The 266988-nt window shown below is 39.9% G+C and overlaps 11 protein-coding genes across 13 annotated transcripts; 6 read left to right on the top strand and 5 right to left on the bottom strand.

The window, feature by feature from the left end:
* Positions 1–8538: 8538 nt before the first annotated feature.
* On the top strand, positions 8539–10266 carry LOC135463313 (serine-rich adhesin for platelets-like). Its single transcript, XM_064740573.1, has one exon. It carries the CDS (start codon positions 8539–8541, stop codon positions 10264–10266), a length of 1728 nt encoding a protein of 575 aa, XP_064596643.1.
* Positions 10267–28279: 18013 nt separating this feature from the next.
* Positions 28280–37972, top strand: LOC135463312 (uncharacterized). The gene is made up of 8 exons (XM_064740572.1): positions 28280–28405; positions 29878–30004; positions 30762–30874; positions 32047–32168; positions 32944–33077; positions 33981–34068; positions 37220–37369; positions 37849–37972. The coding sequence occupies exons 1-8, from the start codon at positions 28280–28282 to the stop codon at positions 37970–37972; spliced, it is 984 nt and encodes a 327-aa protein (XP_064596642.1).
* A 10431-nt stretch (positions 37973–48403) lies between these two features.
* On the top strand, positions 48404–54105 carry LOC135463310 (solute carrier organic anion transporter family member 3A1-like). Its single transcript, XM_064740571.1, has 6 exons — positions 48404–49169; positions 50716–50802; positions 51126–51338; positions 51891–52055; positions 52927–53116; positions 54063–54105. The coding sequence occupies exons 1-6, from the start codon at positions 48404–48406 to the stop codon at positions 54103–54105; spliced, it is 1464 nt and encodes a 487-aa protein (XP_064596641.1).
* A 9240-nt stretch (positions 54106–63345) lies between these two features.
* On the bottom strand, positions 63346–83080 carry LOC135463794 (solute carrier organic anion transporter family member 2A1-like). Of its 3 annotated transcripts, none has more exons than XM_064741231.1 (11): positions 82869–83080; positions 75630–75805; positions 72087–72876; positions 71562–71648; positions 69766–69978; positions 69370–69534; positions 67569–67758; positions 66584–66731; positions 66116–66327; positions 64449–64513; positions 63346–64091 (listed from the first exon to the last, which is right to left on the bottom strand). In XM_064741231.1, exons 3-11 carry the CDS (start codon positions 72853–72855, stop codon positions 63757–63759), a joined length of 2184 nt encoding a protein of 727 aa, XP_064597301.1. In that variant the 5' UTR covers positions 72856–72876; positions 75630–75805; positions 82869–83080; the 3' UTR covers positions 63346–63756. The 3 variants fall into 3 exon arrangements, with proteins under 3 accessions (XP_064597301.1, XP_064597302.1, XP_064597303.1); XM_064741232.1 differs by having other exon boundaries at positions 75630–75685; XM_064741233.1 differs by lacking the exon at positions 75630–75805.
* Positions 83081–89306: 6226 nt separating this feature from the next.
* LOC135464156 (uncharacterized) lies at positions 89307–96980 on the bottom strand. Its single transcript, XM_064741653.1, has 3 exons — positions 96931–96980; positions 91615–92417; positions 89307–89869 (listed from the first exon to the last, which is right to left on the bottom strand). The coding sequence occupies exons 2-3, from the start codon at positions 92324–92326 to the stop codon at positions 89334–89336; spliced, it is 1248 nt and encodes a 415-aa protein (XP_064597723.1). The 5' UTR covers positions 92327–92417; positions 96931–96980; the 3' UTR covers positions 89307–89333.
* Positions 96981–103498: 6518 nt separating this feature from the next.
* LOC135463309 (WASH complex subunit 2-like) lies at positions 103499–158552 on the top strand. The gene is given in 39 exon segments (XM_064740570.1): positions 103499–103645; positions 105030–105146; positions 105797–105889; positions 106487–106558; positions 109066–109131; positions 110094–110267; positions 110460–110550; positions 111061–111140; positions 111827–111922; positions 112953–113045; positions 115233–115362; positions 115588–115704; positions 116762–116874; positions 118515–118605; positions 120129–120195; positions 121543–121571; positions 123251–123337; positions 124646–124722; positions 125549–125630; positions 125633–125748; positions 133333–133348; positions 133609–133678; positions 135870–135990; positions 137408–137611; positions 139147–139314; positions 140351–140473; positions 142566–142727; positions 145284–145352; positions 146567–146687; positions 147239–147300; positions 148585–148744; positions 150401–150444; positions 152183–152248; positions 152532–152657; positions 153029–153471; positions 153473–153711; positions 155559–155638; positions 156143–156329; positions 156626–158552. Coding segments are annotated over 39 exon segments (4479 nt in total). The 5' UTR covers positions 103499–103552; the 3' UTR covers positions 156760–158552.
* A 2279-nt stretch (positions 158553–160831) lies between these two features.
* Positions 160832–162073, bottom strand: LOC135463308 (chitin deacetylase 1-like). The gene has a single exon (XM_064740569.1). The coding sequence runs from the start codon at positions 162071–162073 to the stop codon at positions 160832–160834; it is 1242 nt and encodes a 413-aa protein (XP_064596639.1).
* Positions 162074–168107: 6034 nt separating this feature from the next.
* LOC135463307 (chitin deacetylase 7-like) lies at positions 168108–169151 on the bottom strand. Its single transcript, XM_064740568.1, has one exon. The coding sequence runs from the start codon at positions 169149–169151 to the stop codon at positions 168108–168110; it is 1044 nt and encodes a 347-aa protein (XP_064596638.1).
* A 13897-nt stretch (positions 169152–183048) lies between these two features.
* On the top strand, positions 183049–193007 carry LOC135463306 (uncharacterized). The gene is made up of 2 exons (XM_064740567.1): positions 183049–184113; positions 191942–193007. The coding sequence occupies exons 1-2, from the start codon at positions 183098–183100 to the stop codon at positions 193005–193007; spliced, it is 2082 nt and encodes a 693-aa protein (XP_064596637.1). The 5' UTR covers positions 183049–183097.
* A 33420-nt stretch (positions 193008–226427) lies between these two features.
* On the top strand, positions 226428–238039 carry LOC135463943 (uncharacterized). The gene is made up of 9 exons (XM_064741407.1): positions 226428–227713; positions 228270–228552; positions 231404–231514; positions 232513–232710; positions 234003–234272; positions 235140–235339; positions 236992–237110; positions 237487–237547; positions 237742–238039. Exons 1-9 carry the CDS (start codon positions 227003–227005, stop codon positions 237838–237840), a joined length of 2052 nt encoding a protein of 683 aa, XP_064597477.1. The 5' UTR covers positions 226428–227002; the 3' UTR covers positions 237841–238039.
* A 4737-nt stretch (positions 238040–242776) lies between these two features.
* Positions 242777–259788, bottom strand: LOC135464094 (uncharacterized). Its single transcript, XM_064741585.1, has 10 exons — positions 259702–259788; positions 256827–257689; positions 254953–255256; positions 253655–253765; positions 251810–252001; positions 248744–249031; positions 246891–247168; positions 245040–245176; positions 243851–243911; positions 242777–243225 (listed from the first exon to the last, which is right to left on the bottom strand). Exons 2-10 carry the CDS (start codon positions 257673–257675, stop codon positions 243130–243132), a joined length of 2316 nt encoding a protein of 771 aa, XP_064597655.1. The 5' UTR covers positions 257676–257689; positions 259702–259788; the 3' UTR covers positions 242777–243129.
* Positions 259789–266988: the final 7200 nt, after the last annotated feature.

Below are 266988 nucleotides of genomic sequence, written 5' to 3'. Positions count from 1 at the left end.
TTTATTTGATTGGTGTTTTAGCGTACGGCATGCAAGTAGTTTTGCTACAAAATTGTGAATTTGGGATATAACTGGAGTGGGACTAGAGTGAGTGGTGTTTTTATTCTGCAGGCTGAAGTGGAAGAAGCAGTTATAGTGTTATAATCTGTCGGTACCTCCCTGGTACTGAATTCGAATTACCCCCAGCAGGAGCCACACAAGAAGTTCTGACCCCGCCTACAGTGAGGCCATCCTTCAATGTCAGACGGACACGGCATAGAAGCACTGTTTCACGCGAGGCTAAATCTAGTGGGTCTTGTACATGATTATAATTTCGTATTTAATAGTAATAACACTACTAACGATTAACCAAGCGTACAAGAAGCACGTGGAGTAAAGCATGTCGTCTGAATGGACAATGAAAAGGTTATTAATTGAATATCATTAACAATTTTAAAACACTAGCACACAGTAATAGCAATGAGCACTTGACTCATCATCTCCGCTTGACTTATCATCTCTGCTTCCATATGTGTTGTGCGTATAGTGAGAATCTTTTAATCAGTTACATTTACTTTTCACATGAAGACGTACCCCTCGGGCATTGCTTTATAGTTCGATATTACGGGGTCGTCGCTAATTTACTAAACTGAATATGTCTTTAAAGGCAACGTTATATTGAGAAGGATTGTGTAGCGGAATTTTATCTTTTTTTTATAAACTTTACTGGCTCTATGTATAATAATGCGTGTTCTGGGTAAAACATACGGTATATGTCATTGTATAGGCCGCCTATATATCACCCGTACAAAACAATTTTACATGAGCGTTGTACCATTCATTTGACGAACATAATTGTCTACCGATAAAAAAAAAAACAAAAAAAATACTTGTGAGTAGGTTGTGGTAAAGTGTTGATGACGTTTGGCTTTCAAATCGTTATGACACAGAAGGTCTGGGTTCAATCCCGACCCTAGGTGACAATAACTTGTCGATGAAATACACCTTGCCATTTGTGCAGTCTAGCCTTCATTTAAGACGACCTGTCTTCCATCAATATGGCCTGCATATATACACGTGACATATGGGAATGTGGGTCCGTAACTTACCCAACCTCAGCAGTTTACCCTGGGATCTTTAGTTTCCTCGACCCACAAAACATACGGGTAGCTTATAAGAAAACTATTCTGGGAATCTGTAGTTAAACAATACTAAAAACATGAATAAAAATCGGAGCGGCTTAGTGAATGAGATAGGAAAACGCAGCTGCAGTACTTCCAGGGTTAGTGACATCACTTTGTTGCGTGATCTTGCCATTTTGTCAGCATTTTATTGAGGCTAAAGTAGATCTTAATCGTATCAAACAACGAAAAGAGTGCCGTCGTGTTCTATTTTAGTTAATTTCCCCAGTAAATTTAATCGCTGATCACGCAACTGGCGATGAGTCAATGAGGTGCAAGGTTCGATTCTAGCTCTCGCTGCATAAGTCAGCCGCAGATTTCTTAAACAGCAATTAAATAAGCGCTCGACGACACGTGTTTGACTGTTTTCGCAGTGCAACACATACTTTGAAAACCACTTGTCCACCATCATTATGACATGTACATCTGCACGTTACATGTGAGAAGGCCTGTCAGTAACTTGCCAAAGTTCGGTGGTTTGGCACAATCCAGTTTGCTCCACCCTTATTACTGACCGCCTTCATATGAGTGAAAAAAGTCTTTAGTATGGGGTTAAACAAGGACCATTAAACAAATCAAATATAACAACGGTCTAGGGAAAAAAGCGTCGTACGAAATATTTTGAACAACATACAAAGCACGTCCAATTTAAACAATTTGGTGAAGGTGTTGCGACGAGGTCATCGAGCAGTTACAAGGTAGGGTTGATCTATTAATTGATTGAATGTTTATCGACAGCTAAATTAATCTCGGCACGAGAGAAATTGAAATATTCAAGACATTAACATGACTGACTGATTGATTAACTGACTGATTTATTCGATTGGTCGATCAATGGATCCAATGGCAACGTTGGCTACATAACTGTAGGCCGTGAAAGATTCCCAGTACAATACATTTATTTATTTATTTATTTATTTATTTGATTGGTGTTTTCCGCCGTACTCAAGAATATTTCACTTATACGACGGCGGCCAGCATTGTGGTGAGTGGAAACCGGGCAGAGCCCGGGGGAAACACGCGACCATCCGCAAGTTGCTGGTAGACCTTCCCACGTACGACCGGAGAGGAAGCCAGCATGAGCTGGACTTGAACTCACAGCGACCGCATTGGTGAGAGACTCCTAGGTCATTACGCTGCGCTAGCGCGCTAATCAACTGAGCCACGAAGGCCCCTCCCAGTACAATACAACTGAGTTCATATATTATATATTAGAAAGTTCTCAAATCCATGTACTGGATTGTCTTGTCTTTCCAATGGGTATTAGATAATATAACATTGTGGCTCTTTGGACTTCAAAAAAGAAATCAAGCATCCATGGATTTAACGGTTTGGTGAGCCTTGTAATGAATTTGGTGAGCCTTGTAATGGATGTTGGTGAGCCTTGTAATGAATTTGGTGACCCTGGAAATGAATGCTGGTGAGCCTTGTAACGGATTTGGTTGGCCTTGAAATGGATGTTGGTGAGGCTTGTCATGGATGTTGGTGAGTCTTGTAACAGATTTGGTGGGTCCGTTAAAAAAAAGACAAGAGGCAGGGACGTTAATTGGCATTTTTGAGACGTCAGATGTTGAGAAATCCTAGGAATCCTCAAGTAATCAGTCACACGAAAGTCATTTTAGCCTGATTTGTTTAGTGTATTCTTTGATGACGTCCTGTTCAAATTCACAAAGAGATCTATCATCCTGTGAAAAACAACTTGAAATGTTAAAAGCCGTTACTAATTGATGTACAGTGTGTCTGGTAAATAAAATACAAAATCAACAAAGTGTTTGCCTCTGCATTGTTTCCTTTTGTTTGTTGTTTACCAAATACCATTCAGAGGAAATGCCGTCGCTTAATAGGTCAACATGTAGTAACACGTTTTTTTTTATTTAAACAAAAACAATATAAGAAGATATCATCACGTGTTGTCCATGTGTCTTCTGTCACGGTTAATTGATGCATCTTTATGTATATACATTTGCTGCGCGTTACAAACAAGGACTGAACCGGATATCGTGTGTCCGCCATATCTTGTAGTTACTTGTGTGTATGTGTTATAAAATGATTTTTTTAAAACCTGAGTTATGATTATCAAATTTATTTTTAATAAAAAGCGAAAGGCTTGTACATTTTTGGCTGAATTAATGACATAACTCAACATTTTCACGGTCTTACGATGTCTGCGTTAGAAAACAAAACCTCCATAGCCGTAAGTACGCAGTAAGTTAATTTAACGCCCTCGGCAGTTTTTATTTAATCATACAACAAGACTTGGCGATTTCGTCGATTCATTTTGCCTCACACTATACGCATGGACTTAAGTTACTTGACATGATATATTTTAAACTTCGCTATTCAATTAAAGTTCTTCAGGTTAACGAACGCAAGACAAGTTGTACAGTTTTTCTTTTCCACTTAAGAAAATGGCAAACTTCAAAACTTGAAGCCGCAATCTAGCGAGATCTGGATTCGAGCTTGTCACCCCAGAAATTGAACGATTGACTCATGAGCTACGAGATCAGTGAGACACCCAATGGGGTTACTGGGCAGAGTTGTTTCCCTTCGCTTGAGATCTCTCCTCAAAGCCCAACATGCCGCAGTCCACAATTAATTTTCCATTTACTTACATGTTAACGTTTGGTCTCACATTACTGCACCTAAATCTTCAAGCCCCGAAAGCTCCCATCCTCATAGGCCTAATCCTCATCCCCTGACACAATACCAGTCAAATTCCTAATAGGGGTTGACCGATGAATTTTTTTAAGAAAATTAACAAACAGCTCATAGGGGTCAAACTCACCCATGCACTAGTCGGTGAAACAGGGCCTTTGACTACTTTTGCCTTCACTGTCACCATTCTCTGAAAAATACACAAATTTATACCTAGAATAAAACTTTGAAGCCTCTACTACAAGATGATACCACTTAGCAAGAAGAACAGCGAAGAAGGACAGTCCAAAAGAGCAAAAGAAAATATATCTAAAGCCAGCAGGGGATTACATTCATGGATTGTAGCCATCCGAGTCAGGAGCTTCGAAAGATCAAAGATGCAAAGATCGTTATGTTCGGCTTACACTAGATGAATGAAGGAGATTAAACACGCTCAGCTATACATGATTGTCTTTAGTCATTCGCGTGACTGAACAGGTGATTTGATTGACATGGTCACGGTCAAGTGCACAAACGAAGCAAGCTATAACAGCTCTCCCCTTCCACACGTCCACCCCCAACCCGAGGGTGCGCACCATAACTTGTGAGTAATATAAACCTAGAAGTTTCTTATAAACAGCATGAATCAGGTCAGTTGGAACTAGCCCATAAATCTTAAAATCACAGTGCTTTATATACTTTACATATTTCCTTAGTTCATTAGTGGTGTGTGTTAAACGTCCTTTTTGGAATTGTCCTTGCGATTATTGACATGGTTCATTCATTTTGGTTGATGGCTTGTATATGAATGTCTGTTTCCACACATAGATTTGGTACAATAACATCATCAACAGGTGTCCTATTTCACTTCGCGGAGTTTTTGGCTTACGTCACATTTGAAAAATTAATTTCCAGAATTCGAAAAATAAACACTTTTGTCAAATTTAAGTTAAATAATCGTCTGAAACTTGATATGAGGGTTCAAGTAGTCCGTACAAGCAATCCGCCAGATCCTCATTACTGTTTTCTGCCGCATGCCTTGGTGGCAATGAGCCGTCGACACACAGCGCTCGTATAGAAGATCAAATGCTGTTACTCAGCGTTTGTTGCCAACCACTTGTCTTCCATCAGTAGAGCATATAATAAGGGAACGTGTGATTTGCAGCTGTTCGATCATTTGCATGAACAGTTAGAATAAAACCCTGACTGAGGTAATTTGACAAGAGGCGGTATTTCACCGTTTACGTGTGACCACTATCACACTGTCGTCGCTGTCCTGAGTTGACTATCTATGCTCTAAGTCTTTTATTACATGGTGGTATCAGCAGGTGCTGAGTGACCCACTTGTTTTCTGCTTCAGCTTCTGTTGATTACGTTTTAATTGCTGATATGAAGAGTTTCTCATTGTGTAACTTGCGTAGCGTGTTAAATAAAATATTATGTGTAAATTCACCTCTACATTTCCTTTTCTGGAACATACTCATTTCGGGTGCTCCGTAAAGTAAAAGACGTACTTTAACAGCATAATGGCAAAGTTCGTCGGTTGAGTTGCTATTCCGAACACTCGGGTTTTTTTCTCTCATAACAATGACCGCATTTAATCTGTTGAATGACATTTTCTGGTCCACGTCGCTACACACCAATCACCAATCAACCAATCAGTCAGTCAGTCAATCAAGAGAGACGTGCGGTACGTAAATATTTTATTTTAGGTTTCTCAACCTTCTCGGTTTTATTGCAGTTTCTGTGCTCATTAAAGATTTTGCCCGAGAAATGGTTGGTTGGCGCTAGAGCTATTGATGTGTGCCAGCCCCTCGATGAGTCTGAGTGACACCAAAACCGTATGTTTATTCTGTATCTACAAAAGACATTAAAAATCTTCCGGAGGACATGACAAACTCTGAAATTGTCTGGAGAATTCTGGTCTTGTTCTTCTCTGAAGCAAGCAAAACGTGCACTGAAATTACCTCAGAATGCCCAAGGCTTGGACACCGTAAGGTTGGAGGCGTTTGGCGTAACGTGATTGAGGCACCGAGCTGTGGGTCTGACTGATATCATGTAAGCAGGTAACGCAGTAGTTGTGGTTTGTCGTTAGTAGTGTGCTGATGTCTGGCCTCGACCACACTATAAGCGCAAATGTAACATTTGGTTGAGTGATATGGAATTGACAACACGCTCCTGACTGTGCATGGTTGTTTTCCATCAACATATATATTATAATATAATAACTACATTAGATTCATGTCCCATTTGTAAGAATAAATATCGAGTAAACTAATGACTGGGATAATCTGGATAAAAGTGTATTGATTGCCTGATTTTATGCTTTTTTGTGCACCAAATGTATTCTGTCATTCTCATTTTTGAACGAATAAATGAATGCCTGAATGCATGAGTTGAGCTTTGTATTACCCTAATAACGGTATGGTAGTGAGAGCATGACAGAATCAGGTAGTTTTATTTCAACACGTGAAAAACAAGAAACTCCCTTAAAATATGTATTTTTCTCGTTCAGTATCCTTATACGTTTAAACAACGGCATGGCCAACAACGCCGTTAAATAACTGAACCAGAGAATAACAAGTAACACTCAATTCCCTAGCGGGAACACTTCTGAATCCGCTTGGGACGTTGTTATTTAAATCACATGGACGTATATGTGTACTGTTCACTGGGCCCATACGAGAGGGCTCAAGGTTAGACGCCATTCATGGCAAATTTGCTTCACCCGTAGTCCGCTCAGAATAATTTTGTCTGTTTCGAAGTCATCATAACACTTTATGTGTCACAGCACTGACATACAGCCAGCTGGACCTTGTCGACGTCCTAATGGCAAGAAGTCGGGGGATCTGGGATGAAATCCGGATCATGTCATTTCAAACACTATAAGAATGGTACTTGCTGCTGAATACCTCAGCACATCTTTATACAAGAATAAGTCCTGGTTGTCTCTTACTTGTATATAAACTAGGTCCTATTCACAATTATATATAGTTTTCGAGATGAACACCAATCGGAGTATATTATTGACATGACATTCAAAACTTGGCAGAAATAGAACGGTGCCCCAGAACCGCAAATTTTCGGTGAAACCAAGAGTGAGGTGAAGAGACCAGAGACCAGAAAATCAGGAAGCATTTTGGTGAACTAGGATTGTCAAGACAATTAGCGAACAAGAAACCATAAAGAACCAGGAGATACAGGCAGGAGTGAGACAAGAATTCACTAAGCACGTTGATGAACAGTCAGGAGTGAAGTGGGAATATTAATGAACAAGATGTAAGAAAACAGGGTGATGAACAGCTAAGAATTAATGAAATGGGATTTCTAGCGAGCAAGAACTCACTACAATAGTGAACAGCCAATAAGCAACGCTATAAACCAGACAGGACGGAGATGAGAATTTTGATGAACAAGAAGTAAATATTAAAACGAGAAAGCATCGTAATGAATAACCAGGTGTGAGATGAGACGAGTAAACAAGAAACCAGAACTAGAGATTTAATAAACATCTCAAATTGATGCCAGGAGATTGAAGGCGAAATGAGAAGGTGACGAAGGCAACTTGTCCTACGAAATGTCCGAAGTGAGTTTTATTTTCATACTTTATATGCTTTCTAAGTTATTTGCTAATTTGTGTTAAAGGTCGTTTTGAGAACTGGCCTTGCGATTACTGACCTGGGACGTCAATCCTGATTTACGGCTGATATCGACGAATGGATTTTTAAAGCTTTGATTTCTCCTATAACAATGCTCTTAACTTTCCCCTGCCTTATATAACATTTGTCTAACGTATCAAAAACGTGAAACGATCACACAAGCAGGCTGGATGGCTTTGAAAATGTGGCCTAATTTTTCATTTAACTAAATCAGGACAGTGCTCATTTTATTAACATAATTGCCCTTGTAATCAGAGACACTTCATTGTCAACCCCCTCCATTTCTTAGCCCGCTCAATTTGTTAGCCCCCTCCTTCTAACAGGCAATACTTCCTCTTTATTAACTTCCCATCCCTCGGGCATAACCGTGTCAACGTCCGCCCTCAAAAGTGAAGTAGTCCATTTGTCAAAACAACAAATTACTACCCTGGTAAGAGTGAGGAATATGATAACAAAGTTTAGCGGCGTATCAAGTTGAACAAAGGTTTGAAGAACAGCTCGATATTAAGTAACTGTTTACGCGATATTTTACCGCCCAAACAAATATTTTCCATTTACACCTGTCTTTCTCTTTGTGACAGTTATGTTACTCGCATGTTTTCGAGGCCTTGCAGGTCGACCTCTATACTGTACAGGTCCACCATACCTCCACCAAAGTAACCGCATATTCAAATGCATCTGATATTGATATTACAGGGCTTTTAAGTCATCACCATAGCTAAGTACATGACAAGGTGGGATTTTTCTCCAGTGTCATCAGATCCCTTAGGTTGTAAATGTCTAACAGGGCAATCACAACAACTTGGCAGTGTCCAGCCACAACACCATGACAGTGTCGGGCCACAACACCATGACATTGTCCGGCCACAACACCTTGACAGTGTCCAGCCACAACACCTTGACAGTGTCCAGCCACAACACCATGACATTGTTCAGCCACAACACCATGACAGTGTCCAGTTTCAGAGTCCTGCCACAACAGTTTGACATTATTCAACCACAACACCTTGACAGTGTCCAGTCACAACACCTTAACAGTGTCCAGGCACAACGCCTTGACAGTGTCCAGGCACAACAGTTTGAAAATGTCCAGCCACAACACCTTGACAGTGTCCAGCCACAACAGTTTGACAGTGTCTAGCCACAACAGTTTGAAAGTGTCCAGCCACAACACCTTGACAGTCTCCATCAACAACACCTTGACAGTGTTCAGCCACAACAGTTTGACAGTGTTCAGTCACAACACCTTAACAGTGTCCAGTCACAACACCTTGACAGTGTTTCGCCACAACACCTTGACAGTGTCAACCACAGTCTCTACCCACACCTTGACAGTGTCCAGCCACAACAGTTTAAAAGTGTCCAGTCACAACACCTTGACAGAGTTCAGCCACACCAGTTTGACAGTGTTCAGTCACAACACCTTAACAGTGTCCAGTCACAACAGTTTGACAGTGTCCAGGCACAACAGTTTGACAGTGTCCAGGCACAACACCTTGACAGTGTCGGGCCACAACAGTTTGACAGTGTCCAGCCACAACACCTTGACAGTGTCTAGCCACAACAGTTTTGCAATGTCCAGCCATAACACCTTGACAATGTCCAGCCACAATAGCTTTACAGTGACGGGCCATAACACCATGACATTGTCCAGCCACAACACCTTGACTGTGTCCAGTCACAACACCTTGACAATGTCCAGTCACAACATCTTGACAGTGTCAAGCCACAACACCTTGACAGTGTTCAGCCACAACTCCTTGACAGTGTCCAGTCACAACACCTTGACAGTGTTCAGTCACAACACCTTGACAGTGTCCGGCCACAACACCATGACATTGTCCAGTCCCAACACCTTGACAGTCTCCATCCACAACACCTTGACAGTGTCCAGCCACAACACCTTGACAGTGTCCATCTACAACACCTTGACAGTGTTTAGCCACAACAGTTTGACAGTGTCCAGTCACAACACCTTGACAGTGTCTAGCCACAACTCTTTAACAGTGTTCAGCCACAAAACCTTGACAGTGTCCAGCCACAATACCTTGACAGTGTCCAGCCACAACACTTTGACAGTGTCCAGCCTCAACAGTTTTACAGTGTCCAATCACAAGAGTTTGACAGTGTCTAGTCACAACACCTTGACAGTATCCAGTCAAAACAAATTGACAGTTTCCAGTCACAACACCTTGATTTTGTCCAGCCACAACACCTTGACAGTGTTCAGCCACAACAACTTGACACTGTTCAGCCATAACACCTTGACAGTGTCAAGTCACAACACCTTGACAGTGTCAAGTCACAACACCTTGACAGTGTTCTGCCACAACACCGTAACAGTGTTCAACCACAACACCTTGACAGTGTCCAGCCACAACACCTTGACAGTGTCCAGCCACAACACCTTGACAGTGTCCAGCCAGAACAGTTTGACAGTGTCCAGTCACAACAGTTTTACAATGTCCAGCCATAACACCTTGACAATGTCCAGCCATAACACCTTGACAATGTCCAGCCACAGCACCTTGACAGTGTCCGGCCACATCACTTTGACAGTGTCCAGCCACATCACTTTGACAGTGTCCAGCCACAACAGTTTGAAAGTGTCCAATCACAACACCTTGACAGTGTCCAGTCACAACACCTTGACAGTGTCCAGCCACAACAGTTTGACAGTGTTCAGCCACAACAACTTGACAGTGTTCAACCACAACACCTTGACAGTGTCCAGTCACAACACCTTGACAGTGTTCAGCCACAAACACCTTGACATTGTCCAGCCACAAGAGTTTAAAAGTGTCCAGCCTTAACACCTTGACAGTGTCCAGCCACAACAGTTTTACCGTGTCCAGTCACAACAGTTTGACAGTGTCCAATCACAACACCTTGACAGTGTCCGGCCACAACACCTTGATAGTGTCCAGCCAGGAAACGTCGAGAGTGTCCAGCCACATAGCCTTGAATTTATCCAACCACAACAGCTGTACAATGTCCAGCCACAAAGTCTTGACAGAGTTCGGCCACAACGGTTTGACAGTGTCCGGTCAAAACACCTTGACAGTGTCCGGTCAAAACACCTTGACAGTGTCGATCCACGTAACGTTGACAGTGTCCAGCCATAAAAAAACATCGACAGTGTCAATGCACAACAGTGTGACAGTTTCCCATAACAACAGTTTGGCGGTGTCCGTATACAAAACCTTGACATTGTCAAGGCACGGCACCTTGACAGTGTAGAACCACAACAGCTTGACAGTTTACACACACAACACATTGACATTGTCCAACCACAACAGCTTGACTGTGGCCAACCACGAGATCTGGGAAGGACTCAACCACAGCGGTTTGATGGTATCTAACCACAACATCTTGATAGTGGCCAACCACAACAACTGGACAGTATTCAGCTATGACAGCTTGACGCTATCCACCCACAACCACAGGGTCCATCAATAAAATGTAACAAAATGAAGGACTTGTAATGATCCAATGGTATTACGGATTCCACTGGTTTATCTCAGCACGCGGTGTTGTCACTTTCACAATACATTACTATCAAGGCTACAGTATTACAGAGCGGAAAAAATGACGAAATGAATTTTTAAACTTTAAGCAACAATCTAATATATCGAATGAACTAAAAAAAAGTAAATAAGTAAATAAATAAATAAATACAAGTAGTATTACTCAAACATTTCAATGTTTGAAAAAAGGTAGCAATGAATAATTTAAATAATCGTTCTCCTAGGGATAACTTATACCCAAACCGATCGTGGCCGAATGGTTCACATGTTTAACTTTTAACAACTGGGCCGTGGTGACAATAATCGTTCTCCTATTGATAACTTATACCCAAACCGATCGTGGCCGAATGGTTCACATGTTTGCCTATCAACAACTGGGCCGTGGTGACAATAATCGTTCTCCTAGGTATAACTTATACCCAACCCGATCGTGGCCGAATGGTTCACAGAGTCTCTGGCGATCTACATTGTGATCAACCACATAGACGGGGCTGTTATCCCTATGTACATATCTATCATGTACACGGTATTTAACAACATAGATGGCGCTGGTTGCCCAGTGTAACCGTCTATCTTGTATGTGATGTGTAACATCATAGATGGCACCTCTTGTAGCATGAGATATTTACATATTAACGGGAAAGACTTAATCGTCCGTTACTTTTGAATCACAATCTGATCGGTTAGGGTCTGCAACGCTCGTCATTTTCAAACTGTATCTAATACCGCTTAACCTGGGCCTAGGGGCCGTAAAGGTAGCCATGCTCATTTGCATCAGCATGATGCCTTTATGAACAGTTGCAATTAAAGCGCGACTGAGATACTTGTTTAATTGTTATTTGACATGGAACTCATTCACGGACTACGAATTTGAACTTTGAAATGGAATTCATGCCTGGAATATTCATTGTCTGCCAAGCATCACTGAAAACTGATGACCGCTTCTCTCTTGTGTGTTACCGGCTTTATTTCTTATTTGTATAATTTCTTACACAGCTTTGTCTTTGGGAGTTAGTGTTAAACGTTGTTTTAGAAATGGATCTTGCGATTGTCGACTTGGAACGCCTTTTACGGAATACGAATTGTATATGAATGTCGGACTTGAAGCTTATATTCGCATGTTTCCCTTTTAACAACTGGGCTGTGGTGAAAATAATCGTTCTCCTAGAGATAACTCATATCCAAGCCGATCGTGGCCGAATGGTTCACATGTAATACGGGGACGACGGTTATGTGGTCGTTTACCCAGTGTAATATTTGTTGAAGACCACTTGTCTATCACAAATGTAATGTGTACATTTGTGAGACAAATGTGAGAAAGTGCGTCCGAAATTTGCCATTGGTCGGTGGTTCGCCTTGAGTACGCTGGTTTAAACAACCCATACAAAAGACGACCATAGGGGTGAAAAATTCCAGAGTACTGCATTAATCAACAATGAAACAGTTAAATGAATAAATACCTGTAAATGAATAAAAAATAATAAATAGATAAGTAAATAAATAATTAACAAAAACAGTTTTGGGTATTTTTATTTGAAAATTTTGGAAATAAATCATTATTTAAAATGGAAAGGAAACCATAAAAATGATACAAACTTTATATAAAAAAAGGTGGAGAATAGTTATTTGGAAATATGATTCGGTTTTCCTTCTAGGAGCAAAGAACATTTAAACAAAAATTTGAACACATGTATGGTGGATATTTGGGATCAACTCTTTACATATATATCCTTGAATCACGAAACAATTAACTGTTCTTTTATTTTCTGAATTAGAATTTCGGACTTGCTTAAGATTTGTCTTGAGTTTTGAAAGGAATCACTGAAACAATGATTGTAGATATTACGTTTTTTACCGATTTGTCGATTGTATGCCAGCATTCTGATCTCATTTAAGTGTTACGCGCTTAATTTCTCCACTGGTTTCATGAGTCTAACGTGTTTTCTCATTTTCAGCCTTACTTGCTTTGCTCAGTCATTAAAAAGTTGATTGATTTGTGTTAAATTACCTCTCTGCAATATTTAAACCGAAGCGAAACTATTTTTATCTAACAATTTTTTTGACACACATCAGACGGATCAACCCTGCTAAAACAAATGAGGCGCTGCGTGGACGTATATATAAACGTAAATCTGTCTGACATACTTCCATGTGTTTAGTTTTCTGCACCTGATCACTGAAGCGTTACAAACCCTGCCAGAAAACAGGAAGTTCATGATCAAGGTCAACAACAAACAGCCGCAAGCGAGTAAAATCTACAAAAAACTGATAACGGACGATTGTAAAGAATTATTAGGGATCGTCTTCAAATAAACGAATAAAACCCTGAAAATGAGAATGATTTGTAATGTATTGCATGAATACTGTGGCAATTTTTTCTCCAAAATTGCCTCTCTTGAAACAATTACACAGAAATATTTTACAGGCGTTTTTTAAAATCCCTGTAGTCTTGTGGTCTGTGTGTACAGGTAGATGTCCTTACGTGCTGGTTAATGATAGACGTACTTAAGCAGAAAACGGAAGTTTCACTCCCATGGTCGTGTTTTGTATGGGATTAATGCAGTACTCTGGAATTTTTCACCCCTATGGTCGTCTTTTGTATGGGTTGTTTAAACCAGCGTACTCAAGGCGAACCACCGAACATTGGCAAATTTCTGACGCACTTTCTCACATTTGTCTCACAGATGAACACATTACATTTCAGTTCATTATCTTAGTTATAAGTTGTCTCTAACGTTAACTCTCTTAGTACCGATATGTGGAATTTATAACCTGTGTAACTTATTCATCTTGATGAAAGTGAAGTCAAGTGATGCGCCACGCAGACGGTATATTATCTTCAAATATTCGTGCACCCTCTTCCCATGTTCTATCATTTTGGTATGGATTTTCTCATATAACCATAGAAAAGCAGAAATCCAGAATAGTCCATACCCAGTTAGCCCCATCATGTCAATTACTCATCCTACGTTGATATTTCGTAACCAGGGTGATCAGAGGTAAGGAGTTTTTTCCTGCAAGACTATCGGGAAATAGCGAATGGGCGCTGGCATGAACTGCGGTCTGGGCTTAAACAATGTTTCATTATTTACTTACTGTCAATCAAAGTAGCGCTCCGCCCATATTGGCTGTGTCCACGTATGTCTTACACCTTACAGAGCGTTTCCTCTTCCGCACGTAGGAGCAGGTAATCTCTAGAAGCTTTAACCAACAGCTTTCTTACGATGACTTTACGACGAAACAGTACAGTGGTGTGTTCTTCCCGCCCGAAGGCGTAAACCTCTCATATAAAGCTCTCCCCTGATGGACAATCGCTAAAACGGATTCTCAAGTTTCTTGAACGCTATACTGTCAACTGTGCAAGCGCTGAACTATCCAGCTAGACTGCCTGAGAAGACATTTCTTCTTCTTTTTTTTTTGTTCTTTGCAATTTGGACGATGAATTCTCTATTGGACCTTTTGCTCACTGACATGTCTGCTCACAGCCGTTCATTACACACAGCCTGTTCCCGTTCCCAGAGGGACGACGGTCCACGATCGTCAGGGAACAACGATCGCGCATCGCTATCGGAACGTTGGAATCAGATCTCTGTTGGCTACTGGTCACAATTTCAGCTCCATCGCTGAAGGGCTTCACTTATTGCTCCGGGGCAAAAGACTGAACAAAGTCAACCTCAAGCTCGTCACTGCAGACGTGGTAAGTTTACTTATATTTTATTTGTTAATGGAATTTATTTTACTTTTACTTGGTGATTAATGACGTATCAGGACTTTTTCACCTTAACGACTAGAGTCGGTTTTAAGGGTGTAGCAAACTAGAATGTACTGAGTAAGCCAATGTCGTTCGGCAGGTACAGTGACAAAAATCCTGACAAAGGCGTAGCAACGACTCGTTGCCCCTTATGGGTATAATGGCTCTGGCGGGGCTGCTTACTTGCCTTCGGTAAGGCGTCTCGGTGAAGCAGCACTAGATAAAAAGAGATGTATTCTATACACCCTACGGAATTCTTCATCTTCATACGACTGAAAAATTGTTGAGCACGACGTTAAACCTCAAGCACTCGCTCACTCTTAAAACCCTAGCACACACTCACTCTTTCTGCTGCAACACGACAGTTATTGGGATATATATACAGGAAAGAACTGTAGGGTTACGGGTCCCACATTGGCAAGTAATGGACTGTGGACTAGCGGTAAGCAGACAAGTTTACCACAATTATTTGTCATCTATCTAACGTCTATTCTCGAGATTTGTACACCCAGTTGACATCCTTCATCTTTCAGGAAGTGGCGGGAAATAATTTCTTTCAGATGGCTCGAATTGCTGTGTTTTTCAAACAGTAGAACCTATCCACCAGATTCAAGAGTCGTCGCCATAGCAAAAGAAAATTTAGTAAAGTTTAAATCAGTATTGCGAAATTATCACTAACAATCAAGTAGAATTTCCAGAAGTCGTGAATTTGTTTTTCACTTACTAGACAAATCGTATACAAATCTATTGCGCCCTTATCGTTCATTGTGTTTTTCTCTATTTTTCAATGAATTTAACTTACAATGCATGTATGATCATGTTTACTTACTGGAAAAAAACGGTGTGTACACAAAGCGGATGTTGGAGGTATTCTTGTACGAGGCGACAGTGGCATGTTTTTTGTTTAACACTTGTTGTGATAAGGAAGTCAGGCCTTGCTTCAATTTTTTTTTTATATATTTTTGACGTACAAATCATTCAATAGCCAATAAATAGATGAAGTTTACAATATAATTCTAGTTCACCTAAAAAAAACTTCGAAACATCGTTTACAAAGGAAACGAAAACAGAAGATTTAATTTTACAGGCCTACATGCATCGATAATGCGCATGCATAAAACGAGAATGATATTTGACGTCTCAGACATATAAAGTCTGTTTTTCCTACATCATCCGTGATTCTCGATTGTCATTGGCAGATAAGGCGAGTTAAAATGTTGACATACATTTTTCAGAGATGCAAGCCATGCCCACAAGAGGTATGTGAAATTTAACCCCTTGCGCAGCTGAATTACTGCGCATGCTGACGTAATTTTTCTTTGTGACGCTGCATTCCATGGAGCGTTATTGTGACGTCACACTATACCAGAGCTATCAGGGGTCGACATAGCTGTATGTACCATGATTTTTTTTAGTTCAGCTTTAGATATACGCGATACAGGCTTTCTACTTTACACCCAGAGTTTAAATCCCCATAAACCTTTTTCAAAAGTTTTAATATCCATGCTATAGGCGTTTATATTGTATTCCTTCACAAACCAGGATTCTGCTGTTGGGCAGTCTCCCTGGTCTAATCTTTTTGAATTGATCTCATGTTTTTTTTTTAATAATAACACAGTATTTTGAATTCTAGACTAGAGTATATGATGCCCAACATATTCATATTAGAATCACTACAATGTGTTTCTTTTTCGTTTTACCTAATTAACGTAAGCCGTGTTGCTAGATGGCATGCAATTTGCCACTATTAGGCGTTTACATGAACAGTTAGACTAAAACCCTAACTGAGCTAAACTGAGAAGACATCGGATCTTGTATGAGTGTCACGCTGCCGTCGCTACTCTGGTTTTACTCTCCATGCATTATTTCTTCTTACATTCCCCACTTGGACATCAGTTGATATAAGCCTGTTATGTATACCCTGTAACTTGGATATGCGTCATAAATGGCCCTAGGGTCACAAAGTTTTCTTAAGCTTATACCAGACTATAGTCTTAACTTCAAATACATTATGCTATAATTAAGACTGATCCCATGATTTTTTTTATTTTAATTCTTACAGTTGTCATAGACTTTCATTAAGCGTTGAAGTTAAAATCTAACTTCAAGAATAAAACCAACTGAATTAATTGATTGATTGTTTGATTCATGAACTGATTGTTTGATCTGTTGATTCATTGATGGACTTATCGATGAGTTCATCGATTGATCCAAAAGTTGATTCATTAATTCATTGTTTTATTAACTGATCCAATGATTCGTAAGTTCACAACTGAACTTATAGCTTCTTTCACTCCTTCCTTGACTATAATGTCGGTGGTTTCTTCCAAGCTCCGTTGAGTTTCCGTCTGCTTACGCAGACTCACCCACACATATCGCACGTATTTATTACCGACCGATTTCAACAAGCCGAAAAGTGTGAATCTTCTTCCTACCTTAATTAAAACATGCAAATCGTACAGAGCATGTCTTTTTTTATTCGGCTATTCCTTTTATTGTCAGTCACACGTATACGTTTGATTTCAGCTAATCATCGACCATCTCCTGCACGGGCAGACTTTCGAAGACCGGATGTATGTCTGGGGCAAAACCGCAGAGCTTTACGCAACTTTCATGAAGGACAAGCTGCAAAATTACGTAAGTATTTTGTTAACATCGTGCAATATGTACAATATAGAGGACAAAGTAGTACATAATGCCTGAATGCAATTTTACTCTTATAAATCAATGAAAGGTGAGAAGTTATTCTGAAGGTCTTATAGTTAAAATTTGGTTTCGTAAAATTAGAGCAAGAACATGTAGCTAATCTCGGGGTTTAGCAAAATCATGTTAGACTTGTCGTGATTTTGTCAGGTCATGCTCTCTTAAACTGAAATGTTATATATAAGTTTAATAATGTTAAGACCAACATCTTGTCAGTGTTGGAGGATGGGTGTATTTATAATTGTGTTAAAATGTTAAATAATCTTTTTTTACAACTTCCAAACAAACATTATGAAGAGTGACATTCTACATTTTTTGCCACTCACATTTTACAGCGTATAGCATGCTGTATCATTTTAACATTTATTTTTGGCACTTAAGAGAGTGTGATTTAAAAGAAGTTCTATCATTTTTTTCCGCAAGAGCCAATGAAACCAAGAATATTTGTGTTCTTGTGAGAGCATTAAATTTCAGCCATTCTGTGACTAAATGCCTTAGAGTATCGGTGATATCAAAATCCAACGTTGTTATAAAACGAGTCACCGCATCTGCCTTTCATACATCCACCTCGCCTTAAGTGTCACGCTCCAATTCACACGCTATAATGCTTCCGCACTGCAAACAGTATGTATGGGGCCTTAAGTTTACTCAAGTGATGCAAAATGCTACGTGCAGACTTACGAGACATCTGCATTTTACAACAATAAACATATGTTGGGCTACAAATAAATTGTTAAATTCCATACGTGTTTCCACGCCATATTCAAGAATACTTAACGTATTCGACGGCCCCAGTCTTATAATGGAAGGAAACCGAGCACAACCTGGGGGAAACCAACGACCACCCACTGCTTGCTGGATGACCTTCTCACGTGAGACCGGAGAGGAGGCCAGCGTGAGATGGACTCCAGGCTACGAATATAATGAAATGAAATACTTAAGTATGTCATGTGAAGGAATATGCTTATAGATGCAAACGATACCTATAGGCCTACCATGCAGGAATAGACGATTAGCGATTAGATGCATATATCACATTTCTTAATAAGCCCTCTATTCTATGTATATTTTCCGTCAATGCTCGCCAATATCCGTAAATGACGTCATCAATAAACACACTGGAACCAAGGGACAATCTTAGGGGGCTCAATTGGGAGTCATACCCCAACTCCCTGTCAACAAATTTGCTTTGACAGCTACCACCGTTCACTTCACAGCAGCAGGCTACTTAATTTCTGAACTGATCACTGGGCCTTAGTAAAACTGAAAGAAAGCTGAGAAACTTTGTTGAACACATCCTAGGCTCCATGCTAAGTATTAATAATAAAGCACCTAATATATTCTTTAACAGATTTATTAACTAACACAGATAACCCATATGTATAATAAACTGAAAGGCTGAATGCAACTTAACTTAATATTAAATGAACGTTTTTCGATATTTGATTTTTGACAAAGTAAATTATTTACAGGCAATAATAAGACAATACTGATCCCATATAAGCCTCGAGATTGCAATACACAAAAGTTATCCCACCTCAGATGTAAACAACGAGTTCTCAGAGCTCGATCCCAATATATGTTAATTTTTCCCCTTTGTGTCTTAAAATTGAAGAAAATTTACCACATATAGAAAGCAAACATTCCTCGTCGTGGTACTTGGGCCTCGCAAATAACTGAATAATTAATCATTAAAATGTATATTAAGTCAAAAATAATGGGTGCCTTAAGAGAAAAATTATACAGACAACTGCCTCCAGAAAGACTTCACATTATTTTTTTGTTAACATTTTTTCCATAACAACAGTTTCCTCAAAAATCAGTTATTTCCCAAACGCTTTTCATATTATTTTGATCAGATTTTTTGATCACATTATTTTGAACACATTATTATAAAACTATTATCTATAGTTTAATAACTATTTTCCAAAAAATGTTCTGTAAGCAAATGATAAAAATTCTGATGAAGAAAGCAATGTTACATATATATGTCATATCGTTTAGCTGTGGCCCTAAAGGATAGGCATACCTTATGTTATCTAACATGCTTTTTATGGCGCAAAACTAGTTCTGGGTGACACTGAATTTGTCGCCTAGCTTATGACATAGCTTAAGTATTTGAAGAAGAAAATAACTCATTTCATTTAAATTTCAGACAAAGTACGACGTGGAAGTTTTAGACAAATTTGAGGGTGACATAATACTAGATCGTGCCGACATTGACCATATCCGTGAGCACTCCATTCCTAGCCAATCAGATACAAACATACATATACCTTCAGTGAAGGACAGAGGTATCAGGGTGAAAAGAAAGATGACGGCCAGGGAGACGAAATACTGGTCTGGGGAAATCCCCTGGAAGATCCAGGATTCTCGTTTTAGTGAGTACAAAAGAGGCCTTTCTGTTCTTCATGTTTTAGGACAACCTGCAAATTTACTTCAATGTAGAACTTCATTTTCTCTGTGTTAAAATACAAATTATACATTTGGGCGCGAATCCAGCGACTTGATTGCGGTTGATTTTTTATAGTATACCCCTGTCACAGTCATTATAATGATCAATGATAAGTTCAGGGCCAGTATTTATCAAAGGTCTTAATACTTAAGTGAAACACTCAAACAGTTTCAATTAAGATGCTTCCTTCAGAATGTTTAAAATTTCCCTATTGTTTCTTTACGAGAGTGCAATTTGTGTAGCCTTCCTGCTAGCGCAGAACCGATTGATTGACGACTGACTGTTTGTCTTGTCCACAGTGTTCCCTGACTTCTGAAATTAAATTCCAACAAACTACGTCAATCCTCTAGACGACTCGCCATATTGTCGTATTTTGCAACGGCCGAGTCCACTACCTCTTCTATCATTAGGAGTCTGCTTTTTGGTTAACCTAATCCGTGCAATAGTTTTCTTGTATAGGATTGGTCTAAAATTTTCAGCTATTGATGAGGTGGACAGGATCAAATCTGCAATACGTCACTGGGAAGAGATGACGTGCGTTCGCTTCAGGGATATCACTGAACCTGGCATGAAGCTTGCCAAGGACTCACCTGGTAAGCCTACTGTATCTCCACGCACAAGGTCAAGGGCGTATCTGGGCTTCGCTGACGGAGCGAAGACACAGTCTGCGAGGACATCGGACTCAACAGGCCCCAATATACCACACCTTCGGTTTATACGGGATAGTGGGTAGGTTACCTAGCATAACCTGTCTTTCATCTAAACCCATTACCCAGTGTTCTTCCACATCCGCGAAGCAAAGAAAAACATTGAATGCATCAGTTTGCAACAGGCAACATTCTAAAACGCATTCCATTTTACCAGCGCTGTGACAGTTGGTGTTATTTGCTATGGGTGTGTATGGCGCGTTTAATTGCACATCAAGCCACGCTGAAACGCATGCATAAGGCTTCTACAGACCACCCGCAAAATTGCAAACTCTCAACGCCGTATGAATGATTTATTTATTTATTTGATTGGTGTTTTTACACCGTACTCATGAATATTTTACTTATACGACAGCGGCCAGCTTTATGGTGGGAGGAAACCCACGACCATCCGCAGGTTGCTAAATTGCAATTAGCAGCATGTGACTTTAATCTTATAATGTGTCTATTGGATATTTCATTTCATTGGATATCTATATATGAATTTGAAGCATATCCTGAGAAATGTTTGAGATATTAATTACCATATCTATAACCCAAGTTATTTTACAGATGCTATTCCTTTACCGGGAAGACGGGCCATAATGGACAGGATATATCCATTGGGGAAGAATGCAATACGGTAAGCCATCTTATATTTGTTGTGATCGGTGATTGACTGGCGTGAGAAATATGCAATTTTTCGACCATGTGACGACGGGAAATCACTTGGTGTGTGTGCATATATTCTGTCTTCTTGTGGCAGGCGAGCCCACACATCATACCGACCACACCAGACCTGACCCAGTCACATTATACTGACACCAGTCCAACCAGCCATGTTTCCTTGGTCTAACCCCTCAGTGCTGAGCACCAAACTAGGCAGCAGCTTGTGCCATTTTTTACGTCTTTGGTATGACCCTAACCGGGTTTGATCCTGGGGTCTCTCGACTTCAAAATGGACGCTCCACCAGTTCGTCCACCTAAGCGGTTATTAACGGCATAAATTTTGTAGCTTAATACTGATTAGGCGTTATTCGGGTTATTTTTAGTTACCATGCACATGTGCAGACTCATTCTTGATTGGTCATTTCATTGGCCTGGGATATATATACAGGTCATCTTTAGCTCTCCTGGGGTTTAAAAAGTCATTTTACTTTTTTTGTTGTTTTTTCTTTCTTTTTTTTTTAAATAATTACGAAAATGTTTTATGTGCTCTTAACTGTATCCTGTATGATTACAGCTGGGCATTGTAGCGCACGAGATTGGTCACGCGATAGGCTTCTACCACGAGCACAACCGGCCAGATCGGGACAACTACGTCCATGTCAACTACGACAACATCGCCACTGACCACAAAGGCAACTTCGGGTTGGTCAGTTGGGACGATATTCTGACCCTCGGCATTCCCTACGATTATTCTTCGTTGATGCATTACCGAGGAACGGTAAGTAGACCCAATGAGCGTTTCGCCAAACATTTTTTCTTCTTGTTTATGGCATCGAATGATGAGGAATATTAAGATAAAGTTTGTGTAGTTTTCATTTTGTGCGAAAAGGTTGCTCTGACAAGAAATGATTTGCTTACATATGTCGAACCCGACTTTCTCAAAGCTTGCACTGTGATGAATAGGTGGTCACCGAGCCAGGTTCCAGGCGCTGTAGATGGTTATTTGCTTAGTTGTCATTATTTAAGTTCGGAGAATAAAGAAATAGCTAATTTAGTTTATATCTTAAATATGTGCTAGTCTGCCACAGTCTAAACAAACTTCGACAGGAAAAATCACACAGTGAGAACGGAACTTTAAAGAGGATTGAATGATTAGGGTTTAACGCCGCGTAGGCAGTATTTCAGCCATAACTATAATTTTACGCCGCGTAGGCAGTATTTCAGCCATAACTACAATTTTACGCCAAGTAGGCAGTATTTCAGCCGTAACTATAATTCTTTACGCCAGACAGGCAGTCTTAAACGCAGTGTTTACGCCAATTACTTTACGCCAATGGCTATGGCGTTATAAGCCACAGTGACATGGCCATATCATATCATATACCATATCATGGCGTCATAACATGGACGCGGAGGAATGGGAAACTCGTAAAACTCCTTCCCACCTCTATCAAGATGGCCCAAAGCTGTGAACTCATTTCCTTTATTACGTCACAATTATTGGTGTATGTGTGCTCATAAAACATGTATGAAGTACACACGCACCGCAACGTCACAGACGAAAACGTTGTCCTCTAGTCTCCCATTGACGTACAGTGACTTAGCTAAGGCGTGCATATCCCTTGGTATGATTGTCAGATTAAAAAGTGTTTTCTCTTGGAAAATATATCTATAAAATATAAATATAAATATAAAATAACGATGGTCATAACTATACATTATAGCTCTTTTCAAACTTTAGAATCGTTTAACTGTTACAGATACTGAAAGGCAATAATTTAAGGTGACCTTCGTAAACACCAAAACTGCTTTTCTCTTAGAAAATATATCTCATAGACACAATCCCTGAGTAAAGGCTTACTCTTGTTTAATTAAGAAACTAATGACGATTATCATTTCTATGTAAAACACTCTTCTAACTGAAATTTATACTATACTGAGATGACATCCTCAGGAAAATCAGTTTGGGCTCCTTGCGACTTTTAGTTTATTTTAACACAGAAAGAAATTCAAAATGGCTGGCTTTAGCTCATCACACAATCAAAGAACATAATAAAACTGTCGGCCCGCCAGCAACCTGCGGATGGTCGTGGGTTTTCCCCGGGCTCTGCCCGGTTTCCTCCCATCATAATGTTGGCCGCCGTCGTATAAGTAAAATATTCTTGAGTACGACATAAAACACCCATCCAATAAATAAATAAATAAATTATAAAACTGTCTCCACTTTGCATCACATCCATTTTAGCGACTCTGGCGTTGATCACAGTATACAAATTTATATTTAAATTAAAATGTTTTAAAAACTTTTACCTATTTATTTGATTGGTGTTTTACGCCGCACTCAAGATTATTTCACTTATAAGACGGCGGCCAGTATTACGGTGGGGGGGGGGGTGGAAACCGGGCGGAGCCCGGGTGAAACCCATGACAATCCGCACGTTGTTGACGGGCTGTCCCATGTACGGCAGGAGAGGAAGCCAGCATGAGCTGGAATTAAACTCACAGTAAAAACTTTTAACCAATTAATGAATATTAAATAGATACTAAGCTAGCGATTTAAAATCTGTTGTGTAACATGCACAGTGAGGAAAAATACACTGAGAGAAAAGTTTGGGTCAACTGACTCAAAAACCTGAGTAATTCAATGGAGCTCGTCCGACCCGGAAAACTGAGTCATATGGCAATGTTAGCTGAGTTATCGACGACTCCGATGTATGTTTTCCGACTAACCAAATTAGTCAAAATATAATCAGATGTGTCGCTTAACAGCTGATCATGTGATATGACTCAGTTTACTCAGTCGAATGAGCTGCATTGAATTACTCAGACTGTTGAGTCAGTTGACCCAAACTTCTCTCAGTGTACGTACGTACGGACCCGTATTTATTATACTGCAATAAAACAGTGTGCACATGTATACATTATACATGGAAGTACAACAGAATAATATCACGTATCTTAATTCCAAAACGAATCAGTTATTGCAATTGCAAATGAGTAAATATGTATACATGATACATGGAAGTACAACAGAATAATATCACGTATCTTAATTCCAAAACGAATCAGTTATTGCAATTGCAAATGAGTAAATATGTATACATGATACATGGAAGTACAACAGAATAATATCACGTATCTTAATTCCAAAACGAATCAGTTATTGCGATTGCAAATGAGTAAATATGTACACGTGATGCATGGAAGTACAACAGAATAATATCACGTATCTTAATTCCAAAACGAATCAGTTATTGCAATTGCAATTGACTAAATATGTATACATGATACATGGAAGTACAACAGAATAATATCACGTATCTTAATTCCAAAACGAATCAGTTATTGCAATTGCAAATGAGTAAATATCTATACATAATACATGGAAGTACAACAGAATAATATCACGTATCTTAATTCCAAAACGAATCAGTTATTGCAATTGCAAATGAGTAAATATTTATACATGATACATGGAAGTACAACAGAATAATATCACGTATCTTAATTCCAAAACGAATCAGTTATTGCGATTGCAATTGGGTAAATATGGAGGGAAGTACCGTAACTCCTGAGGCATGTAATCAAGGTCATACACAATTTTTAAAAATGAGTCAAAAAGCAATAACTCTACAACTGAGTATTCACTCATCATCACATGATTGTCACAACCACTTCTGTGGAATTTAAGATCAATGAATTGAGAGAATGTATCACGAGAGCAACGAAATATGACACCGGAAAATAAAATTCGTATCTACATGTTACGTCTACATTCTCGTAAAAAGGTATGTTATATATTAAACAAATTAAATATATAAGTAGTCATATAATAAAAGTTTGGCAAATCTTGTGTAACAGCCATTAAACACAGCATGCAAGGAACACATAAACTGAGGGAGAATCCTTATGTGTGTGATCAGGAGATCTTTTCCAGGTCTTGTGGATTTGTAGAAAGGAGAAGAGGATTAAACCAGATTTTATGAGGCGCACAGTTTTAAATTAAGCCTACGGAGTTCATGCATATGTCGGAAATATTTATGCAACAACCAGTCATAAAATGCACCAAACTTGAAATGACAAGTAAAGTTCGGGGGGGCACAATTACGTATATGAGGTCGTCTTTTAAAAAATACGTTTGCTTCGCGTATCCTTATTTGCTCGCCAAAAATGGCAGTTTGCCTTTAAATGCAAAATTTTACTGAAAAGAAGAAGAAAAAAGAAACAACACACACACAGGCACACACACACACACACACACACACACACAGGCACACACACACAGGCACACACACACATATACACGCACACACATACACACACACACACCAACCCACCTACAAGGTTACGTAAAACAAACATTTTAAAGATGTTCTCATGGTAGAGCTTATCACCTGTTATATAACTTACGTGTAATGTAAATACGATATGATGTCGGCAAAATGTGTTCCAGCGACGCATGCGCAGTTGTTATCTGATAACCCAGGACGGCCAGAAGATAATATCACCACAGCTAGTTATTCCAACTGATGTACCAGTTATCAGTTTGGAATCCGAATGATCAGTTTAGGAGCTCGTTCTACCTGGCGTCGTAACTCATGCTCAGTGTAACTTCCATCACAACATATAGTGAAGGGATAGGCCTATATGGTAATTTGGTTTGTGAGCTTGACGTAATATTCCGACAGATTTGTAGATCGAGTCCGTGCAGTTGTAGATGCTGTGGCTTTCCAGTACCATTATGCAGTATAATGACAAATTCACAGTGAACAATAAAGTTACTTTGTTGTTCAAATAACAACAGACATTACATATATCATTATCACAATCTATAAAAAAAGCCATTTTGCATATGACTGACTAATAATTTGACTGCAAAAGAAATAAAGGTCGTGTCCTATATATTATTACAATTTGTTAATCTTTAAAACTGCATGGGGCAAATGATGTTGATAAATAATTAAGAATACATATTAACAATAAAGTAAACGATAATAATCTTGACACATAATACACATGTGATATCATCAAAATTTGGAGTTTTTTTAAATATATTAACATTAAATGCATTCAATTGTCTTCAAAAGTAAAATTGCAATAATTCATGTGTACCTCTTACTGCCTGTGTATGACGGGATGGTGTGAACATGATATTAAAGTTAACGCCTACCGATAGTATACACCTGCAGTTTACCTGTAAACGGCAGGTACTCTGCTGTAAAGGCCCAGGTATAATGGTGAATAATGGCGAAGTGATTAATCCTGTCGGCTGCCGGTTATTCCACTCTACCACGAGTCAATTTTTGCTGCAGAAAGTTTACGATACGTTGCTTTTGTGACAATTCTAATTGCACAGTACTAAGAAATTACTGGGCCACAGTGCTGAAGACTCTGTCCTGCTGACCGTTTGGTTGCCTTGGTAACAGTATGTTTGAAGTTAATCCTCGTGGCAGTGTTTTGTTTTTGTCTTTTTTTTTTAATTTTTGATCAAGCTGTATCAAACTCATTAACACGTCGGCACGGCGATCGTCACGTGGTCACGTGAGGACGGAAAGGGCAGATGATACGAAAGGAGAGCAATCAATTAATACGTCACGTGACTATCATCTGTCACCGACAGTGTACCTTACATCCAGATATTGCTTAGCTATATTTGGTATCGGAAGTTCTTCGATAGCGTCCGGCAAACTCCGCTGAAGCACAAGTCTAACCGAGCATCGGCACAAATGCATTAGCCTGCTGACCTCGAAAGTCAGTGGAACTTTGGTGAAACAGGCAGGGTAACTCCAATGATCGTACAGTCCCTTCAGCAAGCCTATCACTTTGGGCTGAAGTTGTTGTTCGCACTCTATTAGGTCTACGATACACATGAGCAATGCGAACGATGGTTTATTCCTGAATCTGTTGCATGCCCTTTCCAATACAGTCTGTCCGTCGCTGTCCAACACCTCATGATTAGCTCCGTATTTTAGTAAGATTTTCGTGCATCCTCTGTGACCGAGTTCCACTGCTGTGTGTAGAGCGGTTTTACCGCTCTCCATCATGTCGCACCCTCGGGAATCGATGTAGTAGCGTCCACACGACATCCGAACACTCCGTCCGTGGGAGCACAGCATCTCCACGATGGGTTCATTGTTCAGTCGCACGGCCAGCAGTAACAGAGGGCAACACGTCTTTACACCCAGGGCTTCCTCTGGAAAATTACTTAGGATATACCTGCAATATTTTGAATTTCCGTACATGATCGCGAACCGAAGGGCCTCTGACAGAGGATAGAGTACATCCGGGCTATCCGACCCCTTCCAGTCGCACACTTCCTCGTCCACGTTCAGGAAGTAGCGAAGCTTTTCGATAGTCTTCACTTCTGTTGCCGGATCGCGGACTGCGTTCAGGAAGTTAAATGTGGCCATCCTATTTTTCCGGTGCCGCCGGTGCGTCTGTCCGTCAGCTAGGTTGACCAGTAGCAAATCTGTCAGAATTCTGACCTGCCTAGAGCCACTCCGTTGCTGCGTTATAGCTAAGGCCCAAGTCTACAGCTGGCCACGTCTACAGCCGGGCAAGGGTTAAGCTCGAGCCCCTCTTCCGTGTTTACACATGCCCAAATCTGACAGCTGCACGTAGATTGATTATCGATCTTACAGAACGCAGTCGGTATTCTCGATCACAAAGGTCATTGTGACGTCGCGGGGTCAGGCTGTAACATGCATAGTCTAGCCTTGATCCGTTCCGCATGACCGCCCACTCCACCCCACCCCCCTCCACTTCTCCCAAGTGACTAACGAAAGGTCGTCCATCAGTTATCCCTCCGATACTAACTAACAGGTCAACGATACGCCTTAATACCATTATGGGTGCAATCGGACTTCGCATTTTGAACTTACAGATTATTAGTAATCTGAAACGTGGGAACAATTCAGCAGAACCGAGGACATCTATAGGCAATTTTACACACAGCAAAGACTGACTGATAAATAGACTAACTGACTGATTTGACTCATTGATTGATTTAAAACCGTACTTATAATAAGAGGTAGAATGAGAGATGAACTGCAAGCCCCTACTACCTCACTGTGGTTTGCCTGTATTCTAGATATTATGTGGGGTCTCCTTGTCTTATTCAACTGGTCTGTTAAGTTGGAGGCTCGAATCCAACAGTCGCCAGTTTGTTTCGGCTTTATGTAAGGAGGTTTGCCACGAACTTGGGGAAGGGAATTCGCTTCCTCCGGGTACTCCGGGTTCCTCCACTAATCAAGCTGACCACCGTCGCCATACAATTTTTCAGTACGGCGGAAAACATCACAGATTTATTTAGTATGTTTACTTGCGCGAACAATATAGCATGAAGTGTTCTTCGCAGAGGAAGCCAGCATGAGCTGGACTTGAACTCACAACGGACGCTTAGGTAAGAGGCTCCTGGGTCATTTCGCCGCTCTGGCGTGGCCACGGAGGCTCCACATTTATATTAAGATATACCTGTATCTAACTGTAAATTAATGATGAAAGTGAAATGAAGAAATATGTGTAAATGTTTATTTCCTCCGTATAATCACCGGTTATAGCCAGAGTAGAATACCATTTAGCAGAATAGATAACTTGAACCATGCTACCTTACACCTCAACGTTGTACATGGCCTTGTAATGTTATTCTAGAGTTGTTGTATGATGGTGCGCATGCGTGTAGTAATGATGCAATAGGACAGTTTGCAAATAAGGCAGTACGATTAGAAACTTTGTAAATGATACAACATGAGTAGAAAATTTGTAAATGAGGCAATCCCAGTAGATACCTTGTAATCAGGCAATGCGGGTAGAAAATTTGTAAATGAGGCAATACGAGTATAGTTTGTAATGAGGCAATACGAATAGAAAGTTTGTAAATGAGGCAAGACGGGTAGATAGATTGTAATGAGGCAATACGTTTAGAACGCTTGTAGTGAGGCAATACGAGTAGAAAGTTTCTAATGAGCCAATACAAGTGCAAAGTTTGTAATGAGGCTATACAAGTAGAAAGTTTCTAATGGGGCTATACAAGTAGAAAGTTTCTAATGAGGCAATACGTGTGCAAGGTTTGTAATGAGGCTGTACGAGTAGAAAGTTTGTAATGAGACAATTGATTTAGAAAGCTTGTAAATGAGGCAATATGGTTAAAAAGTTGTAAATGAAGCAGGTCAAGTAGAAAGTTTGTAAATAAGGCAACACGAGTAGAAAGTTTGTAAATGAGGCTATACGAGATTAGAAATGTAGTAATAGGTGTTGACATATGAAAACTGGAGTAAAACCACATAAAAACATTTACATGTAAACATGTAAATGTTTAATTATGTGCATGGTAATGCGGTAATGTTTTATAGAAAGTGGAATTACTAGCGAAATATATATACTCTCAATGTATAAACAAAATAAGATTTAGTATCAGAAACATTCTTGCATTATAAGGGTAATCGTCACTCATTGTTCTATAATCACCAGTCTATTTCCCAATGAACCCTTAACACGAAATTTGCAAGCAATATGAAAACAGTTACATGTATATATACGTAATAGATTCAACAGTTAACGTCTAGAACAGAAATCGCCGCTACATGTATATCGTGTTGTCTTTAAATAATGTTCCAATCGTTATATCTTTACAGGAATGGTCATCCGAGAACGGAAAACTGACCATCGTGGCCAAAGAGAAGGAGATGCAAACGGTGATGGGTCAGCGGCAGAAGCTTAGCTTCTTCGACGTCAAACTGGCCAACTTCATGTTCTGTTCTGGTAAGATGAGATCTGGTCTCATTTTGCATTGGCATTTTTCCTGTTGCATGTACAAAAAAAAACCAGGGGTTTGTTACCCTACAGCCAGTGGAATGTTACAAAATCAAATATTTTGAACAGATGTGCTATATGGATGATAAAAATCCCTGGTTCTTGAAGTTAATATTTGTTGTCTCGACATTATAGTCGTGTCTATACACAAATTACATAGGTTTAAAAGATCATTTATATGCACACCTCATACGTATTTGTACTTATGTACTGCGTCATGCCGTTTATTTTAAATTATGCAACGTCTATTTTGATTTTTAAAAAATACAGTTTATCTGAATCCGATGATACACGCAGGACTAAATATTTTCATATTGGATCTATCTTGATCGTAGATTGGGCAACTTTTTTTTTTATATACGTTATACCTGCCTTGATTTTTGTCCTCCACAGTTGCGTGCGCAGGTTATACGTCCTTGGACTGGGAAGAGTGCCAACATGGCGGCTACAGGAACCCAAACGCCTGTAATCAATGTCTGTGTCCCGTAGGCTGGGCCGGACCTAAATGTGCAGATGTCGAGCCTGCTAAAAACGGTATGCTTTTTGTGTCTCCAAGACTATGACATTTCCATCAGATTCGCGCAAATGCTTTTATAGATTAAACACAATTTACAAATCCATCCAGTCTATTTTATGCAATAAAAACGGCTTTTCAAGAAATTGTCTCCCTTTGTTTATGGTTTTTGAGGTCTAGTATACATTTCAGCATTCTGTGGGGAGAAGGTATTCACAGCCAAAGAAAGCGAGCAGACTTTCACGTCTCCATCCTTTGACAGCAGTACGCTGGAGAACGAGGTGACATGTGCATGGCACATAAAGGTAAGCCTTTGTTACGTAGGAAAATACACTGTGGAACTGACACTGTGGGTTACTGTGGCACTGAAGAGAATACCAGCCCTGGTAGCACAGTTGGTAGAGTGCCGCCTCGGGAGCGGTAGATCCGGGATCAATCCTGGGTCGAGTCACACTTAAGACATTAAAAGAGGAAGTTGTTGTTTCCTCCTTTGGCGTTCAGCATGAAGGGGATAGTGCAACGACTGGTTGACCGGTATCGGGCGGTGCGACTTACTTACCTTCGGTAAGTCGTCTCAGTGAATCAGCACTAGATAAAACAATTACACATTACATACACCCTAAGGATTCCTTCGTCGTCATATGATTGAAAAATTGTTGAGCACGATATTAAACCCCAAGCACTCACTCACTCACTGAAGAGTTTAGTGTATCGCACAAACTGTACTGATAACAGTATATCGCACAAATTGTACAGCTGATTCGCCGGCACTGTGCCGTAAGAGGGTAAGTTACAGTAGAGGACAATTGTCATATCCTAGTTAATGATATTCACATTTACGGGTTGTCGATATACAATAGACAAGTGTAATAGTATTGAAGGTCGGAAAATAATTTTAAAAAGAAGCAAACTAGCAGTAGTAAATCTTTCATATGTATTTATATGTATGCTTGGATTGTAACATCGTATTTAACGATTTTAAAGTCATTAGGTGTGTGTAGATAGAATGTTGTGGCAGGGTGAGTCTGTGCTGCCAAAGTGCTGCCACTGAAGCATCATGCCGAAGACACCAGACATGACACCCCACCCAGTCACATTATCGGGCCAACCAGCCATGTGTCCTTGCTCTAAGCTCTCATTGCTGATAGCCAAGCGATGCAAGAGCAAATATCATTTTAAAATCTTTGGTATGACCCGACCCGAACAAAATATTAAAGAATGGTGTAATATATGTAGGTCAGCAAAATGCTAAGAGAGACAACTGCAGTCTACTTTAAGATCCACTATCTCTTAGGAAAGAGTTATTTTCGCATCAGGATCGAAAGGCCGATTAAGCATGTTCAATTTAAGTGGGTCTGCCTTTGCGTCTTCATTCTTACTTTGAAATGGTTTATATGTGGATAGAAATGTATGTAGACAAATGAAAGAATTATTTGTGTAAACATAGTCTGGACGGTTCTCACTTGTCGTTATCCAGGCCCCTCCACACACACGTGTTCGCTTGAGCATAGCTGAACTGTTTGACATCGGATATGAGCAGTACAGCTGTGAGGAGTACGTGGAGATCCGCTACAAGGGGACAGATAGCACGGGAACCAGGTCAGTACTCATGTCCATCAGTCTGCAGGAGAAGCTATCGGGTTTGAACCCGGTATGTACAACATATTTGTTTGAATGGTATTTTGAACGAAATGACAAAACTAGAATAAAAAACCTGTATCGATCGCCAAAGTATCTTAATTTAGTAAAAAAAAAACAGATTTTCTATTTTTGTGACGTTGCTTAACCAAGATATTACAGTTCAAAGTAAGCAAACTCGCGCGCATGTTATAAATTTTAGCCAATCAGGCGCCAGTAATTTCTATAACCCAACTACGGAGCTGTTTCCGTTAGATGACGTCACCCGAACAATGTTTTGTCTTTTAATCATATGAATGTGTCGTACGAGTGGCACTACATCGTGTTTCGGGTTGCTCCCACATGGCGCTTTGCATTGCCTTGTAAAAAGTTTAGGATTAAAAGTTGATTTACAGAGTTGCAAGCATGTCGGAACAAAATGGCTGTGTCTGTTGAAATCAAATTACTTTTTGTCTTAAAATTTTAAAATATCGCTTGAAGTATTGTTCCTGTTATATCACGATCGACGTTCCGTCAACGTAGCAGACCGATCCCAAGAGTGACATATTTATGTATAATGCTGTCTCGCTGAAACAATCATGAACAGTCGGAACTTCTCGGGTATTTCCGGCGTAAGAGAAAATTTCTTAGAACTCCGATCGCGACATCCTTTGTACTCATGCAACATTAGCTATGTTGTCGCAAAGATTGAGAATTGATCAAAGTAACTGTATTGAACAATTCTGTGTATTCACAGGTTATGTTCGTCAAACACAACGATACATGACATCGTTTCCTATGATAACGAGGTACTCGTCTTATTCCGGAGTGTCCCCAAGGAGGCTAAGGACAGCAGATCTCGCTGGTTCAGACTCAGCTACGCTGTCACAGGTGAGTGGTCTCCCTTGACACGTGTACATTCGTACTAACGTATCGTCTGACTTCACTCAACAATCTGATAGAGGTACCATTAGGGTATGTACACTCCAAAAAGAGTTTGTTGTCTAAGTGATGCTAGAATGCATTATCCTAACGCAGCAAACCAACCTGTTAAATATAACACACATGTTCTAGTAATTCAACATAAAGATTCCGTAGTTGGCTCGAGCAGCGTGATGACCCAGGAGCGTCTCACTAATGTGGTCGCTGTGAGTTCAAGTACAGCTTATACTGGCTTCCTCTCCGGCCCTACGTGGGAAGGTTTGCCAGCAATCTGCGGATGATGGCGGGTTTCCCCCGGGCGCTGCCCGGTTTCCACCCACCATAATGCTGGCCGCTGTCGAATAAGTGAAATATTCTTGAGTACGGCGTAAAATACCAATCTAATAAATAAATAAATAAAGATTCAGTAGTTGCCTAAAGCAGCGTGATGCACCTGGAGCCTTTCACCAATGCGGCTGCTGTGAGTTCAAGTCCAGCTCATGATGGCTTTCTCTCCGGCCACACGTGGGAAGACCTGTCAACAACCTGTGGATGATCGTGGGTTTCCCCCCGGTTTCCTATCACCATAATGCTGACCGCCATCGTATTAGTGAAATATTCTTGAGTACGGCGTAAAAGACCAGTCAAATAAATAAATGAATAAATAAAGATACGGGTAGACTAACAGGATGTTATATGGAATATGAGGAGTGGTGTGTGATAAGAACAGAATGCGTTCTAGCATCACTCAGACTTTACATTTGTGTACATCTGAAGCATAGCTTCTCACGGATTCCAACGGGCAACCTCAAGAAGACAATCATACCCTATTTTGTAGTACTAAAATAATCAACGGCTTCTTTAATTTTGTAGACGGCTGCGGCGGATGCAGTCCTGAGGAGACTGCTCCCATGGCTAAGCCTTGTCCACGCCGGACACTCTACGACTGTTCTCCGGACTCGTAAGTCTCAAACCTTGAACTGAAACTCAAAACTTGAACTGAAAAATTTCTGAACAGGCCATGTGACTTAAAATAAGAAAAGAACATTCTTGAAATTCAAGAATCGCCTAAAACCAATGCTACATTTGTTTTCCAAAAGGTTTAACCTGCTTGCTTAGAATTAAAAGTATTCGTGCTGTAAGTGTAAGATCATGGTTCAGCCCCGAGCATGACGTTCCTTACGACAAGGAGCCGTGGTGTTCCCGTATTGCATTGAGGCATTGTATTCCCACATGGTAATGAGGATTGGCATTTCCTTATACTAAGGCATGGCGTTCCAGCATGACATCGGAGTCAGCTTGGTACACGAGTACACTGTTCTGACACAGCCGAAATAATCCTAAACACTCAGCGGGAAAACAGAAAAGAAAACTTTTTCCTGCTGAATTCGGTGGTGAACAGACGTTGTGTTTTTCTTATTTACCGATTTGGCTTGTGGGAAACTTATACAAATACCAACAGCAGACAAGATTACATCTTCTCCTAATACAAACGGTGTGCCCAAAAATGCAGTTATTGAAATTCACAATTCAATCGTACATTTGTAACAGGCATAGTGTTCCTACCCTCGTACTCGTTAGTTTAAAGTAAAAAAAAGCTAAAATATGAAGTAAGTTTCATCGTACGGACAACTGAAAACTATGCGTAAAAATATCTTCATTTATTTTTTTCAGATTTTTTAAAGAGTGTTGAAAGGCATTCAAATATTTGATTACTATGGTGGGTTTTATGAGCTGTACTGACGGTATCAACTGTGACGTCACATCGCCTTTTTTTTCCTGATGTTCACCAGGAGGAAGGAATTTTTGGGAACATTATTTCATTAATTTTTCACTCATGGGTAAAAAGAGTTATTCTAACATTCAGTATCGGGATTAGAGTTGAAGAAACTTCCTGTGACGTCAGAGTTCCTAGCCTTTGCCAATATGGTCGATACAGCCCACCTTCCAATTCAAATGTTTCAGCGCCTTTAAATCTATTCTCAAAGATCGAAGGAAATAAATGAAAGTACATATATTTGTGCATAGTTTTAAATGGTCTATTTAGTGATGCCTACTTCGATTTTCAAAGGTCTTCCTTTGATATATGAAAGAAAATGTTAGTCAAACGACTTATGATGTCTATTTTTTGTTAATTCCGCGATTTTTATTTTTGTTTATCGCAGGAATCGAAAAAACACATGTTACCGGGAAGAATCGTATTGCTGCTCTCCGTACTCGCTTCAAGGTGACCATTGCCAGAGTAAGTTGTTACCTCGGGCATGTTTTGAATGATATTGCTATAGAAATGATTGACATCCATGATATTTTGCTTTTTTGTCATTTTTGTAAGGAAACTATGCCATCATATAATATGAACATAAACACGCTAGTGTTACACATGTAAATCTGCACGAGCGGAATCTGATTCTTTCATTGGAGGAAACGAGCACAACGATTGTCCACCGGCTAAAAATCCCACTAAAGAGTGCCCCTCTTACTGTAACTTTTATTAATATTAGCTGTATTGGACGCCATTTCCTAAAAATATAAGCTCCTCAAGCGTGCTGCCTCCCGAAAAATTGGTCGAACTCTGAAAACAACCTTGTTGTAAAATCAGTATCGTTGTGTTTCGAACTGTGTCAGTAGGATTGGTTTGTGTGTAATGTTTTGATGAAAGTCTAGACTACTTCGCAACTTTAAATGTCTGCACCAGCTGGTTCTTGGGGACAGATTTTCGTCCGTAGATGATGTATCTTTCAGTTGTCTATGATTCTTAGTTTTTGATGTAAATTCTTGAGTATTGAACAATGACATACATAAATAAATAAACTTTTCTGCACTAAATGATTATCTTCTCTCTTTAAAACTTGTCCAAAATCGATGATTAAAATCCCGGCATATTCCTCCTTTTCCGTGCTATGTATCCCCAAACAAACCAATCATAGTACGACCAATGGGCCCTTTTTAATAGTTAATTAATGTACAGTTCCTTTTTCTTATTGGGGGCCTCCGTGGCTCAGGACCCAGGAATCTCTCACCAATGCGGTCGCTGTGAGTTCAAGTCCAGCTCATTCTGGCTTCCTGTCCGGCCGTACGTGAGAAGGTCTGCCAGCAAGCTGCAGATGGTCGTGGGTTTCCCACGGGCTCTGCCCGGTTTCCACCTACCATAATGCTGGCCGCCGTCGTATAAGTGAAATATTCTTGAGTACGGCGTAAAATGCCAATCAAATAAATAACATAAATAAATTTTTCTTATTTGTGGGAAATATTTCTGTAATGTCTTGTTTATTCATTTTCACAGTTCAAGAATTTAAAGATGAAGCAACGGGAAAAGGTTAGTTTTAATCTTCAAATTATGACTTCAGTTAAACCTGTCGAACGAGATTCTTTCTTTTCTTCTTTAAACAGGCATTTAAAACCGAAGTCAGCTAAACGCATTTCGAGGTCAAAACCTTAAACAGTTGTGTACGTTACTTGTACATCGTAGTCCCATAGAGATACCCCTGTGAGATACTGTTAACTGAGCACATTGATAATATGTCCATGGAACAAATTTCTGTCGCAAAACACTATTCAAAATGATAACATGGTTTAGCCGTATTGTTCTGTTTATTCTTGTAAAGAAGAGATATTCTAGGAGTCTGGTTCTTTAGTGTGCTTATTTCCTTTTCCAATTTGTTTATTTCATGTATAGGATTTATTTCAATTCCTTGACAGAGTCTTGGGGCTCATGGTCGAATTGGACTACGTGCTCTGCCACGTGTGGTGGGTGTGGCTGGAAGTCACGTGAGCGACAATGTCTTAAAAAGCGTTGCAGGTGAGCCAATCAGATTTCATGCTTGATTGCCATTCTCGGTTCAGCCATAAAAAAGGCTTATACTGACCTAATTTTACGACTGCTGTCAACTTTGCCAATAAACAAAAAATACCAACACCTGATAATTCAGAGCATGTCAAAAGTTCTTTTGACAGGACTGAACCAAATTGTTCGCAGACAAGATAAATTTGAATCATTCTATATTTTAAGATAATTGACAGCAGATTCCAGTGTGTGATCGAATGTCAAACTGTTGAACATTCCGTACATCACTCAAAATGCGATTTCAGCCTTTGATTATAATTTCTTACAGAGGGTATGACCAGGAGTGGGCTCGCTGTGGCTTTAATGTGTGTTCCCCAGGGACTTCACCCCAGCGTGACCCCACTTCCGGTCTGTGCAAAGTAGAAGAACTGAAACCCTGCCCCTTCCAGACCGGCTATAAGAAATGCCTGCAAACAAGGTAAGTAATCTGCCCTCCATTTGTTGTGGCAGAATGGTCATGTATGTAATACTAGCGACTAGGTGTCTGAGGTTGTTAGTTCGAAACCAGGGTATATCTCAGCCAGTTTCTTTTAAGGTACCTTGCTATGCCCAAAATGTGAAAGTTACAGAAATCGGGAGAGCGATAATAGGCTGAAAATCACCTGACGGAAGTATGCGAGACGCAATCCCATTGGCTTTTCAACCACTAAGCTTTTGAACACTTTCACATGCACAGAATCAAACAACCTTGCTGGCAGCACAGTGAGTAAAGTGAAATATTATGACACGTTACGAACATGTATGTAGGTCTAGTATGTATGCCCCTTGCTTCATTGTTTATGTGATTGTTTTTCTTTGTTTTGCTTTGTTGTTTAGCCTGTTTTTTAGACTGCAGGTAATTAATACATCAGTAAAAGAAATTGGGAAAAAATGGTTGAAGATATTTCTGTTCGTCAGATACGAGCCGTGTCCAGAGAACCATCTTGTGCAGCCCTGCTGTGCCCATTACACAGAAGATGTGAACACAGGAGAGTGCGTGCCGGAAGCCTCTACAACAACAGCAACCGCTTCCGCCACGTGATACTCGTCCAGGATGTAATGCAAAATGTCTGCGCTGAGTCGTTATCGCTCCGGTGGACGTTCAGAACGGTGATTGCCTTCAAGAGACACCTGAACGTATTCTACATACCAGTGTACTCTTTAACGGAGTTGCGTATAAACTTGTCAACCATGTAAAAACACAGTCTGTTATAGCCCCTAAAGAAATTCTCCTCTGAAATGATACTCATATACAACCAGAGTACTTGGAAAGAGTCATTGTCCAAGTCAAACATATCGAACACTGTCTCCATTTTATGAATTCTGAGCAACATGGTTTGTTGAGCCTCTTTCTGAAAACTGGCAACGATGAAACGTTAAGCTCATACGATACCTGAACGCTAAAGAGCCACACATTTAGCACAGCGAATTGTCGTGCTGCTGTGAGCATTTGCACACATTTATTTATTGATTTATTTGTTTCTTCATTTATCCCATCGGTCTTTACGCCGTTCTCAGTAATATTTCACTTATACGACAGCGGCCAACATTACGATGAGAGTTCTTGTGGATTGCTCTGGTACATTTTACCACAAAGTCATTTCTTGCTACCATATAAAGATTGTTTTGTTTTTTTTAAACCATTGATTCCATTGGCTCTATATTCATGCTATAAAAATATTTGGCATTTAATAGTCTTTGTTACCTCGGCAGGCGGGAGGAAAGTGCCTTAACACATAGTTGCGCCACTGCTTGTTACGATGGTGCATTTTTTTTTGGAGGGGGAGGGGGGAGGCGAATGTGAAGGAGCCATTTCCACACACCAGTGTGCTCTTTCCAACACAAAAATGTAAAGTTGTGTGAAAACAAAGTAATAGAGTTGTGTAAAAACTTGTAATAAACGTATAAGCCATGTAAAAATATGGAGAGTCTCTAATAGCAGATGAAATGGCTAACGTACAAGGAGACCAGAGTCTCCAATGCGCGAGGACAGGTATCCCTTTGATGGTTTAAACCATATTCCCCTGACCCTCGGACTGTCTTAAATCTGAAGTTTATAGGGAAGTCTGTTGGTGTGTGGCATGGTGTACAGCTCTCACAGGTCGTGTCGGGTTCAAGTATATATACACGTGTATGTTCGGAATGAAATGGCCGGTGGCCATTTACAAGATTATGCTGTGTTGTTTGAGTGCACGTACATGAGTTGTTAGTTTGACCAGAGTGAATAATGTCCCCATGTCCACCATATTGCCAGTCATATGTAATACAGCTGAAAACAATGACGTCATTGCAGTTATGGACGCCACATTTGCTGTTATGGACGCCACATTTGCTGTTGAGGACGCCACATTTGTATGACTGAGAAATAAATCTCCGGTGTATTTCAAAACGTAGCCCCAAATCGGCTCCAAATTATTTTAATTTTGTTTCTACGCCATAAAAGCATATGAGTTATGATAAAATCGGGTAGCCTATTTGAACCACATCTACGTGTTATGGCGACACCATCATGTTTTTTTTTTCCATAAAATTCATTTATGGAGTATACTGAAAACGACATTTTTGTGAAACCATCCGTAATGAATTTTCTTGCACTCAAAATAATGTGACAAACATTTTGAAAAATTCGGTTTTAGAACATGCAGCCTATGTTAAGTGTATTCGACAGTGTTTAAATGATTGAGTAAGTAACAGTGTGTGCAACAGACCGGGTGGTGTGATGACGTGCGAGGTAATGCCATTGTGTAGGAATATTTTATGAACGCGAAATACCAATATTCCAATTACAGATAAAGCTCTTTTTCTATTTATCACGTTTTGTATCTTTCTTTTGTACTACAGGGGGAGTTCACTGGCATTCGTCTAAGCTATTAAATAAAATAAAATTATCGATAGAAACCAAAAGCAATTTTGACCGATAATAGTATATTTTCGAGTAAACATTTTGCAGCTGTTATTATTGCTACATATCTGTTAATGTACATCATTAACTTGTAAATGTTATGGCAGCGTTATGATGTGTCCATGCCGAGTGAACCATCACGGGGCAATGACCCAGGAGCCTCTCACCAATGCGGTCGCTCTGGGTTAATTCATATCCAGCTCATGCTGGTGGTTTCCTCTCCGGCCGTATGTGGGAAGGTCTGCCAGATACCTGCGAATGGTCGTTTGTTTCCCCGGGCTCTCCCCGGTATTCTCCCAACATAATGCTGACCGCCGCCATATAAGCGAAATATTCTTGAATGTGGCGTAAAACACCAATCAAGTAAATAAATCTTTCATGTTATCTATCTTTCCTATTGTCATAAATCGGTTATTTTGTCATATATGTCATTTTGTCAAAAAATTTTCATTTTGTTAGAAATATGTCCTTTTGTAAAACTGTCATTTTGTAAAGTATCTTTCATTTTATCAAAAATCTGTCATTTTGTCAAAATCTGTCATTTTGTCATAAATCTGTCATTTTGTCATATACCTGTCAGTTAGTCCCATATCTTGCATTTTGTCATATATCTGCCCGTTTTTTTTATGTTTCTGTGTGGTATGTCATTCTATGTGATGAAACCATTTTAACTCTTTCCATTCGGTATTTCATTTTATATGGTTAAATCCATATCGGTTTATGTCTTTTTTATAAGTTACTACTATCTTTGTGATATGTTCGTTTCTGTGTTGTTGTGTTGTAAATAACTCAAAGGTGTGCCATGATTATATGTCTCTTTTTTGGGGTTGTACATCAAGTTATTTGGAACGCCGTCTTGTGAAATACGTGATCATTTTAACTGAGTTTAGTGAGTCACTGTATCCAATTATTGTTATTTTGTTGTAAATAGTGGAATATTTTATATTTTGAATGGAGACGTTTTAATCTCCATAATGAATTATCTACCTTTAGGTTTCTGTACATCTTCCGCTGGTAACGGTACAGTTCATTAAATCACTGATTGGCTGAATTTTTCCCTGTTGTGTGTTTCTATTAACTGTAAGTTGTAGCGTTAGTTAAACCACGTTTTGAGTTCTACATTTCTACGAAACATTTGTAAAAACAAAAATCGGATTCATGGAAGTTTTGAGAAATGACGGCGGCTTAGCAGTTTAAAAAACACACTTACTTATACCACTTATACCGTACCACTTATACCATACCACTTATACTATACCATACCACTTATACCATACCACCTATACCATACCATACCATACCACTTGTACCATACCACTTATACAATACCACTTATAAAATTTTACAGGTGACCTCCGTGGCTCAGTTGGTTAGCTCGTTAGCGCAGCGTAATGACCCAGAGGCCTCTCACCGATGCGGTCGCTGTGAGTTCAAGTCCAGCTCATGCTGGCATCCTCGCCGGCCGTAAGTGGGAAGGTCTGTTAACAACCTGCAGATTGTCGTGGGTTTCCCCCGGACTCTGCACGGTTTCCACCATAAGTGAAATATTCTTGAGTACGGCGTAGAACACCAATCAAATAAATAAATAAATAAATCAAGCAAAAAGTAAAGATATGACATCCTTTATAATCACAGCGTCCGAAAGGTCAAAATAGAATCCGTTGGCACCCAGCACTGAGAGGTTAGAGCAAGGAAACCTGATCGATTGGCCCGGTGTCAGCATAATGTGACTGGGTAGGGTGTCATGTCTTGGGGTTTTCGCTATGATACTTCAGTGGCGTCAGCACTTTGGCGACATGGACTCGTCCTGCCTCAAGAAGACGCAATATATGTGCACAAACCTAATGACTCTTCCATCGTCATATAACTGAACAATTAAAACGTAAAACTCCAATCATACACACATATATACGAAAGAATTCAATATTTTAAAGGTATTTTATTCGGTTGGGAAAGTTCTAAAACGAAAATAAATTGATCTACTTTACTGTATGTACAATGTCTTCTTTCCTTCACCTACAAAAAGGCTAACATTTATATGCAGCCACACGTTCGCTCTGACCTCCACTCGCATTTTTGTACGTTTATTTGTTCATTATAGCTGCTACTCCATTTGTTTTTAATTCACATTCCGCACCTGCTATTTTGACAGTATATTCTTCAATTCTAAAGTGTTCAACTGTTTTATTAATTTGTAACGGGGGGGGGATTTTATTTTTTTGTCTCTCAAATCCACTTTTTGCTAACATAAGTAGTGTTTCCTATTGTTTTTTTAATAAGTCTAGGCTTACTGCAACATTGTTGATTTTGCACATAAAGTTGTACTCCTGCTTTAACCACCTTTCAAATTTCGACCAAAGCATTTTAACTATTTTACACTGGATAAATAAATGCTCAATGGTTTCCTTTTCTTTGTTACAGAGTTCACAAACGTCATCATTTTTCCGCCAGCTTTGTGCAGATAAGATTTTCTAGGACACATTCGGTATAAAATTTTACATTGAAAATCTCTCAGTTTTAGATCTGTAGTACTTTTGAAGAGAGATAAGAAAACACTTTCTACATTGATTTCATTTAGCTGTAAAATATGCTCCCATTTACTTTGTAACTGTGTATCACAGTCATCGTCGTACCGAACTATGTTGAACGGGGTTTCATGATGGTGAGGTTTTGTGCCTTTCATTTCACTTATAGCACGTCCAACACAGAGGAAGCAACAGTTTTTAGAGTGAGTGAGTGAGTGCTTGGGGTTTAACGTCGTACTCAACAATTTTTCAGTCATATGACTACGAAGGAATCATTAGGGTGCATGCACGTGTAATGTGCCTCCTTGTTGCAGGACGGATTTCCACCGCTCTTTTATTTAGTGCTGCATCACTGAGACGACTTACCGAAGGCAAGCAAGCCGCCCCGCCCGAGCCATTATACTGATACGGGTCAACCAGTCGTTGCACTATCCCCTTCATGCTGAACGCCAAGCGAGGAAGTTACAACTTCCTCTTTTAAAGTCTTAGATGTGACTCGACCAAGGATTGATCCTGGATCTACCGGTCCCGACAGTTTTTAGAACATGCATGTTGTAATCTGCCCACTACAACACAGAGCGCCGTCGTATACACCAACGTCTCGAAACACCAATGAAATAAATAAATAATTTCAATCAATATTGTGCGACGTTATTTTCATACTCCTCACAGTGAGGGTGCAGTTCACATTATTGGCGAATGCCACTTGTTACCTCTATTTCTGGAAAAGTTCCAATCCAGTTTACTGCCGACATTCACAAACATGTTACATGCACCACTTTGCCAAATCACCATAGCATTCATGATCTACCATACTGATCCAGTAACAGTTTTAGACTTCTTCCCCAGTGTATTGATTTTTGGACTGATTTGCAGAACTTCGTTGATTGGATAATTTGCCGAACCTTTCGAGTGGTGTTATTTTGCTGAATGGATAAGTTCTCGAATGCGACACAGCTGGTCGTTTTATCGGATCTTAATTACTGATTTTATGATAGTCTTTTACTATTGTGTTAATACTATTTTGTATAGCTTGAATTAGATAGCCCTAAGTTAAGCAGAATCTATAGTCTATTTCTTTTAGCCACTGGCGTGTGTTGCACTATGTGTAAAATCCGTCATAGTCGCTGCCAAAATTGCCCTTCCTTAGTGACACGTACCACCATAAGCTCTACACACTGATATCTTGTTCATCTATATCATTGCAAGGAAAATGCAGTTAGAATAATTTTCCTAATTCATAATGTTAATCTCCGTAAGCCTGGCTCCGAACACAATAATTATTCACAAACTTGTGGAATGCTGAACATTGAGCGTGGAGAGTAATTTCTTTCACTTTCGTTGCACCAGCATGTAGTTAGAACAAATTCCACTCACAGTAACACTACTGTGTTAGAGAATACACTGCGTTGTTTTTCTTGTTGTTTTACGATTTACTAACAACCAACTGTAATATCATACTGGGGGCCTCCGTGGCTCAGTCGGTTAGCGCGCTAGCGCAGCGTAATGACCCAGGAGCCTCCCACCAATGCGGTCGCTGTGAGTTCAAGTCTAGCTCATGCTGGCTTCCTCTCCGGCCGTATGTGGGAAGGTATTGCAGCAACCTGCGGATGATCGTGGGTTTCCCCCTGGGCTGTGCCCGATTTCCACCCACCATAATGCTGGTCGCCGTCGTATAAGTGAAATATTCTTGAGTACGGCGTAAAACACCAATCAAATAAATAAATAAATAATATCATACTGCTGTGAGATCATAAACTTCAAGAGATAAAATAAAATTTACTTATGAAGGTTATATTATACTCAAACGTGCAAACGTTGTCAAATATGGCAGTGTCAGAAACGGGGTTTAAATTAAAGTCTACCGCAGTTCAGGTAACTGGTGTCGCCCTTCGTCAAAACACCTCGAACTCCGTGCAGTAACCAGCATCCCATTTTTTTTTTAACAATTATGACGTCGTCCAATGCAATAACTTCTTTGTGTCGAAACAATGCTTTAAGGGGTTTAAGATTATGAATTAGAAAATGTCTTCTAGCTCCATTTTCTTTGCGAGAATATGGACTTCCGACATATCCATGTGTAAAGCTTGTTTGTTGTTACGTGTCACTAACTAAAGGAAATTTTGATTGCGAGCATGACTGACTTCACAGACAGTTGAACACTGGCGACTGCCAAAAGAAACAGACTATGGAAGAGTATTTGTGTTTAGTGTATAAATGTATGCTGATACTGACTTGCTTGCATAATGTATGAAAAGTGAATTGTTTAAGAATTTAATGCCGTGAAAACGAGCGCTTGAATTATTTATTTATGCATTTATTTGATTGGTGTTTTATGCCGTACTCAAGAACATTTCACTTATACGACGGCGGCCAGCATTATGGCCAAAGGAAACATGGCAGAGCCCGGGGAAACCCATAACCATCCGCAGGTTGCGGCCATACCGGAAAGAAGCCACCATGTATTGAACTTGAACTCACAGCAACCACACTGGTGAGAGGCTACTTGATCATTGCGGCGCGCTGGCGTGCTACCGACCCCCAGCCCCCCGCCCCCCGCCCCCCCCCCCCCTCAGCCACGGAGGCTCCCCTGAATTATTTATTTCCTTAGTATTTAACGCCTTGATCATCAGTGTTCATATGTGGGGATGGTCGTGGGCTTCCTCCGTGGTTGAAATGAAATATTCATGGGTAAGTCTGAAACCACTAATCAAATAGATAAACAAAACCATTCAATAAAGAAATTATTAAATACAAAAATAACAAAGTTTCTAAAAAAAAAAAAAGATCGCGATATTAAGAAAACTGTTATTACAAATATCAATATTAATAATACGGCATAATATGCTAATGATGTATATCTTTAAAGGTAAACAGGAATTGGATAATAAATTATGACAATGGTTGTCATATTTTTCATCATGATTGATAATAATTGTTTTATTGTAGGCAGCTAAAGTGTTTTCCCCTATATCTGCTGTGGTTGGGTAGCTGTGATACTCAATATAAATAAATCCGCATTGTTCTAATCTCATAGGCCTGTATGGATTATTATATTCAAGCTGCAAACTTTTATCCTCGTTAATTCAGAACAAGACTTGTGGCCTTAGGTACAACAGACTATTATTCGTTCGTACAGCACACCAATTAAGGCCTCCAGTACAACAGACTATTATCCTCATTCGTACAGCACACCAATTAAGGCCTCCAGTCTGTTTCCTCGTTCGTACAGCACACCAATTAAGGCCTCCAGTACAACAGACTGTTAACCGCATTCGTACACCAATTACGCGCTCAAGTACAACAGACTATTATCGTCCTTTGTACAGCGCATGACTTAAAGTCTCATGTACCAAAAACTATTTTCAAATTGTTGAGTACACGAACTGAGGCCTCGAGTACAACAGATTATTATCTCAGATTGTTCAGTGAACGAACTGATGATGCAGTACAAAAGACTGTTATTTCAGATTGCTCAGTGCACAAACTGATGCCTCCAGTACAACAGACTTTTGTCTCAGATTATTCATTTTTGATTTGTGTTTTACGCCGTACTCAAGAATATTTCACCTACACGACGGGAATCGAGCGTTTCAAGTATTCCTCGATTCTCCCATTCTCTTTGTTCAACTGGAATTAGCGGCAAGAAACGCTCGATTGCGCATCTCAGTTATAATGCCATGCACGAAGAACTCTTGCTTTCCACGAATAAATAAATAAATATAAGTGAAAAGGTCACAAGGTGCGCTTCCAACCCAGGTTTCTGACCTCAAACTATAGCCAAAGCAATCAGATCTACACCTGAACAGGTAAAAAGCTGATTAAGTGTCACTGTACCTAATTAAACACTTAATTGTATACTCTATGGGAGCCTTTTTACTGTCACTCACTGATTAGATATCGCATATGTTTTCAAGGGGTTATCAATAAAGTGCACATGTTATCATCTGTTCTACGAAATATTCCGGTAAAAATTCATTTCATCGTCATCTGAATGCCCCTAATATGTTTCTTGTCATGTGGCCATCGGCCCAAGTCTTGCAGTAGTATACCTACAATTATCGCACTAAAATACACGTATTAGGACGAATACTGTGTAATTTAAATGTAGACTTACTGTTAGAATTTCATCCAGAACAGCCAATCCACGAGGATTTATTGTGATATAACCTTAATAAATTAATTTTATTTTATCTTACGGCGGTGTGGATTTAGAGATGGATGTTTTGAAAGCCATATAGTATATTAGCAGAAACCGTACAGTGTAGACTATGTTACTTCGTGAAATTTCCTTTGACCGCTTGTTGGTGCAGCCATTGTAAAACAAATTTCTCCCCACGCCCATCGTCCAGCAGATAACTAGCTTTTGAATCATTATGACCTCACCCGAGGCAATGAGTTCTTGGCGTCGAAACTTAGCTTGTAGAGCTTGGGTTGTTACGTGTCGCTGGCCTAAGACAATTTTGGTAGCGAGTATGACTGATTTTACAGCCAGCTGAATATAGACGATTCCCTAAAAGAAATAGAGCGTTTACAATCCCACATCCTGTATACTGTAATAATAATGACACAGGAAGTCAATCTGGTATGGTGCAAATAAATCCAGTATATATGGATATGTGTTATCATGTAGACCCACAAACGAACCTGATGGGCATGAAAATAACGAGGATTGTTTGATAAATACAAACGACACGTACATAGCAGGTATGTAGGGCCCGCAGCATTTTAGCAAATATATATAGCTAACATGCATATACGTTGATAATACATGTTTAGACTTAATTATTTTTTTAAAAAAGTAAATCGAGGAAAAACGCACTGGGGATTACTAAACATCCTAAAACAGGTGGGTCCAAGCATTTAACCGTTTTTTTTTCTGGGATAGGCTTACACGTATGTCACTGTCTCTGAAAATCCGGAATTGTACAGCATAGATGTAGTTCACAAGCACTGCAGAGACTGAAGTGCTTTCAGACAGATCGGAACCGACCTGCGGGAGATATGGATCGAGCACGTCCATTTGATTGATTCAAGCAAGTTGGCACCTCAGAAGTTTCACATTGCTGATGATCTGTAAAAACGACATGCCTTTGTCCCAGTACGCCATTACTTGTTTGTTTGCTTGATGAATGTATATGACTGCCCGTACAAATAACGTCATCTTTCTCGCGAAGAACTATCTAATGACGAATATCGATAAAATTTGGAATCATTAACTGTAAGAATGTAGAATATAGATTCTCCTTCGCCCATTCATAGCTAAATACCGTTATTTCGATGCAAAAACTATGACCAAAGCTGTAAAGACACCAAGCAAATAAATAAATAAAAACAACAATGTAATCACCTTATCCAAACCAGCCTTCCACTCGTTCCGTACGGTTAAATGTGACATTTTTTGATTATCATTTTCATCATCGCTGTAATATCGTCGCGTCACATCTGAGTTTTCGAAGTCCGTATATCTTCTTCAGACACAGCTGGTGAAGTACTGTGTGAGAGATCTCCGGCTAGAGAACAGCTCTAGTATATCCCTAGCTGTCGACGTGGACAGGTAAGAATTCCACAGATTTTAAACCTTATATTACGTGTCCTACCAGTAAACTGCTTTTATTTTTCTAAATGGTCGTTTTCTCATTCAGTAGGTCATTTGTGAGTGCTTGTTAAAATCAGAGGACGTTTACTGCACTTCTTCTTAACTTTCAACGTTAACATGCGATTGATCCGTAATTCCGATGCCATCTTTAGCGTATCCCCTCGTCTGCGTTTTACACAGTAATGCTTTCAAGAGTGGAATGAGTTCGCCCGTTTTTATTCCATGATGCCTAGTCGTTCTGCTTAATTGTGCAATAAAGTGTTTTCTTATATTATCTTTGATTTTATTCACTGATTCGGTCTTGACTGCCAATGATAAGTGTACACATCCCTTTTTAGAAAGAGGAACAGCGCATGCGTAACTTATTTTCTTTCACCTAACTAATTGCTCGTTTTTTATGTCCCTAATAATGGTTTCTGCATGTGTTTTTGTTCAGATTTCGGAATAATGGCATCTCAGTCTGCAGACGAACAATTCGTACCACTTGAGAATGACGAGGAAGGAGCTTTTAAAAAAGCGACTTTGTACTCTGAGACGGACACAAACCCAAGCATGCGCTGTGGGATGTTTTGCTTTTCGCCATCGTGGCTGCAAGTGTTCTCCAACATGAGGAGCTTTTCAATGTACTACGGCGTGTGTAGTTTGGTGACGTCAGCTCTGACGGCTTATCTGACGTCACAGGTGACGACGCTGGAGAAGCAGTACGGTCTCAGCAGTTCGGAGACCGGTTTGTTACTCAGCATGAACGACATCGGCTTCCTCGTTTTCGTCCTCATAATCAGCCTCTTCTCGCGCTATTCAAACAAACCAAAAATCCTTGGAATCGGTGTCCTAGTATTTGGACTCTCCGCCATATTAAGCGCTTTACCGCATTTTGCCGTACCAGGGTTACTCGTCAAGGATGTCAGTGCCACTAATAGTTCCCAAGAACGGCAACTCGTCCCAAAATCTTCTCAGAGATTAGGTGACGTCACTCTCTGTTCGGACAACAACGAGCTGCTGCATGGAGAATCGAGCTGGAATATCTCTGCGGATTCAGAAAGGACATGTTCCAGCAGGAATGTCGAAAATCAATCTACGTCCAAATTCTTGGTATTATTTTTAATATCAGTGGGATTGTTTCTTCAAGGCATGGCTAAAGCGCCCCGACTTCCGGTCACGTACTCGTTCATAGACGACAACGTGGTAAGAACGAAAACAGGCCTATTCGCCGGTAAGTTCAAGAGCATATTACCTACATAATGCAAGCACCCATTATTGTCTGTATACAGATCTGCCCAATGCCCTATGTTATATAGGCCTACTCCTTTGCTGTCGAAGTCCCAACGGCGCGTTATTCTTTTATATTAGCTTTAAGTGGGTTGGCTAATCGCTTGCAATCTTAGGTGCAGGGTTATCCCTGCTACAAGACATCATCACCGTACAACTAATAATGATGAGAGCCAATTAAATAGGAAACCTGATAAATTTATATCTTTTCCACTCATTTTCTACAAGGACCTTTTTTCATTTTGTTTAGTAAGCAGGTATTTAAATGTCTAATGATAACATATTTATTTATTTGATTGGTGTTTTAGGCCGTACTCAAAAATATTTCGCTTATACGACGGCGGCCAGCATTGTGGTGGGAGGAAAACGGGCAAAGCCCGGGGGAAAAATGTCAGGAAAAATAACTTAGTTTCCATAACTCTACCATGGGTTTTAATTAACCGCAGTTGTAAATTTCTTTCTGTAACTCTTTAGGCAGAAGAAATCCACTATATAGACTACCGGCAGCGTTTCCCTGGCCGCCATGTTGTATGCAATCGTACCTTTCCCTACTCTAACTTTGGAGAACTCCCATTGTAAATCAAAACGGCTCCATACGATCAATTTTACATTTGTCGACGTAAACAAATCTTTGTAGGGTAAACTTTAACAGAGGCTAAGTGTATTTCCGTGTGAGTTACAGAAATTTGTCAGGTTGTACTTTTTCCACCATGTTGATCTCGTGAGTACAGGACCACCTACACTTGTGTTGTAATCAATGAGAAGCATAGAATTTAGGGTTAGCTTCACCTGCTTTGCGAGAAAAATGTAAATAGGACTGAAGATGTTCTAGGAAGATGGTCTGTAGGAAGATGGTGTCAGGAGTCTGAACTGTTAAGACCAAGTGCATAGATGGAAAACACAGCTGCTGGTGTTAGTGATAAAGAGACCTTATTAGTAGGCATATGATACATATCGTACTACGCTTTAGTGTGCATGGACTGGCGGTACTAGGTACCGCGCATCAGATGTTTTACTGCAGATGGACTCGTGATACTGAGATACTGAAATACATACCACACACATGGAGCAATGAATAATATGGGATTCTCATGATATATATATATATATATATATATATATATATATATATATATATATCAAATCAAATTCATCAAATTCCGCGAAACCACGACTACCAAGAAAAACAGCTGTATATACCACTTGTATGGAGAAGAGATCTGTTCATCGTATAAGTTAACAGTGATAGATTCCAACATGTTAGGCAATCTATTGACTGTTTTTTGGAAGCTTACCATAATTGTTTAATTTAAAAGTTCCGCTACAAAGTAGTGAATTGTTTGGTAACATAATACAGCGATATACACTCACTCAAGATAGTTAGTTTCTAACAGGGAGAGCCGCTACACTATTAATCAAGAAAAGGTTTTTAAAATGCTAAAATGTAGCATAAAATTTTTGTTCTTATTTGCCGTTTCTGTACCTTTCAGGTGTCATCGGGTTTCTGGCGATATTTGGACCCACAATCGCCTTCATTGTTGGTGCTCGCGTGAGCCGAATCTATGTGACCTTGGAAGGTAAAAACTTGCCTATTACTGCTTTCGTTTCCTACATTCACTACATTCACATGATATCGTTCTGGCTCGGCCCACTGTTGTTAATTCTGTGAATGCAGCAACGTGTTAGCTTAATGCATTCACACCAACGGAAATCTCTGTAATTTCCCATTCTAGCATAAAGTAACAGTTTCTGAGTAAACGGATCCTAATGACGTCACTGGCACCAAAAGCGGTCTATAAAACGAAACACAGAATCTAAGCATTTTGCTATAATTAATTAATTCAATGATAAGAAGAGGTTATTTTTTAATGAATACATACGTAGATCTAATTTTCCCCAGATGTCCCTTTTTCTCGAAGTGACCCCCGCTGGGTCGGAGCCTGGTGGCTGGGATTCGTCATTTTCGGCTCGGCCGCCATACTGTTATCGGGCCCACTGTTTATGTTTCCTCGGAAGATGCGGATCAACTCGAGAAACTCTGACAGACAGCGTTTGGCAAGACAACAACAACAAAGCGTTGACAAAAAGATGGCAGCCCTTCAGCAAATCAAAGGTACGTGTTTAGCCTTCAACTAAATGTTCGAGTATCCGGGATCTTTGAAAGAGCAGAAGGTGATAAACAATATGGAGGTAAATGAGAAAAATGGTGAAATTCCCGATGTTTTATGTACTACACGATAATACTAATACGCAAACCCTCCCACCAAAATGCTGACCGCCGTCGTATAAGTAAAATGTCCTTGAGTACGGCTTAAAACACCGATCAAATAAATAAATAATACACCAACATTATCATATTTGAAGAACAGACATATTGTTATTGTGCAATCTTAGTCTACGTGTTTCATTCTATAGTCTGTAGAGACACCCAACAGCTGGCACAGGAGGTGCGGCTTCAGTGCCCGCCTTTCGCTCAACACATCTTCAACACATTTGGAAGTATTGGGGCATTCCTATATGTGTTAACATAATCACTCTACGTTACACATGGTATATTTTAAGTATATAAATGATATATGTAAAGGTATATTTTTTTGTTTCGTTCCAGTGAAACCATACTTCCTGTTTCCTGTTTTTGCTTTTAAATATAACAAACTGATTTCAGACATACCTGGCGCTTTTAGGAGATTGCTGACAAACTATAATTTCATGTCGATTCTGATCGCTGGATCCCTTGACATGATGGCCATGGCGGGGGGTCTAGCATTCGCTCCCAAGTATCTGGAAGTTTTCTTCGGCCTGTCCATCTATAAGGCTAACATGTTACAAGGTAAGGTTTGGTAAATTGAGAGGAGAGCGGATTTCGCCGGTAACGTGTGATTTATTGCCAACTATCACACTGTCGTCGCTGCTCTGGTTTTACTCTTTGTGAAACCTGATTTTGTAAGAGGGTTAAGTACACTGTAATGTTTTTATTATGGCGGATTTCTGATCCATATCGCCAGGGCTTACCTTTCTCTGATATCACAAGAAGGTTTTAACACGAAACACAGCATTTAGATTTGGATTAGCTCTTAGTAACCACAATTAAAACATTACTTAAATAATGTTCTAAAAAAAGTTTGCAAGTAGGTTAATGCCAAAAAGGAAAATGTTAAAAAGTAACTTTGTCCATAAAGCCTCCCTACAACACAAACATTTGAGTGCATTTAATTCAGTGAAACAATAGCTAAAAAAGAGAACATACTTCGGAGAGAGTTTTCAACGGTTTTTTCTCTTAGCGCTCATTTCATTTGCATGCGGTCTTTTCCCTTAACAAAGCGGCCTTTATCTCACACCCCGGGCTTACTTCACATCTGTGATAGATCCATTCCAGGCAAATGGCTTATACACAAAATAAATCTATAATTTACCTTTCCGTCAGTTCGTACCATTCGATGTGGATCATGACTTGTTAATTACTAGTGATGTATCTTGTTTTCAAACAATTCTGAATCCAAAAGACTAAGGAATAACACAATTGAATTATTTTATCGTGTACATGACTAATTTCCTTTTTTCTGATGCTAACTCATCAGTACAACACCATGCACGATATCCCAATACATCTGTTAACATAGGGATTGAAATGAACTTTCAAGTAAGTATTTTAGCCACGACTTGCCCCTCTTCATTTGACATTTTATTGTCCCCACTCCCAGGCATCACCACCTTCATCGCCGGTGCCGTCGGAATGTTAACCGGGGGGTTCCTGGTTTCAAAGCTTAAGTTGAGTCTGGCGGGTTGCTTGAAGCTAATAGTGGTCGTACGGCTGATTTCCAGTCTGTCCTCCGGCGTTGCCCTACTGCTGAATTGCCCGGAAGTGGAGGTTGTGGGGATGTCGCACTTAAGGTTGGTATCCTCTGATATGACTCAACCATGATATGGTAGGCCTATCTATATATGGGTCAAAATAATGTTGTTTTTTTTCAAACTTGGAAAAATTTCCTACGCCACTTTTAGCAGAGCTGTAAAAGAAATTTGACAGAATCACTTTAAATTCAAAACCAATGTAGATGTGAACCATTTAAAAAAAAGACAACAAATAAAATAACCTTGGTTATACTGGAAAAGGGTTGAAAATAGATATAAAAAGTCACAGTCATATTTATCTGGCGTGTTTGGTAACTATTTAAATCAACTTTAGATCTTGAATTTTTACGAGTCCACGAATACGCCTGCTAAAGAAACCGGAAACACGGTGTCGCATCACTCGTACCCCACGCTCATACGTCTAAATGGCAAATCACGGTTCGCGTGACGTCTCGGAAAAAGCTGCGCTCCCGGGTTTTAGAAATAACTCCCGATTGATTGATTAATATTAGTAACAAGGCGGTGCTTTTGATATCCTCCGTATGACGAATTCTGCGATATCTCAGGCATGCAGCATCACAAAAATAAGAAAGCCTGCTTTTCAAATTTTATGGCAGATACTTTATCGATGTATACTAAGATATGGTCTGGTGCTGTCTTTCTTTTAACAGGGGACCTCCGTGGCTCAATTTGTTTGGCGCGCTAGCTCAGCGTAATGACCCAGGAGCCCCTCACCAATGCGGTTGCTGTGAGTTCAAGTCCAGCTTATGCTGGTTTCCTCTCCAGCCGTATGTGGGAAGGTCATCCAGCAACCTGCGGATGGTCGTGGGTTTCCCCCTGGGCGGTGCCTGGTTTCCTCCCTCCATAATACTGGCCGCCGTCGCATACGTGAAATATTCTTGAGTACGGCGTAAAACACCAATCAAATACTTAAATAAATAAATTTCTTTTAACAGTCAGGCATTTTGTTGACTTTGTTTTGCAGTTTTAAACCTAAACGTATTGGCAAAGGCACAGCATGCACATAACTACATACTTTCTTTTTGTCTTTCCTAAAATCTACATTAAAATCACAAGTAAAAATGTTATTCTCTTTAAATAAACCCCACATTATTTTTTTCCGAAAGTAGAGACATCTATCCGTCCTGTGCAGGATGCATATGCCCCGAAAGTGATTATTTTCCCGTTTGTGGGTCTAATGGCAAGAGTTACTTTTCGCCCTGTATGGCCGGATGTACGGCAATTGAGGTGGGTAGCCTAAATCATATTAACCCATTACTTAATGTTCTGGAAAACTATTAAAGAGCTATTATCATAACTAGTTGTTCAAACTTGCAAAGTTTTGTATTCTGTATTCTGTATTCGGGGACTGATTCTGCAGTGTTCTTTTAAGAGGCCTCTATCATTGCTACGCACATTAGAAACTCTTACGATTCACAGACATTTTTGATCGTTAAATCCCAAGCACTCACTCACTCACAGACATTTTTAGCTAAGGGTCACGCAAAATGCTATTTTACGCATGGATATTTACGTACTTTCTAAGCTAAAATGATTATGCGTAAGAATTCTGAGAATCAGTAACAATACAGGCCCTGGCTTCCTTACCCTCAAATCTGAATACAGTCACATGGCCGAAAACTTCTTTTGTAAATAAAAAACATGTTTGCAGGAATCACTGTTTACAAACTGTTCTTGTGGGTCCGTGGTCCCCGGTACTGATCAAAAACAAGTACCCCAAAACACTGAAAGTGAAGAGTTCACTGCAGTGCCAGGATTGTGTGATGCTGAATGCGGGCTGCTCACAGTTTTCATCGTCACCCAGACCTTGTCCTCATTCGCCGTCTCTATTTCCTCCATGCCACAGATTGTAGCCTCAATCAGGTAAGCTAGTCTATTTATTTTTTTTTACTTATAAATTTAGTTATTCGGCTGTTGTTAACGTCGTGCTTAAGAACTTTTCACGTACATGACGGCAGTCAGGTGTTGTGAATAGAGGTAACCAGAGTGCCCGATATAAACTACCGACCTTCTCCAGACACCTCACTAACTTCCTGATTTAAAGCCGCGACAGAAACAGCGAGAACCGGATTCCAACACGCGTAAGTGAGTATGTATGCTTGGGGTTTAACGTCGTACTTAGCAAATTTTCAGTCATATTACTTTTTTTCGTGTACATATATTGTGTTCACGACAACGGCCAGCCTTACCGCCACCGAAGCATCAGGCCGAAGACACCAGCCATGACACTATGCCCAGTCACATTATACTGACACCAAGCCGACCAGTCAAGTTTCCTTGCTCTAACCTCTCAGTGCTGAGCACCAAGCGAGGCAGCAACAAAAATACCAGTTTTAAAATCTTTGGTATGAACTGACTCGGGTTCGAACACGCTTAAGTAAAAGCTGACAGTATTGAGTGACAGGTTAATGGAATGATCAGACGTCATGTATTGGTCGCGGCTGAGCATGGTCGGAGAAGTATGCCTTGGAAAAATGAGAAAATGGTTATTCTTTTCTTTGACATGCAGTAGAAGAAACTCTCTGAAACGTTGAGACAAAATTTAGGTTCAGTTTCAAAGGTCATTGTTAAAACACTAGGCTGTGCATCGATGTAAAAGTAAACTGATGGGCCTTTCTAGCAACGCAATTGTGAAGTTCGGCATTCAACGGAAAATTGGCACTTTTCATAAGCGTAACGTAACAGGCTTAAAACGAGACGCCGTGTTTGAAAAGCTTTCGTGTCCATATTAAGAAAATAAAAAACACGTTTTTATGTCCAATAAACTCATATTCTTATGTCAACAGTTCTTATTCATTTAGTGAAAATCACCAATCATTGAATACTCATTTAATAATTTACCAGTTAAGACTGGTCGTTTATATGTAAGAAGATAATCGCATTCTGTTCGCATGTTTTACAGAAGTGTTGGGGACGCCGACAAAACGTTGTGTATTGGCGTGATGTCTTTTCTATATTCACTGATAGGTGAGTGAATTATGTTACTAAATTCATTACGTAAAGAACGACCAATACATTTTCGGGGCCTCCTTGACTCAGTTGCTTAGCGCGCTAGCGCAGCGTAATAACCTGGGAGCCTGTCACCAATGCGGTCGCTGTGAGTTTGTCCAGCTCATGCTGGCTTCCTCTCCGGCCGTACGTGGGAAGATCTGGCAACAACCCACGAATGATCGTGGGATTCCCCCGGGCTCGGCCCGGTTTCCTCCCACCATAATGCTGGCCGCCGTCGTATAAGTGAAATATTCTTGAGTACGGCGTAACACACCAATCAAATAAAATAAATAAATAAATACATTTTCATTCTCTTAATTTCTAAGCTTTCTGAGCAGTAGGCACATCTTTGATAATGAGGTCAGTAGAAAGCTCAGAAATACAGACAATGAAAATGTAATTATGTTACAGCTGGCAAGACACTGTGTATGATTAGTATTTTGTGTATCTCGCATTAGTTGACCTGTTAACGCGATTTGAATTTCGTGCCATGTTATGCGACGTTTCACCGCTTTGATGGTGATAATGGGTTGATGCACAGCGGATGTAAGCCAGTGGCCTGACATGATGATTTCAATATGGGATGCCCAATTTCTTGCGTGTTGGGCGTATGGGTGACAACAAACGGTCAACGATGTGTGTGTTACCCTTTGTGAATGGTGTCCATACATGTCTATATGTTGAGTATGGTGAAAAAATAACAATGGACTAAATATATAAATAAATCAATAGATAAAATACTGGGTGCCGTGCATACCCTTCACTACTGAAGCGACAGAAAACAGAAAAAATAGAGTAGCCTAAGCTTAAGCGGAAAATTCCTTGAAAAACACATCCAAAGCTGTCTTTACTGACATGTATGTTTTGATAAAGCAGACTGCAATCAAATATTTGAAATCTAAGGCGTAATTAATGAACTACTTAATTTTAAAATCTTAAAAAAAAAACATTTTAAAAACAAGATGAAAGTGAAAATGGCAAAAAAAAAAGAATTATCTCACTGACATCCAACATTGTCAGTATGGTGTACACAATAGAATTTAATTCAAAAAATAAAATCTAAATTAATAAGCAAAGGCAGACGCTGATATAGCTTTTCACTGGTTCTGTCTAGTGAAACTTTTTTCATTTAGGCATTATTAGTGTAGCTCTCTCTGGAGGAACTGTATGATAATGAAAGTAGTCCATCTAGTCGCGGGATGGGGTAATTCTCATTTCGAGCAACAGCCACAAAAGTGTCGCATTGATGGTAAGGAACATTTATGGCGGTTCACACGCGCGATAAAACTTCCCTAGCATAAATCGATGTCGACTGAATGTGCCTACCAATTAACTAACGTGTTGTTTGGTTGACTTAACCAATGTTAGAGTTACTGGCAATGTCATAAATTGACAATAAAGGACATTTACAGGGGTTACTCTACTGGGGCCACTATCTCGAGCTGTTTGTCACAGTCACGTTATCAATGGGATCACGCAAATTGTCATTTACGGGAAATATTCCCTGAACTCGGCCACACATCGGTCTGTAGTAGGCTTATTCAAGCATCATGATGGAGGCGGGCTCACTAACTGTTATGGTGTTTATAAATAGGCTCGGAAAATGTAACTTATTGTCATGAACAGATATTGCCTTTATGTGTCTCACAACATGTTAGTCAATTACACAGACCACACGGTTAACGTCGACGTATGCAAGGTAAGTTTTCGCGTGCAAAAAGCGGTAAATATCCCTTAGGGTATGTCCGACATATTTAGGGTTGTTTCACACCCTGATTCTCGCAACTGCGTTGCTCGAAATGAGAGGCACCCCTCTCCGCAACTATTGTCGATCTGAATAGACATGTAGGCCTACATTGTGCTGTATTTTCTAGGTTGGATGTTAGGGCCGATGGTGTTCGGTCGCCTAGTCGACGGCGCATGCGTTCTTTGGAACATGAACTGTTCAAAGCGTGGCTCTTGTGCACTATACGACAAATATACCTTACGTGATCATCAACAAGGGACAAAGGTGGGTGGTCGCGCCTTGTCAGTCGCCATCTTCGCACTTTGCCTGGCCAGGCTTACCTTCTTCACCAAAGAACACCCCAAAGGAGTTAATGGTAAGACAGCGGAGAGGCGAAGAGAAGAATTGATTGACACAGGCCTACTGCGGGGGAATCAGTAGAAGAAAGGCAGAGACTTGTTAAACCGTAGTAATACCTACATGATGCAGTGTTTATATGCTATAGTTGACATGAAAAATAAATGATAAAATATAACTGAGTTTAAAAAGGCCAAGGGCCAAGCCATCGGCACGTGTTGAATAAAGTTGATTTGGAACGTTGGAAGGCACTTCATTATGACGTCAAGTAAGCTTTAGCCTTTGCTACATCGCAAACTATTGGTCGGAGAGCAATGCGGTCTGCACCATTGGATTTTTCATCACAAAATACGTCAGATCAGTGCAATGGGCCAAAACGACAATGTACGTTTATACACCTGTGCGCATGCTCATGGGGCATATAGAAAGATTGTAAGTGTATTCTGTACTGGATATCACCCTTTGCCGGCTTGTGATCATTTTAGATCGGATGTTTCAGTCACATTTAATTACCTCTCAAATTGGAAGTTCCTTTCAATGAGTATGACTTTAGGGAAAATATGATTCGATTTCATTTTGAAAACTGGACAAGAAGTCAGCTTGTAGGCTACTCGCCATCAGTTGTTTTACCCTTGAAACAAGATGAGAAATTTGGCTAAAAATACTTTCTGATTTATCACTGTGCTGACAAAGGACATTCAAAGGACTTGGTATGGTAAGACGGGGAATCAGCCCCAGTGCAAGAAACTGTGCACCTCAAGTAGTGAAACTGAGTATAGCTCTGACTGACAGCTGCTGACACACTCTTAAGGCTACTTTTTCTTTTGAGTTCTGTTTTACTCTTCTTTTCCTGTTGGCAAGCATGCAGCCTATAAAACTCCAAACATGCACTGAAGCGATGCATAGGTCATAATTGAAAATATGTGGGTTTTTTTTTCTTTAGACACTGTAAAATTATGAAAATCACTGCACCACACATGTAACTTGAGCACACAGTTATTTACCAATCAGTTAAATAAATATATAACAAATGTAACGTTCAGCCTTAAACTTCCTCTACGCATAACATGTTAATGTTAGTGATACTTAGTGGACCTCTCGACCAGGATTCACGTATGATGTCGCTATAGTAGCCAGATATTACGTAATACCATAGCTTAACCATTCTAATTCTAAAACACTTATTCAATGCAAGACCGCCTTTATCTTTAGTCAAACAAAAGTACGTTTCCAAAGAAAGAAAACTGTAACTCTTTCCCGACATGCAACCTTGTATCCACGGCGATGTCGTTAGTCCACTGTACTGTAGAGGATGCCTGATAGACAACGGGCAAACATACAGATTTTAAACCTGCTAAAATATGACAAAAACTCGTCACATTATAAAGTTTATGTTTTACATATGAAGACAAACGTTAACCAAAACAAAACTTTGACAGCACGTAGAAATATACACATGAAAGTTTCAGTAAAGATATTTTCCTGTTTAACGTTGATTTTCGCACTGTAAATTAAAGACACAGTGCCTTTGATCGAGAGTACATATTTGGAGAGTTATTACTAAACAACGATCTCTTTTGCGACATTATAACTTTCGTGAATACTTCGAGAAAGTTTTATACTTCTGTTTTTGAAATTTACAGAATTGTGCTGGGATTTTGAAATTTGCACTTTCTTATCGCCGATTCGCCGCCATACCGTACCATGCAGGTACTCTTCAACCCCACCAATTACGACATATCACATAACTGGAACAGCTGTACAGCTAAATAAGTTGTATTGTAACAAAGCAACAGTGTCTGAATCATAAAAATATGTTTTATTACGTAAGATATTGAAACATAAAATTAAAGATGTAGGTCTACGTGTGGCAAAAAATATTACATCGTCTGAATCTAAAAAATTTCCATAATCAAATAACAACACGCAGTCTGAATTTCGATAAAGACAACTGGAATCTTGCTAATGGCGATAATAAACGTGTAAATCGCAATAAATGGAAATCATTAATCAAATTCTTTTGTTTAACAATTATTTGTTAACAATATATTTAGTCGGAGACAGCCTGCAAGTTCAACGATTCCCTTGAATGGCCGTTTTCATTAAAAATAAGCTGATTTACATATATGAACCTGTAAGAAAACGTTTGATTTTACACATTTCTAACTACATGTATATCACAAGTGATGGTTTTGATTTTTGCTTGCTTCAGTATAAAAACGTAACTATGAACGGCACAAAATATGGCCATTTCCTGTTAGACAAATATATTACACATGATTTACTTTCACAAGTAATATGAAATATGTATACTAAAAATACAATAATCTACTGGTACAAAAATATCTTTCAAGAAAAGGTATACCAAGCTGCCTGGTGTGAAGGCATACATGGTGTGTGTGAATCCGTTAAAATCACGTGACATAAATGTTACACTAAATCTCATTATTGCTAGTTAAAAATCACTGCTACAGCGGAATAACAAATTACTGTAAAATGATGGTTGTAGCGGAATAACATATTATGGTAAAATGATGGTTGTAGCGGAATATCATATTACGGTAAAATGATGGTGGTAGCAGAAAAAAACATTACGGTAAAATGATGGTTCTGCGTAATAACACATTACGGTAAAATGATGGTTGTACCAGAAAAACACATTACGGTAAAATGATAGCTGTAGCGGAATAACATATTACGGTAAAATGATGGTGGTAGCAGAAAAACACATTACGGTAAAATGATGGTTCTGCGTAATAACACATTACGGTAAAATCATGGATGAATCGGAATAACACATTACGGTAAAATGATGATTGTAGCAGAAAAACACATTACGGTAAAATGATAGCTGTAGCGGAATAACATATTACGGTAAAATAATGGTTGTAGCAGAAAAGCACATTACCGTAAAATGCTGGTTGTAGTATGTGGATGTTAACTTTATGTCTTTAAAGAATTATGACTCTATGCCAACTACTTGTATTTTTACCTTTGCTAGGATCTTTTGGACAAGTTGATGATTTTTTTTTATTTCTCATCATATAGAGAAGCTATTCAGGAAAACTACATGAAACTCCAAGCAAATAAATAAATCAAATTATACGGGTTTCATATGAGGCCGATTGTAGAGGGTTGATTGTAACTACTACAAGGTCTACCATGGCGACACGTGTGAAAAGCGTATGTTGCCATGGTAGTTGCTATCATCTTAGCCTACGGTCGTTAGGTGCAATCTGCCCAACGGCTAAATATTCTCGCACAAACCGCTGTTCATTTCACTCTTTTTAGATCTTTGTAGTTCTATGATAGCTACCACATAATGTTTATGATTTTTAATACTGGCATATGTAGAAAGTAAGGGGTAAGGCGATCATTTATAATATCACAGCTATAGATTTATACGTTATTTATTTACATATAATAGAAATGCATTTCATTACACAAAAGAAAACCGTTCCAAAACATATACGTGGATATACTGGCACACATACTGCACCTTCCAATACAGCATGCATGAGTGTCCATGTTGCGTTAAATGAAAAGTTTTCGAGCGCACCGTCATGAAAGCAAACATGCTTGTTCATGTAATGCATCGAAAATTAATAGTGAAAAGTCAATAATACAGGCCTACTTACTACAGGCAGAATCATTTATTGTATAATTAAAAGAAGATATCTGGCCTGATGTAAAATCGTTAATTAGAGCTCATGCATACGTCATTCGCTTTCCAAAGTCAACACAGAAGACAAAGAGTAGGTATTTAAACATATAACTGATAGCCTCCAATATTTTTCTGCAGCGGCCATGTTCTATAACTAATATATTCGTGTATTTCGGTTCACGGAATTTTGTTGTTAAGTTTCCATACCCGGGAGTAAGCCGTAACCTTGTGGCAAAAATTCCACATACCCTCCGTGATCAAACAGTTGAGCAACAAGCACGAAATTTAACCTTGTGCGTTTAAAGGTGCATTATTTCCATGGTGACATCATCGTACTTATGTACGAGGATATTAAAGTTTGATCTTACACTGATGTTAACTTTATCACTGGCTTTTGAGTCACGTGTGCGCTGAATGCCTGCCCATTGGCCTATTTGATTCATACGATGGTATTACTGTTACTAACAAATGAGGTATCTGGTGGACTGCTGATGTGTTAATGGATCTTATTCGTACATGTATATGAGATGTTTGTACTCCTGAAGATAGATCCATGCAATAAGTCAATATCGCGTCTGTAACTGACCCATAACTCTTTATGCTGTGTTTCCACGGACACGTGATTTCGTTTGCGACTATTCGTACGTTTACTCTTCTGAGAAAACAAATTACAACTACGTTGGAGTGTTTCCGCGCCTGAATGCAGGATGTATGTTCCACTGTTCAAGTATAAGACGAGAAATTTAAGCTGGCGTGGATTGACAGTGCGAAACACTATAACGAATGCTTGCGTGTAAACACATCATTACATGGACACAACGTCTTTATGTCTGTAAGTAACACATGTATACATACCAATGGTCGGACGTCATTGTAACTTGTAGGATACAATGTATGCACGTCTGCAAATGGACACCAACACACCTTTAGAAGTCCTAACTCACCCTACTTTAGACACGAGCTCCTTACGTGTGTAAATGACCCATACACGCTCTAATATGATTGAGTCATACATGCCATATGTTTATGTATGCATACAAAGACAATATACTCATGTACGTATGTCTGAAGTCATTCTAACTTCGGCACGATATCTTTGCGTGTGGACATACACATATATCCTGCATGAAACAAAAAAATACTCCGCTTTTCGTTGGACAACAACGGTCACGTGAGGTACAGATATATTCTTGAATCTGCAGACGACGTCAAATGTGTCTGCTGAGTACATTATCTCCCTTTGCTGGCGTCCAACAATGGTCACATCGCCGAAATGATTCGCTTATACACCAGTTGTCTGCACCGAATTGATGGATCTGTGCAGGATAAATTCGTTACATGGTGACTCAGTGATAGGATACGCAAATATATTTTGTCACTAATCTTTATATTGGTCTCGCCCAATATCATGATGATTGACACCATATATTTGCGTATCCTACCACTGAGTCACCATGTAACTAATAATACCTGTTACTACGTCTGAAGTCATTCTACATACCGATATTCTACGTGACACGTATGCATGTTAATGCGCTTGAAGTTATTCTAACATGGATACTATTTCTTCATGTTTATACAGGGATACATATACTGCGTTTGCCATTATTCGTCTGTTAACTCTTCCGTTAAAACAAATTTCAACTAGGTTGGAGTGTTTCGGCGCGTGAATGCAGGGCGAAAAGAATAGATTAATGTCCCATTTTTCAAGCATAAGGCGAGGAATTTAAGCTGGGGTGCACGAGAATCACAGTTACCAGGTCCGTGCGCATGGTCTGTGCGCATGGTCCATGGAAACACTGCAACGAATGCTTGTATATGTACAGAATATAGTAACGTTAACATCTGGGGTGATTGAAGTTTTTGCTTTCAACATTTAGACAGCATATTTAGTCTCACTGTTTAGTTTGTCACACTCAATCATAGCGAAGACACTCTGACAGGTTCTAGATGTGTCTCCTCCAGTTCCACCATTTTTTCTTTCTGTTCGGCGTCCTCTGCGTCCTTTGGCGCATGCGCATTGTTGCTCCGCTCGACGAACTCCTTCCCTTTGGCGGTGTACAACAATCGTATCAGGCATAGAGTGAAGAGGACGATGCAGATGAGGCGGCCGCCGATGCCTATGCCGTGCAGTTTGTTCCGCAAATCATAAGAGTCGTATATAGCGCAAGAGCCTCGTTTCGAGCACGAGTTGTGCCATAGAGAACACGTGCTGTCCACTATGTAACCGAATACCACAGGGCCCAACATCCAGCCTGGCGAAAAGGTTGAAGAAAAGAAATGTAAGGTTATTCATCAATATGTTAATTAAAATATAATTAATCAACAAATTTACCTTTACAAATAATTAAGTGATTTGATGACTGGTAATAATTTAATCAATCAACTAAGAATTTAACAGAGGTACTAATTAACGGAACTAAACTACATGCAATAGCCCCAGTTTATGAACTAACGCCACGAATGTAAAATATGTAGGCCCTAATTTTCAAACAGATTTTCTTTCGGTATCTTAATACGTGGTTACACATTAATGCCTACCAATATTCACTTTAATAGAGGTTTTTTGTTTGAACAGTGTGACAATCGGACACGTATGTAGACGGACTTACCAAAGACCGATTGCAGAAAAGAGGACAAACCTACAGACAGCGTCTTGTCTCTCTCCTCCACACTTCTGTAACAAAACGATATGGACTGCAGTTTCTACATATAAACTTTCTCAACATACAACTCCAATGCTATGGATTCGTACAACCAGAGTTGTACAACCACTTTTGCATTAAACATCGCAAAACGTAATATAAATGTTTACTGGCATCCACTACCATTATATCCGGCACTCTGTGACATCAAATTAATGGATATATGTACATCTTGTTTTTTGTATGTGTATCACAAAATGGTATCCAACGGTGTGTGATCACCCATGTCAAAGCTAGGCTTTTTGCAATAAACTGAGAATCCATTCGGTGTAAAATTGGACGAAATATATCTATTACATTTTCGCATTATTATTAGACGTCAAACCCCAAGCACTCACTCACTCACTCATTATTATTATTACAGAGCAACAACCTCATATAAGGAGGACACCAGGGTTCCGGAGGACACCAGGGTTCCGGAGGACACCAGGGTTCCGGAGGACACCAGGGTTCCATCACGATTCAGATCATTCAGACTGGGAACATCTCTGTCTAGAGCTCAAAATTTAGGGACAGACCAAACCACTGGTTCTCATGGTGAAAGTACATTGAGGTATGTTGTTCCATTGAGACAGCACTTTAAATATCGAAGGAGAGGTTTTTTGTTAACGCAGTGGAAATGTGCATGACTTTTAATTAAAATGCCCACAAGACGCGAGTTCAATCCCGGCCTTGTACATGGAATATGCTGTCACCACTTGCCTTAAGTAAATAAAACACACAGGTATATGTACCTGGCACATTTGAAAGTTCACCAGTAACTCACCAAAGGAGGGTGGTTTTACGCTTAGTGTATCCGGTTTCACCCAGCCTTAAAACTGACCGCCATTGCACAGGTGAAAGTTCTTAGGTAAACCGTTAAAAGACAGTTAATAAATGAATAAACTTCAAATACTGATGGGCCTGCTGTGATGTAACACCGGCAAACTATTGCTCAGTGCGACGCTACATTAAACCACAGATGAATCTAATTATTGCTCTGGAAACTGGTATTAGTTGTTCTAATGTATAACAGGGGAAATAAAATGGTCCCTAACTCACGAGTTGCAAAGCATATTCACGTGGTACAATTGGGGTCTGTGAAAACAAGTTTAGCGCAGGCTCTTTGTGATTCAACGTCAAATGGAAGCTGTGGTGGTTCAGGGGACATAACTCTAATTGACTTAATGGAGCATTGGTTTGATGCCATGTGTGTGGAGGGAAAACTGAGGCTCTCATTTACTGTTTGGGGATGAATCAATCCGAGGCTAGATGATTAAGGATAAAAACCGCTTTAGCACTATTTCAGCAACACCTCGCAGAGAAGCAATGTTGGCTTTCGACATGAGAATGACAGCATCCAAAATCAGAAAGAAATCAAACGCTTTTAAAACCACATAATAAACCATTAAACACATAAATAATTAAAATTTGAAGAAAGTAATGTTCTTATATACCTAATATATACCTATAAATATATACCTAATATTAGGATTTCTGATAAAACCATATCTTGTGATATATGTCAGTGGCTTTTACATTTACATGTAGATGTTGGCTAGTGTTGTGTACTGTACTCAGGTTATGTGACTCACCTCAGACTAGCAACTGTATGCGGCATGGCCGACGTCGTCCCACAAAACGCCGCAATCACCTGTGTCACGATGAAAATAGTCAGCAGATTGCACTCAGAGGAACAAAGCCCGGGTGTGGCCGTGAACTCCGTACTGTTTGTCACTCCCAAAATTTCGGGGGCTGATGTTGTTGTTGTATTGGACACACACGTGCAGTTGCTGTACAAATAGCCCTGAAAAAAAAGGTTCCGTCATCTTGTTTAAAATTTGTTTAATTTAAACTGATTGCTAAGCTAAGCCTGTGGCAATGTCTGGAGACAGTATAGTCCATACATACTCCTTACAGAAGCGGAGAAAAGAACCAGAAAGGGGCGAGTCTTAATCGTAGTATCGTCGAAAGTGGAGACATTATGCTGTTCTCTTGTGTAAGTAGACGACTATATATACTTACATGTCATTTCAAATCTGACCAGTCTATAACAGTCTTACCATTTTCTGAGAGCACCCAGCCACGCATGGGGAAAAGTAGTTCCGCCCATCGGATCCGCAGACCGGAAAGTAGGCAGAGCCATGACATGAACACCCCAGACAAGAGCTTTGGCTAACTGGAGGTCTAGGCGGGAATGTGCTAGACATCCTGACAAACCAAAAAATGCAAAAAAACAAAACAAAAAAAACCACATAATATTTCGAGGTATATTTTATCTTGTTGAAAGAAATCAGGAATTTTAAGACAAACAAGCACAAATCAAAAAACATGCTCATAGGACTGCGAAACACAAAAAAGGCAGTTATATATGACTATTAAATAATAAATATTATTTCGTCCCGGTTGTTGTTTATTTGGTTTGTCCTTTAGTTTAGATATTAGACACTTTATTTACTTCAGTCGGTTGAGAACTCGAGGAGCTCTATTGTGAGAAAACAATGATTGTATTGTTTCTCAGAGTTTTCAACCAATTAACGAACGCAAACTACTGTGTTTCTATCTGCAGGGAAAAAGAGTACGTTTATACTCTCGTGTAGTTTTGGTGACCATGTTAAGATAAGATTTTCTACTCGTATAACCTATTAGAAACTTCCAAATTTTTAAACATTTTGACTAATTTGCAGAAAGTTATAGCAACTGCTCATGTTAATGCTAATGTTCGTGTTAGTGTTGTCTTCACGTCGACCTTTCAAATCATCAACCCTAGTACAATACGTCCTTCAAACCATGGATTTCGTTAGATTAGCATTCTAGGAAGCGAAAATTCACTTCAGAGAACACAATGGCCATACAAAACATGATGGTCCTCATTTCCACGAAAGCGGTAGATTCAAAAATGTTTTAGCAGAATTGGCAGATGTTGACAAAAGATATGTCTGACACACACTGTGCTATGTGCGGAGATCAAGCGAAGTAAAGGTTGTAATGTATACACTTGTGAAGCTTTGGTTCATATTTGTGAAATTCCAATCGCGTCAGGCTTACCCGTATTGCTCTAGGCCTTCAATGTAAGGTGGAGGACAGTCCAGGAAGAGTGGAATGGTGGAAATAATGCCCGAGATAGAGCGAGCAACGATCATAAGTTTGATACAGCCGACCAGCTTTAATTTTAGCTTGGTGGTAAGGATCCCACCAGCTAGCATGCCCGTGGACGCTGCGACTATGGTGGTGGTACCTAGAAATTTGGAGAAAACAATATGTCATTATAGGTGAACTGCCTCGTTTCACTTTTTTCAAACAGTGTGGTCAACATGCATTTTCTATTATTGTTTAAGAAGTTGGAACATATCTTTTAATATAAATCTTTACCATGTCCAAATGTAACGTTGTATTTAGCTACTTCTGTATCTGTTTGTTTGATTAGAATGTCGTGACGTCATTGGTGGTTTACGTTATTCATGATTAAGAAATGTATCAGTCTTTGTAAAGTCACTGGCGGTCAATAGAATCGCCCAGATCCACTCTGACTTTAAAACCCAAGGGAATCAAGCCACGAGTAAATTATAGATTGTTCACCATTTGTAGTTTATTTCTAACATTTCCAACATATTCTACATTTGATATACGTATACAGACTAACAGAAAATGCCAATAACTTTCAGTTTTCTTTAAGAAACCCACAAGCGTTCACTGCCCAACGGTTTATAGGCCACTTGCAAACGCTGCCATGTCGGATATCCAAAAAAGTATTTTACGGTTTCTTTTGGGTTGTGACTTTCATAATTTTTTCTTGATTTAAAATTATTTTGTTAAGGATCCAACATGACTGCGAGTACAAATCACATCTACCGCAGAAACCGATTGTGGTGAGTTTTTGAACAACTTTCTTACAGACAACCCCTGACAGTCTTGATTTGTTTTCAACAACAACATCAACACGTTTCCAGTTTCCTAGGATCAGCCTCACGAAGCACAAAATACATGGAGGACAATGACAGACAGTAACGTGTAAGTATTTGTTATCTTGCCCTTCAGGTTATGGTGACGTACTCTTGCCCGTAGTTTCAATAACTCTGCTCCTCCGGGGATCACTAAGATTTTAAACCAACACACAACAATGTAGATAAATCATTTAAGCTCCTTATTCATCAAGAAATTCATTGTAGGCATCCTCAACATATTTACATGTACTTCCTCCAAACAAAACAAAGTATTTATTTTCCAGTGGCCGTTTTATTATTGGTTGACGTTATGAGCAAGAATTATCATAAATATAAGCGTCAAGTCCGACATTCATATACCATTCGTAGTCCGTAAAAAGCGTTCCAAGTCGATAATCGCAAGACCAATTTCCAAAACAACGTTCAACACTAACTCCCAAAGACAAAGGTATGTAAGCAATTATACAAATAAGAAATAAAGCCGGTAACACACAAGAGAGAAGCGGTCATCAGTTTTCAATGATGCCGGGCAGACAATGAATATTCCAGGCATGAATTCCACATCAAAGGTCAAATTCGTAGTCCGTGAATGAGTTCCATGTCAAATAACAATTAAACAAGTATCTCAGTCGCGCTTTAATTGCAACTGTTCATAAAGGCATCATGCTGATGTAATGAGCATGGCTACCTTTACGGCCCCTAGCCCCAGGTTAAGCGGTATTAGATACAGTTTGAAAATCACGAGCGTTGCAGACCCTAACCGATCAGATTGTGATTCAAAAGTAACGGACGATTACGTCTTTCCCGTTAATATGTGAAGATCTCATGCTACAAGAGGCGCCATCTTTGATGTTACACATGACATAAAAGATAGACGGTGAGTTTCTGTGTGATCAGATACCTACCCATGATCATGTTGGCCTTGTACACGGAGAGTCCGAAGTAAACCTCAAAGAATTTCGGCGCAAACGAAATACCACCGGCCATGCAGAAGAAATCTAACGTGCTGGCGACGAGGATGGAAATGTAGGTAAAGTTGGTGACTAGTCTCCAAAGAGCCACCGGTAGATCTGATTTGTGAATGAAACAGAGAAGACATAATCATTTGTAAGTATTCGGGAAGACAATTAGTAAATCTGAGAGAAATTACAAGATAGCTAATAAATATATGAGAGAAAACAAGATAAGTGGGAAGTCTGAGAGAGAAGACAAGACCATTTGTAAATTTGTGGGAGAAAACATCTGTCGCCCCAGATCTTGTGTTACTCAGTATATTCTAAACTTTTGCCCCTGACCGGTACCTTTCACTTTGGCGAATAGCCCCTGTGCTTCGTCCCTCTGTAGCTGTAACGCTCGAGCATGGCGTTGCTTTTCCACGTTCTTGGACTTGATGACCATGCGGCGTGGGAAGAGGAAGAGAGGTCCCGAAATGAGGATCGCCACAATTCCAAAGACGATGAATCCCAGCCACCAAGCTCCAATCCAGCGGGGATCCTTTGTCGAGAGGTGAGTGTCTGAAATAAACGAACAGCGATAGAGAAAATTAAGGCTGTAACACATCTCAACACATATACACTCAAAAAATAATCAGTCCTCTTTAACAGAAAACCTGATGTTTAAGTGACGTATGCTAAAATGTATTCCCTTAGTATAATCTAATAATGTGTCATATTCAATATAATACCTTTTTGGGGCCTCCGTGGCTCAGTCGGTTAGCGCGCTAGCGCAGCATAGTGTCCCAGGGGTCTCTCACCAATGCGGTCGCTGCGACTTCAAGTCCAGCTCATGCTGGCTTCCTCTCCGGCCGTACGTGGGAAGGTCAGACAGCAACCTGTGGATGGTCGTGGGTTTCCCCCGGGCTATGCCCGGTTTCCTCCCACCATAATGCTGGCTGCCGTCGTATAAGTGAAATATTCTTGAGTAGGGCGTAAAACACCAATCAAATAAATAAATAATAACATAATACCTTGTTAGCCCGGTACAGTTTTCACGTCAAATTAACAGAATACGTGTGGTATATTTGACAAAATAATCAGCTGCAATAAGAAAATATTTTACTACATCTCTCATGCAACAATCTTATCTGATAAATTTAACAGATTATTTTGAGAGTAGTGACATTAAGCTTTTCCCAATCCACCGTCGCCCGTTCGAATCTAACTCTCTCTATTTCGTCTTCAGCTTTCAGTCACAAAGCTTGACAAGTACACGCAATAGAAATAATAAATTGTTCCGTTCATTTTAACGGAAAGTATGTTGTCTGAGTGATGTTAGAATGTATTCTGTTATTATAACACAATATTGTGTCATATTTAACATAATATCCTGCTTGTCTAATAGAATCTATATGATCAATTAATAGAATATGTGTGATATTTTTGACAGAATAATCTGTTGCAATAGAAGAAAACATTCTTGCATCACTCAGACAACAGGCATTCTGTTACAACTAACACACTGACTGATGTACCTGGCTGCCCTCACAAAAGTGAACAGTTCTTGGGCATTGCATAAAACACCCATCACTCAAGGCCTCTTAATCATCACCCACGCCATCAATCATTCAGTCAGAGAAACAACCGTTAGCTTTAGATGTTTGTGGAAAGAGAGCAAATGTAGGATACACTTGGAAAGCGCATGGAAGGAAGGCAGACTTTGCCATAGAGAAACTATGGGCCTTGCCAAAATGAAACTTGAAATGTGCTCCATGAAACATGATACTACTACGAGAAAAACAGATATTGCCAGGATGAAACAAGTCACTGAGACAGTAAACATTTCATCCAAAATCCGATATTGCCCATAAGAGAAAAAGATCGCTAAGAGAAAAGAGCAATTATTAGATATTAAGGACACGTGGATATGCTGGGCACAAAACTGGACTTTACCGGGTGTCTTGGCAATTATTTGGCGCTTTGTGGGTATTGTTCATCCAGAAAACGTTCAACCATAAAACAAAAGTATGTTGGTGCCAGTAAAGAGAGTTTCGCGTGCTGTGAATTGTATGTATGTCTGTGGGGACTTCAAAATATGATATGATATTCACGGTTATTTGTTACAACAACGCCTTAACCGCGTAATCTCGCGTTAATCTCACCTTGTAACGTCACATAAATCCTGCTGATCTTTGCCCCGACGGCAAACGCTGTAGCAGGTCCAAATATCGATAGGCAAGCTATCAGACCTGCAACAAAATCATTGATGTAGATGTAAGAGTTTTAGCTATCCAAAGAGTGTCGAACATGTTTTGAATGTTAAACAACACATTTAAGTAATATCCTGTATATGCATGTATATAAGCCATTTTCGCTAATCATACCATTGTTCACCAAAATCAAGTTGGTGTTAGAGCTTAACAGAAGACAAGTAACATGGTCTCACAATCAAGCAGTGGATTTCATACAGCTGCCAAAGGCCAAACTTACAGCTTACAAAACCCATATTTAAAGCTTACAAAACCTCATGCTCACGAAACTTATGGCAAAGTCCGTAACCAATCATTTTTATTTCCCCTTTTCCTTTTAAATTTTATATTAAAAATACATTTCATCTTCATAAGATGCTTAATTTAACTTTTTTTGTTTTGTTTTGCTTTACCAACTTCAAGAAATCTGTAACTGACCTATATAAATGCCTGTCTTTGTTTTGACAACATTGTCGTCTATATAAGTTTGGGTGAGCGCCATCCGTGGAGACTTGGCTATTCCCTGCATGAACATGCCCGCCGATATGATGCCTAAAGCTATCAACTTTGACGTGGCTTTTGTCTGCTCTTCCGAACGGGAGCACATTTGATCAGGCGGTGACGTCATGTTGCGGTCAGTGCGAAGTGACGTCACTTTCGGTACACACAAGCTCTCGCCGCTGAACTTGTCCACGGTTAGCTGGTGTTGCATGGCGACGGTGAGGTTAGTACTGTTGTTGTCCGGTATGAATGGCTCCGGTGATATAAAATGAGGAACAGCACTAAAGATGGCAGAACAGCCAAAAGCCACCACGCAAACGCCAAGTATTCGAGGTTTGTGGGCATATCTTGTTAAATGACTGACAACCAGAACGAAGATCAAGAAGCCGAAGTCGTTCATACTGAGCAGCATGCCTGTCTCCGAACTGCTCATCCCGAACTGTCTTTCGAGCGTCGTTACCTGTGACGTCAGGTACATCGACAGCGCTGACGTTACCAAACTGGAAAGTCCGTAATAAAGCGAAAAGCTGACCATGTTTGAGAAAACTTGCAGACAGCCCGGTTTGCACGCCCCGATTCCACAGCGGGTGTCTGAGTCAGAGTCCGTGTCCTCGTCCGAAACAACATCAAGTGGCACTTTTCGGTATCCATTGCCGAGATCGTTGTCATGGCGACGGTTGTGCCCGTTTACTCCTGTCTTCTCCATGGTTTCTGGTGCGTATAGTACCTTTGTCACAGATCAGGGAAGGAGAAAAAGAAATGAGAGAGGAAAGTCGATATATATTATATATAAAATAAGACTATGATTGACGTTTGTGAAAAGAACTACTAGAGGACAGAAGACATAGGTAAAAACACATAAGAACCTAACGTAGGCCTAACTGTACTAGACCAGTAAATATGTACACCACTAGATCGACTTCAGACCCGAATCAAATAAAGTGATATTTCAGAGGGTTACGGTGAACTGAAGATAACCGAATAATAAAATTCATTCTCCTATTGTTAGGCCTGTATAGACATTGAATTGTCATGTGATCTGCTTTATCTCGGTATTTTTCCCTGCATCGCGTTTTTAAAATCTCGTCTGTGCTTTGTATAGGAAAACAATAATACATGTGTAGTTACACGCTTAATTCGCATTCCTACAAATAAGCGACGTCAGCCCACCAGCCCGTAAACACTAAGGTCGGTGGCTCAAAGCCAGCTCTTGCGCTTCTGTGAGAACCTTGGTTCCCTCCACCCGTTAACCTGATGGCTATTGTGTACGTCAAAAAACAACTTGAGAATATTTATTTATTTATTTCATTGGTGTTTTACGCCGTACTCAAGAATATTTCACCTATACGACGGCGGTCAGCGTTATGGTGGGTGGAAACCGGGCATAGCCCGGCGGAACCCACGACCATCCGCAGGTTGCTGGCAGACCTTCCCACTTACAACTTGAGAATAAAAATGATGATAATGAGTCCTTTGTGGAAGCATAAATGCAGCTATATGTTTGGTTTGCGTTAATATTAATAAAGCAGAGGTGAAGCGGTGCTGGAACCGGTTGGCTCTGTCAACTAAAGAGATACTCTCCCTAAAGAAGACTGATCCTTGATCAACTCTGGACGGTTTGGAAGTTGATAACCCTTTCGTGTCGAAAACAAAATGGTCGTCAAATGCGGAAAAGGTCACTTTTTGCCACTTCGCTAGCGAATTTATGCAAATTTATGTAAATAAAATAAAAATAAATAAAGAAAAAAAGAAAGAAGGAAATAAAGAAGAAAATACATTTCAGTGATATGCATGGTTCATGACACTCTCGATCCTGTTTCCTTCACCCAGAACATGTTTTACTAATGATGTTAAACTCTAAAGAAGTTATTATGTCCAGTACATTGCAAATACACTCCTAAGCAGTGAATATAGAACAAGACCCCAAGCCTGCCGACGGTCGATCCGAACTGAATTTTAAAAGTGCATTCTATAGAATTGGTGAGTAAAGTAAAAGGGGTGATCAGAAATTCAAATTGCAAAACAAATATCATCAAATACGTGCATGGAATCGTGCATGAATACCGGTAAACAGAGCCCATTATAACATGATAATCGACAACATAACATGTTAATAAATCATTCTATCGTTATACCTATTTATCCCATTTTTTTTATTTTTATTTTCCTTACGTCAGAATCAGTAATTTTTTCATTTATATGACAGTGGTCAGATTTATAGGTCTTGAAAACAGAATAATCCGGGATAAACCACCGACCTTTGGCAGCTTACTGACAAACTTGCGAATCGCGAGTGACGCGCATATCCGCAGACCGTATTTGGGGGAGATTTCTTGTCTACGACGATGTTTAATGAGCGCAAGTGACACCAAGAGCGTCGTCGGCTGCTTGTTTAACCAACGATCCGTGCACAGGGAAAGGGGTTGGGGATTGGGGAGGGGAGTAGTGACGGTTCTTAGAATCAAAGCTGGGTGTTACTTCTTTTTAAATCAGACTAGTACGTTCAGTTGTTGACGTACATGTGCCTACATGTACAACACAGATGTCCACGTAAACTAATAAAGGTCAACAACATTGCTTTAACCCCAAATAAAGAGATAAGAAAGGGCACACACACACATGGATGATCATTGTTTGAGGGGTCATTGGCAGGTTAAGCATAGTGGTTATTTGTAATCCAAAGCGGAGTGGGGAGGACGGGTTCGCTTAAAACATACCTGCAGGGTTTGTGGGGCGTTACACAACTGAAAGGAGACAGCCTAAATAGGATTATAGACCTTTTGTTACCAAGCTGAGAAATAACACTGGAAGCAAATTATCAGAAAAAGCCGTTAAAGAGAGGACAATTAGAGTCCTGGTAAGAGTGAGGAGAATCTTCTCGAATTAGGACTACAGGAGAGCTTTGTGAAGGTGTGGGTTCTAGTCAGTATGAGTACCCTCGAACCTATCTATTGTTGTTTTGACCCCGGTTTTAAGTCAACAGATTTGTTTGACTTAAAACCGGGGTGATGGTTTTCCCCAGGCACTCCCGTTTTCCTCCACACATAAGCTTGACCAGCGGAATATAAGTGACCAATTTTTTTTATTAATTAAACTATTCTTAGATATTAATCAAACTAATCTTAGTTATACAAGGATTAAGATCCTGACTGGGACCTCACTGGCGACTTTCAATGCAACGAAAACATTGAAATGAAGTATGTATCAGAGGAAAGACCATTAAAACTGTCGTGAAAAATAGTCGGATTTTTTTTTAACCTAGGTGCACTATCTCCTTTTCACGCATTATCACGCGAGATTTGTAACATTGGAGCATTGCTGTAAACGGGAAATTGCTAGTAACGTGGTTTATCGGTCCGAGAAAACTCAATAGTGCACCTTTATGGGTTTTTTCGATTAGAAATTTCTAAAAAAAAAAAATCCAACACTATTCCTGGACAGTTGTTAATGGTCTTTCATCTGGTATATGCTTCATTTTACCGTGATCTTTGGCTTTCGCTAATTAGTTCTGCTGGCTGCACGTGGTCAGTCGTCCCCTGAAGCAAAGAGGTTCAAACTCAGGCATTAAGGTTTGACAGGTGTCTGTTTCGCTAACGGCGCTGGATTGCTCTGGATCATCCGATTTTCTCCGCCCAGTAATCTGACCGCCAGTGTCTCTAGGGAAAATACGATTTATTTATTTATTTATTTGATTGGTGTTTTACGCCTTACTCAAGAATATTTCACTTATACGACGGCGGCCAGCATTATGGTGAGAGGAAACCGGGCAGAACTTGGGGGAAACCCATGACCATCCGCAGGTTGCTGTCTGACCTTCCCACGTAAGGCCTGAGAGGAAGCCAGCATGAGCTGGGCTTGAACTCACAGCGACCGCATTGGTGAGAGACTCCTGGGTCATTACGCTGCGCTAGGGCGCTAACCGACTGAGCCACGGAGGCCCCGGGAAAATACGAGAGTGAACCGATACCCCGCCAAGTAATCTCAACACACAACGCACACACTGAAACACAAATTGCTTTCGGTCGGATCCGAACCACCGACACCAGAAGTGAGATGGCGTAAACAGACAAAAGCAAACGTAAGGTCAATCAATATCTGGTGGGACTGAAACTGTCCCGAGGATGTACATCTTACTAAGCATGTAAAGATACAACTGACTGAAATATGGTGCGTAATTAAATTTTGAAAAAAAAAAAGAAAAAAAATCAAGGCAAAACAATGGATGGATTTGAGTGAGTGAGTGAGTGAGTGAATGCTTGGGGTTTAACGTCGTGCTTAACAATTTTTCAGTCATATGACGACGAAGGAATCCTTAGGGAGCATGTAATGTGCCTCCTTGTTGCAGGACGGATTTACACCGATCTTTTATCTAGTGTTGCTTCACTGAGACGAATTACCGAAGGCAAGTTAGCCGCATCGCCAGAGCCATTATACTGATACGGGCCATTTCAGTTACCCCTTCATGCTGAACGCCAAGCGGGGAGGTTGCAACTTCTTCTTTTAAGGTCGTAGGTGTGATTCGACCCAGGATTGATCCTGGATTTACAGCTCTCGAAGCGGCCGGTAGGATAGATTTGAACTCGCGATTGGAGCCGTGTGTGTGAGAGACATAGTGAGTATCTGAAATGCATATTTTGATTAGCGACAACCTATAACCTAGGATGGTACCGATTCTGAAACATTCCTTCCAGTACCATTGAAAACTATGGACTGCTTCTTATTTCTATGGAACATGGTTTGTGTGGAACGTTGTTTTGAGAATTGGCCTGGGAATTATTGACCTGGAACGTCCTTAATAATAGACGGCCGGTATATTAAGGTGTGGTTTGGCGCATAGATTGATGACATTACTGTGATGAACGGCCCTAGACATGGCTGAGCATTTAAGCAGGCATCAGTGAAATGGCATATTCAACGAGAATGGTACAAGCAATACAGTAACTGATGCCCGTGAGTGTTGTGGGAATCGAGGGTATAGCCCAAGACCATGTGGCGCTTGACATTTAGTCATATCTTCATTGCTCACAATATAAGTAAAACAGGTGACATGTTAGAGTGAATGAATGAGTGCTTGGGGTTTAACGTCGTAATTTTTCAGTCATATGGCCACGAAGGAATCCTTAGAGTGCATGCAATGTGCCTCCTCCTTGCAGGGCAGATTTCCATCGCTCTTTTATCTAGTGCTGCTTCACTGAGACGCCTTACCGAAAGCAAGTAAGTCGCCCCGCCCGACCCATTATATTGATACGGGTCAAACAGTCGTTGCACTATCTTCTTCATGCTGAAGGCCAAGAGAGGAAGTTACAGGTGACATTTTGGTAAGTTCTTCAGTAACTTGGTGCATTACACATGGTTTTCCGGTTTCCTTTTACCCCCGCCCCCCACCCCATACCCTAATCCCACCCCTACCCCAAATGACTGCCATTGTAAAAGTGAGAAATTCTTGAATATGGTGCTAAGCAACAATCAATGTTTTTGAGTATGTCATAAAATCTTTCGGATTTTGGCCCATGATTACTGTTGTAAGCGTAGCTTACCGTGTGTTCTTGCTTTCTAAACATTTACATGAACAGATATAAAATAAAGCCTAATTGAGGTAAACTGACAAGAAATTCTACTTCTCCAGTTAAGTGTGACCATAGCTATCAGTCTGTTGTCGCTGCTCTTGTTTTAATACTCTCCATGCTACAGCCTTTTATGCTATAAACGTTCACGTGCTGTTGCGCTATTTAAGGACGTATTGATCCGTTATAACTATCAAGCTATGTTCAGCTCTCTCACATTTCAAACTGCAATCTTTAGCTCTCAAATTCACGTTCAGAGAAGATAAAACGTGCGTGCCTAATTTGGAAAATCACAGCGTCGAGTTCGAAACTGTCTGTTGCTCGCATATGAAAACCATATTAGTATGTGTACGTACGACACATGCCCGGGTACTCTAACTGTCCATATCGACAATGGTCGTATATCTACCATACTAGTTTATAGACGATCTATAACAATAGATCTCGACAACGCTAAGCGCTACACTGAGGTCAGGAATTAGGTTGATGTATAGGCCTACACACGCGGATATAAGCTAGGCCGCACAGTAAACCCAAATGTGTTTATGCTCCAGTTTTCTCAGTAAACATACTTGCGTGGTTATAGAGCCCTATATGGTTGTGCCCAGTGGGACAATGAAGCAAGACAACAACAAAAATGTTCCTATTCGTTTAAGTGGCTGGTTTTGTGTCAAAATAGGAGTGTCCTGCAACAAAATACTCCTTATATCCTGTAGAAGATATAGTTAGCCTCATTTTGAATATATTAGCCTATCCACTAAGCTAATAACAATTTAAATGTATGCACATGTATGCTTCGGTTGTTACATCGCACAATCACGACGATCGACGAGCCGTATGCTGCGTCTTTTAATTCCGCCAAAGTGTTGCCGCCACTAAAGTTTCATGTCAAAGACACCAGACATGACACCCTACCCTTTCACATTATGCTGACACCAGGACCAGGCCAGTCCTGTTTCCTCTCCTTTATCCCGCCAGTTCAGACGCTCTAAGTATTAGGCCACTGAAGCGGTACAACCTAAATGAGAAAGACAGTAGATTTCACGAGAAGTGGGGGGGGGGGGGGGGGGAGGAGGAGTAGGGGCAGCATTTTCCATTAGGGTCACAACTTAAACATGAATGACTTATTACCCTTTGGCTGAGCCCTGGGCTATGTATGATAAAATGTCTGTGAGGGGCTAACCACCAAAACATATGTCCACGTCAACCAACAATCAGATTGTACAAGCTATGTGATGAACTAGATTCTCATTACAGTTCAATAAAGACGGTATATTCCCTGCACACTTTTCTGACTTTATGTAACCGGCTGAATAACCGAGTTACCCACACGTGAGTAACATGCACTCGGCATACATATCCATAAACTAGGCCAGAATTCCAGGCCGATCAATCAAACGGAACGCTCTCCCTTATACAGTAGGATCAGTAAACATGGGCCAGACAAGTAAAAAGATCGCCAATGAAACTTATTAAGTTACAAGCCTAATATATGACTATTTTATTTATTTGACTGGAGTTTTGCACTGCTCTCTGAAGAGTATTGTACTTATATAACGGTGGTCAGGATCATGGAGAGAGGGATCAAGGCAAGGCCCGGGGGAACCCACGACCATCGGGAGGTTGCGTGCGACCAGAGAGGACCTTGACTTTTGTAGGCCTATAGTGTGTAGTTGTGACATGTAGAATTAAACCAGCCAACAAATACGTTTCAGTCAGATCTTTTTTTTTTTTTAAGAAACCTTCGAAAGAGTAAATTCAGGCGAAATGATCCATTAACATACATATTGTTTGCGAGGGATGAGGGTTAGGGAATGGACATGGGTGACTAAGGTTTGGCTAATACCATATTAAAATGCCAGCGGCCATGAAGTCCTCTTTGCCAGATTTAGTATTGTGTAATACCCATTACTTCATGATCAAGTCTGGCATACGACAAGGATGTAATTAACTGTGCACCATTGTTGAATTGTTGACCGTTGTGCGCATAAGGCCTTTCGGCCAATATTGATTATGCAAGTATTATCTTCTTAGAGCCTAAGTCCTTTCATCAGACTTTGTAAGTAAACAATGAGGCGGAGGAATTGTGAAAACAAACCTGATCGATTCGTAAGTGGGATTAAGGATACAACGTTGGCTTCTCGGCCAACAACTGCAAGATGTAGTTGTTTACCTAACAAGCTGAATGCACAAGCTGAAATACCAATATGTTAAAAAGAAACGTTTTCTGTGGAGTTGAAACTACGCAGAAATTCACTGTATCTCGAGTCCAAGATATAACACAATAAACTGATAGAAACAACATAACGTATCGTTTCGAACCAGTGGGGTGCATGTCGTCGTATGCAGTGCCTTTTATAATCATTTAGAGACACTGTTGTACTGTTCTGTTAAGCTATGAACGTCATGCTATTCTGTTTATCGTGTCTTTTTAAGCAATTATTTTCGGAGGCACTGTTGTCCTCCATTTACGTAAGCTGAGGTTTTAAATTACAAGGGTTAGCAGCGATGGACCTTGAATCTTCTAGGAATTTTATCCGGTAAATTTACCCAGACTTAGACCCTGTGTGATGCTATTTTAAAGGAACACAAATACCGGTTCACCGGGTGTTGAAGGAACAAAAATATCGGTTCATCGGGTGTTAAAATCTCCAGTGAGAATGATGCTGTTGGCTTTTAACACAACATGTTAGATTTGTTAAATATATAGACTTAGGTGTCTAACGTAGGTGTAAATTTATTTCAGTGTGAAAAATGTACCATTCAGGTTCAGCAGAGTGTCCATAAAAACAGTTGTGGCTTTTCGAACTATGATGTTAAAGGTGTTCTAGACCAAACGAGACATTCTGATGACATTAAGAGCTCAGCGTTCACGATGATAGTTGCACTTCATCATAAGTTCACTCCTTTATTTCATTCTACATCCGAGAGTAACGTTTGTATCCTAAGACAACACTCTTGTCACCCTGGGACTCTTAAAATGCGGATTCAGCTAATTGGTCCGAGCATGGTCGAGTATTCGTACCCAGTTATCGCTGCATGCGTTAGAACAATTATCATGTTTGCATAACAATTGAAAATTAACGATGTGGCATGACAACTCGTCCACGTTTTCAGTGCTAAATAAATATATAGCGTTTTTCGGAGTAAGGGTTGAAAGGTCGGGACGTATAGATATACAGCTTTTCCGAGGCAATATTCTACAAAGATACAGGCGATATCACCGTTGAGAAACCAGCCCCGACAACACAGTTGATAGAGCGTCCGCTTCGGGGACGGTAGATCCAGGGTCAATCCCGGGTCGAGTCACGCCTACGACTGGTTGACCGTATCAGTATAATGGCTCGGGCAGGGCGGCTTACTTGCCATCGTTAAGTCGTTTCAGTGAAACAGCGCTAGATAAAAGAAAGGTGGAAATCCGTCCTGCAAGAAGGAGGCACATTACATGCACTCTAAGGATTCCTTCGTCGTCATATGACTGAAAAATCGTTAAGTACAACGTTAAACCCCAAGCACTTACTCACTCACCGTTGAGAATAACACAGCTCCATATGGCGCTCATTTTCCGACGTGCAAGCAAAAACTACCGACGTTTGGTAAGTTACGAACGAACTTTCCCACGTATGAACTCCCAAAGAGACTCCGTACATTCGTCCTGGGCCAGACGGACTAACACTTGAAGATAACAGATTGCAGTTGGCAGGATGAAGGCTTGTCCATGTCAGAATGCCCTCAATCAGCCTATCGGGATTAGTGTTTTATCGTGCCTTTTATCTGTGCGGTCTGCATGTATACGGTAAATGCTTGATAAAGCTGCATGTTTATTTATTTGTTTGATTGTTGATCAAAGTCATACTCAAGAAATTTGCAATTACTGGAAACAACGCCCGGCCATGTGTCATACTGAAGGTCATGGTGAAGGACGGTTTTCACAAAATTTCATGCAAGACCATACAAGGACCACCCTAGGCCGTTAACTGCGTTCAAAACATATAGGTCAATGAAAGCAGGGGAATCTAGAAAACATCCTGTTTGAGAATGGAATTGAACCGACTTCTCGCATGACCTAATGGTTGAGAAACGAGCGCCTTTAACATTCGGCCTCGGAACTTAAGACACGGTCTTATGGTCAGTCTTTGTCCAAGAGGGAAAATGTCTCTGCACTAACCATCAACTAACCATCCAGGTGCCACCAATACCTCCCCCCCCCCCCCCCCCACCAACGCGCATCAAGCCGTCCCTTCTCAGCTCGTTACTCGGTTTTTCACGTGATTTATCTGTGTGAACTGCTTGACAACTATGTTGCTGTTACGATTCTAAGATAAAATACATAATGATATATGGTTTGACGACTCTACAGCGTCATTCTGACGTCTGTGTGAAGTTTTAGTTGGACCTTGTGGTCTGTAATGACCAGCTATCGTGCAGACAACAAATCCATTCATAACCTTGTTATCACAAGATTGCGAGTCTGTAGCCTTATGACATACTAAAATAACCGTCGGGCAATTTTTTTTTTTAACATAAAGGCGAAGTTTTGCGTCGGAACAGCCATTCGTCAATCAGACGTCAACCAGTATGGATATTCCAGATTAATAATCGCAAAGCCAATTCCCACAACGACATTTAATACAAACCATCAAAGAATTACAACAGTATATAAAGAACGAAATAGGGAGAGAATCATGCAATGGGAAGCAGTCAACAGTTTTCAGTCATGTTGGAAATGCGGCTCAAGGCATGTTGTATGCGAACGAGTGAAATTCAACGATAAAATCACTTAGAACTCTGATGCTGGAAATCAGGAGTGTTATAAATAAAGACAAACTAGACCCCATACATTAAATGATACTAGAATACTATTCAGAAATTATAACAGCTATGCATTAACAGAAATGGTAATTAAAGCGTAAAAATAAAAAATCTTGTGGCAATTGTTGTGGCAAGGTTAAATTTTGATCTGCACATTTGTATGCAAACAGAAACCGTGGTATTAAAACTTAATTAACAAATAAACAGAACTCATTAATCCAATACAAAACCCCTCTGTCATGTAATTCGGCACGAAATGCTGCATGCGCCGAAAGCAGCAAAACTTGTAATTTCCACGCAGAGTTTACCTAGTTCGTCGGTATAGGTGTAAAAATGTACATACCTACTACAGCGGTCGTCAGCAGTCAAACTGAGGGAGTTGTTGTTCTCACGCGTTTCTCTGCAAAGTCAGCGAACCATGAACCATCACCCTCACGGATTTGACAAAGAACCAGACGGAGAAGTGCACATGCATTAAAACAGCTCGGCAACTGTGCACGACTGCTCCCAGAAATGCCTAGTCCCGAATTACCTGCGACCCGTGTGTTTGGTTAGTAACTTATAATCGCGTGTCCCCGAGCGGAGGGTTAGCGGGGCAGTTAACACACTAGCTGGATCCATATCTATCAGTCGTGTATGCAGATCGAGGACACGGGCACCTACAAACCTTTAAACCCATCTATATACCTTATGTACACCAGCAGAAAATACATTGTACATCGTTTGACACGTGACACGTTGGCATGCACAGTGGTATTCGGCTGCTATTCAACTATAGAGCTTTCAAAACATTAATTCTTGGAATTTTAAGCAGTAAAATAAAAGTATATATTTTTAGTCTTTGAAAGATCATAAAGTATATGTACCTTGACTGACTTGCTTAGGAAAAACATGTAGTTTGAGTGGCTTGCTTGTTTAGGAAAAACATGTAGTTTGACTGACTTGTTTGCTTAGAAAAAACATGTAGTTTTACTGACTTGCTTGCTTAGGAAAAACATGTAGTTTGACTGACTTGCTTGCTTTGGAAAACATGTAGTTTGAGTGGCTTGCTTGTTTAGGAAAAACATGTAGTTTGACTGACTTGTTTGCTTAGAAAAAACATGTAGTTTACTGACTTGCTTGCTTAGGAAAAACATGTAGTTTGACTGACTTGCTTGCTTTGGAAAAACATGTAGTTTGAGTGGCTTGCTTGCTTAGGAAAAACATGTAGTTTGACTGACTTGCTTGGTTAGGAAAAACATGTAGTTTGACTGACTTGATCGCTTAGGAAAAACATGTAGTTTGACTGACTTGATCGCTTAGGAAAAACATGTAGTTTGACTGACTTACTTGCTTAGGAAAAACATGTAGTTTGACTGACTTGCTTGGTTAGGAAGACATGTAGTTTGACTGACTTGCTTGGTAGGAAGATATGTAGTTTGACTGACTTGCTTGGTTAAGAAAAATGTGTATGAAATAGAGCATGCCCATTGAACCTAGTGCGCAAACCTGAATGATGAGGATAATGTGAAGTAATACATGGAAGAAAGTTTAACGTGTTTATTTGATTGGTGTTGAATGGCGTACTCAAGAAAATTTCACTTATACGACGGTGGCCAGCATTATGGTGGGAGGAAACCGGGTATAACACGACGTAAACCCACGATCATCAGCAGGATGCTGGAAAAACCTTCCGGCGTACGCTCGGAGAGGAAGCCAGCATAAGCTGGACTTGAACTCACTCACAGCAACCGCATTGTTGGAAGGTTCCTGAGTAGCACTCACAGGTAGCCGCAGAGCTATAAAAGAAAACAATGACTTTTACTGCGGTCTGTCTCCCTTCAATTCTTCCATGGTCACCTAGGTATTTCACAACCTACTGTGAAACGCCTGTCATTTGTAGTTTATATATATATATATATATATATTATTTATTTGATTTGACGAAACGAGAGTGAGCAGGACTTGAACTCACAAACGATGGCATTAGCGAGAGCCTCGAGGGTCATGTCATTAGTAGTAAAGTTAAACGATTACCATGCTGTTTACTTGTGCATTAGCCATGCTGACTTTTTCACAGCCATGCATTTTTACGTTCTGTTCACCACTTAGCCGCTGGAATACCGGTCTTAGGTCTCTTCACACATAAATGTTTATTTAAACAACTGGTAAAGCAAGTAAACATGTCCATGTACTTAGCCTCAGCATTAATGTGCACCCTTTGAACCCAAATTATATAACGTTATTATGATGCAATAGTTGATCTATTTGTACGTTAAGATGCGACGCATGCGCATTTGAAAAATCTGTTCGCGACAAATAATCGCTAAAAACCATTTAGGTGCACTATCCGCTTTTCTCGGCCAGACAGACTACGTAACTTGCAAATTCCCGTTTACAGCAATGCTCCAATATTACAAATCTCCCGTGATAATACGAGAAAAGCAGATAATGCACCTGGCCTCGGACCCCCATTAATTTTCCATCAGCGACAATGTTAACGTCTAGCGCTGTAGCTCAGTCCCAAACAATTTGTGGCCAATAAGCTTTGGTGCATACCTGGCCCAGCCTGTGAGAAAGAAGCCATAAAAATCTTGACATAGGCTGGCCGTCAAAATCTGGACCTTTCCATGCCGGCAGCTGGGAGGCGTGCCTAGCAACGCCAAGGGGACGTCACTCGCAGCCTCATCACTACCTCACACCTTGTGTCCTCTCACCCAGAATTTCAAACTTTCATCATTAAAGCTCATACCTCCTCAAAGATTAGACAGTTTCCAGCATTTTTAATACCAAGCATGCACCTGTGCACCAAAAATGGACGCCTGGGAGCAAAAAAAGACTTATACCCTAAAATTCACAGAACTACAATCGTCCACCTAGCTCTTAACAAGAAGACAAACGACAACAACAGCATCGTAAACAACCACAAAACTGTTCATCGCGGCTGAACACGGCAAAGTAGTTTGCTGTTGGCTAACCGGAGTGATGTCCCTTTAGGGGCCGTTTAAACACCATATATGAACATGGTCGAAAAACACCGTTAGCGAAGAAGCTCACAAATTCGTTTCAAACCAACTAAAACTGTTCGGTTTAAAAGGACTTCGGACACATCAGAATTTCTGTGACGAGATACAGGTCTACGTGCCAGACGCTTGAAATTCTTCATGATTTCCATAACTCCCCGAAGCTATGCCCAGAACAGGACAACTACCGAATGTACGAATCAGACAGAATGTCTACATGATCGCAGCTGACTAGTTAAAAATTTGCTCTAAAATGCTGTTATGTACAGTTAGGGAATGTCTATGGTGGCTGACAGGGGCTATTTTCACTGCGACTTCCGCAACCCTGTGGAGGTCGCGGTTTTGTTTAACGCGCCCTCCTCGCCTTTACAGTCTACGTATATATGCATTTTGACTGCAGAAGTGTGGATATATGTATGCACACCGCTATGTTAAGTATCAAGCTGTCTCTATATGAAGAGCACCGTAGAATCCACTGTACCAAATGCATGTTCTTCGGTGAACAGCTCTTAAAATAACGTAAATTAAGAATAGCTTCAAGCATAGTGTTTAACAGTCTTTCGTCAAACATACTGTATACACTTCGCATTATTGTTTTCTTTGATTTTAAAGATCCTTGATTTTTAAAGAACGCCCTGTGAGACAGCATGGAGAGTAAACTCATGCAGGGCGATGGTAGTAGTACTTATATGGTAGGAACTTACACAAACCCTGGCACCATGGGCTAAGAATTAGATGAAAAAACTAATGTAGTGAGATTAATCACAATTTATTAGACGTATGTGGCCTCAACCATGCTATGTTGTCATATTTAATTAACTACCCCATTAAAGCAATGCAAAGGGACTTCTATGCCCACAATGGCTAAAAATCTCCGCTGAGCTAACAGGCCTCTGCATGAAAAAAAAAAACAAAAGAACAAAAAACGGCGTGTTCACGCCGACTCTAGCTACATGTACAGCTGTACTTCCCCAGCTAGATATCTGACTAGAGCGTACAAATTAGCTTGACTGTCTCGACAGATTTTAGGGTAAAATCTCATTTCATTTTGTCTCTTCGTTTTACTGTTGGTGTTACGCCCTGCTAACAAATATGTATTTACACGAGGTAATCTAACTTTTGTGGAACTTCTCTGTCTTCTCTGTCTAACTATTTCTAACTAACACACAGAGCCTGCTGGAAACAATTGCATTTTTCCAAATACCTGACAACCCTTCTAACACAAGGGACCCGCAGCGGGAGCTGGACTCGAACACGTGGCTTTACTTGGGCATAACTGCCGTGTTTTTGTTGTTTTTATATAAACCATAGACCGTCCAATTATCTGCATCCAGTATGTAATACTGCCGGGAATTTAACGTTGTTGAATTTTTTATTACATGTCAAAACCAGCACTTTGACCTTTTTATTTACGGTTACGTTTCAAGTAACATGTCCAGTAACGTTACTTGTGTGTCCCTCTAACTACAAAGCGGCGCTAGTTTCCAAATCCCAATCAAACATGCAACTTCAAACAGTTCGGGGACTTAAAGTCTTACAGATGGAGTTTTCTTCAATCTCTTGTATAAAACAACATTTATTTATCTGAATCAGATGGTCGAAGTTTTATATTGCGCAGATTATAAACAATTTATTTGCGTATGCTAGAGAATTAGGAACAGGCGTAAAAAGGATTAAACCACCGGGGAACTTTACCTCAATTCTATAGCAGGACAGGAAAATATTTTAAACTGATAATAATTTTTCAAATAGGAGAGTTCCGGCCAGCAAGATTGAAAAGCGTTATCGAAAATCGTTGTACTCCGGTATAAAAGGCACAAAGAAAAGCATGTTTGGGGGAGAGGGTGAGGGAAGTAATGTGTGAGTTGGGTGGGGTTTGGTGAGTGTAGCGAACAAGAACACATAGAAAGCTGTGGACAAGACAACATTCACCTATATATTTACCCAATTTTTTTTATTTCAGATTACAACCGAAATATTTTTAAACCACGAAACAAATACTACACTACCATGATTTTACAATTCTGATACAATAAGTGTTATAGCATCCAAAATGTTTCCGTAAGAAATGCTCCCGTGCAATAAATGTTTGTGTGCGTTTGTCTGAAAAAAAAAAGTTGAAACGGAACTTGCAGAGTGTAGAAAGGAAATGTGTACACACAACGACGCAAGACTGAAACTCGGAAGGATCGCTGATTTGAGATTCTTCAGAGGGCATTTATCAGTGTAATGTTAATGAGAGTATTTCTACAATCAAAGTTAGCTGAACAAATATGTGTTGACACAGGGAAGCTGAATTATCGATGTTTATAACTGTAGCTCTCCTGTTCAAATTTCGAAAAAAGTAACCCCAATAAATAGCTGATTGGAGAGGTTTTACAGCGTATACACACACGAACATTGATACGTCATCGGTTTGTGTGGTCTCTTACAATGGTCTTTATAGTGTGTATGCGTCAGTACGGATAGAAATATGCACCTTATGAAATAGTTTTACCATATTCTCCTCTGAATTAGACGGAATCTATTATCTTCCGTTTTTTATGCTGTTTATGTTACTGAAATTGAGGAAAATGTCTGACTGAAAAAATGAGCAAAAGGCAGAATTTACCAAAAATCAAAAGTGAGGCCTGTAGCGTATTTTTTCCAGAATCACGACGACATCGGCGAAACAAAAGTTTTCTTTGTGTGTGAATAAAAAGGGTAACAGTTTCTTATTGTATTCGTTTCACTGTGTGTATTCGTTTCACTGTGTGTATTCGTTTCAGTGTTTGTACACACAGACTTTTTAATCCTCTCTAATAAACAACCAACGACGCTCTCAGGTGAGGCTATTTGCACATCCATCACCACGTCGGTGGTTTCCCCCGTGCAAATGCAAAAATTCATGAATGTCGTCAGACAACAATGAATTAAATAGTTTCTTTGAAGAATCATGTCTGCTCTGTTTGCAATTCAATAGTAATAATTTAAAGGAAAGGTAAGTTTTTACTATCACATTTAATATTTCCCTTCTACATCGCTCAAACTAGATGGCCTCTCTTTAGGTAAAGCCTTGGGCCAGTGCTATTTCCTGTACAGTTTTACTGACTTTTACCCAAGTCATCCGAAATGTAGGCATTCCCAAGCCAGCGTTAATATATATCTGTCAAAAGTAATCCGGCCGTTTACACTTTCGAACAAGCGAGACCAACGCCCGAAATGTTTAAAATTCTAACCTTCGGCAAAGTACGAGCTGGCTGTCCGAAAGACAGACTGTTGACCATGAAATCCATTGACCAAAGCAAGTTTATATCCCCCCTCCCCCGAGCCATAAAAAAGAAATAAAATAAGTTCTCGCGTGGAAAACAAAAATTTGAAGTGCCAAGCACGTACCTCGCCGGAACTTGGTAGAAGTTCTTGTTCAAAACATAGCGCACTTTGGTTTCATTTGTTCAGTTGAAAATTCTAAACGTTGGATTACTGTTAAATTACTGTTACTATGGGTTCTGTTGAAAATTCTAAACGTTGGATTACTGTTAAATTACTGTTACTATGGGTTCTGTTGAAAATTTCAAACGTTGGATTACTGTTAAATTACTGTTACTATGGGTTCTGTTGAAAATTTCAAACGTTGGATTACTGTTAAATTACTGTTACTATGGGTTCTGTTGAAAATTCTAAACGTTGGATTACTGTTAAATTACTGTTACTATGTGTTACTAATGCAGTCTTTGTCATGTCTACACTCTTGATGACTCAAAACAATGTTGAAAATCTCTCCAAGATGGCCACCAAGTGAACGCACCGGAAGTGCGGCTTGATGATCAGAAATGGCCGCCCTGATCCGCCAAGTAATTTAGGAGGATCTGCACTTTAAGGAGGTTGGCGGCTTTAGTATAGTGAGAACCATCGTACGTGATTAGATTCCGGGTTAGGTTGAAGGTGTCTATAACCGGTACCGCAAGTGGGCTCAGGTATTGTCGTAATTTGGAATTGAAGCTGAGCACCTGTAAAGGTTGTGTCTGTTGGTGGAGCATGCCCATTGAGTGAGGTAGCATCCAGACCAGCTTGGTTTCCACATACGCAGGGTTTGCGTGCAGCTGCTTGAGAATAGGTGCAACCAGCTCTTTGATCAGTTTCTGGGCGTTATACTTGTAGTGCAGTCCGAAGCCGAACACAAACAACGTCGAGACCGAGCCGCAATGCTTCTGCACGTGAGGGGTGACATTAAAAGATCCCGGAGTGAAGCACTCGTAGTAGTGCAGGGTGACAGTACCACGACACCGTAAGTCCTTCTTAGCCACAAAAGGACGACACTCTTTGGTAAACATGTACAACCACTTGCAATGCTTCTCCATTTCTAAAATAAAAAAAAAATAGAAAGGAAAAGGAATAAACAGCAATATGAAAATTGGCTCAGTGAATTACAAAACTCTATCATTTATAATTTGCATGCTTTAAGCGGACCTCGTTACCAAAAGGATACTACCGGACATGTGTATGTGTTATTTTCCATCTTATCCGTTATATTTGCCAATATATATAGGTAATAAATGTGACTATTTTCAACGTCATTGCATCAGCGTCACGATATAAATGTACAAACAATCACATGAAAACAGTGCGAAAGGGGCCAGGCCTCAAGGGGTATTTAGTCCACCTGCAGAATACTGGTCGTGCAGGAGTGCAATATTTAGTTATTTATTGATGTTATGCGCCGTACTCAAGAATATTTCACTTATAAGATGGCGGCCATCACTATGGTGGGATGAAATATGCAGGAATGCAATAAAGGCATGGCTGCACATCAGAGCAGTCAGAACCATACAAGGCTATCCAATCGATTTGTTTTTAATTTTCGGCAATTAGTTGCATTCTTTCCGGAACCTTGGCTGAAAATCACGACCAGTCCCCATCCCCACTTCTTTATGTTTGCAGGACGAGTTTTAGTTCAAGGTGCATGGATTTCAATCGCCAGGACACTCGGGTAGGTGCTGACTCGAAACCGGGCTTTGACAACTCTTTCCTAACTCTTATGCTTAGTGAAAATGAGGGGCTAACAACAATCGTGTGGCAGTTTTTGCAGTCTGACGATAGTTGAACGTCACTTGTCTTCCACCATTGTGGTGTGCGTATGCGTAGCGTACTTCACTTGCGGATATTCCGGGCAATCCGATTGCTTCTGCGCATGAAACTGACTGCGGTCGTAAGAGTGAAACATTCTCGAGTATAGGGCGTTATACAACCATCACAAAGTGTATCGTTATCGTGTTAATGCATACAAGGCAACATTTGAATCTGTGAATGACTATAAACACGCGGATAAAAATAGTACACATTCAAAATAGTATTTATTCATTTATTTCTTTACTTGTTTCTTAATTAATTTCATTGTTCTTTAACGCCATACTCAAGAATGATTCACTTATACCTCAATGGATTGCCTGGGGTTAACCACGGACATTTGGTAAGCCCACGTGTGAGGTACATCAGAAGTCCTCTAAGTAGCCGTAGGACATATCTGATTCGCAGATATTAGATCGAATGCAGATAAATATTTATGCTGTGTACAACCAGGCACTGTGTTATTCTAAAAACCTAGATTTTAAAGGACACATGAAACTGTTTGTTTTTCTTTTTTAACATGAAGTTTAGTACGCTTTCAAACACATTAAAGCACAAAAGAACTTCTCAGCTTCTTCGTGACGCGTAATATCGCTTTAAACTAAATTTTCCACAAGGCACCATAGGTCAGTCTGGAAAATAAATAACTTCCAGTGGTGACGTCAACAGAGGCAACAAGAAAAGACCGAATTGGGGAGCGTCAAGCTGGTCTCGGGTTAACAGTAAGTTCATCGATGATGTCATTTTCGAAAATTTTAGACCACTGACGGAAAGCATGCATGAATAGATAGAGGAGTTATTAAAATATACACATGTACAAAATAAGCTTCCGATATGATTTTTTTCTTGATTTTGGGGGACATAACTTTCTTCGCTTTCCTTTAAGCCACATTCTTCGTCTTAATAGTTCCTTTCTTGTAAATCCCATAGAGTTCCACAGAACACATACAGAAAGTAGTTGTTTATTACTCATCGCCTTACCTGGGGACATTTTGGCCCTCATGCAGGAGTCGATGTCATTGTTGCTGAGGAGAATCTGCAAACCCATGAACATCTGTCGCATGAACGAGTCGCCGATGAAGACAATTTGTCGATCTCGCAAAACACTGCATGCTTCTTCATTGGTAAATTTTTTCAGTTGGCAATCAGTCCGGGAGCCGATCCATTCGGACATTTCGCCGTGCATGTTTTGTCGAAGATCGTAACATTCCGGGCACATGCAGAGTTCTTCGGAAATACTCTTGCACGTGCCCTGAAAACAACATGGCGTCGACAGAAATGGATCGCACACCGCACGAAAAAAATTTAAGCCTTCACCGAACGTCACATTACCGCAAAGGCTGTCCTTTCTTTGCAAAGGATTTGGTAACTTATAACTGTCCCTGGTTTTCCTGATAAATTCGTCAAGTTTTTCTTGCAACCCTGTGAAATCTTGACTGGAGTCTCGTTTCCACACTCCATCTGTCAAGCAGTCGATTAATGCCTGACCATGATGCGACTGAGAACGGGAACCCGGCTCATCACGGACAGGCGAGTGCCGGTGTAGGGATGGAGGAAATGAGAGTATCCGATTAAAGAAAGTCGGGCTATACTCTGATGTTGTGAAAACGCCTAAAACTATCGTGACGACTAGAACACAGCCCAGAATAACAAAGATTCCATTCTTCATCGATATTTTGGCGGCTGCCGTCATGAGTTTTGGCTACCACACTAAAGCGATTCTGCAAACATTTTGTTCAGGAAAGCGAGGAAAGATGATAGACCCACATCCAGATATCCACTCACTGAAACAACGAAAGATAAATCGAGAGTTAATAATTCAATAAATACATCGATAACTATAACAGGTTTAAGTTTAATATCGAAAGATTAACCTTAGCAGTTAAAAAGCTGTTTCTAAATTACGTATTACCTTGCCTGGGGGTAAATCAAGCATTTTAATAGAATAGTAATGTATAGTAATTTGTGTCCACATTATATGATTTTATAACACAGCTTCTAAATCTCACTAGATTTAAGAGGGGTTGGAGGAGCGGAGCGGCAGCCATGTTTATTTCGGACACTTTTCTCGTATGTGCATACATACTGACATCGCTGTTTTAGTCTTTCCTATACCATTAACTGTGCTGTTCTACGGCAAACAAATGTGTATTTACCTTTTTAAATTTAGCCTACGTACAAAAGAAAAATGTTATTTTCTACATGGAATGTGGCATTTGCTTAAATAAGAGTGAGTGAGTGAGTGCTTGGGGTTTAACGTCGTACTCAACAATTTTTCAGTCATATGACGACGAAGGAATCATTAGGGTGCATGTACGTGTAATGTGCCTCCTTGTTGCAGGACGGATTTCCACCGCTCTTTTATTTAGTGCTGCTTCACTGAGACGACTTACGGAAGGCAAGTAAGCCGCCCCGCCCGAGCCATTATACTGATATGGGTCAAGCAGTCGCTACACTATCACCTTCATGCTGAACGCCAAGCGAGAAAGTTACAACTTCCTCTTTTAAGGTGTAAATCCTTAAGTAATAGCAAATAAAAAGGCCCAATTCTTAAACAGAATTATGTAAAGTGAAAACAATAAATTCAAGTGACGTCAATGGTTTAGAATCACATGTTCTCAAAATGCTGAGATGTCATTACACTAAATGATTGATTGATTGATTTTTTATTAACCAATACACCATATATATCACACAGAGATGTACCAATGTAGGACAATATTGGCGGGAATAAAGCTCCACAGAGCTTGCTCTATCCCAACGTTGTTATTAATTAATTATAATGACAATAATGGCGAATCATATAGTACAGATGAGGACTTCAGATTTTAGTTTTGATTTAAACAGAGATGTAGAAGTGAGATTCCTGATTTGTGTTGACAATTTGTTCCATTCCAGAGGTGTGCATATTTGAAATGAAGAGTACTTCTATAGAATGGCCTATTTAAATTAAGAGATCTTCCGCCAGTGTTGTATTGGTGTACATCAGTTTGTGGAACAAGACAGGTATTAAAGGTGGCTGGGTTTAGCTCTGGATGGTGGAAGAATTTATGCGTAAGAACGAGAATTGAGAATTTGTTAAGTTTCAATAGTGGCAGGATTTCTAATTGCCGAAATATTGGGGCTGTATGCTATAAACGTTTTGAAAGAGATATGAGGAGGAATGCTTGTTTTTGTAGAATCTGAAGTGGTCTGAGTTGGAACTGATAAGTATTTGCCCGAAGTGCATTCCCATACGACAAGTAGGGATATACCAGTGAATAAAAAAGGATAAACAATGACTTTCTGTTGACTCTATCTTTGATATTATTTATAATACCAATATTGTGTGAGATTTTCTTGCTTACAGAAGTTATGTGCGAAGTCCAGTTTAATTTGTCATTAAAAAATAAAAATTTATAATTTGACACTCGTTCAGTGACGTTCCCTAATATGCTAAGGACTGGTGACGTCGAAAGCGTGCGTTTAGAAGGAGGTAAAAACAGCATGTACTTAGTTTTATCTACGTTTAAAGAAAGACGATTGGAACAAACCATTCGTGAACTTTTTGAACTTCGTGAACTCAGCCGTGACAGTGTTCAGTGCGTCAGTGGGGCTATTGGTCGAAAAGGTAGTAAACAAATGAAATGTAGCAAATCAGAAATTTTGGTAAGATCATTAATACTAGTATATAGACGAAAGAGAATTAGCCCCAATATGGAGCCCTGGACCACACCACCGTTCACACAAATGGAATTTGAAAACGTATTATTGAAGGCGGTACACTGCGTTCGGTTAGTGAGATAACTGCGAAGCCAGTCGTTCGACAAAGCACTAACACCATAATATTTCAGTTTTTCTAACAGTATGTAGTGATTCACAGTTTCAGCAGCGTTACCACGCTGTATTTTTTGTTTTTCCTTTGATGCAATCAGTTTTGGGAAGTGAACAAGTATGAAATCATGTAGAGTGATCAAATCTAAAGCCAAACTGATTGTGGTCAATCATATTATTTGTTTCTAGGTAGTCAACGATTGAGTTTTTAGACGTTTTTTCATTTATTTTGTTGAACCATGGCAATACGGCTATTGGTTGATAGTTTTCGAAAACATCGACTCTGCCATTTTTGTAAATTGGAGAAACTTTAGCAACTTTAAAGGCAATTTGGGGACAATTCCAGATCTAAAATTTATTTATTTATTTGATGGAAACCCACGACCTTCCGCAGGTTGCTGGAAGACCTTCCCACTTACGGCCGGAGAGGAAGCCAGCATGAGCTGGACGAACTCATAGCGACCGCATTGGTGAGAGGCTTCTGGGCCATCACATTGCGCTAGCGGGCTAACCAACTGAGCCTCGGAGGCCCCCCAGATGAAAAAGAAAGATTAGTTATGTTTGCTAATGGTAAAGATATGAGAGGAGAGACTAATTTTAATATAGATATTCGGATGCCATTTAATCCAGGAGCGGAGGACTTAAGATTAGATATAGTCGTCTCGACAATATTATTAGTGACAAAAGCAAATTTAAAGTTGGTTCTATAGGGAGTACCGAGATAGACTGCAAAAGTTTGGTTAACATGAGGTATTCATGCTTCCAGCTTAGATGCAAGAGTACTAAAATGTTGAATCTATTTGCAATTACATTTATATCTTCAGTTATAATACCATCAGTGTTGAAACTAGACGGTAACTCTTGTTTTCTGTTCCGGTTCATATGTTCAGTCAGCACTTTCAACGTTTTCTATACGTCTGGACTGTATTTGTTGAGTTTGTTTTCAAAATATGTCTTGCGAGCATTGCATAAAAGTGAGTTGAGTTTGTTACGGTATACCCTGTATTGTTTCCTTGTTTCTTGGTCTTTATTTGGTAGTTGTAATCGATAAAGCACGTTCTTTTCGTAAATGGATATAAGCATACAGGTCATAACCCATGGTTTAATATTGCGAGTTTTAATATCAGGGAAAGTAGTGACCTGGATGCACCTGTTATGAATGTCTAAAAATTTATCACAGAAAGTATCAATACCCACACATTGACATTTGAAATCTCTGCTAGGATCGTATCCCGGTAAGTTTCTTGTATTTGTTGCTTGCATAATTCCTGTTCGGTTTTAGTATACTTTCTGATATTTACAGTGTGTATTAATGGTTTGAGTGAGTATGAGGTTTTAAGAATATGGAATATTGGAAAGTGGTCAGTGATATCAGTTAACAGGATTCCAGAGAGAAGATAGTTATTATGAAAGTATGTAAAGATATCATCAATTAAGGTGGCAGAGCGAGACTGAACTCTTGTTGGTTTAGAGGTCTGGCGGAAGAAATAATACGAGGCCATGGTTTGAATGAAAGCTGATGGTGAACTGTTTTAAGCAAGTGGATATTAAAACCTCCCATGATTACAAACTTTTTCTTTTCACGCTGACACTTTTGTAAAATAAATGATGGGTGCTCAATAAACCCAATTACACCTTCGCCAGGCGACCGATATGCAATTCCAGCAAGATAAACTTTACCCCACGGTTCAACTTCAACAAGAAGATTTTCATAGCAACCATTATCTTCGATATAAGAAATGTCTTTTCTCATGTTATAAGAGTTAATTGTGTCACTAATATACAAGGCTAAAAACCCACCTCGTCATTGATACATGGAAATAATGCAAAAGGATCAGGCCTCGGGAATGCTTAGTCAAACAGAATGTTGGTTTATGCAGAAATACAAAATAAAGACATCATAGACAGTAAAAGCAGAACACTGACGACAGTGTGACGTTCACACGAATAGGAGTGTGAAATACGACTTCTTGTCAATTTACCTCAGTAAGGATTTTATTCTAACTGTTCATGTAAATGATTAAACAGTGGCAAATTACATGTCTTCTTGCACCATGGTTTAACACATTTCACACAAGTCTACATGTATATTGCCTAAACCACACAAGAACAATCGGGTAGCCTACTTAACAAAAAGCTGACTCAGACGGTTACAACTCTGACTCGCTATGAGCCAGCCCTTACTATTTCAGCAGTCACTCTGTATAAAAGTGACTCTGACGATAAAAGCCAATGGAACAGAGAGATAAAAGAATGAAAAACAAACAATGTCATCTGCATGATACTTCAGTGGTTGCAGCACTTTGGCGGCATGGACGACAGAGTATGTACATACACCTGATGAATCATCGTCGTCATATGACTAAAAGGCTGTTAAGTACGACGTAAAACCCCAGGAATACATACACACCTCTCAAATTCTCTAATAGTTGAAAGAGTTCCCCTGTGAGATAATTCTGAACGAGAAATCATAATTTCACGTACCCGTTAGTAGTGTTTCGAGTCTGGTTGCACCGGGGAACGCATAACTGACGATCAAAGTGGCAATGTGCTAGTTGACAGTGTTATGTGCACGACTGCCGTCAGTTTCTAAATATAGCTTGTCACTGTTTACATATGCTGAGTTCAGGGCCTGCTGTCTGCCTCTACCTTAGAATGTTCCAGAATACGCGCAGTTCGGTGCATGTTTGTTTACAATACGTGTTCATGAATTTTCTTATTCTAGACCAGGCTATATAAGACCTATAAAAGCAGGTCAAACGGGGAGAACAGAGAACGGAGAAAGGAGAATTATTGAGAGCTTAGATGCTTTTGCTGTGTATTACTTTAGTAGGCCATTTGTGCTGAATTTTGGTGTCTCTATAGCCTCTGGCTTTTTTATATCCTATCTCCACCGAGCACTTATTCAGTCTGAACTTGTATGTTAAATTTGTGCTCTTGTATACACAGTGCTTATTAGAACACGGACCCTGTCTGTGGAATTTTGTGTATATTTCGTCATATACTCAGTTATACTGTGGATTTTCCCTCTTGTGAATTTGCCTCTGAGCATTTATGCCTGTGTGGTATATATATTGTGGAATATATGCGTCTGTTTGGACTTGACACCGTAAGTACTTTAGTATTTGTATAGATACCACTAACTTTTCTTGTTAAACTTAAGTACTTTAGTATTTGTATAAGTCTTATTATCTGTTCTTGTTAAGCTAATAAATTGTTGTCAAATAAAATCTGCTGGTTTTGGTTACTTTTTGTGTGGCTAAACTGTCGTGTATTTCGAACAAGCCATCTCTTTATAATACAGACAGTTTGGGTCGTAACAACAGCAAAATCCACGCTTAATCTCTGATGGTCAAACTGAAAATTTACCCAGCCTTTACCTCGAGGTTTTTGTGTAAGCACAATCAGAGTATAGAGAGAGTCGTGAACTTTTCAAATGGCCCTGCACCGCATGGAAATCGCCTCAGCTTTTGAATAGCACGAGCTACAAGGTATTTCAAATGGAGACATGGAAAAATAATTTATTCAGCGACTAGAAAGCACTAAGGGTTAATTTGACAGTGTGAAATATGCCAGCGGTTTTACAATAAGCTTAGTATAACCATCCACAGAGAGTCAAGTGTAAACTATTGCTGGTGGCCTGCATGGCGTTTTAACCATGCATGCCTGACGCCGAAAGTGTATATCTCAAGCTATATGTGTGCATGTCATCATGTCATCACTCTGCCCAGTTTCCTCCCACCATAATGCTGCGTGGACACCGTGATACGTAAGTGGAATATTCTTGAGTATACGGCGTAAAACACCAGTCAAATAAATAAATAAATCACAACAGTACATGTTACGGGGCTCCTTGCTGGTCATTACGCCGCGCTTGCATGCTAACCACCTCCTCAACTAGCCCCAATCGTCCAGCCTCCCTAGACTTCCTCCTCGGCCTCCGTGGCCGGAATTTAATTTAATTTAATTTTAACATAATTATTTAACACAGATGTGGGCCTACATACACAAATGGTGTATCCTATCTGTGAGATGTACATAAGACTTGATTAGAATGATCAGAAGTAATAGGTCTATTAAAAGCAGACAATAAACCAGAAAATAAATGAAGCAAATGAAAAGTGCGACATCTACATCTATATCTCCGACCTTGTTAGTCTTAGAATATTTCAGCAGTAGCTAACTCACCATAGTTTTGTTGACAGACAAGACACGTCAGGACAAGCACTGTTAGAAACCTGTTGAGAGAGTTAAACGGGGCTTAGCAACGACTGTCCTCAATGAATATTAAGATAGAAGCAGAAGTTGTCACATGGGCCTTACAAAGGCCCACAGGTCTAGAAAAGATCAATATGTACATAGTCATCGGGTACTAGTATTTCAGATAACAATCACGGGTAGATGTAACGGGTAAATGTGATCTTATCAGGCATGAAATTATATTGTAACTCATTTTATAACAAAGTATCGATCTTTTTATTATCCGACTGACCAGTTTGTACTTACTAAACACCAGATCTTCAGCCCCAAAAATAATGAGGAATTTTTAATCAGCGTATAACACCCAAAAAAAAAAATCTCTAAATATTAACAGAAAGCCTGTTGTGTGAATGACGTTAACATGCATCGTGTTATCACATCACACTGCCATATTAAACATAGTATCCTGTTCCTCTAGCACAATCATTCTTTTTTTATTTAACTGATTTATTTGATTGGTGTTTTACGCCGTACTCAACAATATTTCACTTTTACGACGGCGGTCAGCATTATGGTGGCAGGAAAACGGGCAAAGTCCGGGTAAAACCCATGGCCATCCGCAGGCAGCTGGCAGACCTTCCCACTTACGGCCGGAGAGGAAGCCACCATGAGCTGGACTTGAACTCACAGCGACCGCATTGGTGAGAGGCTCCCAAGTCATTACGCTGCGCTAGCGCGCTAATCAGCTAAGCCGCGGACGCCCCGCACAATCTTTATGTTGAATTAATAGAAAGGTTCAGGTTTGGACTGATTAATTTCAATTTAATTCACCATAAATTTCATATAGATGGTTATATTCATTTATACGGAAAGATGAGAAATGGCGACATGTAGTCATTAAGTTATATATTATATTTGCATAAAAACAACCAGGGTGATACCGCTTAAGATGCTCCTTTTTAATTTGAGAACTGGAGAAAAGGAAAAGAGAGAGAAAAAAAAGAAATATATAAAATTAAATACAATACACATGAAGACGATCAACTGGTCTATGTCAAGATATTTATTGCTGCTTTGTGACATGTTAGGCAACGTAGGCAGGAATGCTTATTGACGATAGAGTGAGTGCTTGGGGTCGTATTCAACAATTTTTCAGTCATATGACGACGAAGGAATCCTTCGGGTGCATGTACGTTTTAATGTGCCTCCTAGTTGCAGGAAGGATTTCCACCGTTTTTTTTTATCTAGTGCTGTTTCACTGATAGGACTTACGGACGGCAAGTAGCCTAAGCCGCAACGCCCGAGCCATTACACTGATACGGGTCAACCAGTCGTTGCACTATCCCCTTCATGCTGAACACCCAGCAATGAAATTACAACTTCCTCTTTTAAAGCGTAAAACCTTAAATAATAGCAAATTAAAAGGTCCAATTCTTAAACAGAATTATGTAAAGTGAAAAATTTAATTCAAGTGACGTCAATGATCACAATGGCTGTGCTATCCGGGCTGGTATATTGACGATAGAACGTTTTAGGGCTGAGTTACAGCACAGTAAAAAAAGAAACGTAAAGGTGACACCAAATGTTGCGGTGCAAATCCACTTGTGATTTGGTGTCACCCATGAATGAGCTTCAAGTGGGTGCTTCATGATTACGGACATTCCAACTTTTTCACTGTGGAATTTGGCTGAATATGACAGCGGACTAAATCAACTATCCCACTATGAAGTACAGAAATCTAATCATATGACAAACCATCTGTAGGTTGCTTTTTTGGAAGGCTATTTTCATTACTTATTTATGTATTGATTTATACATTTTCAGCACCGTACTGAATAATGTGTCATTTATACCAGGGTTATAATGTATACGGAAAATTGTTCATGTTGAATTTATCTATTAGACCATTTTATAGACTGGGGAAAATCGAATGCCTGGGGTACAAAGAAAAGCTCTTCACCAGTCAAACTAAGATCCCAACGAAAAGTTACCAGCTCCTTATAAACCTTCTTGGTAAATTAAATGTTTATTTATTCATTTGATTGGGGTTTTAGAATACTTCACTAATACGACGGCAGCCGGCATAACGGTGGGAGGAAAAGCGGACAGAACCCGTGGGATGAAATTAAAGAATCACCTACAGCCACTGAACAAGCAGCTCTTAGTAATTGTGATCAACATCTATGAGCTGTAGACTCAGGTTTACTGGCAAATATGGGTATGGACCTCCCTAATTGGGTACACTTTTCCGCACCTCAGACGGATTGACCACCTTTCTCTTGGAAGGCATGAGTAAGACGTCACCTGCCTGTCCGCAGAACGTCATCAAAACAACGTCACCTGCTTGCCCGCAAATCGTCATAAAAAAAAAACAAAAAAAACAAAAAAAAAAAAAACGTCACCTGCTTGCTCGCAAAACGTCATCAAAAATGACAACAATGAACAATTGGCTGTACCGCTTTGGCCAAGGTTATTTCAGTCGGGAATCTCATGTAGTTATACGTTATCCAGCACGGTCCTACATGCACACTCAGAAAATAATCTGTTAAATTTAAAAGAAAGTCTGCTGTTTGAGTGATTATTGGATATATTCTGTCATTCTGGTAGATTATTCTGTTAAAAACTGCAGGAGCTGGGAGGAGCTGAGAGGGTACTCCTAGAAAGATCTGTCAGCAATCGGCAGTTGTTCGTTGAAATAAAATGATGGAATGGTTTTACAAAATCCCTGCACTTCGGAATAATATTTGTGGAGCTTAATAAATTTTAAGGCTTTGTTTATTAAAACAGAAGCCGGTGAGTAGGTTTTGTCCACCAAAAACAATGCTGTTATAATCATTACACGTCTTTATTTACCCATATTCCATATCAATTTATATAGCTCACTGTTAATATGTTTGCAATACTTGTTTTCAAAACATTTCATGGTAGCAACATATACTAAACTCGATATACAGACAGCCCTTGAAATAAGAACTTTCGTAAAAGCTCCACCACGCAGACTTTATTTGTAACCGTGAGTTTTACTACATAATATTTGGATCTAAATTTTCCATCTGCGTTCTATTATAGTCTTGGGGCAACTTAATCCCAGACTCATTCACAAGGGGTAAGTAACATTTATTGCTTGAAGGCTTTGATTTAATAATTACTTAATCCAATAAGGCACCGTATGTTTTTCAGTGATAACTCTGACCGTTCAATGTTTTAATAGGCCTACTCTATACAAACTTCTGTTGCGGATTCAGTAGCACTGTATTCTGTCTATATTCAGCATATACATGTAGTATTCACTACGTGACCAAAATCGCCACAAACGTCACAAGCTCTACACATAATGGTAAATGTAATATCGATGTGTTGGACTGCTTCCATGTGTGTATTGCCGATAAAATGCTGTTAGAATAAGGCTGAACTCCACGGAAGCTTGGTTTCAAGAACACTTTATTTCCTCGCGTGACATCATAATCATTTTAAAAAATAAAAATAACAGGGATTGTTCTAACAGGGATTTTAGTGGGTTTTTTATTATTATTATTTATTTGTTTATTTATTTGATTGGTGTTTTGCGCTGTACTCAAGAATATTTCACTTAAACGGTGGGAGGAAAGAAGGCAAACCACGGCGAATCCCACGACCATCCGTATCTTCGGCCAGAGAGGAAACAAGCATGAGCTGGACTTGAACTCACAGCGACCGCATTGGTGAAAGGCTGCTGGGTCATTGCGCCGCGCTGGCGTGTTAACCACGTGTGCCACGGAGCTCCTCCCCAGTTCCCCAGCAATTTATTTTTTTGAAATGCTGACATAATTCAACACGCTTAGAATATACATCTGCTGCGTGTCAATAACTGGAAGCTGTTTCAGTATATAATGTCTTATTACTTACTCTTTAATTGTTTCCATGTCAGTTGACATCTCCTTGTGTATTCTGTGAGACGGGTCTGAAGCTAGAAACAATCTTCTTTGTGACAAACGGCGTAGGTGAAGAAAACGGTCCTCCCAACGTTATTGCCTAGGAAAATACTTGTTTTTGAACCGCTATCAGCGATTTTGGAACCGTTGGATTTGTATAATTTTCAGCTTTCCAGATAGTCTGGGTATTTCTACACAGCTTTCGCGACGTTATTTTTTACAACTAGGCCTTACTGGTGGCTAGCGAAGTGGCAAAAAGTGACCCTTTCCCCAATGCTTTGACATTGGGCAGCCAAAAAATGAGCAGGAACACAAGACAGTCAATCCGTGCTTCTTTCAATTCTCACAATACATCTTTCAATTGGGAAAATTTTAATTGTTATTCAACATCGTTTTGTTGAATTTTCTAAAATTTTGATGTAATGTCAGGAAAAACACGAAAATTGTGCACATGTAGAGCACTACTGGCAACAGATCGTCATTAGTTTTCCATAAGCGACAATGTTAACGTTTAGCGCTGTAGCTCAGTCCCAAACATTCGGAGGCCAATAAGTTTTGGTGCATACCTGGTCCAGCCTGTGAGAAAGAACCCATAAAAATCTTGACATAAGTTGACCGTCAAAATCTGGACCTTTCTATGCCGGCAGCTGGGAGGGGTGACTAGCAACGCCAAGGGAACTCACTCGCAGCCTCATCACCACCTGTCTCCTTGTGTCCTCTCGACCAGAATTTCAAACTTTCATCATTAAAACTCATACCTGCCCAAAGCTTAGGCAATTTCCATTATTTTGATACCAAGCATGCACCTGTACACCAAAAACGGCAGGCTGGCAGCAAAAGAAGACTTTACACCCTAAAATACACAGAACTACAATCGTCCTACTGAAAAACGAAAGTTGTAATGGGTGTCTGTGTCTTACTGGTTGTCACTGATGCAAAGCGAAAGAGGTGGTTGGGAAGAATTACCTCCCTTGTGTGTCGGACAGAAATGTCACATGACTTTTACATACAACATGGCGCCGCCAGGACCACCCCCAGCTGAAGGCCCGGGGGAGAGCGGGGATAGCCAGACTGTTGCGACACCTATGGTGAGATATGTTCGTCTTTAAATCAAACTAGCCGTAAGATTACTCTCGGAGCTAGTTGTTACGCGAGCCTGTGCGTTGTGTATTGGTCTACACGTCCATAATATGACATGTTGTTGTTGTTCAATGTGTCGTTAGACCCATTGCCGTCAGTGACACAGCGACAGGCGGTTGCACAAGTTGTTATGTGGAGACATCCGTGTGGACATGTGTGGACAACCAGGCTATGTGTACAAACATAACTGTATCTACAAGAAATTTCTTACTTTGCTCTCCTCGCATTAGTCAGTGTAGGCCAACAATAAAGGCTACTTAATAAATCACTCTAGTTTATATTCAACAGGTTGGGGAAACTGTGTAAGTTGGTATAGTCAATCAGTAATAAAGAATCAGGTGTTGTTTGCCTTATTCAGTTATTGCATGACAGACTTCTCATATGTGCATTGCTCACTGTACCACGTGACTTTACTATTCACAAACAGGCAACTGTGTAGACCTGGTCCCACCTGTTCTAAAACAAACTAGTCTGAGCATACTGACCAGTAATTTAAGACATTTTGTGATCTTCCATAATCATGGCTGCTCATCCAGCAGTTAGAGACCAGTGCCGTTGTCTAAATGGTGGAGAACAAATGGCAATTTGAATTAACACTCCACTCACATCTAGCTGGCCAAATCCACGTCTGTACCTGGGAAGACCTGGCAGCAACTTGGCAGCAAATGGTCGTGGGTTTTCCCCGGGCTTTGCTCGCTTTCCTCTCATAATCTCCTGGCTGCTGTCGTAAATAAATAATAATATAAATAATAAATAGTAATATAAACCATAAATAAATAAATAAATCAACTTTACAACACACAGTTTTACAATGGAAATCTGATAGAGTATTGTTTCACATCAAAAATACACAGCCATCAGCCATCATTGACCTCATTGTTTGACCTGGTCATGTGAACATTTGAATTGTCCAACTCCTGAACTCCATGATTCGTGGTTGACCTTATTTCAGAATCCGGTAGTGAAAAATTATAATTATAATTCACCCACTATGAATAAGTACCCAGTTCCAGCTATGTGCACTTACAGCAGATGAGAGTTTCATGGTTGACCTCAGCTCTGGCTGTTCATGCTGCATCTTTTAGTCAGGAGTATTGTCAGTTTAATACTGTACATGAAGGCGCAAAATTCCTGTTCCATAGCTGGAGTTGAACCCACGCTCGTTTGTCCCAGAGATTATCTTGATTGAAAGACAAGCATCTTAACCACTCAGCTATGACCCTGGCACTCTGTGCTGTAAAACCGAACTATGGTTACAAAATGTAACACATTATGTATCAATCTTAACAAAATAATACGTTTGTAATCTCTAAGCTGGTGTTGATTTTCCAGACAAATGGCCCAAGTGAACCATCGGAAATGGCGGGTAACCAGTTGTGGGATCGACCATGGACGATTGATGAGATCCGAAAGGGAGCCGGGAACTGGTCTCTGGCAGGAGATTCTGGGGTGAGTCAAGTTAGGCAGATGTTTAGATTCAGTGATCACCTCAAATATATTTTATTGGTGTTTTATTCCATACATGTACTCTGCACAGTTTCCATTGACTTAGAATTGTGTATGTTGCGAAAATTGAGACAGGGCAATCATAATCATACTGAGCCATATTTCAGCTTTGCTGTTGTTGTATGATTTTATTGGTCAGTATTTTGTCTTGTGTAAAGTGTTGTTCCTTTGTGTTGGCACATGATATGGCTGAAATATTACCAGTGGGCCCTTTGTCTGATGTTTTTTTTTCACTGGGCCCTTTGTGTGGGGTATTTTTTTCACTGGACCCTTTGTGTGGTGTATTTTTTCACTGGGCCCTTTGTGTGGTGTATTTTTACACTGGGCCCTTTGTGTGGTGTATTTTTTCACTGGGCCCTTTGTGTGGTGTATTTTATTCCCTTGTGATATGTATTTAATCACTATTGTTTGTGTTGTGTATTTTATCACTGTATTGTTTGTGTTGTGTATTTTATCACTGTATTGTTGTGATATGTAATTTATCACTGTATTGTATGTGTTGTGTATTTTATCACTGTATTGTTTGTGTTGTGTATTTTATTCCCTTGTGTTGTGTATTTTATCACTGTATTGTTTGTGTTGTGTATTTTCAGCTACTACACTTCCTTCAGGAGTTCTCACAGAGGATGATCTCACGAACTCATGAGATAGAGAAGGAAGTGGATGGGCTGGTACACCAGGCTAAGGTGAACATCTGGTTAATCACCCTGATTCTGTAGCCTTATCAATCACACTTTTATGACATATATGAAAAATTATAATATGATTATGTATCTTTGGCTACAAAGTTGTGTTTGACCATCCTGGCACACATAGATTCACAAAAAGTTTTACACAGAGTCTATCAATCTGTCAGCTCTTAACAAACAATTTGGTGGACATTTTCTAAAATGATATTGAATTTGAAATTACATGTAGTAGATATAGCTGTGACTAGTTTCAGATTAAGTGTAATTTTGGGTCATTTTCTTCAATTTGAACACAGCTGTGGGTGGATTTGATCATTTTACAGGAACTGTTCCTAGTATCTATTTGAAACTAGATGTTTTAGTGTGACAAATTTTAAGTTTTGAGCTTCTGATCATTTGATCCATTCCATTTTTTTTTTTTGGAATGAGGGAATCAGAATGGTTATTTTTAAAACTCACTTGAAGAAATAAAAATATGTTTTTTTTTCAAATTTTCAGATTTAAAATATTCAAAGCGGTTTGCAGTTTCTCAACTTCTTGATTTGCTGTTTTAAGTTGTATGCAATTTCATGACTTCTTTTCTCCTTATTTCAGATGTCCAGTGTCAGGCTTGATAATGTTTTCAATGACTTCATTATGCTGGCCAATACCCAGTTTGTGGAAAACGTAAGTTTATCCAAAATAATCTCTCTTTACTTTTAAAGTAGACCTACAGTGCTACTGTATGTCTGACAAGTGGCAAATACGTAGTTTAATATTTCACAAATGGATTCCAATCATTTAATATGCCGAAAAAAAACAAACAGAATAAAGCCGGAGAATGTGGAATATGACAGTGGTCAAATGTGGGGAAAATCTACCTTATTTTCATACAGAAACCTTGACCTTGTGATGCCACAGTCAACTGCAGGCCTACGCCTTGGGCCATATGGACAACACAGCTGGACCCTGGGTTCTTTTATTGTTATTTTTTGACATCAGGCCATGCCGAGGTGTTCACATTCAGAAAAACAACACGGAGGTGTAAAGTTACGAACATCATCTGAAAAGCCACAGAATTGATTGGGGAAATATGAACCTGATATCTTCACAATGCACTTTGGTTGCGAAATACTTGTACAGGACTGCTCATTTGCTGATATCCTACTTGTACAGGACTGCTCATTTGCTGATGTCCTACTTGTACAGGACTGGTCATTTGCTGATATCCTACTTGTACAGGACTGCTCGGACTGCTCATTTGCTGATATCCTACTTGTACAGGACTGCTCGGACTGCTCATTTGCTGATATCCTACTTGTACAGGACTGCTCATTTGCTGATATCCTACTTGTACAGGACTGCTCATTTGCTGATATCCTACTTGTACAGGACTGCTCATTTGCTGATATCCTACTTGTACAGGACTGCTTGGACTGCTCATTTGCTGATATCCTACTTGTACAGGACTGCTCATTTGCTGATATCCTACTTGTACAGGACTGCTCATTTGCTGATGTCCTACTTGTACAGGACTGGTCATTTGCTGATATCCTACTTGTACAGGACTGCTCGGACTGCTCATTTGCTGATATCCTACTTGTACAGGACTGCTCGGACTGCTCATTTGCTGATATCCTACTTGTACAGAACTGCTCATTTGCTGATATCCTACTTGTACAGGACTGCTCATTTGCTGATATCCTACTTGTACAGGACTGCTCATTTGCTGATATCCTACTTGTACAGGACTGGTCATTTGCTGATATCCTACTTGTACAGGACTGCTCGGACTGCTCATTTGCTGATATCCTACTTGTACAGGACTGCTCGGACTGCTCATTTGCTGATATCATACTGGTACAGAACTGCTCATTTGCTGATATCCTACTTGTACAGGACTGCTCATTTGCTGATATCCTACTTGTACAGGACTGCTCATTTGCTGATATCCTACTTGTACAGGACTGGTCATTTGCTGATATCCTACTTGTACAGGACTGCTCGGACTGCTCATTTGCTGATATCCTACTTGTACAGGACTGCTCGGACTGCTCATTTGCTGATATCCTACTTGTACAGAACTGCTCATTTGCTGATATCCTACTTGTACAGGACTGCTCATTTGCTGATATCCTACTTGTACAGGACTGCTCATTTGCTGATATCCTACTTGTACAGGACTGCTCATTTGCTGATATCCTACTTGTACAGGACTGCTTGGACTGCTCATTTGCTGATATCCTACTTGTACAGGACTGCTCGTTTGCTGATATCCTACTTGTACAGGACTGCTCATTTGCTGATATCCTACTTGTACAGGACTGCTCATTTGCTGATATCCTACTTGTACAGGACTGCTTGGACTGCTCATTTGCTGATATCCTACTTGTACAGGACTGCTCGGACTGCTCATTTGCTGATATCCTACTTGTACAGGACTGCTCGTTTGCTGATATCCTACTTGTACAGGACTGCTCATTTGCTGATATCTTACTTGTACAAAACTGCTCATTTGCTGATATCCTACTTGTACAGGACTGCTCATTTGCTGATGTCTTACTTGTACAAAACTGCTCATTTGCTGATATCCTACTTGTACAGGACTGCTCATTTGCTGATGTCTTACTTGTACAAAACTGCTCATTTGCTGATATCCTACTTGTACAGGAGTGCTCATTTGCTGATATCCTACTTGTACAGGACTGCTCATTTGCTGATATCCTACTTGTACAGGACAGCTCATTTGCTGATATCCACCAGGCATATGGCAAGATAAATTATGACATATCCCAAAATAAAACCATAAAATAAGAAAGAAAACCCAGCCTCTCATTCAGCGCAGAAGGCTCTAACACTATATTAAAAACAGTACTGGGATAGTCCCAAGGCATTGATGCTCCGAAAAAACGGAGAAGTCATATTTTTGGTACAGGTTCCATGGAAGTATCTCATAACCAAAGTGCGTTTTCTCAGTTTTTTCGGATTGTCTATGCTTTTGTATTACGCTAAACTTATTGGTGCATCGACGCACTTAAAATCATTTTTTTTTATATTTTGTTCGTGTGATTGGGACATTGCTTTTCTTTCTTTCTTCAAGCATTTGTGGAATTTTTGCGTATGAAGCTAAAGGAGCTTGTGTAATTATTGTTTGCCTGTGTTGACATGATGTGCTGATTTAGGTGTTGTTTTAGAGAGTTTATGATGAGGATGTGAGCCAGGAGACAACGAAACAGGAGGAGAAGAAACCTGAGGAACAGGTAAATGTCTCTGTGATCAGAACTAATTACAGGTGTCACCAAAACATGAAATAATACTGAAATTAGATACTATTCAGGTTTGATTTTAATTTTGTTTGTTTGTTTGTTCATCAGTGAAAGAGTTTATGTACAAGTAGTACCGTATTTCACCCAGAGTAAAAATGCACTTTCATAAGAACATAAATGTCTTAAAATGATACTTCTGATGCCAATACTTACTTGTGTGTTTTCCTGCTAAAAAATTAATCAGTCTGCACCAAAAATTTATAAGTGGCCCCAAAACATGGATGAATCAGTCAGCATCAAACTGAATCAATCAGAATCAAACTGAATCAATCAGCATCAAACTGAATCAATCAGAATCAAACTGGATTTAGGTGAAATATGACACTTTATACTTATCATAAAACAAAGTACAGATATATTATAATATCTGTCAAAGTTTGAAGGTCACATACTGGCCCCGATAGCACAGTTGGTAGAGCAGTAGATCAAGGGTCAATCCATCGAGTCACACCTGAGACCTTAAAAAGAGGAAGTTGTAACTTCCTGGCTTGGTGTTCAGCATGAAGGGGATAGTGTAATGACGGGTTGATCTGTATCAGTATAATGGCTTGGGCGGGGCGGCTTTCTTGCCTTCAGTAAGGCGTCTCGGTGAACGTCTCGGTGAAGCAGCACCAGAAATCTGTGGAAATTCATCCTGCAACAAGTAGGCACATTACATGCACTCTAAGGATTCCTTTTGTCGACATATGACTGAAAAATTTTTAAGTACAACGTCAGACCTCAAGCACTCATTCGCTCACTCACTCCTTCATCGCCATATGACTGAAAAATTGTTAAGTACGACGTTAAACCCCAAGCACTCACTCACTCACTCATTCACCAAGGTCACATGATGCGTAGTAATTAGGCTAACGAATACAACGATTGATCACTTATGTCTTATTTGTGGTTTCTAGGAGAAGACACGTGAACAGAGAGAAGCAGAGTTAATACCAAAGGTATCGGAAGCGCTGAACTACGGGATTAAGGTAATTGATGACGCCTTTGAGACGCTGGATGTGAACGCCATGAACTCTGACTCTGAAGATGAAGATATTCCGTACAGGGCAGATCCCATCATGGAACCAAAAGTAAGCTCACTTTTATGTCAATCCCAAAATTGATCACCAATTTTATGGTGTGTTGTATGAGCCATCCAACATTAAAAAATCCAAAAATCGAATAAACATAAAACTCAAAAAATCCACCTTTTTGTTTTGTGCGATCTTTATGTTTTTCTGATTTTCGTATGCATCAAGGCTTGCTTTGATTGGTTGTTTCAGGACCCTTATGTGACTCGACCTTTACCCCACATCATCGGCACACCTCTCTTCATGCAGGAGGATGATGTAGGACTTATTGAACCTTCATCGGGTTTGTTTATTAGCTTCATTCATTCATTTATTTATTCGATTGGTGTTTTACGCCGTACTCAAGAATATTTCGCTTATACGAAGGCGGCCAGCATTGTGGTGGGAGGAAACCAGGCAGAGCCCGGGAGAAACCCACGACCATCTGCAAGTTACTGGTGGACCTTCTCATTTATGTCCGGAGTGGAAGCCAGCATGAGCTGGGCTTGAACTCGTGATGGCTTCATAATTGAATCTTGTCAGTACTGATTGGGGAACTTTTGAGGCAAAAAATCCTTCATCTGTTATATCTGTCTGGTTTGTTACCTTCAGTAATATTTGCTCACGTCTCTTTCCGTATATCTCTGGCAAGTTACATGTTAGTCCATGGGCAGGCAGCCAGTATTAAATGATGCTGAATGTTACATACAACCTAACCTTCTGTAATAATAAAACATAAAAAAAAATTCGAAGAAACAAAAAATTCATTTACTGCACAGATTTCCCAATGTAAGCATTGTTTGTGGTTTTGTAGATGTAGAATCCGAGTCCCATGGTAGCATAAGTGAAAGTGAAAGTGAAAAGGATCAACCAGAGGAGAGTTCTGAAGGAGAGGTGAGACCATGACCATTTAACCCTCCAAACATGTTAGTGCCTGTTACTGTTACATGCAGCAAGAAACTTTCAATACTGCAATTCTCTGTTTTTTCATGGAATTTATTTTTTTTCAGTTATTTCTTATTTATATGTGGAGTCATGATATACCAAGGGTAGTAACATTACATACATACATATACTTGTTACAACATTTTTTGGATGTGAGCCTCATCTTTTCATCTATGTTCGAGGTTTTCCCCCGGCCTCATATAAGTGAAATATTGTTAAGTGTTGTGTAATCACTAGTCAAATAAATAAATTTATTGCCATAGTAGGTTATTTAACTCACTGAGCGGTTTATTAGGTTCTCTGTCGCAACATCTGGTACTTGACCATAGATATCACCTGGTATACCCTAGCTTGTTCAAGTGCAACCTTCAGTCAGGAGGTTTGTTAAGTACCTGATGAGTTGTGGTGGTTTCCTCTACTTGTGTCCATTAGATATCTGTGGAACATAAGTCAAATTTATAAATCAAGAATGAAATGTGTTAGGCTGCTGTTCCCAGCTATTTCCCACCTGTCCAAAAGGATTGGTGTAGGATTTGTAGTGAGCAGAGGTGATGTACATGTAAAAGACTGCTATTGTCAGATGGATTTGTGGACTGTGGTAGAGTTTTGTGTAAGAAGGTGCTCTTCTTTGGCAGTATTCCGAAACAGACAGCGAGGGAGGATCAAGCTCTGAGGCAGAGAAACCATCCCGGCCTGTGAAACAGAAAGTGATACATTCCACATCATCTGAGGTAGGAGTTTCACACAGATTCATATATTCCACATCATCTTGAATAGGAGATTCACACAGATTGATAAATGCCACATCATCTGAGGTAGGAGTTTCACACAGATTCATATATTCCACATCATCTCAAATAGGAGATTCACACAGATTGATAAATCCCACATCATCTGAGGTAGGAGTTTCACACAGATGCATATATTCCACATCATCTCGAATAGGAGATTCACACAGATTGATAAATGCCACATCATCTGAGGTAGGAGTTTCACACAGATTCATATATTCCACATCATCTCGAATAGGAGATTCACACCCATTCATAATGTGCATACATTCTAAATTATCAGAGGTAGGAGATTTTTACATTCATAAATTCCATATCATATGAGGTAGGAAATTCACGCAGATTCATAAATGCCACATCATCTGAGGTAGAAGACCATCAGTTCAGCACCAAAGACTGGCTGTTGTAAATCCTTGAAATCCTTTTAATAACATGTACTTGAATATCTTTGAAGATATCGAATGTCCTTGGAAAAGTCTTTATATTTAAATAACAAGGTAGCATTAATTGTCCTTGAAAATGCTTGATTTTCGCTGTGAAGTGTCGTATTGGAGCATAATAGATTATAATTTCATTTGGAATCGACCGATACAAAGGTAAATCAAAAAGTATTCTTTAATCTCCATAGAAATGACATATTTTGTTCAATTCTGATAGATTCGACAATCATATAGGGCCATCTTTTATGTTCCAGTTATTTCTTAGAGAATCTTAATCATTACATGTACACTGTAGCATCCGAAGTATTATTTTAAGACCTTTATGTGCATCTGAAAGTGGATTTTTACAGGCCAAAATTTAAGTAGTTAAACTTGATCGTCCTTGAAAATGCTGGTAAACGTTGCCTTTCTTGAGTGGGATGCCTGGGTAAGTGAGTCACGTTATTGCCAAAGGGAGATAACCTAGTGTTTGATATACATACCAATACATACATGTACATCAAATGTAGGCTGTGGTTTATGTTTTACAGGAGAGCGATGGAGAAGGAGACTTGTTCGGAGGAAAAGTCTCGGACACAGAGACGGATGAGGAGACGGGGCCTGAAGAGGCTAAACCTACCCAGGTAACCATGGTAACCTGTACAATCTGACAGACTTTAGGCTTTGCTTCAAATTAAATTAATCTTAATTCTAGGGTAAAGATCTAAACTTGGAGAGCGTAAAGAAATGTTTTCTCTTGTGTGACTCTGGTGGCAAATAAGCACATCATCCCTTGGAGAACTGCTAAATAGGTGACTAGAACATAAGATATGTATAGGAACTTTCTACACCCAAATGGCACATGTAGGATAGAGTAACAATTATAGGCTGCATGGTGGAAAATGGCCTTAAATGTCACCCATAACTAAATTCCACATTTTCCCTGGTGCTGATAGTTTTGTTCAGCTTAAAACAAGTGTTTTGAGTTTTGTTTGGAGGGTAGGGTGATATATTACTGGGAAAATGTTAGTTTGGAGGATGAGGTGATATATTACGGGGAAAATGATAGTTTGGAGGATGAGGTGATATATTACTGGGAACATGTTAGTTTGGAGGATGAGGTGATATATTACGGGGAAAATGATAGTTTGGAGGACGAGGTGATATATTATTGGGAAAATGTTAGTGTGGAGGATGAGGTGATATATTACTGGGAAAATGTTAGTTTGGAGGATGAGGTGATATATTACGGGGAAAATGTTAGTTTGGAAAGTGGGGTGATATATTACTGGGAAAATGTTAGTTTCGAGGATGAGATGATATATTACGAGGAAAATGATAGTTTGGAGGACGAGGTGATTTATTACTGGGAAAATGTTAGTTTGGAGGATGAGGTGATATATTATTGGAAAAATGTTAGTTTGGAGGATGAGGTGATATATTACTGGGAAAATGTTAGTTTGGAGGATGAGGTGATATTTTACTGGGAATATGTTAGTTTGGAGGATAAGGTGATTTATTACTGGGCAAATGTTAGTTTGGAGGATGAGGTGATATATTACTGGGAAAATGTGGGTTTGGAGAATGAGGTGATATATTATTGGGAAAATGTGGGTTTGGAGAATGAGGTGATATTTTACTGGGAAAATGTTTGGATGATTGAGGTGATATATTATTGGGAAAATGTTAGTGTGGAGGATGAGATGATATATTACTGGGAAAATGTTAGTTTGAAGGATGAGGTGATTTATTACTGGGAAAATTTTAGTTTGGAGGATGAGGTGATTTATTACTGGGCAAATGTTAGTGTGGAGGATGAGGTGATTTATTACTGGGAAAATGTTAGTTTGGAGGTCATTTACCCTTCCTGTTTCCATATCTCTCACCCATAAAACTACTTGTCATGACTACATGTCGGGCATTAAAACCCCAGTTATATAAAATGAAAAGGTAAAAAGAAAACAACAAATTGAAGTAAGGCAGCAGATGGCATGTCTGATGTCATGTATACATATAGGGTAACTAGAAAGGTACTGGCAGTGTCTTTATCCCGCATCAGACAAAATACTCCGCTTTTCAGCAAAGGTTACTTTGGGTACAGATATATTCTGGAATCCTACATCAGATGTGTCTGCTGAGTAGGTTATCTCCCTTTGTTGGGTTGTGAATACAATAGTCACATCACTGAAGCAATTCACCTATACATGGTCTTCTTCACGGAGTTGATGGGTCTTTGCAGGATAAATTCATTACATGGTTACTCACTGATAGGATACATGTAGTTTTGATTTACGCAGACATGTACATGTAGTTTTGATTTACGCAGACATGTTCATGTAGTGAAGATTTTTGCAGACACATGTACATGCAGTTTTGATTTATGCGGACACATGTACATGTAGTTTTGATTTATGCGGACACGTGTACATGCAGTTTTGATTTATGCGGACACATGTACATGTAGTTTTGATTTATGCGGACACATGTACATGTAGTTTTGATTTATGCAGACACATGTAGTTTTGATTTTTGCAGACTCATGTACATGTATATAATATTTAACTAAATGGAATTAACGCCCCCTATCCCCTCCCCCTCCCCACCCACGATCACCCAGCCAACCCTGTCACAGTTGGCCTAGTGGTACTGTCATAGTGTGCACCCAGTCATGTAGGAGAATACTATTTTATTTATCATTAGCTGTGATCGGGGGTTTTTTCAAGGTCATTTGACGTCATTTTTTACTTTCATTTTTTATTTTTACTAAGAAGGAGAAAAAATGTATTTTCTTGTTCTTGTTCATGTATGTGGACATGTTCTAATTCATCTAGAAACCTGGTGGACCAGTGGATTTCACTTCGGAACTCGCTGCAAAGATCGGGGTTGCTCCTAAACCACCTCTAGCACAGGAGAGTGACGAGAATGCAAGTGAAGAGCAGGCTGTGGAGTCAAAAGCCAAAGGTGTGTATGAGGGAAGGCGGTCTAAATGAGCTAAGGAATTCATAGCAAAAAAAAGAGAGAAAAAAAAATTGTCTCATAAAAAACTCTTTAAAAAGTGTACATGATCTGTGGGTTGGTGTTTGTTTTTTGTCAGTGACATACTTGAAAAAATGTCGTGTGGAGGTCTATACATGACCATGTGTTGTCTATGTTTTTTTATGATTTACATGTATGTTCTTGATATAGCTAAGAAGGACAGGTCAGAATCCAGTGTCAGCAAAGGGAAGAAGAAGCATGATCATAAACGCAGAGAGAGAAGCAAAAGTAAGGTGAAAGCCAAGGAGAAACTGCCTCCGGAAGAAGGTTTGTGTGTTAGCTATCCTGTAGTAGTCTCCCAAAATCACATACTGTATCATGTTATCTGTCACAAACAACAGTCATGTGACGCAACACTGAAAAAGCTCTGAATACAACAACAACATACACATCACAGTGCAGTCTCATTGGCTATGGGACATGGCGCCTTTTTTCTGCTCTTCAGTGTGTATACAAGTTTAGAGCTTTCAAAATGTTTCTTGTGACTGTAACTCTATAAAGATGTATTTAAAGGCCTTTTTTAAAAAGCTTGCCTTTGAAACATCAGACACAATTTCTTGGTTTATTTCAAGCCTCTGACATGTACATGTAGTTTTGGAAATGTTGGAGACGCAGTGTTTGAGGCCTATCTGGCAGAAACTGGTGGACAGTATTTGTAGAGCAGTAAGCGATACGTGGGGGGTTGGGGGGTGGGGGGTGGGGGTGTCGTGACCAAGTGGTGAATGAGCTAGCACAGTACAATGAAACAGGAGCCTCTCGCAGCTCACTTGTCCTGGCTATGGTTTTACCACTGACTCTGCCTGCTTAAATCCCACCATTATTCTGACGTCATATTCTGTCGTAAAAGTGAAATGTTCTTTCAGTAATAAGGCATAAAACATGAATCAAATAAATAAATAAAATTAATCATTGAAAGTTATTGATCCATTGCCTTCCACCAATACGATGTACACATTGAACTGTAAAGCTCTGTTCGTCTAAAACCTTGGCATCCCGTGAGGGTGTTTCCTTAAATCACTCCAGATGCCTTCATCCAAGAAACTCTCTACCATAAGTGTAAGCGAAAAAATTCCAGTGTTCAACATTGACTTCATTTTAGTAAAATTTATAAATAAACAATTTAATATTTATCTTATTATAAATTCACAATACAGTAATTAAATGTCCATAAATCTAAACTGGCGTTTTTTTTTTTTTGATTTTATCACAAATGTTACCGTCTTGGTCATATGACGGAAAAATTGTTAAGTACGACGTTGAACCCCTGAGCACGCAATCACTCACTCAAATGTTACCGTACCTTAATTGCTCACTTCATTTGTAGATGCTGATCCGTTTGGAGCACCCCCTGATGGATTTGAGGATGACAGTTCCCCGTTCGGAGGGAAAGGGCTGTTCTCAGCCAGTAAGGGCCTCTTTGATGATGACGAAGACTCTGTAAGTTCATCTACTTGTACCTCCGCTTGTTTCAGCATTCTTTACTCTCCAAGCCACATACATCACTACCATGAACTGGTTGACCCTTTTTCTTGATCTAGGGTCATTGTTGACCATGTCGTCTCATTGGCTCTCACACCATCTGACTTTGCCTTGACTCTTTATGATTTCATGCTAAAATTCAGCTCCAGCCTTTTGGCCAAGTACGTCTGTGTGTCTTTCCATCATCTCCACAAGCGAAAACGCTTTATTTGCAAGATAAATAAAAATAAATCTTTTTTGCTTTTCTTATTCTCTGAAATGTACTCTGATGAATATCAAGTTGGTTGTTGATGTTAATCCTACAAAGTTCATGCGATCTCGATAGAGGGCATGGCCATAAATTGATTTAATTATTTATGTATTTATTTGATTGGTGTTTTACGCCATACTCAAGAATATTTCACTAATACAACAGCAGCCAGCATTATGGTGGGAGGAAACCGGGCAGAGCCCGGGTGAAACCCACAACCATACGCAGGTTGCTGACAGACCTTCCCACGTACAGCCGGAGAGGAAGCCAGCATGAGCTGGACTTGAACTCACAGCCACCGCATTGGTGAGAGACTCCTGGGTCATTACGCTGTGCTAGCACGGATTTAATTATTGCCCCTCTTTCTTCATCTGGAAACTGAGAGCTTATTATAATGTCAAAGTGTGTTGTCAAAAGGCTCTTAATTTGCTGCCTTTCTAAAATAAATATTCTCTCACACATCTGCCAGTTGGCCTGAGATCAGCTGACAAACATGTCATGGGAATAATGAGTGCAGTGCGAAAATTTTGCCCAAGAGTCTGCATTTTTAAGAGGAAAAAAGATGTTCTAAAATATTACTTTTTGTGCTTAAACTTACGTTTTTTCCAGTATTTAGAATATCGCCTGTTTCTCAGAAATCCTCAAATCACCGTTTTAAAATCAATAAAACTCTCGGAATCAAGCAAAATGGACAGTACTTTCCGATATGTCATACTTGACCGTAGCTATAAGTCAGAAGATAACATACCAAGACATATGGATAATATCTTCTGTTTATTTGGATGCGACATTTTGGTATAGATTTCAAACAAACGGTATTGGTATCTATACCGAAACGTGGCTTCAGAAGTTGTTATCCATTTATCTCATTATGTTATCCAGCACAACTTCTAAATGCCTCTCCCGCTTCGGGACCAGTAGATCCAGGATCAATCCTTGATCGAGTCACACCTAAGACTTTAAAAGAGGAAGTTGTAACTTCCTCGCTTGGCGTTCAGCATGAAGGGGATAGTGCAACAACTGGTTGACCCGTATCAGTATAATGGTTCGGGCGTGGCGGCTTACTTGCCTTCCGTAAGTCGTCTCAGTGAAGCAGCACTAAATAAAAGAGCGGTGGAAATCCGTCCTGCAACAAGAAAAAGGCACATTACACATACATGCACCCTAAGGATTCCGTCGTCGTCATATGACTGAAAAATTGTTGAGTACGACGTTAAACCCCAAGCACTCACTCACTCACTCTAAATGCCTCTCAAAGATGTCATAAGTCAGAAGGTTTATGAATCACTGAAGGCTATGAACCATTGATCAGACAGTGACGATGTGATGTTTTATTCCCTTGATACAGAGAGGTCTGTTCGATGACATAGACAAACCCAAACCAAAGACAGTGGAGAATGCACCAGAGCCTGAGGATGAAGAAGAGGAGCCCATTAAAGGTGGATATATTCTCTGACAGATCGTGATCATGGTAGATTTTTTCATGGTAGAAATTTTAAGTCTCTTAAAGACATACCTGTTGTATTTAATTAATAAAGCTTCTAATAGCTAGTGAAGCCCCCCTTTTTCCAGCAGCTGATTAGCTCTTGATTATTAGAAGTCATTTTGTTTAGCTCACGACGTTTGTTTTTTACCTAGCTGTGTTTTTCACCACTTTCCTTCAGCCATAAATCAGGGCCTCCGTGGCTCAATTGGTTAGCGCACTAGCGCAGCATAATGACCCAGGAGTCTCTCACCAATGCGGTCGCTGTGAGTTCAAGTCCAGCTCATGTTGGCTTCCTCTCCGGGCGTATGTGAGAAGGTCTTCCAGCAGCCTGTGGATGGTTGTGGGATTCCCCCGGGCTGTGCCCGGTTTCCTCCCACCATAATGATGGCCGTCCTCGTATAAATGAAGTATTCTTGAGTACAGCGTAAAACACCAATCAAATAAATAAATAAATTCTGCCATAAATCTGATCACCACGGCCTTTGGTTTAGGGACATATTCTCTATATAAGCATTAAACATGAATCAAGTGAATGAAAAACTAAATACAAAAAAAAAAATCTTTTAAAAATACATGTACATGTAAGAGAAACCAATTTAACATGGCCTTCTGCAGATGAATATTTGGTGACATTAAGCTAAATGGAGGCTTTGCTGATGCAAATTTCATATATTAAAATATTGCTTCAGTATGACTGCAGCATCGGGCCCTTAACCCATGAGGTCAAGAGTTCTAATCTAGCTCTTGTTGATTTGGCCGCGACTTTAAGTCAGTAGTTTTCCTCCCATAAACCTGACTATAAATGAAAAATTCTTGAGCACAGTATTAAAGCTACATGCATGAATATGAAACATCAACCAAGTATATTTTTCCCCCAGTACTTTGACTACCCTAATTCCTCAACCTTTTCTCATATAAAAAAGAGCAACTTTTAGCGCAGTTCTCCACATTTTTAATTTGATTTTTGATACAAAACTACATTGGTAAACACCTTACAAACATTACAAAAAGGTTGAAGAATTACAGTATTGATCAAACTTATTTAACTGATGAATTGCATGGATGGGTGCATAAAACCTTATATATATATATATATATATATATATATATATATATATATATATATGGGGGGGGCCTCCTGTGGCTCAGTTGGTTAGCACGCTAGCGCAGTGTGATGACCCAGCAGTCTCTCAAACAATGCGGTCGCTGTGAGTTCAAGTCCAGCTCATGCTGGTTTCCTTTCCGGCCATACATGGAAAGGTCTGCCAGCAACCTGCGGATGGTCGTGGGTTCCCCCGCTGTGGGCTCTGCCCGTATTCCACCCACCATAATGCTGGCCGTCATCATACAAATATTCTTGAGTACGGCGTAAAACACCAATCAAATAAATAAATAAATATATATATATGGCACAAATTACGAATGGAGAAGGTAACCACATGTACTTGTGTGATATCTCTTGTGTGATCATTGTAGAAGAGAGCAGACCAAGAACAACGGAGCGGGAAAAAGGTACCAGCCGGCGGAGTGTCCATATTTGGTGGTAAGTCTACTTCTTCGTAATGCATTGTCTGCCATAAAGGAATTCCTTTCTAGGGACACTTCTACTAATTCATGCGCAGTAAGAAAATGAACATTTTCAGAAGAATTTATTTATGGATGGACAAATTAAATGTATGCGTTAAATCATTATTTGATTCATTACATTTACATGTAGCTGTGTAAAATATAAGCTGGAAATTCTGTTTGTTTGTCAAAGTTTTGTCATCTGTGTCTCATAGCACATTCCATGAAGGCAAAGCGACAAAAAACCCCAACTTGATGGGTTTACAGACAGGAATGTCGTAATGAAGTATTTGTTTTTTTTTTTGATTGGTGTTTCACGCCGTACTCAAGAATATTTCACTTATACAACGGCGGGCAGCATTGTGGTGGGAGGAAACCGGGCAGAGCCCGGGGGAAACCCATGACCATCTGCAGGTAATCAATTATTTAAAGTTATATTAATTAAAACCTCTGATTTGTGACAAGGTAGCGCACAGAAGGGGCTATTGAGAGGATTTACTGTTTGGATTATTATTGTTATTAAGAGAGGGTTACCCCTGGGCTCTGCCCGGTTTCCTCCCACTGGCTGCTGTCGTATAAATGAAATATTCTTCAGTACAGCGTAAAACACCGACCAAATAAATTAAATAGAGATAATTGATAAAATTAAACAAAATCTTGCCTAGGCCATATTTCAGTGGTTGACTGTTTGCGGAATGTGGTAGCTATTTTGGGTCTGGATTGAACATCTTTAAGTACTTGTATTTGACAAACATAAGCTGATAGATCGAAGGAAATAATACTATGTTTATGAATAACAACCTCTGGGTTAATTAAGCCTAGCAAACTTTCAGTCTTGCTTCAAAGACCATCTGCTTCCTCTCCGGCCGTACGTGAGAAGGCCTGTCAGCAACCTGCGGATGGTCGTGGGTTTCCCCCAGGCCCTGATGGGTTTCCCTCCACCATAATGCTGGCCGCCATCGTATAAGTCAAATATTCTTGAGTATGGCGTAAAACACCAATCAAATAAATAAATAAAAAAATAAATAAATCAAAGACCATCTTCCTGGTGACGTGATCCCATCAGTTTAATTTTGATTGTTTAAGATTTGATGACCCATATGAACATCATGGCCCTCAATGAAGATATTTATTACATAATGCAGATTTATTAAAAGGTAGGCAATTAATGGAATGGCCCATTTTCAGGTGGGGATGACGAATTGTTCACAGCGTCAACCCGAGAACCCAACCAGAGGAGACAACTCCAACACCTTTAAAGACAAAGCCCGCAGTCAGCGGGGGATTATTTGATGATGATGACGATGATGACTTGTTCTCCTAGCGCACCCGCAAAGGCTTCTTCTAATGGAGGTAGTCCTGCATGTAACATGACATGATCTTCTTTTTCTACAGCAAGTTGGGAAGGTCTACCAGCAACCTACAGATGGTCGTGGGTTTCCCCCGGGCACTGCCCGGTTTCCTCCCACCATAATGCTGGCCGCCGTCGTATGAGTGAAAATACCAATCAAATAAATAAATAGATCTTTTTCTACATGTAGTTATAGAGACCAAGTGGTAGTACCAGTATCTGGAATTTTAATTACATTACAATGGGATAGAGAATTTGCAGATTCACTCACTTTCACTGGTTTTGGGAGTCTAGGTGGCAATAAACGCTCTACAGCTCTCAGGGGGCCTCCGTGGCTCAGTCGCTTAGTGCGCTAGCTCAGCGTAATGACCCAGGAGCCTCTCACCAATGTGGTCGCTGTGAGTTCAAGTCCAGCTTATGCTGGCTTCCTCTCCGGCCGTAAGTGAGAAGGTCCTGTTAACAACCTGCGGATGGTGGTGGGATTCCCCGGGCTGTGCCCGGTTTCCACCCAACATAATGCTGGCCGCCGTCGTATAAGTGTAATATTCTTGAGTACGGCGTAAAACACCAATCAAATAAATAAATAAATAAATAATACTACAATTCTCAGGCGACCATTTTTGCCGTCTTGTAGACCAGTTGTCTTCCACCAAATGTGGAGTGCATTATCTGCACATATGGGAAAGTTTGTCAGTAAACTCGCCAAATTTGTATGTAAATTTTGTGTTCACTCTGGTGCAAAGGGCTCTGATGGGTGTGTCGGTAGCACTTACATTATTAATTACATGGTTAGTCAGAGACAGGACACACAGATATGTGGGATGTCAGTAATCCTCATATATATGTCCAATATGCAGATTATTGACACCACATAGAAAGAATTAAATAACATTTACTTTGACTTAAAGGAAATTTTATCAAGCATTTGAAATTTAAAGTTTGTTATGAAAACTGATTGTGGAAATTTCGCCAAGGTTATGTATATAATGAGTGATTATAGCTTTGGGTGTTTAGGAGTTCGAAAGCCATATTAGGGCAACTGAGATTATGTATCACTCGTACGTGAGAAGGCCTGACAGGAAGCTGTGGGTGGTGGTGAGTTTCCCCCAGGCTCTACCACTATAATGCTGGCCACCACCAATATCTTAATTCTTCACCCTTTTCAACTGCCTCTGCAGCCAATAGTTTTATGCGGATTATTGACACCATATATTTGGAGTATCCTGTTACTGAGTAACCATGTAACGAATTTATCCCTGCAAAGACCCATCTGCAGGGGTTTGAGAATACATTTGTACCCCACGTGACCGTTGTTGTCCAATGAAAAAGCTGAGTATTGTGCCTGATGCTGGATAAGTACATGTACATATATGTTTTGATTTTGATGATTATTTTGCTGGTTGAGGTGTTGTATTTAAAAATTGCTCACCCTAGTGCAAAGGGCCCTGATGCTGATGGTGTGTGGCTAGCGCATATATGCACATGAATGTTTTGGTGATTTTGTTGTTGGATGTGTGATATTTCATAAGTTGCTAGCCCAGAACTCTTGCTATTTTCATGTTCATAATTGTCATTTGTGAGATTTGATGATCAGGTTTATATATTTACATTTTCAACTGTCAAAGTTACATCTTTTGTTAATAATTGCCACCAATCCTACATGTGTATTTTTGTTTTACAGAGAAGGCCAAATCAGCAGCCACCAAACCTGTGGACAGTTTGTTTGGTGAGGACGAAGATGATGACCTTTTTGGGAGTCGCAGTGTCAGTGAGGTCAAGGTCGAGAGAGAAGGTCACTGAGAAGCCCAAGAAAAAGGTCAGTTTTTTTTATCATTTATTAGCATTAAACTACATGTATATTCAAGTTTTATGTAAACCAATTTACCAACAGTGGTCTAATCTACATGTGCATGCAATGCCATATTGATCTTGTATTCTAGGTTAAGATCACTTCCTCACATCTGGGAGATTTATGGATTACCTGCGCATGCCAAATGCCTGGGTTTACATGTGCATGCCCAATGCCTGGGTTTACATGTGCATGCCCAATGCCTGGGATTACCAGTGCATGCCAAATGCCTGGGTTTACATGTGCATGCTAAATGCCTGAGATTACCTGTGCATGCCCAATGCCTGGGATTACCTGTTCATGCCCAATGCCTGGGATTACCTGTGTCATGCCAAATGCCTGGGATTACCTGTGCATGCCAAATGCCTGGGATTACCAGTGCATGTCAAATTCCTGGGTTTACATGTGCATGCCAAATGCCTGGGTTTACATGTGCATGCCCAATGCCTGGGATTACCAGTGCATGCCAAATGCCTGAGTTTACATGTGCATGCCAAATGCCTGGGTTTACATGTGCATGCCAAATGCCTGGGATTACCTGTGCATGTCAAATGCATGGGATTACCTGTGCATGTCAAATGCCTGTGATTACCTGTGTAGCCAAATGCCTGGGATTAACAGACCAGTTTCCCACATTGAAAGAATTTAAATAACATTTACATTATAATGTCCTTAACTTTATCAAGCATTTAAAATTTAAAGTTTGATATTGAAAACTGATCATGGAAATTTCGCCAAGGTTATATATAGAATGAGTGATTATAGCTTTGGGTGTTTGAGGATTTCGAAAGCCAAACTAGGGCAACCAAGATTATGTAGGACTCATAAGGCCTGACAGCAACCTGCGGGCGGGTAGTGAGTTTCCCCCAGGCCCTGTCACTATAATGCTGGCCACCACCAAAATCTTAATTCTTAAACTTTTCAATTGCCCTCTGCAGCCAATAGTTTTAAAACATTTTGAGAGAACTATTGGGTGTAAAGAAATACTTCACCAGTTTTAGGAAGCTTGCGTCTGTAATGACACAAAGAAATTTTAGCATCATATTCATGATAATTGCATAAATTCCACTGGAAAAAGGTGTTTTAGTGGTTGAAAATGTTAAAGGTTTACTGTAGATGGAATGTTTTTGAGTACTGCGTAAAAATTCATGTAAATAAATATATAGGCGTTAAAATACAAATTTTATTATTCATTTATTCCTTAAAACCTATCTGACTATGTTTCAGTTACCAGCTGGAGCTGTCTCTATGTTGGAAATGCTCCTAACCCACTGGCTGGCTGCGCTCAAAAGAAACTAGGGGAGGTAACTCCGAGGATGAGGTATATTGATCATCACTTTGAACTTATGTCATTTGCATTTTATTTTTAGTTGATGCCCCCTAAGAATAAAATGCATGTGGCTTCACCAACTGCATTCTTCAGGGAATTTAATTATCTCTTTATTCGCCCAGTTACAATAAGTAAAGTTCTTTATGAACTGGGAAGGAGTCTTTCATGGCCAGTGGGGTGAGCATGCCAGCCACAGCGTGATGAGAACACCAAGGGAACCTCCCATCTATGTGGTCGCTGTGAGTACATGTCCGGCTCATGCCGGCTTCTCTGCAGCCATAAGTGGGAAGGTCTGGCAGCAACCTGCGGATGGTCGTGGTTTCCCCAAGGCTTTGCTCAGTGTCCTCCCACCATAGGGCTGATCGCCATCATATAAATGAAATATTCTTGAGTACGGCGTAAAAACAGCAAACAAATTAATAAATAAATTAAGCTCAAAAGGGGTGAAAGACTGTAAAGAAAATTATGAACACTGAAGAAAATGTCTGTCATATAGATGAATGCTGTGTTGAAAATAGTTTTGAAAGCATTAAGTCAAAGTCAGTAAGTTTGGTTAATGGAAATCGTTTACACTGTGTACTAAAAGGGGAGTTTTTGAGTACAATATTGAACAATTGAAGCAATCGAGTAAATGAATAAATCAATAAATTTACCATAATTGCATGTGAATAGACAATTTTTAAGGCTAATCTATAACTGTAATATTTGGGCGGGTCAACCAATTCATTTATTTAGTCTGGTGTATTATAACCTGCCAATCCCATAAGTACAACTGTACTTGTAATTTTACGATGTGACAGGATGAAGATGAGAAGGCGGAGCCTGAGGAAGAAAAGTCGGGAAGCCTGAAATCCTCGCACTCCTCCAACAGTTCCCTCAACAAGCCTGTGGAAGCCGTGAAAAGGGGAGGTAAGCCAGCCCATCCGGCTCCAGTAACAGCCTGTTTGCGGATGAGCCAGAGGACGACCTGTTTTCCACCAAACCGCCGCCTGTCATGTCTGTGAGGTAAGATGGTGAAGATGGTGATTTGTTTTTAGCAGGGATCTATTGGTTCTTGAATCCTTGAAAATAGTTGAATTTTGTTTGAAAGGAATTCAAGGTTTTTCAAGGACTTTCTAATACAAGGTTCAATAACGTGTATTTTGGGGTAGAATGAGCGTCGTTCACGATGTAGTCATGTAAGATTGTGATGATGGCGATTTGTTTATAGCAGTGATCCTTGAATCCTTTAAAATGTTGAATTTTATTGAAAGGAATTCAAAATTTTCAAGGACTTTCTAATACAAGGTTCAATAACGTGTATTTTGGGGTAGAATGAGCGTCGTTCACGATGTAGTCATGTAAGATTGTGATGATGGCGATTTGTTTATAGCAGGTATCCTATTGGTTCTTGAATCCTTTGAAAGCAGTTGAATTTTGTTGAAAGGATCGAAAGGTTTTCAAGACCTTGAAAGGTTCAGTAAAATGTATTTTGGGGTTGTTATTTATTTGATTTTTGTTTTAAGCCGTACTCAAGAATATTTTACTTATGTGACGGCGGGCAGTAGTATGGTGGGAGGAAACCGGGCAGAGCCTGGGGGGGGGGGGGACCCACGACCATCCGCAGGTTGCTGCCAGACCTTCCCACTTATGACCAGAGAGGAAGCCAGCATGAGCTGGACTTGAACTCACAGCGACCACATTGGTGAGAGACTCCTGGGACATTACTCTGTTATAGGGCGCAAATCAACTGAGCCACAGAGGCCCCCTACATGTACATAGGTATAATTCTAAAACAGCACATTGTAGTTCCCAGTGATCAGAGAATTAACCCGCTGTGAATATACATGCCTCTGCTGAATGTTTATTAACTTTCCTCTAATGTTGGTCTATATAACGTGTAAACTGCTCGGCAAGGGCAGCATTTTGTTGTACCATTGTCTGAGGGGAGGGAGGGGATAGTGCAACGACTGGTTGACCCTTATCAGTATAATGGCTCGGGCGGGGCGGCTTACTTGCCTTCGGTAAGGCATCTCAGTGAATCAGCACTAGATAAAAGAGAGGTGGAAGTCCGTCCTGCAACAATGAGGCACATTACATGCACTCTAAGGATTCCTTTGTCGTCATATGACTGAAAAGTTTTTAAGTACGACGTTAAACCCCAAGCACTCACTCACTCACTCTAATGTTGATCTGTATAATGTGTAAACTGTGTGTGTAGACCTCTGCAAGGGGAGCATTTAGGTGTACCATCGTTGGACGGGTTAATAACTTTGGAGATTCCACATGCGGTGTGGGCAAATCGAACTTTCATCTCACAGGATTATTGTCTTTGTTTAAACTTCCTCAGTTGACCCGAAATTCAAACTCTGTTGTGTGCCGTCATGGTGAAGCTGTGCGCCACATTTCCGTTCACTGTGATGAAGCATTATGAGAAGAATGGCAGCAGAACGTGATAGATTCTACTGGCCATAGGGACTAAATACTAGTAATTACAATGTAGTTATTAGATCAGTGGAAGAAATCTTTAAATAAAGCAGTTTTTTGTATATATACATACTGTATATAGGAAAAAAAAATAATAAAATGCCTTCTCTGCTTTCTACATTCTGTTATATTCCAACTGCAGTTTCAAGAACCCTTGAAAATAACATGAAGTTTGAAACTGAAGTTTTATTAAATTTTTTTCCTATGTAAATTATCCTCACCAGGAGATCTTTCTCTATTTCTTTAAATATATAGATATAGATATAGATATACACACATACATGTGACTCTTTTAATGTGAAGAATTAAGTGGGGGGGGGGGGGGGGGTTGGGCTTTTCTAAATTTTATAAATCAAGGATATTCATGTAATCAAGTAAATTATCCTCACCAGGAGATCTTTCTCTATTTCTTTAAATATATAGATATAGATATAGATATACACACATACATGTGACTCTTTTAATGTGAAGAATTAAGTGGGGGGGGGGGGGGGTTGGGCTTTTCTAAATTTTATAAATCAAGGATATTCATGATATTCCGTAAGAAATTGCCAGTTTCAGAATGCTCGTGACTGGGTACTGAGTATCTTAACACCACAGGTGTCAAAAACTGCTAGTCTCGAGGGCAAGGACCTACCACAGAATTAATCGTCAAAACAAAACCTGAGTCGTTCTCTGTTGGTAACGCACATTGAACAGTCTGAGTTTTGCCTCCCTCTATTCTACCTCATTGATTTAACACGGCCTAGTTTTTTTGTGAAAGACCACTTTAAAGTGAACATTAACGAACGGTGCCGTTTAAACTGTCATCTCCAAATCTCTTTTCATTTCTCTTTTTTAGAATTTTGCTGAGCCATAACAGATGACCCTCAGTCTTTTCTTCTTAAAAAATTTCCCGCATTTTTCTGCATAACATTTTCTACGAAATCATCTCAGATTTATAAACTATAACCTTTTTGATCGATTCAAAAAAGTTTAATGAATTTTGTGATTGGATGCCCAAAATGATGTGAGAAACCTTTAGAATATACACGTGTAGTCGGGGGGGCCTCCGTGGCTCAGACGGTTAGCTCGTTATCACAGCGTAATGACCCAGGAGCCTCTCACCAATGCGGTCGCTGTGAGTTCAAGTCCAACTCATGCTGGCTTCCTCTCCGGCCGTACGTGGGAAGGTCTGACAGCAACCTGCGGATGGTTGTGGGTTTCCCCCAGGCTGTGCCCGGTTTCCTCCCACCATAATGCTGGCTGCCATCATATAAGTCAAATATTCTTGAGTACGACGTAAAACACCAATCAAATAAAAAATAAAAAACAAATAAATACACATGTAGTCTCCAGCAGCTAAGAAAACAATTGCTTTTGTGAAATCTCTTGGAAAAAGAAAATGTAAACAAAAAGATTATTAAGTATTTCTGGACACATATCTCTATTTCCTTTTACTTGAGGCACACAAGAAGTATAATTTGACCTTATTTACATGTTAATAGCATGTAAAGCATCAATGTGTCGTGTGTTTTTGTAAAGAAGATGTAAAATTTTCCATTCCTTTGAGGTGATGATTCACACCCCAACTGTATAAAACAGTTATCATTGTTAAAGTCTGTTTAGAACTCACACTCACAAAAAAAAAACTCTTTTTTGTAAAATTACCCCTCGCAAATTTTAAGGCCTGCAACAATGTATAATATGTAGCGTCACCTCACACATGCTCCACATTTTACTGGTGACAAACAACGGGGGAGGGGATTAGTACTGTGTTAACAGCCCGTGCCACATTCTTGTTGTTAATATAAACACCGTACTGAGGACCTCATTCTGTTTCATGCAGCAGTGTTTAATTCTGAGAATTTATCGGCAAGCCTGAACAAAGCAAAGCCGAGCTAATGCTGTATCTGGATTCTTTATTAGCAAGCCTGAACAAAGCAAAGCGGAGTTAATGTCATATCTGGAGCCTTTATTAGCAAGCCTGAACAAAGCAAAGCGGAGTTAATGTCGTATCTGGATTCTTTATTAGCAAGCCTGAGCAAAGCAAAGCCGAGCTAATGTTGTATCTGAAGCCTTTATTAGCAAGCCTGAACAAAGCAAAGCGGAGTTAATGTCGTACCTGGAGCCTTTATTAGCAAGCCTGAACAAAGCAAAGCGGAGTTAATGTCGTACCTGGAGCCTTTATTAGCAAGCCTGAACAAAGCACAACTGAGTTAATGTCGTATCTGAAGCCTTTATTAGCAAGCCTGAACAAAGCACAACCGAACTAATGTCATATCTGAAGCCTTTATTAGCAAGCCTGAACAAAGCACAACCGAGCTAATGTCGTATCTGGAGCCTTTATTAGCAAGCCTGAACAAAGCAAAGCGGAGTTAATGTCGTATCTGGAGCCTTTATTAGCAAGCCTGAGCAAAGTGAAGCCGAGCTAATGCTGTATCTCGATTCTTTATTAGCAAGCCTGAACAAAGCAAAGCGGAGTTAATGTCGTACCTGGGGCCTTTATTAGCAAGCCTGAGCAAAGCAAAGCCGAGCTAATGCTGTATCTCGATTCTTTATTAGCAAGCCTGAACAAAGCAAAGCGGAGTTAATGTTGTATCTGGAGCCTTTATTAGCAAGCCTGAACAAAGCAAAGCGGAGTTAATGTCGTACCTGGAGCCTTTATTAGCAAGCCTGAACAAAGCAAAGCGGAGTTAATGTCGTACCTGGAGCCTTTATTAGCAAGCCTGAACAAAGCACAACTGAGTTAATGTCGTATCTGAAGCCTTTATTAGCAAGCCTGAACAAAGCACAACCGAACTAATGTCATATCTGAAGCCTTTATTAGCAAGCCTGAACAAAGCACAACCGAGCTAATGTCGTATCTGGAGCCTTTATTAGCAAGCCTGAACAAAGCAAAGCGGAGCTAATGTCATATCTGAAGCCTTTATTAGCAAGCCTGAACAAAGCACAACCGAGCTAATGTCGTATCTGGAGCATCAGCGCCGGCGTCCAAATCTAGTTAAAGAAATGTTAAGGTAAATGTTAAAAGTGGGATCTGAAGAAGTTCTGCCTGTATTTGTATTGAGCGCAAAGCTTTGCATGCGCGTTAAGCACAATGTTACAATATGAATCGTATGTTCTGTTATTGATACCCTGTGTGCGTAGTAATTACCGTGGATGACAAAATGTGTAATAATTACCGTGGATGACAAAATGTGTAATAATTACCGTGGATGACAAAATGTGTAATAATTACCAGGGATGACAAAATGTGTAATGATTACCAGGGATGACAAAATGTGTAATGATTACCAGGGATGACAAAATGTGTAATAATTACCGTGGATGACAAAATGTGTAATGATTACCAGGGATGACAAAATGTGTAATGATTACCAGGGATGACAAAATGTGTAATGATTACCAGGGATGACAAAATGTGTAATAATTACCGTGGATGACAAAATGTGTAATAATTACCATGGATGACAAAATGTGTAATAATTACCGTGGATGACAAAATGTGTAATAATTACCGTGGATGACAAAATGTGTAATGATTACCAGGGATGACAAAATGTGTAATGATTACCAGGGATGACAAAATGTGTAATGATTACCGTGGATGACAAAATGTGTAATAATTACCGTGGATGACAAAATGTGTAATAATTACCGTGGATGACAAAATGTGTAATAATTACCGTGGATGACAAAATGTGTAATAATTACCGTGGATGACAAAATGTGTAATAATTACCGTGGATGACAAAATGTGTAATAATTACCATGGATGACAAAATGTGTAATAATTACCATAGATGACAAAAAATGTAATAATTACCGTGGATGACAAAATCTCTGTCTTAGCCTCTTGTGGTTTAGGATCAGTGTTAGGGGTGGTATCTCTAAGCATGTGTTGAGCTCAGATTTTGCAGACATGTAAAGCACAATCACACACCAGGAATATTCCATCCTTGATGTGCTTCATGCTTATTAATTACTGTCAATTACAAAATACAAGACAGTGTCTTTTGTGCTTTTTAACGTTGAGATTGGTATCTAAAAAAGCCTAGCATATGTTGAGCTCAGATTTTGCAGACATGTAAAGCACAATCACACACCAGGGATATTCCATCCTTGATGTGGTTCATGCTTATTAATTACTGTCAATTACAAAATACAAGACAGTGTCTTTTGTGCTTTTTAACGTTGAGATTGGTATCTCAAAAAGCCTAGCATATGTTGAGCTCAGATTTTGCAGACATGTAAAGCACAATCACAAACCAGGGATATTCCATCCTTGATGTGGTTCATGCTTATTAATTACTGTCAATTACAAAATACAAGACAGTGTCTTTTGTGCTTTTTAACGTTGAGATTGGTATCTCAAAAAGCCTAGCATATGTTGAGCTCAGATTTTGCAGACATGTAAAGCACAATCACAAACCAGGGATATTCCATCCTTGAGGTGCTTCATGCTTGTTAATTACTGTCAATTACAAAATACAAGACAGTGTCTTTTGTGCTTTTTAACGTTTAAGTTTGTAACTCAAAAAGCCCAGCATATGTTGAGCTCAGATTTTCAGACATGTAAAGCACAATCACAAACCAGGGATATTCCATCCTTGAGGTGCTTCATGCTTGTTAATTACTGTCAGTTACAAAATATAAGACAGTATCTTTTGTGCTTTAGAAGATTAGGGTTGGTATCTCAAGAAGCACTATTTATTGAGTTGAAGTTTGCATTCATTGTCTCTTATACGTATAGATATATGTACATGCTGTGTTGCCAAATGTGTTTTTGATAGACAATTTTTAATTCACTGTACATGTCTTTGTTGCTGACTAGCACACACACATGAACAGTTGCATTCAATTTGTTCAATTTTGCGTTTGGCTGGGATTTAGTGTTACCTGACAGTTGCAATTCAAGCTAGAGTGAGATAAGATTTGATCTGTATTTGACCCATAGTTTTAGTTCTGGCATCAGGTCTTCTTTCTTTTGAATAAAAATATATAATTTATTTTCTGATATGGGTAAAATGTCATTGTCAGATTTCAGCATAATTTCATAGTTTACTAGAGGTACATGTATTTACTAACACAAGGTCTAGTTGATTCTTTGCTGTAGCCTTTTCATTTTCTAATACCGGACACTAGTCATTAAGTGAGATATTTAAGTGAGATATTGTTGAGTGCCGCACAAATGAAATGAATAAATGGATAAAATACCAGATACTAATCTGCACTTACATTATGCACAGAAAGCCACATAGCTAATTTTTGTGGGAATTTGAGTTTTTTTTTTTATTAATCATTTCTAAATCTATAGAGACTAACTCTTTGTTGTTCTGGAATCCCCCGCTCCCCCTACCCCCAGCCCCCACCGCGCACACACACACACACACACACACCCCTCCCCTTTTCCCCTGACTGCATCATTTGATGGCTGGTATTGGGTTATTTCTGGTAATGGCTGGTTTGTTTATCCATCACATGTGGAAGGCTATCAGGTTTATATGGCCACAGCCTGGGGACCAGCTATAAACTGTTATGCCACTGTACCGTAAACTTCCTGTACAAAATTTGCAGCAGGTACACATAGGGCTAAATTGTATATGTAGCACATTTTATACAGGGCGAAGGAGGCCTGTCTGTGTGTTTTATTCATTGTATGACTGTATTTTTTAACGTACAATTTGGCTAATAACCAAATTATTCATTTGGCCCGATGACCAAATTTTTCATTTGGCCCGCTGACCAAATCATTCATTTGGCCTGATGCTGGATTCTCTAGGGGGTGGGGTGGAAAGTATTTCTGCTGGGGAAAAATTAATATTTTACAATATTCATTTCAGTCTGAAAATGCATTTTTGCAGGGCAGTGTACATTACATACATTGATTCCTTATGGTGCATGGTATCTTGCAAATTGTTTTGTTTATTTTCTTCATTTTCGTCTTTATTTCTTGTGCCAGATGATGCCAAAGTACTTGTAGGTCTTGAAAAACAATTTTCACATGATGTGCTTGGTATTTCTTCACTTAGTCCGAAATTGTTTGTCTTTCTCTGAATAAGAATGTACTAAACCTGCACCCAAAATGTGGAAGAATTTAGCTTGTTGTGTACAGTTTTTACCTCGTTGTGTACAGTTTTTACCTCGCTACGGTACAGCAGCTCTCCTGATCTGAACAGAACACTATAGTGCTACAGTCTCTGGGTGCTTCTCACCCCTGAATGAAACCGATCAAGGCCTGACCTTTTGTCTCGATGCTGAGGAAAAATGTGAGCACATCGGTACTTGCGTCAGTGGGAATTTTGCTGGGCTGCTCCAAATGCGATGGTGTTTTGGGTTTAGAGGGTATCCAGAGAAATGTCTGACATTCTGATCTGGAGTGAAGGTTTCTATGTTTTGGGGTTTGTGTGAGTAATGTCATCCAAACCGTTTTCTAAACTTTTGTCTAACTGGGCTGCAAAAACCAACAAAGGCAACAGCCGGTGAGTTTAGAGAATGCCTCAGAGAAATTGTTTGTTTCTGTAAACACATGTATATCCTGGAGATTTTCTGTCTCCTTTGCTCTCTTTTTTTTTGTGTGTGTATCTTTAATTATAACATTGTAAACTTCTGTACATTCGTACTGAGCACCTTTTTGTCTGCCCTCAACTTTGACAACAGAGATAACATGATTTTCAACTTCAAAAATCATATCTTGTTTAATGTACAAACTGATACTCACATACCTTTGTACACAGGGGTAGGAAGGAATGTGTTCTATGGTAACCCATTGTGGACCCATCTAATTTAGATTTTAGGTAAAGGCATGGCATCTTATGGGACCTTTCTAAATGTCCTCACATATGGTTATGACAAAATCTGGATTTTCATGTCATGTTTATTGTTCATTGGTTACATGCATCAATCCCAACTGCTGGCTCCCAAGGTGGGGGTTCAATTCCAACCTTGGCCAAGGATTTTGTGGATTCCCCTTCTTTCATCATATTTACGTGGCCTTGGAGATAATAGCTTGAATGGTCAAATATACAGTTGTATATGTATACGTGGCCATAGTTTATGCAGTCCTACCTTTGTTTGTTGTGCAAGAGATATATATATATATATATATATATATATATATATATATATATATATATATATATATATGTATATATATATATATATATATGTATATATATATATATATATGTATATATATATATATATGTATATGTCTCATTTGGGAAGGTTTGTCAGTATCTCGTCAATCGTAGATGGGGGCTCCCACTAACCATAAAATTGACTAACTTTGTAGAAGTGAGAAATTCCTGAGTGTGGCGATAAACAACAATCAGATAAATAATACATGTGTTAAATGATTGACATGGAGAGGTCTGCCAGCAACTTGCGGATGGTCATGGGATTCCCACAGGCTCTGTTCCTATACCCTCCCAACAATATTGCTGGCCGCCATCATAACAGTGGAATACTCTGGAGTACGGTGTAAAACACCAATCAAATATATAAAAAAATAAATAAATAAATAAACTGAGTAAAGATCAGATAATATTATGTACTTGGCTTTGTGCTGTAGTCTTTTGTAAGGTATGAAACAGTATGTGATTTTAATTGGGCTCTGTACAGTTTGCTCCTAACATGTAATACTGGTTGTTGTCAAAATAAGTGAAATATTTTAGATGACAGGAATAAGCACCAATCAAATACTGTAAGTCTTCAACCTTTTTCCATGTTTGTTACACGTAAGTGTTTTTTCAAACATATTCTGAAGGCATTCGATCTTCTTTGTAGACTATTAAAACTATACTTTTTGTGAAACCCTGAAACTGCGACTGACCAATCCAGGCACAGACCAATCCATGAACCGAAAGTAGTTTTGACTAAAAAATCAAAGTATAAATGTGCATAAATTGCACTGAAAGTTACTCGTTCACATTCGAAAAAGTTGAGTGATTAGGGTAAATATTTATTTGATTTGACTGGTGTTCTATGCTGTACCCCAGAATATTTGACTTATACCATAGTGGCCAGCATTATGGTGGGAGGAAACCGGGCAGACTGAATTAGGGTAAACACACAGACTGAACTTTACATGTAGTGTATGATGCATTGTACTGTGATTTGTTAATAGCAAGCTCTGTTCATTGCCACTGATGTGTAATTTACATGTACTTGTTGCATGTTCGTGGAATTCTATCAACACATCATGTCCATGTAGCAGGGAGCATTATATTATCAATTAGGGGGCCCCCGTTGCTCATTTGGTTAGCGGACCAGCGCAGCGTAATGACCCAGGAACCTCTCACCAATGCGGTTGCTGTGAGTTCAAGTCCAGCTCATGCTGGCTTCCTCTCCCGCCATGTGTGGGAAGGTCTCCAGCAACCTGCGGATGGTTGTGGGTTGCCGCCGGGCTCTGCCCAGTTTCCCCCCACCATTATGCTGGCCGCCGTCGTATAAGTGAAATATTCTTGGGGACGGTGTAAAACATCAATCAAATAAATAAACAAATATATTATCAATTATTAGTGAACACTAGTGTCTGGAGGTGAGGTCACGGCCGCTGAATAGATTGAAATCTATCATTTTTTTTACACTTGTCCTGTTGTGAAAATTCTCATGGATTTGGTCCCTAAACTTTTTATTATTATTATTATTGTTTTTTTTTCCGAATTTCAGTTCTGGCAAATCGGCGAAGAAGAAGCCATCTTTATTTGGGGAAGATGAAGAAGAAGATGTGGATCTGTTTGGAGGTGGAGGAGCTAAAGAGCCAGCAGCGAAGAAAACTGCTAAACCCATGGTACATTACTTATCATTTTGTGAACATTTGCTCCAAAAAAAGTAAAATATGAGCATTTAATTGTCATATTTGCTAGAATGACCCAGGAGTCTCTCACCAATGCGGTCGCTGTGAGTTCAAGTCCAGCTCATGCAGGCTTCCTCTCCGGCCGTACGTGAGAAGGTCTGCCAGTAACCTGCGAATGGTCGTGGGTTTCCCGCTGGCTCTGCCCGGTTTCCTCCCACCATAATGCTGGCTGCCGTTGTATAAGTGAAATATTCTTGAGTACGGCGTAAAACACCAATCAAATAAATAAGTAAATAAATATTTTCTAGCAAACTTTGTAATCCATCCGGAAAGAGAATCAAACCTACTGCCTTTGTCAATATGGCAATCCCAACATTTTACTTTGGAATTTTAAAAACTTTCCCATGTGAGGAATACAGTCCGAAAGTCCTGATTGACATTAGAATCGCACCATTTTGAATTTGATTTGTCAATACTTGATGCACTGACAAATAATTCAAAGAAACTTTTGGGGTCTCATTCATTTCTCTCATTGCATATTATTCCACAACAATGAAATGAAATGAAGGTGTATGTATGGTGCCCTCGCAGACAGATCTAAAGAAATCTCTCAGTGTAGGTGTTCAGACATGAAAGTTGCTTCCACCAGACCTTGTGAAAACTAAATTATCGATATGGCAGCCAAAATACAGCATACCTTGATCTTATCCAAGGCTCACTTCAGTGGACCCAAAGCAATGTAATGTCACTGTCAGACTCTAGAATGCATTGTTGGATTTGAAGTGGTTGTCCTCGGCAAACTATCAACACATTTACACAAAACTGTGATGGTATGATTTCGTGTATTTGTACATGAAGGTAAATGGCATAAAAATGCATAATATGAAGTTAGGTTTCCTCAATTGTTTGCTGATTTCCATAAGTTTTGTTGATTTTCCGAGTAAAAGAAAGCAACTTTAAGAAAGACATGTAACTTGCCTGATGTCAGTGGTTTACTCCAGGTTCCTGCACCCATATAACTAGCCGTCATTGTTTCAGTGAAAACTTTCAAATATGGCCTTAAATTGTGATCCAAATAAATATTTAATTAGTGAAGGAAAGATGTATATTTGTTATCATATGGCCCAGGGCCTCTGTGGCCAAGGAGATTAGCATGCCAGCACGGCACGATGACCCAGGTGCCTCACACCAGTGGGGTCGTTGTGAGTTCAAGTCCAGCTCATGCTGGATTCCTCTCTGGCCTTACGTGGAAAGATCTGGCAGCAAATTTTGGAAGGTAGCGGGTTTCCTTGGGCTCTGCCCGGCTTTCTCCCACCATAATGCTGGCCTCCGTCGTATAAGTGGAGTATTCTTGAGTAAGGCATAAAACCCCAATCAAATAAATAAATATCATATGGCCCTGTTGTTTCAGGAGAAAAAGATGGCAGCAAAAGACAGCTTGTTCAGCGAAAACAACTCTCCAGACGATGACCTGTTTGGTTCCATGACGGCCAAACCCAGGGCCGATTCTGCACGTAAGAAACCCATTGGAGGTGTGGCCTTGTTTGGAGGGCAGGACCTTTTTGGGAAGAAAGACAAGCCATCAGAGGAACCAGCTGCATCAAAGGAAAAACAGGTATGGGACTTTTGGTTTAACATGACCATGTTCCTGTGGGCTAAAACTCCGTCGGTATGACATAAAACGCCCATCACCATTTTCAAATAAATACTGTTTATTACATGGTGCTAAGTTTGGAGGATTGAAAGCTATATATATACTGTGGTTTAATTTATTTCATATATAATGTGTATATATGTATACAGTATACAAATGTGTATATATATATATATATATATATATTATATATATATATATATATATACTGTTGTTTAATTTATTTCATATATATATATATATACAGCAACCTGCGGATGGTCGTGGGTTTACCCCGGGCTCTGGCTGGTTTCCATCAACCATAATGCTGGCCGTCATCGTATATGTGAAATATTCTTGAGTACGGCGTAAAACACCAATCAAATAAAATAAAATAAATTGAACAGCAGTGAAATAAAAAGAATTAAAACGTGTCAATTGAAGACATATACTTGTAAATTTCCAGTGCTTTGGTTGGTATTTGGGTGTAGCCTGATAAAGGGTTACATCCCTTGAGGCACTTTGTTGTGATGTTTCTTTTTTCTAGGAAATACACGTGTCATTTGGTAATCATCTCATATATCTGCAGACCTGGTATAAACCACTGTGCAACACTAGGTACATTTATACTTGATAAACCTCCTCAGTGACTGAATGACTGCAGGGGGTTTAATTGACAGTAATTGAGCCATATCATGACAAGAACATGCCAGAACAGGGGAACATTTATGGCTTTTGACTTGAGACTGATAACTTTTATGTTCAGAACAAAGAGGAAACCCTTTTAAAATCAGCTAGGGGACTCGGTGGCGGAGGACGTTAGCATGCCATCACGAGGCAATGATCCAGGAGCCTCCCTCCAATGCAGTCGTTGTTTGTTCAAGTCCAGCTCATGCTGGCTTCCTCTAGGGCCTTTTGTGGGAAGGTCTGCCACAACCTGCCGATGGCCGTGGGTTTCCCCCCGGGCTCTACCCGTTGCCTCCTACCATAGTGCTAACCACCATCATATACGTGAAATATTCTTGAGTACGGCATAAAACACCAATCAAATAAATAAATAAATAAAATCAGCTAAAAACCACAAACAGGAAAAATAAAAAATAAAAAACCAAAAAAAACAACACACGTGGCCATATCTGCAGTCTAACATTGATTGAAGAGCACTTACAATGTACCCTCCACCAATATTGTAGACATACTTGTATCTGTACCTCACCGGGAAAGTATGTCATTGACTTGCCATAAGCCAGTGGTTTATGCTAGGCACTCTGATTTCTGTCACCCATGAAACTGACTGCCATTATACAAATGAAAAATACTTTAGTTCTTCAATCAAATACTGCTGCCGTCGTGTAAGTGAAATATTCTTGAGTTCAGCGTAAAACACCAATCATATAAGTAAATCAATCAAATACATAAATAAATAAGACAAATACTGTATTGAACATAGCCTATAGTGAGGCCAGTCTATTCTAGGTGTTTTTCATACAGGTGTGCTTTCTGCTTTATTTTCTCAGGTAACGCCTGATAAATCTGAAGTCAGTAAGCCTTCTCCGCGTAAGAATACACTGTCATTGTTTGACGATGAGGAGGGAGAAGATTTGTTTGGGGGAGGGGTTAAGACTGTTAACAAAGGTGGAGCTAAAGTGGACAATGCCCCTGAGAGTAAAGACGTCAAATCTGAGGTAAGACTTGGCTGACAATGGTGGTTGTTTAAAGATATACAAATTGTCACTTCATTCATGAAAAGTCCCCAGCGGCACCTGAACATTAAAATAGCATGCAAAATTACAAATAAACAGGGGGCCTCCACAGCTCAGTTGGCTAGCGTGCTGGTGCAGCGTAATGACCCAGAAGCCTCTCACCAGTCAGATCACTATGAGTTCAAGTCCAGATCATGCTGGCTTCCTCTGCGGCCGTACATGGGAAGGTCTGCCAACAACTTGTGGTTGGCCATGGGTTTCCCTTGACTTTGCCCGGTTTCTCCAACCATAATGCTGGTCACCATTGTATAAGTGAAATATTCTTGAGTACAGCATAAAACACCAATCAAATAAGTAAATAAATACAAATAAACAGTTTGTGATAATTTGTATAAACATTATGAACAGATTATTATCTGACAAACATTAATACATGTACAGTATGACATATATCAGCAGCAAGAGAGTTTCAAGGATGATACCTGCCTCTTATAGGATTTCTTATCATGCGGTTTTCGTCTCATCACACTATTTTCCTCTCATAACACTGTTTTCCTCTCATAACACTGTTTTCCTCTCACCAAACTCTTTTCCTCTCATAACACTGTTATCCACTCATAACGCTGTTTTCCTCACATCACACTGTTTTCCTCTAATCACACTGTTTTCCTCTCATCACACTGTTTTCCTCACATCACACTGTTTTCCTCTAATCACACTGTTTTCCTCTCATCACACTGTTTTCCTCTCATCACACTGTTTTCCTTACACCACGCTGTTTTCCTCTAATCACACTGTTTTCCTCTCATCACACTGTTTTCCTCACATCACACTGTTTTCCTCTAATCACACTGTTTTCCTCTAATCACACTGTTTTCCTCACATCACACTGTTTTCCTCTAATTACACTGTTTTCCTCTCATCACACTGTTTTCCTCTCACCACACTGTTTTCCTCTCACCACACTGCTTTCCTCACAACAAGCTGCTTTCCTCACATCACACTGTTTTCCTCGCAGACAAAGTCGAGGACAAAGAGTAAGAGCCTGTTTGAGGATGAGGATGTGCTGTTTGGAGGACCACAGGAGGACAACCCATCAGTCGATTTATTTGGGGACACACCACCAGTTACGCCTCAGAAGGTATTGCTCTAAAAGTTGGTCAGCAGCTGTTTGGTCAAATTTGTGACATATCGTCTGGGAATCCTGGTTCATACCTGTAGCATAAGCATGTTAAGGAGCAGGAGGGGAAATATAACATGGAGCTGTTGGTGAAAGGCTGATTTATGCCTAGTTTTAAGTACTACAGAGCACTGAAATTATCACATTTGAAGGCAAGACATTCTTTTTAGATTTTTCATAAAGGATTTCATACCTAATAGCTATATTTCAATTTTTATGGTAAAATCTTATGGAAGACCTACATTCTATCTGGCCTAGGTAAATCTGCTTTGTTTTTACCTCTAGTACACCTACATGTAGTAACATGACCAGTTGTTTTGTTTTCACCTCTGGTACACCTACACCACATGTAGTAACATGACCAGTTGTTTTGTTTTCACCTCTGGTACACCTACACCATATGTAGTAACATGACCAGTTGTTTTGTTTTCACCTCTGGTACACCTACACCACATGTAGTAACATGACCAGTTGGTTTGTTTTCACCTCTGGTACACCTACACCACATGTAGTAACATGACCAGTTGTTTTGTTTTCATCTCTGGTACACCTACACCACATGTAGTAACATGACCAGTTGTTTTGTTTTCATCTCTGGTACACCTACACCTACATGTAGTAACATGACCAGTTGTTTTGTTTTCATCTCTGGTACACCTACACCACATGTAGTAACATGACCAGTTGTTTTGTTTTCATCTCTGGTACACCTACACCTACATGTAGTAACATGACCAGTTGTTTTGTTTTCATCTCTGGTACACCTACACCACATGTAGTAACATGACCAGTTGTTTTGTTTTCATCTCTGGTACACCTACACCACATGTAGTAACATGACCAGTTGTTTTGTTTTCATCTCTGGTACACCTACACCACATGTAGTAACATGATCAGTTGTTTTGTTTTCATCTCTGGTACACCTACACCACATGTAGTAACATGACCAGTTGTTTTGTTTTCATCTCTGGTACACCTACACCACATGTAGTAACATGACCAGTTGTTTTGTTTTCATCTCTGGTACACCTACACCACATGTAGTAACATGACCAGTTGTTTTGTTTTCATCTCTGGTACACGTACACCACATGTAGTAACATGACCAGTTGTTTTGTTTTCACCTCTGGTACACCTACACCACATGTAGTAACATGACCAGTTGTTTTGTATTCACCTCTGTTACACCTACACCACCTGTAGTAACATGACCAGTTGTTTTGTTTTCACCTCTGGTACACCTACACTGCATGTAGTAACATGACCAGTTGTTTTGTATTCACCTCTGGTACACCTATACCACATATAGTATCATGACCAGTTGTTTTGTTTTCACCTCTGGTACACCTACACCACATGTAGTAACATGACCTGTTGTTTTGTTTTCACCTCTGGAACACCTACACCACATGTAGTAACATGACCAGTTGTTTTGTTTTCACCTCTGGTACACCTACACTGCATGTAGTAACATGACCAGAGAGTCAGCTGACAATTAGCTAAGAGTAATTATGACATCACTGCAAAACTACAGGTATGAAGAGAGGAGTTTTGAGTTAGAACTCTTTTGTTATATTTGTCGTCAAAGGTAAAATCAGTCCTACTGTGTTGTGTAACTTTGTTAGGCAATCTTTACAGGTAATTATTGACATTCATTTACCAATCACCATCTTCCAGAGGCACAAAAAACACATTTTTCCTTTGGAGCTGCTGATTTTCCCAAATGTTCAGCATCACAATTTTCTCCTTCATCTTGTCTAAATTACTATTGATGAAGCCTTTGGTTCAGATGGACATGTTATAGTAAATATGGTCAAAAATAGGCAGTAGGTCACATGAGACACTAAAGAACTCAGACTCAGATCATAGATAAGATAAATATGCCAATATTTTCCTGAAAAACAAGACTTCTGTTCCACTTTAAATTAGTCAAAATGGCAGTGAAAGAAAACGCTGAACCCTCCAGGAAGAGATATGAAAAATTTTTTATATTTGTGATATTAAGAAATCAACACAACCTTTACCATATTTTTCTCCCACATATAACCCACAGACTGCTAGCAAGCCCAAACTACCTACACCATCAAAGCCACCTGGTGGCGGGGTTAGTCTTCAAGGGGCAACAACTACGTCAACTTCCTCAGATCTCTTTGGTGTTGATGACAAAGATGAGGATTTGTTTGGAGAAAAACCCAGAACGGAGTCACAGCCAAAGGTAGGTGTAGCGAGAGAATGATGACGAGAGAAATGACATTTGAATATACAGTACAGTCGGATCCTAACCATCAATCCTGCACCGATTATGGCCCGAGGATACGCTGACGGTCGGCCCAAGGTCAGCGTACTATACGCCGACCATGTACCTGCATACGCGTACCGTGGCGCGATCCTCCAGCCATCGTGCGCGGCCATTGTGCGCGGACTGTCAGCCCATCAAAAGATTATCAAGTGTTTTCATGCTAAATACGGACCGATTTCCTGTAAACCATCGTGCCTCTTATTAACCCTGTGATGGCTCACAGTATATTTACACCGTTCTCTTGAGGACAGGGGAGTCAAGTTTTTATCGGGTGTCACAAGTATACAATATTTTGTATATAACATAAATTATTTCACTAATTATTAAATAACAAGCCCATTTATAGGCATTTAGTGCAGAGGTATGTCACTCACAAATATATGTATGTGCAACACATAGCTTTCTCTGAAGTCCGCTGCGCTGTACACGACGGCTATTTACACACTGTGATGATGTTTCAGAATTTGGAAAAGGACTCAAGTTCTTTGGCTTATCAGATGGTAAATTTACCAGTTTCATTTTGGATACAAAATTATGCAGGAATATTTGACTTTGGTGTGTGCAATATGTATCAACCTGCGTGCTTATACACAACAAAAAAACGCATTCGAAAACCTGTATTGAAAATACAGTACATGTAACAAGTCATATCGGTACATCACACGAGGTCTACAATTTATAAAATTCAAACCACTGACACTTGAAAGGTCTTCATGTTAATGGTTTTCCTTTAAATCCAGATTCCTTGAATTGTATCCTCATTTTACGGTTGTTAGTCTTGTTGTTATGTAGATAATGGGTAATGAAATTCCAAAACTTTATACAGCAAGTCGCTTTATAACTTTAGAATTATTTTAACAATTTCAATAACACAGGTACGAGTCTAGCATTTATGGCTTGAAACTCAGTCGCATAAATAATGCAAGACTTACATGTACAGCGTACGCCTGATGTTACATCAAAATCGCAAGTAAGTGAATGACATAAAATGGCGGGGCCCCACCATCCACAGACTGTCGGCGGACTGTGGGTCGACCGGACGCAAGCAGTAAGCGGAAGACGACGACGTATTTGATCAGGGTTGGCATATAGAGGGCGTATGATACACGGACCGTCAGACTTTAATGGGCGTAGGATTGATGGTTAGGACCAGGTTGTACTGTACATTGATATTAAACCAGCTCACCAGCCCAAACAATATCCCACATTCACAAGGCAGTAGCGTGTGATCTCACATGTGATAATTGATATGTTAGCCTGTGATCTCACGAGTGGTAATTGATGTGTTAGCCTGTGATCTCACATGTGGTAATTGATATGTGAGCCTGTGATCTCACATGTGATAATTGATATGTGAGCCTGTGATCTCACATGTGGTAATTGATGTGTTAGCCTGTGATCTCACATGTGGTAATTGGTGTGTTAGCCTGTGATCTCACATGTGGTAATTGATGTGTTAGCCTGTGATCTCACATGTGGTAATTGATATGTTCATCTGGTGCTCTGCATGTTAAGCATCACTTGCCTCAAGCTTACAACTCCTGATAACCACAACACAACATTCACCACATGTAGGTATCTGTGTGATAAGTTTTGGATTATTAAAGTATGTATTCTTGGTACATGTATCTATAGAATCAGACTACAGGCAGCTTTCTTGGGCCCTATGCATGCATGTACACATGTAGGTGTGTATGTTTGGGATTTAATGTCGTACTTATCAATTTATAAGTCATATGACGATGAGGAATCATTAGGTGTATGTACATATTGTCTCCTTGTGGCGAGGCAAGTCCCATGTCACTAAAGTCCTGCCACCACTGAAGTTTCATGCTTAAGACACCAGACATGACACTACATCCAGTCACATTTTACTGACACATGGGCTAACCAGTCAGTTTTCCTTGCTCTGACCGCCCAGGGCTGAGTGCCAAGGGAGGCGAAAGTAAGCACTATTTTTAAAGTCTTTGGTATGACCCGACCCAGGTTTGATCTGTACACAGGTAGATCAGCTTACTCTCCTACATGTACGTGCCCCTGACTTGAATTGTCGATTCCAAGGCCGCTTGTGCTTATTTAGGCTAATCATTATTTAATATTAGGAAACATTTCTTTCAGGGTTTTTAAGCTCCTAGCCCTGGGTTCACCTCGTGATTTTAAACTTAAGTCAGACTTTTAATCATTAAATTTGGTATGATCCTTTTCGTTATTTTATCCGCAATTTGTTTCCCAGGATTTAATGTTGTCAAGGAATATTTTGACCTTTTAAATTGATTTGAAACTTGAACTTAATGTCTAAGATCACTTGATGATCTGAGGGCCAGTGGTGAAGTTGAGTAAATTCCTCTCTATTACATTAAACCAAACAAGGTTAATATCAGTTTGTACAATTTCATGTAATCATCCACACCCTTGATCACTGTCACAGTTCAGTATGATACTAACAGTTGTTTGTTGTTTACCTGACTTTAGGTTAAAGATGGGAAAATAAATCTTGACGATGCAACAACAACAGAGACCAGTGATGAGCCCGAGGAGAAAGTGAGTAATTTACAGTTACGATGGCTGATCAAGTTACATGTACATCTGGAAAGTTAGGACGGCTGATCAAGTTACATGTACATCTGGAAAGTTAGGACGGCTGATCAAGTTACATGTACATCTGGAAAGCTATGATGGATGATCAAGTTACATGTGCCTCTGGAAAGTTACCATGGCTGATCAAGTTACGTGTACATCTGGAAAGTTACCATGGCTGATCAAGTTACATGTACATCTGGAAAGTTACCATGGCTGATCAAGTTACATTTACATCTGGAAAGTTATGGTGGCTGATCAAGTTACATGTACATCTGGAAAGTTCAATTTCATAAAATATTTATTTATGTTTTTAAATAGTTGAAGGGACCAACGTCGAAAAAATTGTAGTGTTGTTTTAGACGTGGCCTGCATAAAGCTGAAACTTGCAGATGTCTACTGACATGTAACTGATGCTCAGTGAACAATCAAATGTTCATTTTTAGCCAGGGGTTCCCTACAACCATCAGCTCACAAGTCGCAGTATTTAGAAAGTCTGATTTTTTTTAGTTGGTTACCTCCCCTTGTTGTGTAGATGACGGGAGATGTGCGTTGAATGATAGACACGGCACTATGTTGTAATTATGCTGTCTACCTTGTATCTCTCAGTTCTGCCGTTGGCAATTATGAGTACTTCATAAAACGTTATCAACAGAAAGGAATATCATATCTGATTTAGTACACTTCTAATTTGCTTTCAGTCTATGATATTGTTTACATGTGTGATCCACTAGCGAACGTTGCATTGTGGGGATCTGTGCACTGCCTCATTTGCATGTTATCTCGTTGGATGGACAGTTTAGACCAGTTAGGGATTTCCCCTTAAAATTCTCTTAATTGACATTTTGTGGGAAATATAGGCCATGGAGGTTTAGTTAAGAGTCAAATGCAACTCCTTTTTGTTTTTAGTGGAAGTAACTCCAAAATACTGAATTTCTTTCAGCGGTATGTCCCTTTAATATTTACCTATATACTGACATACTTTTGGCTGTATCCAACTAATACATTAGTTTAATATAGTTCATATCCATTCTTTGGTGCAATGAATTAAAACCAAACCTTGATACTGATACATACTTATGTGTATGTCACAGTTGTTTTGAGGTTTGATCCTGTGGCATTAAGTCGGCCAAATAATCAATCAATCCATCAGTCAATCAGTCTGACTTGGTCCACAGAAGGAGACAGAACCTCCGAAGCCAAAGAAACCCGCTGGTGCCGTGTCCATGTTTGGAGGTGTTGACCCATTTGCTGAGCTGAAGAAGAAACAACAAAAAACAGAATCAGCGAAAGTTAAAGGTAATTGTTACTTCGATGACGTCTAGATTTACTTCTTGTTTCCTTGATGTAAAAAAAGAATTTCTCACTTTATATGTAGTGGAGAAGCTTAATTAGCTAGGATGCACAAGGAGCGGTTCAATCCTGGCTATAGAGAATTTGTGGATTCCTATGCTCTCACGTTTTGTGGTGACTTTATGTTTGGCAAGGTTCATCTGTTCAGATTAATGTTTGCTGAATACTACTGGTCTTCCACCAATATGGTCTGCATGCATGTGTGTGTATGTCTCACATGGGAAAGTTTGTCAATAATTTGCCAAAGACACTCTGGTTTTCTTCACCCAAATAACTGACTGAGATCATTCAGATATGTCAAATGAAAACTTCTTGACTGTGGCATAAAACTCATCACAGTCAAATAAATGATAAACAGAATTGTATGACATGTCCAGGGAATACCTGACAAAAAAATGTATTTTTGCTTCCTGGATAAGACTTTTGAGGCTTGAATGTACATTTATTTTTGTATAAAGCACTGAAGTATAAAAGCAGGGAACTTTGTGATTTTGCAGATTCTCTGTTTGATGACGATACAGAGGATGGGTCGCTCTTTGCAAAGCCTGCAGGAAAAAAGGTAAGAGAAACCTACCGAATGCAAGTAAGCCACCCCGCCTGAGCCATTATACTGATACGAGTCAAGCGGTCGTTGCACTATCGCCTTAATGCTGTACAATGTTTGTAGTGAAGATAGTATTATGACATGCTGATTCAGTAGACATGCTGATTCAGTGGACATGCTGATTCAGTGGACATGCTGATTCAGTGGACATGCTGATTCAGTGGACATGCTGATTCAGTGGACATGCTGATTCAGTGGACATGCTGAATCAGTAGACATGCTGATTCATTAGACATGCTGATTCAGTGGACAGGCTGATTCAGTGGACATGCTGATTCAGTGGACAGGCTGATTCAGTGGACATGCTGATTCAGTGGACATGCTGATTCAGTGGACATGCTGATTCATTAGACATGCTGATTCAGTGGACAGGCTGATTCAGTGGACAGGCTGATTCAGTGGACATGCTGATTCAGTGGACATGCTGAATCAGTAGACATGCTGATTCATTAGACATGCTGATTCAGTGGACAGGCTGATTCAGTGGACATGCTGATTCAGTGGACATGCTGATTCATTAGACAGGCTGATTAAGTGGACATGCTGAATCAGTAGACATGCTGATTCATTAGACATGCTGATTCAGTGGACAGGCTGATTCAGTGGACAGGCTGATTCAGTGGACATGCTGATTCAGTGGACATGCTGATTCAGTGGACAGGCTGATTCAGTGGACAGGCTGATTCAGTGGACATGCTGATTCAGTGGACATGCTGATTCATTAGACATGTTGATTCAGTGGACATGCTGATTCAGTGGACATGCTGATTCAGTGGACATGCTGATTCATTAGACATGCTGATTCAGTGGACATGCTGATTCAGTGGACATGCTGATTCATTAGACATGCTGATTCAGTGGACATGCTGATTCATTAGACATGCTGATTCAGTGGACAGGCTGATTCAGTGGACAGGCTGATTCAGTGGACATGCTGATTCAGTGGACATGCTTATTCAGTGGACATGCTGATTCAGTGGACAGGCTGATTCAGTGGACAGGCTGATTCAGTGGACATGCTGATTCAGTGGACATGCTGATTCATGGTTGAGTTTTTTCTCTGACTCCAGACTGATGCTGACACATCTGAGCTGTAACATTGAATTGTGCAGTATTGGTCTTTATGTTTTGTCATGTTGTATTCATTTGTTGAAGTCCTTGAATTGTTGTCAGATTTGATCATGAAATTGTTTGAAATGTCTGAGTATTAAAACTTAACAGTCATCCTTGTCATTTTAGAAACCAGAACCAGCAGCAGATGTGGAAGGGGGATCCAAACCTGTGGCTGCCAAGCCGAAGAAACCAGCAGGGGCAGTGTCTATGTTTGGAGGGGTGAATCCACTAGACGGCCTCAAACCCAGGGCAGGAAGTAAACCAGAACAAAAAAACGATGAACCAGGTATTCAAATTGTGATCAAAAATGAGATGAATTCTACACAATTTGACAAATCTATTGTGAAATGTTTACTGCTGTCAAAAAATCACAAAGTTGTCGTATCATTTGTAAAGGTTTCAAGAGATCAGGGTAAATTTTTAGAGTAAGTTTACTGGAATTAATCTAGTAAGCAAAATATAGCTAGAAAAACTTTCCACAGTGCTCCCATATCTTGTTTACTGGTGTCAAGAATCCAGAGAAACTCTCCACAATGCTCCCATATCTTGTTTACTGGTATCAAGAATCAAGAGAAACTATCCACAATGCTCCCATATCTCGTTTACTGGTGTCAAGAATCAAGAGAAACTTTCCAGAAGGCTCCCATATCTTGTTTACTTGTGTCACAAAATCAGAGTAACTTTCCACAGTGCTGTCCCATCTTCTTTAGGCCCACTGGTGTCACAAAATCAGAGTAGCTTTCCACAGTGCTGTCCCATCTTGTTTACTGGCGTCACAAAACCAGAGTAACTTTCCACAGTGCTGTCCCATCTCCTTTAGGCCTACTGGTGTCACAAAACCAGAGTAGCTTTCCACAGTGCTGTCCCATCTTGTTTGCTGGTGACACAAAACCAGAGTAGCTTTCCACAGTGCTGTCCCATCTTGTTTGCTGGTGTCACAAAACCAGAGTAGCTTTCCACAGTGCTGTCCCATCTTCTTTAGCCCTACTGGTGTCACAAAATCAGAGTAGCTTTCCACAGTGCTGTCCCATCTTGTTTGCTGGTGTCACAAAACCAGAGTAACTTTCCACAGTGCTGTCCTATCTCCTTTAGGCCTACTGATGTTACAAACTCATAGTAGCTTTCCACAGTGCTGTCCCATCTTCTTTAGGCCTGCTGGTGTCACAAACTCACAGTAGCTTTCCACAGTGATGTCCTATCTCCTTTAGGCCTACTGGTGTCACAAACTCACAGTAGCTTTCCACAGTGCTGTCCTATCTCCTTTAGGCCTACTGGTGTCACAAACTCACAGTAGCTTTCCACAGTGCTGTCCCATCTTCTTTAGGCCCACTGGTGTCACAAAATCAGAGTAGCTTTCCACAGTGCTGTCCCATCTTGTTTACTGGCGTCACAAAACCAGAGTAACTTTCCACAGTGCTGTCCCATCTCCTTTAGGCCTACTGGTGTCACAAAACCAGAGTAGCTTTCCACAGTGCTGTCCCATCTTGTTTGCTGGTGACACAAAACCAGAGTAGCTTTCCACAGTGCTGTCCCATCTTGTTTGCTGGTGTCACAAAACCAGAGTAGCTTTCCACAGTGCTGTCCCATCTTGTTTGCTGGTGTCACAAAACCAGAGTAACTTTCCACAGTGCTGTCCCATCTTGTTTGCTGGTGTCACAAAACCAGAGTAACTTTCCACAGTGCTGTCCTATCTTGTTTCTGGTGGCAAGGTGCACACCAGGCAGTCCTGTTTGTGTGTATGTAAAACATGGCTTTTTGTAGAGCTATGGTTCTAGTCAGGGCATTTAGTATATACCAACTTTTCAGTACCAGAGAATCATGCTGTAATGTAAGTCTCAATAAAGTACTTAGGGTCCTCTTCTCCCATCATTGTATATTATAACATACATCATTATTTTGTTGTTTCATTTACTGGTAATTTTTGTATATTTTTATCTTCCAGGAGGAGATCTGTTTGAGAATTCTTCAAAAGGTGACAGTCTGAAGGTAAGTAGATAAAATGAGGTCTCCAGACTGGCTGCACCAAGCAGTTCAAATTGCCATAAAAAAAAACCTTTCAGTGCTAGTGTACTACCAGAAGTACATTACCTAGAAGTATACAACTTCCCTAAAGCTAGTGTCCACGGCACAGTACACATGTTATGTCATCTGTAGAGGCCACATAATGTGTTAGAGATGGAAGAAAAGTGTAGAGTGCCGTGGAGACTAGCTATAGGGAAGTTGTATACTTCTAGCTAATGGACAGCACAGTACACGTTATGTCATCTGTAGAGACCACATAATGTGTTAGAGATGGAAGAAAGGTGTGAAGTGCTGTGGAGACTAGCTATAGGGAAGTTGTATACTTCTAGCTGATGGACAGCACACTACACACGTTATGTCATCTGTAGAGGCCACATAATGTGTTAGAGATGGAAGAAAAGTGTAAAGTGCTGTGGAGACTAGCTACAGGGAAGTTGTATACTTCTAGCTAATGGACAGCACACTACACATGTTATGTCATCTGTAGAGACCACATAATGTGTTAGAGATGGAAGAAAGGTGTGAAGTGCTGTGGAGACTAGCTATAGGGAAGTTGTATACTTCTAGCTGATGGACAGCACACTACACACGTTATGTCATCTGTAGAGGCCACATAATGTGTTAGAGATGGAAGAAAAGTGTAAAGTGCTGTGGAGACTAGCTACAGGGAAGTTGTATACTTCTAGCTAATGGACAGCACACTACACATGTTATGTCATCTGTAGAGACCACATAATGTGTTAGAGATGGAAGAAAGGTGTGAAGTGCTGTGGAGACTAGCTATAGGGAAGTTGTATACTTCTAGCTAATGGACAGCACACTACACATGTTATGTCATCTGTAGAGACCACATAATGTGTTAGAGATGGAAGAAAGGTGTGAAGTGCCGTGGAGACTAGCTACAGGGAAGTTGTATACTTCTAGCTGATGGACAGCACACTACACATGTTATGTCATCTGTAGAGACCACATAATGTGTTAGAGATGGAAGAAAGGTGTGAAGTGCCGTGGAGACTAGCTACAGGGAAGTTGTATACTTCTAGCTGATGGACAGCACACTACACATGTTATGTCATCTGTAGAGACCACATAATGTGTTAGAGATGGAAGAAAGGTGTGAAGTGCCGTGGAGACTAGCTACAGGGAAGTTGTATACTTCTAGCTAATGGACTTGTGGTAGTCTTGTGGTAAAGACAAAAGGGTAATGGACTTGTGGTAGTCTTGTGGTAAAGACAAAAGGGTAATGGACTTGTGGTAGTCTTGTGGTAAAGACAAAAGGGTAATGGACTTGTGGTAGTCTTGTGGTAAAGACAAAAGGGTAATGGACTTGTGGTAGTCTTGTGGTAAAGACAAAAGGGTAATGGACTTGTGGTAGTCTTGTGGTAAAGACAAAAGGGTAATGGACTTGTGGTAGTCTTGTGGTAGTCTTGTGGTAGACTTGTGGTAGACTTGTGGTAAAGACAAAAGGGTTTTTCAGGGTTCTGTATTAATTTAATGCTTATTTGCTTTAATGAGGAATTGCCAAAAGCAAAGACCACCAGAGGACTCAATGTGTCATCAAGTCTAAAGGTACATGTACAGTTTTCTACATTTCTCTGTGGCTTATGAGATCAATTTGAGGAAGAAAGAAGCCTGGAGCTGGAATGTGTTGGATTTTACGTCGTTGATACAATTCTCTCATTTTTTTTTGTCCATTTAGCAGTCGCACGACACCAAGTCTGGGTCAGCCAGTCCCTCAGCACCCCGGGGAGGAGTGGGCAAGTTAAAGGTGGGTCAGGCCAGCTTGTAGAGAGAGAAGTACTGAAATTGGCATTCAGTTTTGAGTCTAGTCTTGTGTCATTAGTGTAATTGGCTACGCTTCTTTATCAAATGTTGTCCTGACTACAGTACGGTTTACATTTAGTTCGCCCTAAGTATAACTCAACTAAGGATGGATCCCTGGATGTGCCTGCTACAGGACTGACGCCATAATGAAAGCTTTCAAATAGTTGTATGTTCACATTTGCTTGAATTGGTGTTCTTATGTGATTTTTCACTCATTTTGGTTTCAGTCTAACCTTCTCATTAACCCTGCTGCTTTGTTGCCGGGGGCAGCACCTCCTCAGAAGGAGGCGGAGCCTGTTGCTGTGGGATTTGACCAACCAGCTGAGGTGGCAACTTTGCATAGTGAAACCAAGGTGAAGACCAAACATTGAATTCTAGAAAAGCACAGTAAATTGCCAAACAAACAATATGATTGGTAGTTAAGAACCAGTCTATTGTGAATAGCTGAAACCGTAGAAAATAATTCAGAGAAAAATTTTTTCTTGTGTTACTGTTAGAAAAACCTCCTAACTTTCACTTTGTATTTCCATTGTTCAGATACTTTTAAAGGTTTGAACCAAATCTATAAATTGCATATTGAAATCGAAATATTTGTATGGTGCTTGAAAAATTTATGCCTTTGATCATTTGCTCGTTCCTAGGATTGTGGATTGTTGGAAAAATGGCTGCATGCAGTAGGTGGCTGTTGTCTAGTTAAAGTTTCAACATTTTTTCTTACTTTTAGGATCGTGCAAAAATAATATCGCGTCGTCGGCCACAGAGTAGGAAAGCTCGCAAGCAAGCTGCCTCCTCGTCTGATGCTGGTTTTGGTGTGGAAGAAGCCATCACTTCACCAGAATCAAGCCCTTCTAGTCAAAGTGCGGGATCGCCTGTGGTAAGATCCAAGGGAGGTAAATCTGCCCCAGTAACAGACTTGTTTGGGAATGATGACACGCTGGGAGAGTCAGCAAATGTTACCAGCAAAAGTGATCCAATTCTGACTTTAGGAACGGAACAGAAAAACGTGGACACTTCTGAGGATGACATATTCCAGAAGGACTTTACGCGAACAGGCGGCAAAAAATTGCCTGCTGCCATAACAGAAGAAGACGATGACTTGTTTGGCACAGGAACGAAAAGTAACCTATCAAAAGCTCCCACAAAGAAAGAAGACTCCAGTGTGTCTGTTTCTGAAAAACGTGAGGACTGATTTGTTTGCTGGTATCCAATCAAAGAGCAGTTCAGGACTTTCTGACATCAACACAGACCCCGTGTTAGCCAATGAGAATTCCAATACAAGTAAACTTGATAACCAAACGCCCTCTGGTGTCGGTTCTAAGGGAGATAAACCAGTAGAAAAATCAAAGACAGTTTCATTGCCGGATGACGAAGACATATTTGCAGATTCCAGTATTATGAAAAAGAAAGGTATGTTAAATGAAGATTTTTAATGCTTCAGTGTTTAAAGAAAATTAAAGTTTTTGTTCTGTGAATGATGACATATGACTAGAAAAGACAGGACCCATATTTATCAATTATCAAAAATTCATCAAAATGTCAAACACTGAATCTTTTTTAAAGCGCTTGCAATTTATGACTTAAATGTTCAGTTGCTTGATAAATTTTAGTGTCCCCTCCGGCCGTAAATTGGAAGGTCTGACAGCAACCTGCGAATGGTTGTGTGTTTCCCCCGGGCTCTGCCTGGTTTTCTCCCACTATACTGCTGGCCGCTGTCGTATAAGTGAAATATTCTTGAGTACGACATAAAACACCAATCAAATAAATAAATAAATAAATACTAGTGCAGATGTGATAACGTTTAACAGGCTATAGATGTTCTTTGAAGAGATTTCACCGTTACCAACTGGTGTGGATTTCCTTCACTATGTATTTATCACCATTTAATGTCGCTTTGAACTGATCTGATGTCTGCCTTTTTAAGTGTGATAAGTGGCATTTAGAAGTTGAAAGTTGATCATCATATAAACATGACAAACCACCGTGTGGATTGATGACTTCTGAATTGATAGGATGCCAACAAGTGAAAACATTAAAACTGGTACTTTTAATTTTGAGGGGACCTCCGTGACTCAGTTGGTTAGCCCACTAGCGCAGCGTAATGACCCACCAGCCTCTAACCAATGCACTCGCTGTGAGTTCAAGTCCAGCTCATGCTGGCTTCCTCTCCGGCCATATGTGGGAAGGTTTTCAGCAACCTGGGGATGGTCGTGAATTTCCCCCGGGCTGTGCACGGTTTCCTTCCACCATAATGCTGGCCGCCATCGTATAAGTGAAATTTTTTTTGAGTACGGCATAAAACACCAATCAAATAAATAATTAAATATGTTTTTGATGATCCGTGACATTTAGTCAGGCAACAAATGTATGAACTAATCAGCAAGGTGCCATATCCTATGACAGGTGTCACATCTTGTTTAGTCTAATGTCTGAGAAATAATACTTTAGTGAGGTTGCACACAGTTTCACTTGTTTAGTCTAATGTCTGAGAAATAATGCTTCATTGAGGTGGCACACAGTTTCACTTGTTTAGTCTAATGTCTGAGAAAGAATGCTTCACTTGTTTAGTCTAATGTCTGAGAAAGAATGCTTCATTGAGGTGACACACAGTTTCACTTGTTTAGTCTAATGTCTGAGAAATAATGCTTCATTGAGGTGGCACACAGTTTCACTTGTTTAGTCTAATGTCTGAGAAATAATGCTTCATTGAGGTGGCACACAGTTTCACTTGTTTAGTCTAATGGCTGAGAAATAATGCTTTATTGAGGTGACACACAGTTTCACTTGTTTAGTCTAATGGCTGAGAAATAATGCTTCATTGAGGTGGCACACAGTTAATCAACTGAGCTGAATATTATACCTTAAAGAAATGAACATTTCATTTCATGACTTACAAAATGTCGTACATTTCCAGGTTGTTAAAGTTGAACTGTAATGCTCTTTAAATTTCGCCAAAATATGTCCACGCTACTCTCCTGTTAAAATACCAGTGCTGTTAACATTGTTGGCAGTCGTTCTTTTTTTTTTTGTTGTTGTTTTTTTTTTTTAGCAAATTATAGAATAGTTGTCCACATTTGTGTGGTTTATTTCTGTCCAGACACAGGCTACAAATTGCATTACATTTTCGTTCAAAATAACAGAAAAGTGTAACATCACCATGGTCCCTATATATTATACATGCCTCAGTTCCAATTAAAAGATCTTCGTAGTTCACCTTTCAGGATAATCATTCTCAACTCTCTTTTATTTCTCTTCAGACCCCAAACCCAGCACGGACACTGAAGATTTGTTTTCTGACAGTATTTTGAACAAACCACCGCCAAAAGTAGAAGAAAAGGTATGGTTATCCCATATGAAAGCAAACAAAATTTTTCTTCTCACTTTCTTCTTTTGATCCATTTGTTGACTCTGATGTCATTTCAAGTTTCAAGTTTCTACAAAATCTTCTCTTTCTTTTTGTACACAACCGGCCCCGATAGCACAGTTGGTAGAGCGTCTTCTTCGGGAACGGTAGATCCAGTGTCAATCCTGGGTGGAGTCACACCTAAGATCTTAAAAGAGGAAGGTGTAACTTCCTCGCTTGACATTCAGCATGAAGGGGATAGTGCAATGACTGGTTGACCCGTATCAGTATAATGGCTCGGGTGGGGCAGCTTACTTGCCTTTGGTAAGGTGCCTCAGTGAAGCAGCGCTAGATAAAAGAGCGGTGGAAATCCGTCCTGCAACAAGGAGGCACATTACATGCACTCTAAAGATTGCTTCGTCGTCATATGACAGAAAAATTGTTAAGTACGACGTTAAACCCCAAGCACTCACTCACTCACTCACTCTTTTTGTACAGTTTGGTGATGAGGACATTTTCTCAGCTCCAGTGAAGAAAGAGAAGAAAAAGAAGTCTGCAACAAAAGATGAAGATCTGTTCAAAGACGACACAGATATTTTTGCAGATCTTCCGGCATCAAAACCAAAAGAGAAGAAAAAGAAGAAATCCGCAACAGCCAAGAAATCTGTGTTCAAAGACGATGTGGGTGAGGATCTCGGTTTAATTGCAGCTTAACACAAAGGACAAAAATTAATACCACATGTATTATAAAAGACATTTTTCATACTTGTAGACATGCTCCAAAAAAAAAAAAAACAACACCAATTTGCAATGGCTTCAGCATCTAACAAAAGTCGTTTGCTGATGATATCTTTTGCTCAAGTCCCTCCGTGTCAGTGGCACGTGAACAAATTAGGATGTCAGAACTTTGATGATAAACCAGCCTACCCTCAGATCAACAGAGTGACTGATGGAATTCTTTTTATTTCAATTTCGTTCCAGATGACATTTTTGCTGATAGTGGAGCATCAACAAAAAGCAAGAAAGACTCAGAGAAAAAGAAGAAATCAACATCCAAGAAGAAAGAAGAGATTGAGGATATTTTTGATGACCCCTTGAATGCTGCTGCACCTTAGGTCAAATTAAGAACTAAATAGAGTCTATGTTTTAATTATAAAATATGGAAACTGATTGATTTGTATTAATTAAGAAAACTTCAAATCAGCAACTTCTAAAATTGTTTGTCCACTAAGAGATATACGTAATGAAGGCTGTGTTATTTCCATTGAGTAAATTGAGACTCAGAGACTGGTGTGTAAAAAAAAATCAAGTCATTTTACTTGAAGAATCCACTTAAAAAGTGTCCAGTTAATTAGAACAAATCCTCCTTTCCAAATTATGTTCCTATTATCCTTAATCTTTAATGCCTATGGCATTAATAATAATTTCGGAAATGAGAGCTTGGAAAATAGTTTTTTTAAAAAATGTGTTTGGTACAAGGTAAGTTTGTAACTGCTATATTATTTTGACTTTGATGGTCAGGGTGAATTTCTTATTGTTTTATTTAAAAAATCCTTAAATTAGAAAATGTAGGTATTTTCCAATTTAGGTGTGCAATTAAGATGATGGTGTTACGTTTTGAAATTGGTAATGTACAGCCAGTTATTCATTTACTTGATTTACATTTTAGGCCGTTCTCACGAATATTTCATTTATAATTCTGTTTCCAGTCGTACGTGGAAAGGTCTGCCAGCAACGTGCGGATGGTCCCATCAAATAAATAAATAAATAAATAGACTTCTGTTCATACGAGGAAATTGGATTCGGGGAAACCCACAACGATCTGCAGGTTGCTGGCAGACCTTCTTACATTTGGTTGCATTGGAAGTCAGCTGCGCAGGACCTGGGACTAATATAACTGTCATGTTAGTCCCGGGCTGGACACATGCATGCAGCGACCACATAGGTGGGTTGTTTTTGTTGAAAAGATTATGGGTTCTGCAATCCGACGTGTCAGATGTACACGGTTGTCTTCTACCATCTGTTGTTTGTTGTTGATAGAGTACTGGTGATGAAATCAGTTTAACATTACATGTTGTCAAAGTGTTGAGACAGTCCGGTGTTATGTATATGTTTTACAATAGACAAGGAGACAAATGATGAAGGCGTTGTTACATTAGCTCTGTTTATGTATGGAAAAGCTTACAATTGCTGTTTGTGATAATACAAAATTGAAATTGGAAAACGCCGTTGAGGTGAACTGGTACTTTTTCTTGGGGTGGGATGCAGTGTTTAAGATCAGGAGCCTCTCGTTCAAAGCTGTCATAGCGTAAGTTGATTGTAAGTTCCATGGCAACATATGTTTTTAACATTTGTCGCCAAATAATCAACTTCGCCTACTGTCGCTTTGTGCAAGGGTCCCAGCAACTTGAAATGTCTTCGAGAAAACTTGTGGTAGATGTATGGGCACAGTCAGATCGATGAAAACGTTCAAAAGCTTCATCAACGATTAACAGCTCGTACCTCAGTTTGTCATTGAAATTTAGGGTCTGCGCTGGACTTAAGGCAAGTGCTTGGTACATGGTATTACGGCCCGCTGCATGTAGTACGTATGAGAGATTCTGGGTACTTTTCAAGCCGGTATTCTGTCACCGCTAATGGCACATTCGTACAGTTACGTGTCCTAAGGTCTGTTTGATAAGGTCTTTGTAATACTCAGATACTACTGAACATAATACTGTGAGAACTATACAATTATCTGTATAAACTGTTACAAACTGAACTGTTGTTACAAAATTCCAAACAGGTTATATTCTTTACATATATACTATATATTCTGTATAAATTGTTGATGATTAATATAAAGATATATAGGTACGCATCGTACATCTATTGACTTGAAAATATAAAAACGAAGATATTCTAATTATTGGTTGAAGTTCTGTTTTCAATTCTACACGAGTTCGTTCACCTGGCGACGATATCACCTTGTACTAGCCGACCGGACCCACCTCTGACACAGTTATAATGCTGCTTCACCACAACGCCATGCCGAAGACACCAGAAATGATGATACAATCAAGCACAGCATTTCGAGACCTCCTAGACCATTTATACTTGGCCTTGCGTATATGTCGATCTCTCGCTGGCTTACACGCTTTATGCTTTAGAATAAAATTCTAAATTAAACTCATATATATGCTGAAGTCGATGAGACGTTGATTATGTGCAGTGGTAGTACATGTGCAGTGTTAGTACAATTTTTAGTCAAGTTTTATCTTACAGCTTCACATAATTTCATAACAGCTTCATTAGGCTTCGCCCAAAATGGCTTTGTTAAACAGTCTCCAGTCTGACCAGTGTGACTTTAAATCAAAAACTTCATTTGCCAGGGGAAGCCTCCGTGGCTCAGTCGGTTAGCGCGCTAGCGCAGCGTAGTGACCCAGGAGTCTCTCAGCAATGCGGTCGCTGTGAGTTCAAGTCCAGGTCATGCTGGCTTCCTCTCCGGCCGTATGTGAGAAGGTCTGTCAGCAACCTGCGGATGGTCGTGGGTTTCCCCCGGCCCTGCCCGGTTTCCGCCCACCATAATGCTGGCCGCCGTCGTATAAGTGAAATATTCTTGAGTACGGCGTAAAACACCAATCAAAAAAAAAAAAAAATCATTTGCCAGGGCACCGGTCCAGATAGTACAGCTACAGGATCAATCCTGGGTCAAGTCACACCTAAGACTTCAAAAGAGGGTTGTAACTTCCTCGCTTGGTGTTCAGCAAGAAGGAAATAGTGCAACGACTGGTTGACCCGTATCAGTATAATAGCTCGGGCGGGGCGGCTGACTTGCCTTCGGTAAGTCGTCTCAGTGAAGCAGCACTAGATAAAAGAGCGGTGGAAATCCATCCTGCAACAAGGAGGCACATTACATACACCCTAAGGATTCCTTCGTCGTCATATGACAGAAAAATTGTTAAGTACGACGTTAAACCCCAAACACTCACGCACTCATTTGTCAGAGTTAGTCCATCTGTTCGCCTTCATGTAAGTGAAAAATTTGGAGCCACGAGGTATTTTACACCAATTAAATGTTTGTTTAAATCAAATGTATATTACATTATCAAAAACTCTTTAAAAAAATAACAGTTTCTTTAAAAAAAAAACAGGATTAATAACATTGCAAATACAACCAGGACCTGAAGGTGTGTTACATACAGTGAAATATACATCTCACGTGTATATATTGATAACGGCATGCAGATCGGCTCTTGCAGGTGTGGGGTAGGTAGGACAAGACAGGATATAAGTGCAGGTATGGACAAATATGTTTACGTGAAATTAAATTTCAGCAGTATCACTGTAGACTGAAGTGTATGACCTCGGAGTTTATAAAAACCAAATGAGCTCAGTCAGGTAATTGAATTATTTTCGCCCTTTTGATCACACGGTAGTCCCAGGGCTCAAAATAATTGAAATGTCACTCCATAAAAACGGGGCCGGCTTTTAGTAGAAAAGAAGAACAAGATTTAAGTGACAGATTATTTGAAAAGCTCTGATTTGTCGGCCCGCGCAATCTTCACAGTCGTATCAGCAAATTCCCCCAAGCAAGCCGCCAGCTGCGTGCGTCAGGATATAATAGTAGCAATTTGGTGAACTATACAGACATTCCGTGTGTATGACGTACCTGCACATGCATTCTGTTCGTACATAATTGCTACAGGTACGCATAGTTCAAATATAAGTAAGAAAAAATTAAAGCGCACATATTTTGTGAACACATATATCCATGCAACAGGTACATACCCCGTTTCAATGTACAATGTGAATTTGTAAGAATTCATGTGCTAGTGATATGAACTGATACATCTATGTCACATCATCTGCAAGAAGGTACTTCCAGGGCAGAAAATAATAACATGTGGACATGTTATTTGGAATTAATTAATTTACAAACTAGCAGTAAAACAAAGCAAGCAGTGAAACTTCTGGGTCTTCGCTGCTACACAGAAAATGACTTGTGCATTCATAAAGAGGGGATTTTTTATCAGTCAAAGTTACCGTATGTCTTCCGTATATTTAACTCCATGAGTAAACGGCGACTTAAAACCATTAAACGACATTCTGTTTTTAAAACTGACTAGAACCAAAATTTTTCACAGTCCAAGACATAGGTTGAATGTGTAAGTCAATAAACACCATCCTTTTCTTTTCATTCTTCTTTTAAAACAGTTTCATCGCCATCAAAACGAAACTTGTCAATCCTAGAATCACACACGAGCCTCGGTGACTTTCGGAGCCATTTTCGCTGACATAGATGATCTGAACGGATGGTCTGGGCGTTGTTGTGGCAGGTGCTTCCGGTACTACGGCATCTTTTCCAGTTCCTTGCACAAATATACTTTTGATCTGATCCCAGATGTTGATGTTGTTGTTGACAAAATCGGGACAAGACCAAGGCGCAAAATCTTTCGCATGGGCCAGCGTTTGGGGATTTTTAACCCAGGCTAAGAGTTGGTGAGCTGTCAAAATATAGACGTCGTCTAGGGCAACCAACTCGTTGATGAAGTCAATTATACCTTCACGATTGTAAGACTCCGTGGCCAACCAAGAAATCCTAAGGTTGATGTAAACGGGAGCGCGAGTTCCTTTATAATTGGCCTCAAAGTTGTTCTTTAGAAACGTCAGAACTTCGGCCTTGTTAGTGGGTTGGTTAGTGCACCCTTCCAGATAGGAACAGGTGCCCTCGGCTTTGATATCTTGGAAGGGTACAATTGGTACTTCCCAGAGTCCCTCATAGGGTTCGGAGGGACAAGGCGCTATCTGACAACGCTCTGGGTAGGGATAATCCAGCGTAAAAGGCCACCCGAGGATATTCGTGTTCCCGGACCAGCCAGTTGTCACTACAGTGGAGTCGTATTCGAAATTATTGAGCTGGAGTACTCTGAACTGGTTCCGCCCGGCAGACTGTAGGTTTGGGCTCCGCCAACCCCAAATTTCATCTTCTGGGACCCGGGCCTCGCGGATTATGTTCTCCTTTTGGGTCAAGATCTCGTCTTTAATCATATCGACGCCGGCGTTCTTCCAGGCGTCGGAAAGAGGCCGCGTTACGCTGTTGACGCCGATCTCCAGTCCCTGGAGGTATAGTTTCCTTACTGAACTGTAGTCGGTGAAGTTATGGGAAACGAACACTGTACCACCGATGGGACAGCCGTTAGGGTTGAGTCGGTTGTCGTTGAAAAGAGCCTCGTAGTGTGGATAGTGAAGAGATGTCACCGACCCGTCGAACATGAAGAGGACAATCTGAGGGATGTCTGTTGTTGACAGACCCCCGGGGGTGCCCGCCTTTGGACAGAAACAACTGGGTAATGAGCAGGTAGCCGGGTCACAGGTTTGGGCTCTGCCGAAATCCACACCGATACCGAACACGAGAATCGAGTACATCTGCCATGAGAATAACTCCATCTTTGATGAACCGCAGGTGTTCTTAAGCTGGCACTTCTTTATGAATCCCGTCACTTTTAGTAAATCACTTCAACAAAAAACTGCCGAAAGTTAATATATACGATATTAATGTACTGTGCTTTCGTAAAATCTCTAGGAACGTTTCCGGGACTTCCAAACTGCAGCTGGGATCTGGTTTAACTGTCTATACCACCGTTGCTCTGTACCGGTACTGTCAAATGTATGGGCAGATGGACCAATCCACCAATACGTATATTGTACCCCTGATGATATTAGCTGGGTGTCTTATCCGTGAGGTAGTCAGTCTCTGAGCCAACTCTCTCGTAGAATACCGATCCCTCAAAACCACACCTGCTCCAAGCATGCACCGTGAATGAACCTTTGCGGATAGGCCCTACTAAGACGTGGGCCGACAACTCCACACTATCAAAGCCTGTCTGAAGTTGACAAAGAGAGTAACATTTTTTCCCCTTCAGTTAAATCAGGTCATGTATTTCAGTGGATAGGCACGAGAGAATACGCTAACCGGCAGACACACAGGGTTTGTTTAGTTTTCTGTATGTGCATTTAGTCATTCTCCTTTATGCCACATCCGTATATGCGCCCCAACTTAAGTTGTGACGTCAGCACACGCACATCGGAAGGTTGGCGGAAATTGCCGACTGACGTCTTTGACATTGGTCCGTCTATGTACTTGTACGACTTCTCTATGTTTTTTCTGTCTATATTTAACAACGAGTGTGTGTATTTTTATGCACAGCCTGTGGCCATTGATTTGTCACATGTCGTTTGTATCACTTAAATATGTAGAGGAGCTTATTCAGTCCTGTATACATAGCGGATCACTGTAGCGTGACTTGGGTACACCTACAGGAGGCGTTGACTCGAACATGCACAAATGTTTGAATTATAGGCCCTTATACTTAATACTGCCGTATATTTATATTTATATTTATAGATACTTCCTTATATAGTTATGCACTACATACAGTTAGAGAGAGGCAATTTATTTATTTATTGGATTGCTGTTTAGCGCCATGCTCTATAATATTTGACTTATACGACGGTGGTCAACATTATGACGGCAGGAAACCGGGCAGAGCCCGGGGGAAACCCACGACCATCCACTGGTTGCTGGGAGAAGAGAGGCAATTAACCCAGTGAGTAACCAGACACAAACTACGGGTTCAATCCTGGTCTTAGGGAAATTTATTCATTTAATTAATTGGTGTTTTATGCCCCCGTACTCAAGAATATCTTATTTTTACGACTCCGGACAGGATTATGGGGGGTGGAGGAACACGGAGCCAGTAATTTCTGGATTCTTTTTAGCATGTCGACATAAGCAATTTACAACGCCCGTGAGGCCCTTTCGCGCAGCCCTATACGCCGGCAGACCCTTATATGTGAAGAGAGTAACAGCAGTCGAGTAAATAAATAAGTACTGTTGCAGACACTCTAGCTTACCGATTTAAAAGCTTTGATGATCGTTCTAAATAAGATCATCCCGTGGACTACAACGAACTACATGTAACAAAAGTTATCAGTCTTAATAACTGAATGACTTTAGCAATAATAAGAGAAAGACAAATATGCATTTTTTGACCCCAGATACCTCTATTTAGTTTTAGTGGCTAGAAATTGCCGAAAACGTGTCTGCGAATATCTGATAACAGAGCTCTCTGTAAAATCAAAGACAAGTAGCCCTTAGCCATCGACACGTAACACGATAAGCTCGACACAATCATCTGTTGGACGTCTCATCTCTCATCTCGGCTGAAGGGAAATGTGTTTTCTGAATTAAGAGAATTTTTACCCACGAATGAAAATAATTATGACCTCATTATGACGTATATTGAAGGCAGATCAGAATTTCAGGCTGTAGACTTAGGCCTACTCGTTCTATCAAACACAATTCCTCCCGATCCAAGTAAATTAAAAAAAAACAGTTAGAACTTTGAGACTAAAATAGAACAAAAGTCATTGAGATATGATTTTAGTTTTCTAGTATACCCAGGGGCATAGAAAAAGCCAACACAGTGTAATAGTAATTAGAATTTATTACAAAATAAAACAAAAAATAAAACTGATTTCGTTCACAATTAATTTGCTCCTGCCTGCAGCTGCAAATTCGTCTTTAGATGCAATATGGCGGCGTTGACCAGTCACGTATTTTGAGGAGAACTTTGGAGAGATTCACATTGAAAATGTGTTGTTTTCTACGTCTGTTTTCTACGTCTGTTTTCTACGAGTTTTCTACGTCTGTTTTCTACGTGTTTTCTCGTCTGTTTTCTACGTCTGTTTTCTACGTGTTTTCTACGTCTGTTTTCTACGTGTTTTCTACGTCTGTTTTCTACGTCTGTTTTCTACGTGTTTTCTAGTGTGTATTGAGCCAGCCGTGATTTTCAGGTTGCCGTGAAAGCAACTATTAACAAACACTGGGACTGTTTGGAAGTCTTGCTCCTTTGAACACGTCACCCAGTTTGTGTAAAAGCATCCATAATGGCGGACAAACCTCAATCGGAGTCAAAGAGGAAGGCGTCTTCGGATATTCCAAACCCAAGCGTGAAGCGTGTTAACTCGTTAGGAAGCATAACTACCGCTGTGGAAGATCCAAACAGACGGGCCTTACTAATCGAGCTCATCGAAACGTCTGTCGTAAAACATTTGGAAGCTAAGGTTAAAACCCGGTTCGAGGAGGTAATGATGACAGCCATAAAGCCTCTGCTTGAAACTATCGAGGTAAGCCAGCTCAAAATAAATGATCTGTCAAAAGACCTTAAAAATGTTATTAAACAACTGGAAGAGAGGAACGAGACCATAAAAAAATTTCAAGTAGAAGTGAACCAGCTCAACGCTGAATTATCAGAAATGAAAAATAGATTGAAATCATCTGATGAACAACTACGAGAACTGAAGTCGAAAAATGTGTGTCTGTTGCATAAAGCTGAGCAAAACAGCCGTCTGAACTGTTTGCCGGTGAACGGACTTCGACTTAACCGACCGGCCCGGGTAGCGCAGTTGGTAGAGCTTCTGCTTCAGGATCAGTCCTGGATAGGGTCACGCCTAAGACTTGTAACTTCCTCGCCTGACCTTCAGCATGAAGGGGATAGTGCAACGACTGATTGGCCCGTATCAGTATAATGGCTCGGGTGGGGCCGGCTAACTTGCCTTCGGTAAGTCGTCTCAGTGATGCAGCACTAGATAAAAGAGCGGTGGAAATCCGTCCTGCAACAAGGAGGTACATTACATACACCCTAAGGATTACTTCGTCGTCATATGACAGAAAAATTGTTGAGCACGGCGTTAAACCCCAAGCACTTATTCACTCGACTTCACCAGAAAGAGTCCACCGACGATGCAGTATCTAGGATAGCTAAAGACATCGATTTTTACATTGAGTAAAGATGACATATCCAGGTCACACTTCATAGGGTCACCAGACAAACGTCAAATTATTGTAAGATTTGTATCCTTTAGAAAGCGGCCCGAGCTCATCTCCATGAGAACATTAATGAAATATGAGTATACATAGATGAGAACCTAACTAGAGTGCGATTTGGTTTATTTTAAAAAACTACTAGAACTGAAAAAAGAGGGTCGGGGGTTCGCTGCCTGGTCATATGACGGCAACTTATACTACCGCTAGACTGACCAGAGACAGATATATCAAGTGTTAAAGGAAAATGACTTAGTTGGCCTGTAATATCCTCCCCACAAATCTTCGCGCTACTCTGAACACTGTAACTTTAAACACCACGAATTCCCTAAGCACACCTTACTTCTATCTTGACATGCAATTTTGTGACTCTCCGTGATGTAAGGTGACAATCATCAGAACAGCCTGTGCAATCCATGCGGTTCTATCTTTTCTCGTGCACTCCGTGCTTCAAGCTTTGCACCACTTTTCTCCAGACAGTTCGCGTGATACCCGGTAGTCTATGCAGAAGTAATTTACATGTCTGTACCCCCACGACTTCCAGTAGCCTGCCAACAACTGTTCCTTCAATAGATAGGTATACTAAATAGTCCGTGGAAATGCCCATACATGTGTATCAATAGCCTCCATTATAAATATACTGGCCTTTCTAATTATCCATTCCCCAATTCTGATGTGAAGTATATCGGTACAGTTATGTACCGTGTTCTGTTCTACGACTATTTTTCGCAGTGTATAGATAGAATCGAATTAATGTATACGCGTTCACCAACTGATATCTATTCATAATTGTAAACAGCGGTGACAACAACCTGATCATGGTTCAGATAAGCTAAACGCTATACTTATAATCATGTAATAACACATTGCTCTCTGGAAGGCTAAGTCTAAATATTTCCTCACCCTTACAGCGACCTACGGATAGTCGTGGGTTTCCCCCTGGCTGTGCCCGGTTTCCATCCACCATAATGCTGGTCGCCGTTGTATAAGTGAAATATTCTTGAGTACGGCGTAAAACACCAATGAAATAAATATACAAATAAATAAATCACCCTTGCAATTCTCATTTTTATATGCTGTATAAATCTTCTTGACAACATAACCTATTTCTATTCTTCGATACTACCTGTACAGGTGGTCACTCATGTGAAATCAGGTCCAGTAAATAACTATAAACTAATGATACTTCCTACCATGGTTGGTGGAGTTTCCGAGCATGTGCTTCCTTTATACCTATCCTTATATATATATATCTTTTGTAACTTAAATCAGTATAGGGTGGCAATAGGGGCTTTGAATAATTTTTTATATTATAAAAAAAATGTTAATTAAGTTATTAAGTTTTAAAAGCATCTTTACCGTGCAATTAGAGCATAGAGTACATGTCTTGGTTTTTGTATTATTGCTATTCTCTCTACGCTCTGTAATCAACATTACTTTTAACTATACATATGATTTATTACTTAGATGTGGAGACATACATGTAAATCCAGGGCCGTCATATCAGCTTAATTTTGTCACTTTAATGTTCGTAGTTTACTTGCTCAAAGTAAGGACAACCTCTCCTCTTATTCTAAACTGGATGAGGCCTACACCTTGTTATGCAGCCGACATAATTATAACATTATATGTGTCTCAGAAACCTGGCTTGGTTCTGATATACCAGATGAAATAGAGAACCAAAATGGATACTGTGTAGAACGAAAAGATAGAGACCGTCGTGGGGTGGAGTAGCGATTTATTATAAGTCATCATATAGTGCTATGCATAGAGGGAATTTAGAGAATGACAATGAAATGTTATGGATTTCAATCAAACAATCTAATAAACATATACTGTGTTCCGTTGGTTATCGCCCCCCGAACCAATCTTCACAAACGCAGGATGAGTTTATAGATAACTTAGATATTAGCCTCAACTCAACTCCGACAGAAAATCGAGACGCCTTGATAATTAATAAGATAATAAGAGTGAACTAAAAATGAAGTTGTTTGATATTATTACAAGTAAAAATTTATTTCATTTAATTAATGAGCCCACAAGATATAGCAATGGAACTGCATATATTTTAGATTTAATCATAACAGTTAGTATCGGTTATGTAACTGAATATAGAGTAGCTTCGCTATTTTGGATTGCCGCTTTTTCTTCAAAGAAATATCGAAAAGATGTTTTCTGCACCTTGAATATTTCATTTATGTAACAGTAGTCGGTTTTATATCGAAGGTGGAAAACCCGTAAACGTGGTTTTCACGACAATAAGCTTATTAATACAATAATATAAAACAAACAATTCCACAATCTTGTGAAAAGAAAAAAGAAACTTTAACATAAGATTATTCGTACCGCTAAATATTGATCAGTTATATTTAACTTCTTTCTCAGGTCTTATAGCATACATCAGATTTATTTATATTATAATTAATCATAAGCTTACATTGAGCATGCAGCAATTAACAGCACCAACAGTTTCCTCTCACTGACAATAAACATGTTACTAGTGACAAGCGGATATCAAAAATTACTTCACATAATGGATTAAAACGGCATGTCAGAGCTGACGTAACAAACGATTGTTGGTTCCATGCTGAAGCCTTATTGACGCTCACAATCCCAGGGTTTGAAAGATGAAATTTCGGCAAGCCTCGTCGGGTCGCGCACCCATTCCAGCATTTTGTGAAAGCTGACGATATAGACATCGTTGTTTCCCAAAATGGTTTGTATAAATTCGTCCATGGCTTCCAGCTTGAAATAAGATGTAAGCCAGGAAGCGCGCAAGTTGATGTAAAGCGGAGATCGTCGACCGTTATAGTTTGCATAGAAATTTTTCATAAGAATCTCCAGGGCTTCTGTCTTACTTGTTGGCTGGTTGACGCAACCATCGATATAGCTGCACGGAAAAGTGCCAGTTCTGTCGCTGATTGGTACAACTGGGATTTCCCAGAATCCCTTGTGTGAGTTCTGCGGACATGACGGAATGACGCAAGTGGGGATGAAACCAAAGTCCAGGGTGAAAGGCCATTGTTGCTGAGTACTTCCGGTTGTTCCCAAAGTAAGCAGACTTGAGTCGTACTCGTACCCTGCCTCTTGAAGAACCTCGAAAGACAGGTCTCCGCCAGGCTGAAGGAAAGGAAATCTCCAGCCGCGGATGTCTTCCACGGGAATTCCGGCGCCAGCTGATATCAGCCTCTTCGATTCCTGGGATTCGAACAACATGTCGTCTCTAGACATCTGCGTCCATACGGAGTAGGATGACGAGTGTTGGACGCTATGGGAGCCTATCTCCATCCCCCGCTGATGCAGATTTCTCACCAGCCCATAGTCGGTGTAATTGTGACTGACGAACAGGCTCATGGTGACCGGACAGCCATTCGGGTTCTTTCGACTCTCCGGAAATAACTGTTCGTAAAACGGGTAGTTGACGGCGGTGACGGCGTCATCAAAACTGAAGGCAACTATCTGTGGAATCTCGCCAGGCTTGATACCGCCTGGAGCCAACCCAGCACCATTAGAGCTCGAGTTGGCACAGAAGCATACTGGGAGAGAGCACGTGTTTCCTTGGATACAGGAGTCGTTGTCGACTGGCAGCGCGCTGGCAGTGGCCAGAAGCAAGACATGGTAGACAGGAATAGCCCACATCATTTCAATCAGCATACAAAAACTACTTCTGACAGAACTCAGCTGTAGTGGTTGCGAGCAGCGAACAGGTGATTTGATCAAAGACATGAGTGTAGCATATATATAGGAACATGTGGCATGACGTCAGAGCAGACTGTATGTGTAACACCCTACGACTGATGACCAATTTCGAATCCTACTCTGTTAATTCTAAGAATTATCAACAGACGAATGCGAATACATTACATAGTTTACATCGGTTGCGTCTTTGATATGGCAATCAGTGACAGATTTCCTTTGTGTTTAAAGACAAAATATGTTATAGTGTACATATACATCCGTAAATGTCTAAACAATTTTACAGCAGACAAAACGAACAATAAGTTGTTTTCATTAGCTTTGATTACTCAGCTCTGCACGTCGCTCGTTCTGCATGTCTGTCTGTCAGTCTGCCGGAGGGTCGGTCGGTCGGTTTTTGACCTTTTATCTCCGCATTTAACGAAGGATTTCAGTGTTCAGTTTCTTAACAATTTTTCAGTCATATCTTGGCAATTAGGTGTGTGTACCCATACTTTGTCCATGCCACCAGAATGCTACCAACAATGAAATATCACGCCGAAGACACCAGGTATGACATCCCACCCAGTCACATTATATTGACACCGGATCAACTAGTCCTGAGCGCCAAGTGAGGCAGCAAGAAGTACTATTTTTAAAATCTTTGCTATGACGTGTCCCGGGATTGATCCTGGGTCTCCCGGTTTCGACTTAATCGACTTTACTTTTGTCTTAAAAATATTTAACTTTATGCACTGAAATTCTTCTCTCTGGGTAACTGTGATACAAGGTTTTCACTTTGATAAATCATTCTCTGCAAAGACAATGAAGCAAAGATAACGGTTTATACGCTGTGTTGTGTATCCGTTTAACATCATGATTTCGTGCGGTATTTATTTTTGTAGTTGATTGGTGGTGTTTTGCCCCGTACTCAAGAATATTGTGGCAGCCGGCGTTATTTTTGGACAAAACCCGGGTGAGCCCACAGGAAACCCACGATCATTTGCAAGTTGTTGGCAGACCTTCTTACGTACGACTAGAGAGCATAGAATTTTGTTTTTTGAAACTTTTAGGGGCCAACTTTAAATGTGAAATCTTGCACAACACCAGTATTACGGCTTTACCCCACAGCTTGAACACAGGTTTGTAAATATACATTCTTGTCTACCTAACAAACGCGTGCATGACGTCGCAACAACTCTGTTTTGACGTTTTTTGACGTACATGTCATTATTGGCTATAACGAGGAACGTATAAACAAGCATGTAGATGAAATCAAACATGCAGAAACTTGCAGAGTATCAACACATTGCACACTTATCACACTTATCTAATGATACTTATCACTATGAACAGACTTTGAAGAATATGCACTATCCCCTTCATGCTGAACACCAAGCAACTTCCTCTTTTAAAGTCCGATGTGTGACTTGACCTAGGAGTGACCCTGATCTACCTCTCCCGAATCGAACTCTCTACCAACTGTGCTATCGGTTAAAAAAACACAAAGATTCGAACTCTTTCTCTTTTGTGGTTTTCAGAGTGTCTTCCCTAGTTCACTGTACTATGAAGGATGCCTAACATTACTTAGATAATTACGAGATTCGTAATGCATTTGTCGCGATACATTACAATAGTACAATAACTGTACTTCACAGATTTTGGATGATTATGTATGCATTTTGAGGGGCCGAGCACGACGTACTGACACAGGAGTCTCTCACCACTAGGTCGCTGTTAGTTCAAGTCCAGCTCATGTTGACTTCCTCTGTGGTCGTAAAGGTAAGAAGGTCTGCAAGAAACCTGCGGATGGTCGTGTGTTTCCCCCGGGCTCTTCCCGGTTTCCTCCCTCCATAATTTTGGTTGCCGTCGTGTAAGTGAAATGTTCATGAGTACGGCGTAAAACACCAAATGGAGTCCATCGTGCCATCGCTTCGTGACGTCGCCAGGTGGTACCCGATGGTACGACAGTACGATAACAGTCTTGTTCGCCTTCCACTTAAAGGGCTACAAAGGTGATACGTTAACATTTGCAAAGATATATAGCACAATAACAAATAAATGACCACCGTCCTTTAGGGAAAAAACTGGAATATAGAATTAAACAACAACAGAATAAATGAATAACACAACAAATATATGGATGACATCTTCTGTTTAATATTGGGTGAGCTACGTTTCGGTAAAGGTGCTAATACCGTTATAATGGTCAATTAGTGACAGAAATGGGTATTTAAAGAGAGGTTTAAGGTTGATTTCATCATATGAACAAGAGAAGAAACATACAGGAGATTGACAAGATTGGCAACAGAGTGTTATTTATTTATTTTAAGACGAAACATACATCAGGTAAACAATAGACATTAACAAGTATAGACAAATGTGTGAGTCAAGATAACTGGTAGTCTAGGGTCTGTCCACTGAGCTGAGATTACTGCGGGCAGCAGGTGGTACTACGAATCTATTGCAGCGGCGTCAGAAAAAGCCAACACTTATAATTTCTATTTTTATTTTTGTCTGGTTCTAACTTATTTAGTGTTTAAAAACTGATTTTCTTTTGAAAGGAATATAGAAAGCTACATTTTTTATTGAGAGTGTCGGAACTCGCCAAACTCATACTACATGGTGACAATGAATAAAGGAAACAGACAAGATGTTACAGGCTTAATTTAATGTCTTGATTAACAAAACGACTTGACTGAAATTTCCTTCCATGACCGGGTATGATTATTTACGAGAAGGCTACGTCTCTACGTCTCTGTACGTCTCTGTGAACGTGAATTTTTTTTGTAAGAAGAAGGCTTCTCTCACGGCAGTGTTTACGTGTACATGGCATCCAATACGCAAAGATACATACATCTTTACATGCACATGTATATATGCAGCTAGCAAGAAGAGGCCTCCGTGGCCTAAGTGGTTAGCACGTCAGCTCGTTGCAATAAACAAGGAGCCTCTCACCAATGTGTTCCCTGTGAGTTCAAGTCCAGCTCTTGCTAGCTTTCTCTGCGGATGTACGTTTGATTTACTGATTAGACTGGTGTTTTACGCCGTACTCAAGAATATTTCACTTCTACGACAGCAGCCAGCATTATGGTGGCAGGTGTCCGGACAGAGCTCGGGGGAAAACCCACGATCATCCGCAGGCTTCCGGCAGACCTTACCACGTACAGCCAGAGAGGAGGCCAGCATGACCTGGATTTGAACTCACAGGGACCGCATTGGTGAGAGGCTCCTGGGTCATTACGCTGCGCTAGCACGTTAAGCAACTGAGCCACGGAGGTCCCCGCGGCTGTGCGTGATAAGGTCTGCCAGCAGCCAACGAATGTTCGTGGGTTTCCCAAAGGATGTGCTTGGTTTTCTGCCACCATAAGTGAATAAGTGAAGTATTCTTGCATACGGCGTACAACACCAGTCAAATAAATAAATAAATACTAACATCAAACCCTCTCGTATTATTCTTTTTCCACCCATTTGTACTACATATTAAACCCTTACACATACATGCATCAAAATCGATACAGTTTAACGACTTACACTGTGATAGTAAAATGTCAACCACGTCTGATTATCCAGCTTCAAATATTTTGTTTAGTGAACAAAATAACAGCTTTGAAAATGTATGATCTATATAAGTCATGTACACAACTGAAAAAAAGCCCGGTTTCTCAGCAACCTGCGGACGGTCGTGGGTTTCCCCCCGGGCTCTGCCCGGTTTCCACCCATCATAATGCTGACGGCCGTCGCACATGTGAAATACTCTTGAATGTGACGAATAACACCAGTCAAATAAACAAATTAATAAGTAAAACTGAAAAAAATCTGAACGCAGAATTCCCTCTCTTCGCCATTTGTGGAGGGGAAAAACCCCATTATAATCTATGTGATCAAAGATATCTCAGTTACATGGTACATGGGCTTGATAGTCTTCGCTCTCGCTATTTTGACTACGGCTTTATGTTAGACGGCTGTTCAGGTACCTGGTGAAGGTCGGTGGTGGACCCAGGGAACTCCTGTTTTCTCCACCCAAAAAGTGGCCGCCCTCATTGACGTGAAAGTTCACAGGGACTTGAATACTACAATAAAACACCAATAAGTTAATAATCTGCAAAAAAATTGCAAATAATCGATAGCTATATCAGTTACGACAGTCATGTGTTTAGATACAGTCTTGATTCAGTGAATAGAGCAGAGATAACTTTGATAGAGAAGAGAAGCCATATGTTTAAGAAATTGAGTTCAGATCGTTGTCGTCCTAAAACTGAAGACCTTCACAGCTCAAGACCTACATGACGGTGGGAGTGATCTCCCTTTAATGATATGACAAACGCTAGAAAACATGAGTTAAGTCTGACACGTTCGTGACATGAAAATGTCGGGAACCGTTAGAGCCATTTGTTATATAACAGGATAAAGAAGCCAAAATTCCATATATATCCTATCCGTATAGGCGAGAGTTCACGAACCGCCTAATCCCCACAAGGGCCGGTATTTCAGACAACCGCAGACGCGTCTTAAGCAACTTCAGCAGTTTATTTCTTTTAACGTTTCCCTTGTATTAGCTTTCTGTAGCATCAGGTCATACCCCGTTACCAAAATTGCCTTTCGTTAGTGTCTCATGACACCACAATCTCTACAAATTGATGTATTGAACGTTCACATTATTGCAAATTAAAGGAATGCGTTTAGTGAGTGAATGATTGGGGTTTAACGTCGTAATTAACAATATTTGAGTCATATGACGACAAGGGAGTCCTTAGAGTGCATCTGATGTGCGTCGTTGTTGCAAGACGGATTTCCACCACTCCTTGATGTAGTGCTGCTTCACTGAAACCACTTACCGACAACAAGTAAGCCACCCCATTTGAGAGATTATATAGATACGGGTTTTCTAATTCCCAGCTTCCTACCTTGTTTTCGAACAGGAAACGTAAATGTCTCGGGTGAAGTCATAATTATTTAACGATTTGTTTAACAAGAGCGGTTAGACCAAACTTAACGCAGTAACAAAGCCTGCACTACTGTCTCAAAGAATGGACTCGAATCTCTGTATGCTACACGAATCCATCTACTGGGATCTCATTACTGGGATCTCATTACTGGGATCTCATTACTGGGATCTCATTACTCGGATCTCTTTACTCGGATCTCATTACTTGAATCTGTTTACTCGGATTTCTCTACTCGTACATCTATACTCAGCCCTCCTTCCTGGGATATCTTTACTGTGATATCCTTACTCGGATGTCTTAACTCGGACATCTAAACTTAGATCTCCTTACTGGGATATCTTTACTGTGATATCCTTACTCGGATCTCTTAACTCGGACATCTAAACTTAGATCTCCTTACTCGGATATGTTTCTTAGGCCGCCCGTTGCCCAGGGATATAAATATCTTTTTCTGCTTGTGTGTGTCGTACATGTATCAAGAGTACATGGTCGTATATATATATAACACATAAAGTTTATCAAAACAACTTAATACTAAAAAATTTGATTTGGCTTACATGCATAAAACACGTTGCAAATAGGCCTACTTACTTCACGGTAAGTATTGCAACTTACTCCAAGAACTTTGAGAAGGAGGGGGGTTGGGTTCTGTGGCTTAGCATGCTAGTGCAGAACAATTTCCAAGGAGCCTCTCCCCATTCCGGTCGCTGTGAGTTCGAGTCCAGCTTATGCCGGCTTCCCCTGTGGCCGCGCATGGGAAGACTGGCCAGCAACCTTTGGATAGTAAAAATAGAAAATAAAATAAATTAGCCTCCCTCACATTTTTGTTATTATATATGCTCTAAACAACTAAACAGCTATTCAGCTATATACACTTATATAGAATATGTTTTTGAAATAATTAGGAAAATAATTTATCCATGTACAGTTCCACCATGAATTTTGCCTCTTCTTTGATTTTAGGTAGTTTCCTTTTATAATTTAAATCTATTTAGTATTTACATTTACACGTCATAAATGCAAACTCCAAAAAATGACTTCTTTTAGATCTGCAACATTGAAATGTCAGTGAATTTTCCCAATTTTAAACTTTTTGACGTGAAATGGTCAGCTGATCAAATGTGTTAAAGTTCACAATACAATCAATCAAACATCATCACATCCCTGACTATTGGTGGCAGTGATGGGAAGTGAACGTAGAGAGGGACGCATGCGCTCTAAGGGGTATGATATTAAAGTTTAAAACTGATCACCGATTGGTTCATCATTGTGATAACCATGATAGAAGTCTGTATTACAGGGTGTGATGTAACATAAACATTAGTTTGTGAGAGAATTCTTCCCTTACATGTAGAAAGAGATAAACATCAGCTTTGATTTTTGCCTTCTGGCATGGTTGTCAGTTTTAACGTTTAGCAATACTTTCATGTTTAACAAGCTCATTGTAGTATCATTTTCAATAGCTATACTTAAACTGGTTTTAATTTTGAGTATATTCCGCGGTTACCAGGGCTACTTTTATATTTCATGTAATGCTCGAAGCAGTGGTCGCTATCACAAATATTTGTGAGTCAATTTGCTCTCAACTTATCCTAAATGACATTGCCATGCCGCTGGTTTAAATGCGCCGGAGTACGGCGTAAAACACCAATCAAATAAATAAATAAAATAAATAAATGCTCCGTAACAACGAAGTAAAAAAAATTCACGAAGGATCTATGAAAGTGGGTCGCTTTATACCCAGCTGTAAGCACAGGTTACGTAATCATACTCGAACGTGACAGGAAATTCCAGTCATGTCATTATGTTAATCACGACATTTCATTAATCACATAACGCCCTCTTTATATTTCCTTTATTTCTTAGTGTGCAATATATCTCTGCAAAGCTTAACCTGTAACATTTGAAACATACTCCATAACCAGTCAGATGCTGCGTCTTTTAAAAAATTCTTCGTAGAATGAATATGGGATTAGTTTTCCAAAAATAGAAATAAAAATGTAGCTCTTTATACGCCTCTCAACGTTAAGTTAGTTTTTTTTTAACACAAAACCAATTAAAACCAGCCAAAAATAACAAAAAGTTATAATAAGTGTCAGTTTAAATATCTGAGACACCCTGATCATATATGTCGGGCACCCCCCACCCACCCATCCCCATCCCGCCCCCCACCCCCCAAGGGAATATAGAAACTCTCACGACAAGAAAAAAGGTAAAATTCGCGAAATCAGTACAAAAACAGAAGAATAATCACACACAGATCCTGTTGATCATGTCAATAGCCCCCTTTAAAATCAGAGAATTCGTCGTAAACTCGCACACTACAACGATTCACTGAGGCGAGTTATGTGTCAGTGGTGTACAGGCGACAGATGCACTGTCAGTGTTCATTTGTAATTGGCATGATATAACACTATTTGAGCCAAATTCTGCTTACGCCCTTGTGCCAGGGAGAGAATACTACTGAGGACAATTGACAAGAGACCAGATTTCACCGTTGTGACCATTTGCGAACTATCACACTGTCTTGGCTACTCTGGGTTATTCTTTTGCAGAGTGCGTAATCTGATGTCTTTGATCCTAGATCCTTTAATATTCTCTCCTGTCTGAGTTCTCTCATGATGCCCTGTATGATATTTGTGTGTATGCTCGGGGTCTTATGTCGTACTTAACGCTTTTTCAGTAATATGACGATGAGTCATTAGGTTTGTGTACATAAGGTACATCTTCTTGTGGCAGGGTGAGTCCATGCAGCCAAAAGTGCTGCCGCCACTGAAGTATCATGCTGGGCATGACACCCCACCCAGTCACATTATAATGACACTGGGCCAAACCAGTCCTTTTTCCTAGCTCTTACCTCTCAGTGCTGAGCGCCAAGCGAAGCATGTAATGCGATGCCCTTACTCTTACGTCCGTAATCAGTTGTGCTCTGATTGGCTTACTCAGACGTCCGTACTCAGATGACCTTGACCTGACGTCCGTGCTCTGATGGCCTTACTCTGACGTCCGTACTCAGATGACCTTGACCTGACGTCCGTACTCTGATGTCCTTGGCCTGATATCCGTACTCTAATGGCCTTACTCTGACGTCTATTCTGAGATAGCCCTACCCTGACGCCTGTACTCTGAGTACTATGTTACCCTTATATATCCTTGACGTTTGTCCTCTGTTCTTCTTGTCTAGTGTCCTTTCTCTGATGTCCTTACTCTGACCTCCGTACTCTTTTGTGCTTATCTAATTTTCTTATCTGATGTCCTTACTCTGATGGCCTTACCCTGACTTTCGTACTCTGTTGTCCATATCTGATGTCCTTGACCTGACGTCCGTTCTCTGATGGCCTTACCCTGATGTCCGTACTCCGAAGCCCATACCCTGGGGTCCGTATTCTGTTGGTGTTATCCTAACATCCATGCTCCGATGCTTTTATCCTGACGTCCGTACCCTGTTACCCTTACCCTGACGTCCGTACTCTGATGCTCTTATCCTGACATCGGTACTCTGGTGCACTTACGCTGACACCCATACTCTTATGCTCGTACGCTGATGTTTGTGCTCTAGCGGCCTTAACCTGACGTTCGTACTCAGATACCCTTAAGCTGACGTCCTCTGATGGCCATACCCTGACGTCCTTATTCTGTTGTCCTTATTTCATGTCCTTATTCTGATGCCCTTTCTCTGACACCCGTACTCTGATGCCCTTACGCCGTCGCCCTTATGCTGACGTCCGTACGCCAATGTTTATACTCTGATGGCCTTACCCTGTCGTCAGTACTCTAACTGCCTTACCCTTACGTCCGTACTCTGATGGACACTCAGATGTCTGTACTTCGGTACCCTTGCCCTGACGTTCGTACCCTGATGCCCCTACTCTGACATTTGTACCCTGATGCCCTTACCCTGACGTCCGTGCTCTGTTGCCCTTACCCTGACGTCCGTACTCTGATGGCCTTTGTCTGACACCCGTACTCTGATGGCCTTTCCCTGATGTCCGTGCTCTGATGCTCTTGCCCTGACGTCAGTACTCTGATGGCCTTACCCTGACGCCTGTACTCTGATGCCCTTACGCCGTCACCCTTACGCTGACGTCCGTACGCCAATGTTAATACTCTGTTGGCCTTACCCTGACGCCTGTACTCTGATGCCCTTACGCCGACGCCCTTACGCTGACGTCCTTACGTCAATGTTCATACTCTGATGGCCTTACCCTGACGTCTGTACTCTAACTGCCTTACCCTTACGTCCGTACTCTGATGGACATTCAGACGTCCGTACTTTGATGCCCTTGCTCTGACCCTAATGCCCCTACTCTGATATTTGTACCCTGATGCCCTTACTCTGATGTCCGTCCTCTGTTGCTCTTACCCTCTCGTCCGTACTCTGATGCTCTGATGACCGTACGCTGACGTCCGTACTGTGTTGCCCTTACTTTGACGTCCGTACTTTGATGCCCTTACCCTGATGCCCTTACTCTGACATTTGTACCCTGATGTCCTTACTCTGATGTCCGTTCTCTGTTGCTCTTACCCTCTCGTCGGTACTCTGATGCCCTTACCCTGACGTCCGTGCTCTGTTGCCCTTACCCTGACGTCCGGCTCTGATGCCCTTACTCTGACATTTGTACCCTGATGCCCTTACTCTGATGTCTGTACTCTGCCGCTATTACCCTCTCGTCCATACTCTGATGCCTGTACACTGACGTTCGTCCTCTGTCGCCGTTACCCTGACGTAAGTACTCTGTTGCGTTACTCATGTAAATTTACGCAATATTTCTGTATGTAGACCTGAGCAACAATCATTTGTTCATACATTATGAACTGACATACATTATTATGCTGTATGGCTTGACATAAAAGTTAAATAATGGATTAATATATAGCGGTACAATAAATGTTATTTTTACGGTCTCGTTTCTTATCACAGGATATAAATTAAGCAAACATGTACTTACCGTTGAAGTAATAAGTTTATGGTATATTTGTTGAACTTATGAAGTCGTAATTTCCATGATTCATAAATATCATAAATGTAATCATAAAAATGAATTAGTTACTCTGACATCCTATACGGATCTCTTAACTCGAACCGCTTTCCTTGGATCTCTTAACTCTGATCTTTTTACTAGGAACTCTGCACACGATCTCTTGGATTGCGTTACCCGGATCTCTTTACGCGGAAATCTAAGATCGGATCTCCTGACTCGGATATCTTTAAACTCCCATTCGATGTGTGCCTTAGCTGCTGAAAATCAATTAATTCGCTATGCAGTAAACCACGACTCCGCTCACTGCCAGTCGCACAAGTCAATGTTCTGTATATTAGGCTGCACCGACATGGCCGAGCGGTTGGAGCGTCCGCTTCGAGAGCGGGAGATCATGGTGCAGTTGCGAGTCGAATTTTACATTATGTGTGAAACTTTGGTTTTTCCCTGGTCTCTCGCTCAGTAAAAGATCATAAGTGATGTACTGGAGAGAGGCATAGTGCACAAGTCAAGGCCTCTAAATCTAGCAGTCTATGTATTTTATGTGACGTCACTGGTCCATATCCAGAAAAGAGCCGCCGTATAACTTGAAGTGTCAAATGCATTTTACCACCTTGAAAAAGTTCTGGGGCCTCCTTATCTCAGTTGGTTAGCGCGTTAGCAAAGCGTAATGACCCAGTAATTTCTAACCAATGCGGTCGCTGTGAGTTCAAGTCCAGTTCATGCTGGCTTCCTCTCCGGCCGTAAGTGGGAAGGTCTGGCAGCAACTTGCGAATGGTCGTGGGTTTTCCACCGGGCTGTGCCCGGTTTCCACCCACCATAATGCTCGCCGCAGTCGTATACGTAAAATATTCTTGAGTATGGCGTAAAATACCAATCAAATAAAAAAATAAATAAATTGAAAAAGTTCTAAAAAATAAGTGGAAGTATTTTTTTATGGATAGTGTATAAAGCCCTTTTATCTGACATACACTTCAACGGAAAGAAAACACGGTCGTGTGGTCATGTGAACGACCATCAAGCACTGTCCAGGAAAATATTTCGATGTACATCTCGCGACTTTTTCTAACCGAATAAAATGGTTTTAAAAACTTGGGTTCTACAGAATGTAACAGTGACATATTTCGTGCTTGAAATAGTTCGTTCCAAGGATCAGTCGGCAAATGCATGTATGTATCTATATGTATGCATTCAGAATAATGAAATCTGGCAGTTTATGCATTTTAAATGACAAGGCTATACCCGAAGGAAATAAATTAACAAATAAACAATACATCGCAAAAAACAAAAAACAAAAAAACTATCATTTTGTATGCTAATACATGTTAATTATTTCAATAGGAGGGCCACACGGTGGTAGTTGTGGTTAGCGCGCCAGTGCGGTGCAGAGTCATGTCCATTCCGTTCCGGCTTCTTCTCCAACAGTACTTCGGAAGGTCTGACAGCATCCTGTGGATGGTCGTGGATTCCCCCCGGGCTTTGCTCAGTCGCCACTACACGACCCCTACCCACCACCATTTATTTATTTATTTATTCGATTGGTGTTTTACGCCGTAATCAAGAATATTTCACTTATACGACGGCGGCCAGCATTATGGTGGGAGAAAGCCGGGCAGAGCCCCGGGGGAAACCCACAACCATCCGCAGGTTTGTGCCAGACCTTCTCACTTATGGCCGGAGAGGAACGTCAGCATAAAGTAAAAAAGTCTTGAGTATTTATTACGCTGATAAGACTCATGAAATCATAATGACACTTGTGTAACGTTTCGTAACATATTTTTCTGTGTTGGCCATAAAACGACTGATAAGCGCGTGGAACATAAAACAAGTAGAAACCTGCTTAGTATCAGCTCATTACAATGCTCATTTACCGAAGTGACACTTCAGTGCACACACAGGTATACCGTGGCTTTATTGCGCATATGCGTGTAACATGACATATATACGCAACAGAAGTATTTGATTTGATTTGATTTGATTTATTGTGTTGAATTATACCCCAATGTTATTGAAACAATTTCTTTAATTGATTGATTGTGCAAACATATGCTCAAACTAAACAAAAGGCCATAGGGCTGGTACTGGGGGACATTCCCCGCTTAAGCAAGTCAGTTCCAAGCTGTTTAAAAATACAGAATTTACTGCTGTTAGGCTGTAGTGCTTGTTATCTACAACATGTACGTCTTTACGCCCACAGCTATACAGAAACCCGTGACTCGATACAAAAAGAACCAAATGGTGCAATTCTTGAGCCAAATTGTTTTGAGGGAGCAATATCCTACATTTCGAGTATAATTACTAATTTTATTGTCACATAGGTACATGAACTGAGTATTGCAGAAAATCCGTGGCCGAGTGCTTAGCGTGATAGCGCAGCACAATAACTAATGCAGGAGCTTCTATACAATACGATCGCTGTTAGTTCAAGTCCAGTTCATGGATTCCTCTCCAGTCACACGCGTGAAGGTATTCCTGCAACGTGCGGATGGTTGTGCATGTCTGCCGGGTTTCTTCACTCTATAATGCTGGTCGCTGTACGTGAAAGTGAAATATTCTTGAGTACAGTGTAAATCACCGACCAAAGACATGAATAAATACAGCAGAAAATACTGACAGAACGACAGATTTGCACATTTGAAAGAAAACGACTGTAACATGTGTTGTCTTTGTGTTGAAAGGTGGCTTACTATCATCATGTATAAAACTGCCTATCAATAAAGTCTATACCCTGAGGCGGAGAACATTAGTTAATTAATGTGAATAACTTTAATTTGAAAAGGTTATGCCATATGGACTTCGTCATTTCCTTAGTACATGTAGGTATGCTGGCTTTCTGTTTATTTGCATACATGTATGTCATGATAATATGCATTATTTCAATAAATTTATTGACTTAACTAATGTATTACGCCGTATACGTAAAAAGATTCCCGTTATATGACAGCGATCAGGTTTATGGGTGGTGAAAACCAACTATATATCGCAGGTATTCAGGAAACAAACGTAAATTCGTTATATCTGTGATATTCCGAAAAATCTGATGTCGTCTGTCACTGAATGAGTCGTGTTAAAAGACGGGTAGTGAAACCAACTGGCAGACCTACCTACCGGCTGGTCAATAGACCGACACATAGGCCTACCGATGGACCGACACATAGGCCTACCGATAGATCAACACCATGGTTAACTGGCCAAGATGTCGATGGACATATATCCAGCAACCGACACAAAGGCTACAAAAGACCAACATGTCCACATACAAATATAATATACCGACGAATTCTTTATATACATTTAGCAACGTCTATATTGATATCTCGGCTGCATTGTACCCGTTTGGTAACAGTCTACATTGGGGCGGATAAATGTTGATAATACGTCAATGCCGGTATGTCTGTAAAAAGCCTGTTATTTTGTGGTACATGTAATCTAGCGAAACTTGCCTTCTTGGTCAATACAAAGATCCCATTAAAATTGTGGCGACAGTCTTTTTTTGTTTTTTTTGTTAATTTTACCTTAAATCCTTTATTGCAAGATAAACGAGGCAAGCTGGTGGCATATTTTCCCGGATTTTAACCAGCTGGCGGTAGTAGTTCTAACTGGTACAGTATAGATGTGGTGAGCAGCATCCTTTTAGCTGCGCAGGCTCCTCACGCTAGGGCTATATTAAGAAAACATGTCACTGATTGGCATGCCACATACGCAACTGAGGTAAACTTTAAAATATATTCCCACCCTTCACCGAGAACTACCAACAAACGCACATAAAAATTTGATCCCTGGGGGCATGCCCGTATGATTCGAAATTGGTTATCAACCAATCGTAAGGTGCGATTCGTGGGGTGCAACACAATCTGTTTTGACGTCATCACACGCTCTTTTATATAACAAACTTACGCCTTCGATATAATCAATTGATGTCTGCTCGCAAGCATTACAGCTGTGTTTTGTCAGAAGTCGTTATTGTACGCTGACCTAAATCATGTGGGGTGCTCCCGTCTACCTTGTCTGTCTTTTGGCCACTGCCCGTGCGTTGCCATTCGACAACAGCAAATGTATCCAAGGAAACAATTGCTCTCTTCCAGAATGTTTCTGTGCTGAGGTGGTCCCAGGCGATATTGAAGGTCACGAGATTCCACAGATAGTTGCCTTCGGTTTTGATGACGCCGTCACCGTCGTTAACTACCCGTTTTACGAACAGTTATTTCCGGAGAGTCGAAAGAACCCGAATGGCTGTCCGATCACCATGAGCCTGTTCATCAGTCACGATTACACCGACTATGGGCTGGTGAGAAATCTGTACCTGCGGGGGATGGAGATAGCCTCCCACAGTGTCACCCACAGGACACCCACTGAATTTTGGAGAAACATTTCCAGAGACGACATGTTATTCGAATCAAAGGAATCAAAGAGGCTAATATCAACTAGAGCCGGAATCCCCGAAGAAGACATCCGCGGCTGGAGATTTCCTTTCCTTCAGCCAGGTGGAGACCTGTCGTTCGAGGTTCTCCAAGAGGCAGGGTACGAGTACGATGTTAGTCTGCTGACATATGGAATAACCGGAAATACTCACCAACAATGGCCGTTTACTCTGGACTTTGGTTTCATCCCCGCTTGCGTCACCCAGCCATGTCCCCAGAACTCACACAAGGGATTCTGGGAAGTCCCAGTTGTACCAATCAGCGATCGAGAAGGTATTTACCCGTGCAGTTACATCGATGGATGCTACTACCAGCCGACAAACAAGGCAGAAGCCCTGGAGATTCTTATGAAAAATTTCGTTGCGAACTACAACGGCCGTCGATTTCCGCTTTACATCAACATGCATGCTGCCTGGTTTTCAGCTGATTTCAAATTGGATGCAATGGACGAATTTATGCAGACTATTTTGGAGAACGATGATGTCTATATCGTCAGTTTTCACAAAATGTTGGAATGGGTGCGTAATCCGACTAAGCTTACCGAAATTGCCTCCTTTGAGCCTTGGCACTGCAGCCCGTGAATTTGAGTAAGGTTTCAGTATATAAGGAACAATCGTTTGTTTTATCAGTATTGATATGCAGTTTTTTTTAAAATCAGTATTAGAATGTTGAATGTTTGAAATCCGCACCTATCACTTGTGAAATATTGATTATCACTCAGGGCAAATGGAATAGCGTTGTTGTTGCATGCTGTACTCTTATGATGAATACAACAGTTGTATCCCAGAGGGCCTCACATAAAAGTTAAATAACGGATTAATATATAGCGGTACAATAAATACTGTATTAAGGTTTCGTTCACAAATATATAATCACAGAATTATGTGTAAATACTTATCGTCTCTATCCCTTTCTTTATGGTATTATTTTAATGAACTAATTAAATCGTGTCAACTAATTAAGTCGTTTTCAGCCTTTGACAACTGTTACATAAGTTAAATATCATGGTGAAATATTTGCTCCGGCTAAATATTAATCTAAACAAATAAATCTTATTTTTCATATATGATTTTAGAATTATGAGTATTCAGGTGGAGTTCTAATTTACGCCTATCTATAATATTCTCGAGAATTTATGTTTATTTCTGTGATTTAAATTTTCATTCATCAAATTAAAATCGAATCTGTGCCATGTTATCGAAAACAGAAATGTCACACTCTTCGACAGACTACTGTCAACTGTAAGCTATCGTCTGGAATTAAACTAAGAAATTTAATTAAATTAAAGTTATAGACAGATCACGTGCACGTCTTATCTTTCGTGGTTACCAAATATTGGTCTCTTAAAACTATTGGCACATTCACACAAAGGACTAGCAAGATTTTAGAAATGTCTCACGACAAAGATTACATTGTTACCATTAATAGTATATGACATATAGAATAGATCTTTGTAAAAAAAATATGACTGAAGAGTTTCAAATATAGACTATAGTGTACCATTGATGACATTAGTGACGTATTTCCTTTGTGAAAATAATGAAGATATATATGTTTTATGGATATAATTTCTTATATTGCACAGTATTCCAGCATTCTTTAATATATCTTTGTTACTTGATTAAATTATATACAAGAAAGAAAAATGATTAAAAGGTTTGATATGTAATGCAGACTTCATGTGTAAAATTTGAGAATCTGGTGGTGGTGATGGGTGGTATTTATAAAGCTGACGGAACATGAAGGTAATTTACCGTGGTGACGTAAATTCTATTCACTATCTGATGCCATGGAAGTTAAGCCAGCAGCAATTTGCGAATGCTTCGTAAACCAGGCCCCAGCAGCAAAAGTATCTGCCAATGAGTGATAAACTTATCTAATAACTTGCTCAACAATTGTTTACTTATAAAATCATGACATTACTTTTACTAGAAGTAAGCAATTGGAGGCTCCAGAAAACAACACAACCATTCGACAGGTACCCGAATCCTCTAGACCTAAAATTGCCGCCAAATTACCACAATCTGGATTCGAGTCTACGACCTTACTGGTCTGAGGTCCAACAGCGAAGATAGGCATAAATGACAAAACTGATACAAATGTAAGAAGTAACATTTATGTTGTGAGATTGTTCATTTGTATAACGCACCACACTAATTTTTACGCCCCAAATTCTGTATTTCTGCCACTGTACTTGTACGGGCTTCATTAATCAATGGCTCACTCTAGATGTTTGTTTACTTAATTATGCTAATTAGTCAAAACTGTTACCCAGCCCAATTCGTGTTTTGTTGACATCCACTTCTTCATATCCGGCTCGTACTGATTTGATCTTCGGTTTCTCCGTGGGAAGATCTGCCAGCAATTTGCGTGAGTTTCGCCCGATTTCCTCATACACTCATACACTGCCTAACACTTATATCAAATATTTATTTATTCATTTGATTGGTGTTTTACGCCGTACATCAAGAATATTTCACTTATACGGCGAAGCCCGGAGGAAACCCATGACCGTCCGCAGGTTGCTGAAGACCTTCCGACTTACGGCCGGAGAGGAAGCCAGCATGAGCTGGATTTGAACTCTCGGCAACCGCATGGGTGAGAGGCTCCTGGGTCATACGCGAGCCACGGAGGCCCCACCAACAAAATCAAATCAAATCAAATCAATAAATAAATAAATAGACGTATATTAGCAGTTAAGGCCAGAGTAGCCGAGACTCTTATTGGTTATTCGACAGCCAGAGGATTGGCTAAGACAAGAGTCATTCGCAAGGATTGTTTCCGTGGTATGTTCAAAGATAACGAAAACAAGATACCCACATGGCGAGGGCCGCATGTGACAAGTTTAATACAGAACTAGGTGAAGACCTAAGGGAATGTGTTCTCTGCCCGACGGAAACATCATTAGTCTCAGTCTGCTGCTTTAGAGTCAGACTGTACCGAAGACAATAAAACTGTCAACCGTAGTATTTCCTGGTTGGCGGGTTATCATACATAAGAGGACAACCAAGTGCTCGTTGATGTGTCATTTTCGGTATGCTGAGACGGGTTTTCGGGGTGAGGGTAGATTTAAGTGATTTAAGGAGGGATGGATGTCTGGGTGATGGCTTGTGGTCGTGAAATAACGCTTGTGAGCGAGATTTTCACGTTGAGAAACGATTGGAATTACAACTCCAGTTGAGTCGCTTCTTTATTTCGCCTACACGAGCGCTTAGGACATGACGCAACAGTCGCGTTAAGTTGAGTTGAGTTGGGTTTTAAGCTCTCGTGTATACAGAGCTTTAGGCTACTGTGTACGCTTTATTACAGCCTACACAAGAGTTATGCGTGTAATCATGTAAGATGTGAGACACGCTCGTGTTCACATGCCCTCGAGATTTCCTCTCTCAGTTGTTCTTAAAGACCAGTTGCCAATAAACAGTCGACATCGTTAGTAAAGCTCTCACGTTCGGTCTTTCGTGGATTTGTTAGTTAAGTATTTTGTTTGATTGTCCTTTAATGCAATAATCCAGATTTTTTCACTAAAACCATGGCGGTTAGTTGTATTTGTAGAGAAAGCCGGAGCGAAGTAATAAACTACCGACCTTTGGTAAGTTAATGACGAACGATTTGGATATTGATTTGATTCACCTGGGACACTCCTTGTGTCTTTTCCTCACCAAAACATGTTGAATGATTCTGGTGGCACCAATCCGTCCTAATCTCTTGCTTACATGCTCAGTTCTTGTGTGGAACGGATGATTTGTGTGGAACGTGTGATTTGTGTGGAACAGGTGGCTTGTGTGGAACGGGTGATTTATGTGGAAGGGGTGGTTTGCGTGGTACGGGTGATTTGTGTGGAACGGGTGGCTTGTGTGGAACGGGTGATTTGTGCGGTACGGGTGGTTTGCGTGGAACGGGAGGCTTGTGTGGAACGGGTGATTTGTGTGGAACGAGTGGTATGTGTGGAACGGGTGGTTTGTGTGGAACGGGTAGCTTGTGTGAAACGGGTGATTTGTGTGGAACGGGTGATTTGTGTGGAACGGGTGGCTTGTGTGAAACTGGTGATTTTTGTGGAACGGGTGATTTGTGTGGAATGGGTGGTTTGCGTGGAAGGGGAGGCTTGTGTGAAACGGGTGATTTGTGTGGAACGTTGCTTTGGAAATTGTGATCATAAATTAGAAACGATCATTTTCCTTCACGGCTGGCTTACGAATGTCTGACGAATAGATTCAAGCCACTGCACCAGACGTGGTCATAGAGAATGAAAATGTACAAAAAAGTCAGCATCAGAAAAAAGAATATTAAATTTTTTTTCACTCAGCAAATACCACAGCAATTGTTTTGATTGTATGAAAGGCTTTATGCCCCATACTGAACGTACTTGATTACCCCGTTTTATCGTTTTTTCTGCTTTACGTTCTCTCTATTATGTAGTCTACGCTTATTATGGACTATAGATATACGTAAAAATTTCTCTCTATGGGACAACTATATTTACAGACACTACGGATGTTAAAACATCGCTTCGCATGAAGCACTTAATCACACAAACACGGATATGAAGAGGCGGAATTAAGAATGAATTTTACGTGGTGTCATTACCACTTCCTCCTGCTTTAATGGAAATCGGAAACACATGCACAAAGTGTGTATAATTAAGTAAACATGCGTTGATGATAAATATGTAACATAAATTGCTAAGAAATAGACTTTTTGTTAAATTAGCAACATGAATTGTTGTGTAATAGGCGGCATGGATTGTGGTTAAATAAATAGGCGAAAAGAATTGTTGTAAAATAGGCGACATATTGTTTTTTTTTTGTTAAGCCGACGACAGATATTATTGTGATTGGACAAGACGAATTATTGTTAAATAGGCATCACAAATCCTTGTTAAATCAGTAGGCGAAATGAGTTGTTGAAAAATATGGGTCATGCATTTTTTCCGAAATAGAGGACGTGGAATGTTGTAAACTAAAAGCGGTATGAACTTTTGTAAGCTTTGAATGCTATGCATTCTGGTAAGCCATAATCGACGTGAATTGTTGTGAGCTATAGGCGACGTGAAATGTTGTAAGCTATAGGCGACGTGAAATGTTGTAAGCTATAGGCGATGTGAAATGTTGTAAGCTATAGCCGGCATGAATTGTAAGCTATGGGCATCATGAATTATTGAAAGCCGTAGGCTTCATAACTCGTTGTAAGCTATAGGCGGTATGAATTGTAAGCTACGGGCATCAAGAATTGTCGTAAGCTATAGGCGGCATAAATCGCTGTAAGCTATAGGCGGCATGAGTTGTAAGATAAAGGCATCATAAATTGTGGTAAGCTGTAAGCGGCATGAATCGCTGTAAGCTATAGGCGGCATGAGTTGTAAGCTATAGGTATCAGGAATTGTGGTAAGTTGTAGGCGGCATGAATCGCTGTAAGTATAAGCGGTATGAGTTGTAAGCTATAGGCACCATGCATTGTGGTGAGCTATAGGCTGCATGGATTGTTAGAAGCTATGTGTTTAAAAAGTGTTCTCTTGCGGAAGCTGATTAGTCCTTGACTAATTAGGTCGTAGACGCGTAACCAGTCATTGATAGATGAGCTGTAGCTAATATTCAGAAGATTTGTCAGGTATCTAGAAATGGGTACTCTCTTTATCTTCCCATAGACATGTCCACCTCGTATAAATGCAAAGGTTCGATCGCATTCTCACGAGAAATTCTATACACAAGACAAAGAAGGCTCTCGCATACAGTATACTGCTTGTAGAAGAGTACTATAGTCCGTTTCTTTTAGCCAGTCGCCTATATTCAGCTATCTGTAAAATCAATCATATTCGCTATCAAAATTACCTTTAGGTAGTGTCACGCAACAACCCAAGCTCTACACATTGATACATTGAATGTATCAGTGTTATTACTAAGTTGTAATGCTTTTTCCAATTCATAATGCTAAACTCCATAAGCTTTGTTCCGATACCAAGAACTCATTGCCTCGGGTGACGTCATAATTATTCAAAAACAACTTGCTGGACAATGGGCGTGGAGAGTAATTTGTTTTACAACAGCTGCACCAGCAAGTGCCTAGAACAAACTCCATGCAATAACACACCCTACATTACTGTCTCTGAGAATAATTAGATCGCTTTAATTTCCTAATATCTATCTCTAAAACTAAACTACTGTGAGGTCATGTATAAGAAAGAGATAAAGTAAAATTCCTTTATTAAGGTTATATTATATTAAAACGTGAGAACGATTTCAGACATGGCAGTAGATCGACAGTAGTTCAGGTAACAGGTGTCAACTCCTTCAAAACAAGTTGAACTCCGCTCATTACCTGGCATGTACTAGTTTTTAAAAATTATAACATTACCCGCGGCAATGGATTCTCGCCGTCGAAAGCGAGTTTATGGACTTTAACATTATGAATTAGAAAAGGTGTTCTAACTTCATTTTCCTAGCTAGCATATGAACTTCAAATATATCCATGTATAAAGTTTGTGATGTTATGTGTCACTGACTGAAGGTAATTTTTTTAGCGAGTATGATTGATTTTGCAGACAGCTGAATATAGGCGACTCTCAAAAAGAAACAGACTATAGTCTTCCACCAGTATGATGTACATATTTGTAACCCACACGTGGGAAAGATTGTCAGCAGCTTGGCAAAGGTCACTGGTATTACCCACGGTTCTCCAATTTTCTCCTTCAAATGCACTGACCGTCGTGTTATATTTATTTATGTATTTATTTGATTTGTGTTTTACGTTGTACTGAAGAATATTTCACATTTAAGGCGATTATGGTGAGAGGAAACCGGGGAAAGCCACTAAGATTCATAGGTTGCTGACAGACTACCACCTTGGTATTAGCGCAAAAATTTGTCATCGCGGTGTTAAAGATCATTGAAAGAAAATGAAAGAAATATATATGTGCGAGGTCACCCTATTTATCATATTATCTTCCCTAGCCCACTATATCCATCTGCTATACATGTGCCTGCCACTATACCTGTATTATATAGTATATCAAACACAATGTATCCCATCCCAAGAAGCCTGAATTAGACCGACAAAAGTCATTGTGTAAAGTCACAGTTTAAGAGGCCGCGGGTTCCTCCTAAGGCAAAATGTGTACACAGCGTGGGTAAAGGTTAAAAGTTTAATTGTCAAGCGAATAAATAATGTACTTACATCTTCACCCTTATGTGAATTAATAACCGACTAAAAGGTGCCTTGGTACCCTAAATGTGTGCCAAAAGGGTGTAGGCAATTATTACATTATATCGTTTATACATTATGGAAATGTATTTTCTACTGCAAGTGTTTTTGCTTTTTCGACATTCTTCAAAACTATACACGTGACCATCAGCCTTGAAGTCTTCTTCACTTCATTCATTTAGATGCAAAGTCATTTTATCAACTACATGTAGTGTATAAATAGAGCTTCAAATCCGTCATTCCTGTACAAACTGCAACTAAATTAAGAACTGATGTTATCATTCAGGTATATATTAATTAATAAAATATATTTCCCAGCTCAACTACTGTCCTCACGTTAAGGCTGCAACATTGCCATAACCATTCCTCCATGTAATAAGACTTGAAAAATGGGTTCTTAACTGTTAACACAGAGAATTTTGCTCATGATTTGTATGTAAAAGAGTTCTTATCATTTAGAGATAACGGTTATATGCACATAACTAGTATTGTTTTATTCTACCAGTATACGTACACAGCACACATAAATGCATCTCAGTAGTTCCACAATTGTTCTGTGTCAAATCTATTCAGGTCTATATTCTACCTGTATGTTCTTCACTAATGGAAATCTGAAAAACGACAGCAACCCGTATTATTCTTCATGTGCAAACGAAACAAATGTAACCTTACAATGCGGTATCCCAAAATGTGGGGCAATTTTTTTTGTTGTTATCATATATGTTTTTCCGCCCAGCCAACCAGGGACCAGGACAAATAGTTTGGGTTTCTATGCCCACGCTCGTTTTGAAATTTCCTCAAATCATTTTACAAGTCTTTCAGTATTTTTATTTCACTCGTCGCTGCGCACATGTATACATGTTTATTCCCACCATAATGAATTGTGTCATGAGTTTGTGCCTAGGGTCATGTACTTCGCTTGTTTCAAGTGGTTCCGTGGTACGTCTCATTAGCATATTGTGATATTACAGGTGACAGAATACAATGTCTAAAAATGGTTTTGGGTCTATTTTCCTTCAGGGACTTCATGTCTCGTTTAATTAGTTTAAAAATATGTGTATGTGAGGACGGAATATTAAAAAAAGGTTAGAATTCCTAGGGGAGTCCCTTTTCGTTTCGATATAAAAGCAGGTGGATCTCGAGCTCTTTCACAGGCGGCGGTGACTGTTTCTGTGGTGAGCAATGGATGCGAGAATAATGTTTGCGGTGAGAAACTGGGGAATGGTCCAGGTTGTGGCTATTGCCATGCTGATGTTGTTAGTCGTTAGAAGTAAGACCCAGGAAACCTGTGAAAATGATGTGAACTGTGTTCTCCCGGACTGTTTTTGCCCTAAGCAGAATGCTCACAGTATCCCTGTTACCCCTGGGAGTCTGGATCCTGTGGACATTCCTCAGATTGTTGTCTTCGGCTTTGACGACGCTGTCAATACACAGAACATTGACATATATAACAGACTCTTTCCTTCCACACTGAAAAATCCGAATGGCTGCCCGGTTTCTATGACTCTGTTCGTGTCTCACAATTTCACAGACTACACGATGGTTCGGTCACTGTACGACCGAGGCATGGAAATCGCCGCGCATAGCGTCACTCATCGCACACCCACGCTCTTTTGGAAGACAATTTCGAAGGACGACATGCTATTCGAGGCCGGACAGTCCAGGCGGTTGATATCAGCTTTGGCCGGGATTCCACTGCGGAACATCTCCGGCTGGCGTTCCCCTTTCCTCCAGCTAGGGGGAGACATGTCGTTCGAAGTGCTAACTGAGCTGGGATACGAGTACGACGCTAGTATTCTCGTTTCCGGTACTTCTGGTCGAGCCAGCCAACAGTGGCCATTTTCACTTGATTACGGCTTCCATCTCCGCTGTCAGATTCCACCCTGCCCTCGGAACCCTGTGCCGGACTTCTGGGAAATTCCGGTTGTGCCCCTGGCGGACATGAACGACAGGTTTCCGTGTACTTACCTCGATAGCTGTTTCTCACCGCCGAAGACGAAGGAAGAAACCTTGGACATTTTGCTGAAGAATTTTGTGCGGAACTACAACAACAACAAAGAACCGATGTACATAAACTTGCATTCCTCGTTTTTCTTTCAGGCGGAGTACAGGCTTGAAGCTGTGGAAGAGTTCATAGAGGCAGTGCTCAGGATCTGCAATGCGTACTTCGTCAGTTATCAACAACTTCTGCAGTGGGTTCGTCGGCCGATCGACGTCGTCGACGTAGCAACCTTTGAACCCTGGCTATGTCCGAATATAACTGCTGGTATGAGTTAGAGAACAGAGGAAGTCTTGTATAAGACCTAATTAAAGCATCAAGTCAAATGTGTACCTTAACTTTTAAAGCAACTAAGTTGCGTCACATTAGCTCTTAAATCTAAGATATCAGACGACGTGGAAATCTACCAACAGAAATTAGGATATGATTTGACATACACGGGTAAAGTGAAGAGATTCGTTAGATCTATCTAAACATCAGTAATACAAAACACAATTCTAGTGCATGTTTATATAGCTTGTTGCAATAAAGGGCCACGGATAAAGCCTGCATTTTGTATTTCTGTTACTTTTGCTGAAATCATTCATAAAGAAGCACTCATAAGGAAAGATCATTTCATTGGCATATTACATCTAATCTGAAGAAATCCGGCCGTGAAAGTCTTACAAAGCACAGCCCACAACAATAAACATTTGTTGATAAAAGTAGCATTTTCGGATCTCGATACTCAAAATGCGGAATATCGGTTACCCTAACACGGGCGGCATTCAAATTCTCTTTTTCCGAAGAACGTGTGTGCTTGGCATTACTATACCACGTTTTACTACGTTTTACCACGTTTATATAACTAAGTATTTCCCAGCCTGCTTTAAACCTAATTGGCTTCGTCCTTTTTCATATTCATTTTCATATGTACCAGAAACTCGGCTGTTTAATGCTAAGATTTACAAGGATTATGAATTATTCTTCGTCTGAGCACATGACATGTGGCAGAGAGTCAAACAAAACGGTTCATTGGATTTATGTGTAAATTGTTGGATTGGGAAAATATGTTTCCTCTATTACTTGACAGTCCGATGGATGCTAGATAACGCGAGACATTAAGAGATTTGTCAGCGCAAAAACTAAGAACTCGGTCCTAAGGCAGAAAAAACTCGATAATTTTCTGTCCACGACTGGGATTGAGCCAACATACCTTTTGTTATTGAGATTAAAAAGAGAAGTATATTTTAGTTACCGGGACCCCAAATGTATCATAAGCCGTATGTTATTTGATAGTATGAAATATTAACAGTATTATCGTTAATAGGGATTACAAGCTATATTCAGAATATGTAATATTCTATATTCAGAAAGTGTAATCCCTATTAACGATAATACTGTTGCTTAATCCACTTTCTAAAATGACACCTGTAACTATCTGATATGTTCACCAAAGGGAGTAACGTCATTTGTGATCATCGGAGGGGCAATGCATGTTCTCTATAAAGTCTACAGGTCAACTACCTTCTATTTTGTCGATGGTCGAGTGGTCTAGACGGTTCATATCTATTGCTGGCGATTTGGTGCCTGACTCTGAGGTCGCTGGTTCGAAACCAGAAGTGGTCTCAGCCAGATTTCAGCATTAGAATCTGTGCTTTATTCAGAGAGTGTAATCCTGTTAATGATAATACTGTTACTTAATCCACTTTCTAAAATGACATCTACCTGAGTGTGAAAACCCACCCCTTACAAACAAAGGAAATATTTTCTGTTATACACATAATAAGATAACAACAGGCTGTGTTAGCAATCTTCCTTGTGGATGAATCGTGTCCCCTTCAAACGTTTTTGTTGTAACACGTTTTGTTTTTATTTCTGAATAAAATACAAAACGATTTAATTTTTTTTTCACCAAACATGATATTGAATGTTTAGATATGTACTGTAATATGTACGAATAGACACAAAAACTAGTAAATATTTCTTCTCGTTAATGACATATGTATATTGTCTAATTTATTTTGGATTTATTTATTTATTTATTTATTTATTTATTTGATTGGTGATTTACACCGTACTCAAGAATATTTCGCTTATACGACGGCGGTGGCCAGTATTATGGTGGGTGGAACCTGGCAGAGCCCGGGGGAAGCCCAAGACCATCCGCAGGTTGCAGGCAGACCTTCCCACGTACGGCCGGAGAGGAAGCCAGCATGAACTGGTCTTGAACTCACAGCGACCGCATTGGTGAGAGACTCCTGGATCATTACGCTCCGGTATTGGATTGAGTATTTGGCTTCGCGGTACGATGGCGTTCATTTTAAGTTTTATGACGGACAAATATGCATATCTTCTAGGTGGAATTGGACAAGTGGTCTTAAACGAGCGTTAGCCTACACAAACGGCCACTCGAGCTTATTGCGAGCGAGGTCCTACAAGCAACGAGGGCGGGAAAATCTACAAACTCCCTGCCAAAGGTGGGTTTTGAACCCGCACCTCCGTATCAGCAGCTGGAAGTCACGCAAGTTAGCACTGACCTACAGTATGGGGTAAAGGTTAACGCAAAACTCATTAATATGATGCATGATTCAGCTGAATTTAAAATGGCGATTTGCTTGTAAGTTATAGATCTCAGATGGTGAGTGTGTTTGGCTCGATGCGACTTTGATGCTCTTGTCTGATGGGGTCACGTGTTCGAATCCAACTCTCGCTGATTTGGCATTCCGGTTTCACTCACCCATAAGCTTGTCTACAGCGTTATACACTAAATCAGTAAATAAATAAATAAATATAGTCAACAGAGCTGGTTTTCAGCTTCTGCTTGAGTGCAGTTCAGTTTGTGGCGTAACAATGTTTGTAATTGACGACGGCGACACGGGGATGCTGGCTAATATTAGGATGTACAGAGTTAGTTTTGAAAAATCACAGACATCTAGGTAGTTCAAGAGCACACTATTGTCCAGTTACCCTTTATGTCTAGATTTAATGAATGGGTTTACATTTCTATTTCTGAAATAGGTTGATGTCATTTAACTCCAGATCAAATATGTTTAAATGCCACGGAAAGTGTATACGTTGGACTGCAATTTGGTGCAGATTAAAAATGCATGGCTCTAATAGTTTTCGATTTAAAGGCAATCAAAATCATGTAATTTAATTCTAAGACTACATCTCAAAAAGTTACAAACAAAGACAAAAAAACAAAAACAAAAAAAGCAAAAAAAACAAAAAATCATATTCAAAATCTACTGTCCAAAATACACCGGATTACATCAACGTGATATCAAAAATACACCGGATTATATCAAAGTTATATCTAAAATACACCGGATTACATCAAAGCTATATCAAAAAGCTATAACAAAAACCTATCCGAGGCCCTTTCCCCAAAGTTATTTGTCAGAAAATACCGTAATAAGACAGCCGTGCAGTTTTAATTATAAAACCTTTTTTGTAATTTATGTTTTCATTCTGTGGATTAATAACATTACATATTGCTCATGGCGCTCTTTATATTGAAGGATATCATACGAATGTAATGGGTCCCCTTTTCTAGAAGTTAATTCAATTAATCTAACTGCAAAAATGCACCTGCATTGTTTGTTTTTTAGTTGTTTATGTAACAATCATACTTGTGTCCTTACTGTGTCAATAAAGAGTGTTAGGTAGTGTGTTTATTTTTCCAGCTGGGTGCGGCAGTTTCAGAACTTCGACCGGTTTAGTCTAAAACCGTAGGTCCAAATAATGCTTTTAAACGTATACATCCGCTACAGTATTATCGTTAATAGGGATTGCACTTTTTGAATACAGCACAGATTCTAGCGCTGAAAATTGGCTGATACCACTGTCAGTGTTGGTAGACTAACACTCGACCAACAGGCCTTTCACGAAAATGGAAGGTAGTTGACCACTAGACTTTACAACCGTTAAAACAGCTTCCTTACTAAAGTATCAGAGAGCCAATCAATTGGTCGAATGCCAGCATGGGAAACAGGAAAAATCAAAGCACAAAATATTATTGGACGGTTTACGTCATGTGATCTGATTAAAGGATCTATCAACATGACCGACTTCACGTACCAGCCGGAAAACGAGATTAAAATAGAAACCTCAACATTTAAATAGTGAATTGAAACTATGTAGGCTTATAGATCAGGTCAGGCGAAAACGGAAGATTTGATATGACTGATATGATTTGATATGGCTTGTACGTATGCCCACTGGCAGTGAAAAGTAACTACCAGTGCCTCTGCGTTTTCAATTCTCCAGGCTCACCTATAATGGAGAATTGAGCAATATCACTCAGTGTCTGATCAAGTAAAGAGTGACGAGATAAGCTGGTATGTTATGAGCAGTGTGCGGTCCCCCCCCCCCCGCCCAACCAGGATATTTAACCTGTTAAAAATGTTCGTGAGGCAACGATAAGGTAAAGTTACATGTTAATAATGGCGTCGCGGGCTGTACTTCCTCACTTGGACATTCTTTACGCAAGTCAAAATTTTAAAATGCTATTTTAATAACTGGATTGAGATGACGAACATTTTTAATGATCATAGAGTTGTCTAAACGAAAAAAATTACCAAATGTTCACAGTCTAATATCCATGGAATATAAAATAAGCTTTTAAATCAGATTTAAGATATTGACATATATCAAGAATAATTCTGTGGGATGGGCTCCTTAAATTCAGCGCGTTTAAAAAAGATGAATGAATAAACTTTTATGGCTTAACATCAAATAGAACAAAAAGAAAAGAAAGTAATTAGTAAAAGATTAGAAAGCCTGTTTTACTCCTCCGACAGATTACTCAGCCGTTTTTATCGATGTTAATTTTTGTTGGACACATCTGTTCAGATTTGTCGTAGACTGGGTTAACCCTTATCCCTGTCTGCTCTTCACCGGCTCCGATAGCACAGTTGGTAGAGCGTCCACTTCGGGAGGCGGTAGATCTCGGGTCAATCCCAGTCACACCTAAGACCTTACAAGAAGAAGTTGCAACTTCCTCACTTGGCGTTCAGCATTAAAGGGATAGTGCAACAACTGGTTGACACGTATCAGTATAATGGCTCGGACGGGGCAACTTACTTGCCTTTAATAAGTCGTCTCAGTGAAGCAGCACTAGATAAAAGAGCGATGGAAATCCGTCGCGCAAGAAGAAGGCACATTGCATGCACTCTACAAGTTCAGCTCATGTTGGCTTCCTCTTCAACCGTACGTGGGAAGGTCTTGCAGCAGCCTGCGGATGGTTGTGGATTTCCCCCGGGCTCTGCGCGGATTTCTTCCACCATAATTCCGGCCGCCGTCGTATAAGTGAAATATTCTTGAATAAAGCGTAAAGCACCAATCAAATAAATAAATACTTGCACTCTAATGACTTCTCGTCGTCATATGATTGAAAACGTGTTAAGTACGGTGTTTAACCCCAAGCACGCACTCACTCACTCTTTGCTCTTCAAACTCATGACGAGGGCTATACGTGGTAATGAGGAAACAAATGATTGGGATCTATAGACCTATATGTACATATTAAATCAATAAATTTGAAAAATATGTTGTTGATCTTCTTTAACTAAGTGTGTTTTTTTCCTTTATGAATTTAATCTTTACAATCTATAAATAACATTTATCGGTATTTTACATATAGCTGTCTGGCTCAGGATAATACAGAAACGAAGGAGCAAAAAAAAGAAAAAAAACTTTAAAAAAGTAAGCGTACTACGCGTTCAACATCCAAGTTCAGCGCATGTTTTGTCAAACAACCTAGCTGCCACAGTGCAACAACTCAGAACACTGCTGGTGTAAGACTGCTGTGATCTCAATTCAGAAAGCTTAATCAGCATTTGGATAAACCGACTGATATCTATCCTAATCATAACGTCTACCATGAGCTGTTTCTGAGCATCTTAAACAAAAGTCCATATTCAATTCAAGAAATTTTGAAGATTAAGAGTGCATTAAAAACTAATCCCAGTTATGTTAAAGGAAACCACACATCACAGTAAGAAAGGTGTATTCGTAGAGGCTTGTATTCACACCTGTATTTCCTCTTAACTCACCTGTGTAGAAAGTAATTAACCTCTAGTACATAGGTGTAAATGCACCTATCATGATTTCCCGGTGTGAAGTCATTTTGCGCATGACTGACATACCCTGGGGGGGGGGACCTGATACTACATTCACTTCCGACTTCTGATATACATTAAGGATATATTTTCAGCTATTACTTTGTATACGCATGCGTGGAAAGAGAACGAATAGATTGTTTGCCGATGTCACCACAAAGAGCTTATATATATAGACACATACTTTGTCACTCCATTTTGTGGAGTTTTTGGTGACGTACAATAACTTTTTTGTGGAGACTTAACACGTGATGAGAGGTGTAAACTTAGACGTAAATAACTTCATTGTGGAGACTAACACGTGATGAGAGGTGTAAACTTAGACGTAAAATAACTTTTTTGTGGAGACTAACACCTGATGACAGGTGTAAACTTAGACGTAAATTACTTCTTTGTGGAGACTAACACGTGATGAGAGGTGTAAACTTAGACGTAAAATAACTTTTTTGTGGAGACTAACACGTGATGAGAGGTTTAAACTTAGACGTAAAATAACTTTTTTGTGGAGACTAACACGTGATGAGAGGTGTAAACTTAGACGTAAAATAACTTTTTTGTGGAGACTAACACGTGATGAGAGGTTTAAACTTAGATGTAAAATTACTTCTTTGTGGAGACTAACACGTGATGAGAGGTGTAAACTTAGACGTAAAATAACTTTTTTGTGGAGACTAACACGTGATGAGAGGTGTAAACATAGACGTAAAATAACTTCAATGTCGAGACTAACACGTGATGAGAGGTGTAAACTTAGATGTAAAATAACTTCTTTGTGGAGACTAACACGTGATGAGAGGTGTAATCTTAGATGTAAAATTACTTCTTTGTGGAGACTAACACCTGATGAGAGGTGTAAACTTAGACGTAAAATAACTTTTTTGTGGAGACTAACACGTGATGAGAGGTGTAAACTTAGACGTAAAATAACTTTTTTGTGGAGACTAACACGTGATGAGAGGTGTAAACTTAGATGTAAAATTACTTCTTTGTGGAGACTAACACGTGATGAGAGGTGTAATCTTAGATGTAAAATTACTTCTTTGTGGAGACTAACACGTGATGAGAGGTGTAAACTTAGACGTAAAATAACTTTTTTGTGGAGACTAACACGTGATGAGAGGTGTAAACTTAGACGTAAAATAACTTTTTTGTGGAGACTAACACGTGATGAGAGGTGTAAACTTAGACGTAAAATAACTTTTTTGTGGAGACTAACACGTGATGAGAGGTGTAAACTTAGATGTAAAATTACTTCTTTGTGGAGACTAACACGTGATGAGAGGTGTAATCTTAGATGTAAAATTACTTCTTTGTGGAGACTAACACCTGATGAGAGGTGTAAACTTAGATGTAAAATAACTTCATTGAGGATACTAACACGTGATAAGAGGTGTAAACTTAGATGTAAAATAACTTCATTGTGGAGACTAACACGTGATGAGAGGTTTAACTCTGGCTGTACCATGGTACCAGTGTGCGGATAATATTTTTTAATTTTCCTTTCTTCCTTCTCTGAAGCCACGTGTTTTATATCCTATTTTGTGTGTTCTTTTGTTCGCATTTTCATCCATTATAAGCTATTTTTAGAATACATATGACCTACTACCTGGTATGACTGAGTCCCCTACCCCACCTCCCACTGAAATACTCGTAGAGAAGGTCATATGGTGCACTTAATTGCATCTTAAATTACACCTGATTCTTTCATTTCATTTCTTTGAAACTGACATTCTGAACACGAAGTTATAGACCACATATTTGAAAACCCTTTCATAGCAATTATAACTTCAGTTTCAGATTAGGACGGATTACATCATATTTGTGGACACCCTGTTCTTACTGTTCGGCTGCTTTAGATGACTGGCGTGAAATTATTGTAAATCGAAATCATGCTTTAGAGACAGACCTGCATGTTATCTGATAGACTCGTGTCCACGTGTCAGTCCTATTATACTCACAAAGTGGGCACATTTGAATCTGAGATGCGGGGTATTGCATTACATCAAATGACTTCATAATAAAAGGTCTATGGCGTCTGTGAGGTCCTTATTAGAAGTTAGGAAAGGTCGTGCACCAATATAGCGTTCAGACTGGCTCTGATACGTCATACGTGTGGAGTTGACCACAACGAGAACGGCGTTTTGCGTTCTCGCGTGATGTGTAATTGTAACGCGTGATGACTTTTCGCAAATGTGATTTTCATTCTGGGCTTTGAAATGGTTGCAACAAGAACGATGTTCAAACTCATTTTGCATGGATAATACGAATCAGCTGACATGAGAACGCAGCACTCGGGCTACGCACATGCTTGGATAAAAACGCAGCCCGTTGTTGGGACTCGCATAGCCAAGACACGTCTCTGCATCCCTAATTTATTTACATTATGCAATGCATTACAACATCTTTCTCTTATCTATCCTTTTTTTCGCATTTTTATCTGTTAAATATTAACCTTCGGTGACCTCATGAACACATTTGACATAAATCTGCGTTTTTCTGTCTTTAGTGGTTCATGCGTGAATGGCGCGCTTGATGTCTTTATCGTACATAACCCGTTATTTTTGATACAAGAATAAAATTCTTAAAAAAAAACTGTCCCATTAAGAAAGATAAGTGTCTTTACCTTCTGCCGGTAAATGTTTTTTTTTGTCAGTTTTTAACCCAAATACGTAATGAAAAGTTTTTTTGTTTGGCCTTAAAGGCTATGTTATAATCGACAGTTCGTTTGCTATGTTTCAACAGGTTTCTTCTTCAGCTGAATTTTATGGTCATTTATAAAGTAAGGCTAAACACATACCAGCCATATGTTGGTTCAGCTACATATACATGTAAGCTATTTATTTATTTATTTATTTATTTATTTATTTATTTATTTATTCTTAACAAACTTATAGTATACTGGGTGGGGGAAGCCGGGGTAAACCGTTCGGGATAAACCACCGACATTTCGCAATTTATTGACTATCTTTTCTGCGTAAAACGTACAGTAATGTACACCGTGGTAGTGAACGATAACAGCGGAGATTCAAGTTATGTGAAAAATATTAGGCAACCTTTGCTGACATTAAATTACCGACCGCGTTCAGAGGCACAAATGATACCCATGACCTTTAGAAACTTCTCAAGGTCACAAACGTTCAGCTCCTCAGTTTTCTCCATCGCTTCACTGCTTTAAATAACTTTTTGGAAACTTTTTCAGGCGCCCTGGTGAGAGTAGGCTAAATGTGACCCCGCAATAGTTAACTTATATTTGTGACAGGTTGATTCAGTAGGACAATTTTTACCGTTAGCGATAGAAGAGTTCTAACTCGAAACTCCCAAAATTACAGTGAAGATTGGACTGTGCTAACGGTCACATGAGCGCTTTTGCCCATTTTTTGGGAGCAGAGGAATCTACAAACTTCTTTTCCACGACCAGGTTTGAACCCGCACCTAGAGTGTCCACGCGATTCAAAGGCAATCGTTTGAACCACTCAGTCAGGACATGTTCTACAGACTTCATATAAAACGGAGAATTAGAACTTCATTTACATATACGCAGAGAACAAACAATTAACTCTGCATTTTTCAGGAATGACTATCAAATTTAGCCGGATGCTCAAGCAGATAACATCATAGCAAATTGATTGAAATGCAAATGTTTAGCGAATTCGTTTTTTTTTCATTCGTTGCCGAAGGAAGCATATACATATAGGGTGAAAGGTTTCACCAAGCATTCTATCGCTCTTTTATAACGTTCTATTGTATTTTTACCCAATTGTTGACAGAACACAGGGATCCAGATTAGTCTGTATCCGGTTCATGACTTCATATCATTCTAGCTGAATATTGCAGAAATGGTCGTTGGCAAAACACTGTCGCCCCCAACTCAAATCACATATCTAAGATAGCCTCTTTTTTGTAGAAAAGAAAAATTTGTCTAGAGATATATGTGCGAATCGTTATCTTGTAAATGCCGTTATGATCATATATCAAGGTTCAAAGGTCAAAGTGTTATTCCCATGTGAGAGCATCAACGGTGAGATGTCGTCTGTGATAGGCCACATATCTCTAAGTATACAGTCCAACTTTGAAGAGTGAATAGAAAATATATAAATATTTAATTAGTCGAAAATCTCTGCTGGACAATCACGATGTAGATTCACCGGGTTATCAGTGAGATCGGTGTTTGCGCGAAAGGTGGTAAGACGGCTATCTCCACTAAGGGAGATAACCTCATCAGTGGTATCAATCCGTTGACTTATCTCCAATCCGGCGTGTTAAATGAAGCTAAAAACAGCTGATAGTTAATAAAATCTTAATTGGTCTGCGGTATGATCTATGCAGAAGCACTATGAAGATGAGAAACGCACTCACCCACAGGGTGAGAGAGTGTAAGCAGACTTCCAATGAGTTCTCTTATGGGCCATCAGCCAATATGATAAACCTGAAGCTTCAAACACTTCTTGACAAAATAGCTTCTTTTGCCGTAGGTTGTTCAATTAACACTTGTGAACTAAACAAATTAATACGTGTCAGCGTTTGGCACATTTTATTTTTATATTTGTTTAATTACGCACAAATTACAGCATTTTAAAAATCTGTCATCAATAGGACATTTAATAAAAGCACACATATACATGTAATAAATCTAGAGATGCTACAGACGATATTCTTATGGCGAAAGATAAAAGCGAGTGATGAAGTGACAAATGGTAGATGGGACCAACGATGCTCTCAGTGTTTTTCATATCCCAGTATTTAGTCAATGTGCAGAAACATATTACTTGTACAGTAGAGATCTTAAGTTAGAAGTTACAAGTTGTAAAATAAATTTTTAAAAATCTTAAAAATCATTTAAGGCAGGTATAGACGTAACAAACCGTCATCACCTCCAATAATTTGAAAAATAAAGACCCTTACCACTGTAGCGAATATAATCTTCCCAAAAATTAATGGCATGTAATCGAGGAAATAAAGGAAAACAAGGAAACAAGGAATTTTGTCCTTGTTTATCGATACGCCCTTCCAAAAGAGGCACAACTGTGTTTCTCTATACCCCCTGCATGAATGCGTGTAACGAACATGGTCAGCTTTATAGATGAGTATAGTATTCACGAATGATGACATGGGTATACGTTTTTTTTTATTAACGTGCTTACGAAGCCATATTCAGAAAACAACTATGAGTATTCAGATTATAGATTTACCTCAACATGAACATACACGTACTCGTAAGCAACTAATGATTAAATGTTAGATAAATGTCAAGCTACATATAAAGGAAACACAGAAGGGTTAGCGAAAAAAAAAACCCCAAAACCCAAGGCCATTCTTGTATTTCAAGGAAAAAATAAAATGGCGTCACATTTGATCAAGGCAATAACCGATGTGTATGTATAAGATTAGTCCAAATGAGTCAGCTTGCGGGTTCAATGAAAAATAGCTGAAAGTTGCCATCACAGTCAAACGCCATACATGGCGCCCTTGGTATTCACATTTTTTCCCAATTTTACAGGGAAAAATCATTAACTACCTTAAATGAAAACTAGTTATTTCTGGTAGAACTTGAACATGCAGGTCTACTGCAAATGAATTTTTTTGTTTCATTTGAGGTACTGTCTTCATTGAACTTTGCTTCATACTAAGGCATGTGTTTTTTCTGTCCATGTACATACAGGCTATAACTAATTTAATACGATTAATATATGCTCTGTTTAACATGTTCAAAAGCAAAAGAATTTTAGATTATCTTTGCGCTTTTTGTGGCCTTATTTCGTCGCATAAAACACCAAGGCTTAGCTTAAATACAGAATGACTTTGAATGACATGATCACGGCTGATTTACTGCAAGCTTCTGCACCAATTCACAACAATAGTTAAGAAGTCGGGTTCAGCTGGACTGTTTTGTGGGAGTTTTTTGTCAGCCATCTACGGCCTGAACAAGTAAACGTTCTACTTGTCGCGGCTAAACCTTCGAGGCGGGACTGTACCTTGCAATGTACGAAACCGGTTCCTACCCCACTAAATGTGACCGCCGTGACTGGTGAAAAATTCTTAAGATGACCACCAATAAATATTCGTCCAAAACAGCGTTACTCATTTTCCCTTATTCTTAGAGTTCAGTTTATCCTATAAATGTGTTTTGAGGTTTTGTTAATAATTTTTATGATACCTTTCTTGAAAAATGTACCCTCCAACCCCAAAAGGAATATTATATAATATAAGAGAGGGGCTAGAGATTACACCTCCTAGGCCTGATTCTCGTGAAGTCTCGCGGGAGGGTTGAATTCCTCGTCCATTCCAAACTCAGATGACATACGTCACGATATTATTATTAGTAGTAATAATATTAGGCTCATTTGCCTCTCAGAATGCAGTTTTGGCGACTTTTAGGGCAAATATAGCGAACAACTAAATAACAGAATGTGTCTTTATTTGACCATAGATGGTTTCGGTGTTTGATCGGAAATGAAGCCAGGCACTTTGATTGATGCATTGATTGATTGATTGATAATTAAGAATATTTCACTAACACAACAACATTTACGATTGGAGGAGCGATCCACTAGCTCGCAAATAACAAAATTTGCAAAGATTGTAAAAGCAGAACAGCGACATTATGATAGATGACAAACGGTCACACGTAACCTGTGAAATACGGCCTCTGGTCAATTTACCTCAGTCAGGGTTTTATTTAAGTTCCTGTAAATGCATAAATAGCAGCAGTTTACGCTTCCCCTAGCACCACGGCTTAAGCAGAATTATGTTAAAAAAGACAGTGATGTTACCTGCAATGTATTAGACGCCACTGGTCTAGAATTACTCAAAATGCTGTGTTGTCATCACATATAACATACAATCACATTAAAACAATACAGAGCAAGTAGAAGGAGATTTTTACATTCGCCCAAAGCATAAAATACTGTGACTTGGAACGCTGATAAATTTTTGATCCCCAGTTTGATATATAAAAAAAAAAGAAACACATAACAATATATCGCCCATTAATGAGGTTCTCGTTGTAGGCCTATATGCAAATTCTGTTTGAACAATAAAGAAAACCTCATGATCGGCGTGTATCAGCATCACACTTTAGACATGATTGCACTTGTTAACGGCATATTTACGTGAGTAGCAAAATAGAATTTGGTATTTCCATTTCTGATGCAAAAAAAACTATCACACGTGCATAAGAAAGATGTTGTTGTTGGTAATTTTCGTTCACGCACGAGTTTACAAAACTACATCATAATAACACTTCTATGATGGATCTATCTACCTTTAGGCTAATATAACCTTAACACTTACCTATGCTACTTACGATAGAGCCCTTCTCACCATCCTTACTCAAGCATGTCGTTTGAATTCTAGGCTACTAATCTTCTTTTCCCAGCCCATCAATCAGTATCACAGTATCTAAATGTATATATACTTATTTATTTATTTGGTGTTTTACGCCGTACTCAAGAATATTTCACTTATTCGAGGGCGGGCAGCACTATGGTGGGTGGAAAACCTTGCAGAACCCGGCGGAAACCCATAACCATCCGCAGGTTTCTAAATATATATACCGATATTCATGCTGACTGCCTCTCCGGCCGTACGTGGGAAGGTCTCCCAGCAACCTGCGGATGGTCGTGGGTTTCCCCCGGGCTGTGCCAATTTCCTCCCACCATAATGGTGGCCGCCGTCTTATAAGTGAAATATTTTTGAGTTCGGCGTAAAACACCAATCAAATAAATAAGTAAATAAATATACCGATATTTAAAATATAAGGGACAGTTTATAAAACTTCTTACATGAAATACATACAAGAATGTCCGTGAATTTACATCGAAGCAGCCGGGGTTACAGTTCTCATTTGGGTTTTGACGACTGATTTTTTTCACCTTTTTACATGTTTTTTCTGGAAAGTTTCTCTTCAAATCGTTCTGTTTCATGTTAATATGGCTATATTGTGTAGAAACTTCACAGTTTGGAAGGCATCTAGCCACATACACGCAGACGTCTTTTACAGGTATACTCAGCTGGACTGGATAATATGACATAGAGGTAACAAGGAGCTTGGCGTTAGCGAAGTACAAATACATCCTGTGAGCTTTGATGAAAATAAAAGAGCTATATGTACGTGGAGACCATAGCTGAATCACCCTGTTAAGACCATGTAGTGTAATGAGTTCACGACTTTATGACTTACAGATGTCCCAAGTGATCCATTGTCAGGCACTTCAAAAACACAGAAATCTCAGATGACCTGGGGTATGGCTTGTGATGAAAACAATCAAGGATAAATTTATCAACACTGGGCCTATTCGAGATCGAACAATGGCATCCGTTAATTCTCTGCACACGTGAACATTTTTCACTGCACGGTTATAAATGAGGAATCTTTTCCGCCTGAAGTAAATCAGGTCCAAACTGTGTAGCCTTTGCGATGACATTTTTGTGAGCAATCTGGTTAAATTGTACTCAGGTATTACAAGAAAGTAATGGTCTGCTCAGCTTGGACCCGAGTCTCCATTGTTCACGAACAGATACCCCATTGAACTGGTTGTTTGGGACTAGAGGTTACATCTCCAGGGCCTAAATCTCGTGATGTCTCGAAGACGTGTTGGATTCCTCATCCATTCCAGACTCTGATGGTACGTCACGATGTAAACTTCTTCCATCTCGTTCAATCGGGAGATGAACTCCTCCATGGCGTCCATTCGGAAAGGAAAAGAACTTAACCAAGCCGAATGCATGTTGATGTATAAAGGTGCTCGAGCTCCGTTGTAATTCATGACGAAGTTTTTCCACAGAAGTTCAAACGTTTCCTCTCTAGTGCGAGGCGGACGGAAGCAGGTATCGATGTACGTACAGACGTAACGGTCATCCAGGTCGTTGAGGGCGATGATAGGTATCTCCCAGAAGCCGGGATAACGTTCCCGGGGGCAGGGATTGTTCTCACAGGCCAAGTTAAAACCAAAGTCTAAGGTGAAAGGCCACTGCTGAGGGGTGTGACCTGTGGTGAATCGACCCTTGTAGGTAGAATCGTAATCCAGTTTATTCTCCTTCAGGATTTGGAACATCAAGTCGCCAGCGGGCTCCAGAAAAGGGCTGCGGTAACCATGGATATCACGTTCACGCACGCGCCCTAGGGTGCAGATGTTTTCTTTCTGTTGGTGGACCTCAAATCTGAGATCCTGCTCCGAGATCGTTCTCCAGAAGTCTGTGGGCACCCGGTGGGTGACGCTGTGCACAGCGATCTCCATACCGCGCTTGTAGAGATCATTCACCATATTGTAATTCGTCCATCTATGCGACACGAACAGCGTCATGGCAATAGGACAGCCGTTCGGGTTGCGCTTGGTCCTTGGGAAACAAGGTGCGGTAAATATCGTAGTTCAAGATGTTGACGGCGTCGTCAAAAGCGAACATGACCAGCTGAGGAATCTCCGTGGCGTTAAAACCCCCCGGAATCCGATTGTCCGGCGTCCCTCTGCGGGCACTACAAAAACAGTTAGGTAATTTGCAGTTCTCGCCCCTGCACGCATTGCCCTTGGACGCCGATTCCGGCAAGCATCAGAGTCAGGAGGAGATAGAAAATGCTTTCAGCCATTTGGACGTGGGAACCAGGCAGACGTCTTTGGTTCGATGGATTCGTTACTAGAGAGAGCTTTCAGTTAAATGACAAATAACAGGACTGGAAGCTAGAGTTATTACCGTTATCACCCGTTGTCTTATCACATACCTGACATTTCAATGAAACTATAACTTTTATATCAGCTCTTCTAAATTAACTGCCTTTGTTTGCTTTTGCTGGTGCCTTGGATATCTGTCCACAGGGCTTCCGTTTGACCGTTCGCCCTGTCTGTCACACACATGCACACACCCACACTTCACATCTGTATGTCTCTCTCTCTCTGTCTCTCGCTGAAGCCCGTCGCCTCGCCTGTGTATTCGTTAATTACTCCTGACATTATGTCATAAGGGTTTTTGGAACGGTGGCTATTTGTGGCATTCACACGACTTGCTGAAAAGAGTCAAAACCGCACAATTTTAGGACTTACAGTTCTTCCGCCGTGAATGTCCGCAAGCGTCTCAGCCACTTGTGCCAGTGGGTAAGTTATGACTGGGAGAGAAAAGGCGAACGCGTACATGTGAAGGAGGAGTGGGGGGAAGGGGAGGGGTGGGGGCGAAGGTGTTATGGGAGATGTGATGCATCACTTCTCTCAGCTCGCTTACATACATGTAGGGACCCCACAGGGGACATATGCGATCTTTGTACCCGTGCAAGTTTTGTGCACTATATACCATATCTCCCTACCTACAGGAAGGCACAACTATTAATGTGAATGTATCTTAAATGTGACAACACAGCAGTTTTAGTAATTCCAGACCAGTGACGTCTAATAAGCTGCAATTAACATCACTGCATATGTTTTTACCTAATTCTACTTAAACCATGGTGTTATGGGGCGTGTAAATTGCTACATCAACAGTTAAAATAAAATCCTGTCTGAAGTAAACTGGACATGAGACTGTGTTCCACCGGTTACGTGTGACCATTTGCCAGTTATGATACTGTCGTCGCTGATCTCTATGCTGTACGTCTTTAGTTATATTTCAAGTACTTTCATTGGGTCTCGTGTAATTTCGTTAATTAATAGCGATTACAAAAGAAGATTGCGAAGATGAAAATGAGAATGAAGTTTTTGATGATGGTGATTATCGTGATGATGATGATGATGATGATGATGATGATGATGATGATGATGATGATGATGATGATGGTGGTGGTGGTGATGATGGTGGTGGTGGTGGTGGTGGTGGTGGTGGTGATGGTGATGATGCTGATGATGGTGGTGGTGATGCTCATGATGCTGATAAACTGCGTGACATTTGGAACAACAAAAATTACGAAATAAAACTTTTGTTATCACACTGTACATTGTGAAACAACAGTATTGAAGCTATCACAGCAAAATAGCAACAGATAAACAGAAAACGATAGTTAATACCTCATCTAATTTAGGAAACGTGTAAAACCCCCAAAATGTGTTTTAATTTCTTAAATTACATTTAAACAGGTCGTCCGCAAATCGCGGAATAAAACTGTGCTCAGTCCTTGAGCTTTGTTTCCTCCACCGTGTAAATTAGATATTCTTAATTAGGCCGTTAAACACCAATAAAAAATAAATGAAAGAATATGTACTCATCTTGAATAGATCTTTGAACAGCTTTAGTTACCTGCATAAGAAACGAACACTTTCTCGCACTCGCTGCACGGATGTTCCATTGTCAAAAAGAGAGGCAAGAAAAAAAATGATAATTTAGTGGATACCTATTTCTCATTCATATCTGTATTTCATTGTACGCATTTCCCTGGCGTCATATATTCCTGGCCGTGGTCTCGTATCCTTCTCTCCATTACCTTACATTATGCTTAGAATAAAAGCCATTCACTGTTACCGTTACGCTTCAAGAAAAAAATACAACACACCACATCTTTTTTTTCTAAGTAGTACAACTAAACTCGACTGGCCAGATATGCACTGGTGACTTTATTGTTGCTAACAAAAAGCTAATTTTATGCATACGCTTTATATGGCCCAACTGTTTGTATGTCTTTGACCTCCCGTCAGATAATATAGTCTGCGAACTAAATAGTTGTCATATACATTTTATGTCGTGCTCTATTTCATGGTTTTATTCATTTTATAACACACCAATCTCAGAAGTATAATTACATAAACGATAACTAATATTTCATTCTTGACCAGTTTCTTGACAAGTTTCACCAATCTCCGACAACAAAAAATTTTAATGGGATGCTTGTTATGGTGCAATGGCAACTGCAATCCAAGCAAAACTGAACACTGGTCTCTAACAATGAATTAGGTACTACCAGAGGCTGTATTCCAATCCATTTCAGAGTGTAATCCGAGCGTGGCGTTCTCTACTCAGCTGATTCGAATGTACATGCGCAGAGAGGGCACTTTATTTGAATGCCGTTTTTGTTGCATTCTGTGAGATCTTGCTTTACACTTTGGTATTTAAAACCCCATTCTAATAAGTTTGTCTAAAACATAGTCTATGAAGCTTAGGCCCATATTACCCCCTAATAAACACCATCTAATGAATCAACCAATCAATCAATCAATCAGCAGTTTTAAATAAATGCAATAAACATTCAAGTCATGATATTATGTGAGTGGGTTTACACTTATTTAAAATCAGCCGTGAATCTGATCGCCGTCGAATAGGTTACAGGTCTTTAAACGCCGATGCGGTCGCTGTGAGTTCAAGTCCAGCTCATTCTGGCTTCTTCTCCGGCCGCACGTGGGAAGGTCTGCAAGCAACCTGCGGATTGTCGTGGGTTTCGCCCGGGCTCTGCCCGGTTTCCTCCCACCATAATGCTGGCCACCGTCGAAGTAAGTGAAGTATTCTTGAGTACGGCGTAAAACACCAATCAAATAAATAAATAAATTTAAAACGCCGAGAAACATTGTTATCTAATACATAAATAACGAACGTAACAACGGCCATTGGCTTAAAAATATAACGCATCAGCTGAAAGATTTTCATCGGTTGTGCTGTAGTATTTAAGGAAATAGCTAAAGGCTTTGCATGCAGTCATGCGTGCATACAATAGAAAGTCATAAAGGGCATAGAAGCATAAACATTCGGGCGGATTATGTCTAGTTTATCGCTGAGTAAATTGTGTATTAAAATAAACTGGAGTATTTTTATAAATTATGTGCGGAGTATTAGATTTCAGGTCCGCTTCATTTTTCCCAGCTGCGCTTTCAAAATACAAATGTATTTTTTATTTATTTATTTGATTGGTGTTTGACGCTGTACTCAAGAATATTTCACTCATACGAGGGCGAACATGCAGCATTATGGTGGGGTAAACTGGCAAAGACCAGGAGAAATGCATATGTCTAATTTTGCAATCCCTGTGGAAATGTGAAAATATAATGTAGTTACTCATTATTTACTTAAATAAGGCTCAGACAAAATCACGATTCCAAATTCTCGAGCGAGGCAAGAGCGATTTCATGCATTAAATTGTGTTCTGGAACTGACTTTAGCGGTATATAAGCACTACTCAGTTTGGCTTATGTTGTTTGACCGTTCTAAAGTCAATGAAAAAAGTTTGTTAAATTGTTCTACTGGGCTGAAAACAATGTGACCAGACTTTTGTTATTATAGTTCTATATTATATCCCGCACAGAATTAAAAGAAACAAAGGCCGCACTTTTTTAGACATTGTTACAGATATGCTAATATAAAAACAAAATATCTAGGTATATAAACAATGTAACAAATACGTTTTAAACTCAAATAACTAAGAATTTAATGCAGAATTGTTTATGCTTTTAAATTAAAGAAAAGAGAAACAAACTTAATTTTAAACATCTTCAGTTAGAATCATGCTGCGAAATCCAATTTAATACCCAAAGCAAAATAAATGTTTTTTTGAAAATTTCTCTAGGGATCTATCTAAACTTTCTACGGTGTGCGTGGGTACAATTTTGGCCTCACTTTGGCTGTCAATCAACCGATCTTGAATCCTGTTCGCGGTGATAAGATCAGCCGTGCGACTGTATACAGGAAATTTCTCACATGCCTGGCGATGACACGTGTTTTTTTCTTAACCCTGTCCAGTTTCCCCCAACACACATAAATCCAATTGATTATTGCCTAGAGCGGCGTTTAATTCCAGTGCAAGAAATAAATTAACGGACTGTGTCTAAGTCTCATCATGTACGGGTTGTGGTCGAATTCCGGACAGGAGAGATACGGGTTCTATCCTGACTTTGGACAGGGAATTGTAGATTCGTCCCTTCTTACGGCTCGTGGGGCGTTGGAAAACCTTACTGGTAAATGACCTTACGTTTTCTACGAACGGTAAACTGCATAAATGGCCCTTTGAGCGTCGTCGACAACTTATTGTCATCAAGGTTATTCACAAATATGGGTGGTTTAAATGGGTATAAAACTAACTCACTAAATCAATCAATCAGTTAATCTATCAGTCAGTCTCTGCCAACACAGCCAGTCAAACAAGAGTACATTTAAGCAATGCAGGCCTACCGGTATGAAGTCACAGAGGCCGGCAATTGTGTATCGGTTGACCAATGCTCACTTTTTTCGTTTGTGAATATATGAAAGTTATTAACTCAAAGAGGCGTAAATAAGATATTAAAAGATACACGAAATGCTTTGGTTTTATTTTCTGAATGTTGTAGCTTGCTCTGGTAAAGTCGACAATGATCACTGTTAAAAAGAACTATGTGTGGGGAAAGACCGAATAGGGTGGGGTGTGACTTAGTGTGTTTGCCTGGGAGGGCGGATCGAGGGAGCTAAGCCGGCCCGGAGAAGCCATACAATATCTAAGCACATGTCACCTTGCCCACAGAGTATATTACATGTATATAGGGCTAACAGCCAGCCGACAACAACTCATTCGCAGCAGTGTACGTGAACAGAGGTCTCCATACCTAAAACTACAAGCCATGGCAGACTTGTCATTCAGCATACAACCCTTTCAGCTTGAGCCAAGAATCTACGACCGTTTAATAGCGGAGTTCGACAGCGACAGCTCTGAAAATAATAACTTAAAGGTTTTCAACGTCTATCAGAATATATATATATATATATATATATATATATATATATATATATATATATATATATATATATATATATACCGGTATTGTACTTTTATTGAACCGAATTATTCATTAAATATATTTTTCACATTTCGATAGCATGTACAGCGTTTAACAGGGCTATGTAAGACCACTGTCAGTTATTTCATGTACTCCTGAATCTACTCACGGGCTTAATTTACCATACAAGAAATGCACGTACACATTGCACAAACATATACAAAAATTATATGAGTTTGTGCATAGCCTACTACCATCTTCTTCTTGCTTCCGGATTTATCCATGGCTTTATACAAATACATAAAAGTGCAGATATATCAGATGTATACAAGTCTAATGGTTTCGTATTGCCCTAACGCGATTCTTTGGATCCACGTTTCTCTGATGGCGTGGAGTACGAGGGGTTGATAGCTTTCCGTCACTTGACACCACGAACTTTTGGCTTTGATTTCCGCCATTAAGGAAATTCTTCCAAAGCTATAATTTCCGTTCTTCTGACTTGCTTCTTATGTCGATAAACTAACTCGAAGGTGTGGAGTCCAGAAGGAAGTTTCCCATGCCATGCATAGCTCGCTATCGGTCCGCTAACTGTAGACGAACTGTATTGTGTAGTTTTTTCTACAAGATCAGTCATTTTCTGAGCTTTCCAATTGCATGGCATTTTCGGTATATGACTGATACTTTCACAGATATTGTTTTTATCCAATGTACAGTCATGTCGCTGAGGACTATACTTCCGATTAACAGACATCTCCAACTGATTTTCTTGCGACTATGAAAAGAACTGTACGTATTTACAGCTCCTATTTGACAGAGAAAAAATTACTCTTTTTTATGCTTGTGTGGCCAGTGTGGCCAGTTTTCGTTTGCAACACTTCTTTCTGAAAATAATAACTTAAGGGTTTTCAACTTCTATCACAATATATATACTGGTATTGCACTAAAATCTTTCATTTTTAATAAAGTAGTATTCCAGAAGTGTCCTAAAAATATTTAAAACTTCTACACCCCTGATCATCAAAATAAATAGCAATCGTCAGTACCTAGCTACTCCTTTGGTAACGCTATTTTCCCAAGCTATAGATGTCTAGAATGAGGTCACAAAACATAGGAGGTCTCCCGTAACACCGGTAATAAACAATGTGACAATGAGAAAGTATAAACAAAAACGCGTGAGGCCCAAGCAAAAAGTATCAGCTCTGCTCCGTAATCTAAAAGAATCTTTCTTTTAGTTTGGTGCTCGACTAGGGCGATGTTCGTGAACACAAGCGTCGTCTTTTAGCGGCCCCGCTCGTCTTCGCCCTGCATGGTTGTAAGCATGTGGTATGGCTGGCCAGGGATTTCACCGAACATACCTGGATCTTCTGATTGATAATAGACTCTTTCATTCAGATTTTGGGAAGATATTTTGGTAATAAATCTGACTTTGCTAATAAAAAATAAAGAAAAGTCACGTTATTTTCCCTCAAGCAATGATTCTCTTGGGGCGGTTATCTTGCCAGCTCACCCTGACAAGTTACTGCAGTTTTCTGCCCAACATGTCTGCAGTGTGACACGGGCAACCGTTCTCAGTTCCATGCTCATAAATGTGTGGTTCAAAATGCATCAGTTTACCACTAACCTAACTGCAAAATACAATTTATTGCATCGATATGTGCCTATCCACTATATGAAACCAAACTGACAATTGAGAGCTGATAGTTTTTTTGACGTGACAGTCAAGTATCACGTGACGCTTTCAGCGCTAGTGATTGGCAACTTCCTAGAGGCTTCTACAACATGGCTAGTCCAAGTGAACTGTCCGTCACTGCCATATCCCCAATGCCGAACTTCATATTCTAGGCTTTCAAACTCTGTAATTTTTTTTACATATTTTTGTGTGATAATTGTGTCCTATATCATTTTTTTCTATGTATTTATTGTGGCGGTCGGTTATTTCATACAATCACGGTCGGTCGTGGTCGGCAACAGTCGTCTTCGGTCGGTCGCGGCCAGCATTGTCTGTGTTTAGTAAGACCGTGTTTGAATGAATGCGATATTTGCTTAAGCTAAGAAAATCAAAATCGCGCCGATTGATCAGCCACATCTGCTCGGGTTCTTCACTATAGTGATCACGATTCACTAGGGAACTGCGGGATGTTCACCGTGCTCCGAGCAAGTCCGACTATTGACGGAAAACATGCTTTAAATAGAGGGGCAATTAACAGGTGCAAAAATATCCCAAAATGAAAATTAAAAAAAAAAAAAGAATTCGGCATAATTTTCTTTATTTGGCTTAGAAACGTAGCTTTTGTTTTAGATATTAATTTCATGTATCCTTTAAGATAAAACAGCTATATTTAGAGACAGTTATAATCATTAGCTCTGAGCTATACCAAAAAAAAAATCAGATTCTTCACGTTGAAATGTATTTATTTTAAAAAAAAAAACCGAAAAATTATAAAAACGAGTTTTGAAAGACAGCCATCAAATATTGTTTTTTACATTGACTTGCTCCTTGTTAAACCCATATATTGTGCGATTTTTGAAAATGTGTAGACTTCCACATTATAACGAATGTCTTGCTTCTTATATGTTAACTGACAATAATAAAGGCAGATAAAATTAAAGTGCAGGAATTCCTCTGGCATTAATAATAATGGAGGTACTGTATGTGTCTTTCCTTAATCGCGGGGGTACATTTCAGAACTGCGCATGCACCGTAGTCTGCGTTCACAAATCGATCCTTTTTTATTATATTCTAAATTTGTCGAAAGAATCAACAGAAGAACGTGTGTTTAAAATGAAGGTGTGACTTAGTATAACGTACGAAAGGGAACAGAGCATTAACAAAAGAAAATTAACCTGAAAATTGAGTTAAGCGTGCTTTGTATGAGAACAGAGATAACGCCTTAATTCATTACTTACACATGTTATAACCGCAGTAAAGAAAGAAATTGTCCATTGTTTTTGGAGATATGGGTTAGTAATGTGTTTGTGACGACTGCCTTTATTATTTTGGCAGAAAACACGCAAGAGATGAAAACGCAATTAATTTCAGATATGTCTCTTTAGATATGGCCACTGTACAGCGGGACAATAATAACACATGCCATATAAGCAAAAACTCAGTACACCACAATTAAGTCTTTGCGTCCGATCAAGAAGATAACAACTAACAGTGCGGTCACTGTGAGTTCAAGTCCAGCTCATGCTAGCTTCCTTTCCAGCCGTACGTGGGAAGGTAATGCAGCAACCTGCGGATGGTTGAGTACGGCGTAAAACACCAATCAAATAAATAAATAAACAAATAACAGGGATAACAGAAATGAATTACCAGTTATAGGATGTCATAGTGATGTTATTGATCGATCGATTAACTGACTAGGGATTAACGTCTCGTGATGTTGAGACGGTTATCAGAGTCAGATATGAGAAGAACACGCGACAAACCATCTAAACCCAAAGCCCAAAATACACAGAAATACACGAGATTCAAAATTCAAATACATGATACCTCTGTTCGTACTTTGTGTAGACTGAATTATCTCCCTTTAGTAGTTGCTTCGTTTTAGTAGGCTTATGGGTTACACGAGCGCATTGATTTTCCTTACTATTTATGTAGTAAATTTGTCACCTTCAAGCTCAAAAATATATATACCTTAACTTTCGCGTTGTACAATGCCATAATAGCACATGCAGCTTACACTTTTCTTTACAACATGTCAAAACATCAACCCAGCATGACCACTATTTTCTTCGGCTGTGGGGCCTCTGTGGCTCAGTTGGTTAGCGCGCTAGCGTAGCGTGACAACCCAGGAGTCTCTCACCAATGCGGTCGCTGTGAGTTCAAGTCCAGCACATGCTGGCTTCCTCTCCGGCCGTAAGTGGGAAGGTCTGTTAGAAACCTGCTGATGGTCGTGGGTTTTTCCCCGGGCTCTGCCCGGTTCCCACCCACCATAATGCTGACCGCCATCGTATAAGTGAAATATTCTTGAGTACAGCGTAAAACACCAATCAAATAAATAAATAAATTCTTTGGCTGTGGTTACTGGAAATGAAGTCATAGCATTCTGTTACCTTGGTAACCTCGAGCTGGGTAGGAAGTAACACTGGCCAAAAAGTGTTCAGTTCTATACAAAACAGACAAAATTCTGATATATTTTAATCAGTTGCAAACTAGCTGTGCAGAAATGTATACCACACCAACAACCTAAAATGTCTGTATGGCAGTATTACCCAATTAGTGCTCCTTCACTTCAGTTCGGAGGCAAATGTTCGACCCAATTGTCTGAACTGCGCATGCGTAACCTACCAGTACGTATGTGCAGGTTCACATTCTTGCGTTATTGCGATACCAATAGCTGTAATTGAAGTACGACAGCGATACATATGTTTTAAAGCTGAACATCATTTAAGGGCATTTTTACCCCCATGTGGTTTTGGAAGTTTATACCCGTTAAGGTGACCGCCAAGACAGCATTTAATGATCAGTTAATTGACCTTAAGGTAGTTTACAAAGCGATGGCCTCTGCAAATTTTTTGTGGTAATATTTTATACGACGAAAAAGAAGTCTGCCAACGCATGTTTAAGGCCTTAACCACCAAAACTTTGCCTTGTAAATGATAGGCTCTGAATGCAAGCCAGAAGCAAGTCATATACCAAAGACTTTAGCATCAGTTATTTTGGAACTAGTTCTCTTGGCCCTCGGTATAAAATTAATGGACCAAGCGCGGATAGGGCCGGTGTCGGGTTTAATGTGACTGGGTGCGACGTAGTGTCTGGTGTCTTCGGAGTCGGATAGCACTATAAACATGTCGGTATTGAGTACGGCCTATTGCCAGGAGACATATGACCAAAATAATTTTGAAAGTTACGTTAAATCCCAATCAAACAAACAAAACAAAATAAAAGCGTATGGTGAATTTGACCTTCAGAACATCGCAAGCAGAGCGTTAAATCGATCAAAATAGGTGCGAGAAGAGGGTACGCCAAAGGAAGTAGGTCCAAGCCGTAAATACCGGCCCCGATATGCTCAGTTGTTAGAACGTCCGCTTCGGGGACAGTAGATACAAGGTCAAGTTTGAGTCGGGTCACACCTGAGACCTTAGAAAGAGGAAATTGTAACTTCCTCGCTTGGCGTTCGACATTAAGGGGATAGTGCAACGACTGGTTGACCCGTATCAGTATCATGGCTCAGGCGGGGTGGCTTACTTGCTTTCGGTAAGTCATCTCATTGAAGCAACACTAGATAAAAGAGCGTTGGAAATCCGTTTTGCAACAAGGAGACACATTAAATGCACTCCTTAGTCGGCATGTGACTAAAAAATTGTACGACGCTAAACCCCAAGCACTCACTCACTAACTCACTCCAACCAGTGAACCCTGTTATTGTTTTGTGTAATACTTGACTTCTTCTGTATAGTTATGCTCGTTGAACAAAGAGGTATTTCACAAGCACAGCTTCGTAACTGTAGAAAATAGCATGTCCATGCGACAACTTGGAATTGGCCTGTGTAGTCAGGACCACGGCGATTGACAGTGATCAGGGTCACGTGACAATGTTTAATCCTTGCATACCATCGACGCTGACTATTACGTTGTTTTGTCAACATTTCAGCGAAAACCATAAACAAGGCTTTGTCGCGTTACGCATTTTTGCGCGCCGTGTTTGGACCGAGCAGTCTCTTGTTTTTGTTTCACATTTGGAATTACGTGTCTAGATTCTTCTCGCTAGAACATAATAAATGAAATCACCCGGAGTGACTCTGTGTACACCAGCGTCCATCCGTGCGCTGTGCAGGTCAGCTTGTGAAGATTTCAGCGCCCATTAGTACACCGTTGCAGTCAAGCTGTAGATACCAGTTATACCTTCCACAGCCTGTGCAGGCCTATCCAAGAAATAAAGTGCGCACGTCCCAGCTCTGTTAAATGGCTCGTACATTTATTGTGGTGTTGACAGCCGCTCTTTTATTGTCACTTTTTGCTGCAACGGTGAACGTAAACGGTATGTATTAGTTCTTTTCGTTGAATCAAACTCATTTCACAAACCGGTTAATTACTGAAAGCAAAGGCTATGTAGCCTTGCACACTTGGTTTCAAAAATCATTGCACATTATATTTGCCTTTTCCATTCCGTAGCGAATTGTATTTGATCCACCTAATTTAGTTTAAATATTCCTTATGTATATAGCTCTTAAAGCATAGAGCTGAACTGCAATTGTCTTAAGATAACACCGGTCCCGCTAGCACATTTGGTAGAGCGTCCGCTTCGGAAGCAGTAGATCCAGGGTCAATCCTTGGTCGAATCACCCCTAAGACTTTAAAAGAGAAAGTTGCAGTTTCCTCGCTTGGCGTTCAGCATGAAGCGGATAGTGCAACGACTGGTCGACCCGTATCAGTATACTGGCTCGAGCGGGGCGACTTACTTGCCTTCGGTAAGGCGCCTCAGTGAAGCAGGACTAGATAAAAGAGCGGTGGAAATCCGTCCTGCTACAAGGAGGCACATTGCATGCATTCTAAGGATTCTTGTGTCGTCATATGACTGAGAAGTTGTTAAGTACGACGTTAAACCACAAGCACTTACTCACTCACTCTTAAGATAACATTGATGAAGGGAAGAAAGTGTTAATTTTTAACGCCCAAAATTACGATTTCAGATCATATTCCAGATTTAGACTTAAGTAAAAAATGGCATTGTGGAATCTGCCCTTGCATGTATTCGTTTTTGATTGATCATCGCATAATGCTATACTTATCATGTATCTTTTGTTGCAGCACAAGTATGTTACGTGCCGATTGGTAAGTTGTTTATTGCTATACCGAGGAGCAAAAGAAACTATATATGCTAAATAGAATCATATCTCCTTGAGTTGTGCTAAATGGCTAGGTTATGTTTCTCTAAACACACAGAGCTTTTGCGGGGATATAAAATCTATTTAAAACCAATAAACACTGAACGAGTTGTTATTGACATGAGTTTCGAGAAAGACACTTCTCATCATCAGATATAATACTCACATTTTGAGTATCTTGAATTCTGTTCAAACCACGACTGTTTAATGAACAAGGAAAATGTGCAATACTTATAGGTGTGTAATACTGAACACGTATGAATCATCCTGTTGACGAGAAGCCCAATTAGTTTACCTACAACTAAATTGTGGACAACAACAGTGACGAGTTGAACAGTTTTAAGGGTACAGAGCTGTCCTGTAAGCTAAGACAGGGAGAGTTCGTTTAAATGGAATGGTCGTGGGTTTCCCCCGGGCTCTGCCCGGTTTCCACCCACCGTAATGCTGGCCGCCGTCGTATAAGTGGAATATTCTTGAGTACGGCGTAAAACACCAATCAAATAAATAAATAAATAAATGGGATGATTCTTTGTATAAATCCAGGAGGGAACAATTAATGGAAAAGTCTATTATTTCATACGACAAAAGATTGGGAACGTGGTTTTCATTGTAACAATACTCTGTCAATCCACATTGGTTATTTTTCAGAATATGATATATTCAGCATATACATTCCCTTTATTTGGTAATTAAGTTTAAATGTAGTAATTACACTGTGCAAGAGCATGAAGAAAGACGCTGGAAGATGATACGTAACAGGTCGAATTTGACATGTATAGTTTCTTTTCCTCTCAACAAATTACACATCTTCAAGTATAGCCGCGTTCACATAATGAGTCCAGCCGACCCGTTGAATACAACTAGTCAAATCAGAAAAGGGTATGTGTCATTTGATACAACTGTAGCATTCAACAAACCGCTTGCGGTCTTGCGAGATAGACTTGCCCTCTTTTGATTCCACTTGTCGAATTCAACGAGTCAATAAGGGCAATCGCACCATGTGAACGTTGTTTTTATTTAGTTATACAACATGGTCAAATTCATATCTATGTCACAGGTTTTATACATCGTGAAGATCAAAAGCTATTGTATGATAAAACGAACTCAGCCGAATGTACAAAAGGTACATGTGGACAGAATGCAGCCTCGAACATGAGTAAACATGGTGGCAATTTTTATCTATTTGATTCGCGTTTATGCCGTAATCAGGAATATTTTACTTATACGCCAGCGACCTGCATTATGGTGGGAGGAAACCGGGCAGAACCCTTGGGACCCCACGACCATTCTCAGGTTGATGGCAGACTCACATATGACACGAGAGGAAGCCAGCATGAGCTGGCCTTGGACTCACAGCAACCGCATTGGTGAGAGGCTCCTGGGTCATTGCTCCGTCCAAGCACGCTAACCACTTCGGCCCCCATGGTAGCAAATAAGCGGTTAACTTAATTTTGTTGGGGGGGGGGGGGGGGGGGGGGGGGCTCCGTGGCTCAGTCGGTTAGCGCGCTAGCGCAGCGTAATGACCCAGGAGCCTCTCACCAATGCGGTCGCTGTGAGTTCAAGTCCAGCTCATACTGGCTTCCTCTCCGGCCGTAAGTGGGAAGGTCTGCCAGCAACCTGCGGATGGTCGTGGGTTACCCCCGGGCTGTGCCCGGTTTCCACCCACCATAATGCTGGCCGCCGTCGTATAAGTGAAAAAAAAAAAAACATTTTGTTGGGTCTGAGCGAAGTGTGGTCTCTTAAATATTTTTTGTTGGAGACCACTTGTCTTCCACCAATATGTTGTGCATTTTTTGCGTATGGCGTCAAGCAGAAATCAAAGAAAAATTCAGCTCATAAGAAAATATGTCACCATGTCTTTTTCAGAGAGAGGGCCCAGGCTTTACCCGTTTCCTCATTCGGACAGTCCCGTGCCAGATCCGGAGCCAACATCCACACTGAAGACATAAAAGCCGCTCTAACAACCTCAAGGGCGTCATAGCTGCATGGATAACAACATAAAAGCTGCATTAACACCGACTCAAAGAGTATAGGCCTACGGAGAGCGCAGAAAGCTCACGAAATGATGCGAAAACTGTCTTCTTCGGACACACGGAATATTTATCAGGTGGCAGAGTGGCTGACTGTAAATGTCTGTGTTAAATTCCTGAGAAACGCCTTAACTGACTACTGTGATTCTCTCAGGGGAACTCCTCATTTTACAGAGTTGAAATTTCAAGTAAACGTTCAGCAAGTAATCTGTATGTTTCCCACATACTATGTAAATGTTTATACAGTAAACACTTTACATTTACAAGATGAACTAAGGTGTTTTTGCCTTAAACAGTACCGTTTTATATGGCGATATTATCGGTGAATAAACATACATGTACACATTCAAGTATATCCACAAAATAGTTGACCGTTTACAGATGATCGTGCAAGAGGCTTGGTTTTTTTTTTTTAATTATTACTACTTTCACAGAGCCAATAGGCCTAGGAGGACTACAAATCTAGTCCGCGTGTTTACGTGTTCATGTTTCAGTAAAGGTTTACACGTGACAGGTAAAAATTTACCACGATAAATGTTAACCTTTATATTACAAAAGTAAACGTATACTTTTATGTGAAATGAAACTTTACTACATCGACTGCAACCCAACTACAGCTTTTTCAGTAAACAGTTTTAATTTCAGTAAACAGTAAACAATTTTAACAGTGTATACAATGAACGTGAAACACGCACGTTAAAAATACCGTCAAGTAATGGCACCGCTTGTGAGACTAAATAATATCGAATAAAAATGCTAGCTACTTTTCGAGCACGGATAAGGTGTTGTAGATATTGGATCGGATCTTCGGATCAGTCTTCTTCAAAATGTGATGGGAATAACATGTCGTTCATTATACAAAGTGCGTGTAAGTTATATCAAACGTAACTGTCATGGCGACACATAAATTAGAGATATGTGGCGATGGTAACCATAAGCTTGACTTAACATCGTCTTCGTAGGCCCTGGAAGATCTTGATGAAATTAATCACAATGAAGTTTTTCTCAGATAAGAACACAGTGAGCATGCCATCATCAGGAAATATGCCCTTTGTCTCCTTGCCAGAATAGCTATCTTAGATAACACTGGGATTCGGCATACTAATACATTGTACTGATAAATTCGGCATACTAATACATTGCAGTGATGAATTCGGCATACTAACGCATTGGACTGATATATTCGGCACACTAACGCATTGGACTGATGAATTCGGCATACTAATACATTGCGGTGATGAATTCGGCATACTAACGCAATGTACTGATTAATTCGGCATACTAATACATTGTAGTTATATATTCGACATACTAATACATTGTAGTGATGATTTCGGCATACTAATACATTGCAGAGATGAATTCGGCATACTGATACATTGTAATGATATATTCGACATACTAATGCATTGGACTGATGAATTCGGAATACTAATACATTGCAGTGATAAATTCGGAATACTAATACATTGCAGTGATGAATTCGGCATACTAATACATTGCAGTGATGAATTCGGAATACTAATACATTGCAGTGATGAATTCGGAATACTAATACATTGCAGTGATAAATTCGGAATACTAATACATTGCAGTGATAAATTCGGAATACTAATACATTGCAGTGATGAATTCGGCATACTAATACATTGCAGTGATGAATTCGGCGTACTAATACATTGCAGTGATGAATTCGGCATACTAATACATTGTGATGATATATTCGGCACACTAACGCATTGCTGTGATGAATTCCACATGATAACAAATTCTTCAGATGAATTAAGCACACTAATATATTGTAGTGGTGAATTGGGCATAACAACAAATAGTTCTGATAGTTCAAATTTAGCATCCTAACAAACTGCATGTAATGGAGAATTCGGCACATTAAGACATGATTATGATGAACACGGCCCACTAACGAATAGTTTGATGAATTCGGCACAAAATGACATGTATTGGTGCATGCGCATACTAATATATTGTACGGATGAATTCGACATAATATCAAAGAATTCTGATCAATTCGGCATACTGTAACAAATTGTACCGATAACCTCGGCATACTAACAAATTGATGTTTGAAAAACTAACAAATAATTCTGATGAATTCAGCATAATAGCATACCGCATTGCTGAATTCGTCATAATATCTGATAACTGTGATGAATTGAGTATACTAACGAACTGTGCTGAAGAATTCAGCGTTATAACAAATCGATGAATTAGACAAAATGATAAAGTTTACTGATGAATTCGGCATGATGACAAACTGTTCAGATGAATTCGGCATGATGACAAACTGCTCAGATCAATTCGGCATGATGACAAACTGTTCAGATCAATTCGGCATATTGACGAATAATTGTGATGGAATCGGCATGATAAATTGTACTGATGAATTCTACATAATGACAGATTGTTCGTATGAATTCGGCTTGGTGACAATTTTTTTATGCCAAAAAGTTTTGCTCATCAGATGGAAACTGTCTACTCACATTTCTTTAATTGAGGAAAAATCTGTTAAATATTGCTGGACCACACCAGTCTGATGATTGGGTGCATTTTCCCATCCCAATGGCTGCATTTTTTGTTAAATTCATTCACGCAATATTTTATGTAACTAAAGCCATAAAAATATATCTTGTATTTACAAATATTAAGCTGAATAAAAAATGATGATAAACTGTAAAGTCACAGACTTGTTAGGTCTCTTCAAAGTCAGTTTAGTTTCTAGTGTACAGTCTCCTCGCTACTGTAACTACTACATTATCTCGTCACTACATTTAAGGTTTGCTACAACTTTATGAATGAAAAAAAGTTCAGAAAAAAAAACACGTATTCGTAAAAATAGGTAGAAAGAACATTGGAGCCTTTCATTTTACTTACTACAAGGAAAATAATTTGTCGACTTACATGAAACATGTTTAAATGTGATAGATAAATGCGCCTTTATCGAAGAATTCAAATTTTTTTCGTCAAACTTTCATCATCAATAAACTATTTATTTACTTGTTTCACTGTAAAAGATTCCTGCTATTATATGTTATTAATCGAGTAATATCAAATTGATTCGGAACTGGCCAGGCGACCACTATGCTTGTAAGCTGGGCTCATGCGGCGTTCAACACACCGATACGATCTTCGAGTCGGCCAATGCAACTCGGCCAATACAACTCGAAGTGAGGGGCAGTATTACCATATATGTTAGGTATTTAATGTGTGTTGAGAATGAAGGGTACTTGGTAGCTTCACATTTCGATATATTAGGTCACATACATTTTATGTCAACGGTTACAAGTTAAGTCAAAATCAGGTTACATGAAGGTCAAATTCCAGTTTTTATTTTAAAAAATTACAGTGTAATTTAATACCAGAAAGAAAAACGAATCCCAATAAGTAAGGGTCATTGTCCATGGTATATGGGGAAAAAGCAGAGGGACGTAGATTACTCTCTTTAAATCAGAATAAAAATTTAGATTAAAACAAGTGTCGTTACATAATCGCCATGTCACATCCAAGCATCGAGCTGATATTTTGGCGTCTTCTCTCTACTCCTGAGAGTACTACTACTTCAAATCGCTATTGAATCGTGAAATACCCCGGACAACCGATGTTAACATATACTAGTAGGCCTATACACAATACACCTAGATCGAAGCATGACCTAAATAATGTACGTGGCGTCCTTGACAACCGATGTATGCAAACCCAGCAATATCTGACGGTCAGCGCTTTAGAGGTGGAAATGTATAGAATACATGTGTATAGGAAAGCCTATTACACGCATGGCCTATCGACCGCCTGTCAATGTACCGGCAAGTTATCCGTGGACAGGGGAACAACAGTAAACCCGATCCGCACAGAGTTAGGGTCATGTAGCTTTTCGGCTTTCATGATATAGAAAGAGCGTTAGTTTTTCACGAGTCTGGGACAGACAGTGTAAATGTGTTTTTTGACAACACATGTCTTGGTCTTTGGTCTTTTCAGACACAAACCCTTAGTACGGTTCTGGCGCATGGGAATAGTTCGTTATATAGTGTACATGTAGTCATGTCAGTAATGCGCTGGCGTCCATTTACATGTACCATGGACTTGTCCTATGACTTAAGTCTTTATAATCAGTGATAGGACTGCGTTAAGTGTCAGTTAAATGGTGCCCGTGCTTCTGCCAAGCTTCTGTCACGCTTCACAGTTGGTAAAAGAGACAACGTGCTTCAGAGGATAAATCGCCACGATATTACTGAAATACTGCCGATGTGGCGTGAAGCCAAAGTCACGCTTCACAGCTCGTAAAAGAAACAATGTGCTTCAGAGGATAAATCGCCACGATATTACTGAAATACTGCCGATGTGGCGTGAAGCCAAAGTCACGCTTCACAGTTGGTAAAAGAGACAATGTGCTTCAGAGGATAAATCGCCACGATATTACTGAAATACTGTCGATGTGGCGTCAAGCCAAAGTCATTCATTCAGAGGAAAGAGGCGCTTCATTTTGCTACGCTTCAGAGTTGTTTAAAGACATAACACGCTTCAGAGGAAAAGTCTGACAGGAGCAAACATACTTGAGGTTGCTACGCATCGGGGATGGTAAAAGAGACAACGTGCTAAAGAGGAAGAAAAAGTGCTACACGGATTACTACATGACTAAGAGATAATGGGTGCTGCCGCCAGTACAGCCGCTGTTCGTGAGTCACGTGTCATTAGGCTCTCTGGAACTTCCGGTAGTACATCGGACAGTTTAAATGGGGAGAACGGTGAAACCAACAACACTGCAACAACAACAACAGCTGACCCCGACACCGGCAAAGCTGAAAGTGCTTTGGATAAGGAGCACAGTACAGCCGGCCAATCAGTCAAATCCTCAGACACCGAGACTGACACGCAGCAAGAACGTGAAAATAACATCTCGTGTCTGAAACGAGAAAAATCCGAATGGAGAAAAGGAATAGACTTTGGACAAAACTCAGTGGAGAATCTAAAGGAGACATTTTCGAATTGGGACTCGGGAAAGGCTGACGAGTTGCTAGAATGTCTTCTTCAATTTTCAGTGCTGTACTCAAAACTCGGGAACAAAAACGATCGTAAGCAACGATTTTGTAAGCGCGAGCTTGGCAGTGAGATGGTGCGAGTTGGCGCCATAGACATCATGTGCGACATCTGTGTAAGAATTCTGAACAGGGCAAACAGAGGCAAGGACATCCCTCTCAAGGAGTTCCAGATTCTAGACGAAGCCTTGGTGAATGTGCTGAACCTGACAGATGAATCGGTAGATGTGTCGGAGAGAGTCTGTCAGAAGGAGGGCGTGCTGGAAGCCCTGGCCGAGTGTATGGTCTGCAGAGATATGGCGTCATGGGAAGGCGCTCATGTAGGTCTTTGTGAAAAAGAAAAGACATTTAATCTTGATTTATTTATTTACATGTATTTCATTGGAATTTACGCAGTATTTAAAAATATTATAGTGGGATGAAATCGGGGAGTGCCTCTACTATCCGTAGCTTCTTTGCAGGGCTTTCCACTTACGACTGGAGTGTAATTCTGGGCCAGTGACGTCTAATAAATTGCAGCTATCATCACTATAATTTTCACCTTATTCTGCTTAAGTGCAAGTTGGGACATCTTAAGCATTTACACGAAGAGTTAGAATAAACCCCTAACTGATTTAATTTGAGTGGTCTGATTTCGACGATAATACGTGTGACCATTCGCCAACCATCACACTGTGGTCACTGCTCTAGTTTTATACTTTATTCTGTAGTTTTCTATATTTTAAACATAAACTTTCATTAATCGTTCTACGAAAAACTCAAATGTAGTTTGTAACAAATAGGTGTTAATTTTTAAACATGACTACATTTGCTATATCTCCCCTGACGTTAAGCGCATCAGTCGTCTTTCAGGGATACGTACGCCTTGTCTTTCAGAACTTGATTGGTATCATCTACAACTGCAGCCGACGACCTTCCAATAAAGACAGACTGAGGAGCATAGGCTTCACGTGGATGTTACGTCGTCTCCTCCTCATTGACGACAATCTGAAGTTGTTTCTTGTGTCCGTGGCTTTAGCCGGCATCCTCACTGATGAGGAAAGCAAACTGTTCCAAACAGATGACCGCGCCATTAGAGTGACGCTTCAGCTTTTCAAACAGACGTTAATGTCAAGTGATCACCGGTTTAATGGACTGTCTTCTCACGAGTTGGCTGAAGGTAGGTGCAGTGGGCTGAAGATAGGTGCAGTTGGCTGATGGTTGGTGCAATTAGCTAGGGGTAGTTGCTGAGGGTAGATGCATTTCGCTAAAGTTAGGTGTGGTTAGCTGAGGGTAGGCGCAATTGTCTGGGGGCAAGTGCATTTGGTTAAGGATATGTGCAGTTGGCTGAGAGTAGGCGCAGTTGGCCGGGGGTATTGGCAACTAGTTGAAGGTATGTGCAGATGGTTGAGGGTAGGTTCAGTTTGGCGGAGAGTAGATGCAGTTGGCTGAGGGTATTTGGAGCTACTTGAATTTTATCTGCAGATAGCTGAAGGTAGGTGGAGTTGGCGGAAGCACTTGGCTGAGGGTAGGTTCAGTTGGTGGAGGGTAGGTGCAGTTAGCCGAGGGTTGGTCAAGTTGACCGATGATATGTGCAGTTAGCTAAGGGTAGGTGCAGTTGGTGGGTGGTAGATGCAGATGGTCGAAGATAGGTGCGATTAGTTGAGGGTAGGTGCAGTTGGTGGATGGTAGGTGCAGATGGTTGAAGGTAGGTGCGGTTGGTTGAGGGTAGATGCATTTGGATGAGGGCACATGTACTTGGTTGAGGGTAGGCGCAATTGTCTGGGGGCAAGTGCATTTGGTTAAGGATATGTGCAGTTGGCTGAGAGTAGGCGCAGTTGGCCGGGGGTATTGGCAACTAGTCGAAGGTATGTGCAGATGGTTGAGGGTAGGTTCAGTTTGGCGGAGAGTAGATGCAGTTGGCTGAGGGTATTTGGATCTACTTGAATTTTATGTGCAGATATCTGAAGGTAGGTGGAGTTGGCGGAAGCACTTGGCTGAGGGTAGGTTCAGTTGGTGGAGGGTAGGTGCAGTTAGCCGAGGGTTGATCAAGTTGACCGATGATATGTGCAGTTTGCTAAGGGTAGGTGCAGTTGGTGGGTGGTAGATGCAGATGGTCGAAGATAGGTGCGATTGGTTGAGGGTAGGTGCAGTTGGTGGATGGTAGGTGCAAATGGTTGAAAGTAGGTGCGGTTGGTTTAGGGTAGGGGCAGTTGGTTGAGGGTAGGGGCAGTTGGTTGAGGATAGGTGCAGTTGGTTGAGGGTAGGTGCAGATGGTTGAAGGTAGGTGCGGTTGGTTGAGGGTAGGGGCAGTTGGTTGAGGGTAGGGGCAGTTGGTTGAGGGTAGGTGCAGTTGGTGGATGGTAGGTGCAGATGGTTGAAGGTAGGTGCGGTTGGTTGAGGGTAGGGGCAGTTGGTTGAGGGTAGGTGCAGCTGGTTGAGGGTAGATGCAGTTGGCAGAGGGTAGAGGCAGTTATCTGAGGGTAGGGGCAGCTGGTTGAGGGTAGAGGCAGTTGGCAGAGGGTAGAGGCAGTTATCTGAGGGTAGGTGTGATGACGGAGGGTAGGGGCAGTTGGTTGAGGGTAGGTGCAGTTGGTTGAGGATAGATGCAGTTGGCAGAGGGTAGAGGCAGTTATCTGAGGGTAGGTGTGATGACGCAGGGTAGATGCATTTGGATGAGGGCACATGTACTTGGTTGAGGGTAGGTGCAGTCGGCTGAGGGTAGGTAAAGTTGGCTGAGGGTAGGTGCAGTCGGCTGAGGGTAGATTCAGTTGGTTGAGGATAGATGCAGTTGGCAGAGGGTAGAGGCAGTTATCTGAGGGTAGGTGTGATGACGCAGGGTAGATGCATTTGGATGAGGGCACATGTACTTGGTTGAGGGTAGGTGCAGTCAGCTGAGGGTAGGTAAAGTTGGCTGAGGGTAGGTTAAGTTGGCGGAGGGTAGATGCAGTTAGAGAAGGGTAGGTGAGCTGGAGGAATGTAGGTACAGGTAATGAAGGGAAGTTGCGGTTGATTGAGGGCATGTGTTGTTGGCTGAGGGTAGATGAAGTCGGCTGAGAGTAGATGTTGGCTGAGGGCAAGTGCAGACGAGGAATAAGTAGCCACTGTGTTAGCATTTACGTGACCATTTGCGAGTTTCCACACTGTAGTCCCTTCTGTGGTTTCACTGTCCAGTTTGGTGTTCTTTTATTTTAGGGGTATTATTTAAGCATGGTTTGGAAAGAAATTGTAAAGTATATTGACACTGTTAACATTAAACATAAATGTATTAGTTTAAAAGTGCATCTTTTTAATTGAAAATGTCAAAGTTGATTCATAGATGCTTCCCAAATGTTTTTTTTCTGGGGGAAAAATGCTGATCCCGTGTCACTGTAATGTGACTGGGTGGGGTGACTTCGGCATGATACTTCAGTGACGGCAGCACTTTGGCGGCATGGGATCGCCCAGCCAAAAGGAGATACAGTATATGTGCACAGGCCTGGTATGACTCCTTGTCGTCATATGACTGAAAAATTGTTAAGCGTGAGGTCAAAAAGCTCAAGCATACATGCATACACAGGTATATTCCAGGCGTATAACTCTATACTTAGATTCATATAGACGCCTGACCTAAAGTGTCATGTGGACATATGCATACATAGGTATATTCCAGGCGTATAACCCTATACTTAGAGTCATACGGACGTCTGACCTAAAATGTCATGTGGACTTGTATCATGTATATCTGACTTAGCTCGGCCATGTGTATGATTGAATATGATAGTACTGATTAATGAGCAGAATTAATTTGTTAATTTTGCAGAATGAAGAGTAAAGCCAGAACAACAGCGACAGTGTAACAGTTGGAATATATTCACCTGAATCGGGCGAAATATGGCTCCTTGTCAACTTACAACTGTCATGGTTTTCATGAGAATGCTTAAATAAATAAATAAAGCAAAAATGCAGTGATATAAATTGCAATTTATAAGACGTTACTGGCATACAAATACCCAAATAACTAAATCTCAATTACTCTTTGCTCGCTGTAGCTACATCTCGACTTGGGATCAGTGACTCCAGCAAAAAACTTCTACTTGATGTCGGCTTCTTGGTTCCCCTTCAGAAGTTGTGTCAGAAGGGGGATGTTGAGGAACAGGCAGGTAAGGTAACATTTATTTATTTATTTATTTATTTATTCACTTATTTATGTATTGGTTTGTGCCATACTCCAGAATTTTACAAATGAAACAGCATGGCTTCTTTTTCCCAAAATAAGGACGCATTATAATAAAACACAGCGTGAAGCCATGGTAGCGACGACAGCTGGCGTAATAGCTGACAAAATGGTCACAGGTAACCTGTGAAATACGGCTTCTTGTCTGTTTACATCAGTTAGGATTTTAGTCTATCTGCTCAGGTAAATGCTTAAATGGTAGCAAATTACAAGCCCTGTTCCAACGTGGCTTAAGCAGGATTAGGTTAACCAATTCATCTTAGTTGTCATTCATTGTTTTTGTGGTCCAGAAATACGCAAAATGCTCTCATCACAGTTAACATACAATAACATTAAAACAATGCAAAGGTACCAGAGGCTGATTCCATGATGTCAAAATTTAAAACCTCTTCACAGTGCTTACTTTTTGGTGCTGGAAGTTGCAATTTGGACACATTTGTCTTACAATAACATTGATGAAGTGGATAAAAGTTTGATTTCTAAAACCGAAACATAAGCTTTAAGATCGTATTTCAAATTTTAACTGAAATCAGAAATGGCTTTATGGAATAGTCTCCAGGTCTCACGGATGGTTAGTCCACCAGCAGAATCCTGGTTTATGTAGGAATACAACATAATAAATAACCTGCAGCATAGCGAATAAGTCCTCTCCAGCCCTAAGTGGGAAGGTCTTCAAGCAACCCGCGGATCGTCGTGGGTTTCCTACGGGCTTTTGCCGGTTTCCTCCCACCATAATGCTGGCTGCCGTCGTATAAGTGAAATATTCTTGAGTACGGTGTAAATTACAAATCAAATAAATAAATAAATAAATCACAGCGAAAAAAACATGTCCCTACATGAGGAGAATTTATGTAGAGAGCCATTATGGAATATTGGTTTAGTGAGAGGAAGCAATACATACTGACTGAATCCTTTCTCTTACAGAAGGGTTGAGCGCCATATGGACTTTAGCGTTCCACAAAGACGTGCGTGAAGCGATCCTTTCACAGAAAGGCCTGGTGGACATTCTGATCAGCCTCAAGAAGTCCCCAGATGAGGCAGTGAGGACAAAGGCTGCTAACATACTTTGGACACTCCGTGAAGATCTCAGGTCCTCAACTGTACCCAACTTTAAGGCCATCGGTAAGTACATATTTGTCTATCATTTTAAGAAGTGCTCTCTTTCCATATTCTAATCAATGCATTTCAGTTTATGTACCCGTATTCATCTTAATTTTTTTTGTTATTTTGTATTTAATTTGTATATCTTTTTTAAGGCCATACCTAAGACATTTCCCCGTGTCCGCTGGCAGTGGTACACCGATAACGTTTGGTTATATGCTGATAAAACTTCCCCACTAGGGATGTTACGTACGCCATTATTATTGCAGACAACTGCTCTTTAACGAACGTCAGCTTCCTCTACAGTTTATTGTCACCAAGGCCCCACGAACATTTTGGGGTGGCACAACACATATGCTGTAGATATTTCTTGTTGGCGGCAGAGGATTTGAACCCATACCTCGTGTGTTTTATCCATGTAAAAATCATCATACCCTCTCCGTCTCGAGCCTCTTCTCCTTTGGGTTAAAATTGTTTTAAAAAATAAAGATTGATTTGATTTGATTTTATTCATTTGATTGGTGTTTTCTTACGCCGTACTCAAGAATATTTCACTTATACGACGGCGGCCAGCATTATGGTGGGTGAAAACCGTGCAGAGCCCGGGGGAAACCCACGACCATCTGCAGGCAGACCTTCCGACTCACGGCAGGTGAGGAAGCCAGAGATAAAGACATTGAGATAATCTGAATCGTCCTCGTAATCCCGAGAAAAAGCGCAGTGTCTCTTTTACATGTCTCGGACAATCGATATGGAAACACTTTTTGTTGCTTACCGATTTGCCTGATGTTGCGTTAATCAAGAAAACATTAGATCATTGGGTGCTGACGTGTACCCACTAAAAACGCTGTACTAACGTTATAGTCATTGTTTCTGCATAACTGCTTTACCTGCTACCAGTTCTGTCTCATTCAAATGGATATAAGGAGTATGATGGACATGTATGAGAAGTTTTGTTTTCATTTATACCCAATCAACGGTGTTACATGTCGCAAATGCTTTTGAAATATGGTTTCAAATATGCTGAGCCCCATTCATTTGGTTTCGCCAGCTCCTCTCGGATCTGAAGTGGATGATGTGTTTGTAATCTTTTGTTTAGCCTCGATAAAATAGTTCCTCGTTTGAAAATTTAGATCTGGAAATGAAGAAATGCTTTGCTTCGTTTTTGGGTGTTTACACTTTCCCAAAATGTAGAACGTCAAATACACTTCCCGTTCTGAATGAACTTAATGCAATTAATGCACTCCAAATATTGGATCTCAATATCAGTTTCTGAGAGAATACTATTTTAGGGCATACCGTACTCCTTTCAGGAGAGAAATTGTGCCGGAAGCCTGTAAAGGAGAAGAATGACTCGTCTGACTCGGGACGCCATATTATGATAAGTTACCAATGGCTTGTGAAGAAGGAGGTGATCTTCAGACTACACGAGACCCTGGAGGAGCATGGCTACCGGGTTTGGATTGACAGACAGGAGATGAAGGGCTCGATGACGGATGCCATGGCTTTGGCCGTGGAGGAGTCCGACGTCTTTCTAATGTGTATCTCCCAGAATTACAAACAGAGCGACAATTGTAGAGCGGGTGAGTTGGCATGTCCTTTCACTAAATGCGCTTCTAGCCTCTACATGTAGCAAATACTATTGATATTTACATGTAAAAGTATATTCTAATAATACACATATTTGCAAGAAGTGATGGATAATTACTACACAAAATGTTCGACTGAGTGATGACAGGAATAAAATGGCAGTCTTCTTTCACCCTTAAAGTGTTTATGAATGTTATCCTTCTAATTCACTTAAAACAAGCATTTTACTAATCAGTGATTGAATATCAGTCAATAATTTGTTTTTTTTTGTTCATAGAATTTCTACCCATTTAATCAGTCTATTTTATTAACTGAGTTTCCATGTGTATTTGAATCCAGAAGCGTTAGAGGGACATATTTGTTTATTTTTTTATCTGATTGGTGTTTTACGCCGTACGACGGCGGCCAGCATTATCGTGGAAGGAAAACGGGCAGAGCCCGGGTGAAACCCACGACTATCCGCAGGTTGTTGCCATACCTTCCCACGTACTTAGAAGGACATAATATAAACAATCACTGGATCTCGGATTTATACCTGTATAGCGCTCTTGGGAAATCAATTAAAGTACTCAAATCAATCAGTCAATCAATAAATCAATGATTAAAGCAATATCTGGATTTGAATTAATCAGTCAACTTACAAATATAATAAAGCTTCTAGAATAGACAGCAAAACCAGAGCAGCGACGTCAGTGTGATAATGGGCAAATTGTCACATACGATACGGCCTCTTGACAATTTACTTCAAGAAGGGGTTTTATCCTTACTGTTCATGTATAATATAAATGCTTAAATAGTAGTAAATTATGCGCCCCCTAGCACAATGGCTTAAGCAGATTACTATGCTAATCCACATACAGAGGCGGAATACGCGTATTTTCACAAAAAACACATCATACCCATTTTGATGGATTCCAAATACGTGGCTGATGGTTGGCTCGGCTTGATCAAAGGACTCAAGAAACACTATGACTTTAGCGATGAAGAATTCTTCGATGTCATGTTTGAGGATTTACTGAAGGAGATAGGAGGAAAGGGAAAAGGTGCAAAAAGTAACCAGGTATGCTTTCTTCATTGCATAGTCGGGCGTATCTCCAATTTCCCTCTGTATTGATTTATTTGTTTATTTTTTTTACTATTATTATTTAAAGGCCGCGCCGGCACGTCTTCGGTTATAATGCTTTAGTGTTTGGGGTTTACCGTCGTACTTGACAATTTTTCAGTCATATGACGACGAAGGAATACTTAGAGTGCATGTAATGTACCTCCTTGTCGCAGGACGGATTTCCACCGCTCTTTTATCTAGTGCTGCTTCACTGAGACGACTTACCGAAGGCAAGTAAGCCGCCCCGCCCGAGCAATTATACTGATACGGGTCAAACAGTCGTTGCACTATCCCCTTCATGCTGAACCCCAAGCGAGAAAAAACTTCCTCTTTTTAAGGCCTTAGGTGTGACTCGACCCAGGATTGACCCTGGATTTACTGCTCCCAAAGCGGACGCTCTACCAACTCATCGGTTATACAATGACTGTCATTCTTTTTATGGCTGTGGGTAGCCGGAGTGTCCAGGGTAAACTAATGAACTTTCTCACCTGTGACTTATAAATATATATGCCGTCTATAAAAAGACAAGTGGCCTTCAAGGAACGCAAAAACCGCGATAATACGCGCTCCGTCAACCGTTTGTCATCATCAAGCCACACACGAACAGTTAGAGCAAAAAGTAAAGGTTGACTATCCAGCTTGAACACATTTTGCTCGAGGGCTGGTTATCTAGGTTCATTTATGCTGTACGCCTAGGTCGTTCATCTAGCCTGTTGGTTGGTTTTCAGCCCTTGTTGTCTTTTTCAACATTTTCTTCCCTTCCGTGTCCTTAAGGTTTTGATAGCAATAAATGATCAATAGTGATCACCAATATGACATGAACATTGATCTCATTCGGCGTGAATAAAAACCGTGTGCCTATATTGTGGTAAAGTTCGTCAGTTTCTTGCCGGGATGCCGATGTTTTATTCCTAACGCTCTTGAATGAACCAATCCCTGGATGGACACAGTTGTCATCTTATTATCGTTTCGTCATGAGAGGCCCAATAATTTTTAGGCTACCGACAGGCGCCGGAATAATCTAATAGTCTACAGTGTACTTCCTTTTCGGATGCATCAATACTGCTTGTCAGGCTTAGATATATAAAAGCGTCATGTACGACACTGGTATACCATTCGTAGTCCGTAAAGGGCGTTCCAAATCGATAATCGCAAGATCCATTTCCAAAACAACGTTTAACACTAGCTCCCAAAGACAAAGGTATGTAAGAAATTATACAAATAGGAAATGAAGCCGGTAACACACAAGAGAGAAGCGGGCATCAGTTTTCAACGATGCCAACCAGACAGTGGATATTCCGGGCATGAATTCCATATCAAAGTTCAAATTCGTAGCCCATGAATGAGTTCCAGGTCAAATAAACTCCTCCAAACACGTTAGCTTCATTTATTAACCAATGGTAGAATCAGCTGCCAATAAAATCATGCTTATGTGTTATTTGCTTTAAGCTAGCTGCTATGAGAGGCTCTTTGGGAGGGCAGCGCCGATGTTTTGTCGCTGTTGGGTATTGTATATATACTTTGTGTCGATGTCCTCGATCGAGGGGTGCATATATTAGCGGCTCATTTTTTCATGACTGTTCTTTCCGTTTTCTAATCTGCCTTAGCCCATAGTGCTATCGGGTTCGAATAGCCAGAGTGGTCATGGTGGCTTACCGGTGAGTGGCGTTCCTAACTGGACACAGAAGCGTGTCAGGCAGTGGCTTCACGAGACCGAATGTCACGGGTAAATACCTTTTCCTTAAAGAGCGTATATCTCTGATACACTTAATTTTAACCCATTTCATGGTTTCTGCCAAAATAGCTTATAAATATTTCTTGTTTTTTTTTTCAACCAAATCTACCGGCCTGCTTGAAGATGTCAATGCCATGCCTTCTACGCCTTGTTTCGTTCTTTTGTTGTGATGCGGCATACTTGCGCATGCGTGCTGGTTGCACGGTGACTTTATATACAAGCCTCACAGTAACTGCAAAATGTGTTGTTTTTTTCTGTTTGGCGGGACGATTGGTTAGATGCGTTCGCATAGACTCTCAGGACTATTTCATGGGGATCTCCTTATAAGAATAAAATCGTGCTCAAAGTCTTTTGTCTTTTTATATAGGAAGTCTCTGCAGAATTTTACTGGCAAACAACTGATGTTTCTCAAACAGCTTAAGAAAGAGGTGGGTTTTTTTTCAGCTCTGAAATAATAAAAAATATTTCATTTCAAAGAACATACATGTATTTGGCCAATTTTATACGAAGAAGTCTGCAGAAGTTATTAGCAATCCACATTCGTAAATTTAACTTTAATCTGTATTTTTGTAAGTAAATACATAAACACGTGTATGGAGATAACTTTCGTTTTTCATTTTAGGCCCCAGAGTATTTCTATTATTTTCTGGAGACGAAGATTAAACTCCGTGATATTGACCAACTGACAGCGTTTGTGGCCGCTTTGAGCTCAATACGTTGACAACTGTAGACTATTGCCTAAACGTACCTGTGTGTTTTTGGAGACAAGACCGAATCCAAGAGACGTCCTGGAACGGACACCGTTCGTGGTCGCTTTGACCTCTATATGTCAATGATGGTTCAGCTTTTTAAGGTACCGGTATATTCTTGACGACAGACCAAACTCGGCCTCATACAACAGATAACGTAGTTTGAGGATCATCTGGACGTTGTTCCGATGCTGTCATCCGTGCCTACTCCACAGAGTGTTATTTATTTAGTTCTTAGACCTAGTCAGAGGTGGGACTGTCTCGAAATTTCTCCGAGCTAACAAATGAAGCCTGGGAAAGGGGCGTGATGACCCTAATATTGCTTACCTCTGAATACCCTTTGCCAGACCATCTCAGCGTGGTACATTTTATTGGGCGAGACTGTTCATGCTGGTGTGCAGTAAGTTGTATCGGTTTCAGAAATATTGACTGGTACATAAATAATGCCGGACTGTTCAGCGTATGACGCCAATCAGTACCCAGAATAAATTACGGGCATTTTGCTAGTAATTACAAATTATAAAAGCAAAATATGCTCTTGAGAGCGACAAATCCCAAATAACTAACTAAATAAATAAATGGATAAATAAACCCAGATGTTGTTGTCTCTGAGAAGGCATGTATACTTGGGTTAAACGTTGTACGGCAAGGCGTCATTAGGTGCGTGAACATATACTGTGTCTTTATGTGGCAGAGTGAGCCAATGCAGCCAATGCTTTTGGCACTCAAGTATCATGCTGAAAACACCAGACATGACACCCCGTCAAATCATACTACATGTATGCTCACACCAGGCCAACCAGTCGTTTCCTTGCACTAACTTCTCAGTACTGAGTGCCAAGCGAGGCAGTAACAATTAACATTTTCAAAGTGTTTGATATGACCCGACCAGGGTATGGTCCCGGGTCTACCGACTTCGATGCGGAAGATCTAACCGAAGCGGTCTTTCTGAGGAAGATTTTGTTTCCTGTGGATATGCTGTAATCTACAGCAGTATTTGAAGATAAACACGATTTTAAAACATTGGTTGGAGAAACAGACATTTTTCAACAACAGTGCCTGAAGACTTTATTGAGAAATTATCATATTTATCATTTTATCATCATATTTACAACGCCATCCAGACATATCGACATATTGTGCAATGTTTCACATTTTATAACAATAAATGACGGCGCATTCTAAACAATAAATAATACAGATTTTTAAACATCTGTACGAATGGGAGTAAAGAAACGTGGATCCCGCTTCCAAATATGAAATGACTGTCCAAATACATTACAATCGGAATCAACCAACAAAAATAAAATAAAATAAAATAAACGATTTATTTTGACGGAATTTAGGCCTAACGCCAGTCACAAGTTAAGCCAATGTTAATAATTTGATGATACGGAGGATGAGAAATGCAATGTCACCAGGAGCAATAATAAAACAAATGCTGCAATCAAATACAGTAATTTATCTATGACTGGCCTAGTTTATTTCTTTATTTATTTGGTTAGTGTTTTGTGCCCCTACTCAAGAATATTTCACTTATACGACGGCGGCCAGCATTGTGGTGGGAGGAAACTCGGCAGAGCCCGGGGAAAACCCACGACCATCCGCAGGCTGCTGGCAGACCTTCCCACATACGACTGGCCTAGTGTGTATCTCAACCCTTACTAACGACACACTCTGCCCGTATTCCTCTCAACATAATGCTAGCTACCTCATTACAAGGGAAGTATTCTGGAGAACGGTGTAAAACATCGAGAAACGAATAAATAGACAATTAACGACAGCAGTAGTATAACAATGGTAATATTTTAACAGATAAAAATCACGTACAAGATATAAAAATATATGAAAGATATATAAAAATGTTTGCAAAAACATAACATAAAATTTACATCAAGCCTGAATAAAAACATCTGCATTTTATAACTAAACCGCATTATTTTGTCAGTAAATAGGTAATATATTTCAACCTTGTCAAAAATGTTATTGTTTTTGCCCCATCAGGGTCCAAAAAACACGTATAGAAGATAAAGGTCAATGCAACAACAAAGTTGATTCAGTAAATCTGGCCTTGAATATATCATCACTGGATATTGGTGCATGTAACATCATCCGTGGCTAATGCTAAACCACTATGTATAAAGATATAAACAGTAAATACTTAAATAAGAAAATAAATGAAAATTCAAAAACTGTACAGTTCAATCATGTATCTTCTTTACAGAAGATGACCACTGTTTAGGACCATAGTCTGACAGCTTTCGTAGCCCACTCACAAGGATAATTCTGTAAATCAAACGCCAGAAAGCATCTTATCTCTGTATATGTAATTTCAAGATCCACCCCGCTCGGCTCCTATGCCTCGCCCCTCTGCCAGTCCCAACCCCCGAGCCCAAATCCCAGCTTTTTAAACTCACCATCACCCCGCCACTCTGCCAATCCCCACCGCCATCCCAACAAGACAAGCAATCAAGTCACCCCCTTCCTCCACTGAGCCACTTCCTCACCTCAACCCCACCCCCTAGCAAGCCACTTCCTCATCTCCACCACCCCACCAAACCACTTCCTCACCTTCACACCACCACTCTCATCTCCGGTCACTCCCTGTGGACATGTGTGCACCAAAATTACTATGGACGGTTTTCCATTTTGTCAATACTGAGAAACAGATAGTTCACAATATGTCGTTAAAGTCATCTTAGAAACGAACACACATTTTTATTCTTTTAACACTTACAGTAAGCCGACATGTAAATTTAGCATGAAAAATTAGGAAAATGCAGGAATATATCCTGTTTGGGTGGGGGGGATCCCAGGAACAAACGTTAACACATGTACATCACCATAGACCTCAAAAGAGGTTCTAATTACATAAAGTGAACATAAATATGATAAACAACCACGTACGTAAATCTACATAAAACACAGGTACACGGATACAGAATGTTGTTACGTGTAGATAGCACAGGTGAGCTCAATATCACAGATCATCTTTAACATCACAATATGCATAATTCAAACATGCTTAAAGTAAAACAAACACATATCTACATGTATATTATAAAGGTCAGTTGAAATACGATTAAAAAGCATATCCAAAACTACATTTATTCATTGAATCAAAACGCAGTTACAAAATGTAAGAAAAAAAAACAATATCAAACTCTGATATGAATTGTTTTCTTACACTTTAGTAAGATTAGTGTTGCTGATTAGAGATGTCAATGTTGAGAAGTAGAACACAGACTAGTTGACACAGAAGAGATGAAGTAGTGAAATCAACAAGTATTATTAAACTGAAGGTGTTGATTAGAGATGTCAGAGTTGAGAAGTAGAACACAGACTAGTTGACACCGAGCAGATGAAGTAGTGAAATCAACAAGTATTATTAAACTGAAGTTGCTGATCAGAGTGAGAAGTAGAACATACGACTAATTGACACAGAAGAGATGAATATATGCTTTTCTGGACTGGTCATAATGCTTTATACACTGAAGCTATCTCTTTTCAGCAACAAATGACGTTTCCTGGTCAATTCCATAGTTTAATTTAATAAGAAAATCGCATTCAAACAAGATCGTGCAAACAAGGCTTGCAAAAATTAGGGGTTGTCAGAAAATGATATTAATTACTTTGTTAAATGTGCATTGGCAGTTAAGCCTTGTATTTATTTTAGTCTGGACTAAAGGGTCATTAGTGTAGTATTATGCCAAGACTGATATTAAGGTTTAAGTCTGGTTTAATTTTTAATACCTTTCTGAACAGCTGGAGCATGGGCAAAAAGCCAGTTTGCTGATTAAACATCAAACAAGTTTACCCAGGTAAACACGGTAAACTGGATAAGAGTCTAGGTTAACTGTATCCATCCAAAGCCTGGAGGGGCCTCCATGGCTCAGTTGGTTAGCGCGCTGGCACAGTGTAATGACCCAGGAGCCTCTCACCAATGCAGTCGTTATAAGTTCGAGTCCACCTCATGCTGGCTTCCTCTCCAGCTGTAAGTGAGAAGGTCTGCCAGCAACCTACAGATGGTCGTGGGTTTCCCCAGGCTCTGCCTGATTTCCGCCCACCATAATGCTGGCCGCCGTCGTATAAGTGAAATATTCTTGAGTACGGCATAAAACACCAATCAAATAAATGAATAAATAAATCCAACGTGTACTCACAATAGCGTGTCTAAGAGTCTAAGAGCCACAAATGGATTCATTTTCACCTGATTCCTCAGACACGATACAATGGCTTCTTGTTTTATTTCTGTTCAGCTTCCAACTGGTACTAAGAATCAGAAATGCAAGCTGTACATCAAAGCTCTGGTGTTACAAACAGCAAAGGACAGAAATGGCAACAATTGTATTAAATGGTAAAAATTACTGTTCATGTACAAAATAGAATGCATACTACAACATTCTGAATTCCACATCCTTCATATAGCCGAGCTTGTCTGTATATGATTTTGTATGATTTATATACATGAATGTTTCATATACCTGAGCTTGTCTGTATATGATTTTGTAGGATTTATATACATGAATGTTTCATATACCTGAGCTTGTCTGTATATGATTTTGTAGGATTTATATACATGAATGTTTCATATAGCCGAGCTTGTCTGTATATGATTTTGTAGGATTTATATACATGAATGTTTCATATACCTGAGCTTGTCTGTATATGATTTTGTAGGATTTATATACATGAATGTTTCATATACCTGAGCTTGTCTGTATATGATTTTATAGGATTTATATACATGAATGTTTCATATACCTGAGCTTGTCTGTATATGATTTTGTAGGATTAATATACATGAATGTTTCATATACCTGAGCTTGTCTGTATATGATTTTGTAGGATTTATATACATGAATGTTTCATATACCTGAGCTTGTCTGTATATGATTTTGTAGGATTAATATACATGAATGTTTCATATACCTGAGCTTGTCTGTATATGATTTTGTAGGATTTATATACATGAATGTTTCATATACCTGAGCTTGTCTGTATATGATTTATATACATGAATGTACATGTAACAACAACTGCATCACACCAATGTTACCAAACATTGCATAACACATTTTCGCGGTTAAATCTCCCCATCTCCATCTTCTTCAGAGCCACATGGTCACACCACCAGTGGCTGACACATTTACAAAAGGGAAAGGTAAAATTCCCCGTAGCAATAACAATGAAACCAAACAGCAAAACTGACATCTGCATTTCTTTGATTGAGTCACCCACTACAGGAGAGATAGCCTGGTCTACAGATCCATCAAAGCTCTGACAAATTTCATCATGTCTTGGATTGAAGTTAGATCCAGGTTTTTCCTCAGCAGGCTGTAAAAAGTCTCCGGAGCCTGCAGAAGAGAAAATGAATAGATCTACATGTATGTATAGATACACTAATTCATGGCAAACTCAAATTTGGTTGGGCCTCCGTGGCTCAGTTGGTTAGCGCCCTAGCGCAGCGTAATGACCCATGAGTCTCACCAACGCGGTCGCTGTGAGTTCAAGTACAGCTTATGCTGGCTTCCTCTCCGCGGCTGTACGTGGGAAGGCCTGTCAGCAACTATGGTTGAACTTCCAGTGTTAAATCCATCTTGAGAGATTTTGCAATTCGTAGATAACATGTTAAATTTTTCACTAATATTAATTTTTTTAGCTAATAATTTTTTTTAGCTAATTAACTAAGTACATATATCCTATAAAACCACCATGTACACAGAAATCAGGAGCCTCTCACACGCAGGCCGTGAGTTCAAATCCAGCTAATGCTGGTTCCTCTTCAGTTGTATATGGGCAGGTCTGCCTGGATCATGCAGATGGTTGTGGGTTGGCCCTGGCCTCTGTCTAGTTTCCTCCCACCATAATGCTGATAGCTGTTGTGTTAGTGAAATAATCTTGGGTGTGGGGCAAACACCAATCAAACAAATGTTAAACAAAAGCAATCAGCTAGCACCATAAGCTTACTGACAGACTTACCTCCCTTCTGAGCTCCTTCAGGAACAATAACTCTTCACCAGATAAAGATGTCAGCGATGGCCTGAAAATGAGAGATTCCCTATGACATGAAATGGCTGATGAGTGAGTGAGTGAGTGAGTGAGTGAAGGAATGAGTGCTTGGGGTTTAACGTTGTGCTCAATAATTTTTCAGTCATATGACAATGAAGGAATCCTTAGGGTGTTTGTAATGTACCTCCTTGTTGCAGGACGGATTTCTACTGCTCTTTTATCTAGTGCTGCTTCACTGAGACGGCTTGCCCAAGGCAGGTAAGCTGCCCAGCCCGAGCCATTATACTGATATGGGTCAACCAGTCGTTGCACTATCCCCTTCATGCTGAACGTCAAGCGAGAAAGTTACAGCTTCCTCTTTTAAAGTCTTAGGTGTGACTCGACTCAGGATTGATCCTGGATCTATCTCTCCCAAAGTGGACGCTCTACCAACTGTGCTACCCGGGCCGTTAAAATGGGTGATGAAGTCAGTGTTAAAATGCATGTACACTTAACCTATCAACAGAGAATGCCCTATTTTCCTGGTAAATTATTTTAGAGAAAAGACAACACTACACCAAGTGTATGAAAGAAAGTTTAAAAGGCATAACTTTTTATAACTGTGATGTTGCAGGACAGAGACATCTTAGTTCAAAGTACTAAGTAAAATCCCGCACATTAGGAAAATCGAAGGCGACGCCATGTCATCAATTTTAACCAATTAGATGTGAATTATTTCTATCTAAGAACGCTCATATTTCCGCTAACATCAATCAAATCTGTTCTCATCTTTTAACCATATAAGAGTGGGATGCTAATGACGCCTCTTTCTAACACGGCGCCTCCCAGGACGTCATAAGCAATCCAGATTAAAAATTGATTTGCAGAGTTCAACAATGGTTATGCTTATGAAAGACCCTCACGGTTTTATACAGAGTTGCCTGAAAAACAACAGGAATATGCTAAATAAAAAGTCTAACCAACCAATTTACAGGCTGACAACCAAAAATGTGTACTAAACACAGCAAGAAACTCACGACCATTCACAGGTTGGATACGTCCACGTACGGACGAGAGGGGTAAAGTGTTTAAAAAAACAGCTCACTAACCACATATACATGTACATCAGCACTTTCCCACAATTTTTTTTGCCACAAGCTAAACATGAAAGGCATCTCACTTCTCTATGCTTTTTTCCTTCAGCCATGCTGTAACTTCCTTCTTTCCCCATTTGATTACCTCCCTTCTTTTGAGAGATCCTCTAGGGGGAGCTGCAGCAACAACACCACTCTGCACAGGAGGTATGACGGCTACCGGCTGAAACAGAGTTGTACATTATAAGCATGAGAGATTACTTAGTGATTGCTGAGAGACAAATGTATAAAGACACATATCTCCTATATATACAGAGGGGTACTGAAGGCACAGAATGATTAAAACTCTGGTTCACTATGACTGCCCAGCCCTTGGCCAATGAGCATGATTGGGTTGCATATTTAAAAGGCAGCTCTCAATATTTTGGATGCAACTTCAAGTCAAGAGGTTTGTCGGAGATACATAGCTCACTCTGGGCCTCTGCTTTTATCCACCCGTGAACCCGACTGCCGTCTTACATGTGTATTTTATTGGTGTTTTACACCGTGCTCAAGGATATTTCACTCATACGACGGCGGCCAGCATTATGGAGGGAGGAAACCAGGCAGAGCCCGGGGGAAAGCAATGACCATCCGCACGTTGCTGACAGACCTTCTCACTTATGGCTGGATAGGAAACCAGCATGAGCTGGACTTGAACTCACAGCGACCGCATTGGTGAGAGGCCTCTGGGTCATTACGCTGCACTAGTGCGCTAACCCACTGAGCCACGGAGACCCCCTTACATGTGTAAATGAAAACATATGAGTACGATTTAAAATACCAATCAATCAATCATTTTATATAGAAAATGGTGTTGCAAAATGTAGCAACACTGACACATACAAAGCACTGTTGTACATCATATCTGTACAGGGGGTCTCCGTGATTCAGTTGTTCAGCGCGCTAGTGCAGAGTAAAACATCAATCAAATAAATAAATAAATAAATCTGTACAAAGTATCAATGAAATGTTTTACCTTGATCATACAGAGGGATATTTTCAATACTGACACTGTAAATTATCTTTATTTGGACAGCAATATACTAAAGGGTTATGCATATGGGGTGTACATATCTTGCCATGTAGCTTTTGTTGAACTCTGTTTGTTGTGTGACGTTTTCAATCAACGTCAGAAGTTATCACTGCAGAAACTAACATGTCAAGGTCATTCCATCAAACGCCTTCACTCCAATTATCGCGTCACACTTACAGGTAGAGGAAACCAGTGCCCGGGCTAAACAGCCAACATTTGGCAAGTTACTGACACACTTTGCCATGTGTGATACCAATCTGCACATTTTATTATATAACTATAAATGAGGTCCAATGAAGTCGGATTGTACTAGGTGACCGTCCTGTACTTGGAGCTATGGGATCCTGGAAAGCCATATTTTTTCATACTGTATGGTAGCAAAGGGAGATAACTTTATGTGCTAAGGCCAGCTGCAAACCCCCTTGACTTTCCAGGTTTGCATGGCCTGGAAAAGTCATGCCAATTTCCTGGTTTTTCAAGGTTTTCAAGGCTCTGTACAAACTGTGAAAGCTAGACATGACCCTTCAGTTAATATAAATACAGGTGCAAATGTACATGTATAAATTACCAAGGTGTCTCCGTGGCTCGGTGGTTAGCGCACTAGCACAGCGTAATGTCCTAGGAGCCTCTTACCAATGCAGTCATTGTGAGTTCAAGTCCAGCTCATGCTGACTTCCTCTGCTGCTGTACGTGGGACAGTCTGTTAGCAACCTGCGAATGGTCGTGGGTTTACCCGGGCTCTGCCTGGTTTCCTCTCACCATAATGCTGGCCCTCATCGTATAAATGAAATATTTTTGAGTGCGGCGTATAGCATCATTCAAATAAATAAATAATCAAAAAAAACCATGACACTACACTCACTCCTGTGTCCACTTCATCTCTAGGTTTATTGACCTCTTGTTTTCCTTGACCTTTGACCTCTGCTTGACCTTCACCTTTGACCGCTTGTTTTCCTGTCAAGCCCTTTGGCCCTAATTCTTTTTGTAAACTTTCCAGTTTTGATTCGAAACTGTACTTCCCACTGAAATCAAAGAAGAGCTTGGACCCAAGTAAAATGCCCAGCCACCCGTCTGGCCTGTAGCTGTCCTCCATCAGCAGAGGAATTATGGGTACTCGCCGCTGAAAGGCATATTCTGCCTCTGAAAAAACAAAAGGAAAACATGACAACAAAAATACATGTACCCTATTTCTTCTCACTTTTAGGACAGATACAGGTTGTGTTGAAAGCAAGAAATTATTCATTTATTTATTTTATTTCATTGGTGTTTAACCCCGTACTCAAGAACATTTCACTTATACGACAGCAGGCAGCACTGTAGTGGGAGGAAACCAGGCATAGCACAGAGGAAACCCATGACCATCCGCAAGTTGCTGGAAGACCTTCCCACATACGGCAGGAGCGGAAACCAGCATGAGCTGGACTTGAACTCACAGCGACAGCATTGGTGAGAGGCTCCTCAGTCATTACGCTGCACTAGCATGCTAACCAACTGAGCCACAGAGGCCCTTAAAGAATTACATTTCTCTCTCAGCTTTTTTGGAAAGTAAAGACCTGAATATGTTGGTCATTAGATGCACTAGCCACGTGAAAGATATAAATTAAATATTCCTGCTACAATAACATGTATACTGTTTAAAAAGAGCAGACCAGGTGTTCCAAAAATTACAAGAATTAAGGTACTGGTATGTAATTATTTGGTGTTTTCAACGATACACGTACGTTGTATATGGCCATTATATAAATTTGAAGAAGCTTAAAAAAGAAAAATCGTTCATGGTCAAGAGTTATCATGCATGAATAAACTTTTTCAGACTTATTTTTTTTAAAGATTGTGAATGCATTTAGTGATGAGAGGCCATGTCCATGTATGATTATCATTTCCAACCTTTTAACAGTAACTAGTTACAACTGGTCTGCTCCAAGCTGGCCAGGTACACACAAGGTTGATGGTCTATAAACATGAGTAACAAAAGGTGAACAGAGCAGGACACAAAATACTCTGATCAAGTAAAGTGGACAAAGGAAGACAAAGAATACACTAACATGAAGATGCAGATTGGTAACCACTATCCAGGGAAATTGCTTTACTTTTTTTAATGTGTAGAATGTTTTTAACCAATTTTATGGTGGGGGCCTCCATGGATCTGTTAGCGAGCTAGCGCAGTGTAATGACCCAGGAGCCTTTCACCAATGTGGTCGCTGTGAGCTCAAGCCCAGCTCATGCTGGCTTCCTCTCCCGCCGTATGTGGGAAGGTCTGCCAGCAACGTGTGGATGGTCGTGGGTTTCCCTCGGGCCCTACCCGGTTTCCTCCCACCATAACGCTGGCTGCTGTCGTATAAGTGAAATATTCTTGAGTACGGCGTAAAACACCAATCAAATAAATAAATAAATAAATAAATAAATTTTATGGTGGCTTGCTCTGACCATATCATGATGAGTGATGATATTCAGGTTTCCGACACTAAACACAATATACTGCTAGACTTCTTCACTCCAAGTTCTTCACTCCAAGTGCATATAATATATATGCAGACCTCACTGGTCTTAAAACAGATTTTACAAAGAAACAAGATATGACGTCACTGATATCCACTGACTAAGAATCCAATATTTGATACATATTTTACGCCGTTTTTATCAAAAAGAATCAATCTATTTTCCAGGACATTGTAAACCTTATAGTCTTTTGTCTGGCAACCTTTTCTGACCTACCTGCCCTACAGTTGGGACTGTCCTTATACCTCTGTGACATACAGATGAGGACAGCTGCGGAATTCTCCACTGCCTCCGCCATTGCCTGCAGAGTTGAGCCTCCCATGTAGTCCACATCCATCCAGGTTTTATAGCCTCGTGTCCTAAGCTGGTCCCGTACCTTCAGTAAGACGTCCTGCGAATCCCACTGGTAACTGATCATCACGTGCTGGACATCCTCTGCGTCATCCTTTCCTCCGCTTGAATCCTCAACAGAATGATCAGGGCGGACTTCTATCAACTCCTCACCTGACACAAATACAGACAGTTTAGGCAAAAAATGAAAAAGTTGTTTCTTTGGGCTAACTCTACATGTATCCACTTGAATCCTCAACAGAATGATCAATTCCTCACCTGATGCGAACACAGACAGTTTAGGTAAAAATGAAAAAGTTGTTTCTTTGGGCTAACTCTACATGTATCCACTTGAACCCTCAACAGAATGATCAATTCCTCATTTGATACAAACACAGACAGTTTAGGCAAAAATGACAAAGTTGTTTGTTTGGGGAAAATCTACATGTATCCACTTGAATCCTCAACAGAATGATCAGGGTGGACTTCTATCAACTCCTCACCTGATACAAATACAGACAGTTTAGGCAAAAAATGAAAAAGTTGTTTCTTTGGGGAAACTCTACATGTATCCACTTGAATCCTCAACAGAATGATCAATTCCTCACCTGATACAAATACAGACAGTTTAGGCAAAAATAAGAAAGTTGTTTGTTTGGGGTAACTCTACATGTATCTGCTTGAATCCTCAACAGAATGATCAATTCCTCACCTGATACAAATACAGACAGTTTAGGCAAAAATAAGAAAGTTGTTTGTTTGGGGTAACTCTACATGTATCTGCTTGAATCCTCAACAGAATGATCAATTCCTCACCTGATACAAATACAGACAGTTTAGGCAAAAATAAGAAAGTTGTTTGTTTGGGCTAACTCTACATGTATCCACTTGAACCCTCAACAGAATGATCAATTCCTCATTTGATACAAACACAGACAGTTTAGGCAAAAATGACAAAGTTGTTTGTTTGGGGAAAATCTACATGTATCCACTTGAATCCTCAACAGAATTATCAGGGTGAACTTCTATCAACTCCTCACCTGATACAAATACAGACAGTTTAGGCAAAAAATGAAAAAGTTGTTTCATTGGGGAAACTCTACATGTATCCACTTGAATTCTCAACAGAATGATCAATTCCTCACCTGATACAAATACAGACAGTTTAGGCAAAAATAAGAAAGTTGTTTGTTTGGGGTAACTCTACATGTATCTGCTTGAATCCTCAACAGAATGATCAATTCCTCACCTGATACAAATACAGACAGTTTAGGCAAAAATAAGAAAGTTGTTTGTTTGGGGTAACTCTACATGTATCTGCTTGAATCCTCAACAGAATGATCAATTCCTCACCTGATACAAATACAGACAGTTTAGGCAAAAATAAGAAAGTTGTTTGTTTGGGCTAACTCTACATGTATCCACTTGAACCCTCAACAGAATGATCAATTCCTCATTTGATACAAACACAGACAGTTTAGGCAAAAATGACAAAGTTGTTTGTTTGGGGAAAATCTACATGTATCCACTTGAATCCTCAACAGAATGATCAGGGTGGACTTCTATCAACTCCTCACCTGATACAAATACAGACAGTTTAGGCAAAAAATGAAAAAGTTGTTTCTTTGGGGAAACTCTACATGTATCCACTTGAATCCTCAACAGAATGATCAGGGTGGACTAATATCAACTCCTGACCTCTTACAAAAACAGGCCAAAAAATAAAAAAGTTGTTTGTTTGGGGAAAATCTACAAGTATCCACTTGAATCCTCAACAGAACCATCAGGATGGACTACTATCAACTCCTGACCTCTTACAAATACAGGCCAAAAATAAAAGAGTTGTTTGTTCGGAGTAATCACACACAGTCAGTGGAATCAATCCATTCTTCATCTGATACAGATCTTGCTTGTTACATGACCTCCTGTGGTCACCCTTCCACTTTGCTGTGGTCATCTGCTCTATTATAATTGCGGCCATTGGGCAATGAGTTGAAATAGTGCATTTATTTATTTGCCTGTCTGACTGGTACATACATACATGTATGTTGTACTCATGCCTATAAAGTTCTAACGGATTGTCAAATTTGTAATCTCAATTTGTTCACTCATTGTCGCCTGTTCAGTCTGGCATAAAAAGACCAGAAAATTTTTAAACCATTCATGCATTTAACCGACAAGAGGAAATTATCTTTTGGTTTCAAGTTAGCCGTCCATCCCTAGATATTTTGGACCAACGCTTATCTTTTTTTCTCCTTCAAAGTCGTCTTCAATAAGAGGTATATGCGTCAAAGGGAGCAATGCGCATTTACCTCCCTTGAAAGTGTGATTATCTGCCCTGACAAACGTCACATCCCCTCAAACAAATGTCAAGTTTGGGAGATTTGTTGTTACTTTGCGTTTGAATACATTATTTTACGACAAATCAAATTCTACAAAGGCAACAGGTCACAATTTTTTCTCCAGTTCTTGCAAAAAAACCATTTTACATCATCTGGACAGGATAAAAGGGGTTCAATGGAGACAATGCAGACCAATAGTCTATGTCAACCATACAGGTGTAAAAAACCTCACTGATCACAGGATTTTCTTTTTCTAATGAATCTGGTTTTTGATGTATATCTATTCCCAAAATGCCAATGCAGTTTCCCATTAATGGTAAGCCCCAAAATAATGGCTTACCATTAATGGGGAACTGCATTGGTTTCTGAATTTGGCTAAAATCTTAAACACAAAATGTGAACTAAAACCAATATTAGCTAATTTTTGAACAACTGGGCCCAACAGCTAAGCCTGGGACTTACTTCAACCAGTCATGTCAGTAATAAGTTTAATTGATCTTGTATTAGAACAAGACCGGTATTAAGATTTAATCCTGGCTGATTAGGTTTTAGCACACTTTTGAACAACTGACCCAACAGTATTAAAATTTCTTCCCTGGAAAGCACTCACCAATATTATGGTAATCTTGTTTGTCTCTTAGCTTGTATCGCAGAGTCCACAAAACTCCCTGTGCTGCTTTTCTCACCTCCACGCCAGGAGACTTCTCCAGCTGTACCAACCTGTCAATCAACCCTGGTTCCTGTATGATTAAATCCTTGTTCTCATCATCAAAGGACAATGCCCATAATGCCTTAACAGCTTCTGTAAATTATGACAAAAAAAAAACAAACAAAAACTCTGTCATATCTAAGTGTGAGAACAGCATTCGGGTTCCATGGGTTGAGGCCAGATAATGCTTTAAAGTACAAGACACCTTTCGTTTTCACTTCTTTATACGGAGTTTAGAATTTGACCTAACCTACAACGGTACAAGAAATGACGTCAATGGTGATAGCTGGCAAAACAGCTTTGGAAGGCGGACCCGAACTGGGGGCGCTGGCTTGTTCCCTCATTTCAAGTGTGCTCATCGATAACATCAGGTCTGAATATTCTTTAAGGTTTATTAAGAAATATAAAACATGCCTCAAAAATGAAAAATTTTATCTCACCGTTTTGGCACATCTTTCTTCATTTTCCTGTATATAAAACCATACTCTTTGTGTTATAGTATCATTTCATGTCATTTTTAAGGCTTCACCGTTGTCAATTTTAAAATATGCTGTTAATGAAACTGCCTTCTACATGCACAAGGCTGAACCTAAACCCTGAGTTATGGTGATTTTCTAAGGGCATCATCAAACTAGATGCTGTGCTACATGTATGTCATATATGCCACATATACTGTAATTGTATGGCCACTCCTACATGTATGTCATGTATGCCTCATGTACTGTACTTGTATGGCCACTCCTACAATGTATGTCATGTATGCCTCGTACTGTACTTGTATGGCCACTCCTACATGTATGTCATATATGCCTTGTACTGTACTTGTATGGCCACTTCTACATGTATGTCAAATATGCCACATGTACTGTACTTGTATGGCCACTCCTACATGTATGTCATATATGCCACATGTACTGTACTTGTATGGCCACTGGTACATGTACGTCATATATGCCACATGTACTGTACTTGTATGGTCACTTCTACATGTATGTCAAATATGCCACATGTACTGTACTTGTATGGCCACTTCTACATATATGTCAAATATGCCACATGTACTGTACTTGTATGGCCACTTCTACATGTATGTCATATATGCCACATGTACAGTAATTGTATGGCCACTGCTACATGAATGTCATATATGCCACATGTACTGTACTTGTATGCACTTTCTATCAGATTTATACTGTGCCGACAGCTTAGTGGGCGTCAAGATACTGAAATGGTAGACTTTGCTCTATTTTTTAACCAAATGAATGTTTATTAAAGGGCTTGTGATTACACGAGTTTATTACCATAAACTTTAGACTGAATAGTCATACGTGGGTTCAATGATAAGAATGAAGTCGAGACATCACAAGGTAAAATGTAATAAAGGTTTCACAAACATGCAAGCTACTTGCCAAAGACATGAAAGATCCCGGCAAGTGGATCGAAAGCTTGTGAAACCTTTGAGCTTTTTACCAGATGTGTGAAGTGATGTCTCCACTTCATTATGATACACCTCCTTATTTACGTTTAGCTCCAGGCATTTCTCAGTCAGCATAATACAATATTGGAAAGATGGTGATATATGTAATGCCACTAAATCATAAGGGAAATTGCTTTTATATTACATCACTTGTAGCTTCATTTCAAAGTGGTTCACATTCTGAACTTGTTTCACTGATTCCAAACTTTCAATATCCATGAGAGTTTTTCAATCATTTACTATTAGAGTACAGGAAGAATTTGACTTACCTTGCTGCTCTTCCTCATTTTCAACATATGAGAGTTTCAACAACAAAGGGAGAGCACCTTCCCTTACCAGCATTTTCTTGTTGTTGTCGTTTGTTGCCAATTTTGCAACCCCTATGAAATGTGAATGCAAAAGGAGGGAGAAAAGACATAAATTGTAGCCTAGAGGTAGATGTATGCTGAGACAGCACTGAATACTAAACAACGTAAAATAGCTTATTAGAATGAATAGTTGTAGAGAAGAAATTCTTACAGTATTTAAATATTTTCTTAAGATATTTCTCTCGATACATTTTCAACGTTAAGGGTAATACCACCAAACCTGTCTAAACCTGCTAAAGGTTCGGATTGGCATGCCGCCAGCTCATCACTGCAACACCTCTATCGCAATGTTAGTATTGCACTAGCTCGAATCTACCAAGCATGTAGAGGTTTTTTTTTATTTCATGGTTGTTTTATCACCATTCTCAAGATTTTTTTACTTTTACCTTTTTGATGGTGGCCAGTATATTATGAGTGGAGGAAACCAGATTTCTTGGAGGAAACCAGATTTCTTGGAGGAAACAGGTATTACATTCTAGAAGCAACAACTTTTAGTACCTGTTTGTTTAATGCTGCCTCAACTTTTCAAAGTGGGATACATCATATACAGTATACAAGTACATGTATATGGTATAAGGCAAGTGTTCTCCCACGAAATTCATGTAAGACTACATGGCAAATGATAATCAACAGCTTCTTGCAACCCAGACCATGAGAACAATCATGATAATCCCCAGTTTAAGGCCAGGATTGAACCAGCGATTTCTCTAAACAAACTTTGACATACATACACATTACGTATGTCATCTCACATACCCCCCTACCGGCCCGGATAGCACAGTTGGTAGAGCATCCGCTTCGGGACCGGTAGATCCAGGATCAATCCTTGATCGAGTCACACCTAAGACTTTAAAAGAGGAAGTTGTAACTTCCTCGCTTGGCGTTCAGCATGAAGGGGATAGTGCAACGACTGGTTGACCCGTATCAGTATAATGGCTCGGGCGGGGCGGCTTGCTTGCCTTCGGTAAGTCGTCTCAGTGAGGCAGCACTAAATAAAAGAGCGGTGGAAATCTGTCCTGCAACAAGGAGGCACATTACACGTACATGCACCCTAATGATTCCTTCGTCGTCATATGACTGAAAAATTGTTGAGAACGACGTTAAACCCCAAGCACTCACTCTCACATACCGCCCAATACAATCTTAAGTTGACACGCACACACAAACTCACTTAGTATTAAGGTAAATTGTCTGCTCACCATGTGCTAATTCCTTAGCTGACCATCCCATATTTCTCCTCCCAGAATCCTGCAGAGCTTTCCCCAGCCTGACAAGCAAGAATTTGACGGCTTCCACGCTGGTATTTATCAGAGCACTCTCCTCTTCATCCACCAAGTTTGCCAGGGATAGGATGGAGGACATTTTGAATCTGTCCACATCCACGGTGAGGTAGGGCAGCAGGATGGTGGTGTAGTCCAGTTCACGCAGTCTCTTGTAGGCTGAGTCCACAGAACTACTGTTGTGTGTGAAACCCAGCAGGTTCCTAGTCATCGTGTCATCAGTCTATGTACAAGAAAGGTGAAAACCACTGGCCTTTGGCAAGCAACTGAATAACTCTCCCTTACATATTTGTACCCACATGTGCAGTGTAAATCTAGGATCCAGCCCTGGGTGGGAGTTCCAGTTATTAATTATCTAATGAGAAACATGAAAATTAGAAAAAACCTACTTTTCTAAATAAAGTCAAGGTAACAAATTTCCACCAGATCTAACCTTATGTGACCTGACCAAAGCTATGCACTCCTCAAAATGTGCCATTTACATGGGAGGGTGACCTCAACGGGGGTAATTTGATGCGGTCTTATTTCTGGCTCTTTATCAGTGAAAAATTCTGTGGAGTACAGCCTTAATTAAACAATAATCAAAGGAATAAATATATAAATATTAATAACACATGTATTCTGAAACATTTCACAGGGGAAAGAGAGGGCTGCTTTCCACTGAAAGATACGTCATACATTTAATAAAGATATTCATTCAAGGCTAATTATTTCCAAACAAGAGTTCAGGTGAACACAACATATGCCACAATAAATGCACTTGTACGAAATGTATAAAAGAATACCAGCAGCTTTGTGGTGAGCATAAGCCCTGAGAGGAATCATCATGGGCGTTGATGATAGGTATGTAGTTACCATGACAACAACGCAAGTGAATAGATGTGTCCACAGCAAACGAAAACTGTATGCGGAAAACTGTTGGAGTTCTAGCACGGACACAAAATCATTTCTATCTATATAGTACATATAAATGGCTATCTGGTTACCATGACAACCCGGAAAATGGATAAATTCGAGTCATGACGCATCGTCATCTGTGTATCAACATGTACATGTATGTTTCCACCAAAAATTCAAACTCTGTGTGGAAAACAGTTGGAATTGAAGTCTGGACTCAAAATCATATCTATTGACGTAGTACATGTATAGGTAAGGAAAATGACTATCCGGTTACCATGAAAACCACAAAAATGGACAAATGTGAGCTGTGACACATCACCATCTGTGTATCTATGGGTCCACCAAAAATTAAAACTCTGTGTGGAAAATTGTTGAAGTTATAGCCCAGAGATGAAATCATATCTATTTATGAAGTATACATAGGGTCATGGCAATCTGGTAACCATGACAACCGAGGAAACAAGCAATTGTGAGTCGTGACAGATCATCATTTGTGTATGTATGTATCAACCAAAAATTAAAACTGTCCATGAAAAACAGTTTGAGTTATAGCCCCAGCAAAAAATCTTATCTATTTATATAATATATATATATATATATATATATATATATATATATACAGACAATGGCAATCTGGTAACCATGACAACTGCAGAAATGGACAAATGTGAGTTGTGACACATCATCTGTTTATTTATGTATCCACCAAAAATGAAAACTAGGCGGAAAACATTTGGAGTTACAGCCCGAACACGAAATCATATCTATTTATAAAGTACATGTATATACAGGGAAACTGGTGATCTGGTAACCATGACAACCTCGGAAATGGGCATACAAAAAATGCATTTGCTATCAAAGAATGGCCTTTATACATGTACATATAATCTTACCTTGGGAAAGGTTTCATCAGATGTTAGTTTCTTGTGGAATGTCACCAGCTGTTCTCTGATGAACTCAAAGAAACCCGGAACGGCTGAACAAGCCTCTGGAATGGCTGGTGTACTGTCAGAATAGTTGAACAGGATGATAAAAGCATTATACAATCTGTAAAATATTTTCATATCCTGTTTGCCATCATCATTCAGCCAGCCGGTTGTTAAGTAATCCCTAACTATCTCACAGAGAATAGGTACTAAACCACTGTCGACAAAAAACGTCCCCAGTTCTCGTCGGCTTTTGGTAGCCTTTTCTGGAGAGAGACGGCTGAAACTGAAGTAAATTTTCTTCAATTCAAGCAAATTTTTCCTCACCACCGGATTATCTCTGTGCGTATCAAAAGTGTAGTTCTCAACAACTTCTTTCGCAAGAAGCTTGCCTTCTTCAATTTTTGCCTGAATCTTTTCTTCCGACACCTCTTTAGATCCATTCTCTCCACCATTTTCTTCCTCTGTCTTGATGGTAATGTTCGTGGCACTCTGTGAACGTTGAGGATTACTGTTAGTCAAGTCAGTTTTTGCCGATACTTTACTGTTCTGTGCATCTTGCTCTGTTGGCTTGGTTTGGTTCACTGTCCCTTGACATGATGTGTCACGTTCAGGTACTCCACTCCCACTGTTGACAATAGAGTTACTAGGTTCGTTTCCTTCAGCTCCATGTGCTGTAGAAGCTGTTTGGCCTGGAGTGCCTACACCAGTTTGTATATTTCCGCTTGAGGGTAGTCTTTGATCTATTCCTGCTTCCACTTCAGCATCTATGTGACAGGGCACAGCCCGTGCTTTAGCTGAATTTGATCCCATCATACAGATACTATCACCTACAACGGAGATATGAAATGAAAGCTTTAGGACCAAGTAAAAGTGTACTATATCTTACAGGACTTCACCGTCATTCCAGTTCAAGATCTTCTTTTTACTTTCTCAGAGCAGTTCTGCAGTTCTACCACCTTGCACCTCTCATACTTATCATAAGTCTCTTGCAAACGTACAAATTTGCACAGATATGTTGACTATAATTTGGCAGCGTCACCTTCCCTTAGCAGCCTGCCAGCTACGAAGATCATTGTCCCATGTTGATGAAACCACCCAGTAATGGTGAACACATCCTTCACATAAACAAGGTGATCCCACTCCTGAACGTTACCAGCATTTGGCACTATCTAAATCACTGCAAAACTCACATCTGTGTCAGTGAAACATTGCAGCAGGTGAAGGCTTCAAAATGGCAGTTCCAAGTGTAGCTTCTGCGGAAAGTCAATGGTAAATTGTTTATGTTCACCACAGCCACCATTACAGGTTGGTTTTGTTTTAACATGGATTGATGATCTTTGAGACCAGCAGGCTGCTAAAGTATAAAGGCCAGGCTGAAATTTCTCAGGTACGAGAGAGCAGAACTCTGGCAAAATAGTCCAAAAAAAATGAACAGTTCTAAGATTATATCTCTAGTTTATTCATTTATTTCTTTGATTTTTTATGTAGTTTTCTGTGGTACTCAAGGATATTTCACATATACAGTGGCGATCAACATTATTGTGGTAGGAAACCATATGGAAACCCATTTCCATCTGCACGTTGCTGGCTGACCTTCTCACATATGACTGGAGAGTAAAACAGCATGGACTGTAACGGAACTCACAGTGAATGCACTGGTGAGAGGCTCCTGGGTAATTACGCTGCACTATTACGCTAACCACTTGGTCACAGAGGCTCCCAGTTCATATCACTTGCATGGCTAGTGGAGTATGCATGTAACAGGTATAGTACACACTCCTCACAGCTTACGTGCCACTCAGACTCTCTTGCTTTACATCACATCACTAGACAAGCCTGACCTTTGCAGCCTCTGCAACACATGTAAGCTTGTTTAGGCTTGGCCTCCACACTAGTGTCCTCATGCGAAAGAATTTAACCAGCACTGATTAATAGCATTGTTTCAGTTGTTGGTTGTGCATATTTTAGATAAAAAGAATGCATGTGTGTAAAGTACCAGAGTATTATTTGAAACAAACGTTGAAACATATTGTTTGTGGTTTCTGTAAAAGTTTTGCGCTGGCTTCCTCTCCGGCCGTACGTTGGAAGGTCTGACAACAACCTGCGAATGATCGTGGGTTTCCCCGGGCTCTGCCCTGTTTCCAACCATCCAAATAAATCCAAGATTTTCTGGTCGTTGCAGTGATCCAAAGCATAAAGAGCGGCGCATGCTCTGTAAGTCTAACGAAAATGTATGTAGTAAGCCAGGTCAGAGGTTCAGGCTGAGCTGTCTGCTACCCTGCATCAAATAGACTCCCTTGTACGGAAAGGTAACTAACATGGCCTACAGAAGGTTGGAAAAGTGAGATATTCACATAAGCGAGCAAAAATTACTCTGATATCAGTTTCCTTCTTGACTGGCTGCAGAACTGTGGTGACACCACTACTAACAATAAAACTAAATGCAACGCTGTATGGCACAGCCAACATAAAATAGCAGAGCAAAGCCACGGATATGTAGTATAAAGAATATGCCCGTACAGGTATCACGGAAATGTACTCGAAATCAGATTCTTCAATATCAGAACATTTATCAGCATTTTCCTCCTAGCCTTTATCATCAGACAATATTAAGGAACACTACCCTGTTTTACCCTTGCTGAAGATAAAAAGAAATAGACCATCTGGCTCTGTGTATGTGTTTAATAAGGGTAACCGAGACACCATCTGATATTTCTTTTTTTACTTTGTTGTTGTTGTAACGAGCATCTAAGCAAGACTGAACACGATTTTAGCAGCAGTGTCCCTTGTGAAAACCGTTGAAAAAGACAGATAAGAATTACTGAGTTGGTTTGCAAACCTCTTCGTAGTCTGTAACTTTTGTCATCTGAGCTGCTTTAAACACATTTCCATGTGTGTGTTTTTTCTGTCCAACGAGAACTGTTTTGGCAACGGATCGTCTTTTTTGCCTCCGAGAGCTGGAGAGCTCCTATGTAATATGCAGTGTACAAAATTATACTTTTTTTAGACTTTCATATGTTGGCATCCCTGTTGACATATTGTCTTCAGTCTGAGCGAGATTAAAATGCAAATTGGCAGGTAGTATGCATGAATAGATACAGTCCTGGAAAGGTATTTCTTTAAGTTTCAATTTTGGAAATATGCCGTATATAGGGCCAATACATGAGGGCATAAAGGGATACAGAGCTAAGGCATGCGTAGTTCTGTGGTGCTACATGTATGTTTATAACTACTATAGGCCTACCGTAGGCTGATATATAGCTAGCTATAGGCTACTTGTAACACATAGATTATACATTTTACCTTTCTACCTTTTTTTGTTGTCCCATTGTTTTTCCTCAAATAAAATTCCGCATCAACTAAAATTAAATAAATCAGCGGTAAACTGACAAATATTTTTTTGTGTACAGGGCGTGATCGATTTAAGGTTTTATACCTACATATAAATGGGAGTAATTGGCTTTGCAGATGATATATGTTGTTCATACATCTGTAGTTCAAGGCCAGTCGAAGAATCTCTAGACTCGTTCTTTAGGCCTAGACACCACGCCAGATTGTTTTGGAAAATATTTGATAGAACTAGGTAAGCTCTGATAGAGGCCGCGATTGCATATGTTCCCAGTTTTCTAACTGATATCGAAAGATTTTTAATTAGTGAATAAGTTGTAAAATACTAATCTTTACGTGTAAAATACTAATTTTTACACCACAAATGGAATTAAATATGTTTTCCTCAGTGTAACGGTATAAGTTTCTTTTCAATAAAAGAACCTTACATTTTGTAAACTGTCACCCTCAGATTATCCAAAAGTTGAATAAACGGAAAGAAGTCATTGCGTACTGCCCAAACAAACACCCGTTAGCTAGAATTGTTGCACGGGTTAAGGGTGTGATAGGCAATCGAGAGTAAAAAACAAAGAAAGCAAAGGATATTAGGAGAAAAAGAGAAAGGGCATGGGATGATAAACAAGGGGGAAAATGCAATGGACACGTGATGGTAGACAATGGAGAATAAACAAAAAGTAATCTAAGAAACATTCGGTAATAGACAATGGGCTTGATGGAGAACGAACAACAAAGCACTGGTATAGTCTGATAGCAACACAAAGGAGAATGAATATAGTGTAAAGGGCAGTGTGTGATAGACAATGGGGAATAAACTATATAAGGTGATAGACACAAGGAGAATATCAGTGAGTACAATGGACATGGGACAATAGACAATGGAGAAAAGCAATGAGTACAATGGACATGGGACAATAGACAATGGAGAAAAGCAATGAGTACAATGGACATGGGACAATAGACTATGGCGAATAAACAACAAAGAATGCAATGGACATGTGACACAGTAGACAATGCAGAAAAAATAACAAAGAATGTAATGGACATGGGGTGGTAGACAACGCAGAATAAACAACAAAGAATGCAGTGGGCATGGGATGGTAGACAACGAGGGAATAAACAACAAAGAATGCACTGTACATGGGTTGGCAGACAACGGAGAATAAACAGCAAAGAATGCAATGAATATAGAATGGTAGACAATGGAGAATAAACAACGAATAATGCAATTGACATGGGATGGTAGACAACAGAGAATAAACAACGAAGAATGCAATGGACATGGAATGGTAGACAACGGAGAATAAACAACGAAGAATGCAATGGACATGGGATGGTAGACAACGGAGAATAAACAACGAAGAATGCAATGGACATGGGATGTAGACAACGGAGAATAAACAACAAAGAATGCAATGAAGATGGGATGGTAGACAACGAGTGAATAAACAACAAAGAATGCAATGAACATAGGAATGTAGGCAACACAGAACAAACAATAAAGAATGCAATGAACATGGGATGGTAGACAACGGAGAATAAACAACAAAGAATGCAATGGCCATGGGGTGGTAGACAACGGAGAATAAACAACGAAGAATGCAATGGACATGGGATGGTAGACACCGGAGAATAAACAACAAAGAATGCGATGAACATGACACGGTAGACAACGGAGAATAAACAACAAAGAATGCAATGGCCGTGGGATGGTAGACAACGAGGGAATAAACAACAAAGAATGCAATGCACATGACACGGTAGACAACGCAGAATAAACAACAAAGAATGCAATGAACATGATACGGTAGACAACGGAGAATAAACAACAAAGAATGCAATGGCCATGGGATGGTAGACAACGAGGGAATAAACAACAAAGGATGCAATGAACATGACACGGTAGACAACGGAGAATAAACAACAAAGAATGCAATGCACATGACACGGTAGACAACGCAGAATAAACAACAAAGAATGCAATGAACATGATACGGTAGACAACGGAGAATAAACAACAAAGGATGCAATGAACATGACACGGTAGACAACGGAGAATAAACAACAAAGAATGCAATGAACATGACACGGTAGACAACGGAGAATAAACAACAAAGAATGCAATGGACAAGTCCCCTCTTCTCAAGCACATCAGACAACGACCATGTGCACGTACATGTATCTACATGTTTGTACACAATTTACTCTTGAGGACAGATTAAAACCTGCTCACAATAGACATAAGGAGCAACCGATCTGTCATCGTCTCCTTCCAGGATACGGCGTCTGTAGATTTGGTTTGAGATCATTCGCCTCCAGAAACTCTTTTAAGCTTTCGGAAACCAGACTGGAAGGGGCGGATGATCCCCTGAAGATTCTCTTCTAATTCCATAAGTTGCAAATCGAATCGATCTATAAATTACTGTACAGCGTATTTGTAAACGTTTTTCCGTTGCCATTTTCTGCAAATACACTTGTATTATCAATGTCTAGACGGCAGAATTCACGGTGCACCTCTAGAAGCTGGTGTTGCAACATTGCACTATATATAGCTTACGTGTATGAATGTAGACGAGTACACGGACATGCTTTAAAGGAAAAGATCTCTAAAAATCGAATTAGGCGTCACTAAATAGACCACTTAAATCTACACAAAAATATACTTTCATTTATTTTTTAGTGATTTTTGTGAAAAGAGTTCACAGATCTAATTTCTAAGGTGTACTTTATAGACCATCCTACCAGAGGTTAGGAATTCTGACTTTATGCAACTTTAATCACGACAATGAATATCGGAACAACCCTTTTAACCCATGAGTAAAAGATTGCTGAAATAATGTTCCCAAAAATCCCTTCCTTCTGGTGATCACCAGGAAAAAAGGTGATGTTATGTCAGAGTTCCTAGATGCTGTCAGTATGGCTCATTTAGCCCACCACAGTTTTCAAATATTCGAATGGCTTTCAACACTATTCCAAAAAAACCCTGAAAAATAATAGTTTTCAGGTGTCTTAAGACCCACCACATATATATATATATATATATATATATATATATATATATATATATATATATTTAAGTCAGACGTTAAATCCCAAGGACTCTTACTTTAACTTTTTTGTAGTAGACCACCAGTGTGTAAGTGGGATAATCTATGTGTTGGTATATCGTTGAACAAACCAGCAAAGGCACTTTTTTTAATGCATGAAAGTCTCAAACGTTAAGATTTGATCACATGATCGAGTATCAGGGTAACCATGTCTGTGTCTATATCTCCTTTTTTATATAGTTTTTACCTGTATAATTATATTCGGTTAGCATCTAATAATTGTACTGAAAGTTAATTATTTGTATTAGGTCGGCTTGTATTTTGTATGATGGAATGGGTCCCGGAGAAAACCCATGACCATCCGCATGTTACTGACAGACTTTCCCATGTACAGTCGGAGAGGAAGCCAGCATAAGCTGGACTTGAACTCACAGTGACCGCATTGGTGATATTGAGGCTCCAGTGGTAATTGTGTTGCGCTACATGTGCCTCGGCAACGGAGGCCCTTCCGCGACGCAATATGGTCTAACTACTCAACTCCATCATTAGATAAGTCAACATCAGCTGTACATACAAACCACAAACAACAAAAACTACGTTTTCTTGAAACAAAACAGCATTTATATATCACGAAGTCAACAATGAGATTGACAGGAAACCATTGCCATAAAAGTGTGGAAAACGTCACATTAATGTTACATAATATTGTTCACGTCCAAAAAAAACAACAACAAAAAAAAAACCACTCATATGCAAACATCTCACAAATCTTCATACATGTAAACTTCACCAATGATGTTACCGTACAGAATGTACAAAACCTCTGATATAATTTCACAAATAACCTTTCACAAATAATTCACATATACAATTTATAATAATATGAATATTATATTCATATAATACGTAAACCTTTCACAAACCTTCGTATATGTACACGTATAAACTGCATAAATCATGACATACACGTAAACCTACACAAAATGACATACATTTGTTTATACAAAATATATGAAACTCCATATTTTTGTAAGCAGATGCCAAACTTTACATGCTACTTTTACACCTCAAATCCCACCAACCACCGTAATGTTATCATGCAATGCAAATGTCAGTGTCACACATAAATACCAGTATATGGAATGTAGAAATAGAAGTATTTTATCACGTTTATTAACGGGTAGAGAATATCGATCAAACTACAATAGCAGACAAGATAAAAGTTCGCAAAGCTGAGCCACTAGCTGGCCTTTAGTACGTTTTTGTTGACCTTCATCTACGTAGGGTATTGGTATCTTATTCTATGAAATCACAGAATCATCCACATCCACTAAAGAGACTCAACACAAGCACATGTACGTCATACCACAGGCTCACTAGCTAATTTCACACCACTGGCAAGCACCACCAGTTGACCTCTAGTACACATATGGCAGGCTTCTAGCAGACCACTACCACTCTAAAAGCCCTTCAGTTAATGAGTATGTACAGTTACACCAACACCACCATTCAAGACTCGACACAGGCATGCTACTAGTTCACTCATAGCACACGCTTATCAGTCTTTTAGCCATCCACTGTTCTTCTAATAGCCTTCATCGACTGATAGATGTATCCATCAATAAATGCGCAAACATCTACAGAAAGGGCACACAAAAGACAGGCCAGTATGCTACTACGGGGATGACCTTGCTAATGCACATGTAATGTACGCTACACACATGTATTCTAGTACAAAATGTGGTCTAATATGTCTACATACTGTCAAGGTGAGCTGGTCGATGTCCATCTTGCTGATCCACTAATAAACTTTGACTAATGCAACAGCATAGACACTATAAATAAACTGGGAATTTGACGACTCTCCTGTCAGGATGACAAATAAACCTTTGCCCAAAAGCTGAAATGTTTTACATATTTATTTCATTTATTTGATTGGTGTTTTACGCCGTACTCAAGAATATTTCTCAAGATGGCGGCCAGCATTATGGTGGCAGGAAACCGGGCAGAGCCCAGAGGGAACCCACAACCAGCCGCAGGTTGCTGCTGATCTTCCTATTTACGGCTGCAGGGAAGCCAGCATGAAAATGTTTTATATAAACAATATAGGTAAATATGAGTTATCTGTCAGTTCTGAGTATCTGTTCTTCAATTGCATCACAACTACAGGTCTGTCTATAAATGTATTTCACAAGTACCAGCAGAGAAGGAAATGAAACGAATATTAATGTGTACACTCAACACATCTTATACCTACATGAATATACTTTGAAATAGAAAAATACACAAACTTTTAACAGTATAAAAATACAGAAAAATACGACATGTACCTTACATATACACATTGCAGCAAATTTGTCAGCATAAAAATGATGTTCAACATCCAGAAAAAAAAAAATATATCTTTATTAATAAAATGTATGTTCCTCAATCGTATGCAATAAATGTCAACTAAAAATAAAATCCTTGTAAATAGACATCAAAAAAAAGCCCGCTATATGTATATAAGATTCATAATTATAGTTACCGTAGAGTAATTTGATGAGAGAAATTTACAACACTGTATCTACCTACAGTCTACAAGGCCTACCTACAGTCTACAAGGCCTACCTACAGTCTACAAGGCCTAAATACAGTCTACAAGGCCTACCTACAGTCTACAAGGCCTAAATACAGTCTACAAGGCCTACCTACAGTCTACAAGGCGGTGAATATTTTTTGCCACAATCATCATTCATAATGTTTAAATTTTGTGAATTTCAATTGTTTATTTATTTATTTATTTGATTGGTGTTTTGCGCCGTACTCAAGAATATTGCACTTATACGACGGTGGCCAGCATTATGGTGGGTGGAAACCGGGCAGAGCATGGGGGAAACCCACGACCAGCCGCAGGTTGGTGCCAGACTGTCCCATGTACGCCTGGAGAGGAAGCCAGCATGAGCTGGACGAACTCACATTGACCCCATTGGTGAGAGACTCGTAGGTCATACGCTGTGCTAGCGCGCTAACCAACTGAGCCACAGAGGCCCTGAATTTCAATTGTTAGAAATACACAATTCAAAAATAGTTTTCTGGCAGGGGAAGAAGGGATAACATAAATGATTGCACTCATATACAAAAACCATGCTCAAAGACTGAAAAAGACATACAGAAAAAAAAACAACAAACATGACAAAGTGTCCAGATTCTCAAATTCTCCACTTATAATAATACATGTAACACGATAATCAAATAGAATAATGAGTCAGATTACTAAGCAATTGACTTGTAATTATCATGTAATTATCTTGTAATTATTATCGTCACAATATTAATATGTGTGTTGCCATGGTAACTACAGTGAGCTTTGGCCATAAAAGATGATCATATGGAACTGTGCCTTGATTTCTGAAACCTCAGAGGTTTGATTTACAATACAAGTGATCAAAGATACAAGATACAAACATATATCCTATTTCAGTGTGGATATACAATGGTACAAATATTTCTGTAACAACCAAAAACCCAACCTTTTGTCAGAAAAATCATGGAATTGATGTGAAATAAAGCCAAATCCTCAAAAACAAAATAATTCCCTGCCACACACATTAGTACTTGGTATATTTTGTTCACCTTCAAGTACGATTCTCATAATTTCCTGATTCAGGAGCTCTGGTAGGAAATAAACTGTTTCACTACAGGTATATTTATACACCTTACAAATGGTACATAAAATTTTAAAATATTTACCA

The sequence above is a fragment of the Liolophura sinensis genome, chromosome 3, assembly GCF_032854445.1.
Source record: "Liolophura sinensis isolate JHLJ2023 chromosome 3, CUHK_Ljap_v2, whole genome shotgun sequence".
Lineage (NCBI taxonomy): Eukaryota > Metazoa > Mollusca > Polyplacophora > Chitonida > Chitonidae > Liolophura > Liolophura sinensis.
Note: the sequence above shows the minus strand (reverse complement) of the source record. Positions and strands in the feature narration are given on the sequence as shown.

Excerpts from the sequence above, each read along its gene's own strand:
- LOC135463313 (XM_064740573.1), top strand. The coding sequence starts at position 8,539 with ATGTCCAGCCACAACACCTTGACAGTGTCCAGCCACAACAGTTTGACA.
- LOC135463312 (XM_064740572.1), top strand. The coding sequence starts at position 28,280 with ATGAGAGATGAACTGCAAGCCCCTACTACCTCACTGTGGTTTGCCTGT. Across the intron at positions 33,078-33,980 it reads ACTCAGCTACGCTGTCACAG|ACGGCTGCGGCGGATGCAGT; the intron begins GTGAGTGGTCTC and ends TTAATTTTGTAG. Across the intron at positions 34,069-37,219 it reads TACGACTGTTCTCCGGACTC|AGGGTATGACCAGGAGTGGG; the intron begins GTAAGTCTCAAA and ends AATTTCTTACAG.
- LOC135463310 (XM_064740571.1), top strand. The coding sequence starts at position 48,404 with ATGGCATCTCAGTCTGCAGACGAACAATTCGTACCACTTGAGAATGAC. Across the intron at positions 50,803-51,125 it reads AATCTATGTGACCTTGGAAG|ATGTCCCTTTTTCTCGAAGT; the intron begins GTAAAAACTTGC and ends AATTTTCCCCAG. Across the intron at positions 53,117-54,062 it reads GTGGGGATGTCGCACTTAAG|TTTTAAACCTAAACGTATTG; the intron begins GTTGGTATCCTC and ends TTTGTTTTGCAG.
- LOC135463794 (XM_064741231.1), bottom strand. The coding sequence starts at position 72,855 with ATGGAGAAGACAGGAGTAAACGGGCACAACCGTCGCCATGACAACGAT. Across the intron at positions 69,535-69,765 it reads GCTATTCGCCAAAGTGAAAG|ATCTACCGGTGGCTCTTTGG; the intron begins GTACCGGTCAGG and ends TTCACAAATCAG. Across the intron at positions 66,732-67,568 it reads GAAGGCCTAGAGCAATACGG|GATGTCTAGCACATTCCCGC; the intron begins GTAAGCCTGACG and ends TTGGTTTGTCAG.
- LOC135464156 (XM_064741653.1), bottom strand. The coding sequence starts at position 92,326 with ATGACGGCAGCCGCCAAAATATCGATGAAGAATGGAATCTTTGTTATT. Across the intron at positions 89,870-91,614 it reads GAGGGCCAAAATGTCCCCAG|AAATGGAGAAGCATTGCAAG; the intron begins GTAAGGCGATGA and ends TTTTTATTTTAG.
- LOC135463308 (XM_064740569.1), bottom strand. The coding sequence starts at position 162,073 with ATGGAGTTATTCTCATGGCAGATGTACTCGATTCTCGTGTTCGGTATC.
- LOC135463307 (XM_064740568.1), bottom strand. The coding sequence starts at position 169,151 with ATGTGGGCTATTCCTGTCTACCATGTCTTGCTTCTGGCCACTGCCAGC.
- LOC135463306 (XM_064740567.1), top strand. The coding sequence starts at position 183,098 with ATGTGGGGTGCTCCCGTCTACCTTGTCTGTCTTTTGGCCACTGCCCGT. Across the intron at positions 184,114-191,941 it reads GAGCCTTGGCACTGCAGCCC|AAACTGGGGAATGGTCCAGG; the intron begins GTGAATTTGAGT and ends GTTTGCGGTGAG.
- LOC135463943 (XM_064741407.1), top strand. The coding sequence starts at position 227,003 with ATGGGTGCTGCCGCCAGTACAGCCGCTGTTCGTGAGTCACGTGTCATT. Across the intron at positions 228,553-231,403 it reads TTCTCACGAGTTGGCTGAAG|CTACATCTCGACTTGGGATC; the intron begins GTAGGTGCAGTG and ends TGCTCGCTGTAG. Across the intron at positions 235,340-236,991 it reads AAGGTGCAAAAAGTAACCAG|CCCATAGTGCTATCGGGTTC; the intron begins GTATGCTTTCTT and ends AATCTGCCTTAG.
- LOC135464094 (XM_064741585.1), bottom strand. The coding sequence starts at position 257,675 with ATGATGGGATCAAATTCAGCTAAAGCACGGGCTGTGCCCTGTCACATA. Across the intron at positions 247,169-248,743 it reads CAGTCCCAACTGTAGGGCAG|AGGCAGAATATGCCTTTCAG; the intron begins GTAGGTCAGAAA and ends TTGTTTTTTCAG. Across the intron at positions 245,177-246,890 it reads GAGATGAAGTGGACACAGGA|CCGGTAGCCGTCATACCTCC; the intron begins GTGAGTGTAGTG and ends ACTCTGTTTCAG.